The sequence below is a fragment of the Cryptomeria japonica genome, chromosome 1 (genome assembly GCF_030272615.1).
Source record: "Cryptomeria japonica chromosome 1, Sugi_1.0, whole genome shotgun sequence".
NCBI classification, from domain to species: Eukaryota; Viridiplantae; Streptophyta; class Pinopsida; order Cupressales; family Cupressaceae; genus Cryptomeria; species Cryptomeria japonica.
The window spans coordinates 639632284-639860128 of NC_081405.1; the positions used below are offsets into that span (position 1 = coordinate 639632284).

The following is a 227845-nucleotide window of genomic DNA, read 5'->3' on the forward strand; positions in this document are numbered from 1 at the left end:
TACCTTATATTGCTCATCTTCCAGCTCTTATTCCTACTCATCCATATCCAATGCTCCTTCACTATAGAATAGTTTGTTTTTTACCATTTGGGTCCTCTTCTCTACACACTCATGTTCATATATAGAAACGTCATATCAGATTGAGTTTGCACATGGCCATTCTGGGGGGCAAAGCTTCAGAGACCTGAATTAAAATCTCTAAAATGTTGCTCCTAGCAATAGGGTTGGTCGAGGTAGAAGCAACTATCTATGGAGCTGTAGACCACATGGATAATTATTAATATAAACATCTAAAGGCCGTTTCTACAGCAAACACTGATTGTTGACCCTTTTTTTGGGTTCATACGCAAGGTTAAGACGAGTTATGTGTCCTTTGGGTAAGGGTATACCCTAAATTTTTGGTATGGTAGCTGCACATGAAAGATTCCCTGCCATCTCCAAAATAACAGGGACAGTCCTTGGATGTTAGGTAGGAACAAACATCCAGAAGTTCCCCACATCCGCAACACTCCACCCTCGGATGTTAGGATGTTCTCTAGCTGTCCCCAAAACTTAGTGTCACATTTGTTGTAAAATAGGCTGAACAGTAGTTAAATCAGTTTTATAATTTTGCGATACAGAATTTTATTAAATTTATACCGACTATTTTTAATTCGCAGAGAACACTTGATCTATGATTGTCATCCAAGAAAAATCTTTTACCCCAAGATTGAACAGTAGTTAAATCAGTTTTATAATTTTCCCATACAGATTTTTCCAAAATTTATACCCTGACCATTTTAACGTGGCTGACAACACTTGACCTATGATTGTCATCCGAGAAAAATCTTGACCCCAAGATTGAAAGCCAATTTTGAAAACTATCCTGCCTAGAAATTGAACTGAATTGCCCTCATATATTGACTAGACACTCCTACCTGGTAAATTTTGAAGAAGCATGTGAAGGTATCATAACACTTGATTTGGTTTTAACATTTCAAGAATGCAAGCCTGCTTCGTAAAGCCTCACAAATACAATAATAATATCAAAAATTGCTAGAAATTCACGTCATTTAGTGTGAACAAGAGCAATCTTTCGAATGATTGGAAGCCATTGAGTAACTGACTTCCCATACATCAGCAGGTTTGGAGTCTGCATGTGGAACGTGCCTGGGATGCTTTTCTTTCTTGTCTCCTCTAAGCTGTCGCAAAGCATGTGGAAGCGCTGGCATCAAAGCATCCATACATTCAGCCACAGCATTTGGGTTTCCTGGCATATTGATTATCTGTATGTAGCATATAAAACAAGAAACCTTAGTATCATTATTCTGTATCAGTAGACTGACTGTACTTTGAAATCCATCATGATAACATATTATTCCAAATCAAAGGTGAAAACAAATGCTTTACATGCAGAGGTGACAGAATTTACTCTTAGCACTTAATTAATGCATTTTCAACTCACCAAGGTTGAGCCCCGAATACCAGCAACAGCACGAGAAAGTACAGCTGTTTTTGTTACCTGGTAACCAAAAGTACAATGAATGATCACAGGTATCAGATACAAGACTACAAAACTATGACCCGTGAATCTCAAAAAGGTAAAACATCGATGGTAGAATCTTTACAGATATAAAATAAATAGAAAAGAAAAAGTTGGATATTTTAAATTGAGTCATAAATCATCCATGAATAAATTGTTTAATTGTTAAAAAAATATTAAAACAGAATCCCAAGCCAAAAACCCATGGCAGTGGAAGGTCCATAGTTCTGATTTTTCTTTCAAGTGAGGATTTAGAAAGCATACAGTTGGGCTTTAAAAAAACTACAGGTTTAAAATTCAATAACAAGCAGTTACATTCGTAATATATTGAGGACTAGCTGCAGTGAACCCCACAGCAGTATCTGCCAACCTCGCAAAGTAAGTGATCAAAGGATCAGGAAAAGTTCAAGTATGATCAGTAAGATGAATTCAGGCAAAAATATGCAACAGAACTGTGCAGGGCCAAACCCACATTTGCAGGGTTGGATTGCATTTGCAGAATAAAATCCGCATGGTGTTGGATCTGCACCCGCAGTATTGATCCCAATTGTCACCAAACAGAATTTGAAATTAAGAGGCATCCTTTCTGCTTCCACTTCCACGAGGATCCTTCTGGCACCCAAGAGAGATGCTCCAGCACTACCAGTACTCATTTTTAGGGGTGGAGAGCAGATTTTTAAGCATTTGAGGCAAGAGTGATTGCTGTATTGATCTAAAAGAGGAGAATTCATCTGTTCACTGTTATTTACAGGCTTGACAGAGTAGTAAAGTACAACTTGAGTTGTCTCTGCTATCTGCACTCATACTTTCAATTAACTAACATCAAGGTAGACAAGAAAATGCTCCTACCAAACTATTTTTTCTCCTACAGGCTTTCCAGAGTAAACTTGTTGAACTTCTGGGCATCTTATTTTTCTGGTCTTTAACAACATCCATCTCTCTTTAAGGTTGTCATTTGTTAAGCTAGTTGAACATTTATAAATAAATTAAAATTTTGATATTTTATGGATCATTTTGGTATCAGAGTGGCTGTGATCTATGTGAAATTGTGCACGTAAATTTGTGTATAACAGTTACTTGATCATAGAAAGATAAAGAGCTGCCGCCTTGCAATCTGAAAATCGGTACTCACTAGCAGTTGCACCTTAGTGTGCAATAGATACGCCGAAGAGATGTGGAAGGTCAAATAGGAAAAAATTTGGTCTATTTTTTTGCATACATTTGTGTAGTACATGAAGTCAATTAATAGGCCACTTAGAAATTGATGTTTTTTATGCAAAAGGAGGTCTCAATGGAGAGTTGATAGCATCAAATCAGCTATTCATCCACTATTAGGGATCCAAACAAGACTGAAAAAAAAGCTCTAAATTAGAAAGATAATCAGGCTCCATTACCAACAAGATCATGTCATGTTTGCAATAGAGAGAGGGGAAGGGATAGGGATAGAAAGAGGGAGAAGCAGAAGGGGGAAGCGTGAGAGAGAGAGAGGTAAAGAGAGAGATAGGAAGATAGAGATGGAATGGGGATGGATACGGATAAGGGAGAGATAATGAGAGAGAGGAGAGAGGGATAGATAGATATGGAAGAGATAAATATATAAAGATGGAGAGAGGGAGGATAGAGAGATAAATATAGAGAAATGGTGAGATATAGAGAGAGAGGTAAAGAGAGGGAGAGATATAGGGAGAGAAAGAGATGGAGAGATAACAAGGTAGAGATAGAGGAAGATATGGAAGAAGAAATATGAAGAGATAGAGATAGAGGTACAAATAGATATAGATGTAGATAGAGGGCGAAGGGACGAGAGATGGATAGGTAGACTGGGAGAGAGATGGATGGATACAGAGGACACATGTCTAGAGATAGAGAAGGGAGAGGAAGATAGAGGTAGAGATGAAGATAGAGCAAGAGAGGAAGAAAGAGACAAATAGATAGAGAGACTGAGAGAGGTTATGATGTCCCCATCCTTGACCTAATGACAAGAAAGCCATAAAATACATATGTGGTCAAGGGGTGGCAGACCTTTGTTAAATTTATGATCAGATTTTAGGTTAAGCAGATATAAGACAATTCAATCAAATTTGCACAGCATATACCCTGGGAAAACCCTCCAACTTGAGGGAGAAAAACCCAGCAACAAATATCTCTTATTATTTATCAAATAGAAATGACAAGATGCCTTTACAACAATCAATATGAATCGCTTCACTCCTTGAAGCTAGATAAATGTGAATCGATCTGCACTTGAGGATCCATGAACTTTCCTTGACAATATACGATCTGATCTTGATGTTCGAACTGTTGTGTAGTTATGCGATCTGCTGTAGATGTAAATCAATCTTCATGAGAGGAGAATTGATCTCCCTTTATACTCTAGTGAACGTGCCTCTTCATCAAGGGTCGGCTCTTTTTAGAAGCAAGGTATCCTTTCATAAGGGTGGCGGACTTTCCCAAAAGTCGGCCCCCCTTAATAAATTATATATGTATTTTGTCAAACAATTAAATCGCACTTTATTTAATATCGGCCAACACAAATATGCAAAGCCGAAGGCTAATTGCATATTTGGTGAAGTCAGCCCAAGGAGACTCCCGCGGCTATATACGTCAACACTCCCTCTTAGCTAGGGAGGAATCCTTGCGGATATGTGAGACATTAACCATGGCTACTTCTAGAGGGTGGAACAGAGATCATCACGGAGGCACTCAACGTAATGACATCCATCATGGCTACTCCCATGTATGGAAATGAATATGTACACAAGTGCCCATCATGGAGTCACTCAACGTGATGTCATCATCTCATCATGACGTTCACCATGGCTACTCCCAGGGGGTGAATAAAACACAAGTGTTGTCATGGAGTCTCTCAGCATGACATCCACCATGGCTACTCCCAGAGGGTGGAACAAGGGCTTTCACCTCAAACTTCCCTCTCACAGAGAAGAATGCATTAACAAGGGCTTTCAACTCAAAATTCTCTCTCACAGAGAAGAATGCATTAAAGTACATCTCAAGAAATCACTGATGTTGAGACTCCCTCTCAGTAAGGACTTCATTCTCCGCAACACCAAGTTTATCTCGAAAATGCACAAACTTCACTTTGGCAAGGGGCTTGGTGAGAATGTCAGTCGTCTGTTCATCAATGCAAATATATCTCAACTGAACAGCTTTCCTTTGTCCCATATCTCTGATGTAATGGTATTGGATCTCAACATGTTTTGTTTTGTCATGGAACACTGGATTGACAGACAACTTCACACAGCTTTGATTGTCACAATGAATAATAGTTGGCTCCAATGTTTGTCCAAACAATCCTACAAGGAGCTTTCGAAGCCACACTGCTTCTCGAGTTGCTACACATGCTACAATATATTTTGCCTCCACTGTTCTTAATGCTACTGAGGACTGCTTCCTGCTGCACCAAAGAAATCATTGCAGATCCCAAACTAAAGCAACAACCGAATGTACTCTTTCTGTCAGTCACACTCCCAGCCGAATCAGAATCAGTGTAACCTTGTAACTTCAAATCTGCACTGGAAGTATATTTCAAACCATATCCTATTGTGCCATGCAAGTATCTCAAGATATGTTTTGCTGCAACTAGATGAATATGTCTTGGTTCACACATAAACTGACTAAGAGCACTCACTGCATAACAAATGTCAGGTCTAGTATTGACTAGATACATCAATGAACCAATCAACTGCCTATACATAGTAGGATCTACCAAATCTGAACTAGTTGCAGACTCCCTTAACTTCTTCAGATTTGTTTCCATAGGTGTAGACATGGACTTGCAGTCCATCATCCCAAATCTCTTTAGGATATCAATGGTGTATTTTCCTTAACTTAGAATAATCTCATTGGGTCTTTGCCATACCTCTAATCCTAGAAAGTAGTGCATAAGACCTAAATCCTTCATCTCAAATTCAAAAGCTAACTCCTTACATTTGTCAATGAGATGATCTTCACCAGTAATAAATAAGTCATCAACATAAAGAACCAAAATTAGAGCTTCACCATCAATTACCTTGAAGTAGAGATTTGGATCTACATCATTCTTGAAGAGCCCCAAGCCCATCAAATATCGATCAATCCTCTCATACCAAGCACGAGGAGCCTGCTTAAGGTCATACAAAGCTTTCTTCAGTCTACAAACATGAGACTCCTTCCCATGGATTACAAAGCCATTAGGTTGCTCAATGTATACTTCCTCTTCAATCACACCATTAAGAAATGTTGTCTTCACGTCCATTTGATGAAGCTTCCATTTCCTTGATACTGCGATGGCAATAATAGTTTTGATGGATGTATATCGAGCAACTGGAGCAAATGTCTCTTCATAATCTATTCCCTCCTTTTGAGAGAATCCTCTAGCCACAAATCTTGCTTTGTACTTTTCAATACTTCCATCAGCTGCATGCTTGATCTTGAAAATCCATTTGCAAGATACAATTGATTTTCCTTCAAGTATTGGAACAATGTCCCAAACATCATTCTTGATAATGGATCGATATTCTTCATCCATAGCATCTCTCCATACATGCTGACTTGAAGCTTCTTCAACAGTGGAGGGCTCAGAATCAATGATGTGACTCATCAATGCCGCATGGCCTGGAAACCTCTGTGGTCTCTTGCTTTCTCTAAAGGTGCCTCGAGGAGCTGCATACTTTTCTACCTATTGCATAGTCTATCTAGCCCGTAGAGGTCTCTTCCGACTTATAACAATGTCTCTCGGACCATCAGTAGGTTCCAAGGGCTCAACTGGATCAATAGCCTCTACTAGTTCAGTAGACTCCCTCTGAATCTCGAGAGTATGATCAACGTCCATGTCCTGAGGAGTCTCTTGATCTTCATCATCTATCTCCATGCATGAACCTTTAGATCTTCTGAATGCAACATCTCTGCTAACCTCTACCTATTTCTGACCTGGAATATAAATCTTGTAGGGTTTTGAAGTTTCACTGTAGCCCACATATATTCCTCTCTTGCCAGAAGGTTCCAACTTGGATCTTTTATCTTTAGGTACATTAACATACACTGGACAACCAAAGATTCTCAAATGACTGATTTCAGGCTTAACTCCTGTAAAGGCTTCTTCTAGAGTCATGTTCTGAAATATCCAATGGACACCTATTCTAAACATATATTGTTGTTTTGGAAGCTTCTGCCCAAAGAAAGGTTTGTAGGTCTTGGTCATGAATCATTGTTTTAGCTGCTTCAACAATGGATCTGTTCTTTCTTTCTGAAACCCCATTTTGTTGTGGGTTGTAAGGAACACAGAACTCCCTCTTAATTCCTATCTCAATGCAGAAATTACAAAAGCTTCCAGAAGTGTATTCACCTCCATTATCAGACTTTAAGACTTTAATCTTTTTCCCAGACAAGTTTTCTACTTGAGCCTTAAACTCTTTAAATCTATCGAGGACTTCTTCAGACTCTTTAGACCTTAAAAAGTAAATCCAAGTTTTCCTAGAGTAATCATCTATGAAAATTACATAATACAAAAATCCACTTAGGGATGCCATTGACATTGGACCACATAAATCAGAATGTACAAGATCTAATATTTCTTTTGACCTACTTTCACTACTATGAAATGGACTCTTAGTATTTTTACCCATGGCACAACCTTTACAAGTGCCATCATGCTCATGGTTGAGCTTAGGTACACCTTTAACCATTTTCTCGAATGATGGAAGGGCCCTGTAATGCAAATGATCAAGCCTTCTATGCAATAGCTCTCTGGAACAGGAAGAGTCATGTAGAAGTGCTTGAACTGGACGGATGGAAAGCTTGTACAGACTCTCATGTCGGTTGCCAATCACACGTGTTGTCTTGATGCTAGAGTTCTTTGGCCAAGCAAGAACTCTCCGTTGTAAGTGAGAGCTTCAGCCATTTTCTCTTGCAGCCAACCTGGATTCTTCTTGGATACAATCTGCACGAAGACGATCAAACTTGGGAAATTTGGATCTCCCACTAACACTTTGAATGAATGGTTCCCAAGATTGAGGAAGACCATTCAATGCTAACATGACTAGACCTTTATCCACAACTTGATTTCCAATGGAACATAGTTGATCTCTCAACTCAGTAATCTTCATGAAGAATGATATGACTGTTTCTCCTTTCGCCATCTTGATTTGATGAAGTTGTTGCCTTAGAGCAAGGGCTCTACTAGTGTTGTTAATCTCATAAAGTCCTTCCAAGGTCTTGAACATATCTCTAGTAGTCGTCATCTTGGAAATAAGTTGCACTAAATGATCCTTCACCGAATCAATCAAAATTTTCTTGGCCTTTATGCCATTCCTCATTTGAAGTTTCTCCGCTTCATCGGCTGGTTCAGATACTTCATCCTTTTCTACGAACCCAAGAAGATCATTTTCTTCTAGTGCAATAAGGACTCTATATTTCCACGAAGTGAATTTGATGCACCTTCAAGCCTGTCCTCAACCTTGAGTCCGTTCACCATTTTTGATTGCTAAGAATTACTCCTTAGAATGATAAGAAAGGTAGAGAACTTTGCTTCTTTTAGAGAAATCTGATCAAGATCTTCTTCATCGTAGCTCCGATAGCATGTTAAATTTATGATCAGATTTTAGGTTAAGCAACATAAGACAATTCAATCAAATTTGCACACCATGTACCCTGGGAAAACCCTCCAACTTGAAGGAGAAAAACCCAGCAACAAATATCTCTTATTATTTATCAAATAGGAATGGCAAGATGCCTTTACAACAATCAATATGAATCGTTTCACTTCTTGAAGCTAGATAAATGTGAATCGATTTGCACTTGAGGATCCATGAACTTTCCTTGACAATATACGATCTGATCTTGATGTTCGAACTGCTGTGTAGTTATGCGATCTGTTGTAGATGTAAATCAATCTTCATGAGAGGAGAATTGATCTCCCTTTATACTCGAGTGAAGGTGCCTCTTCATCAAGGGTCGGCTCTTTTTAGAAGCAAGGTATCCTTTCATAAGGGTGGTGGACTTTCCCAAAAATCGCCCCCCCTTAATAAATTCTATTTATATTTTGTCAAACAATTAAATCGCCCTTTATTTGGTATCAGCCAACACAAATATGCAAAGCCAAAGGCTAATTGCATATTTGGTGAAGTCGGCCCAAGGAGGCTCCCGCGACTATATACGTCAACAACCTTGAGCACCTCAAGATAGTTAGTAAATAGAGATTGATGGATTGTACATAGCATTTGGAAGTTCAAGTAGGTAGTTTTGCATATTCTCTCAATAAAATCAATAGCATCAAGATCTTATCAAGGAAAAATCGTGAAGTCCTATCAATAAGATGATTTTTCTATCTAGCATCAAGTAAGTGTTAATGTATAGATATCTTCGGTAAGATAAATGATTGAATGAGAGATAAATGAAGTCTCTCATTCAATCATTTATCATATCGATTATTCAATTGATAAACATTCCCTTTATATTAATCATAGTATCCAGATTTGATAATCTATTCATATTCACCGATTGACAAATCGAGTTAATTCTTGCAAATAAGACTTAACGATTAGATTAGTCTATGTTCACACCGATTATATCGGATGTTAAGGATACACCGCTTGGCATACACCGATTATATCGGGTGTAAAAGATAATGCTAATATTACCATGCGCCACCGATAATTATATCGGGTGGTAAGATAACTATGCACCACCGATAATTATCGGGTGTTTCAATATATGCACCGGTTGGTAAATAATATGCCATGCATTATTATCGTGAGGGGGCACAATCAAGTGATTTCTTGATCGGCCATGTCCAAAAGACATGGCCGGTCAAGGCATCGCTTGACCGTACCCAGCCCACTACATATACCAAATGAAATGTGTGAGAATGGACATTGAAATTAATAAATGCTCCTCCTCTCCTGCCACATAAAAGAAGACAATCAGATTTATACAACAATTCAATGATAGATAAAATAAATGCTAAATTAGAATATAAACTTGCATATTGAATGTAAATTGAACATCATTTACATGGTATCAAAGCTAAGGTTAAATCGAACCTGAGGCTATTCAATTTTACGTAAAATTCAAAACAAGTATATATTCAACATCACAATTCTATCAATGGCTGGCGCTATCAGATTTGAAGACAGGCTCGCAGGGGGTGACGACTTCTCCGCATGGAAGTTCAGAATTCAAATGATTCTAAAAGATAACAAAGTTGAATCATTTGTAAAGACTGAAACTAAAGAACCTGAGACTGAACCTGACCAAGCAATTTGGAGAGAAGGAAATGATAAGGCTATCAAAATAATAGTTGATGGGGTAAGGAACAATATAATGCCCATTATAATGAAACACGAAACAACCTTCAACATGTTCAAAACACTTGAAGACGATTTTGAGATATCCAACGCCAGTAGAACCTTGGCTCTAAAAAGAGAGATAAATCATATAACCATGATAAAAGGAGAATCAGTCAATGCCTACTTCATGCAAATATCTACCTTAAGGGATGAACTGGCAACCCTTGGATATGAGATCCAAAGCAAAGAATTAACCCTCATTGCTCTAGATGGGTTGCCTAGCATCTAGGAAACATTCGTCCAAGGCATCAGTGCAAGGGACAACTTTCCTAAATTCGATAGACTAAAGGCTGACTGTCTCCAAGAGGAATCAAGGCAAAATAAGAAAGGGATCAAACAGAAAAATATAGATGAAGACCTACAAGTTCTAAATACGAACTCAAACAAGAAAGGCAAGCAGAGGCAATTCAAGAAGAGAAAAGGTCGTCACAGCAAGAACTCCTTCAAGAAGGATCTCTCTCAAGTTCAATGTTACAGATGTGACAAATTTGGGCACTATGTTGCCAAATGTCCAAAAAGAGCTAAACAAGCCACATTTGCCAAAATAGGAAAATCGAAAAGGGAAGAGGACTCCGAGAAGTATGTACTCTATTCAGCACTCACAAATCAAGCATCAAACAAAGTGAACTCCTGGGTGATCGACAATGGCTCATCCAGACACATCACGGGATTCAGAGAAGTACTAGATTCCATGAAAGAGGAGAATGATGAAGAGGTAACCATCGGAGATGACTCCACACACCCTGTCAAAGGAGTTGGAAACTGCATCATCAAACTAAAGTCAGGGGTATCATTACAACTTAGAGGAGTGCTATATGTTCCAGGCATTAAGAGGAATCTTGTCTCAATATCAACACTGGAGCACAATGGATACAGAGTGACCTTCATGAACAACAAAGTGTTGGCTTGGCCAAAGAACTCATCTATAAAGAAAGCTAATACAATTGGTCAAAGACAAGGCTACTTATATGAGCTATGCACAGAGCCCAACTTAGACCTCATTCATGAAACTATAGATGCCAATGAAATCTGGCATAGAAGACTAGGCCACCTAAATTTTAGAGCTTTAGCATCAATGGGAGACCTTGTCACAAGTCTACCTAAGCTAAAGCAATATCATTCAGGGGCATGCACAGGATGTGCCCTAGATAAAAATACCAAGGGTTCTTTTCAGAGTAGTACTAGGAAAACAAGATTTTAGAGTTAGTTCATTCTGATGTATGTGGACCTATGTCTGTAAATTCATTGGGGGGATTTTTGTATTATGTAATATTTGTGGATGACTACTCTAGGAAAACCTGGATCTACTTTTTGAAATGTAAAGAATCAGAAGAGATCCTTAATAGGTTTAAAGAATTCAAATCACTAACAGAGAACTACTCAGGAAACAAAATTAAAACCCTAAGAACTGATAATGGGGGGGAATACACATCAGAATTATTTAAAGAGTTTCGTAAAAATTCAGGGATTAAAAGGGAGTTAACAATCCTTACAACCCTCAACAAATGGGATAGCAGAAAGGAAAAATAGGACAATCGTTGAAGCTGCCAAAGCTATGATCCTTGATCAGAATCTAAATATCAATCTTTGGGCAGAAGCAACTAGCACTGTTGTATATATTCAAAACAGATGTCCTCACTCTCATCTTGAAGACAAGACCCCTGAGGAAGTCTTTACTAAATCAAAACCAGATATAAGCCACCTTAGGATTTTTGGATGCCCTGTCTATATTCATGTACCTAAGGAGAAAAGATTAAAATTAGAGCCTTTTGGAAAAAGGGGAATCTTTGTAGGATACAGTGAAACCTCCAAAGCCTATAGGATATATATACCTGGTCAGAGGAATATTGAACTAAGTAGGGATGTGATCTTTGAAGAAAACTTAGCCTTCAAAAGAGCCCAAAACTCTCTAGATCCTGAAGTCTATATTCCTAACCCTAGCTTAGATAGAGATCCTACTCCTGAGCTTCAGAGGGAGAATCCTGAGGAAACTATGAGTGAAACTCAAAGTCCACCTAGAGAAAACCTCAAGAAAAGACCACTATGGGCCACCAAAACTGTAGAAGAAGCTCAAAAGTTTGTTGCTCCCTTAGGAACCTTCAGAGAAAGCAAAAGGCCTAATAAATTCACTAGCTATGTTGCCCTTATGAATGACCTCTCTAAAGCTGAACCAAACAATGTATCAGATGCACTTGAACATCAAGTATGGAAGGATGCCATGTCTGAAGAGTATCAGTCCATAATGAAAAATGATGTTTGGGAGATTGTTCCTAGGCCAACCAAGAAATCTGTGGTTTCATCTAAATGGCTATTCAAAATCAAACATGTTGCAGACGGCAGTATTGAAAAACACAAGGCCAGATTTGTAGCCAAAGGCTTCTCACAAAGGGAGGGAATAGATTATGAAGAAACCTTTGCACCTGTTGCCAACAGTAAGAGTTGTATTAGCCATTGCAACAGCAAAAGGATGGAAGGTACACCAAATGGACGTTAAGACAACTTTTCTAAATGGTGAGATCTCAGAAGAAGTCTACCTAGAGCAACCTGAAGGTTTTGAAATTCATGGTGCAGTGTCTCATGTGTGTAGACTCAAGAAAGCTCTCTATGGGCTCAAACAAGCTCCCAGGGCTTGGTATGAAAGAATTGACACCTATCTCTCAGGACTAGGCTTCTCCAAAAATGATGCAGATCCTAATCTCTACTACAAAAGAAATAAAGGAGATATGCTAATACTGATTCTATATGTTGATGACTTATTAATCACAGGAAATAATCACCTTATAGATCAATGCAAGAATGATATATCCAAAGAATTTGATATGAAGGACTTAGGACTCCTTCATTACTTTCTAGGATTGGAAGTATGGCAGAATTCTGACAACATTATACTAAACCAAGGAAAGTACACCTTGGATATTTTGAAGAGATTCGGAATGCTAAATTGTAGACCCATGACCTCTCCTATGGAAACCAACTTACATAAACTTAAAGAAGCAGCAGCAGAGTCACAACCCACTAATCCTACTCAATATAGACAAATGATTGGGTCCCTGATGTACCTGGTAAATACAAGACCAGATATCTATTATGCAGTTAATGCTCTAAGTCAGTTTATGTGTGAACCAAAGGAGATACACCTGGTTGCAGTAAAACACATTATGAGGTACCTACAAGGTACTCTAAAACTTGGTCTCAAATACGAGAAGGTTGATATGAATCTACATGGATTTACAGATTCAGATTGGGCTGGAAGTGTGACAGACCAAAAGCACTTCGGGTGTTGCTTCAGTCTAGGTTCAGCCATGATATCTTGGATTAGCAAAAAACAGTTTTCAGTAGCTCAAAGCTCCACCGAGGCAGAATACATTGCAGCTTCTATGGCTGCCCGAGAGGCAGTATGGCTAAGGAAGTTGCTTGTGGGGTTGTTTGGAGAACCTATGAAACCCACTATTATACACTGTGACAACCAGAGCTGCATAAAACTTTCAGTAAACCCAGTGTTTCATAACAGAGCCAAGCATATTGAGATTCCATACCACTATGTGCGAGATACGGTAGATAGGAATGCAATCCAATTGGAATATGTTTGTACAGGAGATCAAACTGCAAATATTCTGACCAAACCTCTTTCCAGAGTGAAGGTCGATCACTTCAAAAAAGGTTTAGGTATGATAGAAAGGTAATTTGCTTTGTAATCTATGTATGCATATCTATAAGATGTTTAATGTGTAAACCTCTTTGTCATGATAGGACAATTTTTGGATTCTATCCCCTGAGTTCATATCTAAGAGGTGACTATCTCTCAAGATAGTGAACACTTGTATGTGGACATTATAAGGTGACGATTTTATAATGTCCAAACCAGTTATCATGTTGGATCTCTGGTGGATCATGGATGAAGCCATGATTGTGTTATGGTAAAACATTCATATGAAGTGTTAGTGCACTTACCATAATTTGGATAAAGGTGAGAATTGAATATTTTCTCATATGATTATCCTTAAGTATTACGTGATTAGGTAATACTGGTATCACGTGCTGAGGTGATATCCTGTCATCACAAGACTAATGTGATAGACATCTTGTATCACGTGATCAGGTGATACTTCATATCTCGTGAGTAGATGATATGATCCCCTAGAAAATTAAAATATGTAAATGAATGCTAACCATCAGTTGAATTGTGATGCTTGACACACTACTCTTATTTATCTTACCTAGCTAAGAGGGAGTGTTAATATATAGATAGCTTCAGTAAGATAAATGATTGAATGAGAGATAAATGAAGTCTCTCATTCAATAATTTATCATATCGATTATTCAATTGATAAACATTCCCTTTATATTAATCATAGTATCCAAATTTGATAATCTATTCATATTCACCGATTGACAAATCGAGTTAATTCTTGCAAATAAGACTTAACGATTAGATTAGTCTATGTTCACACCGATTATATCGGATGTTAAGGATACACCGCTTGGCATACACCGATTATATCGGGTGTAAAAGATAATGCTAATATTACCATGCGCCACCGATAATTATATCGGGTGTTAATATAAACCATGCTCCACCGATAATTATATTGGGTGGTAAGATAACTATGCACCACCAATAATTATCGGGTGTTTCAATATATGCACCAGTTGGTAAATAATAAGCCATGCATTATTATCGTGAGGGGGCACGATCAAGTGATGTCTTGATCGGCCATGTCCAAAAGACATGGCCGGTCAAGGCATCGCTTGACCGTACCCAGCCCACTACATATACCAAATGAAATGTGTGTGAATGGACATTGAAATTAATAAATACTCCTCCTCTCCTGCCACATAAAAGAAGACAATCAGATTTATACAACAATTCAGTGATAAATAAAATAAATACTAAATTAGAATATAAACTTGCATATTGAATGTAAATTGAACATCATTTACAGTAAGCACATACAGTATTGAGACTTTTTAAGACTAAGAGATGATCGAGGGATTGCATATATCATGTATCCTAGTCCAGCATGACACCAAGTATGACAACCTTGTTGGATACCCACCTTATCAACATGTAAATCATGACTTTACTATCGACTACATTGAACCAATGGCCATAATCTGGCATGCCCATAAGATGGCATCCTTTATCGATCATCATCAAGACAACATGAAGGAAGTATAATACATATTGAAGACTTGGCATTGATCTAGAAATACCCATAGAGTATATCATTCATGATTCCACTAAGCAAGGAAAACTCTTATATGCTTTCACCCATATATGAAGGCTATCCATATCGCTATCACCACTGCAACATCCATCATACAAAGATGAGATAATGGAGATAGCGGGCAACATGATCAGACCATCATTATCACTGAGGAGATAACAGAAAGAGCATGATCAAGCATCGATTACCATTGTTTGAAAGAAGGATTAAGTACATTCGATAAGCAAGTCGATCTGCAATAAATGGTTATGTTAACCATGAAATATCAGTCAGCAAGCATATCGATATTATCACCATGTGTATTGCCCAAATGATCATCATAATTGCTCATCACTTAGTACCGACTGGGAGGAAGATTTAGTAGATCGATCACCAAAGGATGAAACATCAAACAGAAAGAAAACATACTATCGCCGCCTTAAGCAAGTAAGTTAACTAATTACAAATATCAATTATACCTGAGACAGTGATTAGAACAAATAACTAATATTCATGGAAAAGTGTGATTAGGACAATAACAATTGTATATGATGAGATGCAATTTAAGGAAGGGACATGTCTATTCCAAGCAAGGGATGCAACTATTAGTTGTCATAAGATATTTAAAGAAGATCAATTGCATTCCTAGCAGAATCATCGAATCATTCTTATTTACTTCTTTTTATCATTTTGATTGCTCTCTTGGAGCAGTTGCCTTATTGGCACAAAATCGGTGGCATACATTTAAGGCTATCGTTCAGGAACAGAACCATACATTGCAAACTTTTAAAGCCAAATCAGAAACAGCAATTACCTTATCGCTATAAGCGATATTGAAGACCTTTGCATACTTATAAAGTCTAGATCAGAAACAGGAAGTTATATCATAGCTATAAGCTATAGGAAGTAAACTCAAGCATATTTCATAATTGCCATATCAAGAACAGCTATAAGCAATATTGAAAAGACTTACAGCATATCTCACATCAATATATCAGAAAGAGCAACAAGCATTTGGAAGAAAGACTAACAGGACGATTCACATTGGTATATCAGAAATAGCAGAGCTAATTCCATAAGTGCAGATTGGAGTTTAGCAAGAGATCATCATTGCATAATCCCCATAGTCTATATTAGAAATAGCAACGATTATCCACCTTATCGCAAATCTGAATTCTTGATTAACATACAGTGATTAAGATTATCAAAAGATATTCATTTACAAGTGGTATATCATATTGTGATCAAGACCATCATAATATAAGTCGTATTAATTGTATATCCTAAGGATGAACATTTATAAGCAGATCATAATATATCATTTTTATACTAAGCGGTATCAAGTTTCGTCGATATATAAGTTTATAAAGGATTTTTTGAGTCTTTAATAGGAAAGAAGTCTCTTGCAATTGAAATTTTTATAGAAAGAAGTCTTTTGCAACTCATTTTGTGAGTTGATAGTCCCTAGTTCCTAAGAATTTACATAAGTGGACATTACAGAGGTAAAGGAATAGATAAAGATAGAGAGATAAGGAGATAGAGAGGGAGAGATAGAGAGATATATATGGTGGATAGAGTGATAAAGAGGTAGAGATATAAAGCTCAATATAGAGAGAGGGGGAGAGAGAGAGGGAGAGGGAGAGGAAGGAGGAGTGAGGGAGGGAGATATAAAGAAGTAGAGATAAACAAATAGAGATGGGGGGAGGAAAAGATAAATAGGGGCAGACAGAGATGTATGGGGAGAGGGAGAGAGAGAGGGGAGGTCTAACATAAAGAGATGGAGATATATGGGATAGGTAGGGAGTGATGGGGGTAGAGAATAGGGGAGATAGAGATAGATAAGATAGAGAGAGGGAGGGAGAGGGAGGGAGAAATATATGTAGATGAGGGGGATATATAGGTAGACTATGGAGAGAGAAGAGGGTGAGAGAGGTAGAGAGAGAGAGATGGGAGAGAGGGGCAGAGATAGGTAGAGAGATAGAGAGAGAGACAAGAGGGGAGAGAGGGGGGGAGATAAGAGTATGGCGAGAAAGAGAGAGATATAGGTAGAGGGAAGAGAGAATAGGGGAGAGGGAGAGGGAGAGGGAGAGGGAGAGATATAGATAGAGGGCAATAAATAGAGATAGAGAAGGGCAAGGAAAGAGATAGAGATATAGGAGAGATAGGGAGATAGAGGTAGAGAAAGATATAAATAGAAAGAGAGCTCAATAGATAGAAAGGGAGAGATACAGAGATAGAGGGGGATAGGGAGAGAGAGAGAGAGATGAGATAAAGGTAGATAGATATGGATAGAAAGAGATAGAGAGAGGAGTGAAAGGGAGATAGAGTGAAAGGGAGAGATATCGATGAAAAAAGATGGAGCAAATATGAGAGTAAGGTAGAGATATTGAGATATAGATAGAGAGGAGGAGGACGAGGAAGAGATATGGTGATAGAGATAAAGGGGGGCAAGCATCAAAGAGAAATAAAATGATAGAGATAAGTAATAGAGAGAGGTATAAAGAGGGAGAAAGAGATAGAGAGATAGAAATAGAGGTAGAAATAGGGAGGGAGAAACAAGGAGTGTGTGTACATATATGAGTGAAAGAGATGAGAGAGGGAGGGAGAGAAATAGAGATAAAAAGATTGAGACAAAAAGGGAGAAGGGGGAATGAAGAGATTGAAAGATAAAGATATAGAAAATGATATATAAAGAGATTTTGAGAGGAGGAGATGAAGAGATAGAAAGCTAAAGATATAGAAAGTGATAAATAAAGATAAGTAGGGAAGGATATGTATAGAGAGAGTATGAGAGATGGAGTCAATAAGAGAGAGATAGAGATGGGAGAGGGGGAGAGGGGGAGATGAGGTATAGATAGAGAGGGAGAGGGGGAGATGGGAAGATAGAGATAGAAGGGGTAAGAGTGAGATAAAATAGATGATAGAGACAAGTAATAAAGAGAGTAAGTGAGAGAGATAGAGGGGGAGAGATAGAGAGATGGAGACAAAGATAGGGAGGGAGAAATAGGGAGTGTGTGTGAGAGAGAGATATAGAGATCAAGAGGGAGAAATATGGAGTGTGAATATGTGAATGAGAGATAGAAATGGAGATAGATATAGCGAGGTCAAGACAGATATATAAAAATAGATAGAGACGGAGGAGAAAAATATAGACAGGATAGAGAAGTAGATAGATATAGAAAGAGTGAGCGATATGGAGGGGGGGAGAGGCATATAAAGAGGGAGAAATAAAGATACAGATATAGGAGGAAAGATAGAAGGGAAGAGAGAGATGGAGGGAGAGGTAAGGAGATAGAGAGAGGGAAGACAGATGGAAAGGAAGATGGAGATATAAGGTAATATATTATATAATATTAATTACACCAAAGGTGTATTATACTCAGATGGATGCATAAACTGTAATGTCCCTTTTGGGGATTTATCTAATTTAGTCCTACGACAACAATTCTAACTTAAAGTGAGAGATGTGATATATTTATAACTATAATTTTATTAAAACTGAATACATTTGTCCAAGGGGTTGTGTTCTATTGCTTAAAGCATTGAGTTCTCATTGTGGAGATCAAAGTTCAAATCCCAAAGGGACATCTAATAGGGAATTCAAAGTTGTGACTCTTAGTCTTCTGTAATGTCCCCTGTCCAGGTGATGACTGAAAACAAGGAATATTTGCTGCTAGGACTGTGTGATATGTTGTTTGCTAATGTTGCGTGTTATGCGGACTGTTGTCTCAGAAGTTTTCAGATTGATAAAGATTTCAACAAACACACATTTATCTTGAAAGAACAACTACAAATGATTCCCTAATGAAGTATGATAGCCAAACACGCATATATAACCAAAGTATGATGTTCTATCACCCAAATCAGGCATCTAACAGCTAACTGGCATTATTTCAAACAGTTGGCATGTGTCCTCAGAAAAGACAATAGAATATGATGCAAACCCAAGTCATCCTTCTTACTCATGTGATAAATCAAATTACATTCCAAGTGACAGCTTAGAGAACAAGACAACACTGCTAATCAATGAGTACATTGACTGTCATATATCAGATTTTCTGAGTACATAGGAGACTGCAGACATACTCAAGCTCATAGACTGAAATTAATTAATTAAGGCAAGTTATTGAAACCTGGTCAAGTCACCTTGATAGTGCATGCAAAGTTTGATGTCTTCAATCCCTTAATTTGCCAAATCGAATCTATCCTTGGCCGTCCCTGCTGCTGTGGAGTATGGATTGAGAATCACCATGTAAATAGCCGAATTCACCTCAAATCTTCTCCATAATGATCGCCTCTCTTGCTCAGAAGGATCGCCATTCTCACATGTGAGGTTTGGAAGTCAAGGGCACAAGCTAGAGCCAAAATCGATAGGGCATATCAGTCAGATCTGAATACTGATTTGTAGTTATTTAGAGAGGCTGATCCTCTCTCAAGTCACCACCAAATAGTCTCCTTGTGAATCGCCTAGGTCTCCTCCTTAGATCGCTGTCCTCAATCATACAAATCGATGCATCAATGATGATTATTAAACAAAATCGTGGGAAGTCTGCACACTGTTTTTAGATTGATCATTAGCTGTTACTTACGGTCGATTCTCCTCCAAATTATACCAAACAGAATCACCTTACCCCTTGGGTAAGATCGCTGTCTATAATTCTTTGATAAGAGGATTCCCCACTATTATATGATTAAATCGATGGTGCATAGGGTGCAGTCAGACTTGTCTCAGACCTGAAGATATACAGTTGGCTCCACGTTTTTACCTCCAAATAGAGTCGCCCTTCCCTTTAGGCAAGATAGTTGTCTTCAATAAACACACAAGAAGCATTCACCATGGCTAATGAGCAAAAACATGGAAGTCTGAAGGTCTGAATCAGAGAAACGAGACTCGCCCGAAATCGCCCAAACTCGGCGAGTCCGAGTCCGAGTCAGGCCAAACGAGTCCCAAGGGCTCGGACTCGGACTCGGCGGAGTCTGGAGAGTAAACTCGCCAGACTCGCCGAGTTGGCGATTTTGGCTCAAAATCGCCAGACTCGGCGAGTCCTGAGCCCCAGACTCGGCTACTGGCTGGGTTAATAAAATGACAAAAAAAAAAACATTTTAAAAAGTTTTTTTAAAAAGTAATAAGTTTTTTTGGAAGGGCGAAATTTGACATTTTGGTCTCTCCGTCAGGATTATTTTATGGAATATAACATTTAAGTATATCTTTCTTCTTTCTTATACTTTAAGTTATATTCCATATATACTGTCAGGATGTTTGAGAGTGGTTTCGGGCCTCCAGGAGTTATATTGCAAAATCTAGTTTTTGGATGATTCTTCAGTTTTCTAGACTTAGTCAAATTTCAGGATCAGGACATTCCAGACTTAGCCAAATTTCAGGGCATTTGAAGATCAGGATGACATTCCAGACTTTATCACTCACCAACTTGACCTAGCTTGGACCTTCAAGAATGATACTCACTCACCAAGCAAGACCCAATTAGCAACAAGAGCAAAACCAGGCCCTAAGGAAGACTCTCAAAGAAACCCTAATTCAGACTTGTAATAAGCTTTTTTGGCCTCGCGGGGCGCTGCCCCTCGACCTCGCCCTGTATCGCGACAGGGAGCGCGCAAGGGGCGCTGCCCCTTGACCCCACCTTGGGGGCGCTGCCCCCAAACCCCCGTCGAAAAATATGGGGAAACTGCGTCGATAGAAGTAGAGAAAATTTAACCTCCGAGTTTGACATTGATTGGATCGACCAGGTAGATATAGAGGTTGAGACTGTAGCCATGGCAGAGGAGGAGCGGAGAGCACGAGCACAGACAGGAGATTCAGAGGCAGATAGTGACACGAATGTTCTTGATGTTGGTGAGCATGGCATGGTGTCACGGGGAGCGGCTATGGCAGTCGAATCATCCAGGACCTACCTTAGACGCCTTCGCAGGGGGCTGGGGCCGGAGGGTGCAGGCTCCTCTAAGCCATAGACTTGTAGTTGTATTTACCTTTGGTATTTGTATGAAACATTTGATGATGATCATATGATGACATGGATTTTTTATTCCATGAGTTTTGTAATATTGTATACATTTGACAATATTTATATATCTATGTTTGTTATTTTCTTCAGCTACAATTTGCGTTTATGCTAATGTGATTGATGTATACTATGTATGTAATCAAATGAGCCGAGTTTGATGATGTTATTGTGTCTTTAAGGTGTATTCAATAAAGGGTGTCTGAAACAAGTTTTAAATATTTAAAAATCTCTAAATTTCTTGAGTTTTTCACTATCCCGAGTCCAGCCGAGTCTGGAGCCGAGTCTGACGCCGAGTCCCGAGTCCGAGTCCGAGTTGGCCTTGCCGAGTCCGAGCCGAGTCTGAGTCCCGTTTCTTTGGTCTGAATCAAACACCACAAATCTGATATGAAACTTTATGAGCTCAAATAGGAAGACTAAAATATCCTCCTCTCAACTGCAAATTTGTCTTCAAAGAAGACTTCACAAATTAGACACTGATGTAGATCCCGTCACGAACCTACTCCCAAAATGAAGAACTAGGGTTTCGTCCAGCCCTTCTACCAAATCTGCTGAAGGTTTGCGTCCTCAGAGATTCAACCAATGCCATGCATCATTCATTTCATTATATCCAAATCTCCACTCTACCTGATCATCAATCACCCTCTTCTATTTATCCTTTTCATAACCCATCATGGGATTCCTTCTAGAAGAGGGTAGGTACACTTTATTATTTATTAAGTGACTTTAATTATTTTAATTTTATACTTTAGTCACTATTTAATTAAATTTATTAAATATAAAGTCACTTTTTAATTTTTAATTTATTTTATGACTTTATAAGAAATTAATTTAATTAATTTCTCCTTATTCCTCCATTTAGCCAAAAGGCTAGGAAAAATGGGGACATTACATCTTCCACAGTTGGCTTCTAGGTGGTTTTTAATAAGTGGATTCTAATTTGTGACTCTTGGTCTTCAATAGGTCATCTAGTGTGGTTGCTCAAAATGAGTTAATGGTGGTTTCTAATAAGTGGATTCTAATTTGTGACTCTTGGTCTTCCATAGGTTGATTTTAGTGTGGTTGCTTGAAATGAGCTAGTATTAGTGTCATGGTTGTGGTTGCTCGATATGAGAAAATATTAGTGTCATGTAATGGTCTCAAGTTGATGCTCGTATGAGCAAAATATTTGTAAACGATCTGGAATATAAAAAAACACTGAATACATTTCATTAGTTTGCAAGATAGAACTTATCTTGATAGCTTCCTCTGATTTGTATACTTGAAATATATGCCTCAATGTTATAAATTGCTGCTGCTCAACTGAGCCTTCAGATTAAAGTAATAATAAAATATATTCTTCACAACTTATGCTATAGTTCTCCCTTTCAACTTGACCTTGAAATGCTAAGAAGTGACTATAAGCCTGCCACATGATTCCTTTCACAAAGAGGTTCTTTATATCTCCTTTGAAACTGCTATAGATCTGATCACAAGTCTGATACAAAGAGCTCACAATCTCTTTCTTATAACCTGTTCATCAAATTCATATACGCTTCTGAATTAATCTTTTATCTAATGAATTATCCTCTTGGTGTATGTATTCCAACTATCTTCTTCTAATACACATACAACCCACTCTCCTAAATATATTCTTTAGTTCCATACCCCACACCCTTCCCTTTGGAAGATCTCACGATGGCCTTTAATATCTTTCGATAGAGCTTGAAGTGAGAAGTTGTATCTCACCATCGCACCCTTTTTGCACTTAGTGACTCATACGAGTCTCTTTATTATGATTAGTTTTGTTATTAGTTTGCTTTTGTAATTCTTGGCACTGTATCCGAATATTACCTTTGTGCATGTGTACTCTTCACCTTGCAATCGGATGGGTCCTTACCCTCATTTTACTTGGTTGTCTATTGGCTCATGTGAGCACTGTGAAACTGAATTAAATATCTGAAAAACAAATCTTCTATATCCCCCCCTTTCTCACAATGCTACCACCATTCTTTATATCTTCCTTCTTCCATTGAAAAGGCAAGACTTCCCTAAGAAAAGCAACTCCTCAAAATAAATGTATCTTTACCAAGAGAGGCGTCCCTTTGTCATAGACTTAATCACTGCCATGTATATTTGAATATAATAATACTCAAGACCAATCGCACCTTTTGGTTTGTTCACAAATTCCTTGGCATTAAGTCTTTCCTGATAGAAATCGCTTCATTAGTTTGCTTGCTTTATTTCCTTAACAATAATTTCTGCTATCAATTACAATAATTCTTATTAATCAATGTCTTTCTAGTTCTTATAATTGGTTCTTTATACACACTGTCAATTAAATTATCACAATCGCTGCATTAACTAAATCTTCTTAGATACACATCCATCTTTGCAGTCGCTGGCATATATCTTGCTCGTTAGTCAAAACAATGTATCTTTCTTAGTCGCTGCCCCATTCTTATTATAACTTTTATTAACTTCCTTGATGAAGTCATTGTTTACCAAGTATATGAGTCATTTGTTTCATCCTCAATAAAGTTGCAGGCATATATTAAGAACTCGCCGAGCATACGAAGTCAGCCATATTGCTTGTACTAGAAGATCGTTGCACATATAACCACAATCACTTTTAATTTGTTGTGCATTGTCTCAGAATGAATTAAATGTTGCTCCTTATTCTGTGTTTCATGTAATCTTCTAACGTTGTTGTTCATTACGCATATTAGTCATTCGTTAGTGTTGGCTCTTCAAGCTTCTCATCCATGATCGCTGCTCTTCTAAATCCTCTATCACTGTGTTGTTGTAGTGTCCCCAAAAAGATTCCAAAGGGCAGTTCATTAAAGTTATCACTGCTCTATTAGTCATTGATGGATTTGCTACTTATATATGGAGTCAGCCACTATAATTACAACATAGATCTGTGTATGCTGTCCACCAGGAGAGTCTGATCATGAAGTTGATGCTAATATAATCTCTGTCTGATTATGAAGTCAGTTTCATGAATAACTTATTATCAATGTTGAACAATACTTTGTCTTTCTTCAAGAAGTTGTCCACAATATGTGTATTTGTACATTCACCAATCATACTCATACAGTCGTCTAACTTGCCCGTCATTAGATAATGATTATACTTGAGTCTTGACCATAATCATTTGTCCTTCGTTATATTAGCTTTGAAGCCTATTATCATCATAAAAGATAATACAAGGAGCTTTCTCAATACTAACAATACTTGATGGAGTCTTGTATGGGGACATCACAAAAACATCCGTCAATAACAACTAGAAGCATTTGATTTGATGTATTTGTGACACTTAAATGTATGAACAGCAAAAAAATATTTTATTATTATTTTTTGATTTTATTTTATTTTTCTCTTCCCACTAAACTAACTAATGTTTAATCATTTAATCTTCACTTCCACCTCTCAACTCTGAGTTTAATTAACTTCATAATTATCTGAATCTAATATCATTCATTATGGGGGATTGAAATGCCCTTACATAATGTCCACTTTTTCCTCAAGAATAAGTATAAGGAATATAAAATAAAAAAATAATAATAACAATTTGGTAATGTAAAAAATAATAATATATTAAAACATTATAATAAAATCATATCTTAATAATAATTTATTTTTAATTACATTATCATAATATAATAATAATTTAATATTAATTACAATATAATAATATAATAAATTTTGAAGTGCAACAATGAACAAATATGATATCTTTTAGTGTACTTTACCTACATTCCTCTAAAGATAGGTATGCTAGTTATTATTATTATTATTATATTATATAATGTTATAATGATTAATTATATTATATCACATTATAAAACAATTAATGTTCATATATTACATTACAATTTTATTATATTTATATTACATTTGTAATGTATTATATTGGTGTTATAATAATTAAGGCATATTATAATTATTACTAATATGTTATATATAATATTTTAATAATTATGTAATGTAATATTTATTATAATAATTATTAATAATACTAATATAATATATATCCTATTATATGTGTAATAATTAAATATATAATTATTATATTAAAATGTACAAGAATTGTAAATATATTTTAATTATTAATACTCTTATATTCAATATTATAATTATTATTATTATACTATTATTTATTACTCTTCAATAATATAGAAATTTATTCAATGGATAATTTGAATATTATTTTTTATTAAATAAAAATATGTATAGATTAATATCTATCGTAACTTATATACACATGTATACACCGTCAATTACAAGCAGCATGTCATCCACTTCAAGGGAACGCCTTCGATGCAACAAGTAGAACCAAGAAATCAAGATGGAATATTCAAATGCATGTATGTTTGCATTGAAAAGTCTTATAAAAGGTGTGACTAGAAATCAGAAATGGTTGAGCCAGCAACAAAAGCGCATGACACGACAACAAATGAAAATGGCACAAAAACAATCATCTGTGAAAAATTTGGTAATGGCTCTAGCCAAGAAATTTGGCATTGGAGAAGTGGAAGAAGAAATCGAAAGATGCTCTTGAAGGAGACATATATCTTGAAGGGGACAAATGAGGTTAAAATAAATAAGAGAAAACCCCTAAAGTTGAAATTAAAATAAAAATAAAATATTTTGATGGACAAGTTACTAAAGAACTTTTGGATTCTTCGACAAAACAAATGGAGGTTATTTTAGTCATAATTGGAAGACTCGGCAAGTACTCCCCAGATTTTTTTTCTAGCAAGTTTTGGGTGAGTTTTTTTTTTTAAAACTTTGTGAGTCCTAACCAAACAAAGAACAAATCATTTTTCTTTAATACTTTTATAAACAAAAATGTGCCAAATACCTAATTTCTCCCTTAAGTGATAGAATTGTGAAAATGTTGTGCAACATGAAATTTTGTGGTTTTGTGGGAGTATGGGGGCAACCGCTGGTTATTGGGTTCTCTTATCATATAAGAAATTTGATTACAATGAGGGTGTTTGAGAGTGGCAACCAAAATTGATAATTTAAACAATTATCTTTATCACTATCATAATATCATTGATCATATGATGAAGTATCGTACTATCAATATCAAACATTCAAATGCCATTATTTTTATAAAATACAATACAACTTTCAACTTCGCCCGAGAAAGGTAGATGACAAATTAGAGGTCATTGATTTGTATGACATTGATCATATAGCGATTGGAAAAGGCAAGATGACAAGACCCCATTGTTTATTGCAGACGAGATTTTTTATTTTGAAATGCAAGCAATGGAGGATGTGGCCGCAGTAAAAGGAGCTACTAGAATGTCATCAGATCACATTGATAAGTGTTGACGTGTCTAAAATTGCATTGCTGCAAACTCCATACGGCCAACGCAGAATAGAATAACCAACTGATTATCCTACTCTCTCTTGAGATAAGGAAGTCTCTAATTCTGTTTTCTAAGTTTGATCAAAGGAGACAACCTCAAGGTTTCTTTTGTCAGGTCTTGACTGCGGGATTTTTCAGTGGCTTGATGTGTTTATGCTGGAAACACAAGGGGGACTTACGTTGGATGGGTAATTTATAGATAAGTTCCCTGGAACTTTTATAATCTTTCTATCAAATGATTTCGGTTAATCTGATACTGTTTTAATGAGACTGCAGATTTTCTGAATAAAAAAAGGGGAAAAAGGAGGGAAGGATAGAGAGAGAGAGAGAGAGACATGAAATGTAAGTTCTAACTAAGATAGCAAATTCAGTCAAGCAGACAGACACCTCCAAGAAACTAGATTAAACATCACCACCTGCTCAAGCACAATGTTTGCATAAATCCAGTGCAATCTTCAAAGGAGAAACAAGATTTCCATGTTATCAAGTACAGTATTAGAACTTTTACATTCATAGTATATGTTTGATAACCGAACTAAGCATGAAAGGTCCAGATTAACCATGCAGAAAGAAAGGCAACCAGCCGTTCCATAATGGTGTGGACTGCAAGGATTCTATCAGATGTTTGCTTGTAAATGCTATGCAAAAGAAATAAACATAACTAAAAGATTTCTAAATTAAGTGAAGAAGGAGACCATGCACTCACAGGGAAACTTGAAAATAGTCTTAATTCTTTGCATTAATTCCTGTAAATTTCTCCAGAGCTTTCGCAACAATTCAAGAACTTCTTCTAAAAAAGAGGGAAAACCAATCCCTTAAATAGATTCCAAAAAGGATGAATGGCCTAGATTTAATCTAAACAAGTGGCCCAGATTCATCCATAAAGCATGGCTGCCCATACCCATAAATGGGATGCAAATATCAACAACCACCCCAAAATGGGCAATAACTACCCAAAAAGGGACAATTACAGCAATTTGAAATAATCCCAAAAGGTGCATCAATAAAGTTTTACATTTGTTGACCAAAAGTCAACTGTCACTTTTTGGTGCAAAAGTGCACTTTTAAGATTTAGAGGGAAAAAAGCACTTTTGAGAAATTACTTTCTCTATTTCAATCTCACACTCCTTTTTTAGAAATTGATCTTCGCCATGCAAGTATTCCTGCCATAAATCATGACCTACTGCCCGTTCCTCACGAACATATTCCTGGAACCTAATACATAACTGGAAGAGCAGACTGAATGGAGGCATGGGAGGATGGCGAATTTTGTATTGCATGCCTTCAAGATACTAGTCCACATGTTTTAAATCGTCCTTCCCGCTGGAGCGATTACGCTCAAAGCATAATATGTCTGAATGGAACTGACCAGCAAAACTCAAGTCCTTAGTGGAATAGGTAATCCTATCCGTTCCCAATCTTTCTTCCCAGTCCGGCTGGATTGCATTATCGGACAAGTCGTTTATCCATCCCGAAACCATTGATCGGAGGATGGTCTTACCTAGTTCTTGCATGTTCCCCAGAATCACTTCACATGCGTCACTGTCCTTGTCAATAATTTCTTTGGTGTCGTTCTTCATGGTGATAGTCCAGTACCACTCCTTAAGAACACTGATGCTGTGAGGATCTATGATGGCAGACAATGTAGGAACCTACGCGTGTGTCCAAAAAAGAGCTCTCATGAGGGGGAGGGTAGTGGCTGCCACTTCGTGCATGTGAAGGGATTCCCTCTTTACCTCTAATAACTTGACTAGAGTGAGCTCTCGATGGAGGGCCATTTCTTTTACTTCCTTAAGGATTTGCTCTCTCCTTTTCTTGATGTCTTGTATCCATTCCCTGACGGCCTTTGCGATGTCCCGTACTCCTTCAAATTCTGTTGTGGTCCTTTGCGCCAATGTTGTCGGGGGAATATGGGATTTGGAGGCATTGTGTAGTGGCCTTAGGAGTTGATCGATGTATCCTTCGGCTTGCTTAGCACGAGCCCGATACATGTCCTTTTCAGCTGTTATCTCTTCGAGCTGCCTGAGTATATTCTACACTGAATCCTTAAATTCTTCCTTTTCTTGTTCTTTAGTGGCTCGTCCGATGGGGACAATTGTGATGCTATAATCTGCCAGTGTAACCTGATCTGCTGGCTTGTCTACAGGCGGGGTGGCAATGTGAAGTGTGCGGTTCCTTTGCTCGTCTTTGGTCACTCTAGAATATGCCCTGGGCTTTTTCTTCCCCTTAGCTTTTGCTTGGTCTATGTGCGAGAAGATATCCTCTAGATCAATGGGTGGTTTGGTGGCGGCCTTGCGCTGGGCTCTGGCAATCAACCACTCTTGAGGCACTGTCTGGGTTGATGATAAGGTTAAGTCTGCATTCTGTTCTCTGACGTTCTCAGCCGACTCACCACAGATTCGCAACTGCCCTGCCACTGGAGGAGTGAAAGAGGTGTGAAGCCCTTTGCTTGCAGCTGAATTCTCCCCTATTTCGCTGAACAACTACCTAACATCTTCATGTGATGGTCGTTCTTCAGCTCTTTCGAGCTCATGAGTCTCATCTATCCTTTGTTCTCCTTCGACGATGGAGTCATCGTTGGCTGTATTGTGGAGCAACAACTCGTGACGACTCTGTTGAACAGGTTCATGCACTTTGACCCCCTGGGTGGATGGAATCTCTCCTTCCTCTATTTGGTTACCCAGTTCGGTCAATTCGAGGGCTCTTAGCTCGGTGTCTAGCACATCGGGCGCAGGAGGACCATTGGCTTCAAATGCATCGATGTCACTCTGGGAAGGCGGAGCAGGTATACAATTCAAATCTACTGCATCGTCGGACGAACTGGGGTCTTTTGAAGATGACGTGACCTCTGGTCTCTTTATAGGAATCTTTTCCCTTCTTGTTCTTTTGGACGTCCGAGTCCCTCTGCAAGCCTTAGCCTTCTTTCTTTTCTCTGGTTTCTCAGTTTCTTCCCGGGGTGCACTAGACGTTCCCTCATCTTCGGAGGACTGAGAATCAAGGGTACCCATTAGGTGGTAGGTGAATTGGACTCCTTCATGTATTAGCCTCTCAATCTGCTGATGTAACCATTGGTCTGTGTACCTTGCTGGGGCTGCCATGACTGCCTCGAAATCAGTGATTGGGTCCTGGGACCAATCAACGCCTGGTAAGAGATGCCTCACTGCTTCAAATTCTCGGACCTGGAGGCAATTCCCTGAATCTGTGAGCTGATCTGGGACCCGACGGTATTCAAAGAGTCGCATTTGCTGCACACTCAGTCTAGAATATTCCTGTCTCCTAACCTCGTAGTCATCAAAGCAATTCTTCCAATAGTCTTCAACTGATTCCTTTGCTCTATACCGCCTACCATAGGCTCTTTTCCCCAGATTATCATGATCGAAATATTTTCTTGGAAAATGGTCCAATAGGCCATAAGAGGCCAACTCTGCAAGGGACTCTTCTGCTAGGGTAGGGGTCTTCAAGTGGACATCATGGTTGCCTATGATCATAGGGAATGTGAATCCAACCTGCTTGCTTTCTCGGAGTAAGATGTCGGCCAGGCGTGACTGCCTTGCAACCTCCATAAGAATTACTTTGTCGGTTGGGTACCGTGGAAGTCAGAGGGGTGCACCATCAAAGCCAGCTATTCGGATGTAGGAGAACCTTGGGAACTGAATGAACCAGGCTCCATACCTCTATACTAGACTAGTAGCTTGCTCTGAGAGCCTTATGTGTAATCCTCCCTGCATTAGCCTGACCAGGCGCATTGTGAAGGCGTCATTGACGCGCTCATACTGACCAACTGCATAAGCTGGGCTGCTCTTTTCCCTCTGAGCTATATCTTGGTAGTGCAGTTGCGGGTAACAATCATAGACCTTCACCTGACCAGGCCCATTCCCGATTTCACCTTTCATTATTAATCCTAGCAGTGGCTGGTTCTTGGCGAACATATAGACCAAATAAGAGGTCATGGTGAAGTACTTCTTCGTTTCGAGCTCAATCAGCTGAGTGTGGATGTTATCACTTATGATCTGGGCCCAATCAAACTTAGACTTCCCAGCGAAGACCTGCTCTGTAAAATAGAACATCCACTCTTCAAAGTAGTTGGACTTAGGAAGTCCCATGACTCGGCTGAGTAATGTGATCATATCCCCATGCTCATTATGAAAATCACTTCGTGGGGTCTTCTTCCCAATTCTGGCACTCGAAAGCCTCTTCTCTTTGTACCATTCTTCGTTGATCAATGCTTTGCATCAGGCCGGATTCATATCATATGCCCCTTGTGCTTCATCTATGGTTGTAGCTGTGGGATTGTTTGGAAAGGGGATGTCAAATGCATCACCAATGGCCTCAGGAGAGAAGTCGGCGATAGTCATATTCTCGAGGAGCACTAATCTGGAATTTCGCTCATAATGTCGGGCAGCCTCTACTACTAATTCATAGTTCTTTACCACTGGAGGAAATCCCGCCGCTTGGGCGATGCCACTTTCCACCACGTTACGCCTATCCAAGGCGATTTTCAAAATTTTGAACAAACTCTCGGCATTCGTGCCCGAGGGCTAGACTAGCCTAATGGATTCATCGGCTCATTTCCTCGATATCATCACTTTATGGAACAGTCGCAGACTCGCTCGAAAAGACGCGAGACACTCTGCGCGAAACTCAGCAGGGCAAAGACGAAAGGCTCAAAACAGGAAGGGGGGGACAGGGAGCATGTGCAACGCACAACAATAAGGTAGAGGAGTCATCATTGCCATCTAGCAGTGGGATGGAGGTCCAGTCAAAGCCACAAACACAGCCTTCAATGCCGAGTGAGGAGCTGAAATGAAGTGCAAGGATTAGAAATGCTTCCCAAGTTTTCACTAGATCAAGGAAGAGGAAGATGTAAAATGTGTAAAATATGCAATTCATGAATTATGATGATGATTTTCAAAGGCAATCGTCACAAAATATATTAGTTGCTAGTTAACTATTGTAGTAGGATTCCACATGATGATATGATTTTGTACTTAATTTGTATTCAAATGAGTCAAATTTAATAGAAAACACTTTTGTACTCATTTATGGACTCATTGGATACATTTTGTCATTGAATTTTGCAAAAAAAATGTGCTTTAAAGAAATATAAGCAATTTTTTAAGTTGCCAAATTTTCAACAGTTTTTTGCCTAGTCACAAATTTTGGGTCTGCCAAATTTTTGAAGAGTCGGAGTCTGACAACTATGATTTTAGTGTACATAATGTTAATAGTGCTGAAAAGATTACTTCTGCACATCTCAAAATGGAGGATCGTGCATTTCTATGATGGGAAATCTATGTAGCTAATTGTAATATGAAGTAACATCCTACTGTATCTAACTGGGAAGAATTAAAGGAATTGCCTCGTAGCAATTTCTATCTGAATGGACATAAAACTAATCAAATAAAATAAAATGGATCTATATTGATAAGCAAGTGAACAAAGTGTGCAGTATTATACAACAAAGTTTTGGAGTCAAGCCATGTTAAATGGCATGGACTTGAAGGAAAGAAACATGCTCACAAAGTATATCAGCAGACTCCACACCTACATCCAACAAAGGGCGGTCACCACCAGTCCAAATGACTTGGATAAAGCTTGTGTTCAAGCATTATATGTGGAGGAGAAGGAGAAGAGGCAAAAGGGAGTCTTCAAGCAAGGACAAAACTACGAAATCACGCATTTAAATGGTAACTGAAATTTTTAAAAAGACTGTTGTACAGAAGGAAAAAAGAAATATTAAGAATCGTCACAGCCATTATGAGATAGATGGACAAATAGATGCCTAGTGTTGGAAATTACATTTATAACTATATTCTGAAAATAAAAGTAAAGAGGACTCAAAAAAGCCCATGGTAACAATACAAGAAGATGTAGAAACAGATGATGGATCTAATGTAGATGATAAGCTTGGATGCATAGCTACCAACACAATTGATAAGGATAGACTTGAAGAGATGAACAAACTTATCATATTAAAACTGCTAGTAAAGAAGACAAGGGTTAATCATTTATGAATTAGTCAATCCTGAATCACATAGCAATTGTCAAAAAGCTTGGCCCAAAAACATATGAACATCATCACCCACATCATTTGTGGGAGCCAAAGAGGCAGGGGTCAGGGTGAAAAAGGGTGTGGAAATACAAGTGACAGAGAAGCACAAATTTCAATTTGGCATGAATGCACAATACATAGACGAAATGAATGCAAATGTGATTCCTCTTGATTCTTTTGACGTAATGTGTAATCCATATATAAATGTTAGAAGTGAAACTTACATGAGATGGGCTAATAAATACACATGGGTCAAGGATAGAATTTGATATAACATAAAGAAGCACCAAAGCATGGCAAAGGTTGCAACAGTTAGCTCCAATTAAGCTATCCAAGTAATTCAAGAAGCTAAGCAATTTTGTTTACTTTTGTTGAAAGATCAGCAAAATGATGGATTGGGTACTTCTACAATGACTAATTCTGAATTGAAATGCTTTGATGAAGCTTGCCATCTTTTCATTAAGTGTTTCATGAGCCCTATGGGACTCCCACCAAGAAGTGAGGTGGAGCATGAGATTCAACTCCTACTTGAATCTCGTCTACCAAACATCAGCTTGTATCAAAAAGCACGATTAAAGCACAATGAAAACAAAAATAACCTTCAAGAGCTGCTAGAACAAGGGGTCATTTTCTCTAGTACCTCACCACATGGTTTGTCTATTGTAGTGGTACAAATCAAGGATGTGTATTGAATACATACCATCAAAACTAGATATTCTCTTACAAGAATAGATGATTTTTAGAGCAACTAAAACATGCAAAATAATTCACGAAGTTGAATATCAAATCTGGTGATCATCAAGTGTGCATTAAGAACACTTGAAAAAACACTTGAAAACAGCCTTTAAAACAGTGCAAGGTCTTTATAAATGGTTAGTTCTTCCATTTGATTTGTGTCACACAAAATTGAATTTCATGAGGTTAATGAATGATGTATTAAAGGATTTCACGAATACATGCATACTTGTATATCTAGATGATAGCCTAAATTTTAGTGCAACATGGGAAGAACATCTCATCCATAATAAGCAAATATCGCAAGTATTAAAAGAGAAAGAACTACCATGTAATATGAAAACGTGTGAATTTGGCAAAGAGTCATTGGTATATCTAGGACATGTTGGTGGAGGAAGACAGTTGAGAAGTGATCCTTAGAAAGTAGAAGCTATCATGAATTGGCCCATATGAATCAGGAAAAGTCCAAGTGTGATCAGTGAGATGAATTCGATAAAAGATCTGCAACAGAACCATGCAAGGTCAAACCCACATTTACAGGTTCATATCCACATTTGCAAAATCAAATACAAATGGGGTTGGATCCACACTTGCAATATCAATCCTAAAGGTCACCAAAGAGACTCCGAAACAAACATGTACCATTTCCGGTTCCAATAAAAAGAGGATCCTTCTAAAGCCCATGAGTTATGCTCCAGCACTAACAGCACTTAATTATAGGGGAGGAGACAAAAAAAAAATTAAGTACTAGATGCAAGATTGATTGCTCTATTGACCTAAAAGAGGTGAATTCAGCTGTTCATATGACATAGTAAGGAATAACCTGAGTTGTATACTATACACTATCTGTACTTGTTCTTTCAAATGAATGACTTCAAGGTAGATAATTGCTGTGTGAAGCTGGGTTTTCCCCCTAAAGGATTCCCAGTGTGAAATTATTGAGTTTTTGTGTTGAAATCTTTCGTTTCCAGCATGTTACTTTTCTGAATTTCAACGACATTCATCCCTCTTTAAGGCTGTCACTTGTTAGGCAATTAGAACAGTAATAATGAAATTTTGATTTGTAAATTCTACTGCAATTTGAGAGTTTACAGATCAGTAAGAAAATACATTACCTTTTCAATTATCAATGCAAGTGATTGAAACATTTTAAAACAGTTAGTTTCCCCTCACTATTCATTGGAATTTCCAATTTCCATTCAACAAGACATACAAATATAGCAACTATTTACCTTGAGACTCTCTTGCAACATTACTTGCACAAGGCCAGGGGCCTCCTTATGTAGCAATGGTTTTGTTGCTTCTGGAGTAACATCTCTGGGAGTAAATCCGGTGCCACCTAGCATTGCAAACAGAAGAAACAAGGTTGGAAACCTACTTGATTTGAATGTCCGGTTAAGCCATTAAAAAGGTCCAAAAAAAAGTTGATGTGAGGAATAGGCACATTGCATTTTCATGTGCTTCTACAGAACATGTGTTTAAAAGCAATGTACATATCAAAAACAACTTGTCAACATAGTGTTTCTTGAATCCATCCATTTATCTCTAATGTTTGGAAACTTATAAAGAAATTGTTTAAAATAAACACTGAATAATTACATTATAAATTGACACAGTAAAGTTTCTCATAAGAATTGTTAACTAGAAAATAACATTTATTACAATCCCTCAATGTCTCTGGTGCAATCCTACCAACTCTAATGCAATATATCATTCTTGTAAGTGGTGGCTGTAAATAGGCAAACTGATTTCCATGATTATGAAAAGCATTCAAGCCTCACTTGGCATGCTCCTCAAGTTAAAATGGGTCATATGCAAAAATTGATGGGTGCAAGAGAATCAAATTTAAGAAAATAGAAACCCTAGAATATGGCTGCTAAGCTAAATAATGCTCTAAGCTTGATGGTTATTCCTTGCATATTTAGTTCACTGAGGCTAGGTGTACAATTGACCAACCAAAAATATCTTGTGCAGTATTATATTTAGTATATACATATGTATTCTGTTCCAATTTGGACAGAAATTCAGAAATCCTTTAAATTTTCTAAGAAGATTTTTGCTTACACTAGCTATCAAGTGAGGGAGAAGCTGATATTCTTTCTTTGTGTGCTCTTTTGTCCACAATGCATCTTAAGGAATGTAGAATTTGATTTTCTTCAAAACATGGACTCAAGTCCAAGTAATAGCTTAATCTTATTGAATTTGAACACACAGGTCCCATATGGCATTACAAAGCTAAAATTTACCCAATTTGAGTAACTATAGTTTACTGTGAGAAACCCAAAGTTGATTTTTTCCAGAATAATATCTCAAACTTTACTGCCATAATCTTGAAACACAATTTCTAGAAAATTGTAGCCAATAATGTAATTTTTAGTAACAACAAGGCATTGAATAAAACAAAGCAAAGCTGCAGTAAAAATAAAGCACGTATTTTGAGAGAATAGATTGGACCTGTAGTCAAAATAAGGTCAACCTTATCATGATCACTCCACCTTTGTATACATTCTTGAATTGCATCCACCGCATCATGAACTGCTGCAGTTGCAACCACCCTTGCACCACCCAACCCTTCTGATGCAGAGTTTACAACAGAAACTGCCCTTGGGCCACTGCAAAAGTACTTTTTTATCAGGATTAATTTATTGCACCTCATCAGTCAGTATTTGATATAATATCAAAGAGAAAATAGAGGAAGCAGAGATGAACTTCTTAACAACTAAGTAGGAGTGTAATATTTGAGCACTAAAGACCGGACTTCCACATAATTCATTATTTAAATCTTAAAGATGACTTGATTCATTATGAGTATTGTTGATAGGAATCCCACATCATGAAAAAGCATATAGGGAAGATCCAATACTCTCTATCGTTGGACACATGATTTTTTACATATATTGTAATGTCCCTTTTTAAAAAGCAACAAAAAAGCTATTTAAGGAGGGTTTGGGCAAGAGGTTGATCTGCCATTGTCATTATCAAATTCCCTTTCGTAAAATATTGAACTAGGTCAGATCCTTACAGGCTAGGATTGCACAGCAGGTTTAAGTAGTTCCCTTGCACAAGGAAATGCTGAGCGGCTTTAAGGGCTAATGTTGCACAAAAACAAGTAAATGTTGAGGTGCATATGAAGATCCTGTTTGCAGAGTAGGTTTTAAGACCCATGCTTGCACTGCTCCTTGCTCTGCAGATTAAGATTAAGTCTGAGTTTAAGCTCTAAGGTTTGATTTCCAAGCTTCATGACCTAGGTCTGATTTATGCCTTTGATCTGATTATTACCCCCTGGATCTGATTTTCATCCCTGAAGTTCTGAGTTTAATGTTTCCTGTCTGATTTTGGTGCTATAGGTCTAAGTTTTCATATTCCCCATGAGCGCATATGAACCCAACCTCAGCACAGCGGATTCAAGGGTTGTGTTTGCATTACTTAGTGAGCACATTTAGGGGTTTCACCTGCAGAGCACATAAGAGGTATCACTTAAAACAATTTCTTGACCTGAGCGCATTTCATCCCTAAGCTTGCATAGCAGGATTGGTGGGTAAGCATGCACAAGTGAGTGAGAGCGCACTGGAGTGACAGGGCTGCATGAATACATGAGCTAACATGAAGGTCTTGCTTGACAATTTTGTGCAATAGTGTATAGGGCATGTTTATTCTTGAACACAAGTCTTGCACAATATGATCGTTGACTGAGTTGCTACACCATAACTTCCTCCTTGAGCGCAAATTGAACCCTCACTGACATAGCGGGATTTGGAGGCCTAGGTTGCATGGTGGATTTAGAGGCCTTATCAACAATTTAGTTTGAAGGTCAGACCTTCAACAGCATTTCTAACCATGGCAGAAATGAGGAGTGCATCAGCAATTTAGTGCAGACTTGCAAACTGATCAACGTTTTCCATACTTGCAAAATGCAGTAAAAATTCTGTGAGACCAAAACATTGGCGGAAATCAAGGGTGAAACAACAATTTTCCTGCTAGTGCAAAATTCTTCACAATTCAATGAATGAACATCATTGGCGGATTTGGAGGGTTGTGCAACATTTTCACCAACAATTTGCAATGATTTTAATCAACTTTAAATCAATCACCTTCCTTTGCATACAATTTTGAACAAATTTTGAATGCCCTATTGGCAGGTTTGAGGGAGGTCATGTGCACAAATGTGGAGTGCATTTGAAGGGTCCATTGTAAGGTTTCATGGGTATGCTTGCATAAGTGAGGAGCGCAAATGACACCTGCTCCTGCACAAACATGCCTGAGAGAGCACATTTAGAATGATGGTTTGCACAAAACCGTACTTGCTGAGGTCCCCTTGAACCAACACTTAAGAGAATTTTCTCATGGCATCAAGCATAATGAGGGTGGCCTTAAAGGGGTTTATTGCACAACATCTAACCTTGAGCCCATCCTAAGGATGTCCATGCATAGAAAATAACCCTTGAGCACATATGGAACCTTGTATTGCACAAAACAAGAGCGGCACTGAGGGGCTTATTGTACTAAATGAAACTAGAGCAGGTTCACAAGGTAGCCTTGCATCCGCTCTAGTTTCAAGGCAGTCTTGCATATGAAGGTGAACTTTAGCCCTCCTAACCTTGCACAAATTCATACGTGCCAAGAGGGGGTTGAATTTTACTTACACAAATTTACACGATTTTACCCCTCTAGGTCTTACATGATGTGGACTTGAAATACACTACCTTAGGTGATGTGCTTGCAGTTCTTGACAGAACTACAAGCAAACTTACCACTGCATATGCAATCATCAACCTCAAATGACATCTAACACTCCAACAAGAGCCTTCCAACTTGACAACTTTACACCATGACAACATCAACATCCTAGCACCTTAGCAACATCCCTCAATCCTGTCACTCACAAGACAGACCCTCACTCATTAGCAAAGGCTAACAACTATGACTATCACCAAGCTTGAAGGAGACCTAACCTAAAACACCTAAGCTATCAAGCAAAAAGTAGGGGTCCCCATTTGCAATTGGGCGACATGTGAAAATGTCACAACAGTTGCTAGTTTTAGTAGTGATATTTCCACAAGAGGAAAGAGAAAGGCTAGTGATAATGAAAAGTCAGTGACAATTGCAAGAATTTTCAATATGCAAGCATTGGATGTGGCAAAGTCTTCCATTGCCAAAATTTTCTATGCTTGTGCCATCCCATTCCATGTGGCACATTGTCCTTACTTCAAACAAATGTTCAAAGATGTAGCTTCTATTGGTCCTTCATTTAACCCCTAGAAAACATAAACTATGCATTGCCCTCCTTAACAAAGATTAGAATATTCTAAGATGAGACATTTGATAGCATGTAATAAGGATCCTACTTTATGATTATATGAGTAGCATATGTTTACCTCACTGGGTAAACAGGAAGAATACAGAAATCGAACAGCAATGCACAATGCAAATACAAAAGAAGTACCAAAATAAGCTTGCCATTAATGTCAAAAGATGTTCATATTATAATGTGTCGCCAACATTACATGTCCTCCAACACCCGGAGGTGGTACAATATATGACAGCCGAAGGGGTGCGACACAACCGTCGCAACTCCAACTACCTACCCGTCGGCTAACTAACTGACCGCCGTAACTCATTATTACCGACGACAACATAAACATAATATACCAACATAACATAATGATTATTCCCGTCAACATCATCCCCCCCAAGAAAAGAAGTCGACTCCGATGACTTAATACAAAATAGAGATGAACGGCAGGAACTACTGACGCCAGTCGGGCCCGGATCTTATACACTTGCTGCGTCCTCGCCTGAAAACCCTTTTTTGCTACCATCTGATGCTCAAGTGCGGATTTCACCAATATTGCTTCCTTTGCCATCACAGTTCTCCTGGGCCTAACCCAAACTTGTCTGCAAAACACGTTTTTCAATCTCAGCTTCCACCAACTGCTACTCAAATGATTCTGTCTCCCTAGCCAATTTGTCCTCGATAGCCACCCGTGCTGCTCTCTCGGCATCCAACTCCTGGGTACGCTGAACTAAGTCTCACGCGACTATTGCCTCCAACCTGGTGGTCAGCTCCTCCCGAGCCCTCTGTGCATCCACCAAGGCAACCTCACGTCCAGCCGAGACATACTCCGAGTTCCTCAAAGCGTACCAATCATGCCTGGAGGTGGCCACAATCCGTTGGCACAAATGCTAGGAGCCACCTCAAATCCTCCATCACACTCCCCAAAGGCTAAAAACTGAACTGAATAACTCCCTGGTGTCATACAACTGCACGGACCTGCAATGCCTTCCCTCAAACTCTGTTTGTTTGCAACCTCCAAATCCGTCTCCCTCTACGGCTTATGGCTTCCCTGCCAATGCTTAGCTGTGGGCTTCTTTCGCACAATACGGACAACCACAACACTTCCCGTGGTCTTTTGTAGCTCAAAATAAACTGGGGGTCTGGGGGCAGCGCCCCCGCCGCCAACACCAATTTACAACCTTCAGAACCCCACGAAAGTCCATGGCGCGCATCATTTTTGTGATATTTTATGATGTCAAAACCCTTCTTCTACACTCCAATATTTTCAGTGTCCAGGCTCCAGATGTCATCGAATCATTTTTCAATCCGTCGTCGTTTTTTTTTTGTTTTTTTTTTTTAATAAGGCACTGTAATGTCCCCGATGGCACCCCGGCCATACAACCTCCCTGTACGGTCAACAACAACACTGGCACCTCCAATCGTGCGGCTACTTGGTCTACCTGTGGCGGTCGTTTTGCCCTTACGTGGCTGTGTGGATTGTGCGGGCTTGGTCTCTTTTTTTTTTCTTTTCCCTTTTGCGGCTGTTAAGCGTAACCCTTGCTGTGCGTGTTGATCGGGCCGTGCGGTGCGTGGTCGGGCCGTGCGGTGCGTCTTCCTCCTCCTCTATCCCTTGCTGTGCAGCAGTGTTCGGTGTTGTGCGGTGTGCGGCGTTTTAACCTTGCGCGGCGGTGTCTTCATGCGGCGCTTTATATTTTTCGCGGCCTTCGGTGGCTCCCACCGCACGGTGGTGCCACCGCACGATGGGTCCACCGTCGGTGGTTCCACCGCACGATGGCTCCACCGTCGGTGGTCCCACCGCACGATGGGTCCACCATCGGTGGTTCCACCGCACGGTGGCTCCACCGTCGGTGGTCCCACCGCACGATGGTTCCACCGCACGGTGGTTCCACCGCACGGTGGCTCCACCGTCGGTGGTTCCATCGTACGGTGATGCCACCTTCGGTGGGCCCACCGTACGGTGGCCTTTTTCTCTTTTTTTTTTTTGGTACTTTTACGTTTTTTGTTTTTTTATATATATATATTTTTTCTTCCAACCGTACGGTCATCTGCCGTACGGCCCCGTACGGTGGCGTTTTTTTCACAATTTTTTTTTGTGTCCCTTACGATCACTGTCGTACGACCGTGCGATTTTTTTTTCTCTTTTTTTTTTTTTTTTTTTTTTGGTAAGTTGTCTAAAGAGTCTTCGGCTCGGGTCCCCTGTCTCTGGGATCGCCCTTCATCCTTCTCGGTTTTCCTCGCCCAAAAGTCTCCTGCTTTTGTCCTGTGCCTCTCAAGTCGCTTGCCCGGCCTCTTAGGTCCCCTTCCATCCTCTTGGGTCCCCCTTCGGGCTCTCGGGTGTCCGTCCGGCCTCTCGGGTCCCCTGCGCGCTTCGCGTGATAGGGTTTCAATTTAAACCTATTGGTGGCAAGTTTATTTTCCATGGCCATCCGAAGACCTGGAACCACAAATTCTATAGGGACCACGGTCTCCTTCCCGTACATAAGAAGAAGAAGGATAATAAAGATTTTGAAGGCTGCGGCCTTCCACACAGGGTTCCAATCGTTGCCGACACTCTTCAGATTATTTACGTCGCCAGGGTTTGGGGCGTCTCCCTTCCAATATTCTCTGTATTCTGGAGGATATTGATCTGGCTCCTCTCCTTCGACGCTTAATACGTTACAGGAGGGTGAGAACATCTCATAGTCCTCCTGCTGCCAATGGAACAATCCATTTAGTGAATCTGTGTCATCCTCCGAACAGCAACCTCTGATTTTTAATATGCCTTCGGCATCTGGGTCCATCCCCTCTCTCCCTTCGTCTCGTGGGTCATTTTCCCTCTCGGATTCAGATCTCGAGGAAGAAGCAAGTTCCTCGCTCACCAACTGCGTCCGGAGATCAATAGTGAATTTCTTGCCTCCGCTCTCCATCGAGAGTGTATTTCGTTTCCAGTTGTGGTTTGCTTTCGCTGCCACCAACCATCCTCTTCCAAGTATGGCGTCATACCCTTTCTGTTTCAATGGAATGACCACGAAGTCGAGTACAAAAGGTTGTGCACCCACGGTGACTTGCTGTGCCATCAACATGCCGAGGGGTTTAATCCCGTGCTGGTCTGCACCTAGCTGATTAAACGTAGGTGGCCACAGAGTGGGCTTTCCTAGCTTTTTCCATGTGTTCTCCGGAAGGACATTTACTCCGGAACCGCCGTCTACTATAGTATCCGTCAGGATGGTGCCGAGGATACCCATCTCCACCACGGCTGGGTGTCGGCCATTGTTGACGGTAAGTACAACTGGATTTGTTGCCGAGCTTCCTAGTATGGGAGCGTCCATGTCTCTCGGTTTGGGTTTATCAGCCTTTGTGCCCAACAACACTGTCCCCAATTGCGGTATGGTGTGTAGGAGGTCTTCCAGTTTCACAGGTACCTCCATTTGGAGCATCTGTCGTACAATGTTCCTCTCCGCGTCTGTGCAGTAGGGTCCAGATGACTCGTGTGTCTCTCCCCGTTGGGCTTTCATGGCCCTTTCTATTTCCTCCCTTGCCTCCGTCATTCTCTGCTTCTCGGTGCGGGGATGGGGGTATCGGGCTTCCTTTGCCTGCCCTCGGGTAAGAGCAAGGATGGCTTCTTTACCTCGTGTGTTGCCTTCGATATCAATCAGATTGGCCCCTACGCCAGACTTCGGACAATCGGCATCTTCATGGTCACCGGGGCCACACCACCGACATAGCTTTTGAGCGGTGTCATTGTTATTACACTCTCGTGCGTAATGACCCCATTGATTGCAAGCCCTACATTGAATCATCGGGCGTCCCTTCACGTCGTATTGGACCCTGTTTCTGGTGGAATTATTATTATTCCCCCGTCCGCCTCGTCGGTTTCCTCGGTAGCCTCCGGAAGATGCATTATTGTTTGAATCCGATGTGTAGGGTTGCTCCTGGGCAAAGAGCACTTGCTGGTTACGTGCCTTTAGATTGTATGGGCATTCCTTCGTAGAATGTCCCATGATCTGGCAGATGTCACAGAATGCCTTCTTGGGACAGGCACCCTTTGTGTGGCCGCTCTCCTTACAATCCGTACACCACAGTTCATCATCCTTGCTTGTGGCCCCCTTCATTGTCTTAAACTCTTTTAACATCCGTTCCATATCCTTCTGAAGGGCTTCGGTGATCCTCCCTTTGTGGCATGAGAGCGACTACCGTGCGGTTAGCTTCCCCTTCACCGGTGCCCGGCTCCCTTCGGTGATCCTCCCTTTGTGGTGTGAGAGCGACTACCGTGCGGTTAGCTCCCCCTTCGCCGTCACCTGTGCCCGGCTCCCTTCGGTGATCCTCCCTTTGTGGCGTGAGAGATAAGTTTTTGAACTGATCTCGAGTCTCTTCAACTAGTTCTCTCTGTAACCTAGTTTCCTCCAGAAACTCTTCGAGGCTTCTTGCTCTACAGTAGTCCGGCGACGCGTAGAAATTCCCCTCGGCTTCTGCACCTTCCGTGACACCTCCTTGGTTCCCTTCGGGCAACCCTTCGGCAGGTCGTCCTTCGGCAAGTTGCCTCAGCGTCCGTCTACGTTCTACACGTTGTTCCAGAATCAAAGCCTTCTGCGCAGCCTCCCACTCGTCGGTTTCTAATTTCTTATTTCTGTCTTTATTCAATAAATTGGGCATTAATTGTGGTACAATTTCATGTTTCACAACACATAAACCAAAACACAACAGTCTTTATTAATTCATTATTTTGTATACAATCAACATAATTCTTCGCTTCGAACAGTGTTCTTTATTTCTCTCCCTTCACAATTTAAGGATTGTTTGTCCTTCGTCGGTCCTCTCTATGTCCGTCATCCTGGCGCTCATGAAATTCTCGTAAGATGTGCTGTCGTCGGTTCTCACGGTAGGTGTCTTCTCTGCGGTTTTGAAGAGCCAAAAATGCTTGAGCCAAAAGGTTAGGCAAATTGCTCATCAACCGATTCACCGCCGGGCTTACACCAAGCGTGCTCCACACAGCATCCTCTGGAACAGCCTCAATGGTGGCTTCCCCCCGTACGTGTGTTTCGATGGCCGCCTGAAGGATGCAAGAGAAATCTTTTGTGAGTGCTCGTTCTCCTTCGAACAGTTCTTGGTGATCTTCGTCAGGGTTACTGCTCGTCCCCTCGGGCAATGGTTGTCCCATTATCCCTGTGCCATGTAGTATATTCCCGTCCCTCTTGAAATAATTTCGGCAACGGCGCCAAATGTTTACCTCACTGGGTAAACAGGAAGAATACAGAAATCGAACAACAATGCACAATGCAAATACAAAAGAAGTACCAGAATAAGCTTGCCATTAATGTCAAAAGATGTTCATATTATAATGTGTCGCCAACATTACATGTCCTCCAACACCCGGAGGTGGTACAATATATGACAGCCGAAGGGGTGCGACACAACCGTCGCAACTCCAACTACCTACCCGTCGGCTAACTAACTGACCGCCGTAACTCATTATTACCGACGACAACATAAACATAATATACCAACATAACATAATGATTATTCCCGTCAACAGCATATTATGCCCATTGTGATGTGTGGTGAACACTAAAAACACCCCACTTCATATGGCTGTTTTTGCTCTAAATTCCAAATGGTGTGCACCAAGGGATGTTAGGTTGCCTCCTTGTAATGATGAATAGCTGAAATAAGAGTTAATTAAGGCCCTTTTGAAGATGTATATAAGTGAGGAGTTGACCATACTTCATTCACAATGGCCTGCCTTTACTAATTTTTACAATCCAACATTCAACAAACCAAAGGAAAAGATATATACACCTATTTTAGCTCAAATTGACTCTACTAGATGGTGGACATGGCATAGCAAGGATATACCAAATATGAGAATGCTTGCCATTCATTTCCTTTCACAAGTTGTCACGTCCTTTGTTGGAAATAGGAATTCATCATATACAGCTTCATCTACTCTATCAAAAGGAATAGGCTTATATCTAGAGGAGTGGAGAAGTTGGTGACCATGCATGGTGCCTTGTGACTTCAAACTTGTCAAACTTCCAAATATCTCCAAATTTCAGCTTTGTAATGGGATGTTGATCTTGAAGATGCCACCCAAATTGATGAGTAGGCATAGGAGGGATCGGTTGGGGTTCAATTGGATGAGGCACCCCCTTATAATGGCAATGACTCACAGTCAACTTCTATTCTGATGTAGTGTTGGCAAATGTCAATTAGGGACAGCTGCATACTTTCTATGTTATTGTCATTTTGTAGTTAAAACTTGCAGCTGTTCAGCATTTTGGTGATTTTTATAATTTTATATAATATATTAATATATCATATGCACATTGACAATGAATTATGAATAAAAATTGAATTGACATTCGTTAACTTGTTCAACTCTCAATTCAACTATCATGTTGTGTATTAAGGATCTATAATGTATGTGATGAATGTCTTGTCAATGCTATCATATGAATGTTTGAAATTTTTCCCTATATTTATATATTCATCCCCTTTGCTGTACCCTGATGGCCCACAAAATGGTCACAAAAAAATCTGTGCCCAAAACACATCCCCGTATCCCTGCCATCCCCATCCCAGAAACTCGGTGAACATAGGTTTTTAGTTGTATTACACAAATACTGAATCTTTTCTTATTAAAATACATCTAAAATGTGATAGCATTTGAATCTGTAAACCAAAATCCCAAATTTTAAACATTGTTTGAAATTATGAGGGATCCTCACCTCCGATCTGGCCCAGCTCCAGATGCAACAGTATCACTGACAGTCAGAATAGCTACTTTGATTTCCTTATCACCATTTTCTGCTTTTGAACTGTCCTCTGTAGTTTGATAATGGCCCCTTGCGCTTTGACCACCACTTGACTGACACTCTTTGGATACTGATTTCTGGAAAGCATTCATATAGCTGATATCAGAAATTAATAGTGCTCTGACCATTGTCCCAGCTGTCAGAATTGTATTTCCTACAGGTAATTCCAACAGTGCAGTTGCAGACTTCATGCTCAAAAGACGGCTACTAACTTGGTGGCCTGTGCTCGCAGCAACAAAGCTGGATGAAGCGGAAACCAATCAATGTAATGACACACAGAAAGCAACAATAAGGGTCATGAACATACAAATCAAAAAGAGCCAAAAAATGTCAAATTCAATCTCAGATTAGGGAAAAGCAAAAATATATTATCACAATGGAGAAGTACAAGAAATGTAAGGCACATGGCACAGTTCATTAATAATTGTTGCAAAGCATGAAATGTAATTTGGTATGCATGAGGCTCACCCTGGATTACCAGATCCATTGTCCTGTTCCCACCAAACTGTAGCCCGATGAAATTCAGGTCTAAAAGGATCTAGTCTTATTGGTTCTGAAATGCAAGCATTTACCCTGTAAGAGAAATACATGTTCTATTAAGTAAAAGGATATCCAGACCAACCACAAATCACCTGAAAGTATCAAAAGGTATGTCTTCTATAAATTCCATCTAAAGACATACTTTCAAACATACACTCTTGCCACATCATTTTCAACTGTTTGCTCAAGACATCTGTCCAAAAATCTAATTAGGAGAGATGGAAATTTTTTGTTCTAGGTTAAGTACAAACTATTGATTTCCAATTAAAAAACCTATAAGACATACCCTGCCTTTGCAATAATCTCTCAAAATTCATCCATTTATTTTCAAGTAAATTTACTCAAATCCCAGATATTTATGTTCCTTAAAGATTTCTTTCCATTGTCTCTTCATTAGTCAACACAAAAAAAATCATTAAGCATCGAAGAATTTTTATTTAGAAAAAACGATGACATAATCAGGTAAAGCTTCAAGCTTGAATGCATAAATATTAAATAATAATATCTTCAAAAGTGATCACTATCCAGACCACAAAGAGGATTTAAAATAAGTGGCAGCTGAACATAAATATCATGTTATCTTGCACATCCATAGACACATAACAAGTTGAAATAAAATTTCTTGAGACAAACAAAGTAAGGAATCCATAACCTCGACAGCACTCTGTATTTTCAAAATGGACCATATAATACCTGCAAGGCTTAGGATCCCTCCATCCAGCTAAGCATCGGATTGCAGGAATAGCCATTAGATGGAAACAGACCAAGCAGCTAACAGGATTGCCAGGAAGACCAAAGGCAAGTATCTTCTTTTCCGGTTGTGTCTCTGTTGCTGCAATATCTATGGTTGCAAATGTTAGTGGCTTTCCTGGCTTCATGAGAACCTGCGATTGAGGCCCAAGTAGATGCAGATGAAATATATGTCATGCCAACTACTTCCAAGAATTTACAATACCATTTGCACAAAGGACAAGTAAAATAATGTTGAGCAAAGCAAAAAAATACCTCCAGTATCTTACTGAAAGCATTTGAATCACACATTACAGTCACTCAGTTTTCACAGAAATGAAATTTTATATATACAATGCAAAGGCAAATGGCTCCAACAAGACTTTTCTACGACTTTGATTGGTATCATAAATGGGTAAACAAATGAACCTTCAATTTTCCTATACAAAATGATGCAAAATAAGCTGCAGAGAAATACCGACCCCACCATGGCTATGTTGGGGTGTTCATTAGAATCAATTGGCATGAATCTACTAAGAGAAGTCAACTAAGAGCTTTAAGGAGGATTTCAAATTGACATAATTGTCCAAAATGGTTGGTTACATAATCAGGCATATTATGCCCTGATGCTTCTGTCTTTTCAAAATTAAATCCAAATTTCATTGGTTTTGAGAGTAAATACTGTAAAGCACTTTTATTTGTATTGATCTAGTTTTTTTATTTGTTTGTCATCTGTAATGATAACTCTTCTTAACAGCCCTGAAGAAACCAACTTCATGAAGATAAATACAATAAATGAAATATAATATAGGAAAACTAAAATTAAAGATAGCAGCATATGATGTAATATAAAGAGATTTGTTAGCCGTCTCACTAGTAAAATTATCCAAGAGGATGAAATTACTGCCATAAATATATCAAACCCTAAGCTTTCTAATTCCTTGCACCCACAACCCAACAAACACCATCTCTATATCGAGTATCAATAACATTTGTAATGGGGTTGATCCAATAGAGACACATAAACTTAGTTGCAAAGGGATGGATAAACTTTTAAAGTGTAGAACCAATAGCATGGTGTTAAACCCTAAGCTTTCTAATTCCTTGCACCCACAACCCAGCAAATACCATCTCTATATCGAGTATCAATAACATTTGTAATGGGGTGGATCCAATAAAGACACATAAACTTAGCTGCAAAGGGATAAATAAAGTTTTAGAGTGTAGAACCAATAGCATGGTGTTAAAGTAGAATCTAACTGTACAGCGGTAAGGGAGAGCATCTAGAAAAATCTGGGCAGTGTATACACTTGCTCACAACTGCCATTATTTACTGTGGATTCAAAAATGGAAATATGATTGATAGAGCATCAAGTTCTTTGCCAACCTGCACATATACATGATGTTTTATATTACCAGAATGTGGAGTGTATAGAGCCTGCAAATATAACTTCACAAATATTCATGAAACCACTGATGCCTCCTTGATTTAAGAACCATAAGCATTATAACACCAGCATGACCTTGGTACATCTGTTTTCAAAATATTTATGTATGCATGCTGACCAAAGATAATGAAACTTGTGTCTTGAGAAAGCATGAACAAAGAAAGAAAACAAACTAGGCCTATGACTACCTGTTCTAAAATTTCAAATACTCTACGCTTTTGGAGACTTCAATCAATTGTTAATTCCAAAACTTACTGAATTTGAAAGCCTCTTCAACTCCAATTTCTTGAACTTTTAAATCAAATTTGCAATGCCAAACACAACATCCTACAAGATAGCAGATCATTATGCAATGACCCCATGCAGTATAGACAAGAATTCCCATTGCATGAAACATTTTACAACAACAAGAAGCTCACACCATTTTTCTAACTAGCATCTAGATCAATAAACCTTTCCTTTACTCTGCTTTCACATGCATGTTATTTTTAAAATTATGATGACTGGTTAGGTAAAGCATAAATTAACCAAAAACTCATTAATATCAAAGCATGCTTATCATCCAATTCACACTACTGCACGAAAAAGAGTTTAGTAGATTCAGCATACCCTGTTAAAATGTGTAGTACCACGTTTCTCTAGTAAAATCTTTACTAAGTCCTTGTCTCCCATGGAAACACCACCTGAAGATAAGATGACATCTGCTCCAACAGAAATAGCTTTATCCAGCATATTTTCTAAGTCTTCTTTCTCATCACGCACAATACCTAAATCACATACTTTACATTGTTCCTGAGCACAAGCTGCCAATAGCATGGCCCGATTTGAATCCCTAATCTGCATAAATCAAGCAAAGCAAATCAATGGATTAAAAACATTTTCAATCATATGCTGGTATGCTTCAGTTCATATCAAATTCCCCTTTGACTTTTCTCGTTCAATGCCTTATTCGCTCACCTTTCTCTTTAACTTCAGTGAGCAATGAAATTTACTCATCATAAAAAGTAATTATAAAGAATATTTGCATTCCAGCTATGTTGTTTTCATGTAATAATATTTTTCCAAGTTTGTGTATGTATCTTAAAAACTACAAAGATTCAACCATACCTGACCCCGACCCAGGGAATGTGATGATGGATCTACCAATTCATCCCCTGTGGAAAGCACTGAAATTGTTGGTCTTGGATAAACCTGTCAAAAATGACCACTATAGAGGTATATCAACTGATCCTTTAAATTTTAAGTCCAAGAAATGAATTAAACTATAAAAGAGTGCTCCACATAATAATCAAATCAGAAGAAGTTCTACCTTGACCATTATGATGCCAATTGTAGCCAAGAGTCCAATTTCTGCAGCACCAATTTTCTCACCAGACCTTAATACAACTGTCCCTTTTTCAATGTCATACCCCTGCTTGATTGAATTTTATAAATAGAAGTTGGTGTTGAATGTAAAGAGTTTATCCCAGTGGGAAGGCAACAACAATCGCAAGTAGTGGGAACAATCACAAGTAATTCTATTCCAGTGTAATTCCTTAGTTTCTTCACCATTTGCCATGAATTCAACAAAATTTTGTGTAGCAGAAAAGGAAAATAAATTGAAGATGTCACAAGAAAACAAAATGTCTTTTTTTGCAGCCCAGTGTTTGTCACCAATTGTTCAAGCTAATCTATGTGTGGAAAACAAAATAGGAGAGTAAACCAACATGCAATAATTTTTTGAATCATCTCCACATTTAAAGCTCCCAACAATTGTAATCCTAAGACAGTTGCAATGAATCAGATATCTGCAGATAAGCTCTAGTATAAGCTGTTAAGGGCCTCCGCAATCCTGATGGCTTCTTATTTAGCAGTTTCTCCTTCCTAAGATCATACTAGAAAGCCTTATGTGGCTCATATCTACATATCCCTCACAAAGCCTCCCACATTGGACTCCCCTATTAAGAATAAAAATCAATCTTGCAGAAGTGGTCTCATTTTAAAAGGATGCCTCAAATCCTAGAAGTACATACCAGTTCTTGAACTGGAGAGAAGTCAGCTGGAACATGATATTTAATGTCTTTTTAATGAAATAACGTGTCATTTTGCTCTTATTAGACCCATGTTGCAGTCTTTATATGAAGGAGAAGCAAAGAACTGGCAAATCATGGGAAAATTTGAGCTCACAGTTTGCTCAGTTTTATTCTATTATTGTCTTCTCCTCATACAAAGACGGAAGATCATGTAATTGTAAAATAGACTTTTATTGTTTATGTGCAATCAGATTTACTGTAGCTTCAAATTTCTGGTATATTAGAGTCAGATCGAAGAAATGAAGAACCGATTAAATCTCTTATCGATTTGCCTCTCTAGAACTGCAGGGAAAAGAGCTTTTAGTGTTTTTCCCTAGTGCACATCCTTTACAAACATATGAATGAATTGGCTTTAGTTTAGGTAGTCCTGTGAATAATTTCTCCATAGAAGGTAGAGCACAAAAATGTAAGTGCCCTAGTCTTCTATGCCAAATTTTCGCTTGATCTATGACTTCATGAAGTAAGGTTTGATTTGGCTCATTACACAATTCATATAGGTGTCCTTGTCTGTAACCAATCACTTGTGCTCTTTTGAAGGTGGATGTTATTGGCCATGCCATTACATTTCCTTCTATGAATGAGACTCTATATCCATCATCCTCAAGTGCAGAGATAGAGACTAAGTTCCTTTTGATGCCTGGTACAAATAGTACCCCAGTGAGTTGGATTGAGATTCCAGACTTCAGTCTGATTGTACATGTTCCGACACCTTTTACAGGATGTGCAGAGTCATCCCCTATTGTTACCTCTTCATTTGATCCCTCTTCTATTGAGTCTAGTAATTCTCTGAATCCGGTGACATGTCTTGATGATCCACTGTCTATCACACAAGTGTTAGACTTGTTTGAAGCTTGACTTGATAGTGCTGAATATAATACAAACTTCTCAGATTCAAGTTCTGTGTTCCTCTCTACTTTGGCGAATGATGCCTGCTGTTTTACTTTATCAAGACAATTAAATGACATGTGTCCGTACTAATCACATCTATGACATTGGACTTTTGACATGTCTTTCTTATGAAAGCTTTTCCCATGATGGGATTTTCTCTTCTTGCCTTTCTTACGGGAGTCGATATTCAAAATGTGGAGGTCCTCATCTTTAGTTTTGTGATTTCCCCCTTTCATTTGCCTTGACTCTTCAAGGAGGCAGTCATCCCTTAGTCGATCAAATTCTGTAAATTTATCCCTTGCATTTATGCCTTGTTTGAATGATTCCCAGGATTCAGGTAATCCATCTAGAGTAATCATTGATAGTTCTTGCTTCTCGACATGATAATCAAGTTTTTGCAGTTGATCTCTGAGTGAACCTATCCTCATGAAGTATGAGTTTATTGTTTCACCTTTATTTATACTTATGTGGTTCAACTGTCTTTTTAGAGCTAGGGTTTTGCTCAGATTGTTTATCTCATACGTCCTTTCAAGGGTTTTCAACATTTCATAAGCATTGTCATATTTTAATATAAGTGGTATTATGTGATCCCTTACTGCATCTATCACGATTTTTACAGCTTTATCATTTCCTTCATTCCACAAGGTTTTCTCGGGTTCGTCTGCAGGTTCGGGCTTGTCTTCTTTTATGAATTTGATTACTTTGTTCTCTTTTAATACTATCATAATTCTGACTTTCCAAGCCACAAAATTTGCTGCTCCTTCGAGTCTGTCCTCGAATCTGATTGTGTTTGCCATTTTAGAAATCTTCGATTTGATATGTAAACTTCGCTTTTAGTCTATTCGGATCTTAAGTAGTTAGGCTCTGATACCATGTAATTGTAAAATAAACTTTTATTGTTTATGTGCAATCAGATTTACTGTAGCTTCAAATTTCTGGTATATTAGAGTCAGATCGAAGAAATGAAGAACCGATTAAATCTCTTATCGATTTGCCTCTGTAGGTATGAAGGCAAATGCATATATATGTCACCAATCTTTATCTATTTTTGTTATGTACTGCGAACACCAAGAAACAATATGGAGGATGGCATATATATACGATTGTCTTCATGGAATCGTGCCCCCACAGGTGGTCGCGATCCTATGTGAAACCACGTGGTTCCACATAGGGTCGTGACCCCTGTGTGGAGCCACGATCCTCTACACCGGCGTTCATAACTTTAACCAACTTAAATGTTTGCAAGGTTAATCTGTTAGTTATGCACTAACTAAATTCCAATCTTATTTAAATCGTAAATAACAGAATTAGTATTCTGTGCGCTTAATACAATTTAGTTACGACTGAGACTATAATTTAACATATCATAAAAGGTGGGCTATGGTTTATCAACAAGGCGGGATTATTTAGTAGTATAGAGGAAATTTTGGGCCTGAAACCTTCATTTTGTAATGTCCTTTGTATGGCTCCTCCAATTTTTACAAACTTGATAGGTTATTGATCCTGGAGTTTCTAATGGTTTGATTGGTGAGTTATTAAATAAGAGTTATTTCCAGAATGCTGCTAGTGAAGAGCTTGAATTGATGAGGCTATGTGAATAATAAGTACTTCAATGTATATATGATAATGTATTAAATAATCCAATAGATTTGTCTGCTACAGATTCTGATGTAAACTTCTTGGAATAATTCGGGTCTAAAGTCTTAATCTGGATGTCTCTGTACACACACACTGACTATTTCGATACACTCCTTTGCGAAGTATACAGCATCCGATAATAATGGATAAAGATGCTACACCTGATTGGTCTTCTTTCGATTTGCAATTCAATGCAATGATTTCGCTATGATAGAATTTATAGTTTTCGATCTTCCCTCTTTTCTAATTCATGTGATGAAGCCTGCATATGTCTGCCGCTCTTCTCTGTATTTTCCTTGTGTCTTGCCCAATGATCCCCCATTGTGGAAGAAATGATTGAAATCATATACTTCCACAGTCGATTGGATGTGTCTCTTGGATTATAGGGACGTGTTCTCTGGTTGATCCTTATCGCATCTCTTCAACTCAATATCCGATTGTTTATTGTTTTGTTAAGATAATCTCCTTGATGTCGGTTTGATCCTCCTTTGAACATAAGCGATATTATTTGTTAAGTAGAAGTCGGTAACAACGAATAGTGCTAATAGGAACAGATCCTCCTTTGGCAAAACTTAATCGAATTATGGACGTCTCATCTGATTAAATATTGGATACACAGATCCATGAATGTATAGTTACCAGTATCCTCATGTACATTTGGAACTGTAGATAAATATCTTTGATCTGGTTTAATGTCTTCATGAATCGGTTATATTATTCGTTCTTCCTAGCTGTCTTCACGTCCAGAAAGGGGACATTACACATTTGACCAAATAGTTTGTAGCCACTCCACAAGATTACAGTCGATGATCAGAATAGAAAATCCCCTAAGTTGAAGGAACCAATGCAATTAGGATATTTCTTCAAGCATGTAGATCGGGACTTGAAGGATCCACAAACTCTTAAGAGAAACAAGAAACCCAAGCTTATGCTCTAAGATTGAATCTGGAGAATATGAAAGGACAAAAACACCTTTGAGATTATGGAAAATAAATGAGTCTCCATCCGATAGCTCTCTAAAGAAGACTGAGCAGGAAAGCAAGATCCTGATTACGAAGCAGGACATTAACTATAAAATTGGTCATACATTGCACTGCCTCAAGGGGACTTAAGAAAAGGACCAAGGTACATTGAGTTCAAAGACGAAGGTGAGACTCGCATCAGTTTAAGAAGTTAAAGAATATAAAGGAACTGAAGTTAAAGAATATAAAAGGAACTCTTGAAGTTGTTAAAATCTCCATTCAAGACTTCCAAAAAACCATTTATTCATTGACACTTGGATGTAAAAACCCAAGCAAACAGAGAGAGGTAAAAAGATAGCTTCAACCATAGTTGAAAAACTCGGACTCGGCAATGACTCGGCAAGTCCAAAATTTTAAAACAACTCTACTCGCAAAAACTCGGCAACTTTATCGAACATTTGAAAGTATATTTTTTTTAAATATTCTTCAAAAATGCACATTTGTATAAAACTAATGTCATTAAATTTATTTTTTAATTATATTAGAATAAACATATATATTAACAGAAATTTAGAATACTATTTAAATCATACTAATATTAATTTTTAATATATTTAAAAAATATAATAATAATTATTGAAGTCTAATATGTATACTAAATAAATTTTTATTTTTAATTTTAAAAAAGTCCATTATCAATTGATTTAATATTTTAATATATCATACGATGCTAACGATGCTATTGTGACTGGGTATGGCCATCGATCTTTGCATAGGGGAAATAAAGGCCATTTTGAACAAATGCAATGAAGGCCAAATAAGGAAATAATTAAATATTATTGATGAACGAAATGAAGGCCATTTTGAACAAATGCAAGAATCGTCAGATATGAAGGACTCACACCATCATCATGCCCTGGAGTTGTGCATGTCGTAATGCCTTGGAGTTGTGCATGTCGTAATGCCCTAGATTTGCGCCATCACCATGCCTTGGAATTGCCCCCAAAAACCCTAACTTAAAAATATGTTCTTTCTTTAACGTTCTAGAGGAGTTTTTTCTGTTTGAACCGTGCAATTTCGCGAATTTTAGGGCCAAAAATAGCAGCAAATATTGCATAAAATCGTCTACGAGTCTTTCTATGAGTAACACGCCTAGGCAAATGACCCGCGAGTAGTCACAAGTCCCGCAAGTATTCGCAGAGTTATTCAACCATGGCTTCAACTATATAAATCTGATTCTTTGCTTTGCAAGCTAGCAAATCTAGGAGTGGTGGAAAAAGCAAAAGTACAAAAACTTTTGGAGGTGGTAATTCACATAAATGAACAGTCAAGAAATCTAGCTATTCTCTGGAAACATCATAAAATCACATGCCAAAAACTTACGAATATAAGATTATCAATCCCACACAAGGTTGGTGCATATAAATTGCAACTCAAACTTGTCTTTCACTTCTTCAAATGTTTATGGTGTAAGAACCTTGCTGGTTCTAACTTTCCTAAAATGCTATTGCTGATAATTTTCAAATAAAAATAACAATTTTGCCAGGCAAGAATTGCAAATAAAACTGAATAGATGCGAAATTGAGAGCAACAGTAACCATATTATGAATCAAGAAACTGCTACAAATAATTCTAATGCTAATTCCATACCCGTAGGTCCTCAGCTTATTTTGAATAAAGAATTCTGGAGTTTGCAAGCCAAGACTTGGAAACTGACCAAAATAGGCGTACAAGTACAGAATACAATTTCTCTAGGCCAGAAATGAGATGAAACCACCTGAATATGTTGGGTGTTGGCAATGGTGCAACCAGATTGCAAAATAGGAAGGCGTTTCAGCCTCCCATACAAAACGTCCCTTTTCTGCACCCCACGTGCCAAGCAAGAATTGTACGACCAGCAACAAGAACTTGTACGGCTGCTTATTGAAATGAAAGATGCTGCTAATTGGGGCAACTAAACCTGAATGCCCTTTCCTTATTGAAAAATCTGCAAATAACTGAAGAAAATAAACTATCATGAAGCACAGTGAGACTCCTGAATGAAGCCCTCTTAGTTGCAATAATTCAACTGATCTTTCACAGCTTCAAAATCACAGATCCATGAAGAATTATTGTTCTTCAATAGCAAACCCTCTGAAACCCTTGTCTCAAAAAATCCATAGAGCAAAACCAAGCAATTTCAAATAATCAATAATGAATTGAGGTTGAATTGCTTTTTCCCCTTCTAACCCCAAATGGCACGAATTCCAAGAAAGTATGCCCAATTGCCTTTTAAAATACATTAAATGTATTCTAATTACTTTACATAGTTATAAAATGAATTTGAGCAAAAATTTTCATTTAAGTGATTTTTAAATTCACTTTATAATATTTAAGTGGCTTTTTAATTCATATAAAGTCACTTTCTGACTTTATAATATCCATATAAGTTAATTAAATAGCTTAACCACTAAAATATTAATATCTCCCTCAATATTCAATCTTTTGACGAGCTGTCTGAAGCTGGGGGTCAACACTATATAACCCCCATGTGTCCAAGTACCCTGACTAAAAATAGCACTACTGCCAAATTGACTTACTATAAATAGTAAGTCCCTCTACTGAGCCCATACACTGACTACAAAGGCCTAGAACTGAAACCAAGATAGAACTAAAGAAGTGGAACTGCCCCTGAGACTCTCTATCCAAACATGTTAGCCTACGAGAGTCCAAATAATAGGCTAACCCATCAGCAATTGATGCTGACTAGAGTGGGGACATTACAATCCACCCTCCCTGAATTTGCTTGTCCTCAAGCAAACTCAATGTTGGATGTTGTAAAATACTCTCACTCTCCCAAGTAGAATCCTCTATAGGTAGATCTCTCCACTTAACCAGAATTTCCTTGATGACCCGCCTCCGAAGATGACACTCTCTAGTCTCTATGACGACCTCAAGTACTAATATCAACTTCCCCTCATCATCCAGGGGTGGTAAGTCTGAAGGAGGAGCTATATGTTGTTGCAATGCCTTCTTGAGGCGAGAAACATGGAACACATTATGAACCTTACTATCTGTCGGTGAATACAACGATAGAGCTAATCCTCTTGTAGTTTCAACTGCTCTTTTGATTCCACATCTTGATTTTGGTCAAGATAAATATATCATTGAATTGATGTGCAGACCCAGCGTGCCTAACAATTGGGATCATTGGCAGATTTTCAATGATGATAAGCAGATTATTAATTTCTTGCAGACACGGGATAATTTTAATAATCTGTATTTTTAAGGAAGTAATTCTTCTTCCTCGTCATCTTCAAACTCAATGTCCGATACATCATCCGAGCCGGATGAAGAAATTCTTCAACTTAAAGGGAATAAATTCCTAAAGGGCTAGTTTCACTTGAGAAACTCTTTGATAAGCATGATCGCTACATCAAGAGACAACAGCAAGAAAGTGTTGATTCTCCTATGGGATATGAGAAGTATAATATTGGTTCTGATGACGATCCTAAGTTTGTCAACATTGGCAACAATTGCACTCCGGCGGAGAGAGATCCGTTCATTCAGCTTTTGCGTCAATACCGAGATGTCTTGGCTTATTCCTATGATGATCTCAAGTCTTTCCAACCAAAGGAAGTGCAACATGACGTTCCTCTGAAGCTTGGTGCAGCACCTTTCGGGCAGAAGCAGCGCCAATATAATCCTAAAATCTCAGGTACTATTCTTTCCAAAGTTCAAAAGATGTTGGACGCTCGGATTATTTTTCCTATGCATCATTCAACATGGGTAGCTAATATAGTTCCGATGCGTAAGAAGAATGGAGAGATACGTATTTGTGTAGATTTTTGAAATCTCAATCAGTTGTCATTAAAGGATAATTATCCTTTGCCAATCATAGATCAAGTTCTACAAACAGTAACAGGAGCTAAAATGCTATCTATGTTGGACGGATTCTTAGGTTACAATCAAATTGAGGTTAGTGAGCCGGATCAACACAAGACTGCGTTCACTACTCCATGGGGTACATTTGCTTATCGCAAGATGCCTTTTGGATTGATTAATGCAAGAGCAACTTTTCAGCGAGCTATGGATTTGGATCTCTGTGGTATTGTGGGAAGGTATATTGTTGTGTATCTCGATGATCTTACTGTCTTTTCCAAAGATCGTGAGAATCATCTCTTTCACTTACAAGACGTGCTGGAAACATGTCGCAAGCATGGTATCTCTCTTAATCCTAAGAAGTCAGTTTTTGGGGTGATTGAGGAAAAACTTCTTGGGCATATTTTGTCGAAAGAAGGGATAAAAAATGACCCGAAAAGGGTAAAGTCTATCCAGACCCTTCCTTTGCCTACTAGTAAGACTGTTGTTCATTCTTTCTTTGGAAAGGTTAATTTTTTGCGAAGGTTCATACCTGATTTTGCAGAAAAGACTCGTCATATTGATGATATGATGAAAGGAAAAGCTACTTTTCGTTGGAATGCGGAAGGAAAAGCTACTTTTCGTTGGAATGCGGAAGGAAAAGCTGCTTTCAGCAAGATAAAGGATGTGATTGTGCATGCACCGGTGTTGGTACGTCCTAACTATACAAAGGATTTCAACATGTATGGTTATCTCAAAGGGAATTGCGTCTCCTATTACTTTCATGAGCTGTCCTTTGAAGTCTCATGAAAGTAAGTATTCCCCAATTGAAAAGAATGCTTACACTGCAGTGAAGGTAGTCAAGTATTTCCGCTTTTATATTTTGAATACTCATATTGTTGTTTTAGTTCCCAATACAACAATTAAGTCTATCTTGACACAACAAGATTTTTGTATGAAAAGAGGAAATTGGATTGCTAAAATCCAAGAGTATGATTTAGAGATCAAACCTACCAAACTTGTGCGTGGCAGGGGACTTTGTTAGCTCATGGCTGAGAACATTTCAGAGGAACATGAATTGGATGTTCTAGAAGATCTCCCCAGGGTATTGTTTGTTAGTACAACTGATGAATGGTATTCAAACATAGCTTATTTCCTGACTTATGGCGAATGTCCACGATATTTGTCATTTAAGGAAAAGAGGAGTATCAACTCAAGGCTGCAAAATTTGTACTTTGGGACACTGGTTTGCACAAGAGAGCAATTGATGGTACTTTCCTCCGTTGTGTTGATAAAGCACAGCAAGTTAGATTGTTGGAATCATTCCATAATCTAGCTTGTGGTGGGCAATTTTCCGCATCGGTGACTGCTCACAAGATTTTGAGGGCTAAATACTATTGGCCCACACTTTTCCAAGATGCCTTCAGATGGGTGCGCAAGTGTGTGCATTGTCAGCAGTTTGTAGGCAAACAGAAGCCCGCAACATTGCCTCTGAAGCCTATTGTGATTGAAGAACCTTTCCAACAGTGGGGAATTGATTTCATTGGTGTCATCAATCCTTCTTCGAGCATTGGTCACACATATGTTCTCATTGCAACAGATTATTTCACCAAATGGGTTGAAGCAATACCAGTTAAGCATGCTACATCTGAAGTGGTGTGCAAATTCCTCATTTCTAGATTTGGTGTTCTTCACAAAATTGTGACTGACAATGCAACTGCTTTCTCATCTCATGAGGTAACTCAGTTTTGTTTTGAGTATGGTATCACGTTGGCTCATTCCTCTGATTATTACCCTCAAGGTAATGGTCAAGCTGAATCGAGTAATAAAAACTTGGTTGTTATCATACGCAAGCTTGTGGAACAGAATCAAAGGTCTTGGCATAGGCCTCTTTATGATGCTTTATAGGCAGATAGGATTACACCCAAAAGAGCTATTGGCATGTCTCCATTTCAGCTTCTTTATCGGATGAATGCAGAAATGCCCATTACTTTAGAACTTCCCGCTCTAAAATTAGCTAAGGCAATAGAAGATGAAACTTTTGAAAGTGCCTTAGACGAGGATAATGTACCTCTCCCAGCTAGAAGAACAAAGAATACAAGTGGTGGACCGGATTGTTGAGCACTAGAAACAAGTCAAATCTCTTTTTGACAAGAAAGCTGTAATGTCCCCATTTTTGGAGAGGAATTAATTAATTAATTTAATTAGTTAAGTTGTCCAAATTATTATTATTTTTCATGGATAGCTTAATTAATTATTTTAATTAATAATATTAAGTTAATTATTTATAAAGTTATCAAAGAAATTAAAATTAAAAGATGACTTTATATTTAATTAATTTAATAAAAGTGACTTAATTAAATATTATATCATAAAGTCACTTCTAGAAGCTTCTAGAGATGGTTTGGAAAAGGTATAAAGGGAGATGTAGATGAAGCTTCAAGGCAGCTTGGTCGATTGATTTGATATTGATTGGGTTTTGTAGAACCAGGAGGTTTCTACAGAATACTGTCTTTGGAAACAAAAACTCCCATAGATAGCACAACTGAGGGAGTGAAAGACCTTCCGAGGGGTTGCATTAAGGAGGTGATACTTTAGTCATCTCGATTGTGCTTAAATTGTGGCCAAAGGATAACTTGCTAAAGTATGATTTGGAGGAGTCAAGAGGAAACATTTTGGTATGGAAGACTTCAAAGGTTGTTCTACATTCATGCTGTCTATACCTTCAGTTCACTGAATTATATCGGTCATCTTCAGACCTGCCACGGCTAGGGTGAAAATTAGGATTTGCTCACAGGAGATCTTATTGGCACCGATTTTAATTGACAACTCAAGGCGATTTCAATAGGAGACTGATTGAGGTGTATTTTGGGAGATAGCTGACCTTGATTCAGATTTGAGACAATTCGGGTCTTTTCTTTCATACCCATGATTCTGCTAATATCACAGTGCTTGGAAGAAGTAATGGAAGGAATTCAGTGCACAAATCAATACTGAGTCCAAATCGTATCAGATATCTAACTCTCATGGATTTGCATCCTAGTCTTCCATCTTGGCATCGAACCTATCATTCAGAAATAGCGATTTGATTGGGATATGACAGCGACTATTCTAGGAGTGGAGTAGAGAAGTTTGGTGTTGCAAATTGATGAGATATCAGACCTTGTATCAGCAGCAGGGACGATCTGAAAAGAGGACCGAAATTGTCCAAGGAAGACTCAAAGGCTAACGATATCGCTTGCTTCTTCAAATTAGCATTGGGCAGACATCCAAACAGGTTCCCTTACTTGCTTATAGCTGATTATATTAGTGGTGTCACTGTTGTAACTGTCATAGACAGCAATATATAATTGTCTGATTTAAGGACTAAGCTTGTTTGATTGTTTGGTGATTCTAAACTCATAATTGTTGTCAAATGGACTTGCTACCAATCTGAGAAGGCATGACAATTGTTTGTCAAAATGTCAACAGCTGTAGATGTTATTCCTTCTTGCATTAGCTCGGCATTTCTTAATGTGGAGTTTCAAATAAACTTTACATTTATATGTTCAAATTCATACAAACAAATCACATTAAACCCTCTTTGGTATCAAGCAAACACCACCAAAACAAATCAGGTTTATACAGCAGCAGGGTTTGGGATTGAAGAATAACTGTTTGTCAATATTCCTTGTGTCATATGAGCATGATTTCAGCATAACACGCAAGTTATACTAGCTGTCCAGACTGCATAACACGCAGGTTACACAGACTGATAGCTAGAACAGCAGGTTGTCCGCCAGTTGTTTGACAATATTCCTTGTAATCTTAGTCCTACATGAGTAGGGGATATTACAAAAGCCAAACAGAGAGCATTCCAGGTTGGTGATCGTGTTCTTCTATGGGATAACAGAAGGGAACCGAAAGGTATGCATGGAAAGTTCGATTCTCTTTGGCGAGGACCTTTCACTGTTCATTAAATTACTGGTGAAAACAGTTATCTGCTGGCATATCGAGATGGTACTCCATTTGCACTGCCCTACAGTGGAAAACATTTAAAGCATTACTTAGAGTAAAGTTTCAGATAAGTTTTTTGTACATAAGTCTGTTTTTGAGTCTTTAGTCTTTTTGTTCTTTTTCGTCTTTTCGTTTTTAAGTCTTTCGAGTTTTGTTTTTGCTTTGATTGACTCCGTGGCCCAATGGATCAGAAGGAAGGCACTTAGAGATCTGGTTTCTATTCTTTCATCGTTTCTAAGAACGAGTGAAAGGAATTCCCTAGTCAGAGCCAGCTGTTGTCCGTAATTTTGTAATCACAAAATTGGACAACCCCTTTAAAAAATTTATTAAAAATGAAAATTTTACTTTAAGGCATGCTTTTCGAGGCAAAATTCTTGCTCCTTTCTGAATTGAACTAATTTTTGGTTCATTCTTAATCCACGTTTCAAATTTCGTCGCGTTCTGAGTTCATTTGCTTGGTCTTTCCTTCAAAATCGGGTTTTGATCTCTGAACTGCGAGTGGGAAATTTTCCTACTTTAGCAAGTAAAAGAGACTTTTGCTTTCAGAGTAATAGGAACTTTTTCTAACAATTACAAGTGAAAGTTTATAAAAGATGTGTAACTTATAACTTGTTATTTCTTTTCCATTTCCCTTATTTGGCTTTTAAGTTGTTTTGTATGGACTTTTTTATCATATTGCAAATAAATTTAAAAATACAAGTTTTACTTAAAATTCCTACTTTTCCTTTATTCTTTTTTTTAATTTTAAAACTTGTAATCGGATTTTTAAAACCCGATTACAAGTCTTTTTAGTGCTTCTTTTATGTATTGTGTGCCTTTACTTTTAAAACCCGATTTTGGAAGAAGATGTTTTAAGTTAAAAGCATGTAGTTGGATTTTCATAACCCGACTACATCTTTCTTATCCTCCCATTGAAGTTTATTTAAGTTTAAAACTTATGCCACTTACTTGAAATCAGATTTTCAAAACCCAATAGCGCATTTCTTCTCCCAAGGGCAACAAACTTGTGGCTTTCAACTTAAGATCCGATCCAAATAAGAGATAGCACATTTCTTGTTGAATCCGTTTCGCATCTTGGAGATTCATGGTTCGCTGAATATGCTTAGCATTTTTGGCGGTTTTGCCCATGATTTCCGCCACGTTTGGCATTTGTGGCCTTCAACATTCAATGCTTGGTGTTTGATGCCAAATGGGAAACATTTTCCTTAGCGTTTTCTAAACTTTTTGTCCAATGTTTATGCCGTTTTTCATGCCTTAGAGCTCAGATCAAGAGGCTCCATTGTCTTCTTATAAAGCATTTTGGGGCATATCTCTTCTTCATTTATTTTCCCCTAGGGCTTTTGATAAAGCAAGATCTGTAATTTTGAGTTTTACTTTGTTTTCTTTTGAATGTTTTTATTTGCTTTTTAGTTTCTTTATGTTCTCGTTTGATCAAGCTTGTAAATAAATCATGCTCTTGCTCAGATTTCAGGTTTCTATATGATCTTCCCAAATTGTTTTTCTCTTTGAATACAACTTGTGAATTTGCATGTTTTTCCTTCTTGCAATTTTTTTACATTTACTTGTATTCAGGTTTTTGAAACCCGATCACAAGTAACAATGGTGACATTGTCCTTCCCTTTTGGTAAAAAGAGTAGATCACTCTTTTTACAAGGTAACAAATGTTGAGTTTTCAACTAACTTACTTGATTTCGGGTTTTATAAATCCTATTACAAGTTGAAGTTTTACCCTCTATCCAAGTTGTCAAGCTGAAAATGTCTCTTTCCATACCTGTCCATGTTCATGTAAGTTTGCCATCATTGGTCAGAAACATTCTTTCCATTATTTCCTTCATGTCAAACCCCTATTCTCACCATTGCATTCATTTGTCACATCTTTTGGGGTGAGATTATTAGCAATGCTTTGTGTGAACAGCTCGCTAAAGTTCCTACCACTTTGTCCTTCTACATGAATTCATACTTGATATATATATAGCAGCGTCACTCAAACATTTCCCTGGTCTTTCAACCAAGGGTGATCGCTCCCTTGTGCCTGTGTGGGAATATTATGATCAGCTGCCTTTGAGACCCAGTAGGATCCATTACAAAAGTGTCCAAGATGCTTTCTTTGGTCACTACATGTGTTTATTTGATAAAACACTAAAGAATAGAGGGTGTCAGATGTGCATGGGAGAGAATGAATGAATATAATTGCTTATTCCTTCAATTCCTGTTGAAGATATTGTAGCTATGGTCAGATTACTGAGATCTATTTATATATATATATATGTGAACATATGCCTTGCATATATTCACATATATCTATACAAATTGAAGCATAGACCATACCGATGTAAGACTTGGATTAATATCTTCACATCTAAGAATCTAAGATGAACTTGAGACATATATGAATCAATATCAAATGTTAAGTGCTAGAGATGCGATTGAATTATAGTTCGATCCATGTTTGTATTGTTAACATACTAATAGTTAGTTAGTACTTACTAACTAATCAGATTCATATGTAAGACATACCTTTTGATATTGAAGAGACACAACCAATCATGGATAGGTTCTACAATTCATATATAGCCTCATTCGATGGAAGAATGCAATCATCGAAATTGATAAATGACTTGTATTCTTCAGCAGAGATAATCCTAGCGACTCATATATTCACAAGATATAGTTCGACATTATATATTCATTTGATATTGCAGATTGATAACAATATCCAAGGCATTCTATATCGCAGATCGACATCATATTATGGGCAGTTTATACTGGAGATTGAATATATATTTTCAAGTGTTGGGCATTCACTATTAGTGAATTAATCATCATATCAGAGATTACCGTATACTTACCTGGGCGAGGTCTATCGGTGATCAAGGTGGACTTGAGCAATATTATATATCAGGCACTGCTTCATATCAGTCAAAGTACAGATAAGTAACTGATTCTATACTAGTTGCAAATCATCTACTGCATTCTTTGATATTAGATTCTAAAGACATCTTTACATACCTGTGATTTGTCTTTCTCTACTTGAGTCTAAAGAAGTTAAAGAACTGAATTTAAAGATACTTACCTGCAAATAGAAGACTGAATTTGATTTAGTTCACATCTATCTATATCTATAATAAGTTCAATTTGCATTAACATGGTATCAGAGCCAAGATATAATCTGATCCTAAATTGAACTTGAGTAACTAAAGATCACATAATTTGAATACTAATCAAATTCCTTCATCAAACATGGCAAGCACGATCAGATTCGAGGATCGATTAGATGGAGCAAATAACTTTTCATCATGGAAGCTACGAATCACTATGTTGCTAAAGGAAAACAGAGTATACTCATATTATACGATAAAATCACCGAACCTAAAGATGAACCGGAAAAATCTCATTGGAAAGAAAACAATGAGAAGGCCATGAGATTGATCATAGATGTTGTTCAAGATCACATTGTTCCAATCCTAGCAAGACAAGAAACTGCACATCTCATGATGAAATCACTTGAAAATGCATTTGAAATCAATAATACCGGCAAGACACTCGCACTCAAGAGGCAAATAAACAACATAAGCATGAATAAAGATGAAACTATAAATGCTTACTTCATGAGGATAACAGCACTTCGAGATCAACTATCTTCAGTTGGATGTAAAATTGATGAAAAGGAATTAACCTACATTGCCTTAAGTGGATTACCTAACTCATGGGAACCTTTTGTGCAAGGCATAAGTGCAAGACCTGAACTTCCAAACTTGGACAGACTAAGATCTAACTGTCTTCTAGAAGAAACTAGACTACTCACCAAAGGGAGCAAACAAAAGGGTTTAGATGAGGACATTCATGTTCTTAACACTAATTCCAACTCTAAGAAGAAGGGAAAGAAGAAGAATTTCAAGAGGAAGAGAAAATTTAATGGAAAGGGCAAACCAAGAAAAGATGTCTCTCAAATTAAATGCTTCCGATGTGACCAATATGGACACTATGCTGCTAACTGTCCAAATCGAACAAAGAAGCAAGCAACATATGCCAAGGTTGGAAAAACATACTCTCAAGAGGACTATGAAATGCTCACATTCTACACAACACTTTCAAATCAAGTTTCCAACAAATCCTACACCTGGGTGATTGATAGTGGATCATCCCGACATATCACCGGATATCGAGAAAACATGGAAGATATGGTGGAAGAAACTGATGAGGAAGTTACCATTGGAGATGATTCCACACATCCAGTTAAAGGAGTGGGGACCTGTAAAATCAAGTTAGAATCAGGCATAACTATTCAGTTGAAGGATGTACTATATGTACCAGAAATCAAACGGAACCTGATATCCATTTTTGCCCTTGAGGATAATGGCTATAGGGTCACCTTCATGGATGGAAAAGTCCTGGCATGGTCTAAAACATCTACATTCAAGAAAGCTCAAGTTATAGGAAACAGGCATGGATATCTTTACAAATTGTACACTAAACCTAAACAAGCCCTTGTTCATGAAACTACAGACTTGAGTGAAATTTGGCATAGAAGATTAGGGCATTTACATTTTCGTGCTCTAAACTCTTTAGACAAGATGGTAACAGGATTACCTAAGTTAAACCCCTCGCACTGTGGGACTTGCAAAGGATGTGCTCTAGGAAAGAACACCAAAGGTTCTTTTCAAAATAGCTCAAGCAAAACCAAAGTTACATTGGAGCTAATCCACTCAGACTTGTGTGGACCTATGTCCAAACCCTCCATAGGTGGAGCCTTATTCTATGTGATTTTTGTGGATGATTTTTCAAGGAAGACTTGGATCTATTTCTTAAAGTGCAAAGAATCTGAAGAAATTCTAAATAGATTCAAAGAATTCAAAGCCTTGACAGAAAACTCATCCGAGAAGAAAATCAATACTCTGAGAACAGATAATGGGAGAGAATATACTTCAGAAATTGTTTAAAGAGTTTTGTGCAACCGTAGGGATCAAGAGGGAGTTTACAGTACCTTATAATCCCCAACAAAACAGAATAGCTGAGAGGAAAAATAGAGCTATTTTGGAAGCTGCAAAATCAATGATGTTCGATCAGAACTTAGATACCTCATTCTAGGCAAAAGCATCTCGAATAGCAGTTTATATCCAAAACAGATGTCCACATTCTCATCTTGTCCTGTATATATTCATGTTCCAAAAGAGAAGAGAACAAAGTTCGAGCCTTTCGGAAAGAAAGGTATTTTTGTGGGATATAGTGAGACTACAAAGGCTTACAGAATCCACATTCCTGGACAGAGACAAATAGAGCTAAGTTGGGATGTAATATTTGAGGAGGATATTGCCTTCATAAGGGCAAAGAATTATGATCAGTTGGAAATACAAAATCCTCCCTCGAACAAGGAAACACGTTACTTCCCTGAAGTTCAGACAGAAGTTCCTGAAGACACTTCTTATGAAAACCCACTTGAAGCTGAAATTCAGAGGAAGTATCAAGAAGAAAATCCAAATATCAAAAAAGTGAAACAATTACTCTGGGCTAGGAAAATAGTAGAGGAAGCAGGAAGCTTCGCGGCATCTGATGGTACATTCAGAGAAAGTAAGAGGCCTCGGAAACTAACTTATGATGCACTGATGAATGAAAACCTGGAGTCAAAACCTGGAAGTGTTAGTGAAGCCCTCAAGGGTCAAGCATGGAAAGATGCCATGACAGAAGAGTACCTATCCATCTTGAAAAATGATGTTTGGGACATAGTGCCCGGACCTGAAGCAAAATCAGTTGTGTCCACTAAGTGGTTATTCAAGATTAAACATGCTACAAACGGTAGTATAGAAAAACACAAGGCACAGTTTGTTGCTAGAGGTTTCTCACAGAAAGAAGGTATTGACTACGAAGAAACTTTTGCACCAGTAGCTCGATACACCTCGGTTAGAACAGTATTAGCCATTGCAGCATCCAAAGGGTGGAAGGTTCATCAAATGGATGTTAAAACTGCTTTCCTAAATGGAATTATTGAAGAAGAGGTTTACTTGGAACAACCTGAAGGCTTTATAGTTCATGATGCCACAACTCATGTGTGTAGACTGAAGAAAGCTCTTTATGGGCTAAAACAGGCTCCCCGAGCCTGGTATGAAAGAATTGACAGCTATCTCATGAACTTAGAATTTTCAAAGAATGTTGCAGATCCAAATCTCTACTTTAAGGTTATTAATGGTGACTTGCTGATCCTAATACTTTATGTAGATGATCTCCTAATCACAAGTGGACCATCTCATTGTCCAGTGTAAAAGGGATCTAGCTGCAGAATTTGATATGAAGGATTTGGGACTCTTACACTACTTCCTAGGTTTGGAGGTATGGCAGAAACCTGATGGTATTTTCTTGAATCAAGGAAAATACACCATTGATATATTGAGGAGATTTGGAATGATGAACTGTAGACCGATGTCCATGGAAACAAACTTGCACAAGTTGAAGGAAGCTACAGCAAAGTCCAAATTTGTGGATCCTACTCATTAAAGACATATCATTGGATCACTTATGTATTTGGTTAACACTAGACCGGACATATGCTATGTAGTTAATGCTTTAAGTCAATTTATGTGTGAACCTCGAGAAATACATCTTGTGGCAGCAAAACATATCATGAGATATCTACAAGGCACTATTGGATATGGCCTTAAATATGAGAAAGTTGATTTCGACTTACATGGATACACAGATTCAGATTGGGCTGGAAGTGTGACTGACCATAAGAGTACTTCTGGATACTGTTTTAGTCTAGGATCTGCCATGATCTCTTGGACAAGCAAGAAACAGTCCTTTGTAGCTCAAAGCTCTACCGAAGCAGAATACATAGCAGCCTCTATGGGAGCCCGAGAAGCGGTATGGCTTAGGAAGTTGATTGTGGGACTATTTGGAAAGCCTCTAAAACCTACCACTCTTCTGTGTGACAATCAAAGTTGTATAAAGCTTTCTGAAAATCCAGTATTCCATGATCGATCCAAGCAGAGTGAAATCCCCTATCACTATGTAAGAGACATGGTGGAGAGACATGCTATTCAATTGGACTATGTTAGTACAAGCGATCAAACGGCAAACATTCTCACCAAGCCTCTTTCAAGAGCTAAAGTGGAGCACTTCAGGAAGAAACTTGGTATGGTTGAAATGTAATTGAGACACAGTCTCAAAATTGTTTTATTTGTACTTATATATATATAAAGTTGTTTAATGTGTAAACTCTTTGTTGTCATATGTGTTGACTCTATGACTTTAATGGGCCTGCCCTCCTGTGTACATTATGGGAAGGTGACGATCTTTCTAATAATGAACACTTACAGTATTGTAAGGTGACGACTTTACAATGCTTACTATCACAACGAATATCATGCTAACTTGATATTTATGGAAATGTCTTGATAGTTATCATCCTTTGGAATTATTGATAGATATCATGTTGACTTGATATCGAGTATGTATCAATATTCCTTATGGATGAACCATGGTGGATACTATGCAGACTTAATATCCATGGATATGCCATGATGAGTTATGGTAGACATCATGATGTAAGTACACATACCATAACCAGGATATTTAAATATCATGCTGACTTCATATTTAATATACTGCTTGATATCACGAGTAGTGTGATATCAAAACTTGTTCATACTTAGTTAATCTTCCCTAGCTAAGAGTGTAATGTCCCCACTCCCTGAGTAACTCACCAGGAAAGGAAATTCACCTGATACTCATCTCCAAAGGTGAATTTTGGTGTTTCGGGATGGTTTGCTTGCCAAAGGGAGTCTTATACTTAGTCATTTTTTAAGACTTTGGTAAGTTAATAAAGTAACTTTATAAATTAAAGTTATAAAAGCACTTTTTCTAAAAATAGAAAAAGTTAATAAAAGTAACTTACAAGTTACTATTTTATTTAATAAGTAACTTTGTTTTAAAAGTTACATGACCCACATCCCTAGGCAAGAATAACTTAAAAGGTGGTTTAGAAATTCATGATGAAATGACCCTTAAGGTTGGGCGTATATTTGGAAAGAGAATAGAAGATTCTTTGGCATCTTGGAGATGCTTCTTAGGGGTTCGATGCTTTTATGCAAGGAGGAATTCATTTTGGTGACTATTCTATTCATTCAAACAATTTATCTTTTATGACAGCTTCCTGTTGGCACAAGATGCAGCAGTGATTTTCAGGTTTGGGAGCCTGAAGAGGGCGGCAATCCTCCTATGTTGGAAGTTGGGACGATACCCCCACCTCCTCCAGCATTCCCACGCAGCATACAAGTTTGGTTTTGACCAAAGAAGTCTTAAAACAGTGCGATCTTTCCTTCATTGGCATCAGTCTATTAGGGGCAGCAGATCTGGGCAGATTACAGGTTATTTACACCAGTTTGGGTGTCATTTATTGCAGGCCGTACTACCCCAGCTGGGCCATACCATCCTTTCCTGCCTGGGGATCATAATAAATAAATACAAGGGTTTTAACTTCAATAAACTGCTCAGAATTTATGGTTAGGGTCTCAGAACAGCAGATCAGTGGCTTTGGAAAAGAATCAAGCAAGCATCAGACTTATATGAACATTTCTTTCAGGAAAATTGCCACTTTCAGGGAATCGTTCCATACCAGATTCTGAAAATTGCATCAATCTAGTAATATTCTTAGTTATTATGTTTTGGTAATTCATTTTAGCAATAATGAAACTCATTGGTGTTGCTGATCCACCTTGGCGATGTCAAATTCTGTGATTTCTTCAGTTCAGGCAAATAATTGAGCTCTACCAGGCAAGCTAGGACTTCTGGTAGGCCAATCTTGGTTTTAAATGTATTTAGTGGTGAATTCATTTGATTTTGTAATTGCTGGTAATAAAATCAGAATTCCAATAATTTCATTTCAGTTAATTGCTTTTGGAGTATTGAAATTGTTTAACTTTCTTTTATGATTCACACTGCCAAAATTTCGAGTAAAATTCCTGAAAATTATAAAACCACAAAAATCCATTCAAAACTTGAAACAAAAAACCTTCACTGACTCAAGGAATGCAGTTGGTAAAACCATCAAACTGGGAAAAGACCTAGTTGGTATCTTTCAAAGAGGGAGTGTTGAAGATATTGTAGCTATGGTAAGATTACTGAGATCTATTTGTATATATATATATGTGTGTGTGTGTGTGTGTGTGTGTGTGTGTGTGTGTGTGTGTGTACATATGCCTTGCATATATTCACATATATATATACAAATTGAAGCACAGACCATACCGACGTAAGACTTGGATTAATATCTTCACATCTAAGATGAACTTAAGAAATATATGAATCAATATCAAATGTTAAGTGCTGGAGATGCGATTGAATTATAGTACGATCCATGTTTGTATTGTTCACATACTAACAGTTAGTTAGTACTTACTAACTAATCATACCGTTTGATATTGAAGAGACACAACCGATCATTGATCGGTTCTACAATTCATATATAGCCTCATTCAATGGAAGAACGCAATCATCGAAATTGATAAATGACTTGTATTCTTCAGCAGAGATAATCCCAGTGACTCATATATTCACAAGATATAGTTCGACATTATATATTCATTTGATATTGCAGATTGATAACAATATCCAAGGCATTCTATATCGCAGATCGACATCATATTAAGGGCAGTTTATACTGCAGATTGAATATATATTTTCAAGTGTTGGGCATTCACTATTAGTGAATTAATCATCATATCAAACATTACTGTATACTTACCTGGGCGAGGTCTATCAGTGATCAAGGTGGACTTGAGCAATATTATATATCAGGCACTGCTTCATATCAGTCATAGTACAGATAAGTAACTGATTCTATACTAGTTGCAAATCATCTACTGCATTCTTTGATATTAGATTCTAAAGACATCTTTACATACCTGTGATTTGTCTTTCTCTACTTGAGTCTAAAGAAGTTAAAGAACTGAATTTAAAGATACTTACCTGCAAATAGAAGACTGAATTTGATTTAGTTCACATCTATCTATATCTATAATAAGTTCAATTTGCATTAACAATTCCCAACCTTTACCTATTTGAGAGTTGGATGCTACAGCGGGCAGCCATATATGCTTCCGAGATACCCAACTGACAAGATCATCCTTATCGAGTTGGGAAGACAAATTATAGCAGTTCATGCACAACAATCAATTCGACACAAAGCTGGAATGGAAATATCATCAAGTAACCCATTGCAAATTGGTCGATATTCCATCATGACGTTTACAAAAGCTAAAGCCATGGAGACTGAGATGCAGGAAATCAAGCTCAAAAGATTCCAAGCGAGGAAAGATTTTGATTACTGGAGCATGAAAGAAAGGATTAAAAGATCTTTCACACATGTGCATCGCATAGAGGACATCTAGGTTGATCTTCGCACAAAAGAGGAAATTCGTAGGATGGATTATTGTAGGCTCACACTCGAGCAAATTGTTGATTTGAACCTGACAAACATTCCTGAAGGAATGGTTGATGATGGGAACATACTTGATTCCGAGTATGTTGAAAAGAGAGTTGATGAAGCACCACTTCCATCAATTCAATGGTGATGGACACAAAAAGAATGTACCTCCATTCTAGATAGATTTCAACCTGTTTTGGCTAACACCAATGCTTGGCTCAAAAGTAATGGTGTTAGACTTATCAAGATTAAAATTGGCAAAGATGATGATTCTACAGGGCCTATTAGAAGCAAGTCTGAATTTAAAGTTGATAACAAGGAAGGTGCATCATCTTCTGTTACACGGATTAAGTTAAGAGTCGGTAGAGCAATGGTAATTCCTCCTGAAGAAGTAACAGTGAAAGGAAAAGAGAAACCTCAGCTTCATATTCAAGTTATTGATTCTGAAGATCCAGAGGAAGAACAGCAACAAGAGGATCCACAACTTCAGAGTCACCTCACGAAGTTCCGTCTCAGATTCCTTTGGATGTACCTATGTCTCCTTTTGACACTGATGTGGACTCTTTTTCCACCGTTCACATTGCTCCTGTCCCATTGAGTGTGTCTGCTCAGAATGTTATTCCAATTTCAGCATCAAAACCATCTCTTGATCATCCCCATGAAGATTTGTCAAATATTTTTTATGAGAATCCTGCATATGTTTCTTTGCCTAGCTTGTCATTGGCAGAAATTGATACTACCACTACAAATTTTGAGAAGTTCATGATGGAATCATCACATCCTTTTCTTGTTGAGCAGGCAATGATTGTTGTTCAAACAGAAACTTCTCTCAAGGTAACAACTGTAATCCAAATGGAGTTTGTTTCTTCACCACCTCCAGCTATTTCTGAGACAAATTCGATGGCTTTACCTCCATGGCTCAATTGCTTCACTCCTAAGAGAAAGAAGCAGGAAATTTCTCCTGATATCTTTGATTTTCAACAGCTTAAAAAGTCTAAACCCAAGGCTGCTAAAAGGGCTAAAACAATTTCAAGAGTGATAGTAGACAAAGACAAAATGAAAGTTGCAAAAATTGTTGAACCAATTGTGACAAGCCACATGAAGAGATGCAAGCTTTAGATTACAGAATCACAAGGGTGGAACTTGGTAAGCAAACACATGCAGTTGTCCTGCATGATGCTCAGCACTCAGTGACTTCATTAGTGCAACGATATGATGAACTCCTAGCAAAGAAAGACAAGCTGAAAGAGGAAAATTTGCATCTTATCTCAGTGATCCAAAAGATCACTAAATCTTCCGAGGAAAGGATCAATCCTTCAACTTCTTTTGTCTCAGAAGAATCAGTCAGGCAAATTGAACGAGTTGCTCAAATGGCACAGGCAATTGATTCTTGGGTAGATCAGCTTTCTGATCAATGTGCTCAAGTGTTGAAGGAAAAGTTCCAAGTGATGGTCAAACTGAGAATGACCAAGGTAAGATTGAACCAGACTTCTGAGGCTTTCAAACAGAATCTGGAAAATATTGAGAGCAACTTAAGAGTTTGGCATAGGTTGCCACAAGAAAATGACATTATTCCTACCAGAACCAAGTATATAGAATTTGGAGAACTTCTAGAGAATAAATCCTTTGTTCTAAAAGAACTCATTCAAGAAATTGATGACGCCTCGAAATTGCACATAGAAATGGTGCAAGATGTTGTTTCTTGTTTTGAGAAAATCGCTTGTAAGATTGTAAGTGAAGATGAGGAGTTGTTATCTGAAGAAGAAGTTATTTCTGACTTGAGAAGAAAGATTCGTCAAGAATTGGAAGTTGAACAGTTTTCAGTTACATCAATTCAGGCTTTGGTGAAATACCAAACCTTTCTGCAAGAAATTCAAACTGTTCTAGACAAACATAGACTTATAGTTCTTAGTTGTTATGATGTTGTTGTCAAAACGGTTGCTATTGCTAACAATACCAATGAGCCAAATCTCGATGAGCTGCAAGGAACAATCCAGAAAATTGAAGAATACATGGCTAAACATGCTACCGCATAAGTGTCTTTTGACACCTAATTTTTATCTCAGAATTGTAAAATTGTAGTTTTCTTTTCGACAAGTTTATATGTAAAAAGAATTTTGTAATTGCAAGTAGACTCATCACTTGCACTTTTGTAATTACAAGTAAACCAATTACAAGTAAATTTAGAATAGGACTTGTAATTTTGAATAAGTCTTAGTTAGTTGTTGAATAGGTCCAAGTTAGTTGGAATCCTCCCTTCTTTTTCTCAAGCCTCTTCTCCTATAAATATTTGAGGCCTATTGTATTATGATCTTTTTTGCAAGCCAGTAAACTCTAAAGGATTTTATACTCATAAAGACTTTGAGCTTTATAGTTGTAAGTTGTCATCTTTTGAGTAATATAAAGAAATGCGGGATTTCAAACTTTGTGTTGAGATCTTGCTTTGTTCCCATTGTGTTCTTGTGTCATTTTGGGATATATCTTTGTGCTTACTTGAGATTGTGGAAGGCTGTTAAAAAGAGCTTCACTCCAAATAATTGCAGACTTCGTGTTGCAGATATTGAGGGTGAAATTAGTTTTAAGTTTGCAATTTGAAGTTGAGAAGTGTTGCAAAACTTTGTGCTTGTAATAATTCACATTTAAAGTAGTTTTAAAGTGCATTATATTTGCAGACTTTGCACTGCTATACACTGCACTTGTTCTTAAAGTTATCATTATAAAAGGGTAGATAGGATTGCACATATTCAAGACTTTGTGCTTGATATTGTTTTCCCGTCTCGGAGGAGGTGATGGAAGTCTTTGTGCTTCAGGAAACTCCATTTCCTCTCTCATTTTACTTTAGAAGTTGCTATTGTTACTTTTCTGTGAAGAGAAAATAATATAGTTTCTTTTTAAAGAAGAAGAAAGACTGTTGTCTCACCCATATTAGATTAGTTTAGTTTATAGATAGGGGGAGCCTTCCCTAAATTAGGAGAGTTTTACACACACACACTGTGGCTGAAACCATAATTTTATACATCCCCCAGGTGTACAAAATTTTCACCCAATAGTAACAATACTCACAAAGATGCAACCACTTCACCCAAGCCTTCTGCTGCCCAGAAATGTAGTTCTGCGGGTATCCCTCCACCCATTTATTGACAATCTCAATCTGCCCATCTGTCTGACGGTGGTAGCTTGTACTCAAAGTGAGCTTTGTCCCGCATAGTCTGAATAACTCTTGCCAGAAGTTACCCATGAACCAAATGTCTCTATCACTGACAATACTCCGAGGTTGCCCATGCAATCTGAATACCTCACGAAAGAAAAGATCTACCACCTGTACAACTGAATAAGTAGTCGTGATCAGGAAGAAATGTTCATACTTAGTCAACCGATCAACTACCACATAAATGTTGTCTCTCCCTTGAGCTTTCGGCAAGCTCGTAATAAAGTCCATAGACACGCATTCCCACTTCCTCTCAGGAAAAGGAAGTGGCTGAAGCAACCCAGCAGGGTAAGTGTGCTCTTGCTTGTTCTACTGACGAATAGAGCACTCCCTGACATACTGAAGAACATCAGATTTGAATCCCTTCCAAGTAAATCACTCTCATACCTGCCTATAGGTCTTAAAGTATCCGGGATGACCAGCCACAGGTGAATCATGTAAAGATCTCAATACCTTGTTCTTCATATCCGAACCTGGGACTGAAAATATTCTCTCTTTGTAAATGATGAGATCATTCACAAGAGAGTACCTGTTGTCCTGCACGGTCCCATCAATAATGCTAGAAGCCCACGGGTTCTTGGCATACTCTGCTATGATCAAGTGTTTCCAATCCTCGGAAACCTTTGCCATGGATCTCAAATGGGGACGGCAAGATAAGGCATCAGCAACAACGTTTTGAGTCCCTTTGACATAGAAGATGTCAAAATCATAAGACTGTTAAGTCTGTAACTTGCTGACCCAATTCTGTTGATGCTCATTTAGATCTCGTTGTACAAGGAAATGCTTCAAGCTATTAGTATCAGTTTTGACACAAAACTTGCTGGCAACTAAGTACTATCTGAACTTGGCCATTGCATGCATGATGGCCAACATTTCCATGTCATAAATACTATAGCTCCTCTCAGGACCCCTTAGCTTCCTTCTCTCAAAAGCTATGGGATGACGATCTTGCATAATCACTGCACCAATACCCTCTCCACATGCATCACAATGGAGCTCAAAAGATTTGGTGAAATCTAGTAAGGCTACAACTGGACATGTAGTCATCAATTGCTTGAACTTCTTGAAACAATCATGTGCTAGAGGTGTCCAAACAAATGCACACTTCTTTGTCAATTCAGTAAGTGGTGAGTCATGCCATGAAAATCCACTAACAAAGCGATGGTAGAAGGCACATAAACCAAAAAATCCCCTGAGCTAAGTCAAAGTCTCAGGCGTAGGTCAATCAATAATGGCAAGAACCTTATCAGGATCCATGCGAACTCCCTCTCTGCTGATTATGTGACCCAAATATAAAAAATTTGCCATGCCCAATGCACACTTGGACTCATTGGCGTACAAGGACTCCCTATCAAGTATGCCTAAAACAGTATCCAAGTGAGCCATGTGCTCCTCCCAAGTTCTACTATAAACCAAAATGTCGTCAAAGAATACCAGAACAAATCTCCTCAACTGAGACTGGAAGACCCTGTTCATAGTGGACTGAAAAGTAGCTGGTGCGTTGATTAAGCCAAAGGGCATAACCAAAAACTCATAGTGTCCACAATGACATCTAAATGCAGTCTTCTCAATATCCTACTCTTTGACACTGATCTGGTGATAACCTGTCCTCAAGTCAATCTTATAGAAATAACAAGCTCCGTGAAGCTCATCTATCAACTCATCGATGCGCGGGATGGGATACATGTTCTTTATTGTTCTTTTGTTCAGCATCCAGTAATCAATGCACATCCTGAGTGTACCATCTTTCTTCTTCACCAAAACCACTAATGAAGCGAAAGGAGACTTACTCGGACTTATGTGTCCCATAGCAAGGATTTCTTTGATGGTTTTCTCAATCTCATCCTTCAAACTCTTTGGGTATCGGTAAGGTCTAATCGTGATGGGCTTGGTGCCCTCTTCCAGCTCAATGATGTGCTCTATGCCTCTATCAGGAGGTCTACCAGGTGGTATGTCTGTCATAACCCCTCTTTTGGATTATTGTGATTAAATAAATGCGATAATTAAAACATTTAATAATATTGGAAAATCATCTCATTTATGAGACTTCACGATTTTCCTCTAATATATAAGTATTAATGTTTATTATTATTTGTTATATGGTAGAGCAATGAGGTCAACAGAAACTAGGCCTCTATCAGGTACATCAACCGCTATGGCAACAATAAGACTGCCATTAGTGAGGCCAAGGGAGAGTAAACCACACCTGGACCTGATAAGCGCTACGGGCGTCTCATTGCGTCTAGATCCTTTGATCTCACTGAGGAAGTGAATACAGAGAAGGCTAATGCATACACAAATATTTATTGAAATTACAAGTCAATATTGAATTGCGTTATTAATGTAAATTTAAGATCACAAGGATTAGTCCAATAAAGAAACCATGGATTAATTATTAAGTAATGATGAATGGATAAATTGCATATCCAAACCCAGTAAGATACAAGGGAATAGGGCCATGGGATAGCAGGAACTAGGCCTCTGTCAGGCAGGCCACCCACTGCAGTTGACTAAAGGTCTATTGGCAGTTGGGCCAAGGGGGAGTGTACCGCCCTTGGGCCTGATAAGCACTACGGGCATCCTATTGCACCTACTTCTCCTTGGTCTCACTAGGGAATGAGTATGGAATTATCTCATTGATAACAGTATAATCTCAAATAAATTAACTAATAAATAGACTACAACTACTATTTGAGGAATAAATAGCATTATGCAATTAAGGACTAGTAGGAATGATATAAGATACTACCAAGATAACGAATAAGGTAGTTGCATATCCAAACCCAGTGGGATAGATGGGGAATTAGGCAACAAGGATAGCAGGAACTAGGCCTCTGTCAGGTAGGCCACCCACTGCAGTTGACTAAAGGTCTACTAGCAGTTGGGCCAAGGGGGAGTGTACCGCCCTTGGGCCTGATAAGCGCTACGGGCATCCTATGGTAGCTAGTCCTCTCAATTCCACTAGGAACTAAATATGGGAATTGACTTATTGATAAACAAATGATCTTAAGTGAATCTGGCAAATTACTCATACCCAAAAAATCAACTATTGAAATTCATTGTTTTTATGTTTTCTTTAGATTGCGGAGTGATGCATACTTCACATTCACCACTAGTGTGGGAGAGAGATAGAGCAATGAGGTCAGCAGGAACTAGGCCTCTATCAGGTAGGCAACCCGCTGTGGATGACTAAAAATCTACCATCAGTTGGGCCAAGGGGGAGTGTACCACTCTTGGGCCTGATAAGCGCTACGGGCGTCTCGTTGTGTCTAAATCTTTTCTCTTTCATTAATGGCGAATAGGGAGTTAAGCATAGTCCATTTAATTAATACTTGAGGAAAGTATCCAAACATTGTGCTATCTATCTTCTTTGTCGATATGGCTAATCAGACTCATTATATTTACTCCATTTGAAATTCTTAAATACTCTACCTGAGGTCACAAACTAGATTGGATGTTTATATTTTTACATCGAGCTGGTGTTGATTTGTGTTTCTACTCATAACAAGAAAGGAATTTCACAATGTGTGTATTCACATGTATACTCCGTGTTTGCATATATGTATGCTTCGTGTTTTCCAAGTGTATGCTTTGTGCCTTCCACGTGTATGCTTCGTGTTTCCCATGTATATGCTCTGTGTTGTTTAACTCATGTTGGTAGATGACTTAGTTGAGGAAATTAAAATAAACATTTGCTTGAGGGCAAGCAAATTCGGGAAGGGCGGACTGTCATAACCCCTCTTTTGGATTATTGTGATTAAATAAATACGATAATTAAAACATTTAATAATATTGGAAAATCATCTCATTTATGAGACTTTACGATTTTCCTCTAATATATAAGTATTAATGTTTATTATTATTTGTTATGATTATTATTTATGTTATATATGATCATTATTTATAACAAATAAGATTTAATATAAAATTTATATTGCTTAATATTAAATTCATATTTATCAAATAATAATAATATAAGTAATATAAATAAATAATGATAAAATAAATATCCGATGAGTGCATACGAGTAAAGATAACTATGAAACATAGAGACTAAGATAAAGTGGTAAAGCCATGAAATAGAGTTCGTGTCTTTTAAACTGACGCATTTTGATTTCGCCCTTCATGTCATGTCCCCACTCCACAAGCAATTGATCAACTTCGTGAAGTCTTTGAGAAGAGACAAAGTTGAAGACATAGCACACAGACATAAATATATACATTGCATCGACACTACCCTTAACTTCCTAACCATGATCATCGCTAATAAAGACAATATGCGATGCGAAATCAATCACTACGTAGAATCCACCACGATGTCATCGGCAATCACAACCTACGGAAGACCGAATCACGCAAGTCCTTGCTGTCGGGATTCACGATCGTAGAACGTAGGCAGGGTCAAATAGGGACGGATTAGCAACAATTAATTAGCAACAATGATTATGGATGAAAGACACAATTTGTCTAGATCATACGTAGTCATGAGGAAATACGAATGCGACTAGATTAATGACTCCGTAAACCAAAAGATACGATTCAGGGATATAACGAAAGGATGCAACCATTCGGATCCCCAAATACTTAAGAGGAGTAATATAGTTGGAAGGAGGGGGAAGGAGAACAGGAGGAAATCGCTACCAAACTGAGCAAGGAATATAGCAGGATTTAAGAACATAGATGTGACATCATAGATCAACGTAGACTTACTACTGAAGGCATAGGCTTAGAAAGCATTCCAGCCACAGTGATTGTGGGATAGACAATATTAGTCGAGAGCCTGCTCATCCAGGGTTGGCACAACACTGGGTTACTATATGTTCATATTCTAGTGTCACGGAGGCAATGTGCATAGCCCAACAAAGCAACGATGAGATATAATTCGACATTAGTCCAATATCCAGAACAAGCTTAGTACAAAATGTAATCAGATGTGCACACATGATCAGAACAGTGGTATATAATGAAATAGACTTAAAATATTATTAATTCATATCCATTGAGAACACTATACATATAGACATTATCGAGTTGCAGACTTGTGATAGCAACCTCTCCCTCAAGAATTTCTATATTTGCATATTGATAACTATTAGACCAACCATTGTATTGGGAACCAATATTTATTGCAGAATTCAGACCCATCATATTGTAGACAATTAAAGGTTAGAATCCGAAGACGGACATTACACAGTAGTAACAACTAATGTCAACAGCAATAAAGAAATTAATGACTTGGCAAATACAAGAGTCGCCAACCTTAGGGAATATTAATTATCAATTAAAGTTGCCTGTGATCACTAATTAAAGGAAGAGTGCGATTGAATTAGAGAATCGGTTTAGCCATTTCAAGAAGATACAACCATTTGCTCCAATAAATATAAAGAGTATCAACGCGCAAATCAGAGGATAATTGAATTTGTCTTTGTTTATTCTTGTATCTTATTTGGATCTGCTCATTAGAGCATTTTGCCTTTGGCATAATCAGGTTGCATAATTCAAAAGTGATATTCAGAAACAACACAAAATGCCATTGCATATTCTGAAAGACAATTCAGCAAGTCAGAAGGAGATTCATTGCATAACTTCATAAAATCTACAGATTGGAATATCTTAACTTTGCATAACCCCTAAAATCATATTAAATATAGCAGAGATCAATATCCAATCTATATATTGTCATTTGCAGATTATACATATTATCAAGATAATCTTGGTATTCTCTATATATATAGACTTAATCACCTTGCATATATCCAATTGTCAAATTAGTGATAGCAGTGATATTGTCATCAAATATATAATATTAACATTCATAAATGGTATCATAGATCGTCATTCTTAGTGTTAAGTAAGACTTTAAGGAGAGAAGTCTCTTGCAATTGATTTTGCAAGTTAATTGTCCCTATTTCCTAAGTGTTAACTTAAGGGGACATTACAATGTCACTGAACACCTTTGCATGCTTAACTCTAAGCTTTTGAACATCTGAAAGATAGGGTATTTTATGTTGCTCCTCATATGAAGGCATCAACTTACACTCTGCTGCCCACTCTACCATATCATGTTTAATGAGTCTCTCCATTCTTCTGAGAGTTATGATTTTCAAGTTGCTGGTTTTGATAGCTTTAAGCACATGATTAGTTCCATCCACCTTGAATTTCATTTCCATTTCTCTAAGGTTGAGTGTAAATTCACCAATTGCATGCAACCATGTCATGCCAAGAACCACATCCATGTTTCCCATGTTAACCATATAAAAATCTACTTTGAACTCATAGTTATTGAGTTTCATAGGTAAATTAGGAATCATTCTCTCAAAAGTGAGAATATTACCATCAACAACTTTTACCCTTATCCCTTCAAACTCTTGAGTTTGAATTCCACGCTTATCTACAAACCGTACATCTATAAAATTATGAGTCGCACCTGTATCAAGTAAAGAAATGACTCTTTGACCAGCCAAGAGTCCACGCAACCTAAAGGAGCCTTCCCTTTGCATACTAGACATAGGAGCTTCATGTAGCTCCAATTCTCTTTCATTTTCAACTTCATTTTCTGAGTTTTCAGTCCCTGAATCCTCTTGATCAGCTTGCTGGTCTGTGTTATCAGTCATGTTTTCACCCCCATAAAACCACTCCATATGCCTATTTTGACCCTTAGGCTTAAGAGGACAATCATGGTTTTGATCATAAGGGCCCTTGCAATGAAAACACGGCTTCCTCCTTTGCAAATCATTAATTGTTTCCCTATCCAAAGGGGCTGTAATTTTTTTCTTTTGGTCAACATATTCTGATTCTTTGGATCTGATTTGCTGTCATTAAAGGATGAAAATGGTTTTGAGTTATTTGAGTTGAACTTACTATGTGGAGCTGTAAGTTCCATGCTACGAGCTTTCCTCATAGCTTCTTGCAAGGTAAGGGGATCAAAAGCTTTAATCCAACCCTTCATAGGCTCATAAAGACTCACAACAAAAAGTATGACTGGCCTTCTCTCTAAGATACCTGTGACCATGACCAAGAGCCTTTGAAATTCACCAATATAAGACTCCAAGCTGCCTATTTGTTTCAACTGAGCTAAATCTCTGAAATACAACTCTAGGTCTCTTTTGTCAAAACGTTCAACTAATCTATCAGTGAACTCTTGGTATGAAGTGATAAGGTCATGATGCAAGGTAACCATCCCATGGTGCCACCAGTCATGGGCTACCCCATCCAAATGCAAAGCTGCAAACTTGATGGCGTCTTCTCCTGACATAGGACGTAGGGTCAAGAAAGTGTCCAACTTGCTTATCCAAGCTCTGGCTGTGACTCTACCACTGCCATCAAAAGTAGAGAGTGTGAGCTTGTTGATTGCATATTTAAGATCATTAGTCTTATTCCAAGGTTTCTTGTCATTCCAATTCCATTTCTTGCTATGTTCCCTCTTCTGACCCATGAACCTGTCAAAGTTAAGATGTTCCTTAACTCTTGGTCGTAATGCATCCCACTCATCATGAAGTGTCATCACGTTACCTGTAAAGGCCACCTCATCTTCCTCCTCGGCCACGTCCCCCTCTTCAGATTCATTTCTAACAAATGTAGGGCGTGTAGGCCTATCATAGGTGTGTGTGGGAGTCACTCTTACCCTCGGGCAACCAGCAATACTTTCGTTCTCTTCTTGATCCAGGTTATGTCCCCTAGGAATGGTGATCTATTGTATGGTTGTAGTCAGCTGCTGCAACACATTTGCTACCTGTTCCTGCCTAGCTACTAGACCCCTCATAATAATTTCGGCTTCTTGGTCCTCATTGTTAACAAGGTCTCTACGTGGCTCACCATCATTCCTGTCTCCCATGATTTCCAATGGTATCTCTTCAAATTGATCCCGGTTTCCTTGTAAACCAGGTCTCCGCCGTGTATAAAACCTATGAGGCTCAAACTGATGCTGATGCATAAGAACTTCTAACCCTCTAGGAAGGAAGGATCAGAGCTCTGATACCACTATAAGAACCCTACTGGTTCTAACTTTCCTGAAATGTTATTGCTGATTTGTTTTTTGTGTTTTTCAAAGCTTTTGGATAATTTTCAAATAAAAATAACAATTTTGTCAGGCAAGAATTGCACATAAAACTGAATAGATGCGAAATTGAGACCAACTGTAACTATATTACAAATCAGGAAACTGCTACGAATAAATCTAATGCTAATTGCATACCTGTAGGTCCTCAGCTTATTTTAAATAAATAATTTTGGAGTTTGCAAGCCAAAACTGGGAAACTAACCAAAATATGCGTAGAAGTCTAGAATACAATTTCTCCAGGCCAGAAATGAGATGAAACCACCTGAATATGTTGGGCGTTGGGAATGGTGCAACCAGATTGCAAAATAGGAAGGCGTTTCAGCCTCCCAGACAAAACGTCCCTTTTCCGGACCCCACATGCCAAGCAAGAATTGTACGGCCAGCAAAAGGAAATTGTACAGCTACTTATTGAAATGAAAGATGCTGCTAATTGGGGCAACTAAACCTGAATGCCCTTTCCTTATTAAAAAATCTGCATATAATTGAAAAAAATAACCTCTAATGAAGCACAGTAAGACTCTTGAATGAAGCCCTCTTAGTTGCAATAATTCAGCTGATCTTTTATAGCCTCAAAATCATAGATCCATGAAGAATTATCGTTCTTCAATAGCAAACCCTCTGAAACCCTTGCCTCAAAAAATCCACAAAACAAAACCAAGCAATTTCAAATAATCAATAATGAATTGAGGTTGAATTGCTTTTTCCCCTTATAACCCCAAATGGCACGAATTCCAAGAAAGTACGCCTAATTGCCTTTTAAAATACATTAAATGTATTTTTATTACTTTACATAGTTATAAAATGAATTTGGGCGAACTTTTTCATTTTAGTGATTTTTGAAGTCACTTTATAATATTTAAGTGGCTTTTTAATTTATATAAAGTCACTTTATGACTTTATAATATCCATATAAGTTTATTAAATAACTTAACCACTAAAATATTAATAACTCCCTCCATATTCAGTCTTTTGACGAGCCGTGTGAAGCTGGGGTCAACACTGTATAACCCCCATGTGTCCAGGTGCCCTAACTAAAAATAGCACTACTGCCAGATTTACTTACTATAAATAGTAAGTCCCTCTACTAAGCCCATACACTAACTACAAAGGCCTGGAACTGAAACCAAGAGTAAACAAAAGAAGTGGAACTGCCCCTGAGACTCTCTATCCAAACATGTTAGCCTACAAGAGTCCAAATAATAGGCTAACCCATCAACAACTGTTGCTGACTAGAGTGGGGACATTACATATGGCCACACCATTCTCCATCCATAAAACATAGATATGAAACAAGTATAAAGATTTTGGATATGTAATCCCATATGAGAAAAGGCTTATGGAATGTTTTGTTTAATGCAATCCTAACTAATAATATCGAGGGTGGTGTTGACGTGTTTTTTATGACTACGTCTAACACAGAATAAACTTACCAATGGTCACTTCACTCTATCTTGATCAAAGTTTAACCGTATGCTAAGATTGCGGAAAGTTCAATCTGCTAACTCGAAGGTTCCTTCATGCAACGAACGTGACTCAGTTGGCGGATGTGATTGTTGGTAATCCAAGCGGCCTTATGTTTGATCGTTCTTTCACTGTGGTTGGAGCTCCATCATCGGATATGACAATTTTGTGATGCTACCGCTTCAGCGGACTAAAATGAACTGAAAATAAAGGGGAAAGGGTTAGATGATCTAAATCTACTCCTAAGGGCAATGATAACAATGAATAGTGCTTTGGTGGACAAATTCCAAATGAACCAAGCTCTCCTTCGCCAAGATTAACTACAACTCAAAAAGAACCGGTGCAATCTTTTGGGGATGCTAGAGGATTTTCAAATTGAGAAAGCGCATTTGAATAACTAAAAACGGCACAATCCAAACGACTATCCACAATCGAACTTAGCACAAATTTAGGGGTTCAAGCTAAGTTTACACAGCATCTTATAATCAACAACTGCCAAGGGTATGAACCATGGAAATTCATCAATCACCATCACATTTTCCATTGAAATCACAGCACTATACTACTTCTACTCTAAGTGAGGAAGGTGAAACCATGCAAGTTTTGAAAAATAACTTAAGTGGACACCATCAGAGAACAATGTTTCACTGTTATTATCTCTATTGGTGTAATTAATTATTCATGTTGGATATTATTACACCTTACTTAAGTTTACTTAGGTAAATGCATATCATAGTAGTTTGGGTATGAGACACTTGGGTGTTTGTGCCACATTGGGATAGTGTGTGTAGGAGAATTTCCACCTTTTGTGGTCTTATCTTGTTACATTCCATCTTCGGTGGGTGATCCACCTCATGTGGAATATTATATTGTTTCTCCTACCTACCACACCTGTTTCCTACCTACCCTTGTTTCTCATTGAGCCACATGTCATGTTTGTGTGCTCACATATCCATATAGCATTGCCTATATAAGCAGGGTCATATTCATTGTATGTAATTTAATTGATTGATTGATTGATGATCCAATTGATCAGTATTTTCATCTTGATAGAATACAGTTTATTCCTATCAATATTTTGTCTCTCTATTTGTACTTTTCATTGAGCTCTTGATCTTGGCAAAAACTCACATGGTATAAGAGCCTTTAGAGCGTCATTGATTAGTCTTTTTTGGAGGCTTCAATATTCGGATCAGGGAAGGTGCTATTTTTGGGGGCATCTAATGGTGATTTGGACATCACGGTTGCGTCCGGGAGGCCGTTTCCATGAATTTTGACTATAAAGTCGGCCTATTTTTGGTGAAAAAAAATTCCCCTATTTTGCTATTATTGTACGAATTTTTAAAATATATATATTTTTTTATTTTCTATGAAATTATTTTTTTTTTAAATTATATCCATCATTTATTCGCAGAAAATCCTTTTACTTAGGGGTTATTGTATTTCGAAAAGTTCTATTAAAAAAGATGAAAAAAATATTTGTGTTGTGGGTGGATCGATTTACACCACCCCACACCATACGCAGTCTGCAGATTTAATTTTCTGCAAAGTTTGTGGGACCACCGCCCAGCCCGTACCGGCGCTACTCCCCAGCCGCCGCCACTGGTCCTTCCTATCGGCCTCCGTATTTTACCCAAGCTCCTTTTGGCTAGCCACCACCAACGAAACTCTTGTCGGCATCTGCAACTCCGACCGGTCCAATCACCCCTTCCGACAACCCCGCCCGGAAACCCGTGCTCCGCAACCACTTTGTACTCCCGCCGACCTCCGACTTCGGTACCCTGCAACTCTGCCACGCCGCCGTCTTTTGTACCACGTGGTGACTCAACATTCAATCGTCCTGCTCAGTTAGCAAGCCACATAGTATCCAGTCAACAGCCAGTCACCCGCCACATCACTTTTCCGTACAGACAGCTCTGTCGCCGTACCTCCGCATCATCTGCCACATACTCTGTACGGACAAATCTGTGATCACCAAATCAGCATATCCGTACGTTCAGCAGGGAGGTGTGACGGCCAGATGACAGTCAAACGGCTGTCAAATTTAGCATCGTCATTTATTGGCATCAGCAGTATTTTGAAAAAAAAATTACCCCCACTCATTGAGCTTTTCAGTTTTGCAATTCAAATTTGAAAGGCCAAATCTTGCTCATTTTTGCTCCTTTTTTGGTGCAATTTTTTTTTAAATGGGCTAGAATTTCATGCTCTTCGTAGTGGTGGAGGAATTTTCTGATTTTGATGGACGGATTTTTCAGAATTTGCAGATCTTCATGATTGTACCTGTCTAATCCCAGATTTTGCAACTTCAAAGGCTTCGTTTGGGGTCATATGACCTCCTTTTCAGGTGCCGTTTTTTTTTAAAGTGCATAATTTTTCGTCTACTTTCATAATCTGCAATTATTTTGCAATGATTTTGAGTAGAAATTGTACTTTCAGTATTTGACCATTCTTGGCCTATTTGGTACTTGTATTTTGCTTGGATATCAGTTTAGATCTCTTGTAGTATTTGTTGAAGTCTCTTATATCTCATTTTGAGAAGTTCTAAGATTGAAATCAGAAGTCCACCTTGCCTTGTTTTGCAAGTGGCCCATTGTATACGGACTAAGTATAAAGTGTCAAATCATCATTTTGGGGGGGGTTTCTTGATTGAGTAATTCGGAGGGGTGTCTTGTGTGATTGTGCATCTTTTTGTCTTGTGTTTTTTCATTTTGGTGCTATGGGTTCTCCTAAATTTCCACTTTTAACTCCTCATAATTATGCATCATGGAAGATAAAGGCATGGAGTAAACTAATGGAAAAGGGACTCATTCATTATGTAAATGGAACAATTACAGCACCACCTGATCCTAAGGTTGATCCTAATGCTCAAATTGAATGGCTCACTAAGAATGCTATGGCACTTGGAACTCTTAGAAAGTATGTATCAGATGACCTCATTTTTAACATTGATAAGTGTACTACAATCAAAGAGGCTTGGGATATTTATGAGAAATTGTATGGCCAAGTTGATGAGATTAAGGGCTACAAGCTTGATAGTGAAGTCACAACTTTAGATCCCAAGGATTTTGATAAAATCCAAGATTATGTCACAAAAGCAATTGAGCTAAGAGCAAAGCTAAAGGATTGTGGAATTGACGAAAAGGATGCTCAATTGGTTTACAACTTGTTGGACAAGCTTCCTTCAGAGTATACAGCCTTTGTATCTAGCTTTCACACCCATAGGTTAGCTCAAGGTTCCTCATACACTTCTCCCTCATTTGATGCATTCACGGAGATGTTGATACTTGAGCAATCAAGTTGACCAAGATGGGGATTCTCAAATTTTCAAAGTCACAAGCTTTGGTGGCTAACAAAGGGAATCAAAGCAATCAAGGAAAAGGCAAGAACCAATAGCAACCTAAGTCTAAACCACAACAAGATGGAGCACAATCCTGCTCTCCACAACAAGATTCCTCACCTAAGAGGAAATCTTATAAGGACAATCTTTTTTGTGGATATTGCAAGAAGTCGGGACATGATGAACATCATTGTTAAAAGAAGGATATTGATGAGTTGAAGAATCTTTTTGAGAAGAACAAAATCAACCTACCTTCTAGAATGTCTACATCGGCTTCTTCTTCCAAGGAAAAAGATAAAGGAAAAGATCACTCTTTTGGGACAGATAAAGGAAAGGGACAAGCTCTTTGTGCTACTACAAGTCATGATTCAGGGAGATGGCTTCTAGATTCAAGGGCTTCTCATCATTTGGCATCTTCGCAGTCTATGTTCTCTTCATTTGAGCCTTGCCACATGCCGCAGATTTTGATGGGCAATCATACATACATCGATGTGATTGGGAAAGGATCTATTGCCATTGGGGATAACTCCTTCAATGATGTGTTGTGTGTACCCCACTTGACAAACAATCTTCTTCCCATCTATCAAATCACACATGGGGCAACTAGGAAAACTGTGGAGTTCACACCCGATTCAGTTATCATTAGAGACTTGGAGACTAGAGCTATCATTGCGACTCGGGTGGTTGATCATGCATCTCGGTTGTACTCCTTTTCACATTTTAGTCATATTGATGAGGTTGATTCTTCACATGATGATTTAGATTTTGAGGGGAACTTTGGGTACTTGAACTTGGGGATTCTCACATGTGATCCCATTCTAGAGCCTGCATTTCATCTCCTCCTATTGATATCACATCACCTATTGCACCTGATGATGCAGCTAGTGCGACATTTTTGCCTTCTTGTGATTCAATGCAACAGGATATTTCATGCCTTTCAGCTTCAGTTGATTGGGATGCCTACTTGACAGACATTGCAGGTTTGTTTGTGGAGTCCTACATTGCAGATTTGGGAGACATCATTGATGACATTCATCTTCTCTTTGATGAAGATGACCCTTCTTCGATTGTTGTGAGGGAACACTCTGACCCTCTTGTGCATTCTCTACATGATCATTCTTTCGAGGTTGACATGATTGTGGATTGTTTTGTACAGCAATTGGAAGAGGTCTCTTCATCTTTTGAGGAGACATATGAGTCTTTGGATATTGTTCTACATTTATCTCCACTAGATCTTGGTGTGCCTTTTTCAGCAGTGTGGAGTAGTTCACCACCTTTGGAGGGGGTAACCTTCAGCATCGACATGGGGACACTTGAGCAATTTTCAGAGATTCCATTCATCATGAGTATTTTTCCTACATCTTCCCTTCATGATTGGGGAGACTTCATGGATACACCTTTGGTTTTGTTTCTTCCTAAGGCGAGGAACGTTGTTTGACGTTCGTGGAGTAGTTTCTTCATTCATTCTCGAGCTTCTACCATTGGTGCAGATTCTACATTGAGGAGGGGCTACCTAGCTTCTCTTCTCTCATATGGGGGGACTTTTTTCTCACATAGGGTTTTGTCCTTCTCATACTTCTATGAAAGTTCTTTGTATATGGTTTTTATCTCTCTTTTTGGGGGAGGGTTTTTTCCCATTGGGTTTTTCTCTCTTTCCCCGCTTTATGAGAGAATTCATTGCATTGGTTTGCATGCATTTTCATTTGTACATGGGTACCTATCATGGCCTAGTAGTCAAGACACATTTTGCATTGCTTAGTTGCATTGTAGACTTAAGTGCATTCCCATAAGTTGCACTTAAGGGGGGGTGTTGGTGTAATTAATTATTCATGATAGATATTATTACACCTTACTTAAGTTTACTTAGGTACATGCATATCATAGTAGTTTGGGTATGAGACACTTGGGTGTTTGTGCCACATTGGGATAGTGTGTGTAGGAGAATTTCCACCTTTTGTGGTCTTATCTTGTTGTTACATTCCACCTTCAGTGGGTGATCCACCTCATGTGGAATATTATATTGTTTCTCCTACCTACCACACCTATTTCCTACCTACCCTTGTTTCTCATTGAGCCACATGTCATGTTTGTGTGCTCACATATCCATATAGTGTTGCCTATATAAGCAGGCTCATATTCATTGTATGTAATTTAATTGATTGATTGATTGATGATCCAGTTGATCAGTATTTTCATCTTGATAGAATACAGTTTATTCGTATCAATATTTTGTCTCTCTATTTGTACTTTTCATTAAGCTCTTGATCTTGGCAAAATCTCACAATCTCAAAAACTTATTGCAACAATTTCATACAAGTCTCCCTCTCTTTTACAAATGAGGGGGTTACCCCTTTATATAGGCCTCAGGCCATGATTACATGCAAAACCTTAATTAGGGTTTTCCCTAAAAGATTCCCCACACATGATGCAACAACGTGGGAATTAGCAATTAATAACCCATCATGAAACCCATATGCAATCAATTCAGATAAGCCCAAAAATGGCATCCATTCGTGCATTAAATGCACCCCATTACATCAAATTTGCCCAACATACAATGAGTATTCCCCATGCAGAAATAAATGCCCATCATTCCTTCATGTGACGGCGACATGCGGAAGGAATCTGTCATAAAACCATAAATATGGTGGCTGCATGCAAAAGATTCTTCATGCACTCAACATGCACTGATCAGGCCGCCACTTAGTCAAAGTATTCCAACAATAAATGCGTCGTCAATATGCCTTCATGTGACGGCTGCATGCAGAAAATGCTCCATTGACTCAACATACGCTGACCCAACTGCCACTTGGCGAGAAACCCTTGGAGAGAGAAAACTTCAGGAGAGAGGAATTTGATCCATGAAGAATTTTCTTGAAGTTTTTCGAACTTTCCTTGCTTTGGAGGAGATTTTCAACAATTTTCCACCATCTCCTATTTTTTAGGGATCTTCCACAAAATTAGGGTTTTGGCCAAGGAAGGAGAAAATTCTCTTACGAATCCAAATCTGCCAAAATTTTGAAATTCAAACAAGATTTGGTGTCTAAAAATGGATTATTCTTAAAATTTCCTGAGGGGATTTCTGCTTTTCCATTCTTCCTTGACCCTTGGATTTTCATTTCTTAGACAATTTCTCTTCATTCTTTGACTTGAACGTGGAATCCAACTTGGTGAAGGAATTTCATTATTTCCATGCCTTAGAATATTTCTCTTCAACTTCCTGACTGGGCATGGAATTTTGACTTTGATGGAGGAAATTTCATCTTGAAGTGTTTATCCCTACCGTGGTGATTTTGGAGCTCTTCTCCATCCATGGGCACTATTTCCACTTGACAAAGGAATCTTGCAAATTTGGAGTTTTCCTTGACCCCCTTCTTCTAGCGCCCCCTATCTTCCTTGGGCGCTAGAATGGCTTGATGGTGGAATTTTCATTTTCCAGGTTTCCAAGAACACTCCCTTTTAGCGCCCTACTCTCTCCATGGGCACCATTTGCACATTGGGAAGGAATTTCATTGTTTTCCATTTTTCCACGCTCAACTCTATTTGGCACCCTATCCACCTCTTGGGCGTTAATTTGCTTTGTTGGTGGAATTTCAACATTTCCACGCTTTCCTTGGACACCCTATTTTAGCGCCCTTGCCCAAACTTGGGCGTTGAATTGACTTGGGGAAGGATTTTCATGATTTTTTCCTCATTCTCTTCATCAGGATATATACATGAAATATAACATTCAAGTATAAGTGGCCCTACGGGGCGTTAGATCGCCCGGTTTCAACTATAGGGCCGAAAATTGCACTATTGCCCTATCCGGTGAAGAACTACCCTAGCGAATAGTAGGGGCCCACCCACCCCGGGGGTGGGAAATGAGGAGGATATAGAGCTATTCCTATGAACACCCTGGAACTATTGCTTCCGCCATAGAATAGTAGGGGCCCACCCGTTATGTTCCTTCCTCCTATGAACACCCTGGAACTATTGCTTCCGCCATAGAATAGTAGGGGCTCAGTGAATTAATACACCTGCCAAAAGAATAAGCATTTATATTGCCTCCACCATAGAATAGTAGGGGCCCGGGTGGGCGGGAATTCTAGAACTATAATTCCCCCCCCGTACTCGCCACAAGCTGATTCATTATTCTTTTGACAAGTGAATTAATAAATAATACTATAGCAAGCTGATTCATTACTCTTTTGGCAGGTGAATTAATAAGGGGTGGGAACTTAGGAAGAGATAGAGTTGTGGTGGCGTATTCTAGCTTAATCTAGCAGGCGTATTAATCTACTAATTAATGAACTGATTAATAGGAAGGAGATAGTTGCCACTACTATATATTCCCACCCACCCCCCCCTACCATGGCAATAGGACGTAGAGAATCTAGAATAGAGTCTAGCCCTATACCCACATGAACACCCTGTAGGCATGTTACGTATATAATCTGGCCCTACCCCCAATTAATCAGCTTGTGGCGAGTACGCGAATAGTAGGGGCTACCCCTACCCCGGGGTGGGTGGGAGGAGAATTGGCAAGTCATGTGACGTATTGATGCGTGCCAAGAAGTTGGATAGGAAGGAAGAACCCCGCGTGGGCTGGTCCTAATCGTTGGTGTCCGGGCATTAGCCCCCCCTACCCCGTGACATATAAACCCAAGGTCTTCGCCCCACACACATATCACACTATTCATGATTCCAGCCGACTGGTTTACCACACTCATCATCATGGAAACTTGCAGTAACAACCTTGCTCCTCAGAACGGAAAGTCGAGATCCCCGCCCACAGGGAAGGCGGCGAAATCTGGCCACTTCACTAAGCTTATTCTAGCTTCAAATAGCGGGCTGATTAATTGACTGATGCCATTAATAAAGATTTATTAGCTATTTGCTTATTCGCTTATTCGTTATTCGCTTTAGCAGGCTGATGCCCCCCTACAATTCTATGGGCAGGCTGATTCATTATTCTTTTGGCAGGTGAATTAATTAGGCAGAGGGCGAGAGGTATCTCAAAATTAGGGAACTCTAGTTGGGTGGGAGGATTTGGCCGTAAGCGTGATTCCAGTTTCTCAGTTCCAATTCGCCTATTAATTATATACGTTGTTAAATAAGTCATGCCCTACTATTCTAAGGGCATAATGAGCACGCCCCAATTTATCCTGTTCTCACCTATGTTTATCCTGCCTTTGCTCTTGGTGTTCTTTATGATGCTCTCACCTCTGCCTCTATTGAATAGGGATCGTCTGCTGCTTTCACTCCTCGGTCAACTGCCCCAGGTTCTTCTGGTTCTCAAAATGAAATAATAGGCTCTGCAACCTTTACCGAAGAAGCTACTGAAGCCCCTGCTGATGGGTCTACTGATAGTGCTACTGGGCCAATTGGGTAAACTGCTGATCCTGGCTCGGTCGGATGCTACCTTTGCTGCTGGAACTGGCTATGCACTTGGCTATACTAATTATGACTCTCAATATGAAAGGGATATTGGACAGGGTGCTCCTGGCACCCATAGAATTGTAGGGCTCGATCTGGAACTGCAGCAGAGGAAGAGACTTTTTTTTTTTGGTAGGCATAAGAGTCAGCTCAGACAAATGGATACTGTAGCACTGAAATACTGACGATACAACGGAATAAGCTAGGCACGGGAAGCTGGTATAAGATCAGACCAACTGTACATTGGCTTAATCGTACTCCTTCCTAATAAAGCACATAAGCCAATATAGAAAACCTATAGGATCACAGTTATCTGAGGCTTACTGGTATCAATAAGGCAAGAGATTAAATAGAACTTATGCTAAACCAGATCTTGTGTCTAGACCTAGGGTTCAGGGCAAATGATAGTGAAATGGCTTGCAAACTACCATAGAATAGTAGGGGCCCTCTTATTAATCAGCTTGTTAGACCAATCCATATGATCAGAGGCCTGACCCGAGGTTGTTAGGAACCCCACCTTATTCTAGCGGGCTAATTAATTGACTGATTAATAAAGACCAGCATCATTTATCAATAGTACTGGAAAAAGGAGGGATCCAAATGAAACCAGCAGCCGATAGTCGACGTTGAAAGCCTCATGAGGGAACCCAAGGGCTCGATACGTATGCTTTAAACCAATGGTGCATCTAGATCATCCACCTCCTAGATTCCGTGGAAGTTTATGACTCTGCGGTCCTATGAAAGATGAACCAACTGAGAACAGACACAATCTAGTTCCCACCCTGCTGCCCAACTTTAGTTCCTCCCACCCACCCCTTTGCCCCATCCTATCTTATACCTAATCCGAGCAGCTCACCAACTAACCTCAAATAATCTCACCAATTATCAGTGGGTTTTAAAGCTCTCTATAGTTGGATAAAAGAAATGAAAGGAGAAGTTAGTAAGTAAGTTATCGGGTTGGCTGAATTAAGGGCTGTCTTAAGCTGAACCAAACCAATAGCTTAATCTATAGCTGACTTCAACTGAGAGGGCTTACAAACTGAACTGATTGGTGAGGCTAATCTCTGCTCTAACCCCAGGGCAATAGGGGCGAGTCGAACCCAGTTGGGGGTAGGTACTGCTATAAGAGACGTAGGTAGGCTAACTCTTACCACGGTGCAAACTAGGCTACTACTCTTTATCAGTGCATTGATCGAGTAAGGAACAAATCAATGCACTGATAAAGATACAGATAACAACAGATACATAGCAATGCACAGAGATCTACGTACTTACTTTAAGTTATATTTCATGTATATATTGGTAGGATGTTTGAGAGTGGTTTCAAATCTCTAGGAATTATAATGCAAATTTTATGTTTTAGAAGATCTTTTAAATTTTCAAACTTAGTCAAATTTCAGGCCATTTCCAAATCAGGGTGACATTTGTGGATTGATGTGAATTTCCAGACTTAGATGATTTTTCGAGCTTTCCATTCCTGGACCGATTCCCACACTTAGTCAAATTTTGATCACTCTGTCTGCTTTCTGACTCTTCCGGATTTAGAAATGATCTTCAGCAACGTTTAGTCTTCAGCGTCTTCAGGGATGAACCTACCAAAAATAGATTTTCCCAAATAGTACGCGTTTCGAAATGTTAGGGTTTGGACAAAACAGGTCAAGAAAGCACTTACTAAAAATAGAAACTTATTAAAAATACAAGTTACTAAAAATAGAAGTTTGATTTTTGGCAAAATTAGACCAATCTGGGAGGCAGTGAAACTTACTAAAAATAGCAAGTGCTCAGAATTCACTCAAATTTTACTGGGAGGTACCTTGAAGGGTCCTAACTCCAGTTCTACGTTCAGTTTTTCCAAACCCTAAAAGAGACCCCTATAATCTAGGACTGAAGGAAGAAACCCTAAAATTGACAAAACGAGCCCTAGACTTAACCAAATTCGCTCAAACGAAAAGCAAACTTGATCAATATGACCCCCAAACACTTGCAAAGCAGAGAGACTGACAAGACTGCTGTGAAAAGACCCAAAAAAAACAAAGCTAAAAGACCGGAAGGGCCTAAAAAGTAGGGGTCCCCATTTGCAATGGGGCAATGTGTGAAAATGTCACAACAGGAGGAACAGTCCACTCATTCAGCCTCTAATGTTGACTTTCAAGGCTTTTGGGATCATCTAGAAATTTTGTAACATTGAACCCAAAGCTGAAACATTTGTCTATATAATAGATTATAGAGGTAGTCATATAATCGGATGGTTTTATTGCTTTTTGACCTAAGCCACCAGATCTGAGATTTTTTGGGGAATCGCCCATCAAATTTTTCCAGTTTTGCTCCATTTGCATTTTAATGCTTCAAGGCTTTTGGGATCATCTAGAAATTTTGTAACATTGAACCCAAAGCTGAAACATTTGCCTGAATAATAGACTATAGAGGCAGTCATATAATCAGATGGTTTTATTGCTTTTTGACCTAAGCCACCAGATCTGAGGTTTTTTGGGAATCGCCCATCAGATTTTCCAAGTTTTGCTCCATTTGCATTTTAATACAGCTCTCTCACAGCCTGTGGATATGACAATTTCTATGGCAGATGTACAAATGAAGTGCCCAAGCCCAAGTGTAACAAATGGACATGTGCAGTTATAACAATGGTATTTATAAATGCAATATATTATGTTGCTTATGCAAAATAAAATTAAAAAACTCCTCATGCATACACAACTCAGTGATTGTGTACAAGACGGGGGATCTTCCACTATGTGACTTCACTAGAGACAAGCTTCTTTCTTCCCCACCCACAACTATCCATGGTGGTTCTCCATAGTTTACAAGGTAGCTTGTTCACAAAAACATGGTTTGATAAACTTATGAAATTGCTCATAGGTAAGTACATTAAACTTAAAAATTGAAAACTTAAAGAAAACTGTGTATACAAATACATGATCTTATTAGTACCTAATAGAGGCATAGTGGAAACCAATTTCTTATCACCTAAATTTACTTAATTTTTGGTATCAACTCAAATTGGACATGGAATTTTCAACTCCAAACACATTTAGAATCAAAAAAGCCAAAAAATTATCTGTATTTCATAGAGAATCTATGCTGTATCTTTTTATATACATAATTTGTATCTAGTTTTCTTTTCTGTGCTATCTCAAAGTATTAAAGCTATATGCATTATAAATCAGAATCACGTAATAATGATGCATTTCTTTCAGAATTTCTTCTCAACACCATGCTATCAAGACGTACATTCACAAACAAATCTTGTCATTGAATTATATATTGTGAAAGCATTTTGCTATATTGAACACTAAACCTTTATGTTAACCTTGGGCAATTTTCTTCAAATTTATCTACCACAGATAGATATCTAAGAGCATTGCCTTAGTTGATTTGAAAACCAAATTCTTACCACAGGACGAATGTCATGGCCCTTAGACACTCCAGTCAATATTCTTACTCTCTTCATTCCTTCAGAGCTGCGCTCAATTTCTTGTGTATTTTCTACTTGCACCACTGCATCTGCACCATCTGGTACCGGTCCTGCAAAACATTAACAATGTCACAGAAATTTTGTAATAACATGCACTCCAAATATATGTCCATTCTATCGAACACCAAAGAAAACAGCTTAATGCACAATAACTCAAAAAATCTACCCTGCCTTCTCCCCGCTCCTTGAACGCTCCTTCCACCTCACAACCCTGACCCATCAAGGCCAAGCAATGAAGTAAAGGATTGATATGCAGTTGATCCCAAGAGATTGCTAAGGAAAAAGTGAAATATATTTTATGTGCGATAAAATTCATGGGTGGCAACCTAATTCAAATACTGCCTTGCCAATATAATAATCAAGGATGGAACACCATGCCCTTATGTCCTTCACATTCCACCCACCAAATGGATGCTGATTTATTTTTCTATAACTATAAACAAAGAATAAATTGAGAAAGTGTCCTCTTCTGGGACCAAGTCAGTTAAGTATTAAGGACATCTATTATGGTAATTTGACTATAGTTGTTTCCCAATCAAAGCACATGGGTGGATAGTCAATAGAAAAAAAAAAGTTAGTTTGACAGCACAAACAGCTGGAAAGGGTAGATCAAAACAAATTAAAAACAGATAGCCAACTAGAACAAATAGAATGGGTAGACAGAAATAAACTAAGTATATGGACAGCAGGAAACTCTAAATATACACTTAGAAATGGTCATATCAATTGGTATCAGACCCTAATAAATTAATAATCAGGTCTTCCTATCTCTGAATGTTCTGTATGCTTTCAAATTTCATATTAACAAGACTTTAATTTCCTCCTTGTGTATATCCAGCATTTCACATTCACCATAACCTCTGAATCGTCAGACCCAGTTCTACAAGCTGTGGGAATTTCTGCATTTTCAGAAAAAGCTTAAACTCTGTATTGCCATTCATTATATTCATGAAATCCTCCTTATGGGGCAACTTCTGTTTTGATAAAGTCATTAATTCACCAGATTTGGTTAAACTTTCAAGATTCATTCTTGTTCTACACTGATGTCCAGACTCCAGATATTTGTTCAAGTATGAATCTATTCAATATTACTGCCTTTGATATTTGGCTGTGGTATTGTTTGCTGTACTTCATGTCTTTGCTGTCAGCATCTGTCTTCTACCTCTGAATTTTTTCTCAGCAGCTGCATACTGGAAGCTAATTTATGTACACCAGTACTATTATTTTTTGCTATGCAAGGCTTGCTCCATATTTCTGCTGCTAAAATTTTACTGTCAAATTGCTAATTTAATTTCTGCTATTAAGAAAAACTGCTATTAGCTGACTCCATTTTGTATTTCAAAATTTTGCTTCCTACAATTTGACTTTTATTTGATCAATAGTTCAACAAGCCCCCCAAGCTAATCTTTCTATTTTCAAGAAAGAGATTCTTTGTCTTCTGCCTCTGCCAGTTTGGCTCATGTTGTCTGCTCATAATCAACAAATGGGTATTCTTCACCAAATGGAGTCATTAATGGTTCAACAAAGAAATTGTGTGCCTACCACAAGAAAATGGGACATTTTACTGATGAATGTTGTGTCCTCAAAACCAAAAAAAGAAAAGATTTTTCTTGCTGGGCAGATTTCAAACTATAAAGATTCTGAGAATCACATAGCTAATCCCAACACATTTAATTCTTAGCTCATTCCTCTATTAACGACTATTTGATTAACAATAGGGAAGTTTTGTTCATTCAAAATCATCACATCAAGAATATAATGGCAGAGCTTATCCTTGAAAAGGGCAAAAAGAAGAACTTGATTTCACAAAAGTTGGTAGATATTCTCCTCGTGCCAACTTTTACACATTCACACCAATACTACTTGGGGTTGATCAAGCAGGGATATTCCACACTTGTGTGTCACAAACGTTTGGCCACATTTGCCATTGAGCCATTCCAAGATGAAATTGATTGTGATGTCACTTCCCTTGAATGTCACAATCCAATACTTTGAATAACTTATTAGAAAAACTGTTGGACTGACGTTCATGGCTTCCACAAGACCCAGCTGCATAAGGTTGATAAAATGTATAAACTCACTTATGTTAGTTCTTTGCTCTTTGGTAGGCCAGCAATTAAACTGATAAAACTACATAGGTTTCTTACTCTTCGTATCATTCCAAAAGCAAAGGCAGAAAATTCTATCAAGCTTCTACCTAATGCAAACATATCTTTTGTTGATGTATATTCCAATATTTTTGACAAACCTAAAGGATTCCACCTTTGAAGCCCATTTAGCATTTCATTGAATTTGTGCCAAGTTCTCAATTTCACAATCAACCAGATCTTATGTAATATGCAGCCCTGTTTGTGCTTTATTTTTTTTGTTTTCAAATGTGTTTTTGACTTGTTTTTGCTATATAATCAATGACAATAACAGTGCAGATAAAGAGATAATAATGCAACAACATTTTCATTTCAGAAAATGACTAATATTCAGAAATAACACAGCTGAAAATTCCACATTTAATTTTTGATCTGGAAATACATTTTTTCTCAAAAATAACAACTCAATTACAAAAAATACACTCCATATCTAAATCCAACATAACCAGAAAATGCACCAATGGTTTTGCTTGAGCTGCTCACAAAAATCACCAAAATATCACTCCAAAATGAATGCCAACCCTCACAAATCTACTCCAAAGGCTACGCTGAAGGTATGCAAGGAAGTGCAAGTCCAATATGCCCCAAAACAGCAAGTGTAACCTCCTCAAAACCCTAGATGCACATCAAAAGAGTGTATGGCCAGCAAAGGAGAAGATACAACCAACAAATAAAAATATACCCTCCTTAATTTTCTCCAAAATGATTCTTTTTTAAATCTAATATTCAATAAGATCTGCAAATCTGATATATAATCATAATGTCCAATATGCCCAAATGTGACCTCTGAATGAAATCACCAAGTATTCTCTAGATTGTATCTCTCAACAATGTAGAAAATGTTGCCTACAAGGGTTTTTGTCCTCACAAACCAAGATGAAGAAGCAATCTCCTTCAAAACAGAAGCAATATCAAAATCAAAACTCAACATATCTCCAAATGAAAGCCCCAATCCTCCTTTTATACTTTTTTGGCTTTTTGGCTGCTTTATCAAATTACTTTTTTGCTAAATTTTTTGGGAATATTTTTTTCCTTTTTCATTGCTTTTCCATTGCTTTTTCAGAAGAACACTTTTTGCTTTTTCACTATTTTACCATAATGTTTTTTTTGGCTTTTATTTAATAAAAAATCACTTCCCTTTTTAGTCTCCCAATGTAGCATTAAATAATAAAGGTCCTACCATTAAAATAAATCACCTTTGATTTAATAATTGACCTCTATAGTCCCTTCATTAAATAAATTAAAATAATTTAACTTTATTAACTTATAACTTATCGTTATTTAACTAAAAGTCCTTGGACTATTTCAAAAGTTGAGATGATCATCAATAATGAACCCACCAACAATACTAAAAATAGCAAGCATGCCAATTGACTCTATCAGTGCCCATAACCAACTTACTAAAAATAGTGTGGAAGAATTAACTCGAAAAGGCTCTAGAAAATAGCAATATGCTCATCCAACTATCAGGATATGAAATCACACCTGGCATTGCCTCCAAGATTCCCTAACCCTAAACATTAGCCCATGGGAATCAACTAAACAGGCTAAAGACTCCACCATGCTGAACTGGCTTAGGAAGGGGGCATTATAGTCTGCTCTTCCCAAAATTGCTTGTCCTCAAGCAATCTCAATTCTGGATGCTGCAAAATCTGTTTGTTCTCCCTTGTGGCATCCTCTACTAGTAGTTCTTCCATTTGACCAAAAATTCTCTGATGACCCTTTTCCAAAGAGTCATTTCTCTAGTATCAATGATCGCCTCTGGAATCAATATCAACTTCCCCTCCTCATCCAACAGTGGCAACACAGATGAGGGAACCACATTATGACCAAGTGCCTTCTTGAGCCTAGATACATGAAATACATTATGAACCCTATTGCTAGCCAGTAGCTCAAGCTCATAGGAAACCTCTCCAACCTATCAAAATACTCTAAATGGACCATAACACTCGGGCTTGAGTTTCTCTGCTCCACTCTTCTTGAGAGTAGACTATCTGTATGACTACAATCTCAAATAAACCATGTTCCAAACCTCAAAATTGCGCTCTATCCAATGTTGATCAGCATACAACTTTTGTTGATTTTGTGCTTGTTGCAAATTTTTAATGACTTCATGATGTCTTGACTCTTTTGTAGCAAGTCCTTTGCCTTAGGCACTCTACTATCCCCAAATAGTAAATCCATTAATTTGGGAGCATCATATCCGCATAAAACCATGAATGGCGACATCTTGATAGACATGTATAAGTAGTAATATAACAATACTCACCAGAGTGTAGCCATTTAATCCAAGCCCTCTACTGCCCAAAAACATAGTTCCTAAGATACCCTTCCAACCATTTGTTGACGATCTGTGTTTGCCCATCTATCTATGGGTGGTAGCTAGTGCTAGAAGTGAGCTCAATCCCACTCAAATTTAAAAAGCTCCTGCCAAAAAATACTTAGGAACTTCTTGTCCCTATCACTCAGAATGCTCTTGGGCAACCCATGCAATCTAAAGATCTCCCTACAGAATAGATCAGCTACTTGTGCAGTTGTGTATGTAGCTGAAATGGCAAAGAAATGTGCAAATTTTGTCAACATGTCAACCACCACATAAATACAATCTTTGCCTTGCACCTTAGGTAACCCTTTGATGAAGTCCATGGAGATACATTCTCATTTCTGATTCATAATGGGTAAGGGCTAAAGTAAACAATTTGGGTATGTGTGCTCATTCTTATTATGCTAGCAAGTAGGGCACTCTCAGACATATTTAAGAACTTCATTTTTAATCCCTTTCCTAGTAAACCTCTCCCGAATCTGCCTATTAAGTCTTAAAGAAACTCGGGTGACTGAGCATAGGTGCATAATGCAAAATTTTCATTATCTTCACCTAAGTTGTGAAGAAGGCACCAAATAGATCCTATCTTTGTATATGATCTGCTCATTAACCACTATGTACATGTCGTCATGAAGTGTGCCCTCTATAACAACTGTTGCCCATGAATCTTTGGCATACTCTGATATAATTAACTCTCTCTAATCAATAGAAATCTCTATCAAAGAACATATGTGAGGCCTTCTATAAAGAGAATTCCACAAGTGACAACATCCATGTCATACCAAGAATAACATCATTGTCCCCCATATCAACCGCATAGAATTCATCTTTCAACTCATAATCACCTAGCTGTATACTCAAATTTCTAATCTTACGAGTGCAAAGAAACTTGTGCCAACTAGCTACCATCACCCTAAAGCCATCATGTTCTTCAGTCTACAACCCCCTCTTAGCTACAAATGTGATGTCCCCGATGTAATTAAATAATAAATTTAATTACTTTATTGTAAGGCCCCAAATTTAATAACAATCTTTCGAGCCCTTTTATTTAATTAGTTTAGACAAGTCTTGGTTGGTTGTGTCGGCCATTTGTAATCCTTTGGGAAGTTCCTGGAGCCCATATATATGGCAGAGTTAGTCTTTGTCTTAGGTATACGAATTTGGTATTTTTCTTTGTATGTGCGAATTCCAGTTGGAGTTCAGCTTGCTTGTCTATCATTTCGGAGGTGAAAGATCCTCCCTACCTGGCATCCGCAGTTTCGGTGGGAGTTCTCCTCACCCTATTCTGTTTTTGTTCCGAGTTTGTGCAATTTGTTGTGCGATCATTACCAATATAATCCCCTGTGCATGTGCGAGTATTCATCATCTACACCTAAGTCTCTTGTGCCTGGAGTAATAATAATTCATTCCACTACTCAATACAACTTCAAATTGATTAAATGTCTAGGGCTCGAGGGCGGAACTTGGCACACATTCACCTACCGTACACCCCAGCAACCACCGTACAGCACACTACCATACATCCCCATCCAACAACCACCATACGGCCCAATACCGTACATCCCATCCAGCACCCACCGTACGGCCCACTACCATACACCCATCCAACATCCACCATACGGCCTATGCCCAACACCGTACGGCCTTGCCTTATACCACCATACGGTCTCTGCACCAAAACACTATCGTACACCCTTGCCTCCCTCGCCAGTACGGTCAAGGAACATTACAGTGGTATCAGAGCTTGTGATCTTGCCAGCCTGTCATGTAGTGGATGCAAGTGTACACTAGAAGGAGGTATCGTTCAGCCGATCGAATGGGGAACCACAAGATACTGCAAGAGAAGTCATGGCACTATTAAGGGAGCTAACCAGAAGCCAAGCTCAGCTCAACGACACCATAACCAGAGGGGAGCAACGACAACAAATCATGGAGGAAACCTTACGGCAATTGGCTTTTGTAAATCATATCTTTATGCTCTGGAAGATGGAGAGCTTCACTTATAGCCTCCTCCGAAAGGTATGCCAAAGTGTTCCCTTCCTTGGATACGATCGATCTTGATTGTGGGTCATAATGGCGAGCACACTCGATCATCAGCTCATGGCACTGGACTGCTGGAGGGAAACCGGCCGCCTTGATGATGCCACTTTCAATTATTCTCTTTGCGACAAGTGATGGCTTGCCAATGTAAGGGACCTCTCGAAACTTCTTGATACTGAAGTTTCCCAAGTTGGTATCTCCAATATTGCTCCACTTGGACACGATCTTGGTCTCCAATTCTTCATTCCTCTGATCTTCCTTCATGAGAGCTGGACGACTAGTAGATGCTCCTGCCTTTGGAGTCGCCATCTTGACACCTACACAACATTTCATAATTAGTAAAATATTAAAGAGAGTAGCAAGGAAGACTCAAAAGGAAGATAAAAGATATTAATTAGGAAACTTCATGATAAATCTTGAGTTATCATTTCCTAATTAACTACACAATTTTTTTTAAAAACTTAAAGTTCAAAATTCAAAACTCCAACATTGGGACTAGGATGATTTCGCCATACCTCCTCTTGAGAATTAACTATAAGAAATGATGCAAAAATAGGAGAATTCGCTAGGCAAAATGTAGATCAAAGCTCTCCCTTTAGCAAAATGCGCCTCCTTTAGTCTTCACAAGAATCAACTCCACCACCCCTAGTCTTCAACACTTGAGGTAAATTCGCTCCAAATAGACCAGATTTCGCACTTCCTCTAGCTCTCCAAATTCGCACTTAAAGTGATGAGTGAATGATTGATTAAACTTGATCAACACACCCCTATTATATAGGGCGCTCACCACTTTGCCTCCCCATAGGCCGACTTGACAAAATAAGCCTAAAAAATAAATAAAATTGCAAAAAAGAGAGGCCGACTTGACAAAATAAATGAAAATAAGCCTCCAAGCGCTCCATTTTAATTTTAATTTCACAAAAATTAATTTTAAATGCCTTTATAATAAAAATTCGATTTTTTAAAGGCTCAAAATTAATTTATTAAATACCAATGCGCCTTTTATTAAATGCCAATTTAATTTAAATTTTTCCAAATATTTCTAAGTTGGCAATTTTGGCATCCAATGTGATTTTAGAGGATATCAACGTTGAAATAAGGTAAAAAAATAAAGAATGCCAATAACTTCGCCTTGGTCCCTTGGAGAGGGACAGGAGCGAACTTGCAATTTAAACCTTGCATTCTTCATTTTTAATCGCCAGACCTTTCCCATCTTGCACAATCTTTCCTTAGCGTAATCTTGGAGGGAAATTGTTGATTTTATAAAAATCGCCCTGGTCCTTCAGTGAGGGACAGGAGCGCTTTTGAGTCCATTGCACAAATTCTTGATCACATCAATCTTCAAATTACCCTCCAGGCGTAGAATATCACACTTCACTACCTCTTGAGTCTTGGGAACAAAAATTATCATTTCAAAATGTAAGGTAAATGGGAACATTTGGAAATTTCGCCCTGGACCTTTGGAGAGGGACAGGAGCGCCTTTGCTTATTATCATCAAAATTTGCAAATCTTGTATCTCAATTCCACCTCAAGGCATTTTGAACACTCTTTCAAACTTGCGCCTAGATTTAGATTTGTCCAAACTTGGATAGAAGAGCTGGACACTAGGTTTTTCGCCCTGGTCCCTTGGAGAGGGACAGGAGCAATTTTGCAATTTCAAACTTATCCGTCCTTTGCTAGCCTTCCAAATTATCTTCAATGGGCTAAACATGCCTTATTCCATTCATTTCAATCACAAACTTGCCTTGTCTTTTGCAAGAAATTTGCACTTTTTAGAAAATTGCTCTAGACCCTTGGAGAGGGACAGGAGCACCTTTTGCCTTCTAGGTATATTTCCTTGTTCTTTAAACCTTCAATCGCATCTAAGGCATAAAACATCATTTCTCCCTCCTATCCAAGTCAAGTTTTGCCTCAAAATCTCAAACAAAGAAGACAATCTTGAAAAAACGCCATGGTCCTTCAGTGAGGGACAGGAGCGCCTTTTGTCATTTGGGTTGATTTCCTCCTTTGTGGACCACTTAAGTTGTATTCAACGGACAAAACATGTTTTCCTTGATCTCTTCAAATCATAAAATCACTTTGATCCTGCAAAAATAGTGCAAATTTGAAATTCAAGCTCTGGTCCGTCAGTGAGGCACAGGAGCGAACTTTTGCCACCATGATCAAATTGTCTCATTTTTCATCTCGAAATTCCTTTGCTAGGGAAGATTTCATCTTACTTGACGCTATGAATAAGAGTTAATGTCCAAGAAAGGTCTAAAATTGTGCATATAAAGGATTTCGCCCTGGACCCTTGGTGAGGGACAGGAGCGAATTTACCTTCCTAGACAAAACTCCATCATTTCATTGTCTTTAATCAAGCCTAGATGCTCTATCACGTTCATTTCGTCCTCCACCATGCCTTTGATGTTTCAATTTGATCAAACAAGGTCAGGAATGACTCTGCTAAGTCTTTTCGCCCTGGTCCTTGAGTGAAGGACAGGAGCGATTTTCTCTTAATCCTTCAAAATTCATTATTTTCATGCCTTCAAAATCTTCAGAAACATCAAGTCACGTCCAATTATCTTTCTTGGAGACCCTGCACAAAACAAAATAGAAAAGTTAGTGACAAATATGCATTAAATAACATTTTCGCCCTGGTCCCTGAGTGAGGGACAGGAGCGATTTTGTCCTTTCTGGCTAAAATATTCAAAATTTAAGTCTCCGATCATTTCACAAGGCAGAGTCAGGTCATTCTCAAGGCCAGGAACCAGTTAGCACGCCTGTCAAAAACAAGAAATTGCACTTAGAATGTATTTCGCCCTGGGCCTCCAGTGAAGGACAGGAGCGATTTCTCCGTTCCAAGCATCATCTTACCTCCGAAATTTGATCAAAATTTACCTAGGCAAGGATACATAGTTTCACCTTCAAAATGCTAACACCTAGACAAAATTAGGATTTTACCCCAAAACCCTGATTAGACCTAACCTAAGACCTATCTAACTCTCCTGACAGACTCACCTTACTTCAACAATCTCAACCCTCGGAAGGATGCTTAATAACTTTCAAAATTTGACTGGACTTAGCTTAAAAAAACATTCGAAAGGAATCCCTAAGGTTTAGCCCTAGCCCAGACAGACTCACTTACTCAAAACCCTAAAAGCAGAGAGAAGAGCAAAACAAAAAGCGAAAAAAAAGGGGGTCCCCATTCTAATGGGGCGGTGTGTGAAATGGTCGCAACACCACCCAAGACTCTCTCGGAGCTGCGTGGAGTTTTTGGATTGTGCAGTTATTATAGGAGTTTTGTGAAAGGATTTTCACAACTTGGTGCACCATTGACAGATCTGACAAAGAAAGGATCATTCCATTGGAATGTGCAGGCGCAACAAACCTTCGACAAATTAAAAGAGGTTATGAGTACGTGTCCGGTTCTGGCACTACCAGACTTCACTCGCCCTTTCATCCTAGAGTGCGATGCCTCAGGAGAAGGCATTGGAGCGGTGTTGATGTAAGACCATCACCCAATTGCGTTCGAGAGTCAGAAGCTCTCGGGAGTTGAGCGGTTGTACTCCATCTACAACAAGGAGATGCTCGCCATCATGCACGCACTGACGAAGTTTCGGCAGTACCTCGTCGAGGCAAAGTTTGTTGTGCGAACAGACCACAACGGCTTGCGATATTTCTTGGAGCAAAGGGATCTGAATGAACAACAACAGAAGTGGGTGGGCAAAGTCCAGGCATTTGATTTCGACATTGAATATGTGAAGGGGAAGAATAACGTGGTAGTTGATGCCCTGTCAAGAAGGCCTGCCATATGTTCTTTATCCCAAATTTCGGCGATTGGAAGGAACGCCTGTTGGTTGAATACTCCAAGAATACTTTTTCCTGCAAACTGATGGATGGTCAAGTGCAAGATGACCGATACAATGTGGTTGACGACATCATTTACTACAAGGACAAAATTTATCTAGTACCCGAGTCCAAGATGAAGGAGAAGATTCTGAAGGAAATGCATGACTCTCCCTTGGCTAGACACCCGGGATACTTGAAAACCTACAGACAGATCCGAGAAAGGTTTCCCTGGAAGGGGCTTAAGAACAACGTCCTGCAGTATGTGCGAGAATGTTCCACCTGTCCGCAAAACAAATATGAGCACACCCTACCGGCCGGATTGCTGCAACCACTGCCAATCCCAGACCAGAAATGGGATAGCATCTCGATCGATTTCATTACTGGGCTCCCCAGAGTGCAAGGAAAGGATTGCATTTTCGTCGTAGTTGACCGCTTGACCAAGTATGCACATTTTTTTGCCATCCCCACAGGATACCAAGCAGTTCAAGTGGCCGAGTTATTCTTCTGTGAGGTATTTCGCTTACATGGTCTACTGCGAAACATCGTCAGTGACAGGGATAGCCGTTTTCTACGTACCTTCTCGATGGAGTTATTTCAGTTGGCAGGAACCAAGTTGTCGCCCAGCACGAGCTACCATCCGCAGACAGACGAACAGACTGAGATTGTGAACAAATGGCTGGAGGGTTATCTTAGGAACTACGTTTCAGCTCAACAGAAGGCTTGGGTTCGTTGGTTACATTTGGGTGAACACTGTTACAACACCACCTATCACATGTCGATAGGCATGCCACCCTTCAAAGCTCTGTGCCGTTATGAACCTTCTTCATTTGTTGACCTGGCATTGGGAGATAGTCGTGCACCGAGGGCCAAAGATTGGCTTCAGGAGAGTTTAGACATCCTGACATCTCTCAAAGATAACCTGCAGAGGGCTCAGAACCAGCAAAAGATGTATGCTAACCAACACCAGGTTGAACGAAACTTTGAGGTTGGTGATCTGGTATACCTTCGACTTCAACCGTACAGACAATCCTCCTTGAAGACAAGTGGTAAGGAGAAGCTGAAGCCGCGTTTCTATGGACCCTACAAGGTGGTTCGGAGGGTGGGTGAAGTTGCCTACGAGTTGGAGCTTCCTGAGGGGAGTTGGATTCACAATGTTTTTCACGTGTCATGTCTCAAGAAGGCCATTGGGCAGCGCGTCACAACATGCAAGGATCTGCCACCCATCGACGAAGAAGGGAAACTAATTCTGGAGTCGGCAGAGATCATCGACGTCAGAGAAAAGAGGCTGAGATCACGCACAATCAAGGAGTTCCTTGTGCGTTGGAAGAATCTACCCATCGAGGATGCCACCTAGGAAGGCGAGCAAATTCTGGAGCACCCAAGCTTGCTATTGCTTGAGGGCAAGCAATTTCTAGCCTGAGAGGACTGTGATGTCCCCGATGTAATTAAATAATAAATTTAATTACTTTATTGTAAGGCCCCAAGTTTAATAACAATCTTTTGGGCCCTTTTATTTAATTAGTTTAGACAAGTCTTGGTTGGTCGTGTCGGCCCGTTTGTAACCCTTCGGGAAGTTCCCGGAGCCCATATATATGGTCGAGTTAGCCTTTGTCTTACGTATACGAATTTGGTATTTTTCTTTGTATGTGCGAATTCCAGTTGGAGTTCAGCTTGCTTGTCTATCATTTCAGAGGTGAAAGATCCTCCCTACTTAGCATCCGCAGTTTCGGTGGGAGTTCTCCTCACCCTATTCTGTTTCTGTTCCGAGTCTGCGTAATTTGTTGTGCGATCATTACCAATATAATTCCCTGTGCATGTGCGAGTATTCATCATCTACACCTAAGTCTCTTGTGCCTAGAGTAGTAATAATTCATTCCACTACTCAATACAACTTCAAATTGATTAAGTGTTTGAAGGGCTCCAGGGCGGAACTTGGCACACATTCACCTACCGTACGATCCACTACCGTACACCCCAGCAACCACCATATGGCACACTACCGTACATTCCCATCCAACACCCACCGTACGGCCCAATACCATACATCCCATCTAGCCCCCACCGTACAGCCATCCAACATCCACCGTACGGCCTCTGCCCAACACCGAACGGCCTTGCCTTATACCACCATACGGTCTCTACACCAAAACACTACCGTACACCCTTTTGTCCCTCGCCAGTACGGTCAGGGAACATTACAACAAACCTCTCATCAAAGAAATTATGTGCAGCTCTAGTATCAAACAAAGCAACTACTCGCTGCCCCTGTGTTACACCTCTTACTTTGAAAGTGATTGCCTTTTGGGCACTAGTAAGTTGTATGATGGTCCTATCTGTTATCGGAATATATGTATAGTTTAGTAATGTTAATCATTGATAGTTAGTTAGCCGACGGGTAGGTAGTTGGAGTCGCGACGGTTGTGTCGCACCCCTTTGGCTGTTATATATCGTACCACCTCCGGGTGTTGGAGACATGTAATGTGGACGACAGATTATACTATGAACATCTTTTGACATTAATGGAAAGCTTATTCTGGTACTTCTTTTGTATTTGCATTGTGCATTACTGTTCAGTTTCTGTATTCTTCCTGTTTACCCAGTGAGGTAAACATTTGGCGCCGCTGCCGGGGAACGAACCCGGGTCACCCGTGTGACAGGCGGGAATACTCACATTTCTAGCTGCTGCGTGAACTACGTGAAGTATATTCCAGACTCTACCGTGCGGTAAGTTTAAGACACATGCCGGTTACCAGAATCCCCCACGGACAGGCAGCGCGAAGCCACGAACAAAGTCTACCGTGCGGTGGGCACTAGACATAAAACAAGTCCAAAGTGCGGTGGAAAACAGCGAATGCGAGAAGGGAACACACGGGGACAATAGCGACAAGTTTGGGTTTGCTCCTCCTAGTGTCTACCGCACGCCCAACGCACAGGCACATACAACAGTGGGATCACCTGAGGGGAATTACTTGGTAGGCATTTTCATTCATGGCCAACATTTTTTCAAAACGCGTATTTGCAATTGTGCTCCGGATTGTTCAAAACACGTATTCGCAATTTGAGGGCATGCAAATTGGAGGTGGATTTTAACCGTTCTGACCTACGCTTGTGTGTGGGAGTCATTGGCCGTGGTCATCGCACAGCTAGAAGTGTAGCAAGTCTGCTTGCAAGTGGCAAAGTCATCTCGGTTAAGGGAAGTGTTTGATTGCTGGGCGTAATAGAACATTCCGCGCCGACTCGTATTGGCGATTTGGGGGCCCCATTTATATTGATCTTTCAACGCGTGTCCTAGTTGGTACTGGCGACGCTGGGCCATATATGGCCGCGTTGACAGTAGTTGGTTGGCAAGCGGAGTTATGATCACCTCCGCACGGTCTTAGCTGCCCGGAGGTAGTTAGCGGCTTTTGCAACGACACGGCTAAAATTAAGAATCAGTTAGAGGAGGAAATTAATGGAGTCTGCAGGAAAAAGGAATTGGAAAAAACAGTTGCAGGAGGGCAGCCACATGAATAAGGATAAGCAAGTTCTCCCTTTGGGTGTACGCATAGCAGGTAGCACAATGGACGCCACGCAGAAGAGAAAGACACCACAGCAGCATGCGGCAAGAGGGAAGAACACATGGACTCCGCAGAATATCACCTTTGAGGGATTGAATGGGTCCGAATGCAGGAAGTGGTGGCAGGATACACCAGATGATGATTTGGTGAAGAAGAGCCTCCGGAAAGCAGGAGTGGAGTGGGCCATCCGAATGCCTGTGTTTGCTATCCGTGAGTACGAGGGAGCATTACGGTTCATGGTTGATACCTTTGATAGCCATTCACGGACGAGTACTTTTGAGTACCTTGGGAAGGATATCACAATATCTTTCAAACCTGCAGATTTCACTAGAGTGTTTGGCATCCCAGGCATACATGGCAAGAAAGTTGAATTGAAAGCTAAGAAGATGACGCAGGACGAAAAAGAATATTGGATTAAACTAGTGTCCCGCGACTTGACCAAGGCAGAATTGGATAGCATTGTGGATGCCACGAAAAACCGTGGGATACGTAGGACCTTTGTTGCAGAGGCTCACTGGCGGTGTATAATGGATGTCATCAAGAGCAGGTTGACGGGGTCTGGTAGGGCATCCGACATCGCTCTCCCGCAGATCATATTGATGAATGGACTTCTGAATGGCGTTAGGTATGATTGGGCTACACTGTTATCAGCACGGATGTGTGAATTCTTGATGATGGAGCATCGCACGTTTTACATGCCCCACTATGCCATAGGATTGTTTCTAGAGGCCACACGGGAAGTAGTACCGGAGGCAGAATTGGAGATCCGGCCGCAGGGACCATTGGCAAACGGTGAGCCTCCTATCATGCATTGGAGACACCTCGACATTGGCCATTCTTCCGCGAAGCGGAAAAGGACAGCAGAGACCCCCTCGCCAGAACCGGATAGTGGGCGAGAGACTTCTAGCAGCGCAAAGGGTTCAGAGAATGAGGAGGATGACGCGGATGACAGTAGCAGTCGGACCACGGAAGAGGGGAGGATGGAGCCCGCGGGGGAGCGAGTCTTGTTTGCGCCACCCTCGCTACCACTTGGCACACTTGTGAGGTCATCCGCGGGAGTGGGAGGCACTTCGATTCCAGCTTTTGGGGAGGGCCGCACGCCTGTTGTACTTGGCCCCATGGCATCACCCTCCACTGTGCCACCTCCACAGGCTCGTGCACCGCCCACGGGACCGATTCCGGCCACGGAGGCACGTACAGAAGGCATGGCGGAGTCGTGTGGATCACCGCAGCAAGTAGCGGCAGAGGAGGAGCACAGGGAGGTGGTCAACGCAGAGCCTCAGATGCGATTGGACGTTGTGGGATCCGAGGCAGTAGTGGCCGTGTCTGCCTCCTTGTTGGAGGAGCCCATGGATAGACACACTTTAGAGGTGGAGAGAGGCCCGGAGGTGATGAGTACGGATCCATCGGTGGTGGCTATGGGGAGTTGGCTGACCCAGCGATTTCAGATGACGGTGATGCCACCAGTGGGAGCTGCTGTATTCTCACCTCGGCGAGAGCCTCTGACGGAGGTGGTAGACTTGGAGGATTCATCGGGTGAGACACCGGTACCAGCAGTAGGGCATGAGATAGGAGAAGTCGTCCCTGCTATCCAGGAGCAGGCGGGGGTAGAGGAGACACCTTTGTGCCAGCAGGATGCAGCAGTTTTGGTCCCACTCGAGCCTCCTGCACCTATATCGGGGTCCTAGCCTTCGGGGCAGGATGGGGAGGACATTGAGGCTTACTTAGCAGATATTGTGACGAGGGGTCGGCGAATGGTGGCCACGGCTCAGACGCGAGCTTTGCAGCAGGTTGTGGAGGAATTAGAGCAGGCCCTCCAGTTTATGCGGGTAGGCTGTTCGACAGCTTTTGCTACATGCTTTGAGTCACAGGGGTGGCCAGCTATTCAGACAGATGAGATGCTCGAGGCTTGGAGTGTGCCTCAGCCCGTCGTGGAGAGTAGGGTGACGACTCTCGTCCGACAGATTGAGCAGGTTTACAGGGATGCCTACTATGCATTGCGGCAGACGCAGCATGAGTCCGTGGTCCGCAAGGCTGCTCGTGTAGAGATAGAGAGATCTCGCCAGACAACAGGCTTCGTGGGCAGCCGAGAAGACGCAGTTGTTAGCATAGCTTGAGACAGCCCGTCCAGAGAAGGTTGCGGTTAACATCCGCCTGTCGGAGGAGCAGAGTGCGCGGAGCCTTGTGCAGCAAGAGTTGGATGTTGTTACTGCAGAGCGGGGTTTGTTGCAGACTCGGTTGGTATGACAGAGTCTGCGGATACCAAGGAGAAGGAGTTGCTGGAGGCTGCGCATATGGTGAAGATGGCTTTAGAGAAGGTGTTGGTGGCGGAGCGGGATGTGGCAGCACGCACTCAGCAGGTCTATGAGCTCCGCGCTCGTCTGGCGGCCCAGACACCGGCATCTCAACCTCCCACTTCAGGGACGCTTCCTCAGCCCCCTCCTTGACTTTGTTTTGGCTGTCTATATTGTATGGGTTGCATTGTCTCCATTTTGTTGTTAGTCGTCGGAGACGACTTTCTTTTTGGGGGGGATGATGTTATCAGAAAATATGTATGGTTTAGTAATGTTAATCATTGATAGTTAGATAGCCGACGGGTAGGTAGTTGGAGTCGCGACGGTTGTGTCGCACCCCTTCGGCTGTTATATATTGTACCACCTCCGGGTGTTGGAGACATGTAATGTGGACGACAGATTATACTATGAACATCTTTTGACATTAATGGAAAGCTTATTCTGGTACTTCTTTTGTATTTGCATTGTGCATTACTGTTCAGTTTCTGTATTCTTCCTGTTTACCCAGTGAGGTAAACACTATCATCCTTGGACTCTTCTTCTAATGTATTTTCTTCTTCACTACTCTTTGAATCAGATTGCTAATTTGATCTTTCTGATGCAGATTCCTCAGCAGAAAAATATGTAATATCCCCTGCTGTTGTATGGCTGAAAGTGAAGGGAATTTTAACAAACAATTGTCTGACAACCTTCAACCTGTTGTTCTAGTTTCAGACTGAATAACTTGCGTGATATGCAGTTTGGACAGCTAGTAAAATTCCGCGTGTTATGCAATTTGCTTGTAGGAATATATGGATGTAATGCAATGAATTTAAGGGATGATTTGCCAAACAATTATACATTCAAACATCAGATTTAGCTAGTTGACATTTTGTCAAACATATGGCATGCATCCTTAGACTGGAAACAAGACTTTTTACAGAAAACAGTAAACTTTAGAAACTGATCCCTTTATTGTAAGCAATCACCAAATACAATGGAACATAAAGATGCCTTGACTAATCATAACTCAAATGCATGGATAGGTCTGATCAGTCTAATTAAAGACATCTGCAACAACAATTTTCCCTATGGCTGATATACCATCAATGCACTACAAATACATAAAAAGAACCTAGTAGTAGATCGATCAATTCTGAAAGTGAAGAAGCAAGCAATACCCAATACAAATGCCCAAATACTGTAGCGGTACAGTTCACGACCACTGTAGCAGCAGCATTGTTCACGACCACTGTTCATGTCACCTTCAAACTTAGGAAAGCCTTCATAACATGCTAGAAATGATGGTCTAGTCTAAGGAAAATCATTGATCAAATACCAAAAACGATTTGCCCCTTCTATCAAATGCCATGAACATAAATGTGAGTCTCATGTGGTCTGATCAACGTTCATGGCAGAGGTGTATAAATCTGAGAACCACCTCCAAACTTCACAAAATCACCTCCAAATTACTCCTAAATGAGTTCGCCAATCTTCTCCACAAGGGCAGATATAAAAATGGCATCAATAGATCATTAAACTGAAGTATTCTCCCCAAAATCGTTGAAGACACCTGATGCCAAAATGTCTTCAATTCGAATCCAAGCAAAATCGGCCCTTGGCCTCCAATGAAGCTCAAATAGAAAGACTGAAATGTCTTCCTCTCAGCTGCAACCCTTCGGAGGAATCTTTCACCACCTCAGTTATGCTATCAATGGAAGGTATCGTTCCCAAAGACAAATAGATCTGCAGAAACCCTTGGCTCCACAAAACCCAATGGGAGGTATCGTTCCCAAAGACAAATATATCAATTCTTCGCTGCCTTGAAGCTCAACTAGATCTCCTTTTATACTTTTTAGTCCATCTATAGAAGCTTCTAGAAATAATATTAAAATGATTTCACTTAAGTGACTTTATGATATAATATTAAATTAAGTCACTTTATTAAATTAATTAAATATAAAGTCACCTTTTAATTTTAATTTATTTGATAACTTTATAAATAATTAACTTACTATTATTAATTAAAATAATTAATTAAGCTATCCTTAAGAAATATCAATTATTGGGACAACTTAATTAATTAAATTTATTAATTATTCTTCCTCAAAAATGGGGACATTACAAAATACTCCAACTGCTTAGCTTTTGCTTTCATACTATATTTATGTGAGGGATCCCAAGGCTCCCTACAATGGAAGCATAATTTCCTCCTTCTAAGGTCATTTAGTGGCTCACTATCCAACTTGTTTGATTCATTCTTGGGCTGATGTGATTCTCTTTCAAATTGTTTCTTATCCTTGTCCTTCTTATGAGGGAATCCCTTAGACTGAAATTTACTCATGGAAGTAGAAGTCTATATGTCTCTAGCCTTTTTTATGGCCTCCTGTAGAGTAGGTGGATTGAGGGCCCTAATCCAACCTCTCAATGGATCTGTTAGCCCATCCATAAAAAGTACCATGAGTCTTCTTTCTGAAATATCAATGACTAACATTGCAAACCTCTGAAAATCTGCAATATGTGTCAATTGAACCCCACTGCTTCAACTGTGCCAACTCTTTGAAATGCAACTTCGAATCCTTCTTATCAAATCTCTCAATCAACCTCTCTATAAAATCTGCATAAGTAATCCTATCATGTCCCACGGTGATTATCCCATGATGCCACCACTCGTGCAATACCATCAAGATATATCGTTGCATACTTAATGGCCTCTTCTTCTAGCATAGGGTTGAGCTAAAAATAGGTATCGACATTCTGAACCCAAGCTCTAGCTGAATTTTTCCCTAGACCATCGTAATAAGGGTCAATTTTCCAACCTTCTACAAATCATAGTTTTGTACTCTTATCACCAGCACAGGGTCTATGCCTCATTCTAACATCAATATAGTCCCTCAATGATATAGCAGCTTGGAACTCAGGACCTCCACTCTCCCAATCACGTCTGAACTAACCCTACAAATATGTTATCTAAAATTCATTGTCAACTGGTGTTGGTGTCCTAGGTGGAAAAGTAGGCATAAGAGCCCTTAAGTTTATGGTTCTCGTTTGCTAATTTGGAACTCCGCCATGTACTGAGTTCTCTCCTTGGCCATTATTGCCTCTGTTGTTGCCTCCATTGTTACCTCCACTATTGTTCGCACCAATATTTATCCCCATTTGGCAAGCCATCATTTTTGTTAATAGTTCCAAATGTTGATTTTGCTGTTGTGCCCTTTGTTGTGCAGCTTGTTGTCCTCTAACCAATGCATCCAACAAATCCAAAAACCTCTCCTCTCCTCGGTCTCTGGTATTCTTATCACCCATATTTTTTGTACCCTGTACTTCAGTTGCTCTCTGATCTTCTATTGCCCTTTGTTCTTCTGCAACCAGATTTGTGTTTGACTTGTTTCTACATGTTAAATGTTGTGTAAAAGGTGGCTGATCAAACCTTGACATATCATGTCATAACCCCTCTTTGGACATGGGATTAAATAAAGAAGATAATTAAAACATTTATTAGTTAACATTTAATAATATTGGAAAATCGTCTCATTTATGAGACTTCACGATTTTTCCTCTAATATATGATTATTAATGTTTATTATTTGTTATGATTATTATTTAATATAACGTTCATATTTCAATTATTAATATTATATTAACTATTAAAGAAGTTAAACCTGAATTAAATAATTATTATTAATTTAATATTTATTAATGAAAGATTAATTGAAATTATTAAATAGTTGTTTATTTATTAGATATCATTTTTTAATTAATATTCATTAATAATAATATTCTGAAAATATTCAAGTAGAGCAAAACAATATTATCATTATAAACATTACATAGCATCATTTTGGACAGCCATAAGGTGACTGATGGCTTCTATATTGTTGGGATAGGAGTTACTAACATGGTGTTGGGGGTAAAATGTCTTGGATAATTAGAACTATCAAACCATGGAGCTGAAGTTCCTCTTAGAGGGGAAGGAGGTAGTGCTTTGTGAAATAACAAATGGATCTCCTAGAATTGTTTATACAAAAAGAATAGAGAGAACTTTCCATTGACAGTATCATGTCCCTATGATAATTGTACTAAATATGTATTTATGTTATTCAACTTTCTGTTATTTATGTAATAGCCATTCAATTTCATATAATGTTAAGTTGATCGCCTACGATTGAATATTAATTTAATATTAATTTGTATTACACTTGTCACTAATTAATGTCCTATTATTTATTAAAATTATTTATTGATGTATTACATTAATCAATACCTTACTATTTAGCAAACTAAGATGGATGTATTACCGAATATAAAATTGTTGACTATGAAATTAATATATAAACTTAGCCACCGCATGGGAAGCACCTTTTCAGTCAGGCACGACCCAGACTGGGTAGTTGGACAATCGACATGTCTCAAATAAGAGCCATATCCCTTCGACCATAGACGTGACCATTAAGACCAGCCCTGATTACTATATCATGGGCAGGAGTCTCATACGGAGGGATAAGAAATAAGTTTTAATATTTTTCGTGAAAGGAACAATTTGCATCGTTCTGTTTACCAGTCTGTAAGGTGATATCCCAGGTATGTCGCATACTCAGAAAAAATGTCGATTGGTTTTAACGTTTCAAATAGACTGGTAACTTGCACAGTATTTAGATTCAGGGTTATAATATACGACGATAATTTGCATCAATGCCAAATTCGCGTGTTCTGGTAGTAACCCGTAAATATCCACCATTCAACTTGTACATCATTGCCTGTATCTCAGACATATTAGAAGATAGTCTATCATATCAGACGGGAAGGGCTTGCACGCTATAAAACAGAATATCAGATCCTTTATAAAATTGCAATATAAATATATAGTACCGACTTATCTCTTATAACAAGTCCGAGAGGATCAATATACGCTTATATCTATACATCGTTCATCGTTCTCATTACAAGTGATATTTACTGTCAACTATATCAGTTTCTTGATACTTTCTTAAAGAAAAGATTCTTCTAGTTAAAGTATTAGGTTCTGTCCCAAAATTCATAAGCCATCTTAATAAGGACATTACATATCACTAATATTTCATTTTGTACCCTCCAAGATGGCAGGATACACTACTCTAATACCACTGTAATATGCAACCTTGTTTGTACTTTATTTTGTTTTGTTTTTTAAAGTGTTTTTTACTTGTTTTTGCAATATAATCAATGACAATAATAGTACAGATAAAGACATAATAATGCAACACTGTTTTTAGTTCAGAAAATGACTAATATTCAAAACTAACACAGCTGAAAATTCTAGTTTTAATTTTTGATCTGCAAATACATTTTTTTCTCAAAAATAACAACCCAATTCACAAAAGTACACTACATTTCTAGACCCAACATACCCAGAAAATGCAGCAATGGTTTTGCTTGAGCTGCTCACAAAATTCACCAAAATATCACTCCAAAATGAATGCTAACCCTCACAAATCTGCTCCAAAGGCTATGCTGAAGGTATGCAAGCAAGTGCAGGTCCAAAATGCCCCAAAACAAGAAGTGTAACCTCCTCAAAACCCTAGATGCCCATCAAAAGAGTGTATGGCCAACAAAGGAGAAGACACAACCAACAAATAGAAAATATACCCTCTATCTTCTCCAATATTATTCTTTTTTAATCTGACATTCAATAAGCTATGCAAATCTGATATATAATCTCCAATATGCTCAAATGTGACCTCAAAATGAAATCACCAAGTATTCTCCAAATTGTATCTCTCAACAGCATAGAGAATGTTGTCTGCAAGGGTTTTCGTCCTCATTAACCAAGATGAAGAAGCAATCTCCTCCAGAATAGAAGCAATATCAAAATCAAAACTCAACATATCCCCAAATGAGAACTCCAATCCTCCTTTTATATTTTTTTGGCTTTTTGGCCGCTTTGTCAAAAAAACACTTTTTTTTATTTTTCACTATTTTTTTGGGAATACTTTTTTCATTTTTCATTGCTTTTCAAAAAAACACTTTGCTTTTCGCTATTTTTCGGGAAAGCTTTTTTTTCTTTTATTTGATTAAGATCACTTCCCTTTTTTAATTTGATAAAAAGGTGTAAAGTAATAACATGAGTTAAACATTCAAAAGTAGATGTAGACCATGGAGTCCAGAAGCGTTATCTCCAACCTTCTTAGTGAACGTATATTGGCCCCACTGAAGAGGATGGATGTTGCAGTAAGTTCCTATGAATCTGTCCATTTGCAAATAAAATACAGTCTCAACATCCTTGAACTGCTGTAGCTCTCAATATTGATCATAGTCTTAGTACTTCTTAAATTTAGCATTGACCTTTTGAAAAATGGTCCACACTATTGTTGAATGTGCTCAATGAACTTGGAAGTTTCACCAGCTTTATTTTGAGCTGAAGGACTTGTAGCTAACACTCGATAGTGACACGGAATAAGATATTTCAATGGACACCAATGGTTGAAAACCCAGGTCCCAAAATGACCTCAAAAGGGTTGCATTCAATAGAGTTGTGAAGTTACAAAAAAAAAATTTGAATGGCTACTCGGGAGTTCAAGAGCCCATGAACCCTCTATGAAGCCATGGATACAAGATGATGTTCAAAGGAAGAAAGAATAAAACATTTAAAACAAACCATCTCACGGCACTAAATTCATAGTGTAGAATTTGGATCAGAATTAAATTTTCTTTAATATTATAAAATCTGAAGCAATATATTAACATGTTGAGGATATTAATTCCTTCTTTAGTCACTCGATCCTTCTAGTGTAATCAATTTGCTTTTATATAAAATCGCTGGGTGAAGATGCACAGCAAATGATCTTTATAAATTACACAGCAATTGTAATATCCTGACTTCACACGTATATTTTCTGCAGACCACGAACAGATATATATGTGTTAGGAGAGAACAGCATAACCCTCTATATCGTATACACTAAATTTACATCAGCCTCTCCTATGACGTATATGTCCGATCAGTGTTCGTCTCTCCTTACAATCACCAACCTAGCAATTGCCCCCGATAGAAGATAAATACTCGTGCAATTTCGGTGAGGGGTTGTGACCTCAATCGAGGTGGCATACCAAATGAGGGGGTGCGATGTGTAATCACCGATAGGCAAACAAGACATAATACGTGCTAACTAAACATAAATAATTAATGAAAGCAATGTGAATATCGGTGATTAGAATGACAGCAATATAATAATCCTGACATTGATTAACATGTTAGCAACATCAATCATGCAAAATAAAAAATGGAATCGCTGATGTAATGCAGCGATGAGATATGATAATGATAAGTATTTAAATAGCAGTCAGATACGGATACCTCCTGCTGCTACAACATTAACGCATAGACCTCTGCATCAAGTTGGGTGCTACCTTAACCCAAGTTATTTTTAGTTTTAAGATAAGTCTTGTTGTGACGTTTTCACACATCACCCCATTGCAAATGGGGACAACAACTTTTTATTTTTTGGGGTAGTTGTTTTGCTTAGTTTGTTTGGCTTGGCAGTAGTCCTAGTCTTTTAGCCTTTGCTTGTGAGAGGGTTTGGTTTTGTCAGTCTAAGGTGGAGTGAGTCTTAAGAGTGCAACGTTCATCCTTACGGTATGATTGCATCAAATAGTGCTGTTTGATGATGAAATTGCAAAATCTTGTTAATATTGTAAAGTTGTCGTGAAAGTTGTCAATATGGTGGGAGATTGTCAAACGTTGTAAAACTTATCAGTATCGTCAAGTTTGCAAAGTTGTCGTAAGTGCAAGGTTAAGTTATACATTTTGAGTGGAAAATTTATTTGTGATTCCATCAAGAATTGCAAGTATTTCATGCAAGTCTTGCTCTACAATGTTGAAAAAGAACAAGCACTAAAATTGTCAAAGTGTAACAATGAAGCTGTCAAAATGCAAAATGTTGTTGAAAATGTCAAAGTTGTTAAGTTTTGAAAATGTTGCCAGGGGATATCTGAAAATGTTGCATTTCTAATTCAAAATGTTAAAACTTTTGCATTTTTTGATCCAACTGTTGATGAGGGTCAAATCTCCACTCAAAATTGTTGAACACCTATTCAACTCCACCAATGCTTTTCCTCTTCAAATTTGCAATAAGGCAAAAAATTGAGGGACTTGCCTCTAACTCTGCCATTGAGGAGGAAAATTGTTGTTGCACAGTGTTGAAAAATTGTTGAAGTGACTTCAAACTCCACCAATCATTAAGGCCTTCAAACGCTAAGACTGTTAATCTACATAAAAAGTCTGCCACCATGAAGACAAATGTTGATGGAGCATCCAATTTCGCCATTGGGAATTGTTGGACTTCTTGCTAAGTCCGCCACAATGTAGGTGCCAGCAATTGATGATGAGGTCTTGAAGTCCACCAGTGATCAAGCACAAAATTGTTGGAGTTGCTTCTATATCCGCCATTGCAAATTGAAAAAGTGTTTTTGAGGCCTTGAAGTCCGCCAATGATGTTTTGGGGGGAATTTTGCACTAAACCAAAATGCAAAACTTTCAAAAACTCTGCCATCAAGTTGCCATAATTGTTGATCACTCCTCAAACTCTACCACTTTTTGGAGGGAAAATGGCGAAATGCCACCAACTCCACCATTCAGATTGACAGAAAATTGTAAAACTTTGTCAAAGTACGCAACATTGCAAGTGCAAAATTGTTGATAAGCCTACAAATTCCGCCATTATTTGCAACAAAATTGCAAAACTGATCTAAAGTCCGCCATTCATTTATGAAAAAATGCCAAATTGATCTAAAGTCCGCCATCAAAAATGTTACAACCTTCATCAAAGTCCGCCAATTTTTTTAAACCTATTAAGACCTAAGGTCGGCTGGAGTATTCCTTTTGAAACGTGTGGAAACAAGATCAAAACATGTGAGTCCTATAAAAGAGAAGCCTAATTACTTCATTTTTATCATTAACAAAATCAGATTGGGTGCGAATTAGTGAAGAGACCAGAGCAGAGAACAAATAAATATCCAAGTGTGAAGTGTGTTGTGAATGAAGCAATTGACCTCATATAAATACCCTTAAGTAAGGTGAAATTCACAAATTACACTTAGCCGACCTGATTTAAAGTCCCTGCAGATACAAACAGAATACTGATGCGATCAGCCTTGCTCAAAGGATTGCGATTTACAAATGAGGAACACATATATATATGTGAAGATCAAAATGTTACTCCCACATCATTCAGACAAATCAAAGGCAAAATTAAGGAGCAGAACAAGAGCGAATTAAAATCAAAATAATGACAAATCAGACTAGAAGGAAAGTGTAGCAGACCCAAAGAGGCGAATTTGCAACTGACTTTAAGAGCGAACTATATCAGAAAGCACAAAATCAGTGTTGCAAAGGATGTGAATGCCATCATTGAAATCAGTTAACATTTCTTTATGAAATGAAGATTTTCAACACATTTTAGGATTGCTTGATTTTGGTTTTCACTTCTTGTCTTAATCTTCTTGCTTTTCACTAAAACATTTTGACATTAACATAGGATTTGGATGTAATTGTAATTCAAGGTGTTTCACATTTTTTGCAAGGAAAACTGAGAGTGAACGATGGAGGACTCGAGGTCATAAGGACGTGAGGAGAAGCACTTCAAGTAGATGGCAAGGAAAGATTTCACAACTTGAATGAGAGATTAAGTCATCCAAGGTGGCGGATAGAATAATCGAGCAACATGAAAGAGGACCAGTTTAAGATATTCAAGTTCATGGAGTAACTTGGAAGGCACAAGGTGGAATAAGACAACATCAAGATTCATGCTTCATCAAGACTCTACAAAATGATTAATGCAAGACAACAATACGAAGAGGAAGTCAACATATACCCCTTGCACTTTCATGGCATTCAAACATCAAAGGATTCAAGCATCATAGTAGCAAGGATTTCGATCATTATATGAGGATTGCTCTACAAGGTCTAGAGATTCAAGACATGGCAATGAGGAGAAAACTTTGCAATTACCTTGGATTTCTGAAAACTTTGCAATTACCTTGAATTTCCTTCAGAAATCCAAGGTTACAATCAGTGCAATTCTTTTCCATTTGGAAGGACATCAGGTACACATGGAAGTACCCCCACATCAAGGCAAGTTATTCAAGTCAAGTGTAGGCATCATGAAAGTTAAGATCAAACATCATCAAGGAAAAGAACAAATCCAAGATTACCAAGCAAGAAGGCCACCTTGATCACAAAGATGATACAATTTGGGAATATGCCCCATCTTCATCATGTTGAGCAAACTGGATAATGTTGAGTATCAAGAAATATTGCTCAATTACAAACACTTTGTGATGATTTACAAGGAACAAGGTGAGGTGGCATCTAGTCATCATCAACTCAATCAAGTTATGCCACATCAACGCGTCTAAGTTCAATGTACCTGATTCATCTCATGAAGGAGCTAGTGACACATGGCATTGCATTGAAGTTCGTTCAGCATACCTAACCTCAATTCATATTGGTGCACATTCAAAGGACATGTGTCCCAAGATTTGTAATTATTTCATTGGTCAAAGGAAGTCAGTTGTAATTAACCCTAATTAGGGTTTTTATCATGTAATCTCGGCCATTGATCTCGAATCAATTTGAGCCATTCAATTGTAATAAGACCTCTATATAAGGCTCAGTTCTCTCATTTGTAAAGGTTAATAGTTAATAGCTCAACTATTAGTAGCAATTGATAGTTAGAGTAGAATAGGAGGAAAGGAGATTGCTGCCAAAGCTTGTTGTAGTAAACATACTTTCTTCATTGAAGTGATGGTGGACTTTGTGTGCTATTTCAACTTGTTGCATGGTCTCTACTTCTCATAGTTGGATGTGTTAGATGAATGGAAGATTTTATTGTTTATGAATGGTGAAACCTAAAGTTCATACCACTTGGAGTTTTTTATTGCAAATTGCAGTGTGTGGTTAGACTGAACTTGATTAAAAGCTTAACTTCAATTGATATATGCTCATTGTTCGTAATGTTGGTGTGCACAGGTGATATGAAAATCATTCGCTCATCCTTAGGAGATTGCATCATCTCTGTGTAGTTGATTCCTCATGGCAAAGCAAAGCTTGATTTGGTTGCATCGAGTCAACAGCCATTTCTTACATTGTTAGGATTAGATTTGATCTCTTAACCCTTATCTCTTTTGTCTTTTAAATTCTAAGTGAGTTAGTAAGGATTCCACGATCCAACAGAGTTCATAAATGTATGTCCACTTGTGATTCCAGAAAAATCACATCATAAACACCGAGTCTTTCCTGAGCATAAAGCCAATTGTTCGCATTATAAACCTTGAAGTTATCTCATTTGATCATATTCTTTAGCATATTTGGTTTCTTTGTTCAAAAGAGGATAGAATACTTGGTATTATATTCTGTGTTTGAGGTGTCCTAAGAAACACATCAACAAGTCCCTCCTTCCTAGAATGGATATCATGGAAGGGTTTATTCAAATGCCTTGCAAATATGTTCTCTGAACTAGAGAGTGACAGCATCATCCAATTGCTGCCTATGTATAAGAGGGAAGAGGACTTATTCTAACCTTATTTTTATAATGATATTTGCATGGTTGAATATGACATATGTTTACTTCTATATCTGATAGATTAAATACAGGAAATAATAATACAAATAACAATGCATACCAGATACAGGAGTAAAATATAGCTTTATTCGCACATGAAATTATTACAGAGAAGAAGACCAAACATGGTCAGCCAAGGATTACAATTGACCCAGCTATATCCTACTACCTTTCTTGATGATACACAACACATTTAAAGGACCCGACGGTTGCCAAGAGGAACACAACAGTCAACCAACCAACACATTGACTATCCGAGAGTGAACAAACTTAATTTGGACAATTAATAAATTTCCAGATAACCAATATTATCAAACATAACAATAGGCATTTTATGCCGACTACAACATATTTCAATGATTATTGTAATTTTGTATATGCTATACATAATTTCCTAGATTTCAATGTGGAAAACTCTGAATCACAAAAGGCCATCGCTATTAAAATTTTGGGCCTCCCAAGAGAAATTTATGAAAGTATGACAATCATATAATAATTCCATGTGCCTTGTCACTAGGATTCTCATGAGTTCTAATCCAAGATGCATACTGAATTACAAGATAGACAACAATACTAGATGCAAACATAGAGGAGAGGAATTCACAAAGAAAAGGAACCAAAACAGATGAATAACAAATGAATATTAATGAGAAAATGACAGACACAATGAAGATAGAAGAAATCAAATCAATTCTCTAATAAAGGAAAACCAAAGTCATTAAGACAAAAGGCATTATAAGAATTAAGTCAAATGAAAAAAGACTAACCTCCAGTTGTTATGTAAGCCACTGTACCAGGACTGACAACCACACCTTCTGCATCATTTCCTGCTCTTGACTCAGCTACAACTGGATAATCACCAGGTCCATCTGCTGCAACTACAGCAAAACCATCCTACAATATGCAAACTGCAAAGATTGAGTACAGTGAAAGAAGGCAGCACAATCTTGCTATGTAAACTGGATAAGTTCAAAGTTGTCCTTTCTAGTTCTACCAACAGAAAATTTACCAAGATGCAAGCGGGTTTATTGAAAGAGGGAACTGCCTTTGAAGCTAACAAAATCACTACCGATCGATGATTGTCAACAAAAGGCTTGATCTAAAGACCAACTTGAGGAAGACTGGTTTGATTAGCAAAAGCTGCAATACATTCTTAAGAAAGCTCAAGGTAGGAAAGCTGTTTGACACAAGTGTCCACAGCCCTATTGGCAAGTCGAAGTGTGTGGTGGATGTGATATCTTTAAACCTAAGAATGTTGTGGATTATGGATATCCACAGTCATTTGCATTGATTTCCATTTCCAAATAATTGTTCCTGAGTTGAGTACGAAAAACCAAAACTTTAAAATTTATTTCAATAATCACCTTTGGAAATTTGTAACAGGCAACCAACACTAGTACACAACATATTGCCAAAGCTTCAGTGAGATTGTTCAAAGCAGATCCCAGACCCCAACAAAAAACAAAAATAAGTTTTCCCCTGTCATCCCAGCAACTTTCTCAGCCCCAGAATCACTAGGATTGTCTCTAGAAGCCCTATTCAAGTTAAGGTTGACCCTAGTATTGTGCAGTAGTCCCACTTTCCCAGATAGATATCTATTTTAGAAACCCGACAATTGATGGGAGTTTAGTTTTATATATGTATGTGAGAGGAATCGCTGAGGCATACAATGCAAAATCATTATTGATCCTCCTTGACATTGAGAAATTCTAGTACATGGCATGTCCAAGTACTTGTACTCAGTGTTAATTGTACATCTCTTCAAAAATATGACGTTCCTATATCATGCCCCACATGAGTTCTGCGCCGCAGCATTAAATAGGGAGACATAAGCACTGAAATAAAATAATAAGAAGGCCGGCCTTGGTTAGAATATTTTAACCAGCAAGTAGACACAAAAAGGCCGACCTCCCTGACCTAGACACTCAAAAAACAAAAAAAACAAGAATCATTGTTGGGCCGACCTCTACTTGCATTGGCACCAACTTTCTAGGAATTTAAATTAAATTCTTTACTGGCCGACCTCATGGGATAGGCGCCTCATTTAAAGGCAAATATCAAAATTAAATAAAATTATTTCCTCCCTGGGCCGACCCATTCGAGGAGATGCAACTGCTCAGTGAAAGGGTGTGTGTATTGGTATAAATAAGAGGTTAGTGGGGTTCATTTCTGTTTGGGATGGAAGGGAATAATATTTTTTTTAAATAATCCATTTGAAATGCACATACAATCCAACATTGTTAAATAAGTAACTTCAGAATCAGCAGGGAATATTAGTATTCTGACCTTCATTTGCTTGAATCATAAACAGCAGTCCTACAAAGCTCTGATTACGGAATAACAGCAGACATGAACCATATTCCAGTGTTATGAAGCCACAGTTTAAAGATTTGATTAATTTATTGGAGCGGGGATAGACTGAAAGTGACTCAGACCTGGTGGGAGACTTCAGAGTGAGATGATATGACCTTTCGGAGCAGATTTACACAACATGTCAAAAGCAGAAATTTATTCAGCAATGAACAAGTCCAGATAGACAGGGTTACACCCAGATATGGAGTATCAGACTTAGAAATAATATATCATACACAGGGAAGTCGGCTATAGCATCAATTGCTGAATAGCCATAACTTACAGCAATAATTCTTTGTCATATCACAGCAGCGAAGGAGATCAAGAAATCAATTGGAGAAGAACATCCATAGAATTGAGCATCTATAGCAATCATCCAAATCAGGCAAAGATTACTGTAAATAGCAGATTCAAGCAAACGATCAGACCTGTAATACATCAGATCCAGATTTCTCATACCAACAGTTAATAACACTAATAACTATCATTGTGGTATATGTTTAGCCCATAGTTAGCACTTATTTATAATCTCATATATATGTTGAATATAAATACGTGTGCATGAATGTAAACAACTAATCACGTAGGAAAGGGAAGGAGTTGTAAGGAAGAGGGGTAATAATAAGATCGCCATCTAAGTAGGCTACCCCGAGCGAATGTCCATGTGTGCCTGCCACTGGGGCCAAGAGGGCAAAGATTCACTCTTGGGCTTCGATAGGTAGATCACAAGGCCCCCTATTACGATCTCCTCTCCCAACTCCATGATTATTGATTATTAACCTTAAGGGGAGAGGCCTATATAGGGAAAGCACATACAAGCACCCCACTGGGTAGACCACCATGAGTGGATGTCCAATGTGCCTGCCACTAGGGCCAAGAGGGTGAGTGTCCACTCTAGACTTAGTGTGGGGATGGCTTCAAGCGAACCTACCATGCTTCCTCCTCCATACCCAAATGTGATTGAATAATAGGTAGTAAAATAAATATTGGCTATTTTATTGATTTGAGATTATTCCATGATATAACCTAACCCTAATGATTGAGAAGTATATATGTATGTATCCTCAATTATGTTTACAAGGTTTAAATCAAGGTTCACCTTGTTAAAAAGGATATTTTACTTGGTAAAGATATAACCCTAACCCTATTTCGTCTCTTCCTTTATTGCATTTGTGATTCTAGGGCAAATTCTAGGGTAAATCCAGAAGGGGACATTGCATCCTACACTTCAAAGGTAAGTTTAGATTCAAAAAGCCACGGTAGAAGCATCCAAAAGAGATAATTTACTTCAATTATTTAATATAATTAATGTTCATAGCCCAGAAAAAATCAAAAGAATTGTGAAAGGACAAGTTTTTTGCTCTATAGCATCAGTTAGCTCACATACAAAAAGATATTCTATTTATTTTCACATAAACTTAACGTAGCAAATAGGAGTACTTAACTCATCCTGAATAAGAACAGCGAGAGGATCACAAAAGGGATATAAGATCCTAGGCAAAGGTGTAATAGCATAAAAAAAATATAGTGAAGAAAACATTAAGGCACATGTGCTGCAGGCTGCAAAGCTCAAGTAAATATGACTTGATTTTCACTTTTACTTATTAAGTGATCCTTTTTGCATTGGCATTGTGAGACAAAAAGGTACAGTTTGTTAGTAGCCTAAGTGGTTCAGGTGGTAGCATAGGGAACATCAATATACAATGTACAATACCAAAGCATCACAATTCATTAACATGGAACCAATAACGCACAACACAGTATACCCGAATAGATTTGTGTAACACAGGTGTATATCATATTCCTCTCCAAATCCCATGTCCTCACAATGTGCTACAAGTTTACAATATAAAGAGTTCGCGGTTGGTTAGGCCACCAACCGTCCGGCAACTAACTACCCGCAGAAACAACTTAATACTATTATTTTCTATTAAAGCATTAAAAAGCCTTATTTACTAATTAACTGGCTTACATCATCCCCCCCCCCCCCCAAAACTTGTTCGTCTTCCAGACGAACACTACAACAATTGAACAAGAAATATCTACTTAGAGGGATAAGAGGACGTCCCTGATCCCGTAGTGGTCTGTTCTCGGAGTATCTTCAGGTCCCTCTCAGCAAGAAGTTGCTTCTCTCGAGTGGCTTTCAGAAGCCTGAGTGCATCCATTCGGTCCTTCTCAGAGGCAGCCAACTTCCGTTCTGTTTCACGTCGCGTGGTTCTCTCTTGAACCATTTCTTGCTCCATAGCCTGGATCGTTTCTTTCAGCTCACTCTCTCACTGAAGAGCTAAGGTATGGACTCCTTCCATTCTGTTTGCTTCCCAGGTCATCCTTTGGAGCTGTAAGAATGTAGCGCGGAAGGTTTGTTCTATGGAAGTGAGAGCTCTCATTACTTTCTGATTACCTCCTGTATGTTCACTAAGGATCCGTGGTATTCCCCATTCTGCTATTATCTCTGGAATTCCCGTGTCGGGCCAACCTTGGTTCCTAATTTTCTCTGAGAACTCCCTCTCCCAGCCTTCTGTCATAAACGCCAGTAGTGCTTCCGTTGCTCTTACTATAGCAAGCATATCAGACCCTCGAGACTGATCTATCATCCTCTTCGTGGCTGCCCTCATTACTTCCAACTCGGAAAGAAAATTCTGCGCAACTGGTTCCCACTCTTGGATTCCCTCTGCTGGTGCTGGTGAGGACGTACTGTGCCCTTTTCCGATTCCTTCAATCCTCTGGCTCTCCTGCTGATCAGTCCCCAATGATGGTGAAGGAGGTGGAACCTCTATGTCCATCTGGAATCTTGCTAGCAGGTTGTCTGCTTCTGTCTCCATGTCTGTTTCCTCAGTCCCCTTTCCTTTGTCTCCCTCTAGCTCTTCACCGTGTATTCCTCCTTCGGTATTTCCTACCTCCATGGTTGCAAGTGGATCAGTTATGGGTGCTACTACCAATGCAACAGCTCTAGCCGCTTCTACGCCCCTGGTTGTGCTTATATGGAGGGTGTGGGCCCCAGCATGTCCCCGCAAGTCTACTAACTGAGATGGGGTCCCTGTGACTCCAGTTACCAAATGTGTCGTGATGGGAATCTGTGCTGGTTCGAAGAGTACCTTTTTCCTTACTCCCCATCCTGGTACGGCTGGTATGCCCTCCATACGGCTCTCTGTCCCTACCTACCGCGACCCTCCTACGTGTTCTCCTTCATGTTCCATGCCCATTGGCTCCATCCTGAATTCTCCTTCATCTTCTTCTGAAGATGATATGTATGTTTCTTCTCCCCCTGTCTCTACCTCTTCCTCAGAATTGTTGTCTTCTTCTCCTCCATCTTCTAAGCTCCCTGCCAGTTCTTGCCTTGCTTTTTTGCTTGGTGTTGTCTCTGTGGTTACTGTAAAAGTGTCCAGGTGTAGCCAATAATACATGGCTGGATTGTAGGGCTCCACCCGGCTTGAGGCCACAAATCCTCCTCTGTTTTCCAACGCCACTTGAGTTCTCAATGCTTCCAAGAAGAGGGCAATGAGGTGATGGGGCACGTATAGGGTCTTGTGTTTGAGGAGCATGGCTTCCTTCACACGGCTGGAAAGGACTCGGCCCCAGTTATAAATTTTGCCATTACTCAATCCGTGCATGAGGCGTAGCATCCATATTACAACATCGGATGCTCGGCTTGCTGCTGTTAACTTACTCTTTATGATATCCAGGACACATCTCCATTCTGGTGAGGTGAGATAAGATTTCTTCAGGGCCCTTCTATTGCTATTCTGCAATAAACTGTTCCATTGCTCTTCTGTGAGTGCGTCGCCGCAGATATGTTCCAGTAGCCACTTCTTTTCTTTTGTAGGCATTCTTGCTGATGGTTTCATAGCTGAATCGCCGCTACTGAGAATGCCGAAAACCTTGCTGAATTCTTTGGGTGCGTAAGAAATGACCACTGTTTGTCCCAAATAGTCAATTACTGATCTATGTTTGTCCTACTCATATCCATGGACCATGGCACGCAGTATAGGCTCGAATTCTTTTAGGTTGAAGATGGGCATGAAAATGATTTTGTCAACTTTTGCTTGCTTCAATGAACTCTTTAGGGGGTGGTCCTCCTCATTGTTTTCCCACCACTTCCTGCACTCGCTTCCAATTACTCCTTCAAACGTGATATTCTCTACATTCACCTAATCTGATGCCCTCTCTTGGCTTTTCTTGCTGGTTCCTGGCATGGCCATTGCTTGCTTGTTAGAAGTGCTAGCTTTGTAATTTATTTCATAACTTCCCCTTTTAGGGTTGCCATGACTCCCTTTCACCATCTTGTGCGTGTATGGTGTTGTACCCGAGGGCTGTGGGCCTATACGCCGTGACTGAGGCTGAGGTGTTGTGTACGCTGGTGGTTGCGTGCTTTTTTTTCTAAGTGCCGCCCCCTTTGCGTTGCTGCTCCGTGTTGTGCCGCTGGTGCTGTGTCCTACGCCCCAGCTCCCTCTTGTGCTGCGTACGCCTACCTTCGCCCTGCGTACGCCCTCCTCCCTGCTGCGTACCTTGCCTTCCTCCCCGCGTCTGCCTTCCTCCCCACCGCGTACGCCCTTCTCCCCGCGTCTGCCTTCCTCCCCACCGCGTACGCCCTTCTCCCCGCGTACGCCTGCCTCCACGCATACGCCTTCCTCCTCCCCACGTACGCCTTCTTCCTCCACGCGTACGCCTTCTTCCCCGCGTCTGCCTTCCTCCTCCACGCGTACGCCAGCCTCCTCCACGCATACGCTCCTCCTCCTGCCGCGTCCGCTCCCCTTCACTCCGCTGCGTACTTGTGTCTCCTTGCTGTGTGCTCTCTCTTCCACCCTGCGTACGCCCAACCCGCGTACAATGTGTCTCTTGTGCGTGGCCTCCACCTTCTTATGTTTTTCTTTTGTTATTATTTTTAATGTTTTGGTTTTGTTTTTTGATATTTTGCCTTGGTCTTTTATTTTTAAATACTTTTGCCTTGATTTTTTTCTTATTCTTTTTCTCTCTCCGTCCTCCTCTCTCTTCATTTTTTCTTTGTGCCACTTTATTTCTGTTTGAAAATTGGCTATTTTATTTTTTTCAATCACCACCATTTTAATGGTCACCATATTAATGGCTATGGACTCCCTTTCTTTGTAGATCTTTAGTTTTGATCCATTTACTGGATCTTTGATGGGGCTGTCATCCAGGTTGGACAATTTAATAGCTCCATTTTTTCCCACCTCCCTTACCTTGTATGGCCCTAGCCATCGAAGTCTAAATTTACTTGGTCGGAGTTCATTCCGACCATTGTACTTGAGTACCAGCTGTCCTGGCGAGAACTTCATCCGCCTTAGATGTTTATCATGCCAAGCTTTCCTTCTGTTCTGAGCCACTTCTATGGCCCATTGGGCTATTAGGCGACACTCATCTAATTTTTGTAATGTCATAAGTCGTTCCTTTAGGCTTTCCTCATCCCCCCATCTGTTCTACACTGCTATCCGCAAGGTTGGTACAGTGTATTCTACTGGCATTACTGCCTCCTGTCCATACATAAGCTGAAAGGGGGTGTGTGTAGTTGTCGCTTTGTACGTTGTCCGGTAGGCCCACAATACTGCTGGTAATCGCTCTTCCCAATCTCATTGCTCTACTCCACACGTCTTGTAGAGAATAGATACTAGTACTTTGTTGGTGGACTCCGCTTGGCCATTCGCCCTGGGATAGTATGGACAAGACAATGTGTGGAAAATCTTGAATTCTGTTGTCATATTGCGTATCACTTGATTGACAAAGTGTACCCCCCTATCACTCGTGAGTTGCAGGGGTATCCCGAACCGGGTCACAATGTGTTCATAGAGGAACTTGGCGGTGCTCAAGGCTGTGTTGTCGGGTAAAGCTCTGGCTTCAGCCCACTTAGTGAGGTATTCTGTAGCCACCACAATGTAGTGGCATCTATGCACTTTGCTCGTCCTCATAGGTCCTACGAAATCCAGTCCCCATCTTTCGAACAATTCCTGTGGTTGGGACGGGAACAGGGGCATGAAGTCTCGTTTGAGTGGCTTACCTGCCCTTTGGCACGTGTCGCAGCTGGTCACCCATTCCCTCACCCTGCTAACAAAATTTTCCGTGCCGTGGTATCTGGCCCCATATGTCCTCCGGCTAGTCCTTCGTGAGATTCTCTTAGGACTCCAGGAATTTCTTCCTCTAGGACACATCTTCGCAGGATACCGTCCGGACCTAGTTTATATATGAGCCCGTGGATCAATTGGAACGTGGTACTTTTTAGTGCAAGCTTCCTTCTCTCGCTTGGGCTCATGTCACCTGGAAATGTTGCTGTAGAAAGATATTGCCCGAGTTTCTCGTACCAGGAAGGTAACACGGCTATCTTGAATAATTGGCCATCGGGGAAATCTTCGCTCACTCCTCCTTCCCCTGGCTCCCCGGATTTTATTTTAGACAGGTGGTCAGCCATTACGTGACTTTTCCTTGGTCGCACCACGACATTGAAAGTAAATTCCTGAAGCAAGATCAACCATCGGCTTACCCATCCTTGAATAACCGGTTTGTTCACCAGGTACATGAGTGCTTGGTGATCCACGAAAAATGTGAATGGTGTGGCTAAAAGATAATGGCGGAACTTTTGTACTACATATACCATTCCCAAGGCTTCCCTTTCCGTGGTGCTATAATTTCTTTCTGCTTTTGACAGTAACCTACTAGCAAAATATATTGGGTGGTCTAAGCCTGAGGATCCGGGTTGCGTTAAGATGGCTCCAATTGCAAAGTTAGAAGCGTCCACATGTACATGAAATTTATTCTCCCAATTTGGGTATGCCAAAATAGGTGCACTTACCAATCTAGTTTTGAGTTCTTGGAAGGCTTCGTTCTGCTCCTTGTCCCACACAAATGGTTCCCCTTTCCTTGTTAGGCGCTAAAGTGAACGGGACACTTCTGCAAATCCTTTAATGAACCGTCGGTAGTACCCAACATGGCCAAGGAAGGATTTGATCCCCGTAACATCTGTTGGGCTATCCATGTCGAGAATAACTCTGATCTTATCTGGGTCTGTTTTTAACCCTGCCTTACAGACTATGTGGCCGAGTAATCTCCCCTGTGGCACTAGGAACCTACATTTCTTGGGATTGAGTGCCAGTCTTGCTCGTCGACACCGGTCCATGCATTCCCCCAATATCCTCAAATGGTTTTCCTTATCACTGTATACTGACCAGTCGTCCAGGAAGGCCTTGAAGTTCCCAGTGGCCATATTGTCAAAGATGTGGAGTATGATCCTCTGGAAAGTGGCTGGGGCGTTGCATAGCCCAAATGGCATACGGTTGTACGCAAAAACTCCATCTTCCACAATAAATGTGGTTTTGAGTTTGTCCTCCTCCGCAATGCTGATCTGGTTATAGCCGGAAAAGTCGTCCATGAAGGAGTAAATCTCATGCCCTGCTACCTCTTCGAGGATGCTATCAGTAAACGGTATCGCAAACGGGTCCTTAATGGTTACAGCATTTAAGCTTCTGAAGTCCACGCAAATGCGGATCTTGTTTCCTTCCTTTTTCAGGGAAATAACAATGGGAGAAACCCATTCACTAGTTTGCACTCGGAAAATGATCCCGGCGTCTAGCATTTTTTCTATTTCTTCTTGTACCTTGGCCGCATAGTTCTTATTCATGCGATAGGGGCGTTTCCGCACAGGTCTTGCCCCTTCCATCAAAGGTATTCGATGTACGCATAGTTCCGGGGGTACTCCCTTCAGATCTTTATAAGTCACCCATTCCCTCGCCCTGCTAACAAAATTTTCCGTGCCGTGGTATCTGGCCCCATATGTCCTCCGGCTAGTATACCCGAATAGATTTGTGTAACACAGGTGTATATCATATTCCTCTCCAAATCCCATGTCCTCACAGTGTGCTACAAGTTTACAATATAAAGAGTTCACGGTTGGTTAGGCCACCAACCGTCCGGCAACTAACTACCCGCAGAAACAACTTAATACTATTATTTTCTATTAAAGCATTAAAAAGCCTTATTTACTAATTAACTGGCTTACACAGTTCCATTCCCATTCCATACAAGGTGGGCAACCTATCCAACTAATTAAGAAGCTAATGACTTGATCACCCATGCATTCAAGAATTGTGTTGCATAAAAGAATTTTGTATGCCGTAAAAAGTGTCATGCAAAATACGGAAGCAAGTGAGAACTCAAATTTGTAGATTTACAATTTATAAATTTTTAAAAAGCATCATCACTAATTATCTCTCCTTCCACCTTTTTTGGCTCTTGGTTTTTTAGCTCAGATAGGAACTCCCGCAAAAGTTTACTGTGAACGTGAGGGAAAAAGTTCAAGGGGTTTTAATTAATCTATTTTACATTGCACTTTAGTGATTAAAGTAGAAGTCTTTTATTTGGCTAAATAAATCTAAATAAAGTGTAGATAAATATTTGGAATTATCTTCCATCTCATCCTTATAAGCGATAAGGACACTTTTGTAATTAAAGCTGGATTTTTGGATAATTAGATTTTTAGCTGAATTAGCATAAAGATAGGAGCAAGATAGAAGATTGTAAGCAATTCATTCAGATTGTCTTTCGAAGGACTGAAAGACTAAGTTTTCCAAACGACTAGAAAATTGGATTAACACACTACAAAAACATAGTATATGTTGTTGGGGTTAGGGAGAATGCCGCCACTTCGGTTCATTTCAACCCCTAGGGTTTCTGAGGCTCTACAATTTCAGAAAGCTTGCCCTAATCAAAGGTGTCAATCCTTCAAATATTTTTCATCTTCCAAGTATGGGCAATCTTCCTACTCAGTTGTGGTGTCGTCTAGCAATTTTGTGAGGTCGGGAGGCATGAGAGATCTTGCTTCTCCACCTCTCAATGTGGCAGGTTGAGGACAAATCATGATTGGGGGAGTAAGAATTGGCATGGGTCATGGTTGTTGATGGAGAACAATCAGCATAAGGGGAAGATGTGCATTGGAGTTGGACGGAACGGGGACTCCATCAAAACTAATCGGGGCCCAAGTTAGTTTAAGCAAGGTGCGTTTAACCCTATGGTATGTTCTGCGGCAGCTTGGACAGATTGGCGTAAGAAGAGAGAGATAAAAGGGCAAAAGTAGGATATAAGGAGGCAAGGGTTTTGCAAGGAGGAAGGATGGAGTAAGGACTGTGAATACGAAGAGGGTGGTGTGAAGATGTTAAACCAAAAAGTTTGTTCTGCAACAATAATTTTAGATCAGGAGACGAAAGCCAAAATGGCTGAAATGAGAGGTATTTTGGAAAATTGGGTCTGATAGGGAGGTTTAAAGGATTTTGGCCGAGCCTAAGTGAATTAAATAGATGGATTTCAAAAATCTGGAGCCCCTTATTGAGTGGAGATGTTCAAATCTACCCTGGTGCGCAAGAAATCTTCGTGGTAGTTTTTGACAACATGCAGGATAGAAACAAGATTCTCTATAACTACCAACAAAGTTGGGAGGACAAACACCAACTGATATTGAAACCTTGGTACCCAACTATCAACCCTAACACCAAATCTTTTGATAATATTTGGGTAAAACTCCCTTATCTCCCTTTGCAATATTGGCTCGATTCTTGCTTTGTGGTTGTAGATAGTGCTCTATGTAGATTTCTGACAGTGGAAGAGAGCTCCTCAAATTTTCAGCATACTATGTTTGCCCATATTTTGGTGGAAATAAATGTGACAAGATTTCCCAAAGGAGGTTTCAATGAAATCGGCTAAAGGTTGTTGGGTTCAACCTTTGTTAGCCGCATTATTGTATACGGGAATAAGAATAGTTAATTAAGTCGTAATTGGGTTTGTTAGTTGGCAACCGAGGGGTGGCAGTTGCGGTGCGACAGTTGGCGCTCGCACCCCCTCAGTATCTTTATATACTTCCGAATGTAACTTGTGAAGGACACATATTATAGATAGAATAACATATCTGATACTTGTCTGATATCTATGGCATTGTTCTGCATTACGTACTTTATGCTTTAAGTATTCACCCGAGAGGGCAAACATTTGGCGCCGTTGCCTAGACGTACTCGGGAACAGAAGACACGGATGGCGCACAGACACAATGGGCCTACCCGTTGGTGAAAAAAACCCAGAGGCCCACGACGCGCAAACAAAACTTTACACAGGAGAAGACACGACAACGAGAGAATTTTCAATTCTACTCCAGGTAGCCATCCAGACCTACGTCCGACGAGAGGCGGCGGAGGCGGAAATCCCACCAAGTGCCATGTGGACAGCTCTGGAGGTTAGCCCGGCAGTAAACCGGTCGATGAACCACCTCCCCCGGTTGCTTGCACAGGCATCGCTGGCACAACAGGCTCACCTGGAGGAGATTGCCCAGGAAGAGCGACGCCAACAGATCCTTTGACACTACGAAGAAAACAACCGACGGGAAACGGAACGGGATGGCGCCAAACCAGGAGGGAATTGAACCTTGAACTTTTTATTTTCAAATAAAAGTGTCATTGACAAGAGTTGTATTTGAGCAGATGAATTAATAAAGACGTGTTTTAATTTATGTATTGTGAGTTATGGAAATGTGCGACAATTAATGCCAAACCTATTGAATAAAGATAGAAATAAAAAAACAGAAACGGACGAGTGGGAGGCCGCGCAGAGGGCCTTGATTCTGGAGCAGCAAGTAGAACGTAGACAGAGGCTGAGGCAACTTGTCAAAGGGTGGCCCGAGGGGAACCAAGGAGGTGTCACGGAGGGTGCAGAGGCCGACGGAAATTTCTACGCGGAGCCACAAAGAGTTTCTGGAGAAACAAGGTTACGGCAAAATCTAGTTGAGGAGACTCGGGATCAGTTTAGAAACTTATCCCTTACACCACAGAGTGAAGATCACCAACAGGAACCAGGAGTGGGCGTGTGTGAGAGCGAAGGGGAGGGCAACTGTAAGGGTGTAGGTGCCACACACGACAGGCAAAACACCGTACCTCCAGTCGCCCACGCAGGACACACCACCGACGCCACCGGAGGAAGCAGCGCAGGGTCACAGTCACAGACACAGACACAACCACCCCCAGGAAGACGACCTGGGATGGCGAGTAAACAAAAATTGCCAAAGTTCACAGGGGACGGCAAGGAAGACCCCTTACGGCATTGTCGTACACGTGAAACCATTTGGTCTACCAACGGAGTGACAGACCAGGATGACTGGGTACAGCAGTTCCCAGCCACATTACGTGGAGTTGCCATAGATTGGTACTCCGATGTAGATAAGCAAAAAGTGGCCACGTGGGCCAACCTACAGAAGGAATTCACGGAGGAGTTTCGGTAGCTCCATGATGACAACGAAATTGTAACAGAGATATACAGTACCAAACAAGGTACTGTTGACGTGTATTTTGTACACTATCGAACACAGAATAAAATACCTAAAGGTACCTTATCCTCTCTTGAGTAAAGCCTCCGAATGCTGAAGATGTCGCGAAAAGGATCAATCGGGATGACTTCAAGGTTCTTGTATGTAGGGTCTCTACGTGTGGATAAGCTCTCTGTGGTATGATGTGATTTGCTGGAATCACAAGGGGACTTACACTTGATGCCTGAACTTCTGATCTGCTTTGAATATTGCTGGAACACAGGATCTTACTAGCTTTGATTCGAAAAAAAAGAAAAAAAGATGAGGGCGAGGAAAGGATCTAATCCTAATACTAAGAATGTAAGAGCAATGAATGATCTTTGATGGAATTCTAACTAAGTCTTGTTTTGACATCGCAGGACCATCTCCACAAGGTTAGTGCGATCTTCGAAGGAAAGCTTTATGATGTTCAAATCATCACTGCAGGCATAGACACCATCCGGTTGATGCATATCAATGAAGAAGCGATAATTGAAGTTAGGCTTAAGCTGAATGATTCCAGTTGACTACACAAGGCAAGTCTGCAATCAACAAACTGCTAGTAGTATGGATATACGAATTCCACCATCAATCAAGCACATTTCTTCCACTCATCTACTAACATGAAATCAAATATGAGTAGTATAAAGACCATGCAAATTGTCGAATCGACCCATGAATTTCACCATTTCTTCAATGAAGTTACAAGTCTTTTACAACAACATCTTGGCAACAATCTTTGCCTTCTCTCTACTCTACTCTAATTGCTATTCTATCAACTATATTCTAACTCTTCCAACTATTCTCACTCCTTTAACTATTGCCTTTACAAAATGAAATGTCGGGGCTTATATAGTGCCCTCAATACAATTCGATGGCTTAGATCAATTCGAGATCAATGGCCAAGATTCAACAATGAAAACCCTAATTAGGGTTTGTTACAACCATTACATAACATTTAATGCTTGACCAATGATAAAATTGTATTGCTTGGACACATGTCCTCTCTAGAAAATTCAACCAATGGATAGCTGGGGTAGGTACATCGGAGTTTGTGCCACCTTCCATGAGTTAGGTACATTGAATCTGGAAATGCTGAGGTGGACCACACTGATTGGAGAAGTGATGACTAGGATGCCACCTCGTCCCACACTTGTAACTTGGTAGATATTCAACTTGATGTTGTTGAGAAGCTATCTTTAATTAACTCTTCTGAAATTATCTGCTTCTTCAACGAACCCTTTGTTCTGACTTCTTGTGTCCTTGATTTGCAGGATGATGATGTACCCCGTCTTGGAATGCTGGATTGGAACAGGTCGCCCTTATCTTGATGATGCTGGGTCGAAGAAGGTCGTCCTTGTCGATGCTAGACTGGAGGAGGTCGCCCTTGTCCTTGCTTGATCGTCCTTGATGAGACCGTCCTTGATCTGGCTTGATTTTCCAACTCCGGGATCTCCATTTGATGCCTACACAACATTTCAAAATTAGTAACATGTTTTGCAATGTGGAAATATAGACTAGAAAGAGGATTTAAGTTTTAAATTAGGAAACCTCATGATAAATCTTTGAATTATCATTTCCTAAATTTAACTAAGCCACTTGAAATTCAAAATTCAAAATTCAAAATTGAGACTAGGAGAATCTCCCCATACCTCCACTTGAGAACTAAATCTAAGAAAAGATGCAAAATTAAGCAAGTTTGCTAGGCAAAATGTGGATCGAAGTCTTCAAAATGTGCTTCTTCTATCAACTTCACCACCTCTAGCCTTCAACGCCTTGAGGAAAATTCGCTCCACCTTTGGCCTTCAACAAAAATCGCTCCTTCCTAGACCAAATTTCGCACCTTGTTGTTCTTCTCCAAATCGCACTTGAGTGAATGAGTGAATGATGGATTAACATCACTCAAGATACCCCCACTATATAGGCGCTCACCATTTCATTTCCCATGGGCCAACTTGGTGAAATAGGCCTCAAAATAGATAAAATTAATAAAAAGAAAGAGGCCGACTTTGCCAAAAATAATAGATAATACCCCAAGCGCTCCAATTTTATTTTATTTTTTTAAAATAATAATAATTAATTTTAAATGCCTTTATATTTAAAAAATTCGATTTTTTTAGGCTCAAAATTAATTATTAAATACCATGCGCTTTTATTAAATGCCAAAAATATTTCAAGGTTTTATCGAATCTGGCATTTAATGTAATTTGAAGGATATTTGGCGCCCAATCATGAAAAATAATGGCTATTAACAAGATCGCTCTGATCCCTTGGTGAGGGACAGGAGCGATCTCATTCTAGACCTCACACTTCTTGTTTTTTACGTCCAAGACCTCATTTTTGACGTCTAAGACGGCATTTTTACTTAGAATTTCGAGTTCAATTTATTCGATCTTTGAAATGAGTGCACTTTAAAGCATTTTCGCCCTGGTCCCTTGGTGAGGGACAGGAGCGATTTCATCTTTTGTCCTTGGTCTTTGTCCTTTAGATCGCCAAATCAAGTTTGGAGGTAAGCAATGACCTTCGTTCATCTCTTCTATGTATGTTCAACCCGCTTCTTCAAGGCAAAAACGTGCTTTCCCAAGATTTTCACCCTGGTCCTTGAGTGAAGGACAGGAGCGCCCTTTGCCAATTGTCATCAAAATTCGTGGTCCTTGTAACTCCTTTCCACCTCGAGGCATTTTAAACATCATTTCAAATTCGCGCCTTGGCTTAGATTTGTCCAAACTTGGCGAGAAGGACTGGATATTAAGTTTTTCGCCCTGGTCCCTTGGAGAGGGACAAGAGCTATTTTGCAAATCCAAGCTTATCCGTCCTTTGTTAGCCTTCCAAATTATATTCAATGGATAAATCATGTTTTCCTTGGTCTCTTCAAATCATAAAATTGTCTTGATCCTGCAAGAACAGTGCAAATTTGAAATTCAAGCTCCGGTCCTTCAGTGAGGGACGGGAGCACTTTTGCAATTACAAGCCAATTCGTCCTTTGCTAGCTTCAAAAATTTTCTTCAACGGATCGATTGTGTCTTCCTCCACCCACCTCAAACGCGAAACTTGCTTTCCTTTTGCCAAAAACTTGCCTTGAGGGAAAATCGCTCTGGTCCCTTGGAGAGGGACAGGAGCGCCTTTTGAAAATAGCCCTGGTCCTTGGGTGAGGGACAGGAGCGAACTTGTCATTTAGGTTGGTTTTCTCCTTTGTGGCCCACTTAAATTATATTCAACGGACAGAGCACACTCCCCTTGGCCTCTTCCAATCGCAAAATTATTTAAGTCCTGTGAGGATAATGCAAATTTGGGATTCAAGCTCCGGTCCTTCAGTGAGGGACAGGAGCGAATTTTGCTCTCTAGGCCAAATCGTTACAATTTTCATCAAAAAATGTCTTGGCTAAGGAAGATATCATCTCACTTCATGCTATGAATAAAAGTTAATGTCCAAAAAAGGTCTAAAATTGTGCATATAAAGAAAAGCGCTCTGGTCCTTCAGTGAGGGACAGGAGCGAATTTGACCTTCTAGGCAAAAACTTCATCATTTCATTGTTTTTGATCAAGTCTGGATGCTCTATCATGCTCATTTCGTCCTTCACCATGCCTTTGATGTCTCAATTTAACCAAACAAGGCGAGGAATGGCTCAAATAAGTATTTTCGCCCTGGTCCCTTGGTGAGGGACAGGAGCGCTTTGCCTTGGTCCCTTGGAGAAGGATAGGAGCGAAATTCGCTCTCGATCCTCAGTGAAGGACAGGAGCGAAATTTGACTTTTTGAACTCTCTCTATCAGGATAATTTTTATGGAATATAACATGTTTCTTATACTTTAAGTTATATTCCATATATACTTTCAGGATGTTTGAGAGTGGTTTCAGACCTCCAGGAGTTATATAGCAAAATCTAGTTTTTTGAGGTTTTTCAGTTTCCAGACTTAGTCAAATTTCAGGATCAGGACATTCCAGACTTAGCCAAATTTCAGGATCAGGACTTTCAGACTTAGCCAAATTTCAGGATCAAGACTTTCAGACTTAGCAAAATTTCAAGATCAGGACTTTACTCCATCAGGACCTGCTATCCTATTGATCTTCCCGACAGCACTCAAAATGCAAAGGCTTAACTAACAAAACCCTAGAAGACCAAAAAACAAACCCTAAAAAGCAAAAAAGCAAGGGTCCCCATTTGCAATGGGGCGATGTGTGAAAACGTCACAACAGGTACCAAGGAGACAGTACGAGCATACAGCAGGAGACTGAAGGAATTGTTGGGTAAAATGGAAAGCCAACCGGTTGAGGGCTTGAAAAAACGATGGTTCGTTGAAGGATTGAAATCCTCCCTACGGAAAAAAATGAAAATTGTACCCCCGACGTCATATGTCGATGCCTATAATAGGGCGATGGACCTAGAGAGCGAATACAAAACATTAAGGAAGAAGAAAAGTAATAAATATTCATCTGACGATGATGAAGACTCTGACGGGAAAAGCAGCAGCGGTGGCGAATCGAGTAAAAAGGTGCACGCTCTCCAAAAGGACATGGAACGAATGCTGAAAGAATTCAAAGCCATGAAAGGGAGTACAAGACGGAAGAAAATGACGTGTGGTGTACCAACTATAGGAGTGACGAACACACCAAGGGGTCCTGCCCCAAGAAGGCTTTCTGCGACATTTGTCAAATTGCGGGACATTTGACAAAGGAATGTCCCTACAATATGAAAACCAGGAACCAACAAGTTCTCTTCACGCAAGAGCAGCCGGCCGTCGGAACTTCGCAAACCGCCAACAATAATGCATCACCTGGCGGATACCGGAACAACCGGTGAGGGGGGAGGACCAATAATAATAATAATAGGAGCCGAATCCAATATGATGCAAAGGGACGGCCAATGATCCAGTGTCGAGCCTGCAATCAATGGGGCCACTTTGCCAAGGAATGCACCTCAGAAGAAACTCCACAAAAACTATGCAAATGGTGTGGGCCTGGAGAACACAATGATGGAACTTGCCCAAAGTCAAGAGTGAATCTGCTCAACATCGACAGGACGGAGGAACGGGTATTGGCAATCACACGGTCACAAGCAAAGAAGGCCACATACCCGGACCCTCGCACGGAGAAGCAACAGGCGCTGGAGGCCAAGGCTGAAGTGGCGAAGGAAATGTTGGCACAAGGGAGCACCCAGGAAGCGGTAAGTACTTCCCGATTTGAGGGGAAGGAAAATATCCTGAAGCAAATGCTGCGGATTGAAGTGTCGGTGAAGATGAAGGACCTCCTGGAAACGATGTCGCAATTACGTACGGCACTCCTACGTACGGTCCAAGTAACCCCGCACAGTCAGGCGACCCGGAATACGGATGGTTCTGGCACAACACCTACAGACCCATTGGTCCTAACACTATACAGTGGCCGACACCCGGCGGGGGTAGAAATGGGAATACTGGGCACCATTCTCACTGACACTATCGTCGACGGCAAGTCCGGAGTAAATGTGCTTCCGGAAGAAACCTGGAAGCAGCTTGGCAAGCCGACACTATGGCCGTCAACCTTCAACTTACTGGGAGCGATCAACATGGTATCAAACCCCTTGGAACGTTCATGGCGCAACAAGTGACCATCGAGACACAACCATTTGTCCTCGACTTCAAGGTGATTCCGCTCGGCAAGAAAGCATACGACGCCATTCTGGGCAGAGGGTGGTTGGTGGCAGCCAGAGTGAATCATAACTGGAAGCGTAACACGTTGTCAATGGAGAAAGCCGGGAGAAAATTTATTATCGACCTGAAAACACAACTTGTGAGTGAAGAACTCGCGTCAGAGTCGGAATCAGACGGCGAAGGCGGAATTGACGGAGGAAAGTACGGAAGGGAACCGAACGAGGAAGGCGTTCTCGGAATCCAAGGATGTTCTGAGGATGAGACCGATTCCCTTAATGGGCTCTTCCACTGGCAAATGGAGGACTACGAGCTGCTATATGGGTGTAACATGTTGCAGGTTGACGAGGATCGGGACGAGAACGAATTTCCGCCAGCGTACGGGGAATACACCGAAGGGGATGCCCCAGTCAACGAAGTACCAGCACACAGGTTTGACATGACAAAACCAATCCGGTACGAAGAGTCCGTAAAACATACAAACCTCGGCACGGAAGCAGAGCCAAGGAACATCCTGGTTGGCGATGACTGGAATCCAGTCCTGAAAGCCACCGCGTTTAAAATATTCATGGAATGCAAGGATGTATTCGCTTGGACGTATAAGGACCTCAAAGGAGTGCCGCCAGAACTATGCGTACACCAAATTTCACTCGTACCTAGGGCCGTACCTGTACGGAAGAGGCCGTACAGAATGAATAAAAACTATGCGACGAGAGTGAATGATGAAATTGAACGTATGCTCGAAGCCGGGATTATTTTTAAAGTGCAGACAAGCGAGTGGGTGTCGCCCATAGTGATATCCTTTAAAAAGGAGGCAAACCAGATCCGAATCTACGTGGATTTCAGATGCCTTAACGCGGTCACCATAAAAGACCCGTTTCCAATACCATTTACGGATAGCATCTTGGAAGAAGTGGCCGGTCATGAAATTTATTCATTCATGGATGGATTTTCTAGGTATAACCAGATATCCATCACCGAAGAAGACAAATTAAAAACCAGCTTCATAGTGGAGGATGGCACGTACGCGTATAATCAAATGCCGTTCGGATTATGCAATGCACTAGCGACCTTTCAATGGATAATCCTTCACATATTTGAAAAGATGTCAGTAGGGAACTTCAAGGCGTTCCTTGACGACTGGTCCATCTACAGTAACCAAGATACACATTTGGCTGCACTTGGCGAATGCATGGAGAGATGCAGGCGAGCTCGCCTAGCACTCAACCCTAGAAAATGCAGATTCATGGTGCCTCGAGGGAAGCTGTTAGGACACATAGTGTGTAAGGCTGGACTCAAGACTGACCCAGACAAGATTCGGGTGATAGTGGAAATGGAGGCACCGACAGATGTCACGGGAGTCAAATCCTTCCTAGGACACATAGGGTATTACAGGCGATTTATCAAAAATTTTGCTCGAGTATCCTGCCCTCTGGACAAGCTGACAAGGAAAGGTGAACGATATACATGGGGGACAGCTTAGGAGGAGGCCTTCCAAGAACTGAAGTCACGGTTGGTGGGTGCGCCAATCCTAACATATCCTGACTGGGACAAAGAGTTCCACGTACACGTTGACGCATCCAACTTTGCCATAGGGGCCACACTAGCACAAGTTGGCGACCACGGGCTAGATCACCCGGTCTACTTTGCAAGCAGACTCCTGTCGAAGATAGAGAAAAATTATAGCACCACAGAAAGGGAAGCCCTCGGGATGGTGTACTCTGTCCAGAAATTTCGACATTACTTGTTCGCCACCCCATTCACATTTTATGTGGACCACCAAGCTTTAATGTACCTGGTAAACAAGCCAATTATCCAAGGACGAATCAACCGATGGCTGCTATTGCTACAGGAATTTACATTCAACATTATAGTAAGACCTGGGAAGAGCCATGTGATAGCTGACCAGCTGTCAAGAATCCAGTCAGGAGAACCAGCCGAAGGAGTGAATGAAGATTTTCCAGACGCTCACTTATTTCGCATCATGGTTCTCCCCGCTTGGTACGCAAGGGTGGGGGAATACTTGTCGACATCACAGTTCCCAAGGGAGATGCCACCAAGAGAAAGAAGGAAACTGGTACTGAGGAGCAGGACATTCCAACTCATTAATGGCCTCTTGTATAAAATGGGGCCCGATCAGATCCTACGGCGATGCGTCCTAGAAGAGGAAATTCCGAGCGTCCTAAGGGAAGCACATGAAGGGCCCGCAGGTGGACACATGGCACCCGACACCACGACCAGGAAAGTTCAGTTGGCAGGACTGTGGTGGCCGACACTACATAATGACGCTAGGGAGTGGGTGACAAGCTGTGATACATGCCAACGGGCTGGACGGCCATTAAAGAGGGATTTTATGCCCCTCAACCCATCGAATGCCCAGGAACTGTTTGAGAGATGGGGATTGGATTTCATCGGACCATTAAAACCAAGGAGAGCCCGACGATGCAGATACATTGTAGTGGCAACAGAATACTTGACCAAGTGGGTGGAGGCACGGGCCTTACCCGACAATTCGGCGGTCAATACAGCAAAATTCATCTATGAACACATCATTACGCGGTATGGGATTCCAATCCAACTGACGAGTGACAGAAGAGGCCATTTTGTAAATCACATAATCCGATTGCTAACAACGGAGTTCAAAATCTTCCACTCCTTATCAAGCCCCTACTATCCATGGGTGAACGGGTAGGCTGAGGCGACCAATAAAATAATCATGTCGGTGATATATAAGTCTTGCGGAGTGGAGAAGGATGACTGGGAGGAGCGCCTACCGTCAGTACTTTGGGCATACCAAACAACTTACAAGGTAACTACTGGACAGACTCCCTTCTAGCTAATATATGGACAAGAAGTCGTGGTGCCAATTGAATTCATGGTGCCGAGTCTTCGGATCGCCATTGATAATCGACTTGGCGACATGGAAAGCCTGAGGGAGAGACTGTACGCTTTGAACAAATTGGATGAACGAAGGATGATGGCTCAATGGGCGACAGAGACAGCCCAGCAAAGACGGAAGGTTTGGCACGACAAGCATCTCCGACGAATGAAGTTTACTCCTGGGCAGTTGGTGTTGAAATTCAACGGAAGGAACGAAATCAAACTTGGGAAATTCAAAGTGCATTGGCTAGGGCCCTTCAAGGTACGCGAGGTCAATACCAACGGGGCAATTAAGTTGTGGACGCTGGACGGGGAAGAGATACCAGATGCCATCAACGGATCGAAATTAAAAATTTACCACGAACGGAGGGAGCCTGGACCATGACGGATGCTTAAAAGACTCTAACTAAAAAAAAAAAAAAAAAAAAAAACCGTACCGTACCGTACAAAAAAAAAAAAAAAAAAATTTAAAAAGGGAAGAAAGTGGGCCCACCGTATGGTGGAACCACCGACGGTGGAACCACCGACGGTGGAACCACCGACGGTGGAACCACCGTGCAGTGGGGCCACCGGCGGTGGTCACCGCACACCACAAATAAAAGCCCACACAGCCCCGCAAAAACAGAAAAGCCCACACAGCCGAGGGAGAAAGAAAAAAAAAACAACAGCCGCGGGGGGGAAGAAAGAGAAACGACGCCACGCCACATAGCCCGCAGCCGCACAGCCAGCACACTCGCAGCCGCACAGCCAGCACACCAGCACACGCGCAGCCGCACATCCCGCACAAGCGCAGCCGGCACAAGCCCGCACAGATACACGCACCAGTCTGTGCCGCTACGGCAAACGGGTTTTAGTTTGAAAAAAAGAAGAGGTTATAAAAGCAGAATTGAAGAAGTAATCTGGTACTAATGGACATAAACAGGAACAAGGAAGATTGGCGGAAATGGTTGCAGCCGTTAGAAGATAAGTTGCAGGGAAGGCAAAAAGAAACCAGTGCAGACACAGGCAAACGGATTTTACCATCTATGGTGCGCATTGCAAGTAGTCTCGGTATGAGCACCAGTCAAAAAAGTAAGAAGCATCGTCCCAAACCCTTGGCGACAAAGGACAAAAATGAAATAACGGCAGATAATATTATGTTCGAGGGTTTGAATGGAATTGACTGTCGGAACTGGTGAGCAAAGACACCTCGGGATGATTTAATAAAGAAAAGCCTTCGCCAGGCACAGGTACACTGGGCCGTCCAAATGCCAGTTTTTTCGATAAAGGACTTTCAGGTGGTTTTGCGTGCCATGATTGGCAGCTATGACAGACATTGCCACCAGTCGATATTTGATTATCAACATCAGAGGATAACAGTGTCATTCACGGCAGGCGAGTTCACTAGGGTATTTGGCATATCGGGGATAAAAGGAAAGAAACTAGACACTTCACAGAAAATATCCCCAGAGAATCGTGCCACACTGCTGCAGTTGATGTTGCGCGATAACCTTACCCAAGGCGAGAAAGATAGCCTCAAGAGTGCAGGCAAGAGTCGGGGAGTGAAGAAACAATTTTTCGCCAACGGAGTATGGCGATGCCTGTTGTTGGTGGTGAAGAGTTGCCTCACAGGTGCCACCCGCGCGTCGGACATAGCCATTGCACAAATAGTGTTGATGAACGGGCTACACAATGGAGTGGTATACGATTGGGCGTCACTATTGGCGGATAGGATGGACGAGTTCATGACGCTGCAATACAAGAAGTTCTACATGCCGCATCACGCCATTGGATTATTCCTGGACGCAGTCCGCACGCAGATCACCCCGGGCTCACAGCCATTGGAGCCACAGGGGCGTGTTGCACCAGACCAGCCGCCCATATTCTATTGGTCACACTTGGACGTCTTGGCACATGGCACGGAGGCACGTTTGGGCACAAAAAGAAAGAAGGCCGCCATGTCTAATACAGAGTCCGACACAGAAGAGTCTGAGGCTGACGATGCAAAAAGTGGCAGGGAGGAATCTGCAGACACCTCCCAAGTAAGCGGAGGAAGCTTCCGACTGACAGGGAGAAGGGGCGACAAGTTGCCTGAAGAGGGGGTAGTGGAGTCTGCAGGTATAGTAGGGTCTACTGTAGCATCACAGGTGCAGGTCCACTTTACACCAGCCCGCTTACCAGAGACTTGTCAGTTGGCGGTGCCGCGGTCCTTTGGGACAGTGTGTAGTCACCACGGTACCAGTTCCTAGTTTCGGGCAGCCTCGGGCGACGATAGCCATGACACCACCACGGGTGGAGACCTTGGCGAGTGCAGAGGCTTCCATGGTGCACGATGTGCCGGATGTGACAGGACAGGATGTGCCAGGGTTGCCTGGATATATGTAGGAGGCAATGACGGCAGCAGGCACTCTTCATGATGACCTCACTAACTGGTTGAGCCGTTACCAGATGGCACCCGTGGCACCGGGAGAGGCCACTCTATCCCCAGTCCGGACCGCATATTCCTTGGATGTCATTGATCTCGAGGAAGGGAGTTCCCCGAGCAACAGGGTAGTTTAGAGGGTTGCTTCACCCCCTGCAGTGGTAGTAACCAGTCCGTACAGAGCAGAGGGGGTGCCTGTGGGAAGTCAGCAAGGTGCAGAGTTGGAGCAGTTTATTACCGAGATGACTTTGGGAGCACAATGGCTTGTGTCATCTGCCACGCTCCAGGCCGATGTGACCATGGTTGAGCAGATGGAGGGGTTGTTGACCTTTGCCCGCACCGGATGCTGAGCTGAGTTTGAGAGGTGTTTTGAGTGTGCCGGGTGGCCGGACACGGAGAGCCTGGCGATGCTGGAGGCTTGGCGCCTCACTGAGGGGGTTGGCGAGACCCAGATGCAGTCGTTGGTGAGAGAGGTAGAGTAGGCCTTCCGTGAAGGTTATCTGGAGCTTCGGAGGTCACAACAGACGGCAACTACAGTTGAGGCTTTGAGGGTGGCAGCAGTAACAGCTCGGGAGGAGCTGGCTACCAGGTTTCGCGAGCTAGAGGCTACCATGGCACAGAACCAGGCAGCAGTGGACACTTTAGTAGCAGAGAAGTCTGCCTTGCTGATACAGTTGGAAGAGGAGAGGGCCTCGAGGGAGCTGTTGGAGACTCGGTTGGTCAGTGCCCTGGAAAGTGTGGACAAGAAGGATAAGGAGGTGCTCGAGGCAGCCTATATGGTAAAGACTGCTATGGAGCGGCAGATGGTCGCGAAATAGGATCTCAAGAGGAGGACGGAGCAGGTGTATGAGCTCCGTGGGCGCTTGGCGTCCACTGCTACACCACCACCGGCACCTTCTTCATTAGGGACGCCTTCTGCACTTCCTTAGTTTCTTTTTCTTCTTCTGGATTTTTGCGCGCTCCATGTATTCTCCATTTTGTTGTAAGTCGCCTGGAGACGACTTTTCTTTTTGGGGGGGATGATGTTAGCCGCATTATTGTATACGGGAATAAGAATAGTTAATTAAGTCGTAATTGGGTTTGTTAGTTGGCAACCGAGGCGTGGCAGTTGCAGTGCGACGGTTGGCGCTCGCACCCCCTCGGTATCTTTATATACTTCCGAATGTAACTTGTGAAGGACACATATTATAGATGGAATAACATATCTGATACTTGTCTGATATCTATGGCATTGTTCTGCATTACGTACTTTATGCTTTAAGTATTCACCCGAGAGGGCAAACAACCTTTAGATTATGAAGGGATTCCATTTTGTTGCTAAAGGTGCTTCTAGACAGGGCATGTTGCTGCCTTTTGTGCCAAGGGCAAACCTATAAAACAGGCAACTTGGTGGAAAGAAGTTTCTACCACTCATTACTTGGTGGAGAAGGAAGAGAAGAGCCGAGACAGCATCTCAAAGGATGTGATTGGCAAAGGTGATAGGAATGTAGCTATGCCTAGAGTTGAACAAACTCCTAAAGATTCGAATAGGGGTTTGAATTTAAATAAGGATAGTGTATAATGCTATGAGGGATATAGAGATGAAGAAAGTGGACTCTCCAAAAACCTTAGGGAATTTGGAAGAAAAGGGAAAACAAACCCTCCGAGTAAAGGGTCAAATTGAGGATGTGCAAGAGGAAGGGTGGAAAGTAGTGACGAGGAAGAGAGGCAAGAAGTTCAAGGATGAGGGAATGTTTAATATGCTCCTACGTTCTCATTCCAAAGCTGAAGCATGTGTGCAGCGATGTTTTGCTGATACCTGTTAATGGGTACTTTTCATTTGAATTTTTGAATCACTGGAGAGGGCTCCCCATTTGTAGCCCCACCTGGTTCGGGCCAGGCAAAAAACCCAATCTTAATAAAATAGAAACTCTTTTACCGATCAAAAAAAAAACATAGTATATGTTGTTGGTTTCTATGCAACTGTAAGTTATATCAATTGTGGATTTCCATGTATGTTTTTCAAAGGAATGGGAAACAAGTTATAAGTGTAATTATTTGTTTATGCTTCTGTTTTTTAAGATTTCATTATTGTGTGATGATTCAATGTTTCTAAAATTAGGAAATTAGTCACCTGGTATTTAGAAAATTTCTTCAATGGCTAGCAAGAGAGCGGAGTTCTATTGAACCACCATTCAAGGAATACTTTCATAAAAAGGCATATCACTCTTCTCTTCTATTAGTGCATAAGAGTAGACATGATGAGTACAATATGAATATCTCATAGGCAAATCTGAGGAAACATCCACAACAACTCAACAAAGTATCCTAGACATCCCCATGCTTAATACAAAGAGTGTTGCATAAAATACAAAGTACAGTACATTGCAAGATAAAAGATGTCACTTAGCACCATAGAATTGTCATAGTCAAAGAAAATATCCTCTCTCATTAATCAGCATAAAGTTCCCAATATCTATAGTGGATGTTATCAAAGAAACAGTTTTCAGCTATGGTGGTAGTGGTCTGTAATCTTATCAATTTAAAGCTCATAGAAATTAAGAAGCACCAAAAAAGTAGTGTGCTTCTCATCTATGAAATAAATGGCAGTCAACGAGGAAGTAATGCTATGGAAAAAGAAAGTGGACACACACTTTTATCCTAGAACCATAAAATTGTCATAGTCAAAGAAAATATCCTCTCTCATTAATCAGCATAAAGTTCCCAATATCTATAGTGGATGTTATCAAAGATACAGTTTTCAGCTATGGTGGTAGTGGTCTGTAATCTTATCAATTTAAAGCTTGTAGAAAATAAGAACCACCAAAAAAGTAGTGTGCTTCTCATCTATGAAATAAATGGTAGTCAACGAGGAAGTAATGCTATGGAAAAGAAAGTGGACACACACTTTTATCCTAGAAAGCCACGGTGTGGAGTAAAAACCAACTTGTGGTAGTTGCAACTGCAGCATTTCCAAAACTTAATAATAATTAACCAATTACAATGAATTGCAAGAGAGCGTAGATAGCATTTTGCCCTTTGCTTCCACTAATACATACTCACTGTCAAGCCATAGACTCATATTACAATTTGAATCCTCATGTCAATGCTTACAACACTCAATTCTACCTCCCCCATTAATTGCCTTCTTCAATTGTATTTATAGATGGTGAAGAGTCCTGCACTAGAAGGTTGTTGGTGTCATCTCATCCCCCCCTTCATTGCCCATCGATGATAATCAATCTAAGAGATTCTAAATGGGCCATCTTGACATGAAATTGTGCCTCTGGTTGTTGTATTAATTCCCCCTTTCATGTTTTAGCCAATACCCAAGTTAAAAAAAACAAAATTGGTCAAGTGTTGAGTTTTTCAGGATTTCGGAGTTTTGGGGTTATTCATGCCCACCTACCTTCCTTACCAATCCTGACCCCCCACCTACAAGCCTTGCGAAATTTCCTAAGTTTTGAATTTACCGGCTTTTTGAACTGTCAAAGTTTCCTTCCATTCATACCTTTTCCTTAGCTCCCTCGATCCCCAAAGTTCGAAACCTAAAACTTAAAAGTGGCTAATTGTTGTTTGTCGCCTTGTCAAAGTTTCAAAGGTATTTGTTGATGTGTTTTTCATACACATGCAAACACAAAATAAAATACCTAAAAGTATCTTATCCTCTCTTGAACAAAGTTACTCAAATGCTTAAGATTAGCTTAAGGATCACTTGAGATAGCTCCAAGGTTTTGGTGTGTTGGGTCATGACGTGTGGATAAGCTCAATGGCTTGATGTGATTATGCTGGAATCACGAGGGGAGTTACATTGAATTGTCGAATGCTTGAATCGCTGGAACTCAATCATTTGATGTTGCAATCTTGTGATGCTTTTTGTCCTAAACCAGCTTGGATTGAAAAAAGGACAAAAGGAAAGGGTTGAGAGAGTCTATTCTAAGACCTAGAATGTAAGAAGATAGGTGAATAATTAGATGGAGAGCAGGGAAAGGCACAACCTAGTGTCGTTCATGCTTAAATGGAAGTGCTTGCTCGAATAGAAGTGTTTGCTCGAATGGAAGCGCTTGCTCGCCATTCAATGCATTGTCGGAAGCGAGATCACCAGCTACTTCAGGAGGTCGCTATTGATGATGTACCATTCCACGAGCATTCTTAGCATGTTGATCCTCGCTTGCGAGCTCTTCTTGAAATAAACTCAGTACCCCTTCGAATAACTCAACTTTCTTTGTTTTTACAATTACATCTCGCTCATCTCTATGCATGAACCACGCATCTTCATGAAACTTTGCAAGCATATCTTCAAAAATTAGAGTCTCCTTGAGTGATTGATCTTCAAAGATTTCTTCTAGCGGTTGCTTAAATGTTGACATTGATGGAAACACCAACTCAAAGTGTCTTTCTCTTTCTAGCTCCATTTGTTCACCTTCAGGGACGCCTAAAAGTTCTTCCTCTAAGACGACTTGACATCCTTCATTTGATTCTCCTTCTTGTGGTAAGGATGGATGCTCACCAAAGATGTTATCATCTTGAACAGTATAACACTCAATTCCTTGTTCTTGAGATGGTGAAACATCAAATGTGTGATAATCCTTCAAGTCATCTATGCCTCTTGCATCATTTTCCTTCTCAAACTCTTGATGATCCTCACTAGTATCCATGTTTTGTAGAGTTTCATGCCTTGGTGTCTCCACACATTGATCTTCAGGTACTAGCATCTTGGTGGCTTGAGCGTCTTCCACTATATCTTCATCTTCCTTGGACATAAGGTTATCTTCAATTGTGATGACTTGACTACTTGTCTCATTCGTACTATCCTTTTGCAATTCATCCCATAATATTTCAGGAGGTCAAAGTTGATGATGAATCGTGACTCTTGTAGCAACTTGTTTACCTGGAAAAAATTATGGCAATAACTCCATTTGTACTTATTCCATGAGATCTTTCAATGCCCCCTCAAATAGTATGATGGTGATGACATCTTTGAGCGCCCCCTCAAATTGTTCTTCATATTTGGGTTTGCTTATGATGATTTGCATTTCTTCATTCAACATCTCTATATGGTTGTCTCCTTCAAGGCTACTATTTGAAACTTCTTGTATCTCATTCTCAATAATCTCCTTTTGTAGTGTGAATGAAAATTCTTCAAGGAATGAGTCATCTTCTTCCCTGATTGCTTGTTCAACACTTTAATCACCACTTGTCAGTACTTGAGCATTCTTAATCGTTTCTTCAACTTTCATTCCATTGTATCCTTCAGGTGCAAGGCATGGTGACCTACTCACTACAATACATTGATCATCAAGTTGATTTGTGTTTTCGGCTTGCAACCGACTTGTATCATTGTCTGGAGATGTAGCAATGCCTTGTTCATATGTTCTTCTAAATTCAATTGCAAGATATGCACTCCAAGATCTATTCGCGATGCACTCTTCCTTAGATAAGACTGGCATTCCAAACTGATATCTGACTTGGTTGATAGCCATTTCGCATACTGAGCAAGTAAATTCAGAGTGAGGTGCATTGTGAATCCTACACCACAATGGTAGCAATATGCTTTCTAACTGCATTTCACCATTTAAGACAAGTTGATTTTCAATCATCCATAAGAAACTTGAAAGAGGATCTTTGCTCTCTGGGACACTAAAATTGCTTTCTTCAACTTTTGGCCTAGGAACATCCCAAAAGAAGATCTTTCCTTGCGCTGTCGATTCCATCCTTGATAATTATGTTAAGAAATGCATCACATCATGTTCAATAGTCTCATGGATTCTACACTGCCCTGATGTAATGTCCCCTTCTCAGCAGTAATCATCTTAATTGACTGTTAGCCTATTCCGGAGACCTGTAGGCTAGTCGGAAGCAGAAATTAGGGTTTCCTACCTCTAGGAGGATGTTTCTGCAATTTTGAAGGCTTGCATGTTGGAATTTTACAGTTCTGATTCTGGATTCCTTTTGGGTTTTCATAAAGCTTCGCAGTGAGGGTACATGCATAGCAAGTTATGGAGTTTGACCGAATTACTAGTTTTAGTAAGTGGAGGCAGAAGCAGTTGAGTTCTCTGGGTTTTTCTAGGTTTTCTGAGAGCTTTGCGATGGTATAACATGCAAACCAGTCTGAGGACCTTTTCGGGACTTACTATTTTTAGTAAGTTTGGCAACTACCCAGAATGTAGTAAAAATCACTTTGGAAACACTTACTATTTTTAGCAGTATGCTATTTATAGTAAGTATTATTTTTGGTAGTGCCATTTCTGGCAGGGCATCTGCAGGTCAGCTCACTGGCAATATAATTTTGGTAGGATCCTGTATTCACTCAGATGACTATTTTTAGCAATTCAGTTCAGAGCTCCAACTCAGTTCAGTTTTGGGTGATTTCCAGCACTTCAGTCTCTGGCTCATTTTTGCAATAATCAGTATTTGAGGAGAAGGTATTTTTAATATATTAATACCTTAGCATGAGGGTTTAATATTTGGTTGGATGACTTAGGAAGGGAAAAGTATTATTTTTTTTAATTTCCTAAGTCAAATGGCGCCAAGGATTAGTATATTTTATGTTTTATAATGTTATTATTTTATAACTTGGTGTCCTTCAAAAAAGTGCAACTAGGAGACATGGAGATGGTGTTTACCCTCTGGGTGAACAGTTTAGAACATACAGATAGAATGCTCAATGCAAAACAATAATACCATAGATATCAAATAAGATCAAGCAAATATAAGAGATAGTATTCCATTCATAATCATGTCCTTACAAGTTACCGTCCATGGTATATAAAGGTACCGAGGGGATGCGAGGGGCAACCGTCGCACCTGTAACTACCATCCCTCGGTTACCTTCCTAACAATATTGCCGTACAATATTGCGGCCAACATCATCCCCCAAAAAAAACAAGGTCATCTCCGACTGAAAACAAAATGCGATGATTAACAACAGAAAATTCAGGACTGAGAATGGGGTGGAGGAAGCGTCCCTGGTGAGGAGGGTGCCGACGCGCGGGGTGCGGCTGCCAAGCGAGCCCGTACTCATAGACCTGCTCAGTCCAAAGCTTGAGGTCCCGCTCCGCAACCATCTGGTGCTCCATCGCTGTTTTCACCATCAGTGTCGCCTCCAAGACCTCTTTATCTTTTTGCTCTACCATCTCCAAGGCACTACCCAGGCGAGTCTCCAACATAGCCCTGTCCTCACGGGCTTCTGCCAACTGTACCTCCAAGGCACCCTTCGCCAACCTCTCCTCGGCTAACACTGCGTCTAAGGTAGCGCGCTCTGCATCCCATGAGGCCTTCTCCCGAGCCAATTGCTCTCTGTGCGACTCCTCCACCTGCTGGAGTCGAGCAGCCAACTCGTCTCGTGCCAACACAGTCTCCTGGCGTTGGGTCTCGGTACTCTCAGCGATATACTACGTCCCCCGCAACTTATAGTAGGTCTCCCGGAAAACCTGCTCTATCCTCCGCAACAAGGACTATCTACCGGTCTCGCCAACCTGCTCGCAGAGGCCCCAATTCTCCAACATCGGTAAGGTTTCTGTAGCAGGCCATCCACCAGACTCAAAAAACTGCGCAAAGTGTGTTGTGCACCTTCCCCTCATAAACCCGAGTAGCTGCTCCAACTCCTCATCTATCCGAGTATCTCCCTGAGACCACGCAGAGGCTACCATCCGACAGGCTTCCACAGCCATATCAGCAAGGAACTGCTCCAATTTCCTATCGCCCTCCACTCACGGAGATGCTAAGACACCATCTCTGTGAGGACTCTGGAATGGCTCGTCATGCGAGGGGCTCGAGATCAACTCCTCCTCTTGTGTGGGACTCAGCACCAACTCACGAATGGGTGAGTGGTCGCTCTGCACGATCTGTGCTGTCTCTGGTGAACTATCTCCGACCAGGTCCACAATCTCGTGCGGGCTCGGCTCACGCCATGGGGAAAGGACTGCTACTCCAACTGGTGCTAGTGGCGTCATTTTGTACCGACTCAGCCACGCACTCATGTCCATCTTGGAAGGCATATCCATCTGAAAGGCGTACCACTCCCTCCAAGTTGCTCTACTCGTATGGCCTCCCTATCCACCTTCCCGCTACTGTCCCCAACCTCTACTGCTGCCGTGAGACTCCTGTCGTCGACCACGTGATGCTCTAGTAAGGCTACCAATGTCGCGACTGCCTGTGGGGGGACCATAATCACGGGTGTCCGGCCCTGCCCAAAACCAGGAACCGGCACGGCCAATACTGTCGCACCAGGGAGAGACCGAGTGGTACTTGTTGAGACCATCTACTTAGATAACTCATCTGAGGGTCGTGTGGCTGTTGCTGGCCCAACTATGAGAGGTGGAGGTGTGGCTATGTGCGCTACTGCAAAATATGTTGCCCCCATCTCCTCCTCTACCTGTTGTTCGCCTCTACCCACCATTCTGAAACTACTCTCAGTGGTCGTATCATTGGAGTCATCTGCCTCCTCACTCGGGTCACTAGTCGCAGACTTCGACTCAGACACCACCACCCGTTGCTTCCGTTTCTTGCCTAAGTGTGTATCTCCGCTCGGTGCCATGGTATCCAAGTGAATCCAATAAAATATAAGGGGCTACCAAGGGTGTACACGGCCTTGTGGTGCCAAGTGATGTGCGTCCGGTGAGCCCCGAAGGCGTAACGCATCCAGGAAGAGTCCAATCGCATGGTAGGGCATGTAGAAGGTCCTGTGCTGGAGGGTCATGAATTCCTCCATCCTATCTGCTAGTACTGATGCCTAGTCATATACTACGCCATTACGGATGCCATTCACCAGCACCACCCGTGCCATGGCAATATTTGAAGCCCTACTCGCTCCCATCAAGCGGCTCTTCAATACATCCACAAGGCACCGCCATATCCCCTCGCTTAGGAACGAGTTCTTCAGACCTCTTCCTTTGCTTGCATGCTGGAGACTATCAAGTTCTGTTTGTGTGAGGTCGTCGCGACACATGAGCTTGAGAAGTTTATCTTTTAAATCTGGGGATATTTTCTGCCCCTTGTCCACTTTCTTTCCTTGCACCCCCGAAATACCAAAAACTCTTGTAAATTCTGTCGAAGCGAAGGACACTGTAATTTGTTGGTGCTTGTAGTCAAATACGGACTGCCACCTGTGTGGGTCATAGGCACCAATCATGGCCCGCAGCACCACCTCAAAGTCCTTAATGCAAAAAATGGGCATCTGGATGGCCCACTATACTGTGCAAGTCGTAGTTGTGTCTTCATAGGGTCATCATGCGAGGTCTCGTTCCACCATTTCCTACAATTTGTTCCAGTCAAACCCTCGAAGGTAATGGTGTCCATCGTCACATCATTCTTTGCTGCCATCTGCTGCTGCACTTTGGGTTGCACCTTTTTCCCTTTACTTTTGCTATTGTCAGCCATGCCGCCCCTCACCTTCACACCCGAAGGTAGAATCTAAACAGCTTTCTTGTTCCCAGAGGTTGACGACACTGTAGCAGGTAACTGTCGTAACTGCTTTTGCCAATTTTTTCCACCGCTGGCATCCATTAAATAATTCTGCCTTTGTCTTTTGTGCCCTCTTTAATATTAAAAAATTAGGGTTAGAATAACAAGCTTCTGCACGTGCCTATTTTCCTCCAACGTGGGACCTTTCCTCCAGATGCTACCCCTCGAAACTTTTTTGTTTTAAATGCTTCTGCGCCACCACACAATCTTTCTCCACCGAAATTTGTTGTGTCCGTCGTACATAGACCGTACGGAATTGCTGTTCACTGCGTTTTATTTTGATTACCGTACAGTGTCTTCCTAAACAACGGGCAAATACCATAGAATGTCGTATGGGTCTCCTTTTCCTTCGTTGTACGGTGACTTTCGTTTTTGTTTCTTATACCTTCCGCGTACGGTATATACCGTGCGACCAAAATGCTTCCGTTCGGTTATGGGTGGTTTCGCTCCCCCTTTTTTTCTTTTTTTTTCTCTCCGTATGGTGCTTTATACCGTATGGTGTCTCATCCGTACAGTGCCTCCTTTTTCCGTCATACGGTATTGACCGTACGGTTGATTCGGCGATTTCTCTTTTTTTTCTTTTTTCTTTTTGTTATTTTTTATTTAACTTTTTTCTTTTTTTTTCCTTTTCCGTACGGTTGCCTGCCGTACTTTTTTTGTTTTTTAATTATTATTTCTTCGGGAGGATTCGGGGTCGGTCGATTGCCTCTGCTCGTGATACAGATTTAATTTCGACCCATTGGTGCTGCCTGCAACCTCCCGTCCATCCAGTGTCCACAACTTCACTACCCCGTTCTCTACCACCTCGCGGACTTTATATGGTCCTAACCATCGTACCTTGAATTTGCCTGATTTAATCTCATTACGCCCATTATATTTCGGTACCAGTTATCCTGGAGAAAACCTCATTCGTTTCAAGTGCTTTTCGTGCCACAACTTCCTCCTTTGTTGGGCTGCCTCCGTAGCCCACTGGGCCATCATTCTTTTCTCGTCCAGCTTGTTCAAGACATATAATCTCTCCCTCAGGCTCACCATGTCCCCCAGTCTGTTCTCGATTGCAATGCGGAGGCTTGGCACCATGAATTCCACTGGCACAATAGCTTCATGCCCGTACATGAGTTGGAACGGAGTCTGGCCGGTGGTCACCTTGTAGGTTGTGCGGTAGGCCCACAAGACCAAAGGTAATTTTTCTTCCCAGTCGTCTCCCTCGACACCGCAAGACTTGTAAATTACCCCCACAAGAATCTTGTTGGTAGCCTCGGCCTGCCCATTGGCTCGCGGATAATAGGGGCTAGACAATGAATGAAAAATTTTAAATTTAGTAGTGAGGAGTTTAATAACGTGGTTCACAAAATGTCCACCCCTGTCGCCGGTCAACTGCATAGGGATACCATACCGTGTAATGATTTGCTCATAAATGAACCTTGTTGTACTTACGGCCGAGTTGTCAAGCAGGGCCCGCGCTTCAACCCACTTGGTTAAATATTCTGTGGCTACCACAATGTAGCGACACCTCCTGGCGCGGCTGACCTTGAGTGGCCCAATAAAATCCAACCCCCAACGCTCGAATAGTTCTTGAGCATGCGAAGGGTTGAGGGGCATGAAATCCCTTTTCAGTGGCTTCCCTGCTCTTTGACACGTATCACAACCTACTACCCATTCTCTGGCATCGTTATACAATGTGGGCCACCACATGCCTACTAGCAACACCTTTCTTGCCATAGTGTCTGGTCCCATATGGCCTCCCGCTGGCCCCTCATGTGCCTCCCTCAGAACGCTTGGCACCTCTTCCTCCATCACACACCTACGTAACACCTGGTCGGGTCCCATTTTATACAACAATCCATTAATCAACTGAAACGTGCGGCTTCTCAACACGAGTTTTCTTCGTTCTCTCGGTGGCATACCTTGGGGGAATACGGAGGTGGAAAGATATTCCCGGATGGCAGTATACCATGGTGGCAGTATTGCGATCTTGAATAGGTGAGCATCTGGAAAGTCGTCATTCACCCCCTCTGGCGACTCTCCGAACCTAATCCGAGATAACTAGTCGGCAATGACATGGCTCTTGCCTAACCGTACAATTATTGTGAACGTGAACTCCCGAAGGAGCAGTAGCCTCTTGCTTATCCTGCCTTGGATGATGGGTTTGTTTACCAGGTATATCAAAGCCTGGTGGTCCACATAGAAAGTGAAGGGTGTCGCCAGCAAGTAGTGTCGAATTTTTTGTATGACGTAGACCATTCCGAGGGCTTCCCCCTCGGTGGTACTATAGTTCTCGGCTTTCGACATCAACCGACTGGCCAAATAGATGGGGTGATCCAACCCGTGTGCCCCTTCTTGTGCCAGTGTAGCCCCCACTGGCATAGTTCAAGGCATCCACGTGTATGTGGAATTCTCGGTCCCAGTTTGGATAGGCCAGAATGGGTGTTGCCACCAGTCTCCTCTTGAGTTCCCCGAATGCTTCCCCTTGTGTCGATTCCCATATGTACGGTTCGCCCTTCCTTGTCAGTTTGTCTAGTGGGAAAGAAAGTTGGGCAAAGTTCTTAATGAACTTCCGGTAGTATCCAATGTGTCCCAAGAAGGACTTGACTCCCGTCACATCAATGGGTGACTCCATTTCTACAATTACCCATACATACCTTATCCGGGTCAGTTTTCAGTCCAACTTTACAAACGATATGGCCCATCAACTTTCCTTGTGGTACCATAAATCTGCATTTCCGTGGATTTAAGGTGAGCCTGGCCCTTAGGCATCTCTCCATGCACTCTCTTAGCGCCACCAAGTGAGCGTCTTCGCTACTGAAAATCGACCAGTCATCCAAAAAGGCTTTAAAATTCCCACAGACATCTTATCGAAGATGTGAAGGACTATCCTTTGGAAGGTCATGGGAGCATTGCACAACCCAAACGGCATTCGGTTGTACACATAGACTCCGTCTTCCACCACAAAGGTGGTCTTCAACTTGTCCTCCTCAGCTATTGAAATTTGGTTTTATCCTGAAAAGTCATCCAGAAATGAGTACATTTCATGGTCGGCCACCTCCTCGAGGATGTTGTCTGTGAAAGGTATAGAAAACGGATCCTTGATGGTGACTACGTTGAGGCACCGAAAATCCACGCAGATGCGGATCTGGTTGGCCTCCTTCAGTGAGATCACAATTGGCGAGACCCACTCGCTTGTCTCCACCCGAAATATGATGTCGCCCTCTAGCATCCGTTCAATCTCTTCGTTCACTTTGGCAGCATAGTTCTTATTCATTCGGTATGGCCTCTTTCGTACCGATTGGGCTCCCGGGACCAATGGTATCCGATGGACGCACATCTCTGGCGGGACCCCCTTTAGATCCTTGTAGGACCAAGCGAATACGTCCTTGTATTCCATGAAGATTTTGAATACTGCGGCCTTCAATACTAGGCTCCAATCGTCGCCTACCCAGATATTTCAGGGGTTGGCAGTGTCTCCTAAGTTTGTCTCCTTCATGGTGGGGTCTTCGTACCACATTGGTCTATCCTTTGAAAATTCGTAAGTCGGAACATCATTTACTTTGGCGTCTCCCTCCTTATACTCCGTGTACTCTAGCGGGAACTCCTTCTCACCTGGCTCGTCCTCAATCTGCAGCATGTGACAAGTAGGGTGAAACACTTCATAGTCTTCCATTTGCCAGTGGAAGAGTCCATTCAATGAGGAAGTGTCATCTTCTGAGCATCCACCGAGTTCAAGCACTCCTTCGTTGTTTGGTTCCCTCTCGTCTTTACCTTCATAGGAGTCCCACTCCCATTTGTTTGAATCCTCCAAATCCGAGTCAGATGACGCAAGTTCCTCACCAACAACCTTGGTCCTCAGATCAATGTTGTACTTTCGCCCCCTTTTCTCCATGGAAAGGGTGTTCTTCTTCCAGTCGTGGTTCACCTTTGCTGTAACCAGCCACCCTCTCCCTAACATGGCGTCATACCCCTTCTTGAATGGGATTACCACAAAATCTAGTAGGAAGGGTTGTGTGTCGATGGTCACCAGCTGGGCCATCAGGGTGCCGAGTGGCTTGATGTCGTGCTAGTCTATACCTACCAAGTTGAATGTGGGTGGCCATAGTGTTGGCTTCTCGAGCTTCTTCCACGTATCCTCCGGCAGCACATTCACCCCCGAACCTCCGTCCACGATGGTGTCTTTGAGGATAGCCTTGAGAATTCTCATCTCTACTACTGCAAGATGTCGACCATTATTTAAGGCCAACAACATTGGGTCAGTCGAGGGGCTAACCGGAACTTCCACCTGTGTCGCACCCGAAGGTGCCTGCGCAGTGGCTTGTATGGAACTAAAAATGGCGGTTCTCAGCTGTGGCATTGTGTCTAGAAGGTCTTTCACCCTTATCGGCACCTCCATCTGCAGTACTCCCCCAATTATGTTATTTTCGGCTTCAGTACGGGATGATGTACTCACCACCTCTTTGTTCCGTCGTTCGGCCGTCATTTCACGCTCAATGTTGGCTTTTGCCTCCTATAATCTCTCCTTCTCCGTACAGGGGTCGGGATAAGTGGCCTTTTTGGTCTGAGCACGGGTGATTGCCAGTACTTCTTTCTCACCAGTCTTCTCAATGTTGAGGAGGTTAACCCCTAGCTTGGGGCAATTTGTCTCATCATGGTCTCTAGGACCACACCATCTACACAAGTGCTGGGGTGCCTCCTCTTTCTGGCAATCCCGCACAAAGTGTCCTCACTGGTTGCATGCCCGACACTGAATCATCAGTCGTCCCTTGGCATCATACTGCATTCAACTCCGATTATTGCTATTATTGTTGTTACCTCTTCCTCCCCTTTGGTTACCTTTGTAACCACCAGATGATGTCGTGGTGTTAGCTTGAGGCTGCAATGTGCCTGCTGTCGCTGGCGGCTGCTCTTGGGTGAAGAGCACTTGGTTCCCACATGTCTTCATGTTGTAGGGACATTCTTTGGTAGAGTGTCCCGACACTTGGCAAATATTGCAAAAGGCCTTTTGTGTGACCTTCCTCCTTACATTCTGCGCACCATACTTCCTCATTTTTGTTGGTGCTTCCCTTCATGCTCTTGAATTCCTTCATCATGCGATGCATATCCTTTTGAAGGGCTTGCACCTTTTTACTCGACCCCTCGTCACTACTACTTCCGTCGGAGTCCTCCTCTCCAGAGGATCTATCCTTCTTTTTCCTGGATGTCTTCCCTTCACTCTCCAGGTCCATTGCCCGGTTATAGGCATCGTCGTAGGATGTGGGGGGTACAATTTTCATTTTCCTTCTGAGTGACGATTTTAAGCCCTCCACAAACCACCTTTTCTTCAACCCATCGTCGGGCTAGTTATCCATTCTTCCCAACAATTCCTTGAGGCGTCCACTATATGCTCAGATGGTCTCACTTTTCCCTTACTTGGTACTCAAGATTTCTGCTACGGTTTAATTATCATCTCTGAGGAGTCGAAACTCCTTTTGGAAGGCTTTGTGCAATTCATCCCAAGTTGTCAATTGGGTTTTGTCAGCATCCGAGTACCAATCGATGGCTACACCTCGTAGGGTGGCGGGGAATTACACGACCCATTCTACCCTATCGGCCACGCCATTGGCCGACCAAATTGTTTCACATGTACGGCAATGCCATACGAGGTCTTCTTTCCCCTCTCCAGTGAACTTTGGCAATTTTTGCCAATTCGCCATTACGTTTCTTGGCAGCGGCCTGGTCTGCCCTCCGGAACTCGAATTTGACCCTCCAGGAACTCCTCCTCCAGACACTGGTCCTCCCGAAGGTACTCCGCCAAGATTTGGTCCGTTGGGTCCCACCAAGTTGCTCTGACTACCAAGGTGTGATGAGCCTGCCTCGAACAGATTGCTTCTACTACCGTGACCTTGTGTCCTCCCGACACCTTTAGTCGCACCAGTATCCTCAGCCTCTCTGTTCTCGGTCTCTGTCTCGTCTTCCCTCCTAGTCTCGACACCTCTGTATGGCGTGTACGGCTCTACCGTACTCCCGTCAACGATCTCCTCCAATGTTAGGGAAAGGTCCCCCAACCGTTTCTTGGTGGTTTCTATTAGTGTGGAAACTTGGCCCTCGCCAGAGCCATTGCTGTCATTTCCGCCGCTTCCTTCCTCGGCAATCCTTTTGAATCTTCTTCTTCGTTCTACTTGTTGTTCGAGAATTAATGCTCGTTGGGCGGCTTTAGAGTCCCCTATGTATTCCTTCTTATTTTTGTCCTTATTTAGCAGATTGGACATTAATTCTAAATTCTCCTTATGCAATAGAACAAGGCGTCATATTGAAAGGAACACTTTTATTAATTCATCCCTGGTATACAATGTATGTTACTACAATGGGGGTGTTCTTGTTTTATTCTCCTTCGACCGTACACATTCAGGGATTATTCACCCCTCGGTCGGTTTCGTTGCGCTCCTTCTCTTGGCGCTCGTGAAACTCCCATGGATTTGCTGGCGTCGATTCTCCCAATAGGTCTCTTCCTTGTGGTTTTGGAGAGCCAAAAATGCCTGTGCCAGAAGGTTGGGCAAATTGCTCATCAACCGATTTACCGCCGGGCTTACACCAAGCGCACTCCACAGCATCCTCTGGAACATCCTCGGTGGTGGCTTCCCTTTGTACATGTGTTTCAATCGCCACCTGGAGGATGCAGGAGAAATCTTTCGTGAGTGCTAGTTCTCCCTCGAATAGTTCGTCAGGTTCTTCATTCAGGTTACTACTCATCCCTTCGGCCAATGGTTGTCCCATTATCCGTGTGCCATGTAGTATACTCCCGTCCTCCGGATAAATTTCGGCAACGGCGCCAAATGTTTACCCTCTGGGTGAACAGTTTAGAACATACAGATAGAATAGTGGTGAGTATTCCTGCCTGTCACGCGGGTGACCCAGATTTGGTCCCCAGCAACGATGCCAGATGTTTACCCTCTGGGTGAACAGTTTAGAACATACAGATAGAATACTCAATGCAAAACAATAATGCCATAGATACCAAATAGGATCAAGCAAATATAAGAGATACTATTCCATTCATAATCATGTCCTTACAAGTTACCGTCCATGGTATATAAAGGTACCGAGGGGATGTGAGGGGCAACCGTTGCACCCATAACTACCATCCCTCGGTTACCTCACTAACAAAGTAAAGTACTACCTAATTAACTACTGTTTTATTCCCGTACAATATTACCGCCAACAGATGGGGCGTCAAAGTTCAAATGTATTATTATTATTTTATACACCTTAAATTATCTCCAAAAGTTCGATTTAAGGGGCAGGGTGTCATGAAATGAAATGAAAGTGAAAGAAGGGGAATTTGGCGCCATTTGAATTTGAATTTGACTTTGAGCCCTCAAAATCTATAAATGAGAGTGTTGGGCTTCTCATTTGGTACCTCAGAACATTTTACACCGTTATGCTGTCGGGTTGAGTCAAGACAATCTTCAAGGGTGAATACCTCCTAGGGTTTTTGACAGACTTCGAGTGTGAGACATCACTCCTAGCTGTGATTGGATCTCTTGAATGTGTGGTTCGATTTCAATGTGCATTTTCAGATTTCCTGTGTGGTGTGGTTTTCAGTGTGGTGTGGATTTCAGTGTTGCTATATTTTGGTGTGGCTGAAGCGAAGATTCGATCGTATCTCCCTGCCTGTGCAATCGATTATTTTGGGTAATAGCTCATTGGAAGCGTATTTGGAGGGCAATCATTCTTCTACCTTGGTGTTTCTTTTGGTGTGCTTGCTGATTTTTGGTTGCATATCGTATTTCTGCTGCTGGTCGTACCATTCCTAGGCTGCCTTGGGTTGTGTGCCAGCTATTTCTGGTGTTCACGGTGCAAGTTTGGAATTCTTGTTGCATAGCCTCAATTATGGTTTTCATTTGCTTTCGTTTTGTGTCATTTTGAGTTGTTTTAGGTGAGTTATGAGCATATTAGTGAATTTGGTAGTGGCTGTTTTCTGCGTGTTATGCGGACAGCAGATTGTAATCTCAGTTTCGTGGTTATTGGTGCGTTATTTCTTTGTGGGTGGGTTTGAGTTTGTCAATTGTGATAAGTTTGGAATTATTTCAGCAGTATTGGACAGCTTAATCTCTCCTTCCTATGCATTGCTTCTCTTATTTGTAAGGCTGGATAGTAGTACTAACAGCCATTTCTAGTTTGTAAAGCAAATCCCCGCAGAAAAGTGGAAGAGGCTGGCTTAGCCGCCTATTTTGAATTTTTTGTAGTTTTGTCCTCCCGCTGCATAAGCGGTAGAGTGATATTTTGTTTGTAATGGTCCTCCCACTGCATAAGCGGTTGAGTTGAGCTTGTTGTAAGTGTTCAGTCCTCCCGTAGAAATATTGCAGTAGAGTGATTCGTGCTAGGTTTTGTCATTGTTCTCCTTGGCTAGTTTACCGCCAAGCTTTCTAGTTTTCTATTCCCGCTGGAAAGTGGAAGGGGCTAGCTTGCCACCCATTATTGTAATCAGTACTTTTTCAGCAATTTTACATCTAACAATCCCCTGCTACCGTATGCTCTCACCCTCCCAAATTGGGCTCTCGGTGATCAAAAAGTCGAGGGTTACTTTCAGCGGCATTTGGTTTTCATTTCCTAACCATAACAAGTGTTGTGTTGAATGTAATTGTGGAAATAATTTGGGAAAAAATTAAGGGGGATATTACACCTGACCTTGCAAACTCAAACAAACGGAGTGGGTAAAGCTATGCATTCAATCTCCACCAAAGTTGAGGAATATCAACTTGTTGCTCATCATGAAACTGTTGTTGTCGCTCCATTTGAGAAATCTCTCTTTTTGATTTTTTGATTTTTTTATTTTTATTTTTATTTTTTTGTTTTTTTACTTTTATAGGATTTTTGGAATAAGAGAGATCTTGCAAATCTCAAATTTAGCTTGAAAGCTCAACTGGTTCCAACTGCACGAAGTGCTTACTGTCTTTTGTAAGTTCAACTGATAATTTAGCGATCACCCTCTTTTCTTGTGCAAATTTTGTTGGCGACTACTTCAAAGTATGACTTGATAAGCTCCAGCATCAACTGCTTCATTCATGTATCCACAATCATGCCTTTCTTCTGCTTCAATTATGTTGAGCGCGAAGAGGACGATGCGAGTCTGAGAGATTTGAGGTAGATTCTCCACTTGTTATGTCTCAACTCGGATGAAAACTCTTTGATATACAATTCAATGTTCACCCTCCTTCTAGCGCTAATTTTGTTGAGCGTCGAGGGTGGTGAAAAGCCTTAAGATAATTTCTTCAAATGTGATGTGCCTTGACAAGATCCGGCGTTCAAATGCACAGCCCTCCTTCTAGCACCAATTTTGTTCATGAGTTTTTCATGCACATGCGAACACAGAATAAAATACCTAAAAGTATCTTATCCTCTCTTGAACAAAGTTACTCAAATGTTGAAGATTAGCTTACGGATCACTTGAGATAACTCCAAGGTTCTGGTATGTCGGGTAACGACGTGTGGATAAGCTCAATGGTTTGATGTGATTATGCTGGAATCACAAGGGGACTTACGTTGAATTATCGAATGCTTGAATCGCTAGAACTCGATCATCTAATGTTGCAATCTTGTGATGCTTTTTGTCCTAAACTAGCTTCGATTGAAAAAAGGACAAAAGGAAAGGGTTGAGAGAGTCTATTCTAAGACATAGAATGTAAGAAGATAGGTGAATGATTAGATGGAATCCTACTGGGCAAGGTCTCACCATCAAATTGAACGATTTGACACAAGCTCAGTGCAATCTTCTAAGGTGCAATTTGGAGATGTTCAAATCATCATCAAACATTGATTACCATTCAAGCTAATGCATAAACAATGGATGTATAACAATTGAAGTTAAGCTCATATGATTCCAGTTGACCACACAAGGCACACTTACAATCAGCAAGAGGCTAGTAGTATGGACTAAACTGATTCCACATAGATGCATTCAACAAATTCCTCCATTCAATCTAATCAACATGAAAGAAAATTGAGAAGTAAAGACCATGCAAGTTGTTGAAGTAACAATTCAAATTCACCATAACTTCAATGAAATCAATTGCTCATTACAACAAGGTTTGACAACAATCTTTGCCTTCTCCTAATCTAACTTCTATTCTAATCTAGCTACCATCTTAGCTCTATTCATTATTCACTACTCTATTCACTAACTATTATATTACTATTATTCTTTACAAAAGAAGAGCTTGAGCTTTATATAGTAAGCTCATTACAATGAGTGGCCAGGATTGAATCTCCATCAACGGCCAAGATTTTACAATCAAAACCCTAATTAGGGTTTGTTACAACAAACTCAATTCTGGCCAATGAAATAATTACAACATTTTGACACGACCAATAGATAATAGGGGTAGGTGCCTCGAAGTTTGTGCCATTATGGGCGAGCTTGGTTCATTAAATCCAGATGTGTTGATGTGGAACTTCTTTGATTGGTTGGGATGATGACTAAGATGCCACTCCAACTTGCACTTGTAGACTTGGTAGATCTTCATGAAGGAATATTTCTTTATACTCAACATTATCCAGCTTCAACGGTGATGATGATGATCTTCTAACTTTGATTAACTCTTCTGAAACTATCCTCTTGAATACTTCAATCCTGGAGGTGCAAGGTATAGATTTTGACTTCCTCTTAGTTTTGAAGTATTGATGTTGCCTTGGAATGAACTCTCGATGTCACCACTGCTTCTCTACTTTGGAATTCCTTCTCCGTGACTCCCTTCATGTTGTTGGTGTTGTGGATCATGTCCTTGTGTAAGTGACTGCTTCTTGTGTAATCACCTTCTCGTGCTTATTTATGAAGTTCCCTTGAGGATACCTTCCTTGTATCTTGATCTTGATGTTGAAATTTGTTCCTTGAGAGACTTGTTTTGATCCTCCTCCAACCTGATCTCCTTGATTTCTTTCTTCATCTCTTGCAAAACAAACAATTGAGCATCAAACACACATGATATATAACCTCTATAATCTCTTAATTTGACATAATTTCTAATTTTATGTGGTTTACAGGTCTGATAAGAGAATTTAGAGAGAATCCGCTCTCATGAAGAAGCAATTGAAGTTCCCTCAAACCTAGTCCAATTCTGCCCTTCATCACTTCAAGTTTTAATACTTTATCCTTCATGCAGGTGGAGGCATCAAATTAACTTGGAAGAGGGCTCTACAAGCAATTTCGCACCTAAAGTGGAGCACTTGAAGTTCGCTCTAGGAATGGTGCACATGAAGTTCGCTCCAAGATGGGTGCACATGAAGTTCGCTCCAAGGTGGATGCACTTGAAGTAACCCTCTAACTTGCCCTTCATCATCTCAAATCCAAAATTGTTCTTTTCTAAGCATGTGAAGACGTCAAATCAGTTCAAGGGAATGATCTATAAGCAGTTTTGCATCTTATCTTGAGCAAATGAAGCAAATTCGCTCAAAGGTTCATGCACATGAAGTTCGCTCCAATTGCCTTGCACATGAAGTTCGCTCCAATTGCCTTGCACATGAAGTTCGCTCCAGATGGTGTGCACGTAAAGTTCGCTCCAAATCACATGCATCTGAAGTCACTCTCAAATCTCGCTTTTCATCATCTTAACTAAAAATTGTTCTTTCTAAGCATCAAATTGGCTCAAGGCAATGATCTTATCAGCAATCTCACATATTCTCTTGGACAAATGAGGCAAATTCGCTCCAAGGTTCATGCACACGAAGTTCGTTCCTAAACCAATGCACATGAAGTTCGCTCCATAAGGGATGCACATGAAGTGAAGTCCGCTCCAAAGTGGATGCACATGAAGTGAAGTTTGCTCCAAAGTGGATGCACATGAAGTGAAGTCCGCTCCAAAGTGGATGCACATGAAGTTCGCTCCAAAATTCATGCACCCGAAGTGGATTGAAACTTGACACTTAGTGTTTTCTTGCTCACCCTCCTTCATTCTATTCATTCAAGCTTGTTGAAACTAGGCTCATAAGGCATTCTAGGAACAATTGGGCTCTCAACTAAGGGCATTTGAAGTGAATTTCGCTCCTCAAGAGGAGCATTTGAAGTTTTTCGCCCTCAACCTTGAGCACTTGAAGTAGCTTGAAAACGCACTTTGGGTTGAATACCTCAGTTTATGCCTCCATATACTATAAGACCTCAAAAATCACCTTGAATATGATTTCTCCTTCGACTTGAGGCAACAAGAGTGAAATTCGCTCTGGGAGAGGGGCACTTGAAATTTTGGCATACTTAGTTAAATTTTGCCTCTAGAAGTCACCTCTCACTACAACATATATAAGTCACCCGAATGATCAAGGAAACACCTACGTTGTTGATTAGACTTGATTAAGGATTTCTTTATCAATGCCTCTTCAACGCAAAGGCTAATAGTTAAGGACTCTAACACTATCCTAAAAAGCAGGAAAAAAGTGGGGGTCCCCATTTGCAATAGGGCGATGTGTGAATACCTCACAACAGCATCCATCCTAGCTTACCTTCCCTATCGCTCTCACAGCCTTGCCAAGGATCATTGTAAAAGTGACTGTGTTTAATTTATCAACCTTTTTAGATAGTTAGGGTTTCCCTTACACTCATGCCCCCTTAAAGCAATCCCAATCTATAAAGTCCAAAGGTTAATTTTGCCCAAGTGTTAAGTTTATTGACCTTTTCAAATTGGTGGGATTTCCTTTCCATGCATAACTCTCCCTTGGTATCTCCAATCCCCGAATTTCAAAATTTAATTATGCCTAAACTATTGGTGTTCACCTTACATTGATACCACTCCTTTGTCATTCTTGAGCCCCAACGCCCAAAAGCCTTCAAAAGCCTAAGTCCTTTTTTTGTTGAACTTTCAAACTTCTCCATCCATCCATCCCTGTTGGACTTGTCATTTCAATTGTCCCTTCCCCCAAAGTCTAACTTTCCAACATCCCATCATCCCAAGCATGCCTTTCCCTACAAGTCAAATTTCGAGATTTCAAAACTTCTCATACAATTGTGCCTTTCAAATTTGTCACCCTGATTGTGCTTTTTCATCAAGTCTAATTCCTCGACATTTCCCTTGGTCCACTCCGAAATCCGTCTAAGTCTTTTGGACTTTCAACAATTCCTTATTCCAGCATCTCTTTCCATACATCCCTGAAAGCCCTGATTGTGCTTTTTCATCAAGTCTAATTCCTCGACATTTCCCTTGGTCCACTCCGAAATCCGTCTAAGTCTTTTGGACTTTCAACAATTCCTTATTCCAGCATCTCTTTCCATACATCCCTGAAAGCCCGAAACTCCACTAATTTCTCTGTAATGTTTCTAAGAATCAGAATTTTAGCTTGTCTCATCCGTCATTACCAAATGTCTCCCCCCCCCCCAATAGGTATGGAAATCAAAGGGATCTCAATGGCCCAATAGTCTGACAAAACAAGAACAATGAGGTTTTTTGTTAGGACATTGAAGGATTGTATGCTCTCATCCTTGTGGCAAACACGTAAGGCAAGTTCCAATGGTCTAATAGTAAGGAGTGGCTCGATACTCTATCAACTCGCCCTATCTTTGTCAGAGGTTTTGCAGATTCTAATGCCATGGCCGATATGTAACTATAGGGACTTGCGATAAGAATATTAGCACTTGCATATTGTTCCGGGGGCAATAAAAGGTTTTGAGTGTCAAATGCGGTGGCGCTAAGTGCATTGACTCACCTAACTACTTGTGTTTGTTTTCCCAAAAACTCGTCACTCCTTTTCTGAATGGCATTAATGCCAAAGATGCCTACAAATAGAAAATGGTCTTCCATACTCCTTGGGAATGCAAAGCACACAATTCATGATGAATTTAAGTTTCGAAATGATTAAGACTCTGAAAAGACATGACAACTGCCTACAAATGCGAAGGATAGCAAATTTCCAAGGCCCTCACACAAGTTTACATGTTTTCTTTTCTAAGGACAAACTACAAAATGATATATAGAGATTTTTTTTCATTTCAAGGAGGTTCCGTCTCAATTTCTCTTTAGAGACTTGTGTGCTCTGCAACTCTATTATTGTAAACATGCTCCATGCCTTTGAATAAATAAAATCACTTTGTTTCACCTCTTCTCAGTTCTAATATGCTGTGTTAAATCTTCTTACCTTCATGTTTGAATGAGTTTTGCTACATTTCTATAGATATATGTTGCGTAACAATAGCTGCACAAACTATCATGGATTCCCTCCTCCCTCCTAATGACTGCTGAATCCCCTACCTCCATATCTGGCTATAGGAGCTACCGAATGGGGACCTTTGTGAGTTTAGGTGGTTTTGTTGGTCCTTTATGCTGTTATGAGCAAGGAGAAAACTCACTTAAAACTCAACACATCACCTCTTTTTCCTTTTTTGCATTCCTTTTATCTCTTTTCCCTGGGAAATGAGTAGAGTAGGATTAGTTTGTAGGTTTGATCTATGTTGGGTTGGACCAACACATGCATCTATGTTTAGTAAAAGAACCAGCCTTCTATGGAGGTTTGATCAACTACGAGGGTCCCACACCTAGAGATCATTGCCATTGTGTCACTAGAATGCTAAACTAGCTTCAACAAAGGTTGCAATTTCAAGTAATAGTTGCCAAAACAAGAAAATGAAGAGACAAAGGCACTAGTTTGCTTCAAATTCTCAAAGAATGACATTAGGTGGAACCACCACTTTTCACAAACTCGTGATGACAAACCACTGGGGTGTTTCCAGAACCATCAAACCAGATTTGAAATTGCTGCTTGTGTATAAATGGTGATTTTTCTTCAGGTTTTCAATGATATCATAGTGACAAAATTTACTAAAAGTGATTCATTTAATTTGTATGATCTATTTCAGGTCATACCTCCCTTCTTAGAGGAGCTTTTGGTCCCCCGAAAATTACACTAGAAATATAGGAGAATTTCTTCCTCCATATCTAAAACTTGTGTCCTTGTAACTAAAATACTCTCACACCAAGCTAACGTCCAGGAGTTAGGAAGTAGTGGTGCTCTATCACACTTTTAAACCTGCAATGAGGATTAAAGTTTCCTTGGTGTCCTTATCATAATCTCTCAATGGCAGTCACTTACCTTTACAACTTCCAATGTTAGCTGCAAATGACAACCCCTTACCATTAAATGGTGGTGAAGCTCTACAAATCTCAAGGGTTCATAATCTGCTCTGATGCCAAAACTGGTCCATGCGCTCATCAATTTCAAGCTTATAGAAATTAAAAACCAACTTAAAAGGACTGTGCTACTTATCTATGAAATAAATGACAGATAGAGAAGAATAATTCTATAGAAAAGAAAATGGACACATGGAATTTTATCCTGGAAAATCTCAATCTGGAGAAAAAAACAACTTGTGTTAGGAGCATGCACTTCTACCAACTCTTATTAGTAGTTAGGCAAGTACCATGAATTGGGAAGACCGTGTGGATAGCAATCTGCCCTTGATTCCAAAAATACATACTCTGTCAAACCATAGCTTCACATTACAATCGGAATCCTACGTTCAATGCTTACAACACTCAATAACTCCCACCAACTCAATTGCCTTCTTCAATTGTATTTATAGATGCCAAACAGCCCTCCATCAAACCACAAAAATGAAGAGACGAAATCGCCATTTCACTTCAAATTCCCAAAAATGATATCAAATGGAACCTTAGCTATTCACAGTCGGAACTGTCAGGTAGTTCAGGATTCATCACAGAAATTTTAAATTGCCACTTGTGTAGAAGCAGCAGTGCCAAAACTTATTGAAAATGATTTTAAGTGCCAAAACTTACTGAAATTGATTCCTTTATTTGTGTAATTCGTTTCATGTCAAGTATACCATTTAAATCCACATTAAAGTTCTGAAGCACCTAACGGAAAAGATGTTTGTCCCAAATCCAAGCTTGATCTCCCATCTAGAGAAGCAGAAATGAAGCCTCAAGCACAGCAATCCTGGGGCTGGAATATTGACAATAACTTGTTTGATATGGGTGTAGAGGCTGTCAGTTGATGCTGAGCAGTATTTTTCGTAGCTGTATGTAAATTTATTTTATCAACAGTTCAGCTTCTATTCAATGTCTGAAGAAAATGTCTGGGAAGTAATGACAAATAAGATAGCATACAAATTAGTAATTGGGAAACTATGTTTGTGTGCAGGGGTGTGTGGGTGCCCGTGTGTGTGTTTGTGTGTGTCAGAGAGAGAGGGAGAGTTAAGGGAAGATATCACACAAAATATATTAACAATATTTAGGGTGCTATTTTAGCAAGAACATTGTACATGCTACACACCAATCGGTTCTGTGAAAAGATTGCTTGATAATTAAAAGCTGACTTGTATAAGCCATATTAACAATATTTAGGCTGCTAAATTATCCAGAAATTTGAACTCATTAATTGGTTCGCATAAAACAATGGCATGTATTTCCTCCGATAGAATCCTTTGTAAGTATAGAGATTTTCAAAAATGATTCAATAAATGACCTATTATACAAAGAATGGTAAGACAAAATGCAATTTGGTCAGTACCATACCTTCATAGATGCCGGGTAAGGTGGTAATGGATCTGGAGCCTGTAAGTCGGTAGCTAAAATTAATCCCAATGCCTCATGCAGTGGGACTGTGACTGGTTCTAGACGTTTTGTAATGCTCAGGACCAAATTCACTGCATCCTCCACAGAGATCATTGAAGATGGAGGGCACATAGCTGCTGGATGAAATTTATTCTCCTCTGCCATGGGTAATATTTACAACTATACAAGAATTGAAATTGGCTGCCAAGTTTAACGAAAATCTGCAGGGATGGAGAACAAGTCAGTAATAAATACAAAATAATGCATTAGAAGCAAACTAGGCATTTCCATCGAGTCAAGGTTTATATTATCTAATAGCAAATAAACTATGTTTTAGTTCTTTGCTAACATAAGTTGCCAATAACAGCAATCCAATGTAAAATCCACAAGTCTTTTGTTTCCCATCAACAGCCAATCAATCGTTTGATACAAAGATTAAAATCAACCACAAGGAATATAGATTGTTAAGAAGAGCAATCCACTGTTCAATAACCAGTTATCTAATGCTTTGTTTGCGATCAATGGTCAACTGAACACTTTAATTAATAAGTTTGAAATATATCACAGCTCAAGGGTGGGGTCAAAATGTTATCTAGTCTAACTGGACCTAATGTTTACATTTGAGAGTAACAACTCCAATATTGAACAAAGATGATGTTAAAATATATAAATTCGCAACAAAAAAATTGAAATTTGTGCATTGGCAACTGATAAATTGTGAGAATTATTTCCCAAAAACCATTGATAAGAGCAATCACTATCACTGAGTCTTTGATATTTTTAACATTCTTATACTAATTTGGCTGGTCATTTATTGTAGGCTAGAAACAGTCTAAGAAACATCATGAAACAATTCAGGAATATAATGGCCCTGGCCATTTCATATTTTGTTGAATTAGCAGAGCCTAGGTCTTCCTTTGAGCTTGGTCATGATGTCAAAACTTAAGGATTGTAAATTTGAACAATGTTTTTAAGTAGAATTTAAAGAGTCCCCACAAGGGAGCACTAGCAATCCAAGTTGGGGAGATAGCTGACTTAAAATCAAAAAAATATGATTAGCTTTTCATCCTTTTAGGCTTAAGTTCAACAAAAGAACATCTACAAAGTAACCCTTAATATACTACTAAATAGCATTCAATGAAGTGACATTTAATAGACTTTTCAATCATAGTAGATCAAGAATAAGCTCTAGAAACATGAAAATCCATAACTAGGCTCATTTGACTTGCTCAAGGCCAGTTCGGAACTCTCCAACAACTAGACCACACAAAACCCTTAAGACCCTACTCACACAAGCCTATCTCCTATTAGGACTCCAAATTGTCCATAGATTCAACTTACAATGCCAAGTAGGTATACACCAACCCAAGGGATTTCATGACAACTCTATGGAGACTCCTCAACATGGACAAACCACCACTCTTCACCCTCCCATCCACCCCAAAGGTCATAAGAAGACCTAATGCTGCAATACTGTCTCACTGTGACAGTCACATACATTTAGGACAATCGTAATAATCTGAGCCATCTCCTCTCTCTAGGGCTTCCTAACACCTTCAAAGGTCACTAAGGACTCCCACACACCTTTTCCCAATTATCTTCCACTCACCAAACCCACTCAATACATCATATTCTCAAAATCTCAGTCCACTAGGTCTTTAGGACAGTCATATTCACAGTTTGAGGACAGTCATATAAATGATGAGTATTTTGGCCAATCAAGGGCCGCGATGTCTTGAATAAGGTCTGCACTAACCCCTCACACCCCTCTAAGCCTTCACCAACGTTTGGGAGTCCAACCTTTGCACACTTACCACCCAAACACCATCAATTCACTGTCAATTTCAGACTGAGACACAAAAACTCAGATTTGTGTCACCTTTGGCACATGCCATCTTGTGCATGGTAGCCTGCAAAGAAGGAAAGATAAAAATAAACATTTACAAGGGTCATCCCATCCAGTGGCATGGGATTTTGACGATGGGATGACCAAAAATTACATTACTTTATGTCACTGGATACCCTAGCAAGGGTTTGTGACAGTTTTTACAAAAACTTTGATAACTTGCTCAAAACAATATGAAAATGAATGAAACCAAAAACCAAAATTCAAGGATTCATTGCTCTTTCATGCCCAATAAGTTTCAGGTATCCACACAAAGTATTTCACAATGAAAAATGCTTGTTAACAGACTATAACGTCTGGGAAACTTGAGAAAATGCAGGGAAAGTTCAAAATTTCATTGATTATGCACCATTACATTAGCCAACCGACCCTTGGTCGATGAAATAAAGACATTTATAGGTTTTGCCATCCCTCCAACATCCATAACCACCTTTTGAATATCAACTAACATCAAATCACCCTTAATGCACTTTTTGCAACAAAACTTGCATTGACAACTTTTGTCAATATTGACAACTTTTACACAACTTGACTCCAAGCCCAAAATAGGACCTATATGACTTCAAAGCATCATGAATACATTCAAAGAAGTCCAAATATCCTTTATACATGATGAAATACCCCATTTGATGCCTTTAACACATTGCTACCCTATGATGACAATTTTGACAACATGAGACAATTAGGACTACATATTGGGCTCAAGCATTACAAATTGGTCTCAAGGACCTTATTACATGAAGAATGGTCTTTCAAAACCTTATTCCATCTTGACATGACATTGAAACTTGAAATAACTCATGATGGCCAAATTTGTTGGTTGCCAAAGACGGAACCTAAGAATAGACTACATCAAGGAAAAGTCTAATGGTGTGCTACGAAATACAGAACCCCTTGTGTTTCAATGATAAGAATGCATGGATTCTAATAGAAAGAAGCTATGCCCAGTTATATATTTCTCCCTTACTAATGCCAATCATATACTATGTTATCTAGATTACAATGTTTAAGGCTCAAGTAGCTCCTATCAACCTACTCTTAATGAGGTCCAAGACATATCGCCATTCATAAGTGGCCAAATAATCTTTTTTTAAGCCTTGATTCCCCTTCAAATATTCTAATTGTGTGCTAGTCAAATTATCCCTACATAACGCTTGTACAGCCATCTCTTTTTACATCTGATTAACATTGATAGTATATTTTTCCACTACAAGCATCATGCACAAGACAACAAATAAAGTTGAAAGAAGTATATCTAAAAAGTGACCCTGATGCCCATATATTGTATTATTGACTCTTGCTTCTCTTCATCATTATTAGAAACCATGATAATCAAATACGGTTCAAAACCTCAAAAATTAAAATACGAGACTTGGGCCATTCTGTCTACCTAGGCTGATGTCAAGGCAGCCTTTAAAGGTGATCTCCTAATTTTCCAGCCAACCACAGTCAACATTCCATGGCAATAAGACTTTCCCAAGTGAAAGAAGCTACAATATCGGTGTCTTTTATTTGTAAAGCCCATGGCTTCTTCTTTCCCTTAGTGCCCTTAGTGCCTTTTGCAATTGGTAATGTTGGTTGTCTCTACATATTGCCAGCATCTTTTACAAAAGGTTATGTCTAATGTTGACTTCCCAATATTTAGTCTAAATGAAGAAGGGGGATTGACCATTGTATTTATTTCATTATCTATAACTATTTATTTTCCTTTCCCAACCATGGCCAATGGCACTTGTTCAAAGCTAGAATTTCCACCAACAAAACAATTAGAAAAAATTGTGCCTAATGCAACACTCATGCTTTATTCCAGTTCTTGAATATGTTGAGGTTCTCCAAACTTAGCCAACTTTCCTTGAGTTGAAAACTTTAGAGCCAAAATGCAGCCTATATAGAATGAACGGACTAATTATTCCTTGTAACAATGAGTTTGATGATTGATCTCATAAAGACCTTAAAAGTAGTTTTTCAAATTGAGTTCAATTTCAACAAACTTTATTCGACACACTTCTTGCATAGGCCACACAATTAAATCTTCTTTAGGAAGAGATACCTTATAGAAATTCACAAGTTGGCAAGTGTGTGGAGAAATCTACCATAATCAATAATAGTCGTACAATATTAAAAATCAATTCCAAGAGCAATACTGAACTCAAAAAACCATATGGTCAAAGTGAATTTTTTTGGAAGAGATTGTATAGTGGAGAATATAATTGCCAAGAGCTGTCATATAGTCTAAAATGCATGTTGCAATTAGACATGTCTAACGATGAGAAGCAGGGTGAGATAACTACGTTGTATGATAAACAGAGAACAACACAACTTGTGTCATACGATGAATAAAGAGATGTTTCAATAGAGTCATACAATCGAATATATTTTCCACTAAACAATGTCATACAATAGGTGCAAAATACTCAAGTCATACAATAGGAACACATGTAACATATGCTTGTACAATAAAAACTTTTTAAAAAAAATCAGAATCTTTAATATGCTTCTCTTTGGTTGTTGTACAATGGCATCCTCAACCTATCATATTGCAAGTTCCTTGGGATGCCATACAGTGGGATTTTCAACTTGTCACATGGTAAGACAATTGACGAATCTATTGTTTATTTTTTTAATTTCTCTTTTCTTCCCATTGCAAACCATTAATTTTCCTTTTATTGTTTTCTCCTTTTTCCACAAGTGGGGCCTAACTATCGTTTTCTTTTATTTCAACCAATTTACGATGTTTTTGTTATTTTCCTCTAAAGTTCATTCTACTCTCACTTCAATGTTGTCTCGACATACACAAGAAGAATATGGTCCTTTATAACATTCATTAGTACAAGTAATCATTGTTTCCAACCCAAAAAATTTGTTAATATTATTACTTTGGTCATATCTTTATTACTTCTAAGATCTTTAGAGGCCTTCCATAAAATATCAAAATCAATTATGTGTAAGGTTTTTGGCATTCATTTATAAAGTGCTAACTACAAGTTATGTGCTCCATCCCACTCAAATGAACTATTCAAGGAATCACTCACTTCAATATAAGGTAAAGTTCACAGGACTTGAGATAGCATTGGAGAAGACCCTTCTAACTGATACTCCCTTTTGGCAACTAGAGCCACTTGATCATACCCTAGTTGTTCCACAATAGTACATGTTTTGTGACAAAGGATGCGCAATGATCCGAAGTAGTTAATTCTATTGGAAGTAGCAAGGAGCACTCACTTAAAACTTCAATGTACACACAAATCGTCTAGAGAGCCAATATATCCAAAACATAGGCCTACGTATTAAGTATGCATACACCAGCAGCAATATAATTTAATTCACTCTGCAAGAGGACCAAAAAAAAGCAAATTGGAATGTATATTGCACTCTAAAAAATGTTTCATCAAGTTGATCACTAAACCTAAATAGTACTACAATAGTACAACCATTTCACAAGTATTCTTATCATAAAATTTTGAGTCCACAACAACTTCAACATCCTCCAAATCTATTGTGTTGATCGTTTCTTGTGCTTCTTGTCAAAAGTGATAGACTTTTAATTTATAACCATTTATTGCATCCTTTATTATTGTTCCATCCAAATTTTCTAATGGTCCTAACCATATTACTTTGAACTTGCTTGGTTTTATCTCATTGTTGTCATTGTAGTTAGGTACTAGTGTACCAAGTTTTAAGTTTATTTTTTACAAATGTTTGTCCTACTAGCGTTTTCTTTTTTTTGCATCACTCTGATGGCCCATTACAATAGTATCCTTCATTCATCCAGCTTATTCAAAAAAAGTCTTTCCTTCAAGCTCTCATTGTCTCCTAACTGTTTTTCCGTACCAATTCTCAAGCTTGGCACCATGTACTCTATAAGGACCATTGCTTCTTGGTTGTCAATTAATTGAAATGATGTCTATCCAATGGTTACTTTGAATGTTGTTGTATAAGCCCATAGGACTACCATAAGATGTTCTTCCCAATTCATACCTTCAATCCCACTGGATTTTTGAATGACATTGATCAATACCTTATTTATCAATAGAGTACAAAAAATCCAAAATTAACTTGTCATAAATTGAAGCAAATGGTTAACGAAGTGTCTAGCTTTGTCACTTGCTATATATATAGGAATTCCAAAGTGGGTAACTATCTATTCACAAATAAACATTCTTGTGTTTGTTGCTTTGTTATCTAGTATAGCTTGTGCTTTGGCCCATTTCATAATGTATTGTGTTGCTACCACAATGTATCTGCATCTACAAAATTGACCACCTTTCAAGGGGACTATGAAGTCCATTCCCCAACAATAAAACAATTCTTGTAGTTGAGAGGAAAAGAGAGACATAAAATTTCTTTTGAGAGGTTTCTCCACTCGATGGTATGTGTCACATCCAACCACCCACTCCTGAGCATCAGTATAAAGTGTTGGCCACCATTGCCCTGTGAGGAGTGCCTTCCCTACAATGGCAATGAGCCCTATGTGGCCACCTAGAAGTCCCTCAAGTTCTTCTTCAAGTACACCTCTTCACACATTATGCATCTTGTCAAGATATGTCCAAGAGCCATTTTTATACAATGATTTGTTGATCAATTGAAATATCTTAGCCTTGAGTGTTAACATTCTCCTTTCTCCAAGTGGCATGTCCTTCAAAAATGTAATGTCCCCACAATTGTTTTCAATTAATTTCCAGTTACAACACAAGAACCCGTTAAGGATTAGAAATGGAATACAATAATACTGAAATTGTAACCCTTCCACTTTCTGGTCACCAAGAGCCCAATATGGGAAGGTGAGAGCATACAGTGTTGAGGGGATCGTTAGCTTCAAACAACTGGAAATATTACAATGCTTGGGCAGCAAGTCAGCCCCTTCCGCTTATCCAGTGGGTGATAGAAATGCAAATAACAACTTGGCGGTAAACCAACCAATGACAACCCAAGAAACTGAAATAGCAATCACTCAACCGCTTATCCAGCGAGAGGACTAGAAATGAAATTACAAATCAACTCTACTGCTTATGCAGCGGGAAGACAGTATTACAATATTCAAAGTAGGCGGCAAAGCCAGCCTCTTCCACTTATGCAGTGGGACTAAGAGTAATAATCCAATTAGATAGTTGTTAGTACTACTAACCAGCTTTACAATGCACAATATGGATTACAAATTAAGAAAAATCACTATTCCAAAGATAGGCGGCGAGGCCAGCCTCTTCCACTTTGCAGTGGGTCTAAGAAAGATCAATAGAAATTGTTGTTAGTACTACTACCAGCATTACAGTATGAATCATAGAAGATAAGAATGAAGAACCAACAGTTGCAAACAATTACCAAGATCTTTCTCTCCACACCAAAGAACCTACACACCCTAAAACCAACTCCACACAAGAAGACACTCCAAAACGGAAAATCTCTAAATCTAATATACTCCCAGCACGCTGAAAACACACAGACCAGCAACACCAAATCCCACTAAAACACTCACAACTCACCCAATTCTTAACCAAATGACATGAAACTGAAAGCATATGATCACTAGGAGGTAGGCGATCAATCCTAGGACAACAAAACATGACAAACTGAACCCAATAATTTATGCATGCATCCCAAAGCACTCAGCCACATGGTATGGCCAGCTATGGTACGATTTTGCAAAAAATAAAATCCCAAACACCATTTTAGACTCTGCAAACTCACAAAATGAATCGCCCAAACCACAAAAAGAGATAGAAGAAATACCTAGAACGAGAACAATGACACACTGAGACCTGCAACCAAGAATCTACTTCAGCAAACTCCACGACCAGCAACAAGAACAATAAAAAATCCACACAAATCTTCACCACATTGAGTCCAATTTGCTCCTCTGGATGAGAAACAGTCATACATTCAGCTAGGCACTATCTCTCAAACACGAAACTAAGGCACTAGGAGGTATGCATTCCTCGAAGTAAGAGTCTGACAGCATTTTGGCAACACTTTGTTATCAAAGCAATAATGGATACCAATACAAGAGCCCAACACTCTTTTTATAGCTTTTTGTGTCTCCAAATTCAAATTCACATTCCCTCCAAATGGACGCCAAACCCAAATGCACATTCACTTCATATTATTTTGAAATTTAAATTTCATTTCTCCTTTTCCCCAAATCGACCTTCACTAAGAGGCAAATATACTTTATACAAATATCAATAAAGCATAATTAGGCATCCAAAGGTGATAAAGTGCATTATATTATAAAATCGACTTATTCCTCCTTAAACGTCCAATATGAATAAGTGAAATACATTGCAAAATTAACTTATTTCTCCCTTAGGAGTCCATTATGCCTTAGCTAATATTTCACTTAATAATACATTTTTCCTCAACAAGGAATCGCCCAACATAAGCACTTGTTTACACATTTTTAAAGATTAAAATCTTTAATAAAATATTTTTAAGATGGACACCCCCAAAAAGAAGAAATAACTTAAGTCATTTAATTAACAAGGTTGCATGGGTACGGGGCTACTTGGAGACGTTGGAGACTGGTACTGGTACCGGTATGGCTATTTTTTCAAAATAGGAGACGGGGTACTTGGAGATGCCAATTTTATTTTTTTTAATTTAATAATTTATAGAAAAAACTGAAAATATAATGACATTGAACTTTCAAAACAAGGATTATCATTAACTTCGAGGTTTAGGTACATAAATGTCAAATGAGTGAAATCAAAATGTCATACAATCATTGTAATATTTTATCAAAAAAATTTGATAAATTCAAAGACAAAAATATTATAATTATAAAATATAATATTATAAAATTATAAATATTAAAAATAAAAAATTTAAAACTAAAAAGTAAAAATTTATTAATTTGTAATAACTAATATTAAATAGACTAATAGTTTATATCAGTAAAAATATTAAATATTAATATATTTAATACTAGTTATTACAAATTATAAATTAATAAATTATTAAATTAAAAAATTTAAAAATTAAATATTTAAAACAAATTTAAAAGTTAAAATTAAACTTGTGCTTTGTAAATTTTTTTATACATTCACAGTTTATATACTGTGAATGATCATCGCAGATATTTAACTATGAATTTATCTGCGATGATCATTCACAGTTTATATACTATGAATGGATCACAGAAAAAAATTTGCGATTCATTCACGGTATATAAACTATGAATATCGTGAATAATGATTCTGGATTAGCAGAGACGAAAATCGGGAGGAAATCACAAAATGAAAAACGCCCAAAATTATTAAGTAATATATACATAATCGTGTAGCCTACTGTGTGCTCGGAAATATTTATCAAACCCTTTTCACGTTGTTCGCCTACAAAACCCCTTCGCGCGGCATACAAATGGCTACGGATGTATTTTGAGGCACAAAAAAAATCGCGATTTGGGTTTTTGATTTTTTTTCAGCCGGGATTCATTGGGAAACTTACACACGACTCCCGCCCACGTCTCCCAAAAGTACCAACGAACCCTAAGACGCCTTCGGTAGTGAATACACGAACTCGTACCAGGTGGTCAGGGAGACGTTTCCCTGCAACCTAGTTAATTAATAAATGACTAGGTCCATTTGATCATATAATCAAGCTGAAGAAGTTGAATCCAATTTGCTTGCCAAAAATAGAACTGAATCTTTGGATCATCATGCCAAGCTGGGCTGCCATAAATAGCCTGTGTTGCACTGGCTCAACCCAAAACCCTAAAAATAGTAAGTGTCTCCAAATTCCGTTAGGGTACAAACCGGGAAGCAACTGTCAATTCCTAAAAATAGCACTTACTAAAAATAGCATACTGCTAAAAATAGTGTCCAAATGCAATTTAACCACATATTGAGCAACTATCACAACTCACAACTTACTAAAAATAGTAAGTTCAAAAAAGTCTTCAGATTCGTTTGCATGTCACACCATCGCGAGGCACTCTGAAAAACCCAAAAAAGTAAGCTGCTTTCACCTCCACTTACTAAAAATAGTAAGTTTGCCAAACTCCGCTGCTAGCTATGCATGTACCATCATTGCGAAGCTTTCCGAAAACCCAAAAAGAATCCAGAACCCAAACTGACAAACCCCAACATGCAGGCCATCAAAAATGCCGAAACATCCTCCTAGAAAATAGGAAACCCTAATTCTGCCTCTGATTGACCAATGGGTCTCACAATTGGCCAACAGACCCCAAAACAAACTAGAACGGAAAAGGGGACATTACAAAAAATGAGCAAATCAAGAGATATTCCCTAGTCTTTCCATTACATATCTGTACTGCCACTATCTAGAACAGATAAGCATTAGAAATGTCTTCACTGACCCCACCCAAAGGTTCTCCTAACTTGGATTGGTCTGAGGCGAGGATACCTGTTAAGGGTGAGATGTAGGAGTTACTTCACATAAAAAGATTCTCTACAATAATGTGGCTCTTCCCTAGTCATACAATTATTTTAACTGTAAATTCTTGAAGAAATAGCAACCCTCTATTTGCTCGACCATGGATGATTGGTTTATTTATTGGACACATTGATGCTTGATGATCTACATAAAAAGTAACCAAGTAGTGTCAAAACTTTTGTACTACATAAGCCATGCAAGGGCCTCCCTCTTTGTAGTACAATAAATTCACTCTACATGTGACAATAATTTACTTGCAAAGAAAATTGGATGGTCTAGCCCTTGAGGCCCTACTTGTGCAAAGGCAGCACTAAAGGCAACGTTAGAAGCACTTACATGCACATGAAATTCTTTATACCAATTTGGATAGGCCAAAATAGAACTTATAAGTCGTATTTTCAATTTATTAAAAGCACACTCCTATTCTTCCAACCTTACAAACAGCAATTCTTTCCTTGTTAGCATATCCTTGGGTGTGAAATTTGAGCAAAGGATTAATGAACCAGCAATAGTAGCCCATATGGCCCAAGAATGACCTTATCCCTATGACATTCTTCAAGATTTTCATTTCTACAATAACTCTTACTTTGTTTAGGTTTGTATATAATCTAGCACCATGTGATGACCCCTACGGTGTCACCTAATGTACACTTTATTCAACACACCAATAATAATAAAAGCATATATTATGAAGGAGCAATTATTAAAATAATGTTAATAAATTAAATAATGTTAAAATATTGCAAAAAGAAATAAATCATTAAAAATTTATATATTAAATAAGGTTATTATAAATGTAATGTATTTAATATATTTAATAATAAAATGTATTTAATATATTTAATACATTAAACCATGTAATGAATTTAATATATTTAATAATGGAATGTATTATCGAATGAATATAGTTAAATGCAATTAAAGATGTATAGGACAGCGGCTACCTTCCGGTCACACCCCTCCGCGGGAAGTGGTGGGACGGTAGTCGCAGCCTGGGCTGCGACAACCGTCACACCCCTTCCTGCGAAGGGACCCGTGGAGGGACGCAACCCTGGGCTGCGACAACCGTCACACCCCTTCCTGCGAAGGGACCCATGGAGGGACGCAACCCTGGGCTGCGACAACCGTCACACCCCTTCCTGCGAAGGGACCCATGGAGGGACGCAACCCTTCCCCTCCACGGGGTATAAGGTTAACAACCACAGCAAGGGAGTGGGGAGGAGGTGACGAAGAGAGGAAGTCTGCAAACTGCCACGGCGGACTGCGAACAGCAAACAACAAACTACAAACTGGGAATTGCTACTGCGGGCTGCGAACAGGTAAGTGTTATCTACTAGCCACAGGGGTAAATATATGTGTGTGGACGTGTGTGCCACACACACACACATATATATTACTAAATAGTCTGCCATACATAAATACATACCATTCCTTTAACAAGAACTATAGTAGGATAGTAATATTATCTCATGTGTATGTAGCAATGAATATAGGTATGTATGTAGAATATTTATACGTATGTAGGATCATGTAAATGTAGGCTTAATTTATGAATTGAAAAATGATAATGAATTGTAGAATGTTATATGAATAATGTGGCTATATAATGGAGGCTATTGGGAGGAAATTCCCTTAGCCAAATTCAGGGATTATAATAATCCTTGGTAGGCAGTATATATTGAGTATCTATATGCATATATGTTATGGCTTGGGTGACAAAGGTTCATCCAAGAAGAGACGGATCTGGCCGGTCCTCTCTAGTAGACTTGGATGATGAGATGCATCATCCAAGGCAAGGAATTGATCATATATGATGGTCTTCCTTGGTAGGCTTGGATGTAAGATGTTACATCCAAGACAGGAATCGAATTATCCTTCGATTTCCTGGTATGGCTTGGAACCCAGATGGGTTCCAAGAAGGCGAGCTCCGAAGGACATGTCCCAGCACTACACTCGTATCCTTTTTATTAAATAAGAATTGAGATTAGTTTTAATTAAATAATTGAAGTTTAATTGCAAATTAGATTAGTTACATATATATATTTGTTGCATTCTAACAGTCTGTTTTGCAGGTCAGTGATCTCTAACTAGTAGGGACACTACACACTACAAGCAATGTACCCAAGAAGCTTCCCCGGTGAGACCATGACCTAACATTTCTTTGGATTTAATGCCCACCTCGTGTAATATTCCCATCCAAGTTCTAACACAAAACAAGAAAAAAGAGTATTGTATGGTCCACGCATGGCAGGCCCAAGACGTTTCTATTTTAATTAGTTAACAATTTAAGATTGATGCAAAGGGAAGGAAGAAATGGATCAAATCAACGTATAAATCACTCCTTTGATGATAACATACATAGTCACAAACCTAGAAAGGATAGCTCACCCGTTGCCTAAGCTTTTATGGATCATTACTGTATGTAGTAGCATGTTTATTTTTATCTTAAACATACAACTAATTATCCATGCTTATTGTCATGAAAATATATGTTGATCTCCTTGCTACCAAAAATTGGACTATATTTTACATTTATGATAAATATTATATGATCTTCGGCAAATGACAAATACATAATATTATGTTCTTTCTTTGCACCGAAAATCAAGATTAATTGATTACCATGTTACTAACTATATTGTTTCTTCTATGCTGAGATTATGCCTTCAAAACATATGGTGCAAGTGCTATTACATGGATGGTGCAATACCTTAATAAAAAGGCTATCTTCTAAGTTCTATGTGCCTTTGAATCAAAAGGGTGAAATATGGAAGTAGCTCTTGAAGAATCAATATGGCTTTGAAGATTCATGGAAGAGCTCCAGTTGGATACATGTTAAAGTACCATCTTACTTCTTACTCTTTCCAAAGAATATCATTTCTAAAGATCAAAATGAACATTGAAGATCATGGGCACCTCACTCAAGTGAAAGTATTCCATAATAAAGGCACTTTGAAGATCATGGGCACCTCACTCAAGTGAAATCATTCCATCATAAAAGCACATTGAAGATCATGGGCACATTCTATATATAGGAATCATAGCCATCACTTTGAAATCCTATGTCCAATGATTGGTTTTTTAGTGATGCCATTTGAGGGGAGTGTACATGACACCACCTAGTGGATAAATCCTATATGTAAGACCTAATAAGAATAAGACCTTTAGGCATTATATACTCCAAATTAAAATCAATGCTTGGCCTTAGACAATGCCATTGAGGGGGAGTATGCATGTCAATGATACCAGCTAATGGCTAAATCTTGTTTTCAAATACTATTGGTAGGCACAAGTAAGTCCTAATAGGTATGAAATAAGACCTATGTAGGCATTAGTAATTATTTTAAGCCTGCAGGTAGGCATATGTAAGTCCTTTTTGTTTTAAATACTGCAGGGAGGCATTAGTAAGTCCTACAGGCACATTTGTGCTCAAATCCTACAGGCATATTGTAAATTCTTCTCCTTGTAAATCTTTCACTTGTAAAAGCATTGTATTAAGTCCTACAAGCACATTTGTATTAAGTCCTACAGGCACTATGTAATGAACCTGGGGAGAGGCTAATTTGAGAAGATTGCAGCTCCAATATAATTTTTGAAGACCTCATAGCATCATTTTTTAAACACTAGGATTATAAATTATGACATGATGACTTTCATGTAGTCCGAAATGCATGATCTTCATGTTGGCATATATTTGTGTCCTTGTTTATCACTCTTAAAGAAGACCTACGTTACAAGGGTACTTCATTAAGAAGATGAAATATGCCCCTTAATTTATTTATTTTATTTTTTCCCAATTACAATCAACACCAACACCTGTTAGGGTTAGATAATGAAAATCAAATACTGCTGAAAGTAACCCTTTCACTTTCTCATCACCGAGAGCCCAATGTGAGAAGGTGAGAGCATACGGTGGTAAGGGGATCGTTAGCTCAATAAATTGCTTGAAATCGTTAGCTCAATAAACTGTTGGAAATTATTATTCAAATACAATACTAGGCGGCAAGCCAACTCCTTCCGCTTATCTAGCGGGTGAAAGAAACTTCTGCAGTAGTTTGGCGGTGCAACCAGCCAATTACAAGATTACAAGAACTGAAAGTAAAAGCAATCACTCGACCACTTATCCAGTGGGAGGAATGAAAATGAAATTGCAATCAACTCAACCGCTTATGCAGCGGGAGGACAGTGTTACAATAATTAAGAAAGGCGACAAGCCAACCTCTTCCACTTATGCAGTGGAACTAAGAGCAACAATCCAAAATAGATAGTTGTTAGTACTACTAATCAACTTTACAATGCACAATATGGATTTTCAGATTAATAGATATCACTGTCCAAAGATAGGGGGCAAAGCCAGCCTCTACCACTTATGCAGTGGGACTAAGAGTAATCAAGAGAAATTGCGGTTAGTACTACTAACCAGCATTACAGGATGAATAAGAATGGATATTCAAGTGCTAATAACCAGACCAACAGCTGCAACTAATTACCAAGACCTTTCTCACCACACCAATGAACTCACACACCTGAAAACAACTCCAACCTCAAAAAACAGAATCTGATATAAATGAACAGCAGGCTGGAAATGCAGACCAGCAACACTAAACCCCCACAAAACACTTCTATCTCGCTCAAATCACACCCAAACAACCTCTAAACACACTCAAAAGGACCCAAGGCATAAAGAGACTAAGGCAAAACTGAGAAAATAGCACTAACAATGCACAACCACATAACACACAATCCAAAGCACCTCCCAGCATAGGGCGTTTACAATAGAAAGTTCGAATTGCAAGATAAAATCCATTACTCCAAAATAAACATTAAAATCTTAAATGAGAAATCGCCCAAGCCATAGGAAAAGGGCAAGCAAATACCCAGAACCATCAACAAACCACATAGAGACTTATGAGCAACATACACCTTCAGCTACACTAGAAAACAGCAACCTGGAAACACACTAACAGCGCTCCAAAAATCTGAAAACCACAAAAATCTTCATCTTCGTTGAGCTCGATCTACTCCTCTGGTTGAGAAACAATCACAAGATCAGCTAGGTGCTATCTCTCAAGCACGAAACTGAGAGCACTAGGAGGTATGCATCCCTCAAATCAAGAGTCTGACAGTATTTCGCCAGCACTTCGTTATCATAGCAAATGGATACCAAAATGAGAGCCTGTTGATGCATCTAAAGTCGCATCGCTGCAACTCTATCAGGCCAACGCAGAATAGAATGATCTCGCCGAGTATCCCATCCTCTCTTGTATAAGGAAGCCCAAATCCTGTTTTTAATCGATCAAAGGGGGCAACAAGAACAGTGCAATCTCCAAGGGATAAAGGATTTTCAAACCGGAGACATTCATTTAGGCACCCAATTCTGGCGCAGCCTAAGACGAACACCTGCAGTTGAACTAAGCACAGTATGGGTTCAGACTAACCATGCACAGTGACCTACAATCAGCAGGTCACCAATGGTATTAACCTGAAATGCATCAAATACCCCTGCACACTTCACCATTAAAATCCCTGCACTCTAATCAACCAACTGAAGGGAAACCATGCAAACATAAGAAAACAAAGACAACAAACACCATGATTCAATGTTCATATATTTGCTTCAATTGCCATTACAACAATTTTTGCAGCAATTCTACTCCATTCCTAACTACTAAAATCTAACTTTCTACAAAACTCTAACATATTATAACTAAAATCTAACAATCTAACCCTAAAAAACTAACTCTTTACAAAAGAAAGGCCTCTTCCTTTTATAGATTTTACAATTCGAACCGGTGGTCAGGATGGACTGCATCCAAGGGTTGCAATCTGCCTTCCAGAAGCTAGCAGCGTTAACCCATGCCCACTCAATTCTCAGTTATCCTCCCAGCCATTATCTCAACTACCTATCACTGTTTGGATACAATTTGGGTCTATCTGGTAGTTGGAAATAGCTGACCTATGTCCCCTCACTTTGAATTCATTAGACGGGACCCACAGGCAGCTTTACATTAAACAATTTCAGTTTTCAAAACTGAATTTCAAGAATATCTTTCAGCTGTGCATTTCTCGAGAATGTATAGACTTGTAAAATTCTGAATGTTCTTCAGTATTTGGTCCCGGTGGTTCACGTGGTGGCTCGCATCTCCATGCTTCGCTTTGGCGCTCTGTGGTGCGATCCTGCATTTCCTCTTCTTTGCTTCCCGTCTTCGCTTGCGATCCTTCCTCGATTTGCGTTAAGTCGTCACTTTAGCTCCTCCTGATGTCGTCAATCTGCAAACAATCAATTCCACCTTTAATCAATCAATTTGACAAATACTAAATTTAACTTTAAACGATGTCGGGTTTCATCTAAATGGAGTTCGGGTTTGAGAAGCTCTTTGTGAGATGTATCTTTTAAATGTCTCTCCTCAAACGTGAATTCCAATCCTTCGTCCTAATTCGCTCTCCAACTTAGACGAAATTTAGGCCCGAGAGGTGAACTGGGAGATGTTAAGTTCAAGCATATCCAATTTCAGACGCTTCACCTAAAATGTGAGATTTTGGCTTCGTATTCTCTTTATTACAAATCTCGGGCTACCAAGCCGAATTGCGCGATTATCTTTTTGTGTTTTTAGACACCTAATTTCGCCGCATGAAAGTTCAGGCTTTTGGGATAGGAATGGGCGATTATGGTTTAAGTTAAAATGCTCTTTCATAGCACTTTCGGACTATTTGGTCCTCATGTGCGATTTTAAGCTTTTTCGGCCTGTTTGATCTTTATTCGTAACCTTTTGCAAACTTTGGGCTGTTGAGAATGAATTGTGCGATTCCTCCCTACACCTACTTTCTCAAATTCAGGCCCTTTGACAATTTGGTGCAATTTTACCTTTGGTGAATTTCGGGTCAAATAGGGAAGATGCACGATTTTACACTCGTCATATCTTTTCGGCTAAATTGAATCTATGGCGCAATTTTGACCGTTAGTTATCTTCAGTATTTGGAATCATTTGGCAAGATTTCTCTTTTTCGGCTCAGTTCACAATTTTGTGAGATTGACATTCTCGGGCAAGTTGGATGATATTGTGCGCTTTTTCCTTTAGAAGATTTCGGCCTAGTTCACGATTTTGTGAGATTGACATTCTCGTTTATCTTCGGCTTATGAGTTGATATCGTGAACTTGTAGACTTTGGGCCTTTCAACGTTTTTGGGCGATTTTGTCTAACTCTCCATTTTCGGCTCATTTAGCTGGTTTTGTGCGAATATGTCTTACCAAATTTTCGGCCATTTAACTGTAATCGCGCGATTTTGGCTCCTTAGTTTTAAACGCCCATTTTCTCCCCTGGGCAATTTTTAACTTTCAGGTATTTTCCTCCTACTGTGCGAGTTTAGAAATATGACGATTTTCGGGCAAATGAAGTGTTTTAAACGATTTCTTGAGGTTTGAAGTTTTTGGCTTATTTACCTAGTTTGAGCGATTTAAAGTCTTTGAAGTTTTCGGCCTATGAGGAGAAATCGCGCGATTTTCACCTCTGTGACTTTTCAAGCCAAACAAGAAGACTTTGGCGCGATTTGGACGGTTAGCTATTTCGGCCCCTTGCCTTCACTTTTGCGTGATTTTGGAGTTTTAAAGTTTTCGGCCTTAAAGAAGAGCATTTCGAGTTTTACCTTGCATTTCGGCTGTTTGGGCTGATTCGTGAGTGCTTCTACTTGTCTCATTTTTGGCAAGTTGAGCCTTTTGTGCGATTTTGGGGGTCTGTGGGCGACATAGCACTAAAACTCGACATTGAGCGGGTTTCTGAGCGATTTAAACTCTTCTGAAGCTTTTGGATACCCCGTGTGTTGACTTAGCTTAATGCGAGATCGCTTCTCTCTTCTAACGACGTAGATAGACACAAAATGAGGGTCCCCTGTGAAGCAAAGGGGCGAGGTGTGCTTAACGCACAACAGAGCCCAAGGCCTGTATTAATAACTTTTCAGCAAGCCAAATTCAAATTCAAATTCATCCCAAATGGCACCCAAACCAAATGCACTTTCATTTCATCCTCATTAGGCGTTGCATTTCATTTTATTTCCTTTACACAAGTTCGCCCAACTCACATTCACCCTTAATCGCCATTTTTGATAAATATAAGACGCCCAACAATGACTTCCAAATAATAATATAACTACGGCAACTTACTTAGAAAATCGCCCATCTTGCCCTCAGTTATATTTTAATTATTAACACCATGTCGACCCCTTGATTTATATACAAATTTCGCCTAGACCATGGAGAAAAAATAAAGTATTAAAAAATACTTCCTCTTCCGAATACTAAATACTGCCAAAATGAGCTGAAGCCAAAGTACTGAACTGCATTGCAGAAAATAGTCATCTGAGCCGAGTTGCAGAACCCCTGCCAAAAATAGCACTACCAAAAATAGTACTTACTATAAATAGCATACTGCTAAAAATAGTAAGTGTTTCCAAAGTGATTTTTACCACATTCTAAGTAGCTGTCGAACTTACTAAAAATAGTAAGTCCTGAAAAGGTCTTCAAATTGATTTGCATGTTATACCATCGTAAAGCTCTCAGAAAACCCAGAAAAACCCAAAGAGATTAGCTGCTTTCGCCTCCACTTACTAAAAATAGTAATTTAGTCAAACTCCATTGCTTGCTATGTATGTACCCTCATTGCAAAGCTTTCTGAAAACCGAGAAGGAATCCAGAACCCAAACTAACAAACTCCAACATGCAAGCCTTCGAAAATGCTGAAACATCCCCCCAGAGATAGGAAACCCTAATTTCTGCTTCCGGCTAGCCTACAAGTCTCCAAAATAGGCTAACGGTCAACTAAGTTGATTACTACTAAGAAGGGGACGTTACAGAAAACCTACATTTTTACTTTTATGGAAATTGACATGTAATCCCCCATTAACATTAAGGGGGAGTGTTAGAACATAATGTTATTAGGGGTCACATCCTTATAACATTTATATATAATGTTCTAATATAAGGTTATAAAACCTTATATATTATATGCTTTATAAGCATATCCCATTTGAAATAATTATAATCTCATAACTAGTAGATTATTAATTATTTGTGAATGGGGGTTATTGAAAAGGTGTGACTAGTGAAGTCACCCTTCCTCCTATATTTAAGGAGGTTCTCTCTCATTTGAGAGGTGTGTGAATTTGGAGCTTTATGGTGAGTTGTATCACTATGCACAAGAGGTATTATTGGCCATGTGGAAGTATGGGAGGAGTGTCCCCAGGTTCTAGTCTATTTTATGATAGACTACATTTGTGTTTTAATAAAATGATAGACTACATGTGTAATGTTTGAGTTATGGCTCTTATGTTCTATAAATGCATTAATTTCTTTTTGTTTTTTGTAAAACTACAGTTTTCTTCTTTGCCAAGCCCTAGCCGAGTCCCAAGTTTGAGTCCTATTTTGGGTTGTTGAGTCTGCAGCGAGTACGAGTCCTAAAACTTTGGTCTAAACGATAGCATAAAGCTTGTGATTATATGTTGAGAAGTTCTTAACAAATGCAATGAATGTTTCAATATAATAAGCAACTAGATGACCATGCTGAATAAGGACCGCTCTGAGTAGAGACTCTAATGCATCAATTTCGATCTAAAATGGTTGTTGAAGATCCAGTAATGCAAGTACTAGTATGGAATGCAGTTTGCATTTTAATTTCTCAAACACTTTCCAATGCATTGTTGTCCAGATAAACTTTGCTTTAGTGCCACCTTTGGTAACTTGTTTTGGCAGCCAAGTCACATGAGATAAACCAAGCTCCACTCTTGGATGATTTGAATCTTGGTCAAGTCCACATGCACTCCCTATGCATCTACAATCTATCCCAAATACTATATCTCCCACTTGACAAAGGAAAATTTCTCCATGTTTGCATATAGCTTATGATTCCATAGTGTTAAGCATTCGCTCTATATGGCACACATGATCATCTCAATTTTGTTGATGATTAAGATGGCATCAAGGTAGACAACAACAAATGTAGTGAATGGTCAAAGAATGCCATTCATCATCCTCATGAATATGATTGGAGAGCTATTTAAACCAAAGGGTGTGACTAGCCAATCAAACAAAACTTCTCTTGCCTTGAAGGTTGGAACTTGATGATACCCAAACTCAAGATCGATTTTAGTGAAGAAATTAGCACTACAAATCTAGTTCAGCACAACCTCAACCTTTGGAAGAGGGTAGTAATTCTTCACTATGATCTTGTTGCGAACCCTAACATCAAGGACAACCTCCATGCCTCATCCTTCTTTTGTGCAAGCACAATTGGCCCATCACAAATCAATGAGTTGGGCCTGATATGTCCTTTATACATGAGTTCATGGATTTGTTGCTTGATCTCCACATTATCTAGAAATGACTTGTGGTACAAAGAGGCACTAGGTGGAAGTAGTCTAGGAATTAAATTAATAGTAAGTCTTACCACACAACCAATAGGCACTCCCTTTGGTGGTTGAAAAATATCCTTGCACTATTGCAACTTGCAGTTTAACTCTAAGGTCTCTATGGATATTGTTAGAGAAACTATGATACGTTTTGATGAAATAAGGACGTTCTTATGTTCAGGTCTCATCATCAACAGCGCAAACTTCTTGCTAGAACTAACTAGCTTCTTACGTTGCAACCGATCAATTACAACTTAGGTACTTCCTCTTATATGCAATATCTTTTAACACTAACATATATGACAACATTTCTTGGATTTGCTTCTTAGACTACATGTTGATGGTTAAGATATGGTTCCAAGTAAAACATCACATAATTCTAATTGAGCCACATTGCAAAGGACTATACCTTAAAAAGGCTTGATTTTGTACCCTAGTTGACATTGTTGAATGATATCTTTCCCATATTCCACAGCCAACCATCCAATGGAGTATAGTTGTGCATGAGACATTAATGGCAAGTTCAATCATCAAACTACATCAAAAATGTGATGTCTCACTTCTATTGTCAAGAATTAAGTGCATTCATTGGTCAAAGATCCACATCTAAGAGTGCAACAATCTTTCTACTTCCTCTATTTCTACAAGGGTAGTAGAGATCTTTACAATACCCACCATGGCACTAGGCTCAAATTCCATGATCAACTTACCCTTGTCATATGTCACAATGCTAGCATCCACTACATTAAGTTGTGCAAGTAGTCTTTTGAAGGTGACATTATGTATCAAAATAAATGTTGGAATTGTGAATTTGAAGACCAATTGTCAATCCTAGATTGCTTATTCTTGTCATTTTACAATTGTTGCTTCTTTTGTGGATGGTGTTGAAAGCCATTTCTCGGTTTAGATTTCTACTTGGAGGGCTTAAATTCTGTGTTTGTTTTGGGACTTAGAATCTTCTATCTTGACTTCAGCCTTTGCTTCAAATTTGCAAGAAAATCTATAGGCTTCTCCAATTGAAGAAATTTGTAGGAAATCCATATGAGATTGTATATGTGATCTCAACCCTAACATATACTTCAAGACAAGATTTTACTCTAAATCTTGAATACCCAATTTGGACATTAAAGTATGCACCAACTAATCTCGGCATTGGCACACTTTAGAGAACTTGATTAACTGGTTGGTGCAGGAGCACCTAGGACTTAGGCTATCTAGTTTTCTCAATTTTGGCTTGTATTGACCTTAGCCAAGTCAATAGTGAATAAGGACTCCAGGAGGGTCCAAGAGTTAGTGTTTTGAGTCAATGTAGGCCTAGGTTGAGTTCATTCTTCTTAGGTTTGCATTTTTGTGTAGATAGTGGGTTTGAGTAGGTAGTTGACCTTCTTGATGGTCAAAAGTGTCAAAACTTGGTATAGGCATTAGGGAGGGTTAAATTAGTCTTAGAAATGTTTTAAAAGTCATGTGTGATGACTTAGAATATGTCTCATAGGTTGGGAAGACCAAAAAAAGAAAAAAATGCAAAATTTCAAAAAGTTGTCATGACAACTTTTGTCCTAAATTGGTTAGCGATGGAGTTAGGGATTGTCCAATGCCCTAGGATGACTCCACACGTGGGAAAAGCTATAAGTACCCTCTCTTGCATAGTTACCAAGGTTGGAGAATGTTTTTTGTAAGTTCAACAATCTGAAACTACTCATTTTCAGACTAGTTGGCAGCATTTTGGCTTGATTTTACTCATTTTGTAATTGAAAATGGATTAAATCCATTGATCCAGCAATGGATTGAGCTTCTCTAGTGTGTTACAGTATTGTTGGTTCCATTTCAAGCTTTGTAGATAGTTTACTTTGGTGTTTTCTTGCTTTGCTTTGTAAACAGCCAGTTTTGGCTTGTATATACCAGTTTATGTAAAAATGGTTGCCCCATGAACTCCACACGTGCTGCCATCACGGCTTGTTGGGACATGAAGGGCAACCACTTGTACAGTGTACATATGCAGGGACAAGTGCTGGAGATGAGTTTCAGTATGACTGTCACCTTGTTCTAGGCGAGTCCAGGAGCAACCCGGCTAGAGAAAATAAGCTGAAGGCATAACTGAAGCCCAAAGAGGATAGTTCACTCTTCTTTCACTAGAGAAGCTCGATCCAGGAGGGGACATGACACCAAGAATTAGTGTTTTGAGTCAATATAGTTCTAGGTTGAGTTCATTCTTCTTAGGTTTGCATTTTTGTGTAAATAGTGGGTTTGAGTAGGTAGTTGACCTTCTTGATGGTCAAAAGTGTCAAAACTTGGTATAGGCATTAGGGAGGGTTAAATTAGTCTTATAAATGTTTTAAAAGTCATGTGTGATGACTTAGAATAGGTCTCATAGGTTGGGAAGACCAAAAAGTGAAAAAAATGCAAAGTTGCAAAAAGTTGTCATGACAACTTTTGTCCTGAATTGGTTAGCGATGCAGTTAGGGATTGTCCAACGCCCTAGGATGACTCCACACGTGAGAAAAGCTATAAGTACCTTCTCTTGCACGGTTACCAAGGTTGGAGAATGTTTTTTGTAAGTTCAACAATCTGAAACTACTCATTTTCAGACTAGTTGGCAGCATTTTGGCTTGATTTTACTCATTTTGTAATTGAAAATGGATTGAATCCATTGATCCAGCAATGGATTGAGTTTCTCTAGTGTGTTACAGTATTGTTGGTTCCATTTCAAGCTTTGTAGATAGTTTACTTTGGTGTTTTCTTGCTTTGCTTTGTAAACAGCCAGTTTTGGCTTGTATATAGCAATTTATGTAAAAATGGTTGCCCCATGAGCTACACGTGCTGCCATCACGGCTTGTTGGGATATGAAGGGCAACCACTTGTACAGTGTACATATGCAGGGACAAGTGCTGGAGATGAGTTTCAGTATGACTGTCACCTTGTTCTAGGCGAGTCCAGGAGCAACCCGGCTAGAGGAAATAAGGTGAAATTGAAGTGCTAAGTGCAGGGGTGTATGCCAAACCGCCATCTAAGCTTTTGGAGGGGTCCATGAAGTTGGGACAAAGTTGCCAGTGCAAGGAGAAGCCTTGACAAAGTCATTTGATGCCTAGAAACCCTTCAAAACCCTCATTTTGGGGTTAGCATATTGTACGGTGAAACAAGAAGCCAAAACCACAAAAATCTCTTGAGGTTAGGTGAAACATTGAAGAAAATCCAAACTTGCTAGGGGGTCTTTTGGACCATTTTCCTTCAAGCCCTAGAAAACCGGATTTTGGAGGCCTAATAGGGCTAATTCCTTGTAGCCCTTTTCTAGGCAAGATTTTGAAATCGGTAAGAAAGCTAATGGTTGCAAACCTCAAATGGACCCTAAATGCATTCAAAACATGTTAGAAGACACCTCCACACCTTTGCATCGACTCATGACAGTAGGAGGTCAACTTGACAAGTTGAAGCCAAGAAGCCATAATTGAGCACATGGGAAGCACTGTGAATTGGTAGGGTTCCTAGCCAAAACACTTGAAGCAAACACCTTGGAATGGTCAAGAGTCAAGCCCTAGAAGAGACTGAGAAGGACTTGGAGGTCTAGAGAGCAACTAGGCCTGGTGAGTTGGTGGAACTGAGCAACACCAACTAGGTGAAGTGTTAAGCAAACTAGGTGAACCCCATCACTGGTCATCATAGTTCCCAATTGGATAGAACGTCCTTTGAGAGCTACTACAAAACCATTCCATGTATCTACAAGTGTGTCTAAGTCATCTTCATGTGTTGTATAGTACTTATTCCACCATTTCTTCATTCAAAGAGAACACTTAAGAAGATTGAATGGAATCTTTTATCGGTTAGAGATATGATCAACCACTTAGTATGAACAAATTATGTTAAGCCAATTGTATATAAAATCTGCATCTATCTTGCCTTCAAACATGGGGATGTCTAATGATCTCGAGGTTATATTGAGAAGGGGGGTGAATCAGTATAGGACAGTCTTTTTAACTTTTTCAACTTAACAACCACAGTAATATCAATTGCACGACATCAATAATTAAGAACACAAGATTTATGTGGAAACCCTTTCAGCAAAAAACCACAGAAAAGATTGATTATATAGAATTTCTTACAAACTTTGTAGGCACCAACCTACTGGAGACACCAATCCCCGTTATCCTTTGTAGGCACCAAACAATTGGAGATGCCAATCCTCACAACTGAGCACCAACCTTCTTGAATTTGCTCCTTCAATGTATGATGATCATATATGTCTTCTCACAAATCTGCCTTTATTATATATTTATTCTTTTTTCCATACAAGGCTGCTTGAGTTTGAATGATATATCTTCTTATTCCACTCTCCTCCACAAATTTGCGCATACACACATTCTCCTTCACAATTCTGCTCACAAATATATTCTTCTTCATAATGCTGCTCACACATGCATTCTCCTTCACAGTTCTGCATATACTCCCCTTTTCAAATCTGCTTATAACATATTTATGGATCTGCTGTTATATTCAGAATTCTGCTTTTAAAATGGATTGATATATCCTATTTTCTGCTTGCATTCCAAGTCCCATCTTATCTTCCTCTTATACCATGTTATTCCTCTTCAAGAGGAGCGACTATTCAAAAAGTAACAATCCTTCCAAGGGAGGCAACTCTTCAAAAGGGTCGGCCTCCTATTAATAATAAATTTGATTTAATTTAATTTCCCTAAAAGGGGCGAACACTTCAATGGGGTCGGCCTCTTGTTGTGGGTGCTAACACTAGGAGGTCGGCCTTTATCAAAACATTATAATTATTTCTTTTAACAGCGATTTCTCAATGCGGTTGGCCAGGATGCATTCCTATTAATATATAATAAATAGACTTCATGAAAACCTCATACTTGACCACCATTTGCATAGGCAAATATTAATTCCCCAAGGCATTATTAATTTCTTTGACATCAATGACAACATTTTCAACAATGTCTAGATTGACTTGTACCATGTATGTTGTGTGAGCACCAACAGTTGTTGTGAATTGGAAGGCTTTGGACCTATCTGAAGAGCAGCAAGAACTGACCAACAATACCCACCCTTTCATTGGCATGATGTAGTTCCAGTTCTTCTCATTGTCTTTGCAATGCATCCTCTATCATTTTCTAGAAAATCTCTAGAGTTGGTGTCATTAATAATTTATCTCCGCCTAACCATGTGTGTATGACAAAGGGTCACAAGTTTCAAGCCCCAATGTTCGGTATTTAGACCTCATATGAGTGTGCATACAATTAGAGAAAAAGTTTTAGAAACCACTACAATATCACATGGAAATAATATGAAGCAATGCAGCTCTATTACCACAGGCCCGAGGTAAAATCTAGTAGACAAACCAATCAAATGGATTCAATAAGGTTATGCATGGAAACAATTGTGGACATTATAAAGATTTAAATATGCATAGTGCAAGAGAACAAGGAAAACAGAGAAGACAATTGAGAATTGAATTAAAAATGTAATAGCAAGTTTGTATTATGTTAGTTCCATACATTATATGTGAGAACAGATATCTGATATCTGTTATCTATGACCTCATCTGCCCAACTACAAAGAATGGCTATGAACATTATCATACAAAGCGGGAGGAAGATGAAGCGTCAGTTGGAGCTAAGACATTTCATATTCTACTTCAACCATCACAACCACTCATAACCTCTGAAGACTAGTCAAACCTTGCGATACTGCAGAAGTTGAGTCAGGACTTGCAAGCAGTTGGGAACATGGGAACTAAGCTAGATGTTGAACATGATGATAAAACCGCAAAGGCTGCCATGCAACACCTTAGATTTGTGGCATCATTGAGTGACGTAGATCCTCCTAGATCAAGGTGGCCTAGTACTTCTCGCTCAAGCTCAAGTAGGGTGACCACTTCTTACTTCAGCAATGTCTTGGCTGGGCAGGTACTACTCCTTTGAGCAAGAAACCACACACAAAGAGAGAGAGAGAGAGAGAGAGAACAAAAAAAGATATATAGAATTTTCTTGAGCAAATATCCCAACGCAGATAATCTATAAATACTTACATCATATAGAATTTATGATATGGGATAATACAAAAGGAAAATATAAGCTTGATATATATATTGAGAGAGGGAGAGAAAGAGAACTTCCATCACATAAAATGTATGATATGGAACAACAGAAAAGGAAAATCTAAGCTTGATTTAGGTTGGAGATAAAGTGTGTCAACCCACTCACTAAGAAAGAAAGATTTTGCTACAAATGAAGTTTTTTCTAGTTGGATGACGACAGGCTACCTCCCGTTATTGCTTTTATTCTACTTCTCTGCATTTTATTCCTCACTTATATATCCTCCTTGTTCATGCCTTTCTCTCTATTGTGGTCTGGTGAGAAGAGGGATCCATGAAAATTTGTAGCCCGCTGAGCAAGGAGGGAGTCAACTAGTCCAACAGGCAATCCAAATATCATTGACAACAACTTCAAAGCTTAATATGGATTTTAAAACTCAGACTTTTGTTTAATGTGAGATGACTCGTTCTTCTTTGCATAGCAAGGTGACTCCACTGCATGTTGCAGATTGTGTTGAATTTAAATAAACCTTCTGGGGCATTGTTAGGTCTTGCTATTTGCAAGGAAACATTGCAGTTATACAGCAGCTATATGTGCCACAGACAAAAGAAGTGTTGGATAGGCCAGAGATGAGAGAAATGCATGCCTTCGTAAGCCACGCTAGATTTTACAAGTTCATGAATGACTGCGCACTTTTATCTGCACCCTGAGAAGAATTCCTAAAGAAGGATTAATCCGTTTATTGGACGGCGGCAGCAGGTTACATTTAATACACCAAAGACAAGTTTGCAACCATACCAACACTGTAGTTTCCAATTCTTGTTGAATTTTGTCACATACTATTTTTTCAATCATTTTTTATTTTTGTTTAAGTTTGCAAATAGCTTGGTTGCATATTTCCTCTACTGGGTGTGTGTAGATATTCATAGGTGCAAGTCAAACAAACATGTTTCCAAACAGCTGACAACCATTCCTATAGGGTCTCATATTCACACTAAAACGTGTAACACAAGCATCTACTAACTGTAGTTCACAGGTGCAAAACCCTTACATTAACTAATTCCGTGTGCTTGCGGACTATTATTTATAATCTACTGTAAAATTATATTTGGAAGATGGTAAATCTCATTTTTTAAATTTCATCATCCATTCAAACACAGCCACTAAGTTCACAATTCCCATTATTGCTTACAACCATGAGTCAGAATCTTTCTTGAAATCACAAGTTAAATTTCCAATGGATTATAACGGATTTTATAAACTTTCAGAGACTCTTGATAGAACGTATCTTCTACCCTATTGCTGGATTATAAAAAGAAACCCAAAAATTGGAGAGAAGTTTAAGCTAACTACACCTGTGTAAATCCACTCTGAAATTAGGATTGGTGAGAGACAAATTCCTTGCATGAGCAGACTATTTTTTCGGTGATGGATTTTCCTTTTTCTGCGCAAAAGCTGAGGAGCATTTCTCTTTCACTATCTTTCGCCGATGTACGACAAAATTTTGCTCACGCTTTATTCTCTCATATCAGAACGAATAAGATGCTTTCGGATAGTGATCTCATGCTTGTTTCACAATTTAATTTTACGGAGCGGGAGATTTTATGCCTTGGTTATAGGTAGCAGGTTCGAAAAATTCTCAGCAAGTTTCATGGAAAATGTCGAAGAGACTATCACAGTCAAGTCATTTCTAAAATCTGTTACACGACGAATTACATGGGTTGAATGGGCACGCTGAAAAATTTTGGACTTCCGATATTTGTGTTACATAAAATATTTTCATTATTATTATTATTTATCGTATGGTGTCTATTCAATTCAAAAAAATTTGGACTACCGATATTTGTGTTACATAAAATATTTTCATTATTATTATTATTTATCGTATGGTGTCTATTCAATTCAATTTTTAATTAATTAAATTAAAAATTTGAATAATAATTCTGTAATCTGTAGTTAAATTTTTTATTTAATAATTTTAAAAAATTATTTTTTTATTTTTTATTTAATCGAAATTAGAGGCAAATTTACTTTCTTATTGTTTATAAGAAATTCTATTATAAGCTCTAGGCAAGTCAAAGGATGATAAAGTTTGGAAGGAGATATATTTGGATGCTAAAAGAGAAGAGAACAATCGTATTAGGGGTCAAAAACAAGGTCACAATAAAGAAGATCAACTATCAATTACCATGAATTTGCACTATGGTGTTAGCAAGTAGGAATGAAGATGGACTTGTCATGATCGTATGAAAATGACGCTCAAATCACCACAAATAAGAAGCAAAGAGAACTTAAGGTGGATAGCAATCGTAAGTATCACAAGATGGTCTTTAGAAGTGTATCTAGATTGGTCATGAAATGAACTTGGTGATGGCCATCAGAAGTCAAATAAGATAAGGTTGTATTTATGAGATGAATAGCTTTTGTGGCTCTAGTGGAAGCCACAATACCTAGCATTTCGTGATAGTCCCAATACAACAAAGAAGGGATACAATCATAGACCTAAATATTAGCGGTTCTAAAAGATAGTTAAGGGCATGTAGAGATTGCAGGGTTCTTGACAGAGACCTTAACAACTATGTATGACAATGATAGTGATATAAGAAAGTTTTGAACAACGTGGTGCATGAAAGTGCATACATAGTTGCATGATAATAGAGATGTATGCAATGTGTCTGGAGATAGTGATGCAAGGATGTGAACAAAAAAATGTGAACATGATCTTACTCTTCACATTAGAATCATAGGATATAGCAAGCTTGATGATAGGTGGATAAGGATGTAGAAAGAAACAATAAAATTATTGGCGACATCAAAGAAGACATTTTTTACAATATATTGTGATAGTACGGTCTAGAAATATTGACCATGATATAATTGGCATTCAACAATCTTGCCCTCCATCTTTTCTTGTGACATTTTTTTCTTCCATAATAAGTATTAAGAGGGGTGTTAAGTGTGACACTCATCTTGCAAAGTAAGAGTAATAATACTCTTGGGACAATAGAAGAAGGATATAATGTATGGGTTAGATGGCATTACAAACAGATCTATGAAGATCAATGATGCTTTGGTTGGCGGGGGTTTGCAGGTACAATTCAAAATTGAAAGAGACATTATCTCTTGCTCATGAACCTAGCTAAGAGCATTCTAAGAACGATCTTCTTGCATAGGGTCAAATTAAAGGTTATAAAGGACAAAGTTTTAGGCACTTGTGTTAAGATAATGAAATAAGATCATGAAATAACCAAATCATAGTACTGGAGAGAGTGCAAAACTCATTTCTACTAGTCATACAATGAAGATAGGACAACAAAAGGAGATTACATTGACACTCTTGAACAAAGAGCCTGACAGAAATTTTTGGTAGCAATCAAGATCTTAGATTTGTGAAGAGCATTGACCAAGGTTCGCATTAAATCTTCTTAGTCATGAGAGCACCTTAGTCGAAGGAGTAATAACTAAAGATATTACAAGCATGCTAAAAATGCTACATACCATGCAAACATGATGGCATCCACGATGAAGACTCCAAGACATGAAAATGATAGACAATATGATTTTCTTGAATAGGAAAAGACAGTCCATGAAATGCAATGATATTTCCAAACCATGAAATATCAAGATAGGTCATCACAAACAACTCATGTATGTAGGATAGTCAAGGCAACCTAAAAGTGATTGTAGAGGACACGCACAAAGACAATGATAATCATGAAGGAAAGCATGATGTAAAAAATCACCAAATGTCAATATGCAAGGATATTACATTGTGAAGACTGAACAATGCCTATGGAAGCCATGAAAGTGCAACAAAATGACATTATCTAATGACATCAAATTCAAGAAAAGGGAGTAGTTAAGACTCATAATGGCCATTTTGACATGTGTAAATATGCTCAATAGATATGTGTGCATTGAAAGGGTAGTCTCAAGCCATGATCAATTAGTTTAGATCATTCATGAGGGAGATTAATGACCAATATCAACTTCATTTGACTCAAGACAATTAAGGGTTTTTTGCAAACTTTTAGGAGAATGGTCGAGCGATTATGAAGATGGAGTAAAAGAGTAAAGACTAGAGGAGACAATATAGGGCAATTTGAAGGCTTTTTCAAATGGTTGGGAGGATTTAGGGGTAGTTTTTTACCAAGTTAGAGGTGATTCCAACCATGTAGGAGCATATTTAGGAGCCTTGTCAATAGATGAGTCAAAGAGGACTTTTCTTCATGAAGACATCTTTTTGGCGTAGCTTTAAAGGTTGAAAATTAGCAGTAAAAGTTTGGACGCCCAAGGAATTTGACTCGGCACTTGTAATTTAACAACTTGTCTTTCTCTTTTCTCACATGTTTCTAAGATGTAGAGGGTTGTTTCATTCAATAAGCAAAACTCTTAAGCCTCTTTTTAAGTTAGTTCTTGCATTTTGGATGAAATATTGTAACCTAAAGCAAGGTTCTTTCACATCTACCTTGTATTGTAACTCATTGTAACTCAGTTTCATGCAGAGACACAAACATTTCAGACTTGTACATAGTTGTAAAAAAGCATCTTTCTCAATAAATTTCACTGATTTTGCCTTCTCAAAGCTTGTTTTATTGTGTGCAAAGCATGGATTGATAAATGTTCTGAAGAAGTTGAGAAATACAACTTCAGAGATCCCAAGAACACCTGCAAGCAAAATACCTGTCACAAGAGAAGAATGGATGCAAAAAAGCAATAATGGCTCTGAAGAAAAAGATTATCATTCAAAGAGGGAATAAATAAAAAGTACAATACAATCCTTATAAAAGGAGATTAGCAACCCTAAAGGTGTGCAACCCTAAAGAAACCCTAAAGGGATAATGTGTATTTAATAATTAGAATAATTATTAGTACCTACAATATTATTAAATGCCTAAGTATAGCTTAAGCGTAGAGTATAATAGACTAATAATTAAATAAATAATTATTAGCTAATGCATGATAACTCTAACACCCCCCCTTAAGATGAACTTGGGGAGTAGCTAAAAACAACTAAGGACTATAAAATGCATGAAAGTAATAATGGGTCCCGACAACTAGGCCTGATGAGGTACCCAAGTACAAAAGATCTCTCACAACTGGAGAAAAGGAGAAAACCTCATGGGAAAAACTCCTCCCTAAAGAGAGAAATACAAGTGAAGGATTGAAGAAGCCTCCAAACAAGAGAATCTCCCAGAAAAAAAGGAACAAAGGATGAACATGAAGAACAACACTGAAGCATGAAGCTGCAAACATTGTAGAAGAATAATTGTCGATTTGAAGAACCTCCTCTGAAATAGAAGATGATCAGGTAGAGAAGACTGTAATCTACATGAGTGCCCTCAAATAACACTACTCGAATCAAATGGTAAACAAAGGCAAACAACTGAACTCAAAGATACGGATGGCAAAAAACACCAAAGTCTGAAGAGTTGATCAATCGAAGCTAGAAGGTTGCCTCCAAAAATAGGAATGAAAGAGTGTCCATATGGTAAATGATCCATGTCACCGAAATGCATAGGTAACCAGCCACTGCATCCGCCTAGTACATAGGAACAAATACTGAATACATAAATCACTCCAACGAACCAAGGAAGCATTAGAACCAACAACCAACAGGGGAAACCCCCTCCATAATGCTAACAAGGGAGAGGTGACAGGTACACTGAAACTAAAATGCCAAGAAAAATTGCATGACGAAAAACCAAGAACATCGAGAGTGCAACAGAAACTACAAACACATATAAAGGCTAGTGTTGTGGAAGGAACACTCACTTGGCACACATCATGAGGTTAATGTCGTCAAAGGAACACTCACAGGACAAAGGTAGATGGCAAACAAAGGCAAACATCAAACCACCCATGACACTTTATAATGGAGTGCGAGTGAAATAAGGCACAAGATGTGCAAGATCCCAAGCATACAAAGCATAGTGACACTTTATCTCAGTGCGTTTACAAAAAGGAAAATGCTTACAATTAAGGCTCAAAATGTCAAAAAAAGACACAAGACTGGAAATACATGAAGAATAGCCAACAACAAGTCATCCCACCCAAACGAGAAGTTTCCATGAGCTCATATTTCCAAGTAATTCATGCAAGTGTAAAAACACAAAAAACTGAATAAAATGTACCTAGAGTAAAATCTGGAAAAAGTGCATGGATGGATGTGAAGATCTCTTAAACACCGTCCCAACGTCGCTAGAATCGTGAAAAATGGAGAAACTGGCGAAAAGATATGAGCTCGAGACTGAAAACAACACCTCTGACTTCAAATCATTGTAGAATGTACCAGCAACAAAACCAGATGAAGAAACCCACAAATCTGGAAAGTAGACAAACCCATCTTTCCAATGATATCTCATTTGCCAAAAAATGTGAAAGATCCCTAAATGGATTCTTTGCTGCCCTGGATAAGTTTTAATTAATAAACTATCTTTCAGAGCCTTTTGGTGTTCTTAGAGACCAGACAGAAGATGTAGAAAGTGTTGTTTATTTTTTGGTGATGGGGATTGCAACCATTAACCAATAATAACATAGAATTCAACTCAAAATAAGATATCAGCTTCTGATTTTATTTATGACAGCAAATTACAATCAAATAGGAGTGAAGCTCGAATGGTAGGTCAACCCCTGCTCATCTCATGTCACCTAGAAAAGGGGATATTACAAAATGATAGCATATGCCCAAGTTATGGCCAAAAGAAAAAGAAAAAAAAACCTCTTTTAGGGCACAAAGAGGGTCTCAGGGGCCATGCAAAGTTGTTTGTACTGCTGACGTCAGCCGAATATACCAAGAATATTCTGTCTCGGGGAAAAAATCCCCGTGCCTGAAAACTCACCAGAAAAAACAAATGTCGCTGGAAAAAAAAAATTTGGCACAGGTAAAAGGACTGCGGGCCCGAAAAAGGCAGGCTTGCCAATTAAAGGCCTGACGACTATCGAAAAATGATGGGCGGCAGTCGAGCGGTGGGGGCGTTGGAAGGCAGTGGTTGAGAGGCAATGCAGTTGCAGGGTGACACTAGAAGGCAGTGGTCGGGAGGCGGTGTGGTTGCAGGGCGTCCGCAAGGGCCGTCACGGGCGAGGGTCGGAGCAAGTAGTGGGGCCAGAGAAGGCGGGTGGCGGCCGGAAGACAAGGCCAGTCAGCGGGGGAGCAGGGTCCATGACTTGTTGCAGGCCATACGGACCTGCAGAGGCCGCCTCCCCCCCCCTCTTTTGTGCTATTATTTTATTTTATTTTAAATGAAAAAAAAAGGTTTTTTACAATTTTTGTTGCATTCGACTTGGGTATGCCATTAAACTGCTAAAATATATATATCTCAAAATTCATGCCCTGAAAAGGGCAAAAAACCCAAAAAAGTAAAAATCAGAGCCAAAGTTGTCCAAATTGGACAAATCTTGTATGAAAATGGGGGTTTTTGGGTGTTATGTGTCAATAGTGAGTCTGTTTGAGCCCAAAATGCCCAAAAACAAAGAAGTACCCCAGAACCAAATAAAAGGCTCTAAAAAACTTGAAACCCTAACCTCCAAAAAATCTTCTGAAAAATAAGGAACAAGTAGCAGCAGATGTAGGCTCTGATACCGTGAAGAAGTTGAGAAATACAACTTCAGAGATCCCAATAACACCTGCAAGCAAAATACTTGTCACAAGAGAAGAATGGAGGCAAAAAAACAATAATGGCTCGGAAGAAAAAGATTATCATTCAGATAGGGAATAAATAAAAAAGTACAATACAATCCTTATAAAAGAAGATTAGCAACCCTAAAGAAACCCTAAAGGGATAATGTGTATTTAATAATTAAAATAATTATTAAATGCCTAAGTTTAGCTTAAGCGTAGAGTATAATAGACTAATAATTAAATAAGTAATTATTAGCTAATGCATGATAACTCTAACATGTTCCTATGAAATTCTATATTTTTCCTTTTATATTTATCTATTTGAGCACCTTTAGGTAGGATAACACATACTTTCTTGGCAATTCATATGATTGTGTGATTGATACAAACAGGAACTAGTTATGAAAGTTTTGTTTTCCTTCTTGAGTTGTGGATACGTTCACCTCTTTACGAAACACTTATGCATAGATATGGAGAAATTTTGAGTTATGTTATGTTATAGCTGAGTCATTGAGTACATGTATGTTAGAAACAACGATATAGGTTTAAAATCGGTTTGGTGCATCACCTTAGTAGTATAGGTTTCATTTGATGTTTTTCCTTTTCTCTTTTCCTAGAAAATCAAATAGTTTTGGGTGAGAATGCAAGGGAACTAACCCTCTCTAGAGGTTCACCTCAACCTTTAGGCAACCCATATGCCCGAGAGTGTTTCCATGTGTGATCAGATATACATTAAGGTGTTCAATTGAATGAAATGTTTTAATCTTCAGTCAATTTTTGTCCTCATTCAAATGTAATAACTTTTCAATATTGGATTGTCTACTCGACTTTCGATGAGGACATAAATGTAGTGACTATTCAACCCCTTTGAAATCTTATAAATAAGCTGAATTCGAATCCAATAAGATAGAGTTACAGGCATACAACTCTTAGGACAATTTTGTCAAGTCGTGACATACATCTCGTCTGTCGAGTTTGCCAATTTGTATCAACTCTCATGGAGTCCATGGGCATACATCTCCTTCACAAGTTTGCCTAACTTGTATGGACTCGGGCATGCATCTCTACCACGAGTTTTCCCAAATTGGATAGATTCAAGGGCATACATCTCCTTCACGAGATTTCCCAAAAATGTGTGGTTTTTACATATATTGAATGAAATGAAATTTTCACATGGTTTATTATGTGTTTACAATACCACCAATTCTGCTTTGGGGATTGTCCCCTCAATTGGTAAAATAATTCAAATCAATGTGTCCCAAGTTTATTGAGTTTTAAATAGTTTAGTGAAGGGCGCAAGCTTGTGTGATAATAATTTTTATATTTTTTAAAGAAAATAATAGAGATTTAATATTGTCTGTGTGAAAAAGTGAAAAGAGGTCTGATAGCTGTAGGCACAACACTTCAATTAAGTCATTACATGTATGGTTAGTAAATAAATAATAAACCATAACAAAGAGACTAATTGCCTTCTAAAAGATGCGAGTATAAGATTGCTCTCAGATTTTTATAAGCAATACCAGTGACTAGACTACACCAAGACGAAGGATTTAATCTATATGATATGAGATATTAAGCTAAAATGGATGCAAGATGGATGAAAGATTCAAGCAATAACGAATTTAAGCAATAATGGAATAAACAAAATATGGATGCAAATAATCTAAAAAAGCACAATGTATTCAATGACTCCAAAGAAAAATCAGCGTAATAATAATCTCCAAGCGTGTTCTCAAAAATCTCTGGGGTGTTTTGAATGAGAGTTGGAGGCTGAATTTATAGAGAATTACAAAAAAAATCTCAATTTAGGATTAATTGAAAATAATTGAGAAATCAAGTTCAATTAACCTTGAGATAGATTCCAATTGTAGTTTGATTGAAATGCATTTAGATAGGAAGTTCAAGTTGCATTAGAAATAAGATTTAATTAATTCCATGCACTTGTGATAAAAATAGATCAATCTTTTGTTTATTCAAGAAAAGAGTCTTTTAATGCAACTGAACTTCTTTTTCTAAAAAGCTTTGAGTTCCAATTTTGGAGAATGATCAATAATTCAATTAATTGTTTTTCCAATTTCAAGTCCTAAATTTAGAAGAAGAAATAATATCTCAAGTTTGATTTCTCTCCCAATTCAAATCTTTTATTTTATTTTCAATTTAACTCTTGCTTTGTAATTAATTCTTCTTTTGCAATAAATTAATTCCTTTTTTGCATGATTAAATGGCAAATTTATTAATTAATTAAATATGCTAGGATATTTAATAAATTAAATAGGATAATTGATCAAAATGATATTCTTGGAATGATTTAATTAATAGTGAGTAATTGATTTGCCATTTGATATTTGATGATTAAAGAATTAATTAATGTGCTCAAGATTGATTTAATTGTCTTTGGTTAGGACCTTGGTGATGTTGTCGAGATTAGGGGCCCATGGTTTAGATGGCCATTTTTAGGGTATTACATTTGCCCCTCTTTGAATTAATGTGCGAGCAGCGTGTTGGTTCAAAGAATAGTTGATGCCTAGGAGATGTCAGTTATGAACTTGATTGATCACAAACCAGATAAAAAGCAAGGTGTTAAGCTTGATTTGAACCAAAGAAGCTGAACATAGTCTGATTAAAGCAATATCGATCCCGAACTTGATTGAACTAGGAACGATAGAGAGCAAAGATACCGAACTTGAACTTGATTGATTAAGAAGCGAATCTTACTGATCTAGAACTTGATTGAACTAGACACAGCGAGCGAAGATAAAATTGATCTTGAACTTGATGGATCAAGACATGATGAGCGAAGATAAATTGTCCAACTTGATTTGATGCGATGAAACTAAACACCTGCTTAGATTGAGCGTGTGATCGAAGATACTCTGTAAACCGTTGATTGAGTTTAAACGAATAATCAGTTTGATGTAAAGCAATGAAACTGATTAACATTAAGAGACTGATTCAAATGAAGACAAATATCAGCTTGATTTGAAGCGATGAAACTGATATGCCCCTAGCTATTGATTCAATTCAGATGATCGAGAGATCTCAACTTGATGTGAAGCGATGAAGTTGAGATGCCCTTTAGCAATAAGAATTTGATTTGATTTTCTTTATTTGAAAATATTTTTGCTCGACTTTTGATGAAGATTTGAAAATTTTCTCGACTTTGAAGATGTGAGGCCATGAGTATGCCCCCTCGGGAGTGAAATCGAAAGATACCGAGGGTACATGATTATAGGCAATTTTTGGCGATGATAATTATTTGAACACAAATTGATTCAGAGGAATTTTTGAAAATTTAGTGTTGATTGATGTTGAATTTGAGCGCAAAGTTGTTGTGTAGAATAAAATTGAGATTCAGCGTTGATTCCTGAGAAATTGAGCGCAATTTGAAGAAAGAATGAGCATTTGATGAAAAAGCGCAAAGTGGTCCAAATTTTGTGAAATTGACTAGCAAAATGATCTCGAATTTCGATTTCGATCCCGAAAATGGAACCAAAATGGGCGAATTAGCTAAGGGTACAATTTTCATGTCCATTAGAGCAAGTTGAAAAATTAGGGTTTTGGCTATATAAGGGGTAAAAGTGTCATTTTCAATTCATTTTAACCCTCCAAGTTTGAAAATTCAAAAAGCCTTATGCGAAGAAAATGGTGGTCCCCACTCATGAGCATTGATTCAAGCGCCAAAGATGACATAATCGACCTAGGGAATATGAGACAACGGTAAGTGATCGATCTTAAGCCTGTTATTCATTTCAATTTTGAATTTTTTTGTTGATTTTTCAAGTTTTTGGCACATTTAAAGTCGAGTTTTCTCGTTTTGTCGTGCGAGACAGGATCCTGTCTTGTACGACAAACTGTTAAAGTTTATTTTGTCGTTTAGAGTCATTGGTTTTGTCGTTCTAAGCTCACCCTTCTATCGTATGACAACATTCATAAGAGACTGTTTTGTCGTCAGAAGTCTATTCTTGTATCGTATGGGAGTCTTTTGTCGTACGAGGCCTATTCCTGACTCGTACGAGTTTCTGCCCTTCTGTGTTTTATCGTTTGGAAAACAGTGAGCATTTTTTGAAGGTTCAAACTTGAAATTTTGACTTGACAATTGATGTAGTTGAATTTGCGTGTTTTTTTACTTCTCTTGTAGGCTTATTTGGAATGTTTTCTGATGCTTTGTTGTTTGGTTTTTTTGCAAGTTCGTTTGCCTCACGTTCTTTTCAGATGCATATATCCACCCACTATGGCATTAGTTTGACAGCTGTTAGATGTTGAGCAGGCACATATTGATTTGTGTGGTTTCACCCACCTTCTTAGGTTACCCGATATCCGTGTGAATCACGGGATGCTCACAACGTTAGTAGAGAGATTTCATTATGAGCATAACACCTTCCATTTGCCAATTGGGGAGATAACCATCACTCCCAAGGACATTTACAAGATTCTTTGTATCCTTTTTGCTGGGGGTAAGGTAGATTATGATGCAGCACAGCTTCCTGGATCACAGGTTGTTAGACGTGTATTCAGGGATCCAGATATCTTGACACATTCTATCAGTTGGGACATTATGATGAGCAGGTATAGTGAGGCTTTTCCTCTGGCTTGTGTTATAGCAGGGTTTATTGGCTATTTTCTTATGCCGGATAGAGGACAACAAGGATTCCTTTGTGGATGGGGCAGGATGCTGGAGAGGCTTGCTGAGACCCCTCAGAGACTAGGTTGGGGTTCTTGTATATTGGCCCACATATATCGCGAGATGCATGAAATTGTTTATCCGGAGGGGAAGAGCATGGCTGCAAGAGTCTTGATCTTACAAGTATGGGCCTGGGAGCACCTCCCAGTTTGTAGGTCGATTGTAGATGATGGCAAAGAGCCTGGTCAGCCTATTGTGTATAGATATTCAGGATATATCACACAACCCCATCTGGGCAAGACTAATTTCTGGTGACGATAGTTAGATGACTTGATAGTTGCGGTATGGAGACCTTATAGGGGTTCAGAGCCATGGGATGACTGGAGGATCGTACACAAATATATGTTTGTTATGCGCCCGCTCATTGGCAGATCGCAGACTATGGTGGAGCGATTCGTGGTATGTCGAGTGATGAGGCAGTATGGTAGGCCTCAGAAGATCTCGCAGGAGTTCACAACATACGCGAGATATGTTGATGGGGAGAGGCGGGAATGGGCACCGAGGTTATCTTATGCCTTAGGTATGCAGGAGGTGACTAGATTGCAGCGACTCCAATGGGACTATATGGATGACATTGCAGATGCAGGGGTATTGCCTCAGTACAAGGATTGGTTCCAGCAGCATCCATTCCCTAGATTTACAGATCCAGCAGAGTAGGCACCTCGTATTGAGGAGATTGAGGATGATGCCCCTGCATAGGGACAGGGACAGAGACAGGGACCGAGACAGAGACAGGGACTGGGACAAAGAGCCGAGGCTCTGAGGCGGATAGGTGGCGATCCTGGTGCTAGTAACAGCAGGGTTCCAGTTGGAGTTAGATAGCAGAGGGGTGAGGGTGGATCCCTAGGTAGTGTTGGTGTTAGGTTGGGTGGGGGTGAGGAGGAGCGAGTAGCTCCTAGACAGGTCCAATGGAGGCGGGAGGAGTAGGGTGGAGCTAGAGGTGAAGATGGGGGTGGAGAGTCTGCGAGAGAGCAGGGGGCCGACGCAGCACGGTCAATGAGAGCACGTCTAGCGGATCTGCAGTCACAGTTGACAGTGACACAGACTCAGCTGGCGGAGTGAGACCGACAGCTAATAGAGCTTAGAGTAGAGAGAGATTATCAGGTCTCAGAGATGAGAGCAGAGAGGAGGTCAGAGACAGACGCTTTGCGGCAGGAGGTTTTGCACTAGACCAGTCGGGCGGCTTATTACGTTGCAACATACTCATGACCAATGTTGTCTAATTTTGAATTTCTCACAGAGCTCGTCCAGATCTTTATTCTTGAATTGTCCTCCATTGTCAATCATAATGGACGAAGGTATCCCATACCTGCAAATGATATGGTTTAGAATGAATAGAGCTACTTATTTGCCGGTTGCTTTGATGAGCGGAACCACTTCTACCCACTTAGTGAAATACTCATTGGCAGTTATGATAAATTTATGTACGTTAGATGATGCAGGATATATCTGACCAATGAGATCAAAGGCCCATTGTTGAAAAGGCCAATGTGTAATGAAGGGTATGAGATCCCTTGTTGGAGCATGTATGAGATTTCCATGTAGCTGACATTTTTCACAAGTTTTAGAAAACTTTATAGCGTCCTTCTCCATGTCTGGCCAGTAGTAGCCAGCCCTTAGTAGTTTCCGAGCTAAAGTAAGACCATTCGAATGAGATCCACAAATACCTTCATGGACTTCCGATAATGCACGTTTAGACTCTTCAGTTTCTAGACACCTAAGCAATGTACCATCCAAACTTCGCCTAAACAAATCTTTAGTAATGATGACATACCGTGAAGCGTTTCGAGTTAAGTTCCTTTTCTCATTACGGGTAAGATTTTCATGGATAATTTGGTCTTGTAGATAAGAGTAAATGTGATTGTATTGGAATGAGTCATGTCCAATAATAGAACAGACTATTTGGGTCTCAAGAGAATCATAGGCAGGGTAATGTAATTCTTCCACTAGGAATTCAAAGTGAAAATTGGATTCTTGTAACTCAGGTATAGACGCCAAGGTGGCCATAGCATCTGCTGCCTTGTTTGCTGATCTAGGGATCTATTGGAATGATACAAAAGAAAAATATTTCTTAAGGTCATCCACCGTTCTCTTATAAGGCATTAGTTTCTCATCTCGAGTCTGGTATGCATCATTGATTTGATTGATGATCAGCTAAGAATCTCCATAGATGTGTAATTCTGCAACCTCCCATTCTATAGCTAGCTTTATCCCATTTACCAAAGCTTCATATTCTACAATGTTGTTTGTGCAAGGGAACAAAATCTTATAAGACTTTGGGATTGAATACTTCTGAGGAGTAATAAATAGTATTCCAGCACCAGAGCCATTTTGAGTAAAAGACCCATCAAAGAACATTTTCCAAGGTTGTTGAGTAAGGTGCATTATTGATTCATCTGGAAACTCTATATGCAACGGTTGAGTGTCTTCGAGTGGAGCTTTAGTAAGTTGATCTGCAATTACCTGTCCTTTTATGGCTTTGCGTTCCACATGCTCAATATCAAACTCTGTAAGGATCATGACCCATTTTACCAATCTTCTTGTAAGTGTTGCTTTGTTGAGAAGATATTTGAGCGGATCAATTTTAGCCACTAGCTTGACTGAATGTGCTAACATGTAGTATCTCAATTTTTATGATGCAAAGACTAATACCAAGCATGCTTTTTCTATTATAGTGTAGTTCATTTCATAAGACACCAATGTTCTGCTGATGTAATAGATAGCTCGTTCCTTTTTATTGTCATCTTGTTGTGCTAGAAGTGCCCCCAGTGATGAATCAGTTGCTGATATGTATAAGATCAATAGTTTACCCTGAATTGGTGGCATCAATATTGGTGGATTAGACAGGTACTCTTTCATCTGATGAAGGTGTTGTTCACATTCTTGATCCCAGTTGTATATTACTCCTTTCCTCAATACTTTTGTGAAAGTTTGAGCTTTGTCTACTAGCTGAGAAATGAAGCGTCTGATTGATTGGAGACGTCCTTGTAAACTTCTCATTTGACTGATGTTCTTCGGAGGTGGCATTTCCATTATAGCTTGGACCTTCTCAGGATCAACCTCGATTCCCTTTTTTGAAATGATGTAGCCAAGTAGTTTACCAGATGTCACTCTAAATGCACACTTTTTGGGATTTAGCCGAAGTTTGAATTTTTCCATTCTATCTAGTATAGGGCCTAGCTCTTGAATATGCGTGGATCTCTTCATAGTCTTTACTAAAGTGTCATCAACATAATCTTCCATATTTTTATGCATCATGTCATGAAAGATAGTAGTCACCGCTCTTTGATAGGTTGCTCCCGCGTTCTTCAACCCAAATGGCATGACATTCCAGCAACAAAAGGTTCCCATGCACAAGTGAAAGTTGTCTTTTCTTGATCTACAGGAGCTATTTTTATTTGATTATATCCAGAGAATCTGTCCATTAGTGAGTACATCTCATACCCAACAGTCATGTCGACTATCATATCAATGTTTGGTAATGGAAAGTCATCCTTCAGACAAGCTTTGTTGAGATCTTTGAAGTTTGTGCAAACACTAATAGATTTGTCTACCTTTGACATGGGCACTATGTTTGAAATCCATTCCTCGTAGTCTATAGCTCTGATAAATCTAGCCTTTAGCAGTTTTTTTAGCTCAGTCTTGACTAGCAGGGCCACATGAGGGTGCATTTTATGTAGTTTTTGCTTGACTGGTTTAACTCCTGGTGTGATAGAAAGATGGTGCATGATAAGATCAGAATCCAGGTTTGGCATATCAAATTATGTCCATGCAAAATTGATCTTCTTTTCTGAAAAGAGATGAGTGAAATCTTTCAATTCTTTTGCTGATAGTGATTGAGCTACATGAATGATGTGTGGTGTCTCTTGACTCCCAATGTTCACTGGCTGAGTTGGCTCAATCAATATACAAGATCTCTCCTGGAAGTGACTTGGCAGTATATCAAGTATCTCACCTTCAGGCGCCTCAAAGAGGTTTTCACTCCTAGGTATGTCCTTTATTTTCTCTTTTTTAGATTTTGACACTGCCACAATGTGGTTTTCGCCATCAGATCTTTTATTTTTATTTTTCTAGTTTTTGCGACTAAGATACTTGATATCTGTTTCAGTCATGTTTTCACTCTGTTCGTCGATGGAAGAGTACATGGGTTCAACCGTGTTTAGGTAATAGGCTAGCGTATAGTCATTGGCAAAAGTAGGTACATTCATGGGTTGGTCTTGTAGACTACAATCAATTAATTCAAGATGTACCAAGGATAGAGCGTGGACAGGTTCGAGGGAGTTCATGGTATTGTTATCACAACTGCGGATCGAAAAGTCGAGTTCCAGAAGGATACCTTGCGTAAATGTCTCGAGACCAGGAAAAGTCAGAACATGATTATTAAAGTGCACATTAATATTTAGTTGACCTAATCCAATAGACATACTTGTAGCGTCATTCTATACGCCAGACTGGACTTCATATCGTGGTTCGACAACAATAAGATCAGTAGACTAATTTTCATTATTTACATTAGATGATTCAAAATTTGATGTTGAGTAGATATTGTCATGAATAGGACTATTGTCAGAGTCATCAAAGTCATTGGATGAAGTTTCCAAGTCTTCTTTAAGTGATTTAGTGAGTATATGTATGGTATCAACACCAACATCTTTAATGCTGCAAGTTCCTTCAAGATTTGTATCATTTAGCATTTGTATCTGACACACCTGTTGACATGATCTTGATGGTTCTGTGACTTCTGGTCGTCTACTCCATTTAGCTTCCTCTGGATTGATGACTAGTTTTGCATCTGTCGCTTCCAATTCTTTTTGTGTAGTGCTAAACCTGATTTGTTCTATCTTAGTATAGGGGTACATAGATGAAAAGCTTTCAGGTATTCTTCCTTCCTTTATTCCTTGTTCATAGTTTGCTTGTCTCTTTTGTCTAATTTCCTGTATTTCTTTTTCTAGTTTTATGCGCATCAGCTCTTGAGTATCATTTGTGGTACTAGTAGACTCTTCTGGAGTTTATGTAGTGGATGTATCTGAGAGGTGATCTAGACCCCATTCATACTCATTTGAGTTAGCTTATGAATCTTCTACTTTTTGCCTACTAGTGTATGTGATTGGAACCTTTAGTGGTGCAATTAATTCTCTGATTCTTTCTACTTCATCTCTTATATCCTCTGGGACTTCAACTCCTTGTATTGTTGTAGCTGACACCATCAGAGCTTAAGTGATGACTATTTCTTCTTTCTTGACTAATGATTCCTCTTTCTCTTTTACACACTCTACTTGAGTTTGTTGAGTGTTTGTTTCATGTAATGCTGAAGGCGATATCCTTTTATGCCACTTAGACTTAGAAGCATGTTTTTGGTCTGATATCTTTTTCGGATTGTACCCCAGTTCAGCCTTATCATTTGTTGATTTCGTTTGCAGTTGAATCGGTTCAATAATACCCTCTTGATGTTTGTCCAGGGGACTAGTACCTGAATATCCCATGCGTTGAATCATCTTGTAGCCAGGACCATATTGGGTTGAGGAAATCTCACAATGTCGTACTTCCTCGTTTTGACTATCTTCCTTGAAAGGCCATTTAAGAACTGCATCCTCTTCTATTTCATCTGTTAGGGAAGTAGAAGACTGTACAAAAAGACCATCATATATGATATTTGGAGCTGAAGTTTGTGTCTCATAGCCTCTGATGGTTTGCCCAACTATTTTGGTGATGGAGGGAGAGAGACTAATGAAAGTACTGGTTCTATCTTGTAGCCATCCATGCCGGTATTTGTAATCTTCAATTTCTTTTCTACATATTTCATCAGAGCTTCCAGATTTTCATTTGTAGAAGCTTCCCTATTATGAGGTACAAAAGTATCAGCACCTTTTGTCAGTGCATTACAGGGGACATTTGTATCAGCAGGAATACTGACTTCAACTCCATTGTAGGGAAATTTTAAGCATTGATGGTATGTCGATGGAATTGCCTTCATTTCATGAATCCACGACCTGCCCAGTAAGATATTGTATGACAGAGGAAGATCAAGTACCTAGAAAAGGACATCTCTTTCTATAGGTCCCACTCTGATTGGTAATGATACCAGACCTTTAGAGGTCCTTTCCTCTTCATCATAGGCTTTAATTGTAATTTTCTTGCCCAGATCAATGACATTTTCAGAAAATCCTAGTTGTGTAAGCAGACTGTAAGTACAGATATTCAACCTCGCGCCTCCATCTATCAAAACATGTTTGACTCTGTGTTTATGGATCATGGCTTCAATATGCAATGGCTGGTTATGTGGATGATTTAGCGAGTTGTCATCTTCTTCAAAGAAGGTCAAATAGTGAGGTGAAGTTAGATGACCCACCGTAGATTGAAACCGATCAATATCTAAATCTTTTGGAACATTAGTGGTGAGCAACGCTTTGTCTAGGATCTCTTTGTGAGCAGAAGAGATTTTTAGCAATTCAAAGATTGAGATTTGAGCATTTGTCCTTTTCAATTGTTCAACAATGCTATATCAGAGGATGATGTTGAAGTTAGCCTTTTAAATTTATCCAAGGTTGATTCTTTTTGTTTGTTTGACAGGCTGGTAGGTTTGATGTTGCTTGAGCCGGGTTGGAAGAACTAGCCCCTTGGAGAGTGACATTCTTTTGAGAATGGGTCAAAGCTCTTGCATATCGTGATTCATTTGGTTTATCTTGGACTATAATCACATTGCAATATTCAGATTGGGAAGGCTCAATCATGTTAATGACGTTGTCATTGCTGGTATAAGTATAGTTTACTTTGGCACCTCCTTTGGTCTTTGAGGAATCACCTTGTTCGTAAACAGGTAAAGGATCCTTAAATGCTTTGTGATCAGCATTGGTCGGGTGATTCCTGACAACAATTTTACCAGCGTCTATGAGATCTTGAATCTCATGTTTGAGCTTCATGCAGTTGTTTGTGTTATGACCTTTATTCCAATGGTAGTCGCAATATTCATTTTCTCTCCACCATTTTGGTTTAACTTCCGGATCATATGGCCTGGAATTATTTGGTAACATTATCAGATTGTTTGCCAACAGAGTTTTGAAAGCAGATTCGTATGATTCTTCGAGAGGAGTAAAATCATGTTTAGGTTTGGAAAGCCAAGGTTTCTCTTTGAACCATTCTTTTGTTTTCTTTGGAAAAAAATTCGATGCAACTTCAGCAGCTTTGAGCGCTTGTGTGCCACTAGCCAAGTTGAATATCATGGGCTTCGAATTGGGTTTAACAGTGTCTACTACTCCATCATTAACAACGTTCTTATTGTTGTCTTTGTCATACTTCCAATACTTGTTTTTCTCTTTAGAGCTAGATCCTGGTTGAGTTTCTTTCCAAGGTGAGATATACCCCTTCTTTATGAGCACATCTTCCATTCGAATAGCATTATCTACCATTTTGTTAAATGATGGGTGTACTTGCATTTGGATACTATATTTCAATTCAAGGACCAGATTATTGACGAATATATCCATTTTCTCAGCATCTGGGATAGGCTGTGAATACCTAGAGAACATCTTTCTCCAATGTTGGAGGAAAGTAAGAAAAGGCTCCCCTGTTTTCTGTTTAGTATTACAAAGCTCGATCATAGTCATGGGATGTCGAATGTTGTATGAGTATTGTTGTAAAAATAGTTGGATTAGTTCTTCAAATGTTTTTATTCCTTTGGGTAGAGTTGAGAACCATTCCATAGCTCGTCCTCCCAAACTCCTTGGAAAAAGGCGCATGAGATACGTTTGATCGTGCATGAACTCCATACAGGCAACACAAAATTCCCTGACATGATCTTGAGGATCCGAGGTACCACCATATTTGTCAAATTTTGGGATCTCAACTCGTGAAGGAAATAGAGGCATGTATATATTCTTGTCAAATGGAAAGGGGCATATTGTCTCCAGAGAATATTGTTTTGGGGACTTATCCTTATTCTTTAGTTCTGTGATCTCAGTCTGTAAGGCTCGTAATTGTTTGTGTAGCATGAGTATAGGTGATTCTTCCTTTTTAGTAACGAGTGTCTGAACATCATATCCATTATGAAGTTTGGCACCTTGTTTTGCTAGTTCTAAGAAATAGTCTTCCTTTTCTCGAGCCAGGATAACTTTCATCATTTTTCGAAAGTTTTTATCCTTTTGACAGTCACGAATATCTTTTTCTAGAGGTTCAATGTCTTCTTCAGCTTCACTTGATGAGGAATCATTATCAGTTTCGTGAATACTAAGGTTGTCTTTGTCATTGTATTTCGTCTCATGTATAGTGGGAGATTCAGGTTCATCAAAAATTGGTACCCCTAATGATGAAGGTTTATCAGTGAGCGGGTCCTTCACGTAATATGGGTCATCTTGATATGTGAAGGTTTGTCCTTTGCCTTTGGCCTCTTTCTTAGGAGAACTCCTAGTTTGAGTAGGCATTTTTATGGATTAGTGTGACCTAAAGTTGTTTGTGATGCAAAGGTCAAGATCAATTTCAGAGCTAGTTGTTAAGTTAACGTATTGTTTGAGAGAAGCAACTAAGATTTAGTCTGGTTTCAAGAAAGATCTATCCTGTATAAGACATTTATCTAAGTTGATTTCGAGAGTAGTGACTAAGATTCGATCTGGTTTCAGGAACGATTTATCCTGTATAAGACGTTATCTAAGTGACTTAAGTTTGATAGGTAGTTGATTGAATTAGCTGAAAGATGATCGACCAAATCGTCCAATACAAATGGCAAAGGTACATTGTCTTGATCTGTTTATGCTTAGGATGATGATAACCAGTATTATGTTCGTTGTAAATTGTTTTAGTCAAGTCCGACTACTTTGTACTGACAAAATAAGAGATTCGTACGACAGGTTTTACTAAGCAGGACGACAATTTAATAGCTTCAGGACGACAACAATTTTGTTTCGTACGAGTTGCTGCCTAGCACCGTACGATAGATGGGTATGTCTAGGAGGACAAAAGATTCAGTGCAATTCTATATCTTACAACACAAGATTCAGATTTCTACGACAGAGTATTAGGATTCCTACGACAGAGGATTGAGCTCAGACAACAAATAATCAGACTCGTACGACATAGGATATGAAGTAGGATGATAAATTATCAGATTCGTACGACTGTTCTCAGGATAGAGACAAAAATTCTGAGTTTTTCAATAGCTGAGTATGACAACTGAGTATGATCAATTCTGAGATGGACTGAGTTTTGACTAGGATAGACTAGTTTTGGAGAAAATTTTGACTTAGGATGGACTAGTTCTGACATAGACAAAGTTTTTGATCACTGAGTTGTTTCTTGTTTTCTCCAATTTTGGTATTCCAGTTTTAGTTTGAGGGATGAAAACATAGAAAACACATAGTATGAATAGTAACTCCAATCATAGCATGCAAGCCCTATGGAATTTGGTGAGAGAAGAAAACCTTTGCTTGTAGACTCAGGTACACACCCAATATCTAATCAAAATATGACCGCTGAGTCTCACGCAATGGATTCTCAACGTCGTGTTATCCAACTCCAAACGCTAATGGGGGCACGAAATGACAAGTATCTTGGGAGAGTTACTATCTCTCTTGCACAAAGATTATCCCCCCTTTCAAAGGTGAACCGGGTAGCTTCTAATTTTAATTGGATCTAGTAAGGGGTCTGTTTGGCACATCGAGGTATAAACTCAATTAAGAGGTCTCCCAGCCTTGAAAACCAAGGTTTAATATACCCGAAGGTACTGAGGAGAGCTATTCCTGAGCATTGTCATTGACTTGATTTTCATCAAATCATGTTTATTTTATAGTGGGTTGGAGTACTTGGTGTTTAGTCGTTCCCACTTAGGTCGTTCCCCTCACACCGACCGTAACAACTTTAAGAGTTTTTAAGCTCCTCGGGAGGGAAGGCCTCCTAAAGATGTACAAATCTCAAATGCCTCAAGGGTCTGGATTTCTGATTGTCTAGAAAAAGACAAGAGCATACTCTCCTACCTCTCAGAATTTACTTAAAACACGAAATACGGATTTGTTCTTTAACTAAATAGCAATTTAGGTTCCTAAAAATGAATTTAAAGAATACACGATGTTTGGTCGATTCTCTTCAGGCTATCTGCAAAGACAATGAATCAGTAGTCATATTGTCTTTGTGCGACAAGCATATTCTTTGACAAGCGTTCTTCAAAAATTGATTAGGTTGTGAAAAAAATTCTAAGATAGACAGATAAACAACCAGGGTTAGTCGTCAGTATAACCAATCTGAGCAGAAAACCAGAATCATAAAATTTGCTTTTTTGTCCTTTTAACCAAAAAAAATATAGAATCGTATGATAGAGTTTACCAGATCGTACGATACAGGATTTCAGTTCGTACGACACCTGCAGTTTGTCGTTTTGGCCTGTGAGAAATGTCATACGATATGATGCATAAGCTGTACGACCGAAAAGTCCAAAATCTAAAAAAATAACAAAAATGAAAAACTTAGTCTTGGAGGCCGAAAAATGTAGTCTTCTGCCCCATGGTGGGCGCCAGAAATGTGTGTGTGAAAAAGTTAAAAGAGGTTTGATAGCTGCAGGCACAACACTTCAATTAAGTCATTACATGTATGGTTAGTAAATAAATAATCAATAAATAATAAACCATAACAAAGCGACTAATTGCCTTCTAAAAGATGCGAGTCTAAGATTGCTCTCAGATTTTTATAAGCAATACCAGTGACTAGACTACACCAAGACGAAGGATTTAATCTATATGATATGCGATATTAAGCTAAAATGGATGCAAGATGGATGAAAGATTCAAGCAATAACGAATTCAAGCAATAATGGAATAAACTAAATACGGATGCAAATAATCTAAGAAAGCACAATGTATTCAATGACTCTATAGCAAAATCAGCGTAATAATAATAATCTCCAAGCATGTTCTCAAAAATCTCTGGGGTGTTTTGAATGAGAGCTGAAGGCTGAATTTATAGAGAATTACAAAAAAAAACTCAATTTAGGATTAATTGAAAATAATTGAGAAATCAGGTTTAGTTAACCTTGAGATAGATTCCAATTATAGTTTAATTGAAATGCATTTAGATAGGAAGTTCAAGTTGCATTAGAGATAAGATTTAATTAATTCCATGCACTTGTGATAAAAATAGATAAATCTTTGGTTTATTCAAGAAAAGAGTCTTTTAATGCAACTGAACTTCTTTTTCTGAAAAGCTTTGAGTTCCAATTTTAGAGAATGATCAATAATTCAATTAATTGCTTTTCCAATTTCAAGTTCTAAATTTAGAAGAAGAAATAATATCTCAAGTTTGATTTCTCTCTCAATTCAATTCTTTCATTTTATTTTCAATTTAACTCATGCTTTGTAATTAATTCTTCTTTTGTAATAAATTAATTCCTTTTTTGCATGATTAAATGACAAATTTATTAATTAATTAAATATGCTAGGATATTTAATAAATTAAATAGGATAATTGATCAAAATGATATTCTTGGAATGATTTAATTAATATTGAGTAATTGATTTGCCATGTGACATTTGATGATTAAAGAATTAATTAATGTGCTCAAGATTGATTTAATTGCCTTTGGTTAGGACCTTGGTGATGTTGTCAAGATTAGGGGCCCATGGTTTAGATGGCCATTTTTAGGGTATTACAAATATAAACAACAATCTTTGCCAACTAGATTCAAATAGTAGTGACTTATTACGCTCGACATCATGAATAACTAGTTATTCAACATATAAAATTATACAAAATGAATCAAACTCTAGAAATAACTAATATTGATTGAGATCCAATTTCTATAACAAATAGGATTATTATGATAACAACAAATACAATTCTACAAAAAATAATGTTCGAATGAACAATTAAGCTTCCCTGCAACTCCTAAAATCTCTAATGCCCTCCCCAAGTGAGAATGACCTTAATAACCAAAGGTTTTTCATCCTCTAAATTCAACAATCAATGGGATTTTGTCAACTAATCATAGTCTCCTATGGGTTTTATTCCACAAAATATCACGATGATACAATAACACGCCATATATGATTACAATTGAAATGTTTTCCTAGTTTTATATGTTACCCACCAAAAAGATTAAACTATTCAACCTAGAACCAAGGGGGTGTTAAGGCCCAAATTTGAATTATACATAATACATCATAGGTTGGCCTTTTTCATGTATATTGTGTCAACCTTATAGCCCATTGCACATTTCCCCATCAGAGGTTTAAAGGCTCTCCTTTCTTTCGACTTGGCATGCATCAAGCCACAACCTTGATCCTTGACCTTTGATGGATCCTTGGCATGTGTTAGGAAATAACCTCAATCTCCAAGAGGTCCTTAGCATGTGTCATACAACAACCCCCAATCCTCAAGCTTTGGTAGGTTCTTGGCATGCATTATTTGCAACCATAAATCCTGACCTCTGATAGGTTCTCGAGTAAATAATATTTCTTATAATTTTTAAAAAGGGACATGACAAGTCCTCTCATCCCCAAATTTATTATTCTTAAATGATCTGGATCAGGATGCTCAAGTATCTTAGGTATTGTGGTTGTTAAATGGTGTAACTTTTGCCAAATGACACTATGCAAACTTGAATATTCAAGTGTCTCCATAACAATGGTATGAATCCAGCAATAATACCCATGTAATATATATCTTGTATCTTTCCATCCTTGAATTAGTTTAAGCAATTTAAAAATTCCAACTCTCCATACAATCCTCTTTGGCATGATAAAAATTAAAAATATCCACAAACTCCCACAAGATCGAGGGTTGGTCTATGAAATTTCCTCCATGTTTTTGTTGCACCACTTTGACCTTCACGATGATTAAAACTCCCTCGAGTTCTAGGGGACCTTTCCAATATGTTGTAGTCTACAACCCTCATCAGTTTGGACCAATCAACTTGCATACATACCACAAAGAGCTTGAAATCAACAAAATTTATACCAAGCTTCATCCAAAACATCAATGTAGTAGCCAAAATAATTATTTTGTACAGATCCAACAATTGAAGTCTTTCACTAATAGCATGATTCATGATATTTTTGTCAAAAAATTATATATTGGAAATTGAGTATGATTGATAATGACAGTCCAAAATCAAAAACCTTAGAAATCAACAATATATACAATAACTATCAGTTTGAAAATCCTTTGCATTAAACAGTAGCATGAAAGCTAGGAACAATCATGCAATTCTTGAAAATATTCCAACAACATCAAATCGAAAATCACTCAATCATATGGTTGAATACACCTTATAGACTCCTTTCCCTTGGAATTTACCTTTGCACTATACCTTTAGAAGAAGTGTGGTTGATGTATGTCAACTATGATGTTCTCCTCTTTGAAATAGGTGTCCTAAGGTTTACCTTAAAATCCAAAGAGCCTAACTATGATACCCAAGTTGTAATTCTATCGTTTCTCAAGGTAAATACAAATATACTTAGTAGTATCATACCATGGCTATGACATCACATTTGTTTACTTTGAATAAAAAATAGAATATTGGGAACTACCTTATTCCAAATACAAACTCCTCAACGATGATAATGGGTTGTAAACTCCTTCACCATGTGATTGAATTTTTTCTTTGGTTGTTAGGGAAGTGCATGCAATACTAAAAATATTGACCTGGAATTGGATTTAACATCAATGATAATACTCAAAGTGGACCTT

General features: G+C 39.4%; 1 protein-coding gene across 1 annotated transcript; it reads right to left on the minus strand.

Moving 5' to 3' along the window:
- Positions 1-709: 709 nt before the first annotated feature.
- Positions 710-203626, minus strand: LOC131042433 (molybdopterin biosynthesis protein CNX1). Its single transcript, XM_057975702.2, has 14 exons — positions 203234-203626; positions 175107-175366; positions 125370-125496; positions 96753-96883; positions 49357-49458; positions 49155-49238; positions 48657-48884; positions 46564-46754; positions 45799-45903; positions 45244-45570; positions 35698-35855; positions 34476-34582; positions 1445-1501; positions 710-1265 (listed from the first exon to the last, which is right to left on the minus strand). Exons 2-14 carry the CDS (start codon positions 175308-175310, stop codon positions 1053-1055), a joined length of 2034 nt encoding a protein of 677 aa, XP_057831685.2. The 5' UTR covers positions 175311-175366; positions 203234-203626; the 3' UTR covers positions 710-1052.
- Positions 203627-227845: the final 24219 nt, after the last annotated feature.

Coding starts and splice junctions, on each gene's coding strand:
- LOC131042433 (XM_057975702.2), bottom strand. CDS start 175,310: ATGGCAGAGGAGAATAAATTTCATCCAGCAGCTATGTGCCCTCCATCT. Junction 96,884..125,369: donor GGCTTACATAACAACTGGAG/GTTAGTCTTTTT, acceptor AATGTTTTGCAG/GACCGGTACCAGATGGTGCA. Junction 45,904..46,563: donor AGGGATCCTAAGCCTTGCAG/GTATTATATGGT, acceptor TTTCTCTTACAG/GGTAAATGCTTGCATTTCAG.